The 262,420-nt window shown below is 41.4% G+C and overlaps 4 protein-coding genes, 2 long non-coding RNA genes and 1 other non-coding gene across 13 annotated transcripts; 4 read left to right on the top strand and 3 right to left on the bottom strand.

Annotated features, from left to right (window-relative positions):
- Window positions 1–25,029: 25,029 nt before the first annotated feature.
- On the bottom strand, window positions 25,030–95,776 carry MOCOS (molybdenum cofactor sulfurase). 4 transcript variants are annotated; one of them, XM_044934655.2, is made up of 15 exons: window positions 95,402–95,776; window positions 76,397–76,486; window positions 75,093–75,159; window positions 73,296–73,940; window positions 69,232–69,308; window positions 66,501–66,700; window positions 59,681–59,797; window positions 57,552–58,013; window positions 48,908–49,070; window positions 41,333–41,411; window positions 39,866–39,990; window positions 34,627–34,732; window positions 30,738–30,876; window positions 27,642–27,746; window positions 25,030–25,339 (listed from the first exon to the last, which is right to left on the bottom strand). In XM_044934655.2, exons 2-15 carry the CDS (start codon window positions 76,422–76,424, stop codon window positions 25,187–25,189), a joined length of 2,466 nt encoding a protein of 821 aa, XP_044790590.2. In that variant the 5' UTR covers window positions 76,425–76,486; window positions 95,402–95,776; the 3' UTR covers window positions 25,030–25,186. The 4 variants fall into 4 exon arrangements, with proteins under 4 accessions (XP_044790590.2, XP_044790589.2, XP_044790588.2 ...); XM_044934654.2 differs by lacking the exon at window positions 95,402–95,776 and adding an exon at window positions 84,230–84,362; XM_044934653.2 differs by lacking the exon at window positions 95,402–95,776 and adding an exon at window positions 83,572–84,092.
- On the top strand, window positions 84,401–86,005 carry LOC112581378. The gene is made up of 2 exons (XR_003105913.3): window positions 84,401–84,524; window positions 85,095–86,005. It is a non-coding gene; the product is annotated as an uncharacterized LOC112581378 (long non-coding RNA).
- On the top strand, window positions 92,576–97,458 carry LOC102409482. The gene is made up of 2 exons (XR_327254.4): window positions 92,576–93,445; window positions 95,941–97,458. It is a non-coding gene; the product is annotated as an uncharacterized LOC102409482 (long non-coding RNA).
- ELP2 (elongator acetyltransferase complex subunit 2) lies at window positions 95,916–142,901 on the bottom strand. 2 transcript variants are annotated; one of them, XM_045164050.1, is made up of 23 exons: window positions 142,581–142,901; window positions 135,453–135,531; window positions 132,033–132,103; window positions 127,626–127,782; window positions 127,151–127,228; window positions 126,403–126,595; window positions 125,684–125,759; window positions 124,516–124,582; window positions 123,893–124,033; window positions 122,680–122,775; window positions 120,267–120,367; window positions 119,949–120,080; window positions 114,704–114,853; window positions 111,691–111,879; window positions 109,527–109,596; window positions 108,910–109,005; window positions 108,710–108,767; window positions 108,030–108,102; window positions 102,789–102,981; window positions 100,548–100,669; window positions 98,715–98,848; window positions 98,095–98,208; window positions 95,916–96,481 (listed from the first exon to the last, which is right to left on the bottom strand). In XM_045164050.1, exons 1-23 carry the CDS (start codon window positions 142,716–142,718, stop codon window positions 96,325–96,327), a joined length of 2,685 nt encoding a protein of 894 aa, XP_045019985.1. In that variant the 5' UTR covers window positions 142,719–142,901; the 3' UTR covers window positions 95,916–96,324. The 2 variants fall into 2 exon arrangements, with proteins under 2 accessions (XP_045019985.1, XP_045019984.1); XM_045164049.1 differs by lacking the exon at window positions 126,403–126,595 and having other exon boundaries at window positions 125,684–125,748.
- A 157-nt stretch (window positions 142,902–143,058) lies between these two features.
- SLC39A6 (solute carrier family 39 member 6) lies at window positions 143,059–164,953 on the top strand. The gene is made up of 10 exons (XM_006054977.3): window positions 143,059–143,584; window positions 145,230–145,982; window positions 147,467–147,650; window positions 149,454–149,623; window positions 150,669–150,887; window positions 157,096–157,201; window positions 159,586–159,963; window positions 161,343–161,423; window positions 162,804–162,994; window positions 163,699–164,953. Exons 2-10 carry the CDS (start codon window positions 145,239–145,241, stop codon window positions 163,849–163,851), a joined length of 2,226 nt encoding a protein of 741 aa, XP_006055039.1. The 5' UTR covers window positions 143,059–143,584; window positions 145,230–145,238; the 3' UTR covers window positions 163,852–164,953.
- Window positions 159,052–159,124, bottom strand: TRNAE-UUC. The gene has a single exon. It is a non-coding gene; the product is annotated as a tRNA-Glu (tRNA).
- A 23,213-nt stretch (window positions 164,954–188,166) lies between the features above and the next one.
- On the top strand, window positions 188,167–255,914 carry RPRD1A (regulation of nuclear pre-mRNA domain containing 1A). Of its 3 annotated transcripts, XM_006054975.3 has the most exons (8): window positions 188,169–188,470; window positions 215,427–215,556; window positions 218,363–218,469; window positions 218,549–218,646; window positions 221,228–221,354; window positions 221,463–221,638; window positions 252,441–252,638; window positions 255,152–255,914. In XM_006054975.3, the coding sequence occupies exons 1-7, from the start codon at window positions 188,320–188,322 to the stop codon at window positions 252,588–252,590; spliced, it is 939 nt and encodes a 312-aa protein (XP_006055037.1). In that variant the 5' UTR covers window positions 188,169–188,319; the 3' UTR covers window positions 252,591–252,638; window positions 255,152–255,914. The 3 variants fall into 3 exon arrangements, with proteins under 3 accessions (XP_025129292.1, XP_006055037.1, XP_006055036.1); XM_025273507.2 differs by lacking the exons at window positions 252,441–252,638; window positions 255,152–255,914 and adding an exon at window positions 223,027–225,307 and having other exon boundaries at window positions 188,167–188,470; XM_006054974.3 differs by having other exon boundaries at window positions 252,441–255,914.
- The last annotated feature ends 6,506 nt before the right edge of the window (window positions 255,915–262,420 follow it).

Raw genomic sequence — 262,420 nt, 5'->3', positions numbered from 1 at the left:
TGGCAGCCACCTGGAGCCCTGGGCAGGGTTCCGGGGAGGTTTCCCTCGGAGAGAAGAAAGCTAAGAAGGAGGAGGGTGAACCGGGGATCGCTGGCAGCGGTTCTTAAGAAACAAGCCCAGGAGGGCGCCAGGCGGCAGGCTTCGGGGGCTGCGTGTGCTGGTTGATCCTCCGCATCCCCACGGCCTCTTGGCCAGTGAGGTCTCCGAAAACCCTAAATGGATCTAGTGGGGCCGTAGGGGCGCTTCCGGCGGGGTCACCGAATTGCAGGGAGGCCGCGGCGAGCGAGGGACCCACCGGGCACGGAGGGACTTGGAGGGAAGGTTTGCAGGCTGCCCGCCTCGGCCTGCCCCGCGCCTCGAGGCTTCTCGCTGCTCGAGGGTGACCCCCTTCGTTTCCAATAAGAACTCCCGGTTCTCTCCATTCCCAGGCTATGGCCAAGGTCGCGGATACCCTCGTGCCTCATGCAGGTCTCGTGGAATAAACTCAGTGGCTCTCAACATCCGCGTCTAAACAAGCCGACTTTGTGACATGTGGCTCCCCTTCTGGCTTCAAGGGGAAGAAACCCCGCGTCCCACGCTTAGCCTCTTCACGCGCACCTGTGACCTTCCGTTTCCGTGGACCCTCCCCGACGCACATCCAGGCTTACGCCTGTTCTTAAAATAACCATGATCCGTGACACCTGCTCATTCCTGCAGAGCTAGTTCTCTCTGCACGAGTCCTTTAGACAGGCCAGTACATCAACCTCACCATCAGCTCTTGGGTAGAGGCTAAAATCCCATCCCCTCTGAACCCCTGCCTCCTACCCTCCCTTTTTCATCACCATTTGCATTTCTCCTCAGTGAGAAAGGCCTCCATTCTTTCTAGCCGCCTCATTTCTCACCTCTGTCCCTACATGAATCCCAGCCCATCAGTGACCTCCATGCTCTATCACTTTCTTGGCCTCAGCTATCAGGTCCCTAGAATGTTCCCACCCCATCCACTGCTGGCAGCAGCCACTCTAATGACCCATCCCGCTCCTCCAGGTTTCTCAGCACTGCTCAGGGTGGCCCTCCATTCATCTCAGGCTGCCACAAGTTTCTGCCCCTTCACCTACAGATTATTCAATAAAGAAGGTCATGGCTTCAGGGTGAAGTCCTCCCCTTCCCACTCCCCTCCTCTCCATCGGAATGTCCATCCTCCGTCTCCTCCATCTCAAGAGATGACCAAAGCCCTGGTTTTCTTCTTGCTCAAGGCTCTACTTCATCTGGATCCTGAGTCCCTTCCTGGCTCCTCTGGGATCAGCCTGTGTCACTGATCTGGCCTTCTTCTTCCTGCCTTCCTGGGCTCCTTCCCCTTGAGAATCAGGACCAGCCTCCTGGCACACAGCCTGCGCTAATCGTACAGATCCCAGCTCTTAGAAGAGCCCCGCGCTGGTTTCATGCTCTGCTATTGTGGTCCTTAAATTCATAACAATTTAACAAGAGGACTGAAATTTTCATTCTGCTTTGGGATCCACAAGTTATACAGCTGGTCCTGATGAGCATAAATATTCAAGTGTTTTGTCTTAAAAACTACATCTTTATGAAGGCTGCCTCTCCGTGGCTTATCTCATCTTCACTTCCTGATCAGCTTCTGAAAGCAAGAGCTATATTCATTTCTCAGCATCGTCACCACCTCTTTGCTCCACACCCCAAAACATCTGATGGACAGCCCTCCCTGCTATTCTGAGACCATTAATGCCATCCTTGTTGCCTCATTAGGGGGACACCTCAGCCTTGCCATCCACTTTCTCAGTAGCATCTGTCACCATGGACCACACTTTTTTCAAACTCTTTTCTCTCAGCTTCATTAGTTCTACCCATTCTAAGTTCACCTTCTCCTGCTTCATCAGCTCTTCTCATTTCCTCTGGGCTCTGTTCTCCTCGTAAAAATACAGCATCACAACTACAGTTTCTGTTAATATATATCTGTGTTCCCACTAAACTGAAAACCAGTGTAGGGCAGGGAGCATATGGTATTCAACCCTGTACACCCCCCTGCCCCCAGTGCCTGGCAGAGTGCCTAGCACAGAAAAGGCACACCATAGATTCTGGTGAACGAGTGAAACATCAGAGACATCTTTGGGTCCTGTATCCTCCTATTGGTCACTATGACCTGTCACTGAATCAGCCTTTGAACTATTTCTCAACTCTCCCTCTGTCTAGCCCTCACTTCCTATGCTAGTCTTCCAATGTGTCTCCCACCCCTAGTCCTGCATCCTACATTGGAGCTTCCACGGGTGTCTCAGAGCCAGTGATCTTTCAAAGATGTACATTAGATGTGTCATATCTCAGGGGAAAAATCCTTACATGCCAAACCCACAAGACCGTCTAAGATCTGCTCCAATTTACCACTCTAGACTTACTCCTTCACATCCTGGCAATGTTGAATTATTACCCTTTCCCAAACATGCTGAAAGCTGAGCATATAAAGAAAGCTGAGTGCCGAAGAGTTGATGCTTTTGAACTGTGGTGTTGAAGAAGATTCTTGAGAGTCCCTTGGACTGCAAAGATATCCAGTCATCCTAAAGGAGATCAGTCCTGAATATTCATTGGAAGGGCTAATGCTGAAGCTGAAACTCCAATACTTTAGCCACCTGATGGGAAGAACTGACTCATTTGAAATGACCCTGATGCTGGAAAGATTTGAAGGCAGGAGAATGGGATGGCAGGAGGATGAGATGGTTGGATGGCATCACTAATTTGATGGACATGAATTTGAATAAGCTCTGGGAGTTGGTGATGGACAGGAGAGCCTGGCTTGCTGCAGTCCATGGAGTTGCAAAGAGTCGGACACGACTGAGTGACTGAATGAAACATGCTGAGATTTTTCATGTGAGCTTCTCAACCTGGAATGCTCTTACCTATCTAGATAGCCAGCTGAACCCACTTATCCTCCAACACACATTTCTAAGATCAGCTCTTCTAGAGAGACATCTCCAACTTCACCCCCAAACAAGGATGGTATCTCTTTCCTTTGTGGTCTCAGATTACTTTCTACTGTGGCTATGGTAGCTCTTTTCATGTTGCATTGAAAATACTTGCTTACTGGTATGCCTGCTCTTCTAAACCACAAGACTTTAAAGGATTGGAATTTGTCTTACTCAATTTTAGTTTTAAAACTTCAAATAGGGACTGGCACCTAAAATGAAACCTTCAAAAAATTTAATCATAGAGGCCATCCTCAATTCTTTTGAGGATTTCTGCCCTGACAACTCACTTGAAACTGCTCTTAGCAATAATATTTTCCTCTGATTAACAGCCAACTTTTTTTCTCAACGTATTTTTTGAAATCATTCTGTTTTAACTTTTTGTAGTTTAAAAGGTCAAGAGTTATAACAAAAAATACCAGCCCCCTGTTTCATGATCACCACCTACCTCCCTTCTCACTTCCCAGAGGCACTCACTTTTAAATAATAAGGACACTGCTCTATTTTGATCAACTAATTTTAGAGAATATACTGCCTTTATATCATGTTACATTACAGACTTCCTTTCTCCATCATCCCAATATAGTTTTATCACGATTTTAGTTAAATTCAGTGATTTTTTTTTAGTCTTTTTATTTATTATTGATTGTTATTTTGAGCTTCCCTGGTAGCTCATTGGTAAAGAATCGGCCTGCAATGCGGGTTCCCTGGGTCAGGAAGATCCCCTGGAGAAGGAAATGGCAACCCACTCCAGTATTCTTGCCAGGAAAATCCCCTGGACAGAGGAGTCTGACAGGCTACAGTTCATGTGGTCACAAAAGAGTCAAATGTGACTTAGTGACTAAACAGCAATAACAAGTTTTATTTATTTGTTTTTGGCTGCACTGGCTCATTGTTGTTTGTGCGGGCTTTCTCTAGTTGCAGCGAGCAGGCGCTGCTCTTTGCTGCAGTGAGCAGGCGTCTTACTGCAGTGCTTCTCTGCTTTGGAGCACAGGCTCTAGGCCCACCGTTTCAGTCGTTGTACCACTCAGGCTCAGTAGTGGCGGGAGGGCCAGCACGTGGAATCTTCCCAGACCAGGGATCAAACCTGTGTGCCCTGCATTGGCTGGGGGATTCTTATCCATTCCACCACCAGGGGAGTCCTCACAATTTTTTAAGTAATGGCTGTGTTATTATTGTTCACTTTTATGCCAAGTAGTTCGCATGATTACATGGCCTTTCTTGAACACTTGTTGGTTTTTTTTCTGAAGTTAATATTTGCCTCAATTTTTTTCAGTTGTTTATTTTTTTCTTGAGCAGCCGGTTAGATCTCATATCCTGCAACAGCTCTGAAAATGCCTCTTTCAATAATATCAAATAATTTCTCGATGCTATATTTTAGCCCTAGGACACTCCTCTCAGAAACACCCCTCTGGCCATCCTCCACCCTCCTGCTCCTCTCAGCCCTTTCCTACCCAGGATTTCCTTGGCACCCCTCTTGTGTGGGAACCCCTGGTTCTCAGATCACATGTCATATTCTTTCTTGGTTTACACTTGCAATTTTTAAAAAAAAGTACAGGGCCCAGTAGCTTTCTGAGAAAATGTAAATTTTTGAAACTTTCACATCTAAAAGTAATTTTTATTCTCTGGTAGCTCAAATGGTAAAGTATCTGCCTGTAATGCTGGAGATCTGGGTTTGACCCCTGGGTCAGGAAGATTCCCCTGGAGGAGGAAATGGCAACCCACCGCAGTATTCTTGCCTGGAAAATCCTATGGACAGAGGAGCCTGGCAGGCTACAGTCCATGAGGTCACAAAGAGGTGGACATGACTGAGTGACTAGCACAGAGACAGCCTCACACGTGCCTTGGTGTGGTACTGCTGTTGGCAAGGTTGGCCACATCCCTTCCCACCCTTTTTTCTCCCACCATTTTGCCACGTGACTTTGCCAATTGCCCCATCAAAATATGGGGTCTATTTCCCACTCCTTGAATGGGGATCACTGTGTAATTTACTGTGACAGCCTGTGTTGGATGTGGCACTGTGTGACTTCTGAAACTAAGGCTTCAGGAATCCTTACAGCATCTGTTCTCACCCTCTGAGCATATGGAATTGAAACTATCACGTGAAGAAGCCAGGTCCTAGAAATAGTGGTAAAAGAAAATTACTACTGAAAACTGGGAATATGGTTACGTGTGTTCAGATCAGATCAGATCAGTCGCTCAGTCGTGTCCGACTCTTTGCGACCCCATGAATCGCAGCACGCCAGGCCTCCCTGTCCATCACCAACTCCTGGAGTTCACTCAGACTCACTGTCCATCGAGTCAGTGATGCCATCCAGCCATCTCATCCTCTGTCGTCCCCTTCTCCTCTTGCCCCCAATCCCTCCCAGCATCAGAGTCTTTTCCAATGAGTCAACTCTTCGCATGAGGTGGCCAAAGTACTACAGTTTCAGCTTCAGCATCATTCCCTCCAAAGAAATCCCAGGGCTGATCTCCTTTAGAATGGACTGGTTGGATCTCCTTGCAGTCCAAGGGACTCTCAAGAGTCTTCTCCAACACCACAGTCCAAAAGCATCAATTCTTCGGCGCTCAGCCTTCTTCACAGTCCAACTCTCACATCCATACATGACCATAGGAAAAACCATAGCCTCGACTAGACAAACCTTTGTTGGCAAAGTAATGTCTCTGCTTTTGAATATGCTATCTAGGTTGGTCATAACTTTATGTAGCAATAAAACAATTGAGAAAACAATTACCCACAATAATTTGGAAGATAGAAAATGTATCTATGAACTTGTAGACTTGGCTAAGGAGTCTCTCCTCCTCCATCTGGTAAGTTGCTGCTGCTGCTACTGCTAAGTCACTTCAGTCGTGTCTGACTCTTTGCCACCTCATGGACTGCAGCCTACCAGGCTCCTCCATCCATGGGATTTTCCAGGCAAGAGTGCTGGAGTGGGGTGCCATCGCCTTCTCCATCTGGTAAGTTAGACCTGGCTTTTTCCCATTGGCAGTCCTAGGGTAGCATACTAAGAGTTCAAGGGCAAAACCATAAGAGTTTCTTGAACCTTGAGCTCAGAGCTTATGTTGTGTCACTTTCACCACTGTTTTTTTATCAAAGCAAGTCAAGGCCAGCCTAGATTCAGAGAGCAGAGAAAAAGATTGCACTCCAGGTGGCGCTAGTGGTAAAGAATCTGCCTGCCAATGCAGGAGATGCAAGAGACATGAATTCCATCCCTGGGTCAGGAAGATCCCGTGGAGTAGGAAATGACACCCCTCTCCAGTATTCTTGCCCGGAAAATCCCATGAACAGAGGAGCCTGGCAGGCTACAGTCCATGGGGTGGCAAAGAGTCGGATAAGGCTGAGCAGCTGAGCACACCCTGATGGGAGAAGCAAAGTCACATTGCAAAGAGGCCTGAGGGACTCTTGCAGTCATCTTTGCAACAGTCTAACACACATGATCAGAGAAGGCAATGGCACCCCACTCCAGTACTCTTGCCTGGAAAATCCCAGGGACGGGGGAGCCTGGTGGGCTGCAGTCCATGGAGTCCCACAGAGTCGGACACGACTGAAGTGGACACGACTGAAGCGACTTAGCAGCAGCAGCAGCAACACACATGATATACAATTCTAGGTTGAAAATGATTTCCACTCAGTTTGAGGCATTGCTTCATTATTGCCATTGAGATGTGTGGTCTGGCGATTACCTACTTTGTATAATATATGTAACTTTTTATTTTCCCTCTCTCTGGAGGATTTTGAACCTTCTCATTATTCCCAGTATATTGAAATTGCATGATAAATTACCCTGGTGTGAGTTCATTTTCATTCATTGTATTGAGACTCCATTGCTATTTCTAGCCTAGGGATCCAGTTATTTGATTTGTGGAAATGTTCTTATATCATGTCTTTAATAATTTTCTCTGCACAGTTTGCTCTGCTTGCTCTTCCTGAAACTCCTCTTAATTGGGTATTGGACACTAACCAGTCCCTGTAATTTTCTTAACTTTTCCACCCTCTTCATCACTTTGATTATTTTGTTGTACATTTTGTGAGATTTTTCTCAACTATATGTTCCTTCTCCTTGACTGAATTTTTTTTTTTTCTTTTAAATTTTGGCTGTGCTGCACAGCATGTGGGATCTTAGTTCCCCGACTAGGGATTGAACTCACCTCCATGCAGTGGAAGCGTGGAGTCCTCATTGCTGGACCACCAAGGAAGTTCCTCACCTAAATTTTAATTTCAGCATTCCCATTTTTAATTTTCAAGAACTCTTTTTTTTAATATAAATTTATTTAATTGGAGGCTAATTACTTTACAATATTGTATTGGTTTTGCCATACATCGACATGAATCCGCCACGGGTGTACACGTGTTCCCCATCCTGAACCCCCGTCCCACCTCCCTCCCCATACCATCCCTCTGGGTCATCCCAGTGCACCAGCCCTGAGCATCCTGTATCATGCATCAAAATTGGACTGGCGATTCATTTCACATTCTTGTTTTCTGATTTTTCCATATGTTATTCTTGTTTTCTGGATTTCCCTTATATCATTGATTCCATTTTTTTTTTTAAGTTTTCATTTCATTGTAGTATGTCTGCGTTCGATAGTTTTTTCCCCCCTTTCTCTTTCTCTGTCATTCTCTTTTACAGTCGAATTTATCCTTAAATACTTGTGATCCTTGGCTGTTCACTCATGTTAAAAACTGCCTGGAAGCTCTGAGCTATAACTGAGGCACTTTGCCTGGTGGGCTTCACTGCAGACAAGCTGTGGACAGATGGCTTTTTCCTTGAGTATCTTTAGGTCCTCTTTCTGGGGTAGTTTACTTTATCCAGGGATGTTCTTAGCAGTACATCTCTTAGCCCAGAGCAAGGGGGGCCCAGCATTAGGCTCCATGCATCAGAGGGCCTCAGTCTGCCCACCCTTCCCTGAAGGGCAAGGAGTCCATTGTATTAAGTGTTAAATGTAGCTGGGACTCAAGCTGCTCTCTCTTGAGACTGGTCACCAGGTACCCGGAACCACAGAATCTCCTGCCCAGATGGCCCTGACCATATACCCAGTGCCCACATGTGTCTCTTCCCTGGGTGATCCCCCTAAGGGTGGTCCCTGCTGCCCCCTAGGCCTAAGAAGAGACTATGGTGTGTGTGTGGGGGGGGGGCGGTGTTTACAGAGGGTATGGATGGCATTTGGATGTGCAGGATCCAGGGGCCACACTTCTGGAGTTTGTGTCTCAGGGGTGGGAGGAGGCCATGGCGGCAAGCAGGCTGGGCCAGCTTTCTTCTCGCTGCCCTTTTCCTGTGTGGAGTGCCACGGAGTCAGAATCCTAAACTCAGATCTGTCCTTCCAAGTCATTATGAAGGTGTGTTTGTCGAAGTAGGAAGAGCATATTTTACTTAACGTTTTGTTTGATTTATGAATTTTAAATATATTTGTGGCCTTCCCTGATGGCTCAGTTGGTAAAGAATCCACCTGCAGCCAGTGCACGAGACCCCAGTTTGATCCCTGGGTTGGGAAGATCCGCTGGAGAAGGACTAGGCTACCCACTCCAGTATTCTTAGGCTTCCTTTGTGACTCAGCAGGTAAAGAATCTGCCTGCAATGCTGGAGGCCTGGGTTCGATCCCTGGGTTGGGAAGATCCCCTGGAGAAGGGAACAGCTACCTTCTCCAGTATTCTGGCTTGGAGAATTCCATGGATTGTATAGTCCATGGGGTCACAAAGAGTCGGACATGACTGAGTGACTTGCATTTTTTAAAATATATTTAAATACATGCTTATGGGCCTCCATTTGAACTTTTGCCTTGGGCCCTGCATATGTTGGTGCAGTAGTAAAGAACCTGTCTGCCAATGAAGGAGACGTGAGAGACACGAGTGCAATCCCTGGGTCAGGAAAATCCCTGGAGGAAGAAATGGCAACCCATTCCAGTATACTTGCCTAGAGAAGCCCATGGACAGAGGAGCCTGGCAGGCTACAGTCCATGGGGTCTCAAAGAGTCAGACATGACTGAACTCACGCACACACAAACACACATACTCATACACACACACACACACCCCACATATTGGGAGGGGACCTCATTTGCCTCACTGGAACTGGGTGGGGGAGGGCTGAGAAAACTCCACAGTTCCACTTACCCTCCCCCACTTCTCATTGCCAGGCACACTCCTACCTTCTCCAGAGCCTGGAGCCCCTCTGGCTCATTTCTTCAGACTATGCCTGATGCCATGAACAAAAGGGGCTACACCAAGGAAGAAATAGAGCGTATTTTTCTTACATCCAGGAGCCCAAGCCCAGGGAACCTGAAGTGGCTGGGCCAGCACGATATTGAAACACCAGGGTTATAAGTCAGTAAATTTCTACTGGAAAAACATTTTAATGATACCTAGCAATTATCCTGGAATCCCACTCTTGTTTCTAGGAAATCATTTAGAAGAAGGAAAAATAAATGCAAAAATAAATGAATAAGTATGTAAATAGCCATGTTCAAAAGCAAAATTTACTACGGTCTCATAAAATTTAAAACTAGAAACTTGTATGTCTGTTATAGGAGTATAGGAGTATGTTTTAATTACTTACAATACAATGCAGCCATGTATCATTTCACATACTCATCAACCTCTCAGGTCTTGGTCCCAGCTGGAGCAAGAATGAGTCCAGAGTGAGTCACAATCTCAGAGTGATGACAGAAAATCACTTTTCATCCACGGGTAGAAGAGAAAAGATCAAGAAAGTTCTGCAAGTGGTTGTTTATCTTAAAAAGTGAATAAAACCTGGTATATTCTATAAACCGCAGAAGAGCAAAGTAATCTTTGAGAAGCGCTTAGTTGCACCAGGAAAACAGAGCAGCCAGAAAACCATGCAAAGCTGGAGTCATTGCAAACGTAATGAAGCTCAAGCTCAGGGCCCCTCACTTGCACAAACCTCTTTCTAAGCCCCGACATTTCTATGCAAGTAAAGATTAGCTTTTGTGCCCAATTTTTATTTTGTATCCCTTTCCTTCAAGATGACTTTAAGATTGTACAGTCTTTGGGACCACAAAACCTGAATCTGTAGTCGACAGAAGGTATTATATATTAAATGGGAGTGGGGAGGGAGGGAGAGACAGGAAGAAAACTACCAATTCAAAGCAGCATCCTTTAAAATCCTAAGAAAAATAGGGAACCTCAAAAAAAATGGTTGATGCAATGTAGGTTCACCTTCCATCTGACCAAGAAATAGTTCAAGAACCGACTTTAAGAACCACCTTTTTAAAGGACTCCAATATCAACATAGAAAAATTTCTCAGAGTTGGTCCATTAAGGAAGGCAGGCAGGGAGTCAGAAGTGTCCTGATGTTTGCCTTCCTTCTATTTAGGAGCTGTTCACCCAATCTGGGGCTGGTGGCTCAGACGGTAAAGAACCCACCTGCAATGTGGGAGACCTGGGTTCTATCCTGTTGGGAAGATCCCCTGGAGGAGGGCATGGCAACCCCCTCCAGTATTGTTGCCTGCAGAATTCCCATGGACAGAGAAGCGTGGCAAGCTGCAGTCCATGGGGTCGCAAAGAGCCGGACACGACTGAGCGACTAAGCAGCAGCACCCAATCTGAGCTATTTTTCATCTTCTTGAAAAATAAAATCTGCACTTCCCTAATATGGCCACTAGGTGGCAGACGTGGCTTATTCAGGCCCGGTGCTAAACAAAACTGTCCCATTTAGTTGTCGAGCAATTTTATGAGGAAAGTATTGTGGGTTTTCTTACTTTTCAGATGAGGTTTAGAAATGTTCAGTGACTTGGTAATATGGGATGATGTTTGCCATGATTTTAATTTGGGGATTTGCAAAGTGAGATAGATAGAAGTTATTTCTATCAGAATCCCCACTCAAAAAAAAAAAAAAAAGATTTAGAAAAAGACAGGCTGAAATTATCTGTCAGCTGGAGCCTAGGTTTCCTTCTGCTTCCATTTACTCTCTGAACTTCCCTGGCAGTGAGAAGAGCCTCAGCCTTGCTTGGAGATCAGGTGCTCTGAACACTACCCGCCCAGTGAAGCCTTCATCCACTGCCAGGGTCTCAGGCGGGCCATTTACATCAGTCAAAACACTACTCAAGTCCCCACAGACTTTCAGTTTTGGCAGTGGATCTCAGATCTCCTGGATCCCTGCAGCCTGTGCTCTCCTCGGCTGCTCACTGGCTAGATAACAGAACCCGAGAAAGATTGCACTCAGCTGGTCCCAATGGCGTCTTCTAATCGGGGTGGGGGGGGGGGGTCACTCTGATTAGAGCAAATGCCACCCACTGCAGCTGGCCTTGCAAGGCTTAACTTCTCTTACCACAACCTGAAGTTTGGGGCATGGTCCTAAGTGGTATTTTCATCTCCTCCCTTGTGGAAGACATTGGAGGTCTGAGATTTTTGTGGGTGGAAGTCAACCAGGCAGAGCATCAGCTTGGACAGGTTTCTGTCACCCAGAAGAGATGGCGCTGCCCTGGCCATTACTGCAGGGCTTTCCCTTCTCCCCCCCGGGCCAGCCTCCTCACTCCCAGATGTTCCCCTGTCCTAGGACCTCCTTCGAGACACCACAGTCTGGTGATTGCCTGGTAGGAACCGTCGAGCTCACTGAATACAGGAACTGTGGCTTTTCCCTTTCTCAAGACTACCACCCAGTAGCATGGAAAGCACAGAGGACCCACCACATACCACGAACAAGGCTTATTTTCATAACGTTTTCACTTGTATCGAAAGCAAAGCCGTTTTTTAATGAACAATATGACTTTCCTAACTTTACATCCCAGGGAACCAGGAACAAACTAAACCCAAAGTTAGTAGAAGGAAGGAAATAACAGTTAAGAACAGAAGTAAGAATTAGAAAAGAAAAAACAATGGGTGAAATCAACAAAAACTAAAATGTTGGGTTTTTTTAAAAGATAAGCAAAATTTACAAACCTTTAGCTAGATTAAGAAAAGAGAGAGCTCATAAAATCAGAAATGAAAGAAGAGACATTACAAGATGACACAGAAGTAAAAAGGAACATAAGAGATTGCTATGAATAATTATAGGATTTCCCTGGCAGTCCAGTGCTTAAGACTCTGGGCTTCCATCATAGGGGCCACAGGTTCAGTCCCTGGCTGGGGAACTAAGGTCCTGCATGCTGCATGGCACAGCCAAAAAATCAAGCAACAAAAAAATGACACTCCAACAAACTGAATAATATTTTTAAAAAGGAGAAGTTCTTAGTAACATACAACCTACCAGGACTGAATCATGAAGAGAAAGTCTGAACAGATCTACAACAGGTACAGAGATTACATTAATAATCAAAAATCTTCCAGCAAAGAAAAGCCCAGGATCAGACGGCTTCACTGGTGAATTCTAACATTTTAAAGAAGAATTAAAGCCCATTCTTCTCAAGCTATGCTATGCTCTAAAAATGAAGAGGAAAGAATCCTTCCAAACTCATTTTATGCCTGTATTACTCTTACTAAACTAAACAGAGACACCACAAGAAAACTACAGGCCAATATCCCTGATGAATAAAGCTGCAAAAATCCTCAACAAAATACTAGCCAAAAAAAGTCCAAAAGCACATTAAAAGGATCATACACCATGACCAAGTGGGATTTATCCCTTGGATGCAAGCATGCTTTGACATATGAAAATCAATTAATGTGATACATTTAATAGAATAAAGGATAAAATCACGTAATCATATATAGATGCAGAAAAGTATTTGATAAGACTCAACACCCTTTCATGATAAAAACTCTCAACAAACTAGGAACAGATGGACAGTAACTCAACACAGTATACACATGAAAAGCCCACATAAAATCATGCTCAAAGGTGAAAAACTAGACACTTTTCCTCTAAGTTGAAGAATAAGGCAAGGATGCCTATTTTTGCCACTTCTATTCAAGATAGTACTGGAAGTACGATGTGGTGAAAGAAATTAAAGAAAATATCAAAAATGGAAAGACATCCCATGTTTGTGGATTGGATGACTTAATATTGTTAAGATGTCCAACTACCCAAAGCAATCTACAGAGTCAATGCAAACCCTATCAAATTTCAACAGCATTTTTTATAAAAATAGAAAAAAAACAATTGTATGATTCATATGGAATCATGCAAGACTGCAAAGAGCCAATCAACACTGAGAAAGAAGAACAAATCTAGAGGCATCACACTTTCTGTTTCAAAATATATTTTAAAGCTACAGTAATCAGAACAATATGGTATTAGCATAAAGACAGATGTATGGGCTGATGGAATGGAATAGAGACCACAGAAATACACCCACACATATGCTCAACTGCTCTTTAGAAAGACTGCCAATAATACACAGTGGGGAAAGAGAGTCTCTTCAACAAATGATGCTGGGAAAACTGGATATCCAATGCAAAAGAATAAAACTGGACCCTGATTTTACACCATACACAAAGGTCAACCAAAAATGAATTAAGGACTTAAACATAAGACCTGAAACTATAAAACTCCTAGAAGAAAGCATAAGTGAAAACCCTCATGACATTGGTCTCAGCAATGACTTTATGGTTATGAAATCAAAGCCACAGGCAAAAACATCAAAAAAGGAAATGAGTGGAACTACATTGAACTAAAAAACTTCTAAACAGCAAAGGAAGCAATCAACCAACAGAGTGAAAGGCAATCTACCAAACAGGAGAAAACATTTGCAAACCATATATTTAATAATGGATTAATCTCCAAAATACATAAAGAGCTCCCACAACTTAATATCTATACACATACATACAAACTAATAATCCATTTTTTAAAAATTGGCTTAGTGATTGAATACTTCTCCAAAGAAGACATGCAAATGGCCAGCAGGTGTATGAAGAAATGCTCAATGTCACTAACATCAGGAAAGTGTGAATTAAAATCACTATGAGATATCTCACACCCACTATCATGAAAAAAGACAAAAGACCACAAGTGTTGGTGAGAATGTGGGAAAACTTGAACCCTTGCACACTTTATAAAAAATTATTATTTATTTATTTGGCTGCTCCAGGTCTTAGTTGAGGCTTGCAGGATCTTCCCTCTCCCTTGTGACATGTGGATCTTTAGCTGTGGCATGGGAACTCTTAGTTGCAACACGTGGGATCTAGTTCCCTAACCAGGGAATCAACCCTGGGGCCCTCGCATTGGGAATTTTAGCCCTTGGGCCACCAGGGAAGTTCTCTGAACCCTTGCACACTTGCTGGTAGGAATGCAAAATGGTGTAGCTGCCATGGAAAACAGCATGGAGATTCCTCAAAAACGTAAGACTAGAACTACCATATGATCCAGCAATTCTACGTCTAGGTATTTACCCAAAAGAACTGAAATCAGTACCTCAAAGAGATAGTAGCTCTCCCACGTGCAGTAGTCAAAGTGTGGAAGCAACCTAAATGTCCACAGACAGATGAGTGAATGAAGAAAATGTGATACATACATGCAATGAAACACTGCTGCTGCTGCTAAGTCGCTTCAGTCGTGTCCGACTCTGTGCGACCCCATAGACAGCAGCTCAACAGGCTCCCCCGTCCCTGGGATTCTCCAGGCAAGAACACTGGAGTGGGTCAATGAAACACTATCCATCCTTAATTTTAAAAAAGGAGCTTCAGCAACAAGTGACAACATGGATGAGGACATTTATGCTAAATTAAATATGCGTCAGTCACAGGTATGATTCTACTTATACAATATGTCCAACTCATTGGAAAAGACCCCGATGCTGGGAAAGATTGAAGGCAAAAGGAGAAGGGGGCGACAGAGGACAAGATGGCTGGATAGCATCACCGACTCAATGGACATGGATCTGAGCAAACTCTGGGAGATGGTGAAGGACAGGGAAGCCTGGCGTTCCGCAGTCCACGGGGTCACAAAGAGTCTGACACGACTTAGCAACTGAACAACAGCAACAATACGAGGTATCTAAAATAGTCAAATTCAAAGAATTAAAGAATAGAATGGTGATTGCCAGGGGCTGGAGGAGGAGGAAATGGGAGTTACAGTTAAACAGGAAGAATAGAAACCTGCTGTACAACATTGTACCGATAGTCAATGATGTATGTACGCTTAGAGTTTTAAGAGGGTAGATCCCATGTCAAGTGTTCCTATCATAATCAAATAAAATCTTTCTTAAAAATTCTACTCATAAGTTTCAGACAATACCACCTGCTACCAACATAGCAAATCTATTAGCCTACATGCAAGCCCCTGCTTTCATGAGCCTGCCTTTGGCTTAGTTTCAGGGACACAGATGGTACCTCAACAGGCAGGGCACCTTCCCTTGATCAATGTCGTGCTCTTTGAGCAAGAGAAAGAGAACATCAAAGGAATAAAACATTTCCAGTAGAGCCAAAGCCCCAAGTGCCCTCCCTGTTTCTAGTTCTCCACCCCTAAAATGTGTAACTTATCATCCTATCCGTTTCTCTATTCTTTTTCTATGGATGTATGTACCCTAAAGGGCTTCCCAGGTGGCTCAGCGGTAAAGAATCTGCCGCAATGCAGGAGCCAGAGGAGACCTGGTTTCAATCCCTGGGTCAGGAAGATCCCCTGAAGAAGGGCATGGCAACCCACTCCAGTACTATTGCCTGGAAAATCCCATGGACAGAGGAGCCTGGTAGGCTACAGTCTATGGGGTCGCAAAGAGTTGGACATGACTGATCGACTTCACTTTCACTTTCTAATACTGTTATAAAGACTCTACTCTGTTTTCACATAGAAAAGACTATGGAATGTGTATGGAGGGCCAAGTTCTAAATGAGTTCTTTGCCTGTGTGTCCTGGAATGCAGACTTAACCATCTTGGCCTAGAAGTCAACTTATAACATCAGAGATGAATATTCAGCAATATTCAACTGCACCTTTGACCCCTCTGGAATTTTCTCACCAAAGAACATCTCCTGGACACTTTAAGTAAATCCCAAACAACAAATGCATGCTTCGGAGTATAGTATATTTTTGAAACATTCCATATCACACTGGATGATGTATTGGTCTGTCTTTCCCTTCTTGGGGTTGTCTCCATGGTGAGACCTTTGAATGTACATTTTGTTTCTTTCATTTCTGTAGCCATGGAACCTCTTCAGCACATTTTGAATGAAAAGTAAATAAATGGACATCTTCCAATAAGAGGAAAGACTCACTGGTTGCCCTTCCCCATCCCATAAGGTGGAGGAGGGGAAGAGGTTGCATCTCAGTGGGAAGAATTCAGTACCACCTCCCTCTTCAAGAGCTTCTCTGGTGGCTCAGTCGGTAAAGAGACCACTTGCAATGTGGGAGACACAGGTTCGATCCCTGGGTCGGGAAGATCCCCTGGAGAAGGAAATGGCAACCCACTCCAGTATTCTTGCCTGGAGAATCCTATGGACAGAGGAGCCTGACAGGCTACAGTCCTTGGGGTCACAAAGAGTCGGACACGACTCAATGACTAAACCACCACCCCTCTTCAAAGGAATCAGTCTAAAGCACGTAGAAGAGAACCTCTCTCCCAGCTGTAAGAACCATGAAGGGAACACCCAGAAAGACACTGATGTGTTGCCTATACTGAGGACATATGAAAAACATAATTTGGCTTTCTGAGATGTGGTGTTAGAATTTAATTCAAGGGATGTGCCATTGCCTTTGACTTTCACATTCTTTTAGAGGCACATAAGGCTGAAGTTCAGGAGGTGGCAATTAAAGAAAGAACAAGAATCATAAATACCCAAGAAGTCTGAATAGGAAACCATTGCCACAGAAGCTACAAAATACACTTCTAGCTAAAACCACATAAGATAAATATTGAAATTAGACCCAAAAGACAATTTACACTTAAAAATCAACTGATTGATTATAAAAACAGGACCAGCTTTAATAAATCCAGTCAGTTAACAGATTCTATTGAGCATCTCTTACCTGCCAACCCTGGAAATGCACTGGTGAGCCGGACAAACACAGGCTCTATCCATGTGGAGCTCACAGTCTGGTGGAGATGGACAGATGTGCAGTCAGTAATATAAGTAATTATAAAACAATCGTGCATTAAAACATCTGAAATCATTCCCAAAATTATTGACTGCAAAAAGTGACATGAGTGGGCTCAGAGGTTAAAGCATCTGCCTCCAATGCGGGACACCCGGGTTCGATCCCTGGGTTGGGAATATCCCCTGGAGAAGGAAATGGCAACCCACCTCAGGATTCTTGCCTGGAGAATCCCATGGTTGGAGGAGACTGGTAGGCTACAGTCCATGGGGTCGCAAAGAGTTGGACACAACTGGGCGACTTCACTTTCACTTTCACTTTCACTTGGTCCTGAGAAGATGTCGATGACATGTGACCAAATTCTTGTAAAACGTGCTGTCTTACTGGGCTCCACTCATATTTAATGGATGCAAGCATGGCTGGCCTGCTGTCTGGGAGGAGTCTCCTTGTGCGTGAAACTGGCCTGATTGAGGCCATCACGCCAGTTCATTGTTCTCCCATTGGTTAGGGGATGAGGACAGGGCCACATACAGGGTGCAGCGTCACTGGGTCTTCAAAGAGGCTGGATTTTTCACAGGTTCTTTAAAATAATAAAACCCTCTAACCTCATCTGCCTCTTTGTTCACTAGCTTCAGAAATTACTGAGTCAGAGACCACGTCTTATCATTAATCCTGCCACCAAATGAGAGGGTGAGCACAAGACTGCCTCTCAACAGCCTCACCAGAGCCGTTGCTCATCTTTCAAAGCCCACGTTACGCTGGGAGCAACACAAAACCCCACAAATCAGGTAAGGACACAAACTGACTCCCATTCTCAAGAGCTCTGAATAGACCCCGCAGGGCAGCCTGAGACTGACAGGTTAAATAATTGAGCCGTAGGTAAGACCAGCTTTAGGTATATGCTGTAGGCAGGGCTGGGCAAGGGTTTAAGGAGAAGAAGTGATGGGCCATCACCATTGGTGTTCATCACCATACCAATGAACAACATAGGTGGAAGGTACCAGAGACCTGGCCAGCAACCTGGGGTTCACACTTAGACTCCATGCTTCAGAAGGACTTGGCAGGGTGGGTAGGGAGGGCACATACTCACTCTGGGTAGCTCCTGATGACAGGGTAAGACCCATGGCTGGAAATCACAGGAGGCAGAAACAAGCTCAATACGGCAAAGAACTTTTGAGCAACTCAGTGTTTTGGGTAACTTCTTTAGGGAGTGAGCTTCCCATCACTGGACATATTCAAATGGAGGCAACAGGAGTGGTCATGAGAGGTGGCACAGATGGGATCCTTCAACCTCCAAAGTTCCTCTTTTCACTAGCATTTGGAGGCTCTGGGTAGATGAACCAACCCTGTCTGATGGGTTTGTGGTCAGGAGCACAATTGTTCACATAATACAACCAAGTCACTGAGTATGTCTTCAGGCATGCGAGAGATCCTCACTGCAGTGACTCAAAGTGGGAGAGGAACGGTGGGCAGGGGCAGGAAGCAGGGGGAAGGGGGACAGTGGGCAGGGGCAGGAAGTAGGACGGAGAGGGACAGTGGGCAGGGGCTGGAAGCAGTGGGGAAGGGGGACAGTGGGCAGGGGCAGGAAGCAGGGGGAAGGGGGCAGTGGGCAGGGGCAGGAAGCAGGGGGGAAGGGGACAGTGGGCAGGGGCAGGGAGCAGGGGGAAGGGGGACAGTGAGCAGGGTCAGGAAGCAGGGGGAAGGGGGACAGTGGGCAGGGTCAGGAAGCAGGGGGAAGGGGGACAGTGGGCAGGGGCAGGAAGCAGGGGGAAGGGGGACAGTGAGCAGGGTCAGGAAGCAGGGGGAAGGGGGACAGTGGGCAGGGGCAGGAAGCAGGGGGAAGGGGGACAGTGAGCAGGGGCAGGAAGCAGGGGGAAGGGGGACAGTGGGCAGGGGCAGGAAGCAGGGGGAAGGGGGACAGTGGGCAGGGGCAGGAAGCAGGGGGAAGGGGGACAGTGGGCAGGGGCAGGAAGCAGGGGGAAGGGGGACAGTGGGCAGGGGCAGGAAGCAGGGGGAAGGGGGACAGTGGGCAGGGGCTGGAAGCAGTGGGGAAGGGGGACAGTGGGCAGGGGCAGGAAGCAGGGGGAAGGGGGACAGTGGGCAGGGGCAGGAAGCAGGGGGAAGGGGGACAGTGGGCAGGGGCAGGAAGCAGAGGGAAGGGGGACAGTGGGCAGGGGCAGGAAGCGGCAGGGAGAGGGACAGTGGGCAGGGGCAGGAAGCGGCAGGGAGAAGGACAGTGGGCAGGGGCAGGAAGTTGGGGGAAGGGGGACACTGGGCAGGGGAAGGAAGCAGGGGGAAGGGGGACAATGGGCAGGGGCAGGAAGCAGGGGGAAGTGGGACAGTGGGCAGGGGCAGGAAGCAGCAGGGAGGGGGACAGTGGGCAGGGGCAGGGAGCGGCAGGGAGAGGGACAGTGGGCAGGGGCAGGGAGCGGCAGGGAGGGGGACAGTGGGCAGGGGCAGGAAGCGGCAGGGAGGGGGACAGTGGGCAGGGGCAGGAAGCGGCAGGGAGGGGGACAGTGGGCAGGGGCAGGAAGCAGGAGGAAGGGGTTTTCTGGCCCTTGACTTTAAGCAACACATCCTGGTCAAACCTCTCCTAAGGAGGGTGGACACAAGTCACTCAGCCTTGAGCAAAAACCTGCCTCCTCTGTACACTTAGTGGGGAGCCCCATTCTCATTTCCTCTAGATCACTGGGCACAGACTATCTTCCCCAGTACAAGAAGAGGGCCTAAAGTGTCTTTCTAAAGGCCAAGTAAGAGCACGGTTGCTGCTGCTAAGTCACTTCATGTCCGACTCTGTGCAACCCCATAGATGGCAGCCTACCAGGTTCCGCCCTCCCTGGGATTTTCCAGGCAAGAACACTGGAGTGGGTTGCCATTTCCTTCTCCAATGCATGAAAGTGAAAAGTGAAAGTGAAGTCGCTCAGTCGTGTCCAACTCTTTGGGACCCCATGGACTGCAGCCTTCCAGGCTCCTCCATCTATGGGATTTTCCAGACAAGAGTACTGGAGTGGGGTGCTGTTGCCTTCTCCAAAGAGCACGGTAACCTCCTCCAATTGGAGGAGGTTAAATAGTCCCAGTGAGATTCACTAAAAATGCCAACTAATTAAGAATGATTATATGTCTAACACAGGCTTCCCAGATGGCGCTAATGGTAAAGAATCTGCCTGCCAATGCAGGAGACTTAAGAGACGCAGGTTCGATCCCTGGGTCGAGAAGATGCCCTGGAGGAGGGCATGGCCACCCACTCCAGTATTCTTGCCTGGGAAATCCCATGGACAGAGGAGCCTGGCAGGCTACAGTCCATGGGGTCGCAAAGAGTCCGACACGACTGAGCACACTTTCAATCTGTGACAGAGGAGGCAAGATATACAATGAGGAGAGGACAACCTCTTCAATAACCAGTGTTGGGAAAAACTGGACAGTTACATGCCAAAGAATCAGAATAAGCTATTCTTTCACACCATGCACAAAGAGAGATTTAAAACGGATGAAAGACTTAAATGTATGATGGAAACCATAAAACTTCTAGAAGAAAAACGAGATGACACTCAGTTGGACATCACTCTTAGCAATATTTTTGTATATGTCTCTTCGGGGCAAGGGAAGCACAAGCAAAGAGAAACAACAGGACTACATCAAATTGAAATCCTTTCGCACAGTGAAGGAAACTATCAACAAACAAAAAGCCATCCACTGAACGGTAGAAGATATTTGCAAATGGTATGTCCAATAAGGGGGTACTATCCGAAGTACGCAGAGAATCATACAACTCAACATAAATAACAAACAAACAAGAAATCTGGATTTTAAAATGGACAGAGGACCTGAATAGACATTTTTCCAAAGAAGACAAAAATGGCCAATAGGCACATGAAAAGATGCTCAGTCCCCCTTATCGACACCTTGATCTTGGGCTCCCAACTTCCAGAACTGAGAAATAAATGTCTGCCCCCCCAAAAAAGAGAAAAAGAAAGAAAAGATGTTCGACATCATTAATCATCAGGGAAATGAAAATCAAAACTGCAATGAGATGTCAGAATCATCTGTCAGAATAACTAGTATCAAAGAGGCAACAAATTACAAGTGCTGATGGGCGTACAGAGAAAAGGCAATGTTTCTGTACTATTAGTGGGAAGGTATTGTGGCTCAGCTGGTAAAGAATCCACCTGCAATGTGGGAGACCTGGGTTCGATCCCTGGGTTGGGAAGATCCCCTGGAGAAGGGAACAGTTACCCACTCCAGTATTCTGGCCTGGAGAATTCCATGGACTGTATAGTCCACGGGGTCACAAAGAGTCAGACACGAGTGAGCAACTTTCACTTCACTTAACGGTGTGAAGGTAAACCGGTGCAACCACTATGAAAAACAATATAGACCTTCCTCAAAAAATTAAAAATAGATGACCCAGCAATTCTAATCTTGAGTTTATATCCACAGAAAATTAAATCACTAATTCAAAAAGATACATGCATCGCTGTGTTCATTGTAGCATTATTTACAACAGCCAAGATATGGAAGTAACCTAAGTGCCCATCAATAAACAAACAGAAAAAGAAGAGGTGCATATATGCTTTAGAATATTATTCAGACTTAAAAAAGAACAAAATAATGCCATTTACAGCAACATGGATGGACCTAGAGATTGTCATACTGAGTGAAGTAAGTCAGACACAGAAAGACAAGTATCATATACTATCGCTTATATATGGAATCTAAAAAATGAATACAAATAAATTTATTTACCAAACAGAAGTAGAGTCATGGACATAGAAAACAAACTCATGGTTTCCAGGGGATAAGTCGAGGAGGATAAACTGGAAGATTGGAACTGACACATACACACTGTTATATGTAAAATAGATAACTGCTGCTGCTGCTGCTAAGTCGCTTCAGTCGTGCCCGACTCTGTGTGACCCGATAGACGGCAGCCTGCCAGGCTTTGCCGTCCCTGGGATTCTCCAGGCAAGAACACTGGAGTGGGTTGCCAGTTCCTTCTCCAATGCATGAAAGTGAAAAGTCAAAGTGAAGTCGCTAATAAGAACCTATTGTATAAAGCACAGGGAACTCTACTCAAAACTCTGTAAAGGCCTACATGGGAAAAGAATCTTAAAAAAGTAGATATACATATATGTACAACTGGCTCACTTTGCTGTACCCCCAGCTAACACAACATTGTAATTCAACTGTACTCCAAAAAAGATTTTTTTAAAAAAGAATGAAATCTTGCCATTTGTGACAACATGGATGCACCTAGGATATTACGCTAATTGTGAAGTAAATGGGAAGAGATACACAAATACTGTACGGATTCACTTACATGTGGGATCCGAAACACAAAAAAAAGTAAGCACACATAACTAAAGTTATGGATACAAAGAAAAAAACAGGTAGTTGCCAGAGGGGAGGGGGGCAAGAGAAAGAGAAATCTGGTGAAGGAAATTAAGAAGCACAAATTTTCTGTTGCAAAATAAATGTCAGGGGTATGAAACAGTGTGGGAAATATAGTCAATTCTGGAATACTGTTCTACAGTGACATATCATAACTAGACTTATCCTGATGATCATTTTGAAGAGAATAGAAATATTGAATCACGACCCTTATGGCAGAAAGTGAAGAGGAACTAAAAAGCCTCTTGATGAAAGTGAAAGAGGAGAGTGAAAAAGTTGGCTTAAATCTCAACATTCAGAAAACAAAGATCCTGGCATTCGGTCCCATCACTTCATGGGAAATAGATGGGGAAACAGTGGAAAGAGTGTCAGACTTTATTTTTTTGGGCTCCAAAATCACTGCAGATGGTGACTGCAGCCTTGAAATTAAAAGACGCTTACTCCTTGGAAGTAAAGTTATGACCAACCTAGATAGCATATTGAAAAGCAAAGACATTACTTTGTCAACAAAGGTCTGTCTAGTCAAGGCTATGGTTTTTCCTGTGGTCATGTATGGATGTGAGAGTTGGACTGTGAAGAAGGCTGAGCACCGAAGAATTGATGCTTTTGAACTGTGGTGTTGGAGAAGACTCTTGAGAGTCCCTTGGACTACAAGGAGATCCAACCAGTCCACTCTGAAGGAGATCAGCCCTGGGATTTCTTTGGAAGGAATAATGCTAAAGCTGAAACTCCAGTATTTTGGCCACCTCATGCAAAGAGCTGACTCATTGGAAAAGTCTCTGATGCGGGGAGGGATTGGGGGCAGGAGGAGAAGGGGACGACAGAGGATGAGATGGCTGGATGGCATCACTGACTCGATGGACGTGAGTCTGAGTGAACTCCGGGAGTTGGTGATGGACAGGGAGGCCGGGCGTGCTGCGATTCATGGGGTCGCAAAGAGTCAGACAGGACTGAGTGACTGAACTGAACTGATGCTGTGTACCAGGGACTAACATAATGTTGCAGGTCAATTATACTTCAAAATAAACTCATAGAAAAAGAGATCAAATCTGTGGTTACCAGAGGTGGGACGTGGGTGGGAAAATTGGATAAAAGCAGTCAAAAGATACAAATTTCCAGTTATAAGTAAGTCCCAGGGATATAAGGTAACATGATTAATATAATTAACACTGTTTTATATTATATAGGAAAGTTGTTAAAAGAGCAAATCCTAAGAGTGCTCATCACAAGGAAAAATTGTATTGGTTTCCATTTCTTTAACTTTATTGGGTTAGCTGAAAACTTCCTTCGGTGTTTTACGTAAAAATAAAAGACACATTTTCATTTTTACCACTAACTTTATTGAACAACGCATTCACCGTTTTGTTCCACCACCTTGCGCCATTTTTCAGGCAACTTCATAATTCCATCTTCCCAAAACTTTCTATCTTTTTGAGCAAAGAACTGTTCCAGGTGCCTTTTACAGTCTTCCAGGGAATGGAAACTTTTTCCATTAAGAGACTAAATGGAAATCTGAAGGGGCAATGTCTGGTGAACACATCATATGAATCAGAACTTCCCAGCCAAGCTGTAACAGCTTTTGCCTGGTCATCAAAGAAGCCTGAGGTCTTGCATTATTCTGATGGAAGATTACGCATTTTCTGTTGACTAATTCCAGATGCTATTCGTTGAGTGCTGCTTTCAGTTGGTCTAATTAGGAGCAGTCCTTGTTGGAATCAATTGTTTGGTTTTCCAGAAGGAGCTCACGACAGAAAACTCCCAACCCCACCACATACACATCATCACCTTCTTTGGAAGAAGGCCGGACTTTGGTGTGGTTGGTGGTGGTTCATTTCACTTGTCCCATGATCTCTTCTGGTCCACATTATGGTATAGCATCTACTTTTCATGGCCTGTCACAATTTGTTTTCAAAACAGAACATTTTTCTTTACATTTCAGTAGAGAATTGCATGTGGAAATACTGTCAGGAAGGTTTGTTTCGCCTAACTTACGTAGAATTGAAATATCAAAGCAATTAACGTAACAAATGGTGCAAATGATTTTCAACACTTGGTTTGGGTATTTTGAGTTCGTCAGCTATCTTCCGTGTGGTATAATGGTGCTTGTTCTCAGTTAATGTCTCAGGTTGATCACCATCAATGTCAACTGGTCTACCTGACTGTGGCATATTGTCCAGTGAGAAGTCTCCAGCACGGAACTTTGCAAACCGCTTTTCACACATTCCATCAGTCACAGCACCTTCCCTGCACACTGCACACATCTTTTTCTGCATTTCAGTTGTGTTTTTACCTTTCTTGAAATAATACAGCATATTATGCCAAGAATGTTGCTTTTCTTCTTCAATATCAAAATAGCAATACAATTCACTAATTTTGATGTTTTTTTAAATGCATGCTGATATGACAGCAGTCACAATATTTTAATCTAATAAAATTGTTTCAAATGAAGCTAGACAACTAAGCTCTACTAGCACCATCTTATGGAGAAAATGAACAAAACTTTTGGCCAGCCCAATATGTCTATATAAGATGGTTCACTGGACTTGGGGCTTCCTAGGTGGTGCAATGGTAAAGAATCGGCCTGCCAACGTGCAAGAGACCCAGGTTCGAATCTCTAGGTTGGGAAGATCCCCTGGAGAAGGAAATGGCAACCCACTCCAGTATTCTTGCCTGGAGAATCCATGGACGGAGGAGCCTGGCAGGCTATGGTCCCTGGGGTCGCAAAGCATCGGATACGACTGAGTAACTAAACACACACACGCTGAACTTACGTGGTAATCATTTCATGGTGTATGTAAGTCAAATCATTGTGCTGTACATCTTAAACTTACATAGTGCTGCATGTCAATGATATCTCCACAAAACTGGAAGGAAAAAAATGAATGAAGAGGGTAAAAGAGAAATTTTAATAGATACTGAAAAAAATTCAGGAGCTAGCATCCTGACATTTCTCCGTAGCCAGTATATCATGGTGTTCCATGTTTTCTTTCAGCAGAGGGAGCACCTGAGATCCTACGGAGAGGTAACATGGAGAAGATAAATCCAAAGACGTATGCATCAGGTACACTCCAAAGTTCACCTGTGAACAAAACAGCAACAACAAGAAGACAGGTTATTTCAGCAGTTAAAATAATTTTGCGAACAATAACATTCCACTAAAATTAAGTTGGGTCTTTAAAGACAGGTCCTGAGACTTGATGTGTCCTATCCGTCATGTAGTAGAAATAGTGAGAAACAGGGAGAATCCTGGACTTCCCTGGTGGTCCAGTGGTAAAGAATCCACCTGCCAACGCAGGGGACACGGGTTCCACCCCCGGTCCAGGAGGCTTCCAGGTACTGCCGGGCAACTAAGCCCATGTGCCACAACTACTGAGCCCACACTCTGCAACAAGGGAAGCACTGCAAGGAGAAGCCTGTGCGCCACACTAGGGAGTAGCCCCCACGTGCAGCAACAAAGACCCAGCATGGCCAAAAAAAAAAAAAAAACAGGGAGAATCCTAATACCCCATGCATGACACCACAGATCCTCATTCCAAAGAGTTTTTTCCTGATAGTCCTCCACACCTTTTTATTGCTGGACCTTTTATTCTTTCTTCCTGCCTGTATCCCCTGAGTTTCCCACGGGAGGGCTTTGTCCTGCTCTGGGCTTCTGACCCTCTGTCAGGCTGATTTCTGCTCTGTTCCCTGATGCAAAAGCCATTTTGTGAAAATATGGGCAAAACTCCGCATTTTCTATAAGAACATGTGATATGCACTAAGTTCTCCAAATTCTCCAGAATAAAGACAGAAGATCCAAAATGAAGAGTCGTGTGAATTTACTCAAGGTTTGCCATCAGTGTGAGTCAGCCAAGAGCAACCCTTTGGAATATGAGACTTGCTCCCAGGTCTGTTGGGATTATAGCAGTTGGCCACCACCGTGGTCCAGTCCCCAGGCTAGGGACTGGAACCAAATCAATTCCTTAGTATTTGTATACATGTAGGTGAGGAGTACATGGGAGTTCTCTGTACTTTCTTTGCAATTTTTCTATAAATCTAAATTTAATCCAAAATTTGAGACAATAAAAGACTTGCGCACAAGAATTATCGTGACGCTAAGAAATACCATTTCCATGTTTAATAGCATTCGTGCCCACCCATCCCCTCTCCTAACAACCTGTGTGAGGCAGACTCAAGGTCCCCTGCCCCCAGTTGACATGGCCGGCTGCACCTGTGCAGAGAGACACACCGGTATAACACTCAAGTGCACAGCTCTGCAGACCACACCTGTCCACATCTGAAAGGAAAGTTTTGTCGATCAATGACTGCGAAACAAAAACTCTGGCTTTGGAGAAACACAAGACACAATGCAGACATTTTACCATCACTTAACTTGCCAGGCTGTTACTGGAAAGAGATGAAACACTTGCTTTATTTCTGTTAATTTTCACGAATTGTTCCATGCAGCCTGACTGCTTACTTGGCTTCCTGGAATACTTTGCAAACAGAAAGTCCTGACATAAAGTGCGAGCCCGGAACTAAATGAGTCTTCCTAATGAATAATCTGCTAGAAAGTCAGCTTTTATCATCTGAATTCCACAACAATAACACTTAGTCATTTTAGCCTCAAGAATATGACTTGCAAACTTATTATAGTGAAATTTATCGAATCTTTCTGTGCAGCTATCCTGTTCACTCTAAGGCATGTTTTTTCTTCATGAGATTTCTGTGGCAAAGAAAATAAGATGACAGAATTACTTTACTTACTATTTCTTTCCTGCTCCCCCCCCCACCACCGCCTTGGCCACACCACATGGCATGCAGGATCTTAATACCATGACCAGGAATCGAACCAGTGCCCTCTGCAATGGAAGTGCAGAGTCTTAACCAGGACCACCAGGGAAGTCCCCTTCTTTTCTTTTTTTTTTTTTTAAGTATTTCTTACCTATACTCCTTATCTCTTCAATTAAGATTTGAAAGCATCAAAAATGTATGTAATTTAAGAAAAGTGAGACCTAGAGGGGTGGGAGGGGTGGAGGGTGGGAGGGGGATTCCTGAGGGAGGGAACATATGTATACTTACGACTGATTCATGCTGTTGTATGGCAGAGACCAACATTATAAAGCAACATTATTACATTATAAACCAATTATCCTTCAATTAAAAAAACAATGTTTTTTAAAAAAAATAAAAATAAAAACCAATGTTTTTAAAAAGTGAGGAAATGAATGGAAAAGAAATATAAGATCATGTCACAGACAAAGTCTGAACCTTGATGGTAGCCCATCAGCCTTAGAATGTTCTCCCACTTGTAGAAATTACTCAGCATTATTAAGGATTAGTTCCAGTGCAGACAACGCATCAGGATCTTAAGATGGGGTGTCGTATTTAGCAACCATGCTTACCTTTCTCTCTCGCCTCTCAGAAAGCTTTTGGAAAACATCTTGGTTTCGTTGTCCAGTTTGCTGATCGATGCAAATCATCTGACATCTGTGACAAGGTCCCAAAACCTGGGCGGTGAGAAGGGAAAAGACAGCGTTGTCATGAAACTGACCCAACTGTCCCACTCTGTAGGGAGGAATCTGGGTCCAAGAGGAATGGTTGGAAACAGCCAATTTCAGACTCAGAGAGAAACGCTCCAACTGCAAGGAGCCAAGAGTGCCGCCTCTTCCCAATGCCACTAGGGAATCACCCACATGTGTTTGCCAGCTGACAGACCCCTGCAGCAGGGTTTTGTAGAAAAAGAAAAGCGTGGTTGTGACTCGCAGGTGGTTATCAGGGGGTGTGGGGCTTCCTCCAGGGAACAAAGCACTGATTGCAGGACATACTGGGAGGAGATGGCCAGCCACACACCCTGTGCTGCTGTGATGGCCACAGGTCACTTGAGACTTGGGCAAGTAGCTCACGCAGCCACAGGTGCCCCTGTGGAACACACTGCAGTTTGCACCAAGGCCTGGCATTCCTGTGGGTGGATGCACTCAGCTCTTCTCCTTTGAAGCCAAGTGCATGGTTTTTCATGCTTTGCTTGATCAATAATATTGCCATAAAGGTCTTAATTCACATAACTCTCTCATGTTTGAATCTTTTAGGCTAAATCTCTCAAAATGAGGTCATAAAGTCAATACGTATAAAGCTCTTATGACTTGATGATACCCAGTGAGAAACTGCTTTCCAAAAGAGATGTGCTGGATCTTTTTGCATTGTAACTGCTTCAGCACTGAGTATTACCACCAACAAACATCTCTTAAGCATTTACTTAAAAAATTTGTTATAATTGAAGTATAGTTGATTTATGATGTTTCGGGTATACAGCGAAGTCATCTGAAAAAAAAATAACCCATTACAGTTAATAAGATTCTGAGTATAGTTCCCTGTGCTACCCAGTAGGTCCTGGTTGGTTATCTATTTTATATATGTCAGTGTGTATCCATTAATCCCAGGTTCCTCATTTAGCATTTACTTTTTGAAAGACACAGTATTAACTACAGCTTATATTTTTTAACACCTGCATAGGACAACATTGTATGGATGTAACCTAATTTATTCAACCTCCCTCTTATGGGTATTTAGGATATTCTCCAATTTGTATATTTATAATGTATTGCAATAAGTAATTTTGTGGTATATCTGCACCTATTTGTAAGAGTATTTTTTTGTGGGATATACTTCCACAAGTAAATTTATTGGGTCAAAGGGCATGTATATTTTGACTTTCACTAATTGATGTTTATTAAGTATCATGACCTAAAGAAAGCAAAGCATCTGAGAGAGGCTTTTTAAAGTCTTTCTTATACTCATGTCCCCACGAATCTTACAACTTACCTGTTACAAAGTAAGTTTCTGACAGTGATCCTGGTCTAGTTGTAGTTCCTTCTCTTTCCTTTTCCTTCTTTTCTTCCTTTCTTTCTCCCTCTTTCTCCATCTATCATATATTGAGCGTTTACTTTGGCCAAGGCAGGATATGTCAGAGCAGGTGCTTTTACAGCATGGCAAGGGCACAGCAATAGAAAATGAAGAGGAAGGCAGGACTGGAGAGATGAGGGGAACGGCAGGAAGGCTGGTGCAGAAAGAGGTCTGCGGGAGAGAAAAGAGATGGCTTTTTCAAGGGGGAGCAGCTTCCAGCATAAGAGGAAGTTTGGAGAGGTAAATGGATAGCAAAGCTCTTTGGGGCATTCGTGTGCGTGTGTCTGTGTGTGTGTGTGTCACGCAGTTTATCGCTACCCTCACCTGCAGGGCTTCCCAGGTGACTAGTGGCAAAGCACCCACCTGCCAGTGCGGGAGACATAAGAGATGTGGGTTCCATCCCTGGGTTGGGAAGATCCCTTAGAGGAGGGCATGGCAACCCACCCCAGTATTCTTGCCTGGAGAATCCCATGGACAGAGGAGCCTGGCGGGCTAGAGTCCCCAGGGTTGCAAAGACTCAGACACGACTGAGCAACTGAGCACGCACAGCACACACACCACCTGAAGAACTCTGAAACCTGCCATTAGAGATTAAATTACTGCTTGCTGCTTTCCTGGAAGTTAAAGCTGCTCTGTGCAGAGGACCCATCCTTCTGCCCCCAGCTCTTCCTTAGCTGTCCCGGCCATTCGTTTTGTCAGCAACCGTGGCACACTGACTCTGGGTCAGGACTGTTCTAGGCCCTAGGTGGACGGTGGGGAATAAATAGACTTGGTCCCACTCTCCTACACTCTGAGGAAATAAGTGGACACTGTGCGGAGCGTAACCCCGTGGTGGGTCAGGAACAGCCTTCCCAAGGAGGTAACATCTGAGCTAGACCTGAAGGAGCTGCAGGAGTGCACCAGGCAGAGGGGACAGCAAGGGCAAAGGTGCTGAGGCAGGAATCTTGGCTTGCTGAGGGGATGAAGAGAAGGTCTGCAGGACAGGCAGAGGAGGAGGGGGTGCCGACCTCAGGGAGATGGGAGCGGCCACGGGGCTCGGGGCTTGGGGGCCTTATCCACTCTCATGAGGAATGTAGATGTCAGCTAAAGACTTGAGGTTTGGGGACCCCAAAGCCTGAGGAGGCAGGACAATTTAGTGCCTAATCCTTTGACTGCAAGCTCCTCCCCAGCTTCCAGTGAGGCCAGAAGGAAGAACGCGAGGAGAAGTACAGCCGCCCCGGATGCTGAAGGACCATGAAGCATCTGGACGTCCTCCGGGAGCTCCAGACAGCAAGTTTCAAGAGGAGGAAGTTCTCACAGACACAAGCATTCCAAGAAATAGCTAGTCTAGATATAGCGACGAGCTCTGTACCTCCATCACCTGTACATTCTCTCTTCTTCATGTGAAACGGCCACCCCCCTTGAAGGAAGGATGGATGGATCATTCCAAAGGGTGACCCAGGATGCAGATGTCACATACCCTCCTGCTGAGGTTTTGTGGGTAAGAGTCAACCCCAAGGGTGGGATTCCCTTCTATGGGCTACTATCCCAGCCAAGGGTTGAGGTCAATCCCCACTGACAACCCTTAAGGAAAGATAATAGGACTTCTAGGAACTTACCTGGAAACGCAAGGAACCAATTGAAATTTCATCCCATTTCTCTTCTTCAAAAGCCCTTGTTCCGTTGGTAATAATATTGGCACGGAACCGTGAGATGAGGTTGTTCATTGGGAATAATTCTTCTTTGCCGTTCTCACAGCTTTTTAAGACACACCAGAAAGAGAAAAGGCGGGGAGGCATGGATAACTGCACTATTGTAGGAAGTCAACATTCCTGCCATTCAATGCCTGAGTTCAGCAGCTGTACTGTGGCCTGAGGCTTAGATGATCAGAACAAGCTTTTATCATGAGTGCAAGGCTAAAAGACACACCGCTGTTGTCAGACCTCCAGGATCTCCCCTAGAATATGGTCCCACCTGCAGAGAAGAAGCTCACAAGAGGCAGTGCAATGAGTGAGTCAGTGCTTGCTGACGCGATGAAGAACTTTGGAAAACCCAGTGAACAGGGAGGGGTCAAGTGGATAAACTTGTGAGAAAATACCAGTTCTACAAGGCTGAGTCAGGACAGGGCATTTAAGGAATGTCAACAGGCTTAACTACCAAGGACCTAAAAAGTACCAAGAGCTCACACTCTTTTTGGATATTTTTGGATATTAAACCATCATAAAGCTGTATAGAGTATATACATGGGAGGTTTTAATATGTATTTTCTACGGAGAACAGGTTGCTGGTTACCAGAGGTGAGAGGTGGGCAGATTGGGTGAAGGGGGTCGAAAGGTACAAACTTTCAGTTATAAACAAGTCATGGGGGTGTAATGTACAGTATGGCAACTATAGTAAATAATACTGCATTGTCTAAAAAAATACTGTATTGCATATTTAAAAGGTGCTAAGAGAATAAAATTTAAAAGTACTCATCACAAGAAACATTTTTTGCAGCTATGTGTGGTGACAGATGTTAACTAGAATTATTGTGACCATTTCTCAGTATATACAAATATGGGATCGTGTGGTACACCTGAAACCAATATAATGTTGCCTGTCAACTGCACCTCAATTAAAAAACTTTATTTCCTAACTTCTATCCTGTTTTCAGTTTTAACTAGGTGTATGTTATTTATCAGAGAAGGCAATGGCACCCCATTCCAGTACTCTTGCCTGGAAAATCCGATGGATGGAGGAGCCTGGTAGGCTATAGTCCATGGGGTCGCTAAGAGTCGGACATGACTGAGCGACTTCACTTTCACTTTCCACTTTCATGCATTGGAGAAGGAAATGGCAACCCACTCCAGTGTTCTTGCCTGGAGAATCCCAGAGACAGGGGAGCCTGGTGGGCTGCCATCTATGGGGTCGCACAGAGTCGGACATGACTGAAGCGACTTAGCAGCAGCAGCATCATGTTATTTATGTAATTTTCCTGTTTAAAATTTTTGTTTACTACTATGAATGAATGAATGAAGGTCACTCAGTCATGTCCGACTCTTTGCGACCCCATGGACTACACAGTCCATGGAATTCTCCAGGCCAGAATACTGGAGTGGGTAGCCTTTCCCTTCTCCAGAGGTACCATGATAAGGCTCCCTGTACCTCCATGCATCCCATTCCCTAAGGTAAAAAAGCACTGAAAAAGCATCTGAAAACTTCAGCAGACAAGCACACAGTATAATCCCATTAAGTTGAGTTCAACCTTTTTGGCACCAGGGACTGGCTGCATGGAAGACAATTTTTTCCTGGATGAGGGTTGGTGGGGGGTTCGGGATGATTCAAGGGCATTACATTTAATGTGCGCTTTATTTCTATTATTATTAAATCCGCTCCACCTCAGATCATCAGGCATTAGACTCTGGAGGTTGGGGACCCCTGTTCTAGAATGAAAAAAGCCATACTAGTGATGTTCCATGGGGTTGACAGAGAGGGGGCATGAGGAAGGGGTCTGGGGCCCTAGAAATGTTCACTGCTTGATCGAGGCGGTGGCTCCATGGGTATATAGACATCTGTAAACATTCACTGAACTATGTACTTATGATTTTTGCCCTTCATTGCACATATATAAAAAAACTTTTAAGTTTCGGGGGAAATCTTTGAGCATACTGGAGCCTGCCCTGGAGACAGAACTGAAAGGCTCTGGGGGAGAGAAAGGGGTCCATGTCTGTATCCCAATCCCCTCCAAATGGTGGATAGCCAGAAGCAGCCAGGGACCAGAATAACCAAGTCCAGCTTTGCACTATGTGCAATTCCCAGGACCAGTGACAACCGCAGGGTCCCTGTGGGAAAGAAGAGGGTTAGCAAGTCCCAATCCTGACATCCTTTGATTCTGGATTTACCCTCCAGGTGATAAGCCCTCCCCTGTGCTTTATGAAAGGGAAAGTTTTACGTCTAAAAGCTATCAGCATCAGTATGTATATAAGAGCATCCATCAAATTAAAAAACAGAACCAGGGATGCTCACCACGTACTAACCACAGGCTGTTTCTCTTATCTTTGATCACCTGTCCTTCCTACCCCCACCACTTGTCAGCTTTTCACTAAACCAGCTGATAGGAACCAGAGGTGCATCAAGCCACCTCTTCTTCCACACCAAGAATTCCAAAAAACCACAAACCTGATCTCTCCAGGGCTCCGGGCACCTAAGAAAGAGGGTCACTCAGTGCTGGGAAAACTCAGTGAACACCCAAGGACCATGCATCACGTTTCTGCCCCCAAACAGGGCAGGATGGACCTCAGCAAGGGAATACCATTGTCTGTTTTTGCCGATGATGATAAATAGGAATTGGGAAGCCCACGTGACACAGTGGTAAAGAATCCACCTGCCAATGCAGGAGACACAAGAGACGCAGGTTTGATCCCTGGGTCAAGAAGATCCCCTGGAGTAGGAAATAGCAACCCACTCCAGTATTCTTGCCTGAAAAATTCCACAGACATAGGAGCCTGGTGGGCTACAGTCCATAGGGGTTGCAAAGAGTCAGACACGACTGAGTGACTGAGCACACACATAAACAAGAATTACTACAAAAGTCCATCTTTGTTGTTCTTATTAAGCTACATGTGTACATGTTCATGTGTGTGCACACAGGTGCTGGGGACCACACGGCACATGATAGTCACAGGAGCCTGGCTCAGGACACAGACAGGTGTGGACAAATGAGCCACCTGTCTCTTACATAATAGCTTTTTTTGTCCCAGTGGTCTGATTACCTCTGGATTTCAATTTCCTCTAAAAACCAATGAGGGGGCCTGAAGCACCCAAGCCCCTTTCTGGAGCTTACCTTTCCAGAGTCCTTGGGAGGTCTCTGGGTGGGACTGAGCAGGCAAGGGCACTGGTTCTGTCTGATGATACAGATGACATCTGCAGTTATAACTTGAAAAGCATGACTGCTATTTTCACTCAAAATAACTGTGGAAGGAGGGCAAGGCTCCTAGGGGCCAGGAACAGTGGGAGGGTGGGCAAAACAACTGTATCCAATGGCTGACAATTCCATTAAAGCAAATGTTAAAAACTGAAATGATTAGATAGTGAGAGCTGGCATTCTCCACTAAGCATCTTGAGGGCATCAAGAAGGACACTGGAAGATAAAGGAGAACCCTCCAAAAGATTAAGGTAAACTGTTTCGTGACTTCTCTGGACCTTGGTTTCTCAGTGAAGGGTCTGGACTCAAGATTCTCAGAATTTTTCCCCCCAGGCAGGTGACTGGCTCACTCCCAGGAGCAAGTGGTTACACCTGTTTGCTATTCCCAAAGTGTTAGTCACTCAGTCACGTCCAACTCTTTGTCAACTTATGGACTGTAGCCTGCCAGGCTTCTCTGTACATGGAATTCTCCAGGAAAGAATATTGGAGTGGGTAGAGCCATTCCCTTCTCCAGGGGATCTTCCCAACCCAGGGATCGAATCTAGGTCTCCTGCATTGCAGGCATTCTTTCCCAAGGTAAATAGCAAATAGAAAAGGAATCTTACCTTGTGCTTAATTGCTGCTGAAGTTCCAAAATACTGGATCTGTTTATCAGCAGATACTGTGCCTCATTCACCAGAGAAAGGGTGGCTGTCGTATGAGCAGACTGATCTAAAAAAGGATGGAGTATTTAAAAGAAGGGCTGCTGGACAGAGAAACAAGCTAAGTGTCCATGGATGGGTAAACAGATGAGGAAACTGTGGCATATGTGCACAATGGGGCATTATTCAGCCATGAAAAAAGAAATCTTGCCATTTGCAATAACATGGAAAGAGCTTGAGGGCATTATGCTAAATGAAATAAGTCAGACAGAGAAAGATAAGTTCTGTATGATCTCACTTATAGGTGGAATCTAAAACAAACAAAAAACCCCACCAAAAAATGAGCAAACAAAACACAACAAAACAAGCTCATAGAGCAGACTGGTGGTTGCCAAAGGCAGGGGGTGGGATGGGCGATATGGGTGAAGGGGATCAAAAGGTACAAACATCCAAGCACAAAATATATGTCTTGGGGAGGGTAATGTATACTGTGGCAACTATAGTTAATAAAACTGCATTGCCTATTTGAAAGCTGCTAGGAGAGTAAATCTTAAAAGTTGTCATCAAAAGAAAAAAAAAATGTAACTATTTATGGTGACTGATGTTACCTATACTTGTGATGATCACTTTGCAATACATACAAATATCAAATTATTATGGCATACACCTGCAACTAATATAATGTTGTATGTCAATAATACTAAATTCAAAAATTTTAATTAAATAAATTTTAAAAGAAGAGTTGCTTTCTTGGAATGCAAATGAATTGTGCTTCTATTGGCTTGCATTTTTAAATAATACAGATTATTTCTACAAGGGAAAAATTGGTGCCTGTGGGAATAATAGAAATGTTCTAAGCATAATTCAAACAGGAAGAAAATTAGCTCCTAGAAGATTCCGTTACTAATCTAGAAAAAATAATAAAATGCTGATGTTAAATTGTTCCAGCAAAAGAGACTTGAAGGTAACATTTTGAGAAGAGATGGAGCTGTGGGGAAGTAGGGGGGCTCTCCCCCAAGAAAGAAGAAGGACGTTGATGAGGGTCCTGGGCCCAGGAAGATCTGTATCTAGTCAGGGAATCTAGTTAAGGAAAAGCTGGGTTTTGCCCTTGGCAAAGTTTGTAATATTGACTTTGTTGTTGTTCAGTCACTAAGTTGCATCCAACTCTTTGTGACCCCAAGGACTATTATAGCCTGACAGGCTCCTCTGTCCCTGGGATTGTCCAGGAAAGAATACTGGAGTGGGTTGCCATCTCATTCTCCAGGGGACCTTCCTGGACCAGGGATCAAACCCATGTCCACTGCATTGGCAGGTGGATTCTTTACCACTGAGCCACTAGGGGAGCCCAATATTGACCTTAGATATATGTAAATAAGACAAGTTTTAAAACTACAGAAATGTTTTTTTTTTTTTAAAGGAGTGGAAGAAAATACCAAAGGCATGCAGAACTGCCTCAACCTGTCACCCAGCTTTGATCAGCCACTTGTTAGGCAGGCCAGAGCCGTCATTATAGATGCTGATATGAAAGGGCTGCCTGGACCAAAACCTAGAGAGCTGCTGCAGATTCAGGCCTGTGGACGCCAGAGTCCCTAAGAATGGACAGTGCCAAGAGAATCGCTTACAGGTTCTCTACCTCCATGGCTTCTTTGCGAGAACACCTCATCAGAGCAGCGAGGTGCCCACAAAAGGCCCTTCTCACCCTTCACTGGGAAAGACCGCACCTTTCCTATGGCATTTTGGCCCTGGGACTAAAAATCTCCTGGGTGGAAAACAAAAGCCGCATTCACAGCCCTGGAGTCTGTGAATAAAAGTCTCTCAAGTATGGGTGAATGATTCTCCTGTAGGTCAGATGACTTCCAATTCTTTGCTAACCACAAAACTGCCGGAACTAATTAAGCTGTCAAGTGGCAGATGATTAAAGTCATCTTATGTTAGATCCCTGTGCCTCAGAAGAAAGGTTTGAGTGACAGCCCGCTAACCAAACTCCGTCATCCCCAAGTCTTTATTGACTTAAATAAGATTCTTCAGAAGAGAACCAACACCCAGCACCAGCTATTCTGATCATAGATGATAGCTGTTCATGGACACGGGAATTAATCATGGGCAGCCAGTCGTCTCATTGAGAGATTCATTTTCCACGATTTTTTCTTTATGTTTAATAGCTATTTTTCAAATTTTATAATATAGTTTTTATTGCTTTGATCAACTGTGTTGATTTAAAAAAATTATTAAAAATCATGATAAGAACTCAACCCAGAAAAAAATGTCCTAACAGTGAGACACTATGATCACAGAAAACTTTTTAAAATTTTATACATTTCAATTCATATATAATTTTAGTTTAAGGTAAATATGATAGGGTGATCAAGGAAAGATTTCTCAAGCATAAAATATATAACACTAAGATAAAATTCTATCAAGGAAGTGGAATGACAATCCAAGTTGAAAAAGGAAAAGGAAAGAAAGACAATTTCTATACATTAAAAATATTTTTTCAGGATTTCCCTGCTGATCCAGTGGTTAAGAATCCACACTTCCACTGCTGGGGGTATGGGTTAGCTCCCTAGCTGTGGAACTAAGATTCTGCATGCCTTGAGGTGGGGCCAAAAAAATAAACAAAAAAAAAAAAGTTTGTTCATGTTTTTTAATGAATACTCATAAGAATCAAATTATTATGATAATGAGATTCCACTGGCTTATATTTAAAAGGGCAAAATATGAGTTTTCATGTTAGTGACTACACGTATACTTTATTTTGTGCTTCCCGGTAAAGAACCCGCCTGCCAATGCAGCAGACTTAAGAGACATAGGTTCGATTCCTGGGTCTGGAAGATCCTCTGGAGGAGGACATGGCAACCCACTCCAATATTCTCGCCTGGAGAATCCCACGGACAGAGGAACCTGGCAGCCTACAGTCTATGGGGTTGCAAAGAGTAGGACAAGACTGAAGCAACTTAGCTCACAGCACACACAAACTTCATTTTACTGAATTCCACCTTAAATGAACCTCACAGGTACCTCGCAGGTATTGTACTTTTTATAAATTGAAGGTTTGTACAACCCTGCATCAAGCAAGTCTACTGCACCGTTTTCCCAACAGCACCAACAGCATTTGCTCACTTCATGTTTCTGTGTCGCATTTGGTAGTTCTTGCAATGTTTCAATCTTTCTCATTATTATATTAGTTATGGTGATCTGTGATGTTACAATGTTATATGATCTATGTTCCTAGGTTATGTGATCTTTGATATTACTATGACTTGCTGAAGGCTAAAGTATTTTTAATTAAGGTATGTACCCTGATTTTTAGACTTAATCCTATTACATACTTAATAGATTATGGTAGAGTATAAACATAACTTTTATATGCACTGGAAAACCAAAAAAATGTGTGACTTGCTTTTGTGGTGGTCTGAAATTGAACCCACAATATTTCCAAGGTAAGCCTGTATATATGCAATATGCTGGAAATCACATCCTTTGCAACTGCTTAAACTACTTTTAAAAAATTTAGGTGACAGTGTAAAGAGGTATGTAGTTTAAAAAAATTTAAGTGTTTAAAGACCTAGACCCAGACCATCAGAGACCACACCACCATAAATGGCATCTTTGTAGTATAATGTTCACAAGCTGACACTCCCTGATCTTGTATCGAGCAAGCAATAGATTCACTCTGCTGCCCCCTTCACCTGCCTAGGTTCCATCTCCCATCGGGACAGTCAGAGCCTGCCTGACCTCTTTGCTTCCTTCTTCTCTCTCTTCATTGCAGCCTCCACACCTCACCAGGTATCTTTCTGATACAAGCAGCATCATGAAACTCCCCAGCATAGAATTCTTCAATGAATCTCCCACCCACAAGATAGTGCTTCTGACTCAGCAGCATGGTCATCTCATCTCCCCAGCTCTACCCAATCATCTCCCCAGCTCTACCCAATCGTCTCCCTATCCACATCCCACCCTCCTAAACCCTTCCCTGAGCCCATGAAATGCCAAGCCCTGCCAATAATCTTCAGCAATCTTCTTGCCTCTCTCTGCCTGGAATAGTCCTACTCTCCTGTTAAAACATAGTTCCAAACTCACCTCTTTCCTGAAGACTTTCCCTGAAGACATTCTAGGTGTAGACTTACAAGCCAGTCTCCCTGAGAGCTAGTGACTAAGCCAGGTCGTTCCTGCCCAAATCAGGAATGTAGCAACCATCCAGTCCACTGATTTAGTCATCTAGTATTTACTGAGCAACTACTATGTATCAGGTCTGTTCTAAACACTGAGAACAAAGCACTGGACAAAGCAGAGAAAAACCCTTCCCTCGCCAAGTTTATGATCTAGCAGAAAGAAGGCAGAACATAAACAGGATAACTGAGTAAAATGTTTGCCTTATAGGACGTGAAATGTGCCGCAGAGGGACCTCGCTGGTGATCCAGTGATTCAGACTTCACGCTGCCAGTGCAAGGGGTGAAGGCTCACTCTCTGGTGAGGGAACTAAGATCCCACATGGTCTGTGGCATGACCAAAAGATTAAAAAAAAAAAAAAAAAAAAAAAGGAGCCACAGAGAAAAATAAAACAGGGAATGAGCTGGGAGGTTCAAGAGGGGGCTCTAGTTCATAGGAGGGCAGTCAGGCAAGGGTCCCCTGAGAAGGCGACATTGGAACAGACACCTGAAAGCTCACTCTTCGCATACCTCAAAGTACTTTCTTTGACCTCTAAGTACTTTCTGTGACCTCAAAGTACTTTCTTCTCTAAAGTCTCGTTTTATGCTCACAACAGCTTACGGCAGGAAAAACTGTCGAAACCCTTAAACCTAAGTAACTGAGGTCTGCAGAATTTCAACACCATGAGGTTCAAGGATTTGCCAAGGTCTCACAATCACTTGGTGTCAGGACAGAAATCCTGATTTTCTTAGGATGTAGCAAGCTACCAATGTTTTTATTTAAAAAAAAAAAAAAAACTAACCCATTTTTCTAAACATGCAGGACTGAGGCAGAGAGCTTGAGCGGAGCCTGCAAGCCCGCCTGTCCCCTCAGGGTCAGTCTGAAGACCACGCATGGCCCTGCTGACCTGTGGGGTCACCTCGGCACCTGTCTGCCCAAGGCCTACCACCCCCACTTCACGAGCAGATTACCCTGTAGACCCATTTTGTGGACTGATGTTCGTGTCTGCTGAGTCCAAGTTCCTGTCCCCTAAGAAGCAATCCAAATGTAATACCTTTGCCATGTTTCTCCTTCGCATTTCTTTGAAAGTCTGAACTTTGTCTGATCAAATGATAGGGACGGCCAAAAAACTTTGACAGCCAGTTGGAAATTTTTTCTCCACAATCATATGTGTTTACCCTGACAAAAAAGAAAAAGGAAGGATGGTGAACGTTCTGTAGTATTCCTTTAAGTAATTGAAATAGCAAAATGTTATATAGTATAATATAACAGAAAATAATAGAATATAATGAAATCCCCAGGAATATAGACACCTAAAGTGACAGGTGTGCTTAGGAAGCTGCAGAGAGATTTCCAAGGCATGGGGAGGCCTGAGATTTGTGCCTTTTACAAAGGTTTCAGATCAAATTAAAAGCTTTAGAAATTTCTCTTTCTACCTCTCCTTTTACCTAAATCTAATCTCAACCAGAAAACATGTGGAATACAAATTTTCTGATTGTGGGTCCCGATCTTATGGTTCCTAGCCCACCTAATACCCCAACCAATTAAACCCCCCAAACACAAAAATTATTAACTTCACAGTTCACTAGTGATTCATATACTTGTAGAAGGCTTTTAAAATGCCAATGGCTTTTAGTGAACACAATAAAGCAGTCAGTGGGTACATTTGTGCTCAGGAAATCATGATATGCATAGTGCTAATCAGACTGCATTTCCTTCTGCCCTGCAAACAAGTCATGAAGGGATATGTCAAACACTTAAGCTACACACATCCAAACTGGACTCAAGCTGGTAGCACCTCTGGGTCACACTGGGATGATGAAGGGCTATGGACATGCTCAGGAAAGGCGGGAAGGTGATAGTGTGAGGATGGTCCTCTACCCAGTTGGGCATCGTGGGCCCTGGCTGTGCTGGAGGCCCATGGGGTGAGCACACTCTGCACCCTCTTGCCAGTTCTTGTGCAGATTTAAACACTCATCAAAGCACATTTTCAATCAGAGTAATGAATTTTGGGTGAATATTCTGGAAAGTTACTATAGCGAATCTTCCCATAGAGAGAAATACAGTCATTTCAGGGTGAAAGTGAAGTGAAAGTAAAAGCGTTAGTCACTCTGTTGTGTCCGACTCTTTGAGACCCAATGGACTGTAGCCCACCGGGCTCCTCTGTCCATGGAATTCTCCAGGGAAGAATACTGGAGGGGGTTGCCATTCCCTTCTCCAGGGGATCTTCTTGACCCAGTGATTGAGCTCACAACTCTTATACTACAAAGCAGATTCTTTACTGCCTGAGTTTGCAATTATTTATCCCTGGTTTCATGTAGCTGCATCTGAGAGGACTGGCATTTTCTGGTTAATAAAGCCTTTTGGATAGTGTGAGCTCAGGCTTCTTATTCTGGGAACCATGAGTGCTTGACATAATGAAAATGGACTTAGGTGCATCTTTCAAAGCACCAGAGAGAATGTCTGCAAAGTGAGGTTTCATTCTTCCCTTCTGTGAGAGTTTCACCTGCCACAGTCTCACCTGTCCGCACAGACTTTGCTTTGGCAAATCTGAACCTGCTCACTGTTCTCCTCAAGAGGCACCTCTATAGGCTCCATCCCTAATGAACAAAGGTTAGAGACAAATTTATCATCATGCAAAAAAGAACAAGTATATGTTTTTAAAGTCCATTATTCTGAAATATACAAGAATTAATGAGCTGGGCAATTGGTTGAGCCAAATACGTGGCTGGGTCTTAGAAATCTCTTTCTAACACAGAGATTCTCTTCCTCATTGTTAGCACCACCAGCAGCAGGCGCGCTGAGCAGCTTTCTCATGGAGACCCTGCACTGGAGCAGCCACATCCATAGTCCCTGCAATGCTGTAAATTCCTTTGAAAGATGTCTCTCCCTCTGGAGGACTCCACATCCTGATGTCATTGCTCTCTAAGCTACCTAGATCCTCTAGAAATAGACAGGCTGGCATGAAGGCTCGCTCTGGAAGGAGGTCAGCATAGAATGTCAATTCTCCTAGCTCCTAGGAGTCAGCATCCAATTGGATTCCTGAATCAATCATCATTAGTGCTTTAAAAAAAAAAAAAAAAACTGTTACCATGTCAGTGGAGTTAGGAAGTGATTCTTCTCTAAAAAGTTTTTATACACATTATACACACAAAGGAGCATATAACGTATGTATATAAACTTAGAATAAAATATGCGGAAGAAACTAGAGGAAATTGATCCAGGGCCCCTGAAGAGTGTAAGATTGTGGATAAAGGCTGGAACAGCTGAGGTATGCTGCCACTCTGCATGCCTTCTCATCCTTCATGAGTCATTAAAAATACAGGGAAAGGCATGAAGCCAAGCTGCCTGAGTAGAATCCATGGTGGCCCTTCTCTGTGGATACCTCCTCTGTGGCCGACCTGTGCTCTCCAGCCATACAGATTCATGTGATATTTGGTAGAAACCAACACAATCCTGTAAAGCAATTATCCTTCAATTAAAAATAAGAAAATTTTGAAAAATTTACACACAAATGTTCATAGCAGCATTATTCATAATAACCACAAGTGGAAACAATCTAAATATCCATCAACTGATAAATGGATAAAAAAATAAGTATGTCTAATTGTTCACAAGTATGATGATCCTTAGAAACATTATGCTAAGTGAAAGAAGTCAGTCATACATTGTATGATCCCAATTACATGAAACATCCAGAACAGGCAAATCCATAGAGACAGAAAGTAGATTAGTAGTGGCTAGGGACTGGGGATGAGGCTGGGAATAGGAAGTGACTGCTAGTGGGTATGGGCTTTCTCATTTAGGATGAGGACAAAGTGTTCTAAAGTTTACTGTGGTGATGACTATAAATATACAAGAAGAAGAAGAATTGAATGGTACAGTTTAAATGAATACATTTTGTGGAATGTTCTATAAATATTGATCAGGCTAGAAGAAATAAATAAAAAGGTGGAAAATGATATACTATGCAAACACTAACCGAAACAGAGCTGAATGGTAGGATTTGTAACAAAGAATTTCACACTTCAAACTTTGGAACAAAGAAAATTATGATACATAAAGAAAAACATTATTTAAAGAGGGACCAATTCACCAAGAAGTCAATCATACTATGTGAAGCAAAAACTAACAGAACTAAGGAGAAAGCAGACAAATCGACAATTACAGTTGAGGACTTCAACACTCTTTTTTCAGTCATTAACAGAACTAGTAGCAAGTGCATAAAAAGCCAGCAGGTATATAGAAAAACAGCAATACTGATCAACAAAATGGATATAACTGACATCTACAGAACACTCCACCCAACAAGAGAATACACATTCCTCTCAAGTGCATATGGAACACTCATGGCAATAAATCACATCCTTGGTTATAAGCCAAAACTTAACAAATTTTAATGAATTTAAAATCTACAAAGTAAGTACTCTCTTTTGGAGAGTTTATGGAATTAAACTAAAATCAATAACAGAATGAAAATAAGAACATCTCCAAATATATAGAAATGAACACACTTCTGTAATCGATGGGTCAAAATGAACATACAGAGAGCAAGTAAGTACATCAAAAGATGCTTAACATCATTAGCCAGTAGGGAAACCAAATTAAAATCATGATGGGATGCCATTACACACCTATTAAAATAAATAACACAAAACACTGACAAAAACTGACCGGATGTGGAGCAACTAGAACTCTCATACACTACTGGTGGAAATGAAAACAATACATTCCAGAAAATGGTCTGGAAGTTTCTTTTAAAAGTAAATTACCCTTACTATATGACCCTGCAATCAACTCTTAGTATTTATTCTAAAGAAATGAAAACTTCTGAGCACCCAAAAACCTGTACATAAATGTTAAAAGCAGCTCTATTCATAATTTCTCAAAACTAGAAATGACTCAGATGCCCTTCAGTAGATAAAAAGAGGACATACCACACTCAAGTATGTCCATACAATGGAATACTACTCAACAATAAAAAAAGAATAAACTACTGATACATGCAATAACTTAGATGGGACTTAAAGGCATCATGCTGAGTGAAAGAAACCAACATCAAAAGGTCACAGATTGTGTGTTTACATTTATAGAACATCCTCAAAAAAAACTAACAGTGATAATTTTTAAAGGGTATATTAAAAAAAAAAGCCATAGTGATAGAGCTTTGACTGCCAGGTGTTAAGGATGGGGAAAAGAGAGACTAAAAAGGGATAGCATGAAGGAGTTTCCTGGGGTTTCATTTCTTGTTTTGTATCTCGATTATGGGAGTGACTATTCAATTGTGTGCCTGGGTTAAAATTCATACAGAGAACAAAAGGCCAAGAACAGCCAGGACCTTGGAAGCATGGGGTGGAAGGACCAGCCCTATCAGTTATTGTTGTTGTTCAGTCACTCAGTCGTGTCCGACTCTTTGTGACCCCATGGACTGCAGCATGCCAGGATTCCCTGTCCTTTACCATCTCCTGGAGCTTGCTCAAACTCGTGTCCATCAAGTTGGTGATGCCATCCAACCATCTCATCCTCTGTCATCCCCTTCTCCTCCTGCCTTCAATCTTTCCCAACATCAGGGTCTTTTCCAATGATTCGGCTTTTCCCATCAGGTCACCAAAGTTTTGGAGCTTCAGCATCAGCCCTTCCAATGAATATTCAGAGCTGATTTCCTTTAGGATTGACTGGTTGGATCTCCTTGCTGTCCAAGGCACTCTCGAGTCTTCTCCAAAACCACAGTTCAAATGCATCAATTCTTGGGCACTCAGCCTTCTTTGCAGTCAAACTCTCACATCTGTACATGACTACTAGAAAAACCATAGCTGTGACTATATGGACCTTTGTCAGCAAAGTAATGTTTCTGTTTTTTAATATGCTATCTAGGTTTGTCATAGCTTTTCCTCCAAGGAGCAAGCATCTTTCAATTTCATGGCTGCAGTCACCATCTGCAGTGATTTTGGAGCCTAAGAAAATAAAATTTATCATTGTCTCCATTTTTTCTCATCGATTTACCATGAAGTTATGGGATCAGATGCCATGATCTTAGTTTTTTGAATGTTGAGTTTTAAGCCAGTTTTTTTCACTCTCTTCTTTCACTTTCATCAAGAGGCTCCTTAGATCCTCTTTGCTTTCTGCCATTAGGGTAGTATCATCTGCATATTCAAGGTTATTGATATTTCTCCTGGCAATCTTGATTCCAGCTTGAGCTTCATCCAGTCTGGCATTTCACATGATATACTGTGCATGTACGTTAAATAAGCAAAGTGACAAAATACAGCCTTGGCATACTCCTTTCCCAGTTTTGAACCTGTCTATTGTTCCATGTCTGGTTCTAACTGTTGCTTCTTGACCTGCATACAGGTTTCCCAGGAGGCAGGTAAGGTGGTCTGGTATTCCCATCTCTTGAAAAATTTTCCAAAGTTTGTTGTGATTCACACAATCAAGGGCTTTAGCATAGTCAATGAAGCAGAAGTAGATGATCAGTTATTGCGATTCAGTATATAGTTCTAGTAGTGACACTGGCTCATTGGTTCAAGAAAAAATAAACCACTGGAGCAGAACGGAACACCTACGGCCAAGAAACATGGTCAATGAATACATGGAAATGGTATATATCACAAAAGTATAGCTACAAGTTAGGAGGGAAACTGGACTATTCTGTAAATGGTAGGTGGAGTGCAGAAGAAGTGAGAGCACAGAGGAGAACACAGGGAATTTCATCAATATCTGAAATGTTTCTATTTCTTAAAAGGAGGAGGAGGAGAAAGAGGACGTGCAGAAGGGACAAACGTGGGTAACAAGAGGGGAGAGATAGGCAAGGAGGAGATATTGAAGCAAATGTGGCCAAATGCTAAGTTTCTTAAAATTGGATGATGTAAGTATGTTCAGTTCAGTTCAGTCACTCAGTCGTGTCCAACTCTTTGTGACCCCATGAACCACAGCACGTCAGGCCTCCCTGTCCATCAACAACAACTCCCGGAGTTCACCCAAACCCATGTCCATTGAGTCGGTGATGCCATCCAACCATCTCATTCTCTGTCATCCCCTTCTCCGCCTGCCCTCAATCTTGCCCAGCATCAGGGTCTTTTCAAATGAGTCAACTCTTCACATCAGGTGGCCAAAGTATTGGAGTTTCAGCTTCAGCATCAGTCCTTCCAATGAATAATCAGGACTGACTTCCTTTAGGATGGACTGGTTGGATCTCCTTGCAGTCCAAGGGACTCTCAAGAGTCTTCTCCAACAACAGTTCAAAAGCATCAGTTCTTCAGCGCTCAGCTTTCTTTATAGTCCAACTCTCACATCCATACATAACTACTTGAAAAACCATAGCCTTGACTAGACAGACCTTTGTTGGCAAAGTAATGTCTCTGCTTTTCAATATGCTGTCTAGGTTGGTCATAACTTTCCTTCCAAGGAGTAAGTGTCTTTTAAATTTCATGGCTGCAATCACCATCTGCACTGATTTTGGAGCCCAGATAAATAAAGTTAGCCACTGGTTCCACTGTTTCCCCATCTATTTGCCATGAAGTGATGGGACCAGATGCCATAATCTTAGTTTTCTGAATGTTGAGCTTTAAGCCAACTTTTTCACTCTCCTCTTTCACTTTCATCAAGAGGCTCTTTAGTTCTTCTTCACTTTCTGCCATAAGGGTGGTGTCATCTGCATATCTGAGGTTATTGATATTTCTCCCAGCAATCTTGATTCGAGCTTGTGCTTTTTCCAGCCCAGTGTTTCTCATGATGTACTCTGCATATAAGTTAAATAAGCACGGTGACAATATACAGCCTTGACGTATTCCTTTACCTATTTGGAACCAGTCTGTTGTTCCATGGCCAGTTCTAACTGTTGCTTCCTAACCTGTATACAGGTTTCTCAAGAGGCAGGTCAGGTGGTCTGGTATTCCCATCTCTTTCAGAATTTCCCACAGTTTATTGTGATCCACACAGTCAAAGGCTTTGGCATAGGCAATAAAGCAGAAATAGATGTTTTTCTGGAACTCTCTTGCTTTTTCAATGATCCGGCGGATGTTGGCAATTTGACCTCTGGTTCCTCTGCCTTTTCTAAAACCAGCTTGAACATCTGGAAGTTCACAGTTCAGGTACTGCTGAAGCCTGGCTTGGAGAATTTTGAGCATTACTTTGCTAGCGTGTGAGATGAGTGCAATTGTGCAGTAGTTTGAGCATTCTTTGGCACTGCCTTTCTTTGGGATTGGAATGAACACTGACCTTTTCCAGTCCTGTGGCCACTGCTGAGTTTTCCAAATTTGCTGGCATATTGAATGCAGCACTTTCACAGCATCATCTTTCAGGATTTGAAAGAGCTCAAATGGAATTCCATCACCTCCACTAGCTTTGTTCGTAGTGATGCTTTCTAAGCCCCACTTGACTTCACATTCCAGGATGTCTGGCTCTAGGTGAGTGATCACACCATCGTGATTATCCGGGTCATGGAGATCTTTTTTGTATAGTTAATCTGTGTATTCTTGCCACCTCTTCTTAATATCTTCTGCTTCTGTTAGGTCCATACCATTTCTGTCCTTTATTGAGCCCATCTTTGCATGAAATGTTTCCTTGGTATCTCTGATTTTCTTAAAGAGATCTCTAGTCTTTCCCATTCTATTGTTTTCCTCTATTTCTTTACATGGATCACTGAGGAAGGCTTTCTTATCTCTCCTTGCTGTTCTTTGGAACTCTGAATTCAAATGGGTATATCTTTCCTTTTCTCCTTTGCTTTTCACTTCCCTTCTTTTCACAGCTATTTGCAAGGCCTCCTCAGACAGCCATTTTGCTTTTTTGCATTTCTTTTCCATGGGGATGGTCTTGATTCCTTTCTCCTGTACGATGTCACGAAACTCCATCCATAGTTCATCAGGCACTCTATCTATCAGATGCTTTAACCTCTGAGCCACCAGGGAAGCCCATCTATCAGATCTAGTCCCTTAAATCTATTTCTCACTTCCACTGTATAGTCATAAGGGATTTGATTTAGGTCATACCTGAATGGTCTAGTGGTTTTCTCCACTTTCTTCAATTTCAGTCTGTATTTGGCAATAAGGAGTTCATGATCTGAGCCACAGTCAGCTCCTGGTCTTGTTTTTGCTGACTGTATAGAGCTTCTCCATCTTTGGCTGCTAAGAATATAATCAATCTGATTTCAGTGTTGACCATCTGGTGATGTCCATGTGTAAAATATTCTCTTATGCTGTTGGAAGAGGGTGCTATGACCAGTGTATTCTCTTGGCAGAACTCTATTAGCCTTTGCCCTGCTTCATTCTGTACTCCAAGGCCAAATTTACCTGTTACTCCAGGTGTTTCTTGACTTTTTACTTTTGCCTTCCAGTCCCCTATAATGAAATCTTTTTTGGGTGTTAGTTCTAGAAGGGTCTTGTAGGTCTTCATGGAACTGTTCAACTTCAGCTTCTTCAGCGTTACTGGTTGGGGCATAGACTTGGATTACTGTGATATTGAATGGTTTGCCTTGGAAACGAACAGAGATCATTCTGTCATTTTTGAGATTGCATCTTATTCAGATGTGTGCTGTCCAACACTGTAGCCACTACATGTATTAATTTAAATTAAATAAAATTTAAAATTTAGCTCCAGCATCCTGCACATTACACATACTCAGTAGCCACATCAGATTGATGGCTACCAAACAGCATAATGTAGATGCTGAACATTTCCATCATCATATAAGGGCCCACTGGACAGAGCTGGTCTACATTCATACGGGTTAGACAGTTCATAATAAAAATCCACAAAGAAGAATTAAAGCTTGCAGAACCTATGAAGAGTGAAGGAAATAAAACTAATGTAAGTGAAAGGATAACATACAATTTCAAAATCGACACCTCTTTACTTTCTGATTGGATGGTCAGATCTTTACCTTTTCCCAGAAATATCCTCCATACACACACAAAGCAAAACAAAAAACAAAACAAACAAAAAAACAAGAGGAACAAACTTCCTATTGTCTCTTCTATACATCATTTCACTTCCTTTTGGAATATTTTAATGTTTAGTAGAGGAAAAGCCATGATTTTATTTTATGAGAATAAAGCTACTCTTGACAACTACTCTGTAAAAGTGAACCCTGTTTTCAGACCTTGGGCTTTGATGACCATGATCCTCCGCTGCAGGTCAATGAAGGGCTGGATCAGGCAGAGCCGGGGCTCCTGTTTCTGACTCAGGCAAATGCCATTGTGATTCACAACCATCCAGCTTCGGTCATACAGCAGCCCTTGACTTCCTAGAGGCCACCTGGTCACCTAAAAAAAAAGTCAGTGTATTTTAAGCCAGCGCTCCTCAAAAATGATCTCATTTATTGCACAGGGGCTGCACAGTTGCAGATGGGCTTCAGGAATTCAGCACAGACTTTTGAAGGATGAAAGGGTGGAGGAGAAGGAAACAAAGAAGACAGGGACTTTCCTGGTGGCCTTGTGATTAAGAATCCACCTTGAAATGCAAGAGATGCAGGTATGATCCCTGGTGAAGGAACTAAGATCCCATGTGCCTCGGAACGGCTAAGCCCTCGCACCTCAATGACTGAACCCTCGCTCTGGAGCCTTCATGCCACAACCCGAATGCCTGCGAACCACAATTACTGAGCCTGAGCACCTGCCAGGAGTACAGAGTCCATGTGTCTGTGTGCTCAGTCATGTCCAACTCTTTAAGACCCCATGGACTGTAACCTGCCAGGCTCCTCTATCCATAGAATTCTCCAGGCAAGAATACTGGAGTGGCTTGACATTTCCTTCTCTGGGGGATCTTCGCAACCCAGGAATCGAACCCACGTCTCTTGTGTCTCCTGCATTGGCGGGCAGATTCTCTACCACTAGTGCCAGCTGGGAAGCCCATGTGCTGCAACCAAAGATGCCACATCACCCAGCAGAGAACTCGTGTGCCTCAACTAAAACCTGACGCAGCCAAATAAACAAACATTTAAAAAAGAAGACGCCAATGCAAAGGAGACTACGGGATCAAGTACCTTCCATTTACCCTCCAGGTCCAGTTTCCATCCTTGTCCACTTCAGTGTGCTTTTTGCGTGGGTAATACGTGTGCCTAGCAGGGACGCGGAGAGCAGGTCTCTGCGCGCCCTGTGTTCCACTTCCCTCCCCACAGGTCTGCTGCTCCCGCTTTCTGTGTGTCCTTCCACAGTGGTGGGTGCCTGAGCAGGCATATCCTCGTATACAGACTTGTTCCTTGCGCAAATGGCGGCTCCACTGAAATGCTCGCTGAGCTGACCCATTTTAAGTGCGTAAATATGTATATTCCTCAATGCTTCATATGTATACAAAATTAAATACAAATTATGCCCAGAGCCCAGATCTTGCACTTAATACCATCCTCCAATAAAAACAACCAGGACTTCTTGAAGAAACAGTTTATTCTAGGGCTCGGTCAGGAAATACACAAGATGAGCCAGGAGTACCTTTAGTGCTGGAAAAGTAAGGAAGTGCTCAGAAAACAAAATAAGGAAGGTACATCAAAGGGGTGCAGGAGTTAACTGAAAGCATGTCCAGTGGCAAAAAAAAACCCCCAAACATTTGAACGACAACAACAATAATAATAACGTAATATTGGATTGGGCTTCCCTGGTGACTCAGATGGTAAAGAATCTGCCGGCAGTGCAGGAGACCAGGGTTCAATCCCTGGGTCGGGAAGATCCCCTGGAGAAGGGAATGGCAACCCACTCCAGTATTCTTCCTTGGAGAATTCCATGGACAGAGGAGCCTGGAGGGCTACAGTCCATGGGGTCGCAAAGCCTCAGACATGACAGTGACTAACATATATATACAGTATTGGATTATAACCTAAAATATAAACTAAATACCCATGAGTCCATACTGATATAAATAAATGATTAAATAGAAAGGTCAACTCTCTCATATAGAAGAATTCCAAATTATTGATGTAGATGGTCCCCTCTCAAGAAGGTAGAGCATAACTCCTTACCCATTAAGTATGGGCTACCCTTAGTCACTTGCCTCTAAAGGGCACAGTATGGAAATGGGTGGAGGGGGAACCAAACAGTGAAGAATGCTGGCAAACACTATGAGACCCAGGTTAACATCAGTAGTGATAAGCCACAATGATACTATGTACCCTGACACGATACGATGAGAACTTTATCTCTGCGGTCCTTCTGCCGTAAGACCCCAAACCCCAGTCTAATTCCCAGAAAGACATCAGGCAAAAACAAACTGATGGATATTCTAATAAATACCTGACCAGTATTCCTTAACACAATCAAGGTTCTGAAAACAGGGAAAGTCTAAGAAACTGGTACAGCCCCAGAGGAGCCTAAGGAGACACGAGAGCTAAACATAACGTGGTGTTCTGGATGGGATCCGGAACACAAAAAGCACATTAGGGGGAAAATAATGAAATATCAATAGTGTGAGACCACGTCTTTGCAGTTTTGTCCACAGGTTACACTCACTGTTTTCATCACTGCCTGCTGTTAAAGAAGGGTGTACATCACCCACTGCTTTCAAAATAGTATTATGATTAAGAGACTAACATTCTTGCACAACTGTGCAAGAATCAATTTCACCCTTCTGTTTTCCTCTGAGCACCCAAGTCAACCACCCAAAGGAGTCTGAAACCCTCCAATCCAGGGTAATGATGAAAGGGAAGAATATTTAATCGGGGGCACTTTGGGGTGGGTCCTCGAGGGAGGGACCTGAGTAAAGATGGAGGTTCAGGGGGAGGAAGTGAAGGAGAGGAGCTTCATGCCTGGGGTAAGCGCGGCACAGATCTCAAGGAGGAACAATGTGAAGGGAAACTGCTCCTGCAGCCCCGGGGAGCCCTGTACCCAGGAAGCAGAAATGCGGTGCAGCGGGGGGTTGGGGGGTAGGCACTCTGAGGACTGACAAGCCTGGCGCTTACATCTCACCTCCAACAGTTATCAGCTTTGGACAATTTACCACCTTCCTGAGCCTTGGCCCTGTCATGTATTATATAAAATGGACATTTATTGTGGTTGGATTAGGTGAAAACCAAAACAGTGCATAAAATGTAAAGCAACTGAATATAACAGGTGATCCACAGATGTTAACCCCTTTACCCTGCCCTTCACTTGCCTTGTGTATCAGATATCCTCTCCCACAGACAATGGCTGCTCCTGCTGGCAGAGCCCTCGAGTTCAGCACTATTAGGGGCCAAGCCCAGAATCCAACACTAAGTCACTATTTCTTTCGGAAAATATGTTTTGAATTACAAATAACTTTTTAGAAGACAATCTATTATTGGGTGGCATTTCTCCATGGATCTCTCATTTCTGCATGTCTGGCAGTGGCACCCCACTCCAGTACTCTTGCCTGGAAAATCCCATGGGCGTAGGAGCCTGGTGGGCTGCAGTCCATGGGGTCGCTAAGAGTCGGACACGACTGAGCGACTTCACTTTCACTTTTCACTTTCATGCACTGGAGAAGGAAATGGCAACCCACTCCAGTGTTCTTGTCTGGAGAATCCCAGGGACAGGGGAGCCTGGTGGGCTGCTGTCTATGGGGTCACACAGAGTCGGACACGACTGAAGTGACTTAGCAGCAGCTTTAACAAGCAGAAGCACCAACTGTCCTCTGTTCCAGACTCTCCTGTTGAGGATGTTTGTGTAGTGAACAGCTCTACAACCCTCTGGAGTAGAGGGCAAGTTTGCTCACAACCCAGTATCACAAACGTATCAGCTCCTCCCTGATTGAGGACTACATAGCTTGACTGGCATCCTATTATGAAAGAGGTTTCCTGAGTTAGGGGGCTCCCAAATATGAACAGAGCATCCACCTGGACCCCTCTGGACCCTTTCTTTGGACTTGGGGGGAAAGAAAAGCAATACAAACATGAAGCTCTTGCTACCTGAAGGCTGTTAGTAACAGCCTTTTATCTCTGACTCAGGAATCTCATCTTCCCCCGCCCCCCAGCATGCGAGATCCTAAAGCTGCATCCCCCGCTTTGGAAATGCAGAGTCTTCACCTCTGGACCGCCAGGGAAGCCCCATGGAATCTCATGTCTCTTGTCAGCATCCAAGACACTGAGGCAGGCTGGGTTGTGAGCTTGCTAGGAGGCCAAGTCTCAGGCCCATTGCTGTTCCTTACACCCATTTGTTGGAACATGTCTATCATTTTCTATCCTTTGATTTCCCACCTAAACATTGAGTTTACTGGCTTCTGCCTTCCTTTTTCCTCTTTGTCTAGGGCAAGCTTTCAGCCACCATGTCTGTGTTGGCATGCGAAGGGTAAGCTTTTCAGCTGTCGCAGCTGGGGGCTGGGTTATGGAAGGATTTGAGCAAATAAGTATTCACTGAGGGCAATGGGGGCAGAAAGCAATGGCACCCCACTCCAGTACTCTTGCCTAGAAAATCCCATGGACGGAGGAGCCTGGTAGGCTGCAGTCCATGGGGTTGCCGCAAGTCGGACACGACTGAGCGACTTCACTTTCACTTTTCACTTTCATGCATTGGAGAAGGAAATGGCAACCTACTCCAGTGCTCTTGCCTGGAGAATCCCAGAGACAGGGGAGTCTGATGGTCTGCTGTCTATGGGGTCGCACAGAGTCGGACATGACTGAAGTGACTTAGCAGCAGCAGCAGCAGCAGAGGGCAATGGGAGCCAGGTTTCTCACAGGATTTACAAGTGCAGGGGATGGCTAAATAAACCCTGTAGTGTTGGACTGGAATTGGAGATATCAGTGTGAAATCATGGCTATGAATGGATAGACAGATAAATGATAGGTAGACAGACAGATAGAGAGATAGATATGTGTGTGTGTGTGTGTGTGTGTGTGTGTGTGTGTGGTAAAGTTATCTGTTTCCCTCCTGAGATACTGCCCTCCATGAGGGAAGGAATCATTTCCATTTTGTTCATCACTGCACACAGGTGCAGGCCCAGCAGGTGGCAAGTATTCAGTGTATAGTTTCTGAATGAGCAGACGGACGGAAGACTTTTAGCAAAATATGAAACCTTACTGAATCTCAGTGTCTTCATTTGTAAAATGGGTCACTGGTTCCTGCTGTGTTTCTGTGTGCAGCACGGCTATTCTACAGGACATGACTCATCTTAGAAAACAGCGTCCTGACACTCCTCACCTGCCTGCATTCAAGAGTGGAAAAGAACTTGCTTGTTCATGGTCTCAGACTGGAGGACAGTCTCCTTCAGCATGGAATATCCAATGAGGAGCTAGGGAGCCTGTGATTCCAGAGGCTCAGGAGGTTGGGACTTCACCTGGGACTTGGGACACACACATATCATAGAAAGACAGTCTCATAGGAAGTTCGGCCACTGCAGGAGGGGTCAGGACCAGTTGGCCAACCAAGGCAAGCACTCCCATCTCCCAGGTAGGGTGACTGCCAGGCCAGCTTGTTTGCAGACATTATGTAGTTCACCTACACAGGGAGAGCTAAGAAGACAGACTCAGGACAGTGTGGACCCAAGGAGTCAGTAGACCCGGGTTCAAATCCTTTCCCTGTCATTTATTAGGGGGTCATAACCTAGGCAGAGTGCTTAACCTCAATAACCCCAAGGCGCCATATCTATACAATAGAGATATTACCTAGCACCTCATATTATCGTTTTGATGATCAAATGAACCAAAGTATGTAAAACGCTTCTGCATAAAAGTTACATTCATAACTATCAACAGTAACTAGGCAGTCACACCCAGAAACAGGGTCCCCTCAGGGATTCCCATAAGCAGAATCATGGTCAAGTGTTAGCTCAAACCAAGAAAGGCAGAATGAGGACTTCTCTGGTGGAGCAGTGGATAAGAACCTGCTACCAGAGGAAGGTAAACTTCCAAACTCATTCTATGAGGCCACCATCACCCTAATACCAAAACCTGACAAAGATCCCACAAAAAAAGAAAACTACAGGCCAATATCACTGATGAACATAGATGCAAAAATCCTTTACAAAATTTTAGCAATCAGAATCCAAGAACACATTAAAAAGATCATACACCATGACAAAGTGGGCTTTATCCCAGGGATGCAAGGATTCTTCAATATCCACAAATCAATCAATGTAATACACCACATTAACACATTGAAAAATAAAAACCATATGATTACCTCAATAGATGCAGAGAAAGCCTTTGACAAAATTCAACATCCATTTATGATAAAAACTCTCCAGAAAGCAGGAATAGAAGGAACATACCTCAACATAATAAAAGCTATATATGACAAACCCACAGCAAACATTATCCTCAATGGTGAAAAATTGAAAGCATTTCCTCTAAAGTCAGGAACAAGACAAGGGTGCCCACTTTCACCATTACTATTCAACATAGTTTTGGAAGTTTTGGCCACAGCAATCAGAGCAGAAAAAGAAATAAAAGGAATCCAAATTGGAAAAGAAGAAGTAAAGCTTCACTGTTTGCAGATGACATGATCCTCTACATAGAAAACTCTAAAGACTCTACCAAAAAATTACCAGAACTAATCAATGATTATAGTAAAGTTGCAGGATATAAAATCAACACACAGAAATCCCTTGCATCCCTATACACTAATAATGAGAAAACAGAAAGAGAAATTAAGGAAACAATTCCATTCACCATTGCAACGGAAAGAATAAAATACTTAGGAATATATTTACCTAAAGAAACTAAAGACCTATATATAGAAAACTATAAAACACTGGTGAAAGAAATCAAAGAGGACACTAATAGATGGAGAAATATACCATGTTCATGGATGGGAAGAATCAATATAGTGAAAATGAGTATACTACCCAAAGCAATTTATAGATTCAATGCAATCCCTATCAAGCTACCAACAGTATTCTTCACAGAGCTAGAACAAATAATTTCACAATTTATATGGAAATACAAAAAATCTCGAATAGCCAAAGCGATCTTGAGAAAGAAGAATGGAACTGGAGGAATCAACCTACCTGACCTCAGGCTCTACTACAAAGCCACAGTCATCAAGACAGTATGGTACTGGCACAAAGACAGAAATATAGATCAATGGAACAAAATAGAAAGCCCAGAGATAAATCCATGCACATATGGACACCTTATCTTTGACAAAGGAGGCAAGAATATACAATGGATTAAAGATAATCTCTTTAACAAGTGGTGCTGGGAAAACTGGTCAACCACTTGTAAAAGAATGAAACTAGACCACTTTCTAATACCATACACAAAAATAAACTCAAAATGGATTAAAGATCTAAACATAAGACCAGAAACTATAAAACTCCTAGAGGAGAACATAGGCAAAACACTCTCCGACATACATCACAGCAGGATCCTCTATGACCCACCTCCCAGAATATTGGCAATAAAAGCAAAAATAAACAAATAGGACCTAATTAAACTTAAAAGCTTCTGCACAACAAAGGAAACTATAAGCAAGGTGAAAAGACAGCCTTCAGAATGGGAGAAAATAATAGCAAATGAAGCTACTGACAAACAACTAATCTCAAAAATATACAAGCAACTCCTACAGCTCAATTCCAGAAAAATAAATGACCCAATCAAAAAATGGGCCAAAGAACTAAATAGACATTTCTCCAAAGATGACATACAGAAGGCTAACAAACACATGAAAAGATGCTCAACATCACTCATTATCAGAGAAATGCAAATCAAAACCACTATGAGGTACTATTTCATGCCAGTCAGTATGGCTGCGACCCAAAAGTCTACAAGCAATAAATGCTGGAGAGGGTGTGGAGAAAAGGGAACCCTCTTACACTGCTGGTGGGAATGCAAACTAGTACAGCCACTATGGAGAACAGTGTGGAGATTCCTTAAAAAACTGGAAATAGAACTGCCTTATGATCCAGCAATCCCACTGCTGGGCATACACACTGAGGAAACCAGAAGGGAAAGAGACACGTGTACCCCAGTGTTCATCGCAGCACTGTTTATAATAGCCAGGACATGGAAGCAACCTAGATGTCCATCAGCAGATGAATGGATAAGAAAGCTGTGGTACATATACACAATGGAGTATTACTCAGCCATTAAAAAGAATACATTTGAATCAGTTCTAATGAGATGGATGAAACTGGAGCCTATTATACAGAGTGAAGTAAGCCAGAAAGAAAAACACCAATACAGTATACTAACACATATATATGGAATTTAGAAAGATGATAACAATAACCCTGTATACAAGACAGCAAAAGAGACACTGATATATAGAACAGTCTTTTGGACTCTGTGGGAGAGGGAGAGGGTGGGATGATTTGGGAGAATGGCACTGAAATACGTATAATATCATATATAGAACGAGTCGCCAGTCCAGGTTCGATGCACGATACTGGATGCTTGGGGCTGGTACAATGGGACGACCCAGAGGGATGGTATGGGGAGGGAGGAAGGAGGAGGGTTCAGGATAGGGAACACATGTATACCTGTGGCGGATTCATTTCGATGTTTGGCAAAACCAATACAATATTGTAAAGTTTAAAAATAAAATTAAATTAAAAAAAAATATTCAAGATCCTCAAAAAAAAAAAAAAAAAAAAAAAAAAGAACCTGCTACCAACCCGGGGGACACGGGTCCGAGAAAATCCCACATGCTGCAAAGCCACTGAACCCATGGGTCACAACTACTCAGTCTGTGCTCCAGAGCCTGGGAACTGTAACCACTGAGCCTGGGTGCTGCAGGTACTGAAGGTTTGATTTTCTGCATGCTTCCCTTCACTTCCTGAACTTTTTTTCTTTGCTTTATCAAAAAATATTTAAAAATAAACACAAAAGAAGCAATCTCTTTAGCTGCCACTGAAACCCTTACCTCAAACGCTGCGCAGGACTTGATTGGGTAGAGGAAAAGGTTGGTGATGACGTGTGACCTGAGGTCCCCATCTGGGACATCAGCAGCTTTCTCTGAAGTGGTCTGCTGGGTTCCGGTGGCCTCCAGCAGGGGCGGACACAGACCCTCTGCGTCCACAGCGGTGGGTGAGTTGTTCCAAACCCTGGAGTGTGGGGAAGTGTCTTCCTGAGGTGAGGAGCTACCTCTGGCGCGGGCGGCAGGCATGGCATTCTGAGCCTCGCTGTCTCCTGGCAGGGCTCCAGCCTCCCCTGGGGCGGCCAGAGGGAGAGGCTGGCCGTGAGACGAGTGCAGTCGGGTTGCTATGATGAACCTGAGGAAGGCTTGGGCATCCTCAAGCGTAGACATGTATCCAAAAGAAATCCTCACAGAGCCCGTCGGCTGCCCGTCTATGAGGTCCACATCGTCTCCACAGACGTGACCAGCCTAGGAGAAAGAAACAAGTCAGCCAGAGTGCATATGCCTCACGGATGGACCAGAAACCATTCTGTAAAACAACGTGTGTTGATAATAGAAGATAAAATGCACCCAGGAAAACAGAACTGCAACACTAAGAAGAGCTGCGTGCCTCAGGCATAGTTCCACAAACCCAGGGCCCTGACTCCCTCTCCGGCCACCACGTGGCTCACTGTGGATGGGGACCTATACCAATCCCAAGGGGCCATTAAAATGTTTAAAAGACACAACACTGTAAATCAACTATATTTCAATATAAATAAATAAATTTTTTTTTTAAGTTTAAAAGCAATTGTTCACGTAAAGCATTTACCAGAGCCATATACACAATGCTGACCCACAGCGGCATCAATACAGACCGAAGTTTCAGAAGCACAGATGGGTCAGCTCCTTGGCCTACCCAGGGCTGAAGGGGGAGGAGAGCTTGCTGGCCATGCCTTTTAGACTCTCTCAGGATCAAAGGGAGGCCTGTATCCTTTGCAGCTGCCTTTTGACAAAAGGGCAAGACAGAGATGCTGCCCCAAGGAACGACTGGCCCAAGCCCATAATGAAAGCCAAAGGCAGTGCCAAGTGCCTGGCCGGGAGGTGGGGAAAGAAAAGCAAGAAGTCCCCAAGCCTCTCCAAGCCCCGCTGCCTGGTATTGATCACTGCTCCAGCGGCCTACCTCCCCAGAGCTGAACCCAAGTCAGATACCCAAAGAGATGGATCCATGGCATTCCTCAGGTTCAATATTATATCTGGAATTGCATTCATTTGTGTTCTAAGACTCCCTCTCTCTTTTTAAGCAGAACACAGTTCATTGTTGGTTGGGATCTAATATATTCATTATTTAGTGGCAGCCAAAAGAAACAATTTATAAACTATTCTGATATAAATAAGGCTTTTTGCCACTCAAACTAGTCTTATGAAATGGTTCAAAATAAAATGTACCTTGAAGTGACAAACCACACTTCAGGGAAGTGGCAGGAAGGGTGAAAGAAAGTGAAGTCACTCAGTCTTGTCCGATTCTTTGCGACCCTGTGGACTGTAGCCTACCAGGCTCCTCCGTCCATGGGATTCTCCAGGCAAAAGCACCGGAGTGGGTTGCCAATTCCTTCTCCAGGGGGTCTTCCTGAACCAGGGATTGAACCCGGGTCTCCCACATTGGAGGCAGACGCTTTAACCTCTGAGCCACCAGAGAAGCCATGGCAGGAAGGGTGGGGACCTGAGAAATGCAGAAGCCCGCGGGAAAAGTTCCTCTCCTCACTCTGCCAAAGGATGAGCGACTTCTTAGCTTGCAGATTTCACTCTGGCAGGACTAAACTAGTTAAGGACCCTCTGCATGTATGAGCACATTTTCACATTGGCTTGTCCTCTGTTAAAAGTCATCTTCTGAATTAAAAAAAAAAAAAAAAAAGTCCTCTACTGCCTTTAAATTTTTGCCCTCAAACTACAAAATGCCTGGCATAGAGTCACTATCTTGAAGCATTTGCTAATTTTTTGACCCTTTTTTTTTTTGCACATTCACAGGGTGGGCTCAGAGAAATGAACCCGAAGACCAGCCCCCACTCCAGACACGGATCCAGCCTCTGGTGAAGATGAGGCATTAGCATTGGGTCTTGCTGGCCAGCGTTCGGGCCAGAAGGTCCAGTACCAACCTGAAGATGCTTCTTCACCATCTCATCACTTATCCCCAGGTGCCTCTGGCAGGCCCCAGTGTTACAGAAGCAGCCGGTTCGCACATGGATGTTGTGAAGGCTGGCCATTTTATCCACCTATGGGTTTAATATGACACAGAACTAGGGTTAGGAGTGTCCAGTTTTACTCTGACTGCCTGGACTGAAAAGAGTTTCAGGTTCCATATTTGGGTCTCTCTTTCCTAACAGTAAAATGAAAATACGAGCTTGGAATTTTTCTCTAAAGTGCTATGATCCATCATGGGTTCACTAAATACATTTTATAAAATATTACTGATAATTAAAGCTTATCCAGTTGGGTAATTCCAGTTGAGCTATTTCAAATCCTGAAAGATGATGCTGTGAAAGTGCTGCACTCAATATGCCAGCAAATTTGGAAAACTCAGCAGTGGCCACAGGACTGGAAAAGGTCAGTGTTCATTCCAATCCCAAAGAAAGGCAGTGCCAAAGAATGCTCAAACTACTGCACAATTGCACTCATCTCACATGCTAGTAAAGTAATGCTTAAAATTCTCCAAGCCAGGCTTCAGCAATATGTGAACCGTGAACTTCCTGATGTTCAAGATGGTTTAGAAAAGGCAGAGGAACCAGAGATCAAATTGTCAACATCTGCTGGATCATGGAAAAAGCAAGAGAGTTCCAGAAAAACATCTATTTCTGCTTTATTGACTATGCCAAAGTCTTTGACTGTGTGGATCACAATAAACTGTGGAAAATTCTGAAAGAGATGGGAATACCAGACCACCTGACCTGCCTCTTGAGAAACCTATATGCAGATCAGGAAGCAACAGTTAGAACTGGACATGGAACAACAGACTGGTTCCAAATAGGAAAAGGAGTACGTCAAGGCTGTATATTGTCACCCTGCTTATTTAACTTCTATGCAGAGTACATCATGAGAAACGCTGGACTGGAAGAAGCACAGACTGGAATTAAGATTGCCGGGAGAAATATCAATAACCTCAGATATGCAGATGACACCACCCTTATGGCAGAAAGTGAAGATGAACTAAAAAGCCTCTTGATGAAAGTGAAAGTGGAGAGTGAAAAAGTTGGCTTAAAGCTCAACATTCAGAAAACGAAGATCATGGCATCTGGTCCCATCACTTCATGGCAAATAGATGGGGAAACAGTGGAAACAGTGTCAGACTTTATTTTTTGGGGCTCCAAAATCACTGCAGATGGTGACTGCAGCCTTGAAATTAAAAGACGCTTACTCCTTGGAAGGAAAGTTATGACCAACCTAGACAGCATGTTGAAAAGCAGAGATATTACTTTACCAACAAAGGTCCGTCTAGTCAAGGCTATGGTTGTTCCAGTAGTCATGTATGGATGTGAGAGTTGGACTGTGAAGAAAGCTGAGCGCCGAAGAATTGATGCTTTTGAACCGTGGTGTTGAAGAAGACTCATGAGAGTCCCTTGGACTGCAAGGAGATCCAACCAGTCCATCCTAAAGGAGACCAGTCTTGGATGTTCATTGGAAGGACTGATGCTGAGGCTGAAACTCCAATACTTTGGCCACCTCATGTGAAGAGTTAACTCATTGGAAAAGACTCTGATGCTGGGAGGGATTGGGGGCAGGAGGAGAAGGGGAAGACAGAGGATGAGATGGCTGGATGACATCACCCTCGATGCACATGAGTTTGGGTGAACTCTGGGAGTTGGTGATGGACAAGGAGGCCTGGCATGCTGCAATTCATGGGGTCACAAAGAGTTGGACACGACTGAGTGACTGAACTGAATTGAGTTGGGTAATAGATATATGCCTGCGAAAAGTGAAAAATATTACACCAAATTCCAAGTTGAGAGCTCACATTTAAAATAATCTGGTTTCTTAAATGAGCCGAAAATCTATATAGACATTTTTCCAAAGAAGACATACAAATGCCAACAGGTGCATGAACACATGCTCAACATCACTAGTCATTAGGCAAATGTAAGTTAAAACTAAAATAAGATACCACCTCTCAAATATCTAGTATCTAGCATGTAATGTCACACCTGTTAGAAAGGCTATCATCAGAAAGACAACAAATAACAAGAGTTGGGGAGAACATGGAGAAAAGGGAACGCTGGTTCACTGTTGGTGGGAATGCGCACAGCAACTATGGAAAGCTGTACAGGAATCCTTCAAAAATTTAAAGTAGAACTAATTGCTGCATTTACCTGAAGGAAATGAAATCATTCTCTTAAAAAGAGATCTGTACTCCCATGTTTACTGCTGACATGAAAACAATTTAAGCATCCACCAAAGGATTAATGGATAAAGAAAATGTGATGTATATAAACAAAACAGTGAAATATTGTTCAGCTATAAAAAAAGGAAATCCTGCCATTTGTGACAAGGATGGACCTTGAGGGCATTTTGCTCAGTCATAATGAAATATGCTAAGACGTAAGTCAGACAAAGACAAATACTGTATGATCACGCACATGGAATCAAATAAAAATTCTGAGAACAGATCGGTGGTTGCCAGGGGCAAGGGAGGGTAGGATGTGATGAAGATGATCAAAAGGTACAAACTTGTACAGATAAATAAGTCCTGGGGTTGTAACATACAGCATGGTGACTATAGTTAACAATAGTGTATTATATACTTGAAAGCTGCTAAGAGAGTAAATCTTAAAAGTTGTCATCACAAGAAAAAAATTTTTATAACCATGTGTGGTGACAGATGTTAACTAAACTTGTAGAAATCATTTCCCAACGCATACATATATAGAATTACTGTGTTGTACACCTAAAACTAATATAATGTTATACATCAGTTTGATCTCACATGTTAAAAAAAAGCATTTTAAGGAATTAATTTTTGAAAAAAAAGACCCCACAGGTTTCAAGTGAAATTCACAAGAATAAAATCTGAGTGTGGCTGGGACGTGGGGCAGGTCCTCAGTGTCCTTAGGCAAGACAGACCAGGACCATGTGCCCTGATCCCAGAGCAGGCCTTAGCAGAGCTACCGCTCATAGGAGCCCCGCCTCGGCTCCCAGCCCAGACTACAAACATTACTGTGTTGACACCGCATGCTACTGATTTGCTTTTCATAATATCCTAGACTTTGGGTTCAATCACAGAACGGCAATTCAATCCAGAAGTTCCAAGTCTTTTTCCTTTCCTCTGGAAGCTGGACAGGTGATTCTTGCTCACAAGGCTCAAAGGTGAGCTGGCACGAGGGATGTTAGTGCCAGTTACTCTGTTTGTGGGTCCAGGATTCCATGCCCCCAAAGGCCTGGGGGCCCAGTGAGGGTCCTTAGCCCTGGTGACTCAGGCTAAACTCAGGGAAGTCCTCTAATTGCATTTGAGGAAACAAACACAACTGCCCGGCTGGGGAAGGCTTGGAGACTTTTCTTCCTGGGAAGAACATGCAGGGTGGCCAGAGACCTGTGTCTGCAGACACAGATCACCACACACAGGGTCCGCCTGGTCGCCCTGCTGGGCGGGCACAACAGCAGTGCCTCCCACATGCCTTTGTGGAGACCACACTGTCGGCACTTTAGCCATCGCTCCGGGACTGTCAGAGTGTGAAGAAGCCACTTCTGCTGATGAAACCCAGGGATTCCCTGCTCTCTGTGGTGAGCCCTAGCGGCCCCACTGGGTCTGGCCAACTCCACCTCCAGGGTCAGGTGAGCTCCACTCAAGGGACAGCCCCTAGGAAAGCTCCTCCCTCCCCGACCCCAGCTCCCGCCAAGCTGAATTATAAGTCCCCTATGCTCACCCCTCTCCCAGACACAGTGCATATGCACTATTCCAGCTGCCACAGCCACAAAATGAGCCACCCAGACACCATGGCATAAAACAACAACCATTGTATTGTGCTCATGGCTACAGGAGCTCAGATATTCAGAAGGGCCCAGAGATGGCTGATCTCATTTGGCAAGACTAGAAGGCTGGGAGTGACATGCCTGGGGTTAGAATTCCCTTGAGGTTCAGTTTCTCAAAGACGGGTCTGGCCTCACTCAAATCAGGACAGTCACCAACATGCTTGCTTCTGGCTTCCTCACAGCATGGCTGCTCAGGGTATACCTCCTTCCACAGTAACTTGAGGCTCCACAAGTGGATGCCCCAGGAAGCAATGCTGACGCTGCATGGGCTTTTCTGGCCTAGCCTCCAAAGCCAAGCCACGTCACCTTTGGAGGCATGCTGTTGAATATGAGTGAGTCACAGACCCACCAAGGTTCAAGGGGAAAAGACAGGGACCCCACCTAGAAAAGCATGTGGGTGGAAGAGGCTGTTTTGGCCACAGTTGCCCTCCATTCTACTTTCTCATCACAACTTCATCTTTTCTCACCCTGAGACCTTTGGAATCCCACAGAGGCTTGGCCAGCGCCCAGCCGGGTGAAGGAGCTGGCTGCTGGAACAGGATGAGAGCTATATTCACAGTACAATGGGGCACTTGCTTCATGCCAGCCCGACACTAAGGAGCTATATATTGTATCTCATTCAATCCTCATGACAAACTGTCATCAGGGTGCATTCTTACCTCATTTCACAGAGACTTGGGGAGCTTACATTACCTCACCCAAGCTCAGAGAGCCAGTACAAGGCAGCCTGAACCTGAACCCACCCACTTAAAACCTGGGTAGACTGACTTCCACCAGAGGGGAAAAAGAAATGAGGAGGTGCTTGTGTTTGTTCAGGCGCTCAGTCATGTCTGACTCTCTGCGACCCTATGAATTGCAGCACACCAGGCTTCCCTGTCCATTACCAACCCCCAGAGCTCGCTCAAACTCATGTCCATAAGTTACTGATGTCATCCAATGCGGCATCACTGAAATGAGGAGGCCTGGATATCAAAAACAGGTACCCAAAAGCTTTTCACAGAAGGTGCAATTCCTTAACAAATCCCCTGAAAAAGAGACAGCCAGACCCAGCCATGATGCCATGTAATGTTTCCAAAGACCCTCTGAATCTCTGTGGAATTCCCACACGTGACAAAGACCAGGCAAACCCAGGATTCTCCTGAGCTGACACAGCTGGCCATGCCCCAGCTATGACCTCCACTCATGGGATGAGCTTCCTCTATAGACGCACAAGGGAGAAACCCCTGTGTGAGACCTGAGGGAATGAGGGTCCCAGTGAAGTCAGGTAGACACCAAGATGGGCAGCTCTCTCTTCTTAGGGAGATCTTCCTCTTTGCTTCTCTGGGCAAATGGGTGCTTCTTTCACCATTCTGCCTGGAACTGATTCCCTGCCCCAACCCAAGTACAAAGGCTCCTCTACATCCCCTGCCTCTTGTTTGCAGAAAAACTGAAATCTCCCAGGCCTCCAAGAGTCACAAAAGAGCAGGCTCGATCAATGAGTAGGACAACAGAGTCACAGACTCAGTGTTTGATGAAAGAATGGAATTAACATTATTGCTCATAATAATCTATATCTTTGTAGGCATTAGAATAACTGTAGCTTGCTCTGCCCACATAGGTAAGCTGGCAACTAAAATGGTCAGCAAAGAGATGCCTCAGACCCACGTGGACATCTTTCACCCTAAGACTGAGACACCCTTTCTCAGTGTGAAGCAGTTACAGAAGACAGACTTTTGTCCCTATTCCCATAGATATGGAATGATCCCTGAGAGTGGGAATTTGTAAGCAGTTCTTTTGCCCCTCTTCGATTTGTTCATCTCTGTTTTCCTCAGACCTTAATTATAAAAATGAGATCACGAGGTAACATTTAACTTAACTCCTGACTTACGCTCTACTGAATGTACACAATGCCTGGCCTAACCAGTTGATCCCTTTTCAGGATTAAAAGGAGTAAGAAGGAAGAATTACATAGTTAAAGAATGATTGACTCTATACCCCCAGCTCCCCTTGGCAAATCTGCAGGTGGACCACGCAGGCCAGACAGTATCCAAAAGAAGATCAGGAGACATCAGCAGGTCTACACACGGTGAGAAATGACAAAGAACCTGACCTCTTACCTTAATGATTAACTTGTTTTTTTTCCCAATTTTCCTGTTAAAAATAGTCATGACTGAGCAGAATCTTTGGAGTTAGTCTCCAGACATGAGTCCACTATCTCCCTAGATTCCAGCTTTTCTGACTCAATAGCTTTCCTTTCTACTGACACTTGCCCCCGCTTCATTGACTTTTAAGTGATGAGCAGCCCAACCTGAGTTCAGCATCATGCTTGCCACAGCACATTTCAGAGTCCTCAGCCTGTCCTCCTCCACACCCCTCAAAAATACACTTATTTTAGATTCAAGAAGAGACACTGATGTATAGAACAGTCTTATGGACTCTGTGGGAGAGGGAGAGGGCGGGATGATTTGGGAGAATGGCATTGAAACATGTATAATATCATATATGAAACGAGTCGCCAGTCCAGGTTCGATGCACGATACTGGATGCTTGGGGCTGGTGCACTGGGACAACCCAGAGGGATGGTATGGGGAGGGAGGAGGGAGGAGGGTTCAGGATGGGGAACACATGTATACCTGTGGCGGATTCATTTTGATATATGGCAAAACCAATACAATATTGTAAAGTTAAAAAATAAAATAAAATATATTAAATAAAAAAAAAGAAGGAAACTTATTGTACCAACTACCCAGAATAATGTATTTGAGAAGGCAAACCTTTGGCCCCAGTGTGTTTTACACCACCCCTCAAAAACATTTAAAATTGCCTGCTTCTGAATGATGCTGGGCTGCTTCTGCTGCTGTGTAAGTGATGGGTGGGGGGTGGGGAGGGCCAATATCTTCACAATCAACTTACCCAAGAGACAACTAATGATTGTAGATGCTGAAATGAACAGGTTCGCAGGATGAAAAGAAAACCCACCTGGGAGTAACCAACGACGTTCCCGTGGTCATCGAGCACGTTGAAGCTGATGACCGGACCCTGCACCTCCGGGCTGCTGAACTCAGAGTCACTGTAAATCTGCACGACAGGGGCTCCGTTGGGGTACCGCAGGGAAGTCAAGGCAGTGTAGGTGTACTGAGCCAGGGTAAACGTGTGCTGCCGGATGCGCTCCATCCCACCTCAGAGCAGCAAACGGGGGTGAAAGGGAAGCATGAACGTGATGGAAAATTCAGTCTCAGTTTTAAGAAAATGAGATCATTATAACTGGCAAACTTGGACCTCATATTAATGATTTTAAACACAGTAAATCCTCTACACACAAATGAGTTGCATCCCGGAAGTGCGTTTTTAAGTCCAACTTGTTCATAAGTCCAACAAAGGTAGCCTATGATCGGCTATATGGTACTGTACCTACATAGGTTTTTAATACTTTTCACACAAGTAATACGTAAAAAACAGACACAAAAAGAAAACATTTTTAATCTTACAGTACAGCACCTTGAAAAGTAGAGTAGTGCCAGCTACATCACTGCTGTTTTTATGTCTGTTTCCAGACATCCTGGTCTTGAAATAAAGACACTGTACCATCACACTCTATACCGTATTATACAGTAAAGTACACAAAAGTACAACCACTCATAGAGGGTGCACGCACATGAAAATATACGCCAGACACGTGAACTAACTTAGGTGACTAGACACGAGAACGGATGTTCGAATCTTTGAAAGCTCGCAGTGTGAAGGTTCATATGTAGGGAACTTACTCTACTTGTAAACAGAGTATGGTACTGCCCACACAATAAATGTTTAGGTCATCGGTACCAAATCACAGTTTACCACTACTGCTTCTGTGGAATTTTTCCATAGGAACTGCTATCATCTTCCTTTTCAAAATAAAAAAACAAATGTTACTTAAGCATTCAGCTAATTTAGACTCTTTTGTAACAGACTGCAAAAATGTATAATTTTGTCTTTAAACATATTTCTTTTTTGCTGTTTTTTTGTGAGTGTTTAAATCATTTTAATACTATACAAAGCAGCTAAGGATACCTGCTATTCCATGGATGAACTCGGAAAATATTATGCTAAGTAAAATAAGTCAGACACAAAAGGACAAATATCGTATTATCCCTTTTATGTCTGGTGCCTAAAATAGGCAAATTCATAGAAACAGAAAGAATAGAGGTACTATGGGTTGGGGAGGGGAAATTGGGGAGATACTGTTTTTTAAGTTTGGGATGATTAAAAAGTCCTGGACATGGATAGTGGTAATGATTGCTCTACAGGGTGAATACACTTAATGCCACTGAACTATATATACTTTAAAATGGCTAAACTGACGCCACTTATATTACATAGATTTCACCACAATTTTTTCTAAAAAAGAGCAATTAAGTAAGGAAAACTCAGGGTCTGCCTTATTGCGGAGTTGACACTGTCAATCTGCTTTCAGAGGTACCCAGGACCTGTCAGACTCTGTCACTTGTGGTTCGGACACCTCGTTAGCATCTTGCCTTGAAAAAGTGCCTGTTTATCACTGTCCGTTTTCACGGTCTCCGCTTTGTCAGGGTGATGCCCGCTCACCTGCCTGCATTACTGTCAGGACGACCCGTCCACAAGTCCTGTATGTTTGCAGTGCTGGGATTAGGCTGAGGACCTAAGGGTTACGTTATTTTGACAAGAGAGAGACAGAGAGAGAAAGGGCTGCCTAACTACCATGCCAAGCCCCTGGCTCACCACAACTCCATCCCCTTCTGGACAGGACAAGCAGTGCTGCCCCGTCCTGGAAGCTCAGTCTCTGAAAGGAGCAACAGCAGCATAGCAGGGGGTGGAGGCCTGGCTCACCAGAGCTTCTTCCAGCCTATACCCCGTGTCAACCCCACAAGACTGGATGTGCACCCGTGTGTGTGTCAGATTATGGGGAATGCCCCCACCTGCTCATGTACCCCAAGCTCTTGTCAGGAAAGAAAGCACGTGTCACTGCAAAGGCCAGCAGCAGAGACCACATCTGGGAACTCGGGTAAGGCATTAGGATTGCATGGGTTTAAACCCTAGCCCTCCCAGGTTCCCTGGCCCTGGGGAAGACATCTAATCTCTCTGAGTATAAGCTCCTTTGTGGGCAAAGTGGGCTCATCACAAAGCTCCCCTGTGGGAAGATCCAGCGAACTAAGAGCTTTATAAGTTCTCAGGATCTGTAAGCATTCCCAGTGCAGGGACCAAGGATGGCTCCTCTGCTTCTATGAGGTTACTAATCTCAGGATTTGGAAAGTCTCTATTCTTAAAATATTCTTTTAACCCACCAAAAAAAGAGAGAGAGAGAGAGAGAGAAAGGTCCAGTCTCTCGCTCTTGCTGCAAAATCATTTCTGGAAGTTGTTCAGAATCGGCTCCACCTGCATCAGTGCAGAGCTGCCGGTTGCTCATCTCTCGCACAGACTCTCGCCTTATCTGGATCCCATCCGTGCCAGGGTTCCCTTCAAGAACATGGGCAACAGGAGCAAACGCCACACGGATAGAGCTGTCCACTGAGGGGAGTTCTCTGTGGTCCAGTGGCTAAGACTTCACACTCCCAGTGCAGGGGGCCCGGGTTCAATCCCTGGTCTGGGAACTAGATCCTACATGCCACAACTAAGTGCTAACATGCTAAAGATCCCACGTGCTGCAACTAAGACCTGGTAGAACCAAAAAAAAAAAAAAAAGATGTCCACTGACCTGTGAGGCGCTCTAGGGCATCAAATCCATGTTTTAGTGCTATCACGTCAAGGAAGGAGATGGTGCCATCTTCAAACCTGCAACAGTGGGGAGAGGGACAAAGTCAAGCTGTGACCAAAGCCTCCGTGTGCATTTCATGTATGTGACACCAGGGCTTTGTGCCTCCGGTCTATGGAGACTTTGCCTCTGCTGCCTTATACGCTGTCTACCCTCCCGCCTTGAGACAGACGGCTGTCACACCAAGACACGCAGGCTACCTCTGTCCCTGACCTGTTCTGTAGCTTACGTCTGACAGTGATGATGAGAGGCCCTGAAAGATAGTCAGGACCTAGGAAGACTTCAGACTTGACAAAACCTCAAGTGCTGTGGCTCCTACAATGCTGCCCTTGACCCCCAAGAAAGCACCCCTTGACAGGGCGTCGATTCAGTAAGATCCATTGCGTAGCCATGAGGTTCTTAACAAGAGTCTATCATTCCAAAGTCTACAGGACTACAATTATTAGAAGGCTCTCAATAAGCTTCCTGTTACCAAGCTGTTCATTATATTTACATTTTTTTAATGGTTCATTTCGACAAAATCCTCATCAAATCTTTATTGTCCATGGACTGCATGCCAGGCACTGTTCTGGTTGCTAAGGATACAGCGGTGAACATGACAAGTAGGATTCCTGCCTTCACAGAGCTTCCATCCTTCTAAGGGCACTGAAATAAGGAACGACAAACAGCAGGCACACAGGGAAGCCAAATAAGCGCAAGCCAGGGGTGACAAGTTCACTGAAGGGCTGGTGGCTGCTTTAGATGAGACGGTCAGGGCAGGTCCTCTCCGAGGAAGATCACTCAAGCAGAGGCAGAGTGAAAGTAAGGGAGCAAGGGAAACTGCTCATTTTTGAAACAGCTAAGTTCACAGTTTCAAAGGGAAACAGCATTCCAAGGAGGGATGCAACAGAAAGCCCTGAGCACGTAGAGCTGGAACAGCAAGAAGATCAGTGGGCCTGGGAGCACTCGGAGGGCAAGTCAGAGAACTTCACCCTGGGTCAGACGAGTGGCTGGAGGGCTCTGAGCAGAGAGAGTGACTGGATGGGGCCTGGGTTTTGATAAGATGCCACTGGCTGCTGCATTAGCAAGGGAAAGGCTGGGGACAGCAAGGAGTTTCCAGCAAGCATCCCATGGGCTGGGGCCTGCCAGGCTCCTCTGTTCATGGAATTCTCCAGGCAAGAATACTGGAGTGGGTTGCCGTTCCCTTCTCCAGGAGATCTTCCCAACCCAGGGATTGAACCAGGGTCTCCTGCATTGCAGGCAGATTCTTTACCAGCTGAGCCACCAGGGAAGTGGTGACAAATAGCAGCCTTATGCAAGTTGAAGCTTTCAATGGAAATATCATGCTTTGTGTTTTAATACTCTAGGGATAAGAGTTGCTCAAAATATCATTACCACAATGCGAATTTTCTTATAAAACAAATGGTAATTAATAGACATACAGAATTAACAGTGAATCCATTGATATTTAATTGACCATATGTGTCTTTAATAAATTAAACATGATTAGGCAATAATGACTTCAGCTATTAATTGATCAATAATAAATATTTATTGATCAAAATTTAATAGACTCAGGAGAAAAGGGAGGTTTTATGTTTCCATCAAAAGTTGTTTTCATTGGGTTATGAAATAGAAAAAGATTAAGAACATGGGACTTCCCTGGTGGTCCAGTGGGTAAGACTCCACACTCCCAATGCAGGGAATCCAGGTTCTATCCCTGATCAGGGAGTTAAAATCCCACATGCCGCAACTAAGACCCAGTGCAGCCAAGCAAACAAATAAATACACAAATATTTTGTTAAAAGAGCATGGTCTAGGTACATGCTCAAGAAACATTTGGATTGGGTATTAAATCTCGTGCGTGCTAATCTAGGCTTAGAAGGAAAAAAATGAGACTTTTTTTTTTTTTTTGGCCACTAAGATCCCACTTGCGGGATCTTAGTCCCTTGACCAGGGATTGAACCCAGGCTACCGAAGTTAAAGTACCAAGTCCTAACCAGAGGACTACCAGGGAAACTCCCAAAATGAGACTTCTAATGGTAAATAAATACATTCAGCTATCTGGGAATCTTGGTGCAGCACCTGCTAGAAGGCAATTCACCCAGACTGTAAGAGGCAGCGCACCCACACCCACGCCCCGCCTATAACAAGCAGCCCTGTTCCTCCTCACCTTCAGGTGCCCCTATTGGCTTAATAAAATTTCAGTTGTTATTTCGTTCTGCCTTTAATTTACATGGTGTGCCTGTCATTCTTTTCACTTGGTTACATTACATGCTACACTATCACACTTGGATTCAAGAGGTTTTACATTAGAATTCCTGTTTTTAGAACTGCCTGTCTATGGAGAAATTCTAAATAAAAGAGACATCAGATAGCTTCATAACGTATTGATGCCAACTCAGTCTTGGTGCTTCACCTATATTAGTGTTAAAGAACTGTACCCTCTAAGAGATGCACTTTACAGGACAAACATGAGGGGCAGAGGTCAAATCACAGGCCCCAGTTCCCACGGCGGGTAGCGGTGGAGCCACCTCCCAGCAGTCCAGCTCCGAGACCTACACTCTGGGCTATGACCCTACTGCCGAGGCCACGCCCCTTCCTGCAGGACCCTCCAGTCTGACCTGGGTCTGTGGGGGATCTGAACCCCCTTCCCATTCAGGCCCTGTGGCCTTCTTAGGCCCCAGCACAGTGACCAGGTCCTGGCCCCACTTCATGGTACCTGGCCACCACCCGATGTTGGCCCCCGCCGAAGTCTGGATCGGCTGCCATTTCCACCCGCTCATACCTTCAATCTTCATGCCCCAGCCTTTGCCATCTGGGAGATTCCTGGACACCACCCATTCCACCTTCCCCTGCACCCTGAGAAAGACACACAGACCACCAAACCCAGGCAAGGAGCTGCAAGCCCTCAAACCTCCCTGGTCACCGCTCCCCGGGGTGGGGAGTGCTCATAGAGACTGCTGTTAGCAGCGCTCCTGAATCTGGTAGCCTCTCATTTGACCGACTCCTCCTGCTGACCAGATACCAAGCTGAGCTGATTCAAGCTGCTGAAATACAGCCATGCTGTCAACACGTGTGCACACTTGTGCCAAATGGTACCAAATTCTTAAATCGCTGCTTCAGCACCTTGTTTTATGTCTTTGGATATGTTCCAGTATCTCCAAGTTTACAGTCTATGGGAACTGAATAGAATTTGTATCCTACTGTTGTGCAAAAATTGTATGCCTTCATGCTAAGTCACTTCAGTTGTGCCCAACTCTTTGCAACCCTATGGACTATAGCCCACCAGGCACCTCTGTCCAAGGGATTCTCCAGGTGAGAATACTGGAGTGGGATGCTGTGCTTCTTGAATCGGTTCATAGTGCTTTTTAGGTCTTCTATATCCTTCTACTTCTCTGTATATTCATTCTGTTAATTTTTGAGAGTTTGACATTGAAACTCCAACTAAAAAAAAAAATCTTAATTTATCTACCTAAAAAAATAATTGCAATATACAGTGGAACTACATGTAACATTGTTCTGTATTTTCCAAGTCTCTTATTATTGTATTATCGTGTCTGTCCATAGCATTTCACAGGCAAGCATGCTAGAGTGGGGTTGCTATTTCCTTCTCCAGGGAATCTTCCTGACCCAGGGATTGAACCCACATCTCCTGTATTGCAGGCAGCTTTTTTGCCACTGAACCACCGTGGAAGCCTGAGTTATCATACTTCCATAATTGAAAAAAAATAAAAATTATAATAAAAAAAAGTCACTGCTTCAGTAGCTTCCCCTCATGGTAGTGCTGTGGGCAAAGGCCTGGTGCTGACTCTCCTTACCCCTGGAAGACCTTTATGTCTTCAGCTCACAGCCCTTACCAGCAAGCCCTTGCTCCCCCACAGCTGTGGAGAGGCCCACACATGGGCTTCACAGGCCTGCTGTGGAAGCTCCAGCCCACCCCCGCGTCCTTTGCACAGTCCTACAGGTGGCACGCGCCAGGCCCCCGCCATGCTGACGCTCAGCAGCCGCTCCCATCACCAGGTTACCTCTCAGCCACCGACTCTCTCGGGACGTAGAAGTCGTCTCCCGCGAGGTACGCAGCGGCCGTGCCTCCTCCGAAGTAGGTTTTCCTCAGCAGAGCAGCCAAGCGGTTATTCACCAGCAGAGCGCCCAGGCCGGTGGGGAAGCCAAAGATCTTATAGAAGGAGATGGGGACAAAGTCGGCCTGGTGAACCGACAGGTCCAGAGGCGAGGTGCCCACGAAGGCGGCCGCGTCCAGCAGCACGAACCACTTCCCAGGCCGGCTCGCAGGGCGCCTCCGCCCGGACTTGACCTCGCCTATCCAGGACAGCGGGTATCTGGTTCCGGAAAAGTTACTCTGGGCCGGGTAGCAGAAGAGATGCGGAGGCTGGCCGGCAGGGTCCCCGGCCGCAGCCGCGTCCTGTCTCTCGGCCGACCACATGTCCTCTGGCCTGACGGGGATGGAAGAGACGTTCATGGCCGCGGTGATCTTCCTCATGCCCACCACAGACGTGTGGCTGTCGGTGAGGTAACAGAAGCAGCTGCCACTGCCCTCCGGGCCTGGGGACACCCACGGGAAAGCCTCTGCCACCAGCTTAAGAGCAGCCGTGCTCCCGGAGGTGAAAATCACCGTGTAGTCCTCCGGGGAGGTGTGGAAGTGCGCCAGGATCCTGGAAGAAGCACAGCATCAGGCCACTCCACGGTCTCCGTGTGCATTAAACGCTCAGAGGCAGCTGTATTTCTACTTAATAAGACGTCTCTCCACCATGTGTGTGTCTATGTGTGAGTGCTCACTCAGTCGTGCCTGACTCTTTGAGACTCCCATGGACTGTAGCCCACCAGACTCCTCTGTCTATGGAAGCTTCCAGGCAAGAATACTGGAGTGAGTTGCCATTTCCTCCCACAGGAGAATCTTCCCAACCCAGGGATCAAACCCACATCTTCTGCGTCTCCTGCACTGTAGGCAGATTCTTTACCACTGGGCCACCAGGGAAGCCCCCTCTCTATCTTAATAGCTAGGAAAAAAAAAAAAAAAACAGATAGGCTTTGCCACAATGGTGAAGTGAGGTCAGGGGCAGAGGAAGCTGTGGGAAGAGATGCAAAGAGGTGCAAACTGGCAAAATTACCCAGCCGCCCAAATCCCCACCCCCAAGTGGATAAGACAAAATCCAGAGCTACCTTAAACGCAACTGAAAACACCACTTCTTGGTTTAGTGTCTGGCTCTGTCATAACAAGTTCTAAGCCATCAACTTGTTTCAAGTTGCTTTTAACACAGGCAATCCTATAGCAAAAGGTGTCACTTTCAAGTAGGAAATAATTTGAAATTGTGTTGAGTCAAGTATCTTTAGGTACCACCTAAATTATTTGCAAAATTTGTTATGTGCAAATATTAGTAAAAGGGAGGGGAGAAACGGAAAAAACCAAGATGTCTAAATCTGAAATACGTAAAGGAAAAAGCCAGAGAAAGCACTTTTCTTCTCCCCGAAAACAAGACTTAGGAACTAGGGTCACTCCTTGTCACTCTGACCTCCAGGAATGGTGGCACCAGCCCAGAGCCACACACAACAGCTTGGATACCTCAGAGGCGCCTGCCTGTGCTTGTCATAGCACCTGCTCTCGCTCTGCACCTGCTCTCGCTCTGCACCTGCTCTCGCTCACCTTCCTGACCTCTGACCCGGTGGTTAGCAGCGTGCACGTGTGGCCATTTAGCTGAACACAGTCTTCCCAAAATGAACTCAGCACCTTTGTGGGACGTGGGCAGCTGGTAGGAAGTCCATCCACCCACAGGCACCCATGCAGGCGGGCGCCCTGATTTGCTCACCTGAAGCGCACCTGTTCCACCGTGTCATGGGTGAGCTTGCTGCTGATGTTCTGGCTGTGAGGGTTACCTGGAAGGTTACAAAGACAAAGCCGCAGGGTCACTACTCATGGTCTGTCCTGGTGTGTTCCTCCAATACCCTCTCCTTCAGTGTCTCAAAGAGTTAAGCAAAATAATAATAATAATAATAATAATAATGTATGATCCAGCCTCCCCTGAGTTCCAAAGAGTAAATTTAATCAGAGAAGTGAAAAAGTGCAGAAAGATAGGAAAACACTCAAGCAAGACAAAATAATAATAGTTGAGCCATTAAACTAAGTTCCTCCTCACGGGCTATAGGATAGATTCTGGGCCATGTCCTTTGGGCTATTTTGTAGATTCCACATCCCCACCAGGTGGAAGAAGTGAACTGAATACCACGCCTAACCAGCTCTGTTCACATCTCCACTGTTCTCCTCCCCTCCCTGTTTGGGGGCTGGTTCCTAAAACCACTGCAGGGTCCTGGCACATGCTGCTGCTTCTGCCTGAAATGCCCTCTCCTCCTCTTTTCCGAGTGAATTCCTGCTCCTCCTCCAGCATCTGCCCCCTCCTGCAGAAGCTTTCCCTGATCGCCACACTGCCAACTCACCGTCACTCTGCACATACAAAGCCCCCCAGGCACTGGGGTCTTTGGGTCACAGCCCTTCACGCCGTTAACAATTTACTTTATTTCTGTGTTACACTACTTTACTTTTTCTTTTTTTTACATTTATGTGGAATCACTTGATTGAGGTCTTGTCTCTTCTAGACCGCAGTCCACGAAGGCAGGGAACGTATTTACTTTGTTCCCATTACAACATGATGCTCCCAACACCAGGGCGGTTTGATAAACACTGATGGAGTGAATGAGTGCATGTTCCCCTTTGTCCCATCCTCTGCACTGCGCTGGCCCCACAGGGCCACCCCATCACCAAATGCAGCACCTACGTATCCCAGGCCTCCTCCCTGACACCAACCCCTTCTTCTGGAGGTTACCCGCGTATCCCTGAACCAGTATCTCCTACCCAGCAGCACATGTGCTATGGGACTGACCCTAGGTGCTTGCCTGACCCCCTCTCATGAGGGGCTTGCTCAGCACTGTGTATTCAGCACTTTCCGCCTCGTCCACCTGACATTTTATTAGGCAATAGATATATCAACTGAATGTATCGGGTTGGCCTGAAAGTTCGTTCAGGGTGGGACAGAAAAACCCAAATGAACTTTTTGGCCAACCTGATAGTTGGCTGAAGCTCAATGCAAAAAATCAGTTACGTTGTGTTTTTCTTTACCATAAACGTTTTCCATGAGATCTTTCATGAAGCTTGTAATCTGGCTCTGGGGGAACAATGTGGTTCCTGCATGGTCAAGATAGACAGTTCCTGAAAGAAAATACAAAATAAAGCTGCGATTATTTTCAGAGGTATTTCACTCACTTTATCTAGATCTGCTTTGTGTGAACCTGGCCTGTGCCCATTTGATGTGTTTAGACATAACAGGACACTGATTCGCCCAGCATCTTGACATGTGCTTCTTCTTTTTTAATATTCTTTTCATATTCTTTTCCATTAGGGTTTATCACAGGATACTGAATACAGTTCCCTGTGTTATACAGTGGGATCTTGCTGTTTCAGTTCACTTCAGTCACTCAGTTGTGTCCAACTGTTTGTGACCCCATGGGCTACAGTACATCAAGTTTCCTTGTCCATCACCAACTCCCGGAGCTTGCTCAAACTCATGTCCATCGAGTCGGTGATGCCATCCAACCAATCTCATCCTCTGTCGTCCCCTTCTCCTCCTGCCCTCAGTCTTTCCCAGCATCAGGGTCTTTTCCAATGAGTCAGGTCTGCATATCAGGTGGCCAGAGTATGAGAGTTTCAGCTTCAGCATCAATCCTTCCAATGAATATTCAGGACTGATTTCCTTTAGGATGGACTGCTTTGATCTCTTGCTGTTATCCATCCTATATATAATAGTTTGTGCATGAGTGCTAAGTTGCTTCAGTCTTGTCCAACTCTGTGCAACCCTATGGACTGTAGCCCACCAGGCTCTTCTGTCCATGGGAGTCTCCAGGCAAGAATACTGGAGTGGGTTGCCGTGCCCTCCTCCAGGGGATCTTCCTGACCCAGGGATCAAACCTGAGTCTCTTATGTCTCCTGCATTAGCAGGCAGGTTCTTTACCGCTAGCACCACCTGGGAAGCCAGTTTACAACTGCTAATCTCAAACTGCCAGTCCTTCTCCACTCCCCAACCCTCCCTTGTTGATGTGTGATTCTTAATCCAAGTAAAGTCATGAGCAGTGGAGGAACTGCACTTCAGCACTTATCGACACTTAGGGCCCTGAGAGCCTTCCTGATGAACCAGATCTCTTCTGAGCCTGGAGGAGCAGCCCACGTAGGGAAGGAGGAGGAGCCTAGCAGATGTCCCTGATTCAGGATGGCAAAGCTATTTCACACTATGATTCACATGCTATTCCAGAGTTTCCATGCAGCCTCTGTGGCTGTCCAGCCCTGATTCTGCTTCCGCACAGTGACTTCCACAGTCTTCAACCTTTTAACAGCTCTGAAGGCTTCAGAGATGCCTGGGAATGGAGGCAACCTTTCCAGTCTCTCCCCCAAATAGAGACAGGCAAATTTAGATGACAGCAAGATATCAAGCCTTACCAATGAGACTGCCTCAGATCAAAAGGTTGGATAACTCACTGTGTGGGCGAGGTGTGGGCAAACAGGCCCGTTGGGACATGGCTGTAGGAGGGAAAACTGGTACCACTTCTTTATGAACAGCAACTTAGCAATGTCACTTATGCTTTCAAAATGCAAACTCTCCTTGACCTAGCAATTCATCCTCCTGAAATCTACCTTATAAATTGTGAAATGGCCTGTCAATGAGGACATTCAGTGCAGCACTGTCTATGTATTTAAAATAAAGAACTTGAATACTTCCATCTGGTAATTTGTAAGTACTGCCACGGAACAAACTCCAAGACATGTTTTCAAGAACATACATGTGAATAGATTCATTCATTCTTTCATGTACTTAACAAATATTTTTGCTTTGTGTGGAATAAAATTTTCATTTATTTTATAATGGCTTTATTGAGATTAATTCACATACCATAAAGTTTGTCCTTTTAAAGTTCACAGTTTAGTATATTCATTTAGTATATTCATATTCAACGTGAAGTCACTCAGTCGTGTCCAACTCTTTGCAACCCCATGGGCAGTAGCCTACACCAGGCTCCTCCGTCCATGGGATTTTCTAGGCAAGAGTACTAGAGTGGGTTGCCATTTCCTTCTCCAGGGAATCTTCCCGACCCAGGGATCAAACCCAGGTTCCCCGCATTTTAGACAGACGCGTTACCATCTGAGCCACCAGGGAAGTCCTGAGTATATTTATATAGTTGTGCAACCATGGCCATATCTAATTTTAGAACATTTCATTCATCCCAAAAAGAGAGCCCACAGCCATTACTACTCACTCCCCAAATCCACCCAGCCCTAGTCCTGGCAATCACCAATCTATTTTCTGCCTCTATAAGCTCAAAGGGTAAAGAATCCTCCTGCAATGTAGGAGACCTGGGTTCAATCCCTGGGCTGGGAAAATCCCCTGGAGGAGGGCATGGCAACCCACTCTAGTATTCTTGCCTAGAGAAGCCCCTTAGACTGTAATCCCCTGGTGGGCTATAGTCATGGGGTCACAAAGAGTCAGACATGACTGAGTGACTAAGCACAGCACAGCATATATTTACCTATTCTGGACTTTCCATATAAATGGAATCATACAACATGTGGGCTTTTGTGTCTGGTTTCTTTCATTTAGCATAACAATTTCAAGGGGCATCCATATTGTAGCATGTATCAGAACTTCCTTTTTTATGACTGAAGAGTATTCCATTTTATGGAATGCCACATATTTTAACTACTCATCTACTGATGAATATTTGGTTCTATTTTTGCCTATTATAAATAATGCTGATGTACATATGTGTGTACAAACTTTTGTGTGGACATATGTTTTCTCCCTGGTTAGTTGTTCTTTCACTTTCTTGAAGGTATTCATTGAAAAAAAAATGTTTTTAATTTTGATGAAGTACAATTTGTCTGTTTTTATTGTTTGTAATTTTGTTGTCATAAGAAACCATTGCCTAATCCTAATGATTTATATTTATGCTTTCTTCTAAGAGTTTTATACTTTTAGCTCTTATATTTAGGTCTTTGATCCATTTTGAGTTAATTTTTAAATACAGTGTTGAAGAGGGGTCCAACTTCAGTCTTTGGTGTGTAGATACACCATTTAAGATATTCTTTTTTCTCCTATTGGATGGATAGTCTTGGCATCCTGATGAAAATAAATTGACCATAAATGTACAGGCTTATTTCTCAACCCACAATTCTACTTCATCGGTCTGTGTGTCTATCTTTCTGCCAATACCACACTGTCTCAATTATTGTAACTTTATATAAATCTTACTTACCTCTCCTTTTATGGAAGTGTAAACCCTTCAACTTTGTTCTTTTTCAAGATTGCCTTGGGTATTCTGGATCATTTGCATTTCTATATGAATTTTAGGATCAACTTGTCAAAAAAAAAAAAAAACCTGGGATTTTGATAGAAATTGCATTGAGTCTTAGGTCAGTTTGAGGAGTAGTGACATCTTAACAACATTAAGTCTTTCAATCCATGAATGTAAAATGTCTTTCCATTTATTTAGGTCTTCTTTTATTTCAATGTTTTGTAGTTTTGTATTTCTTTTGATAAGTCTTATATTTCTTTTGATAAATTTATTACTGAGTATTTTATTCTTTTTGAGGCTTTGGGAATTGTTTTCTTCATTTCACCAGCATACTGTTCATTAATACCATATAGAAATTGAATTGATGTTTGTATACTGATCTATACAACTTTGCTGAACTTGTTTTTTAATTCTAACTGTTTTGCAGGTGGATTTTTTTTTTAGGATTTTCTGTATACAAGATTACACTCTCATCAAGTAGAGACATTTTACTTCTTCCTTTTCAATCTGGATGACTTTTATTTCATTTTCTTGCCTAATTTTCCTGGCTAGAACTTCTAGGACTATACTGAATAGAAGTTGTAAGAACAGATTTCCTTGCCTTGTTCCTAATCTCAAGGGTAAAATTTTCATTCTTTCACCTTTAAGTATGAGGTTAGCCGTGGGTTTTTTTGTAGATGGTCTTTATCTGGTTGATTAAACTTCCTTTTATTCCTAGTTTATTGACTGTTTTCATATTCAAGAAATATTTTGGGGCACTTACTGTTTCAGGCACTGTTCTAAGTGCTGGGAACATAACAAGACAAAATAGAAGCCGTATGCTAGTGACAGAGAAAGACCATAAATAAATGTAAATTATGTCAGGTGGTAAGAAATGTCATGGCTCAACCATGTGGAAAAAAAACCAAACATGTACACATATATATAAACATAGCCAAGCACTGGAAAGGCATACAAAACATAAATGGCAGCAGTTGACTGTGGGATGGCCACGGTGGCTGCAGCTGGAATGAGAGTGGGGGCTCCCTGGCCATTCTTCAACCTCTTTTGGCACCTTTTGAATCTGGTACCATGTTAAATGTATTACCTAATCCAAAACATTAGTTTTCAAATAATGTTCTCATTTACTGAAGATTCAGAAAAAGAAAGACACCATACCAAAAGAAAGGCTGTTGTCCACCCATCATAGGGAGAGGTACGGTGCACTGTCATTATTATCGGAAGAAACAGGCAAAAGACTCCTAAACTAGTTGGCATTAGGTCTTCAAGGGTCTGCTCTGGCTCATGTAACTTCAGTTCTCGGTTCCACATAAGGTGAGTGACCATCAATCAGCACCCAGAGGCTTTAAGAACCACGTGAACCACATCTGTGGAATCAACAAGCTCCCTTCACGAAAACAAGGATGTTCCCATCCAATGGGTTGGGAAATATTTCAGCACTTAAAGGTTAAGCATTTAATTATCCAGAGCAAACCACTTAACCAGACAAATTCTCAAACCTGCAGGAAAACTTTGAGGGGATGTGGATAGGGGTCAGGGGAAGGAAGAAGAGGGGGAATCTTGAGTTATTTTGGTTTGCTTATTTTTCCCTGCCTTCTTGCTTGTTCATTTGTTTCCATGTGAAAAAAGGTGGGATATTTTCCAAGACTCCCAGTGATGGGAAGGGTGAGTTTAGTCCACAAATGTCTACCACAATCGTAATGCAGAGGAAATGTTGGGAAATTGTACCAAATAGATAGATGACAGATAGATAATCACAAAACACTACCACAAATAGAGTAGATGTTAAAGGGGCACTTAAGGCCAGCCTGGGATCCTAAATTTTACCCTGAGGAAAAGCGTGCTGTTCACTGAGACACAAGAATGAAACAAAGAGACACCTACTTCCTACTTTCCCAGGTGATGTTGAGAGGAGGGGTCAGCTAATGATGGGTGTAAAAGATCACAGCTGGAGGGGATCAGGGGATTAAGGAGGGGGATGCTAAAATAATTAGGGACTGAACAATAACAGCCTCTGGGATTTGCTTCAAAAGAATGGGACACCTTTCTCACTTCCTCTGCACCTGTGGGGTGTTTATTCTATAGCTGTCTCTATTTCTGTGGGTGGGAAGTTTCCATAACCAAAAAAATTCAGAGAAGGAGAGGGAGATGGGGAAGGTAAAGGGGAACTGTCTCCAGCAGGTGAATGCGGGACTGGGAAGATCAGGGAGAGAAGTGAGACGGCCAGAGGGCCCCTGACTCCTCCTTGAGCCTCTCCAGGTAAGTACAGACTGGACCACAGCCCTTAAAGCTCCCAAAAGAGGAAAAAAAAAAAAGAATCACTTTCCGAAACATGAGAAACTGAGGCAAAAAGCTAATGATTAATGAAACATACATCCTGGCTGCTGTTCTGTCACAAGCTGGAAAGCGACACTGTTCACCAAGACAGAATAAAGTGAAAGAACGTCAAAGTGGTAGACGCTCAGTCGTGTCCTGCTCTTTGCGATCCCATGGACTGTAGCCCACCGGGCTCCTCTGTCCATGGTATTCTCCAAGCAAGAATATTAGAGCAGGTAACCATTCCCTTCTCCAGGGAATCTTCCCGACCCAGGGATCAAACTCCCGTCTCCTGAATTGCACGCAGGTTCTTTACCGTCTGAGCCACCAGGGAAGCCCAGAATAAGTACACCTCAAATCCCGGTGCCCGGCGCCACGTCCTGCCCCTTACCCCTCATCCCTCCCAGTTCAACCAGCACGCCGATCTAACGCTTGGCGAAGCCCCTCATACAAAGTCCCCGGCAAAAGGATGAGTCCCGACCCAGTGCGAGTGGTCCCCTCCCGCCCTGCAGCAATGGGCTGGGAGGACCGCGGGCCACATGGAGCTTGACTTCCAATTTAAACTGCCTGTTCCGCCTTGCGGAACTCGAAGGCACGATGTGATCCCGGTCCTCACGTCCAATATACAAGCTCGTCCTGTACTTAAAAAGTTCAAATTGCACGGTTTGCTAATTCTTCAGGTCCCCCACCGAGCTGCACTTCCAAGGCATTGTTTTACCTACACGAGTGAGAAAAAAAAAAGAGACTTCGAAAAGAAAAGTTGCTGCGAGGCAACCCAGAGTCTGGAGCGCAGCCCATCGGTCCCCATCCTGTGCGCCCGCAGAGTCGCGGTCCCTACCCCGCACGCTGGCCTCGCGAGCACCGCTCCCGCCCCCGGGCGAGCAGACGAACAGTCACAGCTGCCGGACATTCCTGCATTTTGCAACCCTGGCTCCAGTTGGACTTTTAGAGCCGGGAGTCTCTGGGGCAAGCAAAAGCAAAAGCAAAAGAATCCTCAGTCTTGTTCCCGGAGGGCAGAGACAGGTGGCAAAGGACCATGTCGGTCCCACAGGACTGGAAGTCTAAGGAGCAGCAAGCCTTGGGGTTGCAGGTAGGACCCCAGCGAGCCGCGTCCATGAAGAGGGCGCGTGGACACATCCCTCCGGGTCTTTCAATTCAAGATGCGACGCCAGTGAGGTAACGCTGCTTCCACCGGGAGCAAAAGTTCACCCTCCCCCACGTTGGTTCTAGAAACCGCGTATCCCCCACCAGCCCCACACAGGTTCCCCTCGCCGGTCTCACCTGCCAGGCGGCCGAACTCGCGCGCCCGGAGCTCGTGCAGGCTGCCCCCGCCGTACCCGTAGACGAGAGGCTGCAGGCTCGAGTCCAGGAACCGCGCAAAGGGCAGCAGCTCGGCTCCCGGGTGCGCGGCCCCGCCGGCCATGACCCAGGCCTGCCCGCCGCGCCGTCCAAGCAGGCAGCGGCCGGGAAGCGCCCGGGCCAGCCCGCGCGGACTCCGCCCCGCCGCGCCCCGGCCTCGCCTCCTGGCCCTCCAGTGGCACCGCGTCCCCGCCGAGGGGCGGCGCCTCTCCGGGCCTGCCCGGCAGGCCCCGGCTGCGCTGACTCACGGAGTTTCACCCCTTTCTGCCCTTTTCCCACCTGGGGACCAGGGAAGCAGTGCCCGTGGTTGTCTGCCTTGCATCGCAGTCCATGGAGATGCCCCCAGACCCTGGGAACGCAAAGTTCAAGTGTATCTGCGGTCCCACGGACAGGCGGATGGAAGATGCAATGTACTGCTTTTGCTGCTGGGAATCCTGGAACCTGGAGATCCTCCCGGCCCGACTCTCTCTGGCCCGAGCCCAGCGCAGCGCCCGGGACCCTCACTCTCCCCGGAGGAACTCCAGGGTGCGGGGCGGGGCATTTGCCAGGGCGTTGTCCGGAGTTGCGGCTCCCCAGTGGGGCGTGCGCTCGGCGTCTCTGAAAATGCGGCTAAGCAAAAGGTGAAAGAGGAAAAAGACCGAGGATCCAAGAGTTTGGTTAATCAAGTCTAGGCAGGTGCGATGGCACCCCACTCCAGTACTCTTGCCTGGAAAATCCCATGGGCGGAGGAGCACTGAGGGTCGGACACTACTGAGCGACTTCACTTTCAGTTTTCACTTTCATGCACTGGAGAAGGAAATGGCAACCCACTCCAGTGTTCTTGCCTGGAGAATCCCAGGGACGGGGGAGCCTGATGGGCTGCCGTCTATGGGGTCGCACAGAGTCGAACACGACTGAAGTGACTTAGCAGCAGCAGCAGCAGCAGGCAGGTGCGTACCTTCGGAACCGGGTAGTTCGAGTGCTACCCAAGCAAAAGCTCCGCCTCCGCTCCATCCAGGGCCCTGTATCCGAGGGGATCACTGCCTCCAGTGCGGAGGGCCGGGTCACACCCAGGTGCGCGAATCGCGTGGCCGGAAGTGAATGAGGAAGCGGGTGGGCGGGTGCGGGCCGCTTCCCAGGATGGAGTGAAAAGTACTGGAGCCCCAGGGAAGGGAAGGCGCCGCAGGTGTAGAACCAAGCCGGGGCTGTGCTGAACCCACTGTGGGAAGCCTGAAAGTCTGGAGGGAGCTAAGGTGAGGACTCAGATTCCGGTCCTTGGAGACCCACGGTGGGGCCCCAAGAATGAACTACTGGCTCTGTCGTAGGAAAAATGGGGCATGAGAGGATGGTCAAGCTCATATCTATCCTCGGGGCAGGTTATGCAGATAAGAATTCAAGAGCAAGCCACAGGAAAATGAAAGGTTTAGTTAGAGGCACAATCCATAGACAGAGTGTGAGCTGTCTGAGAAGGTGGGAGAGGTGCCTGGAAGTGTGGGGTGCTTAGTTTTTATGGGCTGGGTCATTTCATAGGCTAATGAGTGGAAGGAATATTCTGTCTTGGAGAAGGGGCAGGGATTTTCGGGAACTAGGGTAGCAGCCACTTTTTGGCCTTTTATGGAACTGCCACTGCTCTGGTGGGTGTGCCCTTTAGCAGAGGCTAATGTATTAGAGTGAGTGTATGAGGCTCAAGGTCTACTGAAGGTCAAGTTGTCCGCCATCTTGTGCCTAGGAGGCTCTAACCAGTTTTTGTTACATCCTGTTCCTGTCAATAGTTTCATCATTCTTTTAACAGTTGTGCTCTGCCCCCTTCCTTCCTGTCCCAGCCCTCAAGCAAGCTGCAGTGGGAAGGGAGCCCAGGAGACAAGTTCATTGCCTGTGCTACCGCCAGGCCTGCGGTCGCCTTGGGATGCATGACAGTGAGCAGAGCAGACTCCCTGGACTAGCCTCTGCTCGTATAAAAAGCACCCCCGAGGACCCAGTGGCCCACTGTGAGAGCCAGCCCTCCTGACCATGCCCCCAGCACCAGATCTGGGAAAGACCCTGGCAGGGAGGGGCATGGAAGTGGTGGTTGTTGTGGCCCAGTCTGAAGGCATTGGGTACAGAGGCTGTAGCACCTGGGTGGGCTCTGCCTGAAGACCGCTCTGGCTCATCTCACTCACAGCAGAATCCCTAGGATCTTACTGTGGAAGGAATGAATGCATCGATGGATGAGTGCCCCCGTTTGCTCCTTAGCAACATCACCCAACCCACCTGCCTGTGCCACACCTTCTAGCCATGCTTGGAGCAGGAACCTTGGGCATCTCGGCCTCCGTTTCCCTACCTATAAGTTGGGGGAATGGTGGGGGGTGGTGCTCCCCTCACCCCTCTTTTTAATGCCCTTCTTCTCCTTGAGGACAAGTTTTTCAGGAATTAACCTGCAAGAATTATCTGGAAATCTGTTAAAACGCAGATTCTAATTAAGTTTGGCAGGAGTGGGACAGGTTCTAGGTTTCTAACTAGCCTGGGTGATACTGACGTTAGCGTCCACGAACTGCACCCTGAGGAGTGACAGCCTAGGTCATTTCCCAGGGAATGGACGGAGTGCTTCTCCTCAAGGTGTTATATGGCTGCGTAACAAGTCAGAAATCCACAAGGGTGCTTAAGACAAACTTGCTAGGAAACAATCTGAATGGGCCAAGTCAGAACTCCTTAAAAAAATTTTTTTTTAATTGTATTAAATATACATAACATGAAATTTACCCTCTTAAGAATTTTTTTTTTTCTTCAGAAGCCAGAGCTCTTTTTTTCTTTATTTTTGGTCACAAGGCATATGGGATCATAGATCCCTGACCAGGGATCTAACCCATGACTCCCACATTGGAAGCTTGGGGTCTTAACCACTGGACTGCCTCGGAAGTCCCTTAGCTATTTTTAAGTGCCCAGTTCAGTAGTATCAAGTTTATCCACCTGCTGTGCAAACAATCTCCAGAGTTCCTTTCATCTTGCAAAACAAGTTCTGTGCCTGTTAAATAAGAACTCCACGTCCCCCTCCCCCAGCCTCTGGCAACCACCATTCTACTTTCTGTACACAAAAATTGGGCTACTCTAAGTACCTCCTATGGGTGGAATCAAACAGTATTTGTCTTTTTGTGACTAGCTTATTTCACTTAGCATGATGTCCATATAGTAGAATGTGTTTAGAATTTCCTTTTTTTAAGGATCTTCCCTGGTGGCTCAGACGGTAAAGTGTCTGCCTATAATGCAAGTAGAACCTGGTTCAATCCCTGGGTTGGGAAGATGCCCTGGAGAAGGAAATGGCAACCCACTCCAGGACTCTTGCCTGGAAAATCCCATGGACAGAGGAGCCTGGCAGGCTACAGTCCATGGGGTCGCAAAGAGTTGGACACGACTGAGTGACTTCACCTTTTTTAAGGCTGAATAATATATAGGTTTCCCTGGTGGCTCGGACGGTAAAGCATCTGCCTGAAGTGTGGGAGACCCGGGTTCAGTCCCTGAGTCGGGAAGATCCCCTGGAGAAGGAAATGGCAACCCACTCCAGTACTCTTGCCTGGAAAATCCCATGGACAGAGGAGCCTGGTAGGCTACAGACCATGGGGTTGCAAAGAGTCAGACACGACTGAGCAACTTCACTTACTTAGTTTACTTCCTATATATATGTGTGTGTGTGTGTGTATGTATGTGTGTATATATATGTGTATATAGGTATATATGTATATATATATGTGTGTGTATATATATACATCTATATATATATAGGTTTAGGTTCCACTATAGGTATATACCTGCTATATATATGTGTGTGTGTATATATATGTGTATATATATGTGTGTGTGTGTATGTATATATATATGTTTAGGTTCCACTATAGGTATATACTTGCAATGTGGGAGACCCAGGTTTGATCCTTCAGTCAGGAAGACCCCCTGGAGGAGGACATGCCAACCCGCTCCAGTATTCTTTCCTGGAGAATCCCATGGACAGGGGAGCCTGGTGGGCTACAGACCGTGGTATCGCAGAGAGTCGGACATGACTGAGCAACTAACACACATGTAGGTATATACCATATTTTTTGACCCATCCAAAGTGATGGACAACTGGAATACTTCCACTGCTGGACTATTATAAACAATACTATAAACATGGGTGTGTGAGCATTTCTTTGAGATCCTACTTCCGGTTCTTTCAAACAGATAACTGGAAGTGGAATTGCTGAATCATATGGTAGTGCTATTTTTAATTTTTAAGGAATTACCACACTGTTTTCCATAGCAGCTGCAGCATTTTACGTTCTGACCAGTAGTGCACAAGGGTTCCAATTTCTCCACATTCTCACCAGTCCTTACTTTCTGGTTTTATTTGGTTTGGTTAGATTTTTGTTGTCGTTATAGTAAAGCCATCCTACTGGGTGTGAGGTGGCTTCTCACTATGGGGTTGATTTGCATTTCCCTACTGATTGCTGGTGTTGAGTATCTTTTCAGGTGCTTATTGGCCATTCATATATCATCTTTGGAGAATTGTCTGTTCAAACCCTTTGCCCCCCTTCTGTTTTGAATTGGTTGTTTTGGTTTTTTTTTAAATTGAGTCATAGGAGTTCTTTATATAGTGTGGATATTAACCCTTCATCAGATACATCATTTGTGATATTATCTCCTGTTCCGTAGGTTGCCTTTTCACTCTGTCAACTGTGTCCTCTGATGTACAGTGTAGAACGCTTAAGATCATTAAAAACCACTGAACTACCCTTTAGTCAAGAAGTATCCTTAAGCTCCTGGTTCTGCCCAGGGCCCTGCATGCTCCAGAGGATGTGAAGATATTGTGCCTACAGCCACGTAGGGACATGACTCAGACAGCAGGGGCTGAGTGCCCTGTTGCTTGGCTTCAGAATGCAGGTTAGAATGGCAGGAGGGAGGAGAGAAAGGAGCTACTTCCAACCAGGAGTCCAGGGAAGGCACCCCAAAGGAAAAAGCCTGAGACCTGGGCCACAGTGAAGAAGGGAGGGCAGGGTGGAGGGGGACTTCAGGAGCCTCAGTCTCCAAGATTCCCTGGGCCTCTCCTGCCAGAATGAGATTGTCAGAAATTAGATTGCTCACTCCTACCCCGCCTGAAGTAGAACCTCCAGTCCCCACCAGTGAATGTCTTACACATATGCATCATTCAATAAACTCCTGTGCTACAGACCTGCCACTGCTTTGTCCTCCCTGGTCTAGCTGCTGGCCCTAGGACCTTGCAAGAGCCTGGTCTGGTCCATCCTGAGGTCCTGGCAACCAGCCTCAGGACCCAAAGTTTAGAACTTGGTAGTGAAACAACTCTTCAGATCCTCTGGACGACCCTCTCTCACCAAGAACCATGAAAAATATGTGTGGTGGTTCAGACAGTAAAGAATCTGCCTGCAAGGTAGGAGGTGTGGATTCATTCCCTGGGCGGAAAGATCCCCTGGAGGAGGGCATGGCAACCCACTCCAGTATTCTTGCCTGGATAATCCCATGGACAGAGGAGTCTGGTGGGCTACAATCCACAGGGTCGCAAAGAGTTGGACACAACTGAGCGACTAACACTTTCCCTTTCATAGCCAGATTGGGTAGACAGGTGAGGGAGCCCTGTCCCTCCCCCTTGGTGGGGCTTTGTCCCTGATCCAGCCCACTGAGCCTGGCTCTGTACTCAGGCTACGGTCCCTGGCAATGGGCTCCACTCTCGAGGATCTCCACTCTACAGAAGACTTTCATTCATGTAGTATTCATTCATGTGCTCGCTTAGAAACAGTTCCGTGAGTGCCTCTCAGAGTTAGAGCCTGTGGAGGTCAAGGAAGGAGGTAGGGCGGGTTTGGGGGTGGGTTTTGAAAGGCTGTAAGTCAGGCCAAGGGACTGGAATATCATTCTGAAGATTTTTGAGCAAGAAAGTGCCCCAAAGAGGTGATTTCAGCCAAGCTGTCTAAAGACTGTGACCAGGCCAGATGGTGGGGTGGTCCTCTTGCAACTGTCCAAGGCTGAATTACTGCAGATGAAAACGGACTCTGGCAGGGACAGTCGTTCAGTGTCCACTGGGGAGCTGCTCCATGCTGGGAACCTGGTGGGCGCTGGGAAGACAACAGTCCACAAGGCAGCCTCTGGGCTGAGAGGCCCCCGGACAGTGAAGAAGATGGGTCCGCAACCAGATCACCGCTCCATACTGCAGAGTGCTGGAGAAGGGGCCTGTCTTCAGAAGGTTGAGCCTCCCTCACCTGGGACTCCAGAAAGTCCGGAGAAGGGGGAGGCGGGGAGCATTCCATGTTCGGTGGCCTAGAGGCACAGAAGGCTCAGAATATTCCCAAAGCAGGACCTTGGTTGAGGCTGGAGCACAGGCTCCAGGGTGGAGATGAGGGGAGGGAATGGAGAGGAAGGCGAGAGAGCTGTCAGACCCTCCAGTGCTGAGGAGCCTGTCTGGGGTACAGGAGAGACGGGAAGAGGTGTGTCTGAGACCCCTGGCAGTCCAGATATATTGGAACCAAGATGGAGCTCAGTTCAGGACATCTAAGTGAAAATTCAGGCCCCAGCCTCAGGAAAGACAGTGTCAGTTGGAGACACAACTCATGGGAGGGGCCTGTGGACAGGTCATCCCAGGAGCTCTGAAGTGTTCAAAGGAAGAGTCAAACTCCCAGGGACAGTGACATTTAGGAGTCATCTGCCTCCGTGCCACTGATGAGTGAGAAGGTACAGTCAGAGATGGGAGGAGAGCCAGAGCAGAGCACCTTGGTGGTAACGAAGCCTGAAAAGCCAGTTAGGATGAGGACTAATCAGACTATTGAACTTGCTTGGTGAGGTCGTTTATGCAGTGACCTAAGTGATCATGTCCGTTGTCTGGGTGGGGATGGAAACTCCATTATAATGGCCTGGTCTTAAATGGTGAGGAAGGGTAGAGGTTTTTCTATTGGCTAAAACCCCCCAGGCCTCTTGATTGTAGAGATAGTTGGAGGCTGCCAATTACAATGAATCATATTTCCTGCCAGGTAAAATGAGGGTGGATGTTTCAGAGGAGGCTGAATTTGATTTGGATGATGAAATTAGTGTTTCCTGCTAGAAGTGAAATGCATACCTCCCCAACAATGAGAACAATGATCTAGATATCCTGGTACCAGAGAAATCAGAAGAGGGTCTGCTGATTCATTGGTTAAGAATCTGCCTTCCAATGCAGGGGAGCCAGGTTCAAATTCTGTTCAGGGAACTAAGATCTCACATGCCATGGGGCAGCTAATCCCCAGCTCTGCGACTACTGAGCCCATGTACTCTTGACAGCCCTCAAACCATAACTAAGACCTGATACAGACAAATAAACAAGTAAATATATATATATAATTTTTATTTATATATAAATTAATTATATATATATGCACACTGTTGCATAGCAGAAAGTAAGAGAGACAGCAATGGAGCTGGTTTCTCAGCAGAGCCTGGTAGGGTGGAAGCTCTGGTAGAAATAACTTGAGAGCAGTGGAAAGAAAGATCTGAAAACCCCAGGAAGCTCCCTCCCCTGGACTGACAGGAGACCTTCTCTGTGAATAGAAGCTGAAAGGGCAGCTCAAAATCACCATGTTTGGGAACAGGGCTCTATTATATCCAAACTCATGTTCAAAACAACCCCCTTGACCCCACCCAGTACTAGGCAGACCACAGGAGCGAAAGGGTGGGTGGACCCACAGCAGGCATCTTCCTGAGGCCCTTTCCCTGGGGTCCTAGCTTCTCCCTGTTCATTCAAGGAGTGAATGAACAAGGCCAGACCACTCCCTTCTTGTTCCCCTCTACGCTGTCATCTTCTTCCTGCTCTTTGTCCCCTCTTTATGCCACCAAGGCAGGGAAAGGGTTTGATGCCAATTACTCCCTTTACTGACTGGTGGCTTACACTGGAGAATGCTCCCCCACCAGTCAGCCGTGTTATCAAACTTATTCTCAAATTCAGCAACTATTTCACAGTACATGGTGCTAGATAGATTAAACTGTGCTAGATGCTACAGAAAACAAATCAGATGCCCTGATGTTTAGGCTTTCATAGGCTTGTACACTTGGCTCTCACTACCTAGCCAGCACCCACTGCCCCTCCGACTCTGCTTTGGCAAATAGCCCCATGTGGGTCTAATGGGGCTGACTCTGCCTCCAGCCCCAGAACAGGTGATCTCACGCTCTTGCTACAGCAGGTGGGCAGGCTCCAGCCACTCCATGTGCTTTCCTCTGCCCACTGTGGTTCGTTGAGAGGGGTCACTCAGAGTAAAGTTAGGGACTTCACTTTTAAGGGTTTATTCCTTTTTTTGGCCTTGTCAGATCTTGCAGGATCTTAGTTCCCCGACCAGGGACTGAATCCAGACCCTTGGCAGTGAAAGCTCTGAATCCTAACCACTGGACCACCAGAGAACTGTGAAGGGTTTGTTCTTTTTGATATGCATGAGCAAGGCAATCTGTCACCTCAGGGGCTGCGCCCATCCCTCTTGTAGCCATGAGGAAGGGCAGCCCTAGAAGACTGACACATGGAGAGGGCAGAGCTGAGAATCAGAGACAGGGAAACAGGGTCCTGGTCAAAGTACCCCTGTGCTTTGTCCTACCACTGGACTTTTTTCAGTTACATGAGCTAATAATTCCCTGTATCTTTTTTGAGACAAACTTTTCTTACCACAGAAAGTATCTAATTGATACTTCTTAGGATATATGGGCTTCCCTTGTGGTTCAGACAGTAAAGAATCCAGCTGCAATGCAGGAGACCCAAGTTTGATCCCTGGGTCAGGAAGATCCCCTGGAGAAGGGAATGGCAACCCACTCCAGTATTCGTGCCTGGGAAATCCCATGCAGAGAAAAGCCAGGTGGGTACAGTCCATGGGGTTGCAAAGAGTTGGGCACAACTGACAGACTAAGATACACACTAATAAAGACAGGAAGCAACAAAGGCCATAAAAGAAAATGAGAATAAAATACTATGAATTCAGAGAAAGAATCCTTGAAATGAGGGGAAATAAAGGCTCTATGGAAAGGCTCTTTCCAGTAGTCATGTATGGATGTGCGAGTTGGACTATAAGGAAAGCTGAGCACCGAAGAATTGATGCTTTTGAACTGTGGTATTGCAGAAGACTCTTGAGAGTCCCTTGGGCTGCAAGGAGATCCAACCAGTCCATCCTAGAGGAAATCAGTCCTGAATATTCATTGGAAGGACTGATGTTGAAGCTGAAACTCCAGTACTCTGGGCACTTGATGCGAAGAGCTGACTCATTTGAAAAGACCCTGATGCTGGGAAAGATAGGTGGGAGGAGAAGGGGATGACAGAGGATGAGATGGTTGGATGGCATCACCGACTCAATGGACATGGGTTAGGGTGAACTCCAGGAGTTGGTGATGGACAGGGAGGCCTGCTGTGCTGCGGTTCATGGGGTTGCAAAGAGTCAGACATGACTGAGCGAGTGAACTGAAGTGAAAGGCTCTATGGAGGTGACACAAACTGAACTTTAATTTTAACAGTTACCAATTATTGGTGTCTTACTAAATCTAGACCTGGGGCTAGCATTTTTAAGGCATTGGCTCATTTAATCCTCAAAACAACCCTACAAGGTGGTTACTTTTTATGAAATGAGACTAACATTTGTCCTCTCTTCCAGAATACAGCAATTCAATTCTCAGCTAAGAACCACCTGCAATAAAGATTTCATTTCCAGCCTCTCTTGAGATACGGCTACAAGATAAAATTCAGGTCACAGAGATTAACCAGAACTTGTGTGGACTTCCAAGTTTTCTTAAAGTTAGGGGCAAGCCTCTTATGCCTTCCTCCTTTCTGCTGGCTGGGATGCAAAGATCATGGCAGGAGGCCAAGCAGCCATCCTGGAGTGAGGAAGCCACACACTGAGGATGAGGGCAAAGAGCCTGGGTGCCCTGATCATGTTGAGAAGTCTCCCTCCCCAACCTGCCCTGCCTACCTAGATTCCTTTTTAGACAGAAAACTTCATTCTTGCAATAAGCCAAAAAGAACATTTTGCGTTTTCTTTCACAGAATTGAATCAAGGTCAGACTGACCTATTAATACTATCTGCACTTACAGAGACGAGAAAAGCTTACCCAGACACAGCCAGTGTGAGCCAGGGTTCAAACACAACTCTGATTCCTTACCTCCGGGTTCCAACCCTCACCCAGACTCCCTTGAGAAGTACACAGGATTTGTACAGAGTGGGTAAGAAGACCTTGCATTTTCCTTACAGACCACAGAATCCTTACAGGATTTTCTGGAGTGGCGAGGATTTCTCACTTAGGAGAGGATGATTCTGTCCTTTTATTTTATCCCCGAATTGGCGCAGTCTCCCTCCAATCCCCATCTGTCTTTGGAATCACTAACCACAGCTGCTTCCCCCGAGGCTGCTGGGAAGGCAGGGATTTGACTCTTAGTTGTCCAAGATAAACACTGCCGGGAACACAACCCAACCACCTCGCCTCCTTCCAGGAAAGTCCTGTAGGTCAGAAGAGACTGCTTAGACTGACACTTGGCATCAATCTGAACTTTGATGCCGTAAATCAGGCAGAGAAATGAAATGATCAGGGCAAACCGGCAAGGGTAGGTATGTAATCCTGAAATACTCCTCAGCGCCTCCAGAGCAAAGCTGCAAGACTGTCCCTTTGCTTTAGATGCTACGAACTACCAGAGTACGGTTCAAAGTGTTCTCCAGGAAGAACAGATTAAGACCATCGTGGACTTCCCAGGTGGTCCAGTAGTTAAGGATCTGCCTGCCAATGCACGGGACACAGGTTCAACCTCTGGTCTGGGAAGATCCCACAAGCCGCAGAGCAACTAAGCCGGTGGGTCACAGCTACTGAGCCAGTGCCTTAGAGCCCGTGCTCCACACCAGTAGAAGCCACCACCACGAGAAGCTTGTGCACAACTAGAGAAAGACTAGCAAAGACCCAGCGCAGCCAGAATTTTTAAAAAGACTAGACCATCATGGTAAAATTACAATGTGTGTGTATGAAGCTCCTGGGAACATTTACTGAAACTGAATGACACAGATGCTTCAGGACAACTTGGGAAAACTATTTACAACTGGTCAAACAGTAACCATGAACTCGGCTTCCCCAAGGGCAGGACTGCTTTCAGAACTTAGGGTGTGCTGGAGAACGTTCCAAAGGACTGTTAAGTCCACTGAGTGCTCTGAAGTCCCACACGCGAGGCATCTGAACAAACTACTGTGTTCCAATGGGGAGATCCAGATCCTTCCCCGGATTAGCAGAGAAATCACACTTTAGGGCATCCTGGTTTGTGGTTAAGACGCTGAGGTGCTCACTGCCTTGGTGCATACATGCTCATACACGTGTGCTTACACACACACACCACTAAAGGTCTAAGACAAGTTTATAGAGATTCTGTAGTTCAGAACTGCACTGTCCAAATATGGGTATAGCCAGTAGCCACAAGTGGCTAGCAGACACTTGAAATGTGGTCAGTCCACACTGAGACGGGTTCTAAATGTAAACTGCACTTTGTAGGATACAACGATTTATATACAAGGGTAAAATATCTCCATAACTTTTATATTGTCTGTTAAAATGATCCTATTTGGGATATACTGGGTTAAAACAAATGGGTCATCAAAATAAATTACACCTCTTTTTACTTTATGTGGGTATGATAAGAATTTACAGAGAAGGCAATGGCACCCCACTCCAGTACTCTTGCCTAGAAAATCCCATGGACGGAGGAGCTTGGAAGGCTGCAGTCCATGGGGTCGCTGAGGGTCAGACACAACTGAGCGACTTCACTTTCACTTTTCACTTCTCCAATTCTCATGCATTGGAGAAGGAAATGGCAACCCACTCCACTGTTCTTGCCTGGAGAATCCCAGGGACGGGGGAGCCTGGTGGGCTGCCATCTCTGGGGTCGCACAGAGTCGGACACGACTAAAGTGACTTAGCAGCAGCAGCAGAATTTAAAGTACATAGGTGGCTTACACTGTATTTCTGTTGGACTAAAAATAGCAGATAGTTCTGCTCTAAAAACTTTCATTTAGACTAAGTATCACTGAACTCCTCTGGAAGCAAAATGTCCTGTTAGATAACAGCATAAACTCCCACCCCTCCCTCTTCCAGCACATTTATTACGTACGGTGCCCCTCCCTCTTCCAGCACATTTATTACGTACGGTGTGCGTTTAAGGGGCAGTCTGCCAGGTGGCTCGCTTCCACAGGGTCAGATGCCTCCAGCTTTGCAGGCTCTCCCACACCCTCTCTGAAGCTCTCCCCATCCAGCTCCCGAGCGAGTGTTCAGCTCTGGTGGCCCACTTCCCAAACCTCTACGGGCACACCCAATACTGTCTTTCTGGCATGTTTGTCTGTTCCTACCGCTCACTCCCCCTGGGGACATCCTTCACTCTCATGACTTCAGCCTTCCTCTCGTGACTCATCCACGTGACCTCACAGAGGTTCAGATGATTCGGAATACTACTTTCCAAGCCCCTTCATCTGTCATTTTAAATGCTGCTATGTTCTACTTTAAGTCAAACCCTGAAGGAATAGAAGGGAGGGACTGCAGTTCAAACTCACAACCACCTGCCAAATTCCTAGAATGGCTGGTATGTACTGGGAGGAAGGGGTCAAGACCACACTTTGTGTGGTCCGTTTATTTACAAAAACTGTTAAAATAAAAATTGAGTAATCTGGGTTTTATCTCTTTATTTTTTAGGTCCTCCCTCGGAAGAGGGCAGTAAATAATAAAATGTCCCAAACAGCAGCGTATGAAAACAGAAGATGAAAATGACACAAAATTAGGCAAATTTGGTCATGAAGAAAGGAGGGGCAGAAGCTCTCAATCAGAAACACACAGATGCAGGTCTGAATCCCTGAAAGCATGGACGAGGTTCTGAGAGTATGTGCATATATAAACATTTTGAGAAAAGAGTCTGTAGCTTCCATCATATTTCAGAGGGTCTGAGACTCATATAAGGACTACTGCCATAAGGCTTAAAAACGAAACTCGATGCAAGAACGAGGTAAAGAAAGGTTATCCATTTACATGATAAATACTCTGCAGACACTGATGGGTGTATGCTTGTGGTCACTAGGTCCACTACAGCGCACATCTGTTGACTCTGTGTATCTTCACAGTGTGATCTTCACCACAGCTTGCAAACTGTAACCATTCAGCACCTTCTCCTTCATTCTGTTCAGTCTTTCCATTACAATTCTTCCAGCATAATTTTTTGATAGCAAGCGTATGACTTTGGCTAAAACAAAGAGAAATCATGAGATGAACATATGCTACGACTATGAAACATTTCACTGGCTGCTCAATTCATATTAATTAAATTAGTATGCGCTTCCTATTAGTGTTGTTAACATAAATGAAAGTCAAAACCTGAACATCAAGATGTGCTATCACTAACAGTTTAGCAATTTTATTTTAACCTTGAAAACATCTTACTTACCGACCAAGGACACCACCAAAAACAGCAAGAAACAGACAATGTATTTCTGTCAAATTTTGCTTTAATGATCAGTGGAATTCAAGAAATGTCTATTGAAATTAAGTCTTTCAGGTAACATTACTACTAATTTGGTAACGGTAATGTTAGCAATCCAAATAATATAAAGTAAGTCAGGAATCAGTTCTTGCAAATCCAAAGTCATCATAATGACAAAAAAAATTTTTTAATGAAAAACTCAAATTCTGCACATGTCCCCTGCCCATGCTTTCTAAGGGGCTTCCTGCCAGTGTTGACTTTCAGGCCATGGACGTGGTCTGGGTACCAGGCAGAGGCAGAGTGAGCATCGTGGGCAGGGCAAACTGAAAGGAAGGAAAAGAAGGGAGGGGAGGCCAGGAAGAGAGAAAATTTCAAGTGCCTGAAATACGAAATTTCATTGGCTTCCTCTTTCTTAGGTAAGCCAGCAGCATGAACGATTTCAACAGCCAAATCCAGCCTCAGAGAGGTAGGAGCGAAGCCATGAGAGAAGCAGTGACAAATCAGATCTCATTTTAATATACTTAAATAAATACAATTATCATAAGCATTAACATGCTCTGCTGATAAGGAGACAAACTCCTCTGGAAGAAATAGCTTGTACAATACATGTCTCTTGTCATCAAGCCAGTGACCTTCCTCATGGTGCTGTTGTTTGGAACTGTATTTGAAGTTATATTTTGGATAGTTTAAACATACGAATGTTGAAGAATCCTAAAAAAAAAAAAAAAAAAAATCTAACACAGAATGATGTGTGACTTTTTTGCAAGTCTCGTCATTTCTAATGCATAAAATGGGTGAAGCTGATTGACAAGTGATCCCTGCTGTCCAGGCAGGCGGGTGAGGAGGAGGCGATCAGCAGCAGGCGCTCTGAGCCGGCAGAGGTGACGCCCAGGCCCAAGGCTCAGAGCCCTCGCTCTGCCTGAAGCGGGTCACAGGGCTGGGAGTGGCACCTGGAGGTTTGCTCCGTTTTGGGAGCTGAGCTGAAGTGGTCAAGCATGAGATCTGGCTACCAAACACAGTCTATAATATTTCCAAAAAAATCACCAACATTCTGAATCAAATTTTCCTAAAATTCTACTGTGGTCACATTCTGAAACCCATCATTTTGAAATGCATTTTCATCTCCAATGTGTTATCTCTAAAGATAATATCAGGCAAACAAGCCATGTGGTCAAATAAACTTTTTAAAAATAAGTGCAGTATAGTAACAAATGTCAATTTCAAGAGAGTGCCACAAAATACAAAGGTACCAATCGGAGTTAAGCACCAGGAATGGATTTGTGTTCTTCTCCATGAAAATGAGGCATGAGATATGTTGGTAAAGACTCCAACGATGTCTATCTGATCTGGTGGAAGCAAAAACAGGAAAGAAATACCTTTGACTTGTTTCTACACAGCGGATCCAGTCGTTTATTTCTGGAACTTGATCGGTCTTTTTCCAGGAGTATAAGCAAATCTTTCCACACTCTAGTCCTACTGCAACCACATATCTGTTTTTAAGACAAAGGTGAAGGCTGATAAATTTAGCATGAATTTCTTCAGGGTTCCTGACTACCTCTGGCTGATGAAGGACTCTGTTTGGACCCAGGGTCCAGTGTGCTGCTCTGCTGTGCACTCAAGAAGCTGCCTCTCCATCAAGGGAGCACAGTTCTACCTCTGTCCCTGGTGGGTAAGGCCCATGAGCCAGCGCTTCCCTGGCTGGCTGCGGGGCCCTCAGTCTACTAAAGATACTAGTTATAGAGAAAGTAGCACCGTCTTCCATTTGGTGAAATAAGAACCTCTGAGCCACATTCCCCATCTCTATTTCACCATTCTAAATACCATCAAGTTCTATCAATTTAGAAATTCTTATGAGAAACATAAGCATTATTTTAGAAAATATTTAACTTGGAAGCTGAAAGAACACACAGATGAAAGCATAAGAGGGCTACACATTGAGAAACTTAAGTGGTCCTCTTAAAAAAACATGAGATGAAGCCCCCACACAGAGACTGACCGTTGGGAAAAGTTAAGCACCGGGCAGACGCTGACGGCAGTCACAGCTCCACCCACGTCCAGGACTGAGGAGCAGGGCCCGATGCTGTGCTCGACGGCGTCATCGCTGGAATCGCACTCACCCCAGACAACCACCTAGCACAGACAGATCACACTCTGTAATGCTTTCTCTCTGCAAGGTTTCTGTTAATGGCAATGCATTAAAGAGTTTTGATGGCATAAGTGACACTCTGAAATTTTTTAATTCGTCATTTTCATTTGTGATCCAGGACTTCTGAGCACTACAAGCATCACAGAGAAGCCACCATGTAGCAGATACAAGTCTGAGATCTCAACTACCCAAGTGTGCTGGGCCAAAGTCGACTGACCCTGCCTAGGGGCCTGCTCTTTATACTCAGGAAACCAGTTCAGATCCAGTGAGATTTGGTCCACCAAGGTGCCTGTGCATTCCCCCAAGAAATTACCTCAAAATGTATGGAACCAACCAAGTCCTTGGCTCTTCCTCTACACCCCAGCCCAGCTCAGAGAATCAGCTCAGCTCTCTCATCAAGGTTGGAGGCCCCAGCCTTAATGATACTAATCTAAGAAATGAGGCTTTTCTGGAAGCTCAGGCCTCGAAGGGGTGTGAACAGTCACAAAGAAATGAAGAGGACCGTGAAACAGACAAGAGCTGTAACTTCAGGACCAAAGAGAGACTCTGAGCAGAAGGCTCTGCCCAGGCAACCAGAAGGGCATTCCCGAGACCGCCTGATGGATGATGCTTCGTCCATTTCAGCCTTGACCTGTCTCTGAGAGTCACAGCTGGACCGTCTGCTGCCGGGCCTGACTGTGGAGGACGGAAGCAGACCTGCTGCCTGAGCAGCTTGCAGACAGTAGGAAGATAAACGCCCGGGAAGACATGAGTAGGCCAGTGAGAGGAGCGAAGGGCTGACAGAGGGCGTGTCAGAGGCCGACACATGTGTGTCACTGAGCACATGCCGTGTCAGTCCCCTGCTCAGGAACACCACAGCTAGGACTGAGAGGGTGGGAGCGGAAAGAAGGCACTCAGGCGCCTCAGACCTCTAGTCTGCAGGAACTGCAGAGACAGAAAGGATATTTTTTTTTTTAACATTTTAAAATAACTTTTATTTCTAACCACAGTTACACACAGAATTTTTAATAGTAAGAAATAACAAAAGATATATTGGGAATGAAAATTTCCATTCAAACCCCCCAGCCCACCCCATCAACATCCTCACCCACCGAATCACCTTCTCTTTATTGCCACATTGTTGTTTAGTCGCTCAGTCGTGTCCAACTCTTTGCAATCCCGTGGATGTTTTAAAGAGCATGAACACCAGAGCAAAGACTGGGCCAGGCAAACACTTCCCAGAGAACAAGGGCAAGGGGCAAGGCCAAGAACCTACTGCTAGCTCACTTAACCTGACTTTTTTCAAAACTTGGGACATACACACTCACATACCCCACCTCCTCCAATGAATGAAAAGGTAACAATTATTCACAGAATTTTAATTTCATACAAGTATGAAAAAGAAAAGTATGGATAGTCTTAACGCATTTCATTTACTACTTTTCTCCCACTGGGGCCATCTGATATTGGTAATGAGTCTGAAGAGTCTCCTCTGTAGTTAATATTTCAGAGACATATATTTATAGAATTTAACAAGTAAGAAAAGTCTTTTTATGTATGCATATAAAAAACACAGGAGGGAATACATAAACTGATTTTTAAAAACCATATTAGAAAATTAGGATTTTGTGTTTTTTTAATCCAAAGATACCTGTAATATTATTTTATTACATTTGAAAAAATACAAAGTTAAAAAAAAATTACCTTTCTGTCCCGACTTCCAGTGAAGAAATACTTGCCATCAGGACTCCAATCACAAGACCAAATAATCCTGCTGTGCACAGCAGTGACTTTGTTAGTGAAGGCAAACAGGCTGAAGACGGGGTCTGAAAGAAATACATTTATGCACTACTCTCAAAGTGGAGAAACCTGGTTTTTCCTTATTAGAAAGTTATGTTTAAGTGCCATATAAATCATGTAATTTAGTCATCAATTTATACACATAAATGGATGTCTTTTACAACAGATCAAGGCCAGGGAGCAGACCCCTCACCAGAGGACTATGGGCATACAATTATTTTTCTAGTAGGAAATGATATTATACTGATTAGTCACTCTCGAGTGACTGATGTGAACTCCTTATTGCCAAATTCAGAGTTAAACTGAAGAAAGTAGGGAAAACCACTTGACTATTCAGGTATGATCTAAACAAATAGATTCAAGGGATTAGATCTGATAAACTGCCTGAAGAACTATGGATGGAGGTTCATGACATTGTACAGAAGGCTATGTGATCAAGACTATCCCCAAGAAAAAGAAATGCAAAAAGGCAAAATGGCTGTCTGAGAAGGCCTTACAAATAGCTGTGAAAAGAAGCGAAGCTAAAGGCAAAGGAGAAAAGGAAAGATATACCCATTTGAATGCAGAGTTCCAAAGAATAGCAAGGAGAGATAAGAAGGCCTTCCTCAGTGATCCATGCAAAGAAATAGAGGAAAACAATAGAATGGGAAAGACTAGAGATCTCTTTAAGAAAATTAGAGCTACCCCTTTTCATGCAAAGATGGGCACAACAAAGGACAGAAATGGTATGGATCTAACAGAAGCAAAAGATATTAAGAGGTGGCAAGAATACACAGAAGAACTATACAAAAAAGATCTTCATGAACCCAGATAATCACAATGGTGTGATCACCTAGAGCCAGACATCCTGGAATGTGAAGTCAAGTGGGCCTTAGGAAGCATCACTACAAACAAAGCTAGTGGAGATGATGGAATCCCAGTTGAGCTATTTCAAATCCTAAAAGATGATGCTGTGAAAGTGCTATACTTAATATGCCAGCAAATTTGGAAAACTCAGCAGTGGCCACAGGACTGGAAAAGGTCAGTTTTCATTCCAATCCCAAAGAAAGGCAATGCCAAAGAATGCTCAAACTACTGCACAATTGCACTCATCTCATAGACTAGCAAAGTAATGCTCAAAATTCTCCAAGCCAGGCTTCAATTGTACGTGAACTGTGAACTTCCAGATGTTCAAGCTGGATTTAGAAAAGGCAAAGGAACCAGAGATCAAATTGCCAACATCTGCTGGATCATAGAAAAAGCAAGAGAGTTCTAGAAAAACATCTACTTCTGCTTTATTGACTATTTCAAAGCCTCTGACTGTGTGGACCACAACAAACTATGGAAAATTCTGAAAGAGATGAGAATACCAGACCACCTGACCTGCCTCCTGAGAAATCTGTATGCAGGTCAAGAAGCAACAGTTAAACTGGACATGGAACAACAGACTGGTTCCAAACCACGAAAGGAGCACGTCAAGGCTGTATATTGTCACCCTGCTTATTTAACTTATATGCAGAGTACATCATGAGAAATGCTGGACTGGATGAAGCACAAGCTGGAATCAAGATTGCCAGGAGAAATATCAATAACCTCAGATATGCAGATGACACCACCCTTATGGCAGAAAGTGAAGAAGAACTAAAGAGCCTCTTGATGAAAGTGAAAGAGGAGAGTGAAAAAGTTGGCTTAAAACTCAACATTCAGAAAACTAAGATCATGGCATCTGGTCCCAGGGATCGAATCCAGGTCTCCTACATAGCAGGTGGATTCTTTACCATCTGAGCCACCAGGGAAGCCAAGTGGATGTCTAAATTATCAGTGTGAAACAAGTGGGTAATTTAACTGTATATTATTATTCCTGTCCCATAAAATCCTCGGTATATATCATCTATTTGGTTTTATGGTGGCATTCTGTAACCATCTGCAAAGTCTAAATTTTGTACATACAGATTTTTATGGTTCTTTAACCAAGATATCTGAAAACATTATCATCCTTACAAGGAAGGTCAAGTCTTCCTCAAATTTCAAAAACTTTGAAAGACTCCCAGTAACCAGACTCTGGCCTTCACTCTGTTATCATTTCACTTTACCCAACAGCTGCTCAAAGTGAGTAAATGGACATAACTGTCTCACTAGTACCCTTCCCAGCCAAGAGCCATTTACCTAACTCAGGCGGGATTGTGTCCTGCCTCTTCCACAGTGACCAGGTCCGATCTCTGGAAACAGCTAGTAAGAACTTGTCGTCAGGAGAGAAGGCCATCTGTGTGACAGTCAAACTGTGGAAGATTAAATTTTGCACCTGCTTCCAAGATGCAGTGTTCCAGAGAATGATAGCGGCATGCTCTTTCTTGGCTGCCTGTAGGACAGAGATGAAACAATAAAGCAATGTGAGTGAAATAAACTGGAAAAAAGAAAACAAAACCACTTTTTAAAGTAACACACTGCTTCTACAGTATTCTTCATGTATCTGCATAAATAAAAACCACAAATTCTCAGAAGATACTATAAATTCTATAACCAGGTGTAACCCCTGAGAAGAGACAGACTGGGATTAGAAATGATGACTAAAGACTGGCAGTGGAATCAGAATTTTTAAAATTATAATTAACATACAATATTCTACCTTGTTATTGACTGTGTTCCCTATGTGCACCTTACAACCCTGTGACTTATTTTGAAACTGTCAATTATTTTGTAACTCCAAGTTTATACCTTTTATACCCCTCTTTCCATCATCCCTCCACCTGCACTCTGAAAACACCCTGTCTGTTCCCTGTATCAACGAATCTGCTTCTGTTTTGTTTGTCCATTTGTTTTGTTTTTTTGGATTCCATATAAATGAAATCATTTAGTATTTGTCTTTCTCTGTCTGACTGACTGACTTATTTCACTTAGCATAATACCCTCCAGGTCTATCCATGGTGCCACAGATGGAAAGACTTCATTCTTTTTTAATGGCTGTGTTATACTGCACATTCATGTGCGCACACACACCACCCCTTCCTAGTCATTCCTTTATCAATGGACACTTTGGCTGCTTCCATATCTTGTCTATTGCAAATAAAGCTACAATGAACACAAGGGTACATTTATCTTTATAAATTAATGTTTTCGTTCTCTTTGGATAAATACCCAAAAGCAGAATTGCTGGATCATATGGTATAGTTCTATTTTAATTTTTTGAGGAAGTGCCATACTATTTTTTCAAGTATGTATTTTATATAATTTTACAAGTATGTATTATATTTTTACAAAATACATTTCTGCATTAACTGTGTAATTAGTAGTTAAGAGACTTTCATTCCTGGTCCATAGGAAGTAACAGGGACCAGATTTACTATCTTGTATGAAAAAAACTAAAAGATAAAACAAAATACATGAAACAATGCCACTTCAAAATACTTGATGTCTGGCAACAAAGAACAGTTATCCCAAGGGACAAAAAGAATCATAGAGTAGAAAAAATAAAAAAACAAAAGAACATCACTGAACCCTATGACAACATCAAGCAGCCAAATATAGGTGTAACTATGGTCTGCAAAAGGATGAAAAGAAAAAATACTTAAAAAGCTGCTGCTAAGTCGCTTCAGTCGTGTCCGACTCTGCGTGATCCTGTAGACAGCAGCCCATCAGGCTCCCCCGTCCCTGGGATTCTCCAGGCAAGAACACTGGAGTGGGTTGCCATTTCCTTCTCCAATGCATGAAAGTGCAAAGTGAAAGTGAAGTCGCTCAGTCGTGTCCGACTCTTCGCAACCCCATGAAATGCAGCCTACCAGGCTCCTCCATCCATGGGATTTTCCAGGCAAGAGTACTGGACGGGTGCCATTGCCTTCTCCGCTTAAAAAGCTAATGGCCCTCAAATTTGATGAAAATAATAAACCAAAAGATCCAAGAAGTTCAATAAAACTCAAGCACAAGAAATAAGAAAAAATTATACCAAAAATAATCAAATTGTTTAAAACCAGTGATAAACAAAAAATTGTACATGGAGGGGAAAAAACCCATTATTGAGTAACAAAGAAAAATTACACTGGACTTCTCATCCAAAGCAACACAGGTCAGAAGAAAATAAAGCAACATTTTTAAAGTACAGAAAGGAAAACAAACAATTCTTTACCTACTGTAAGTACACTTTAAAAATGAAGAAGACACATATATTTTCCAGACAAGCAAAAACTCAAAAAATTCCTAACTAGCAGAACTACATTACAAAAAATGCTAGGGAATATCCTGCAGGCAGAAGGAAAATTATATGTGATGGAAAAAATTTTTTATTATTTAAATCTCTTTAGGGATAATTGATTATTAAAGCAAAAATAATAGTATCATGGGATTTCTGTAAAGAAGCAAAATGTACAAAAACAATGCCACAAAATAGGGGAAATGAAAATATACTTATTCTCTCATGAACAGTGCACTACTACTTGATGCTAAACTGTGGTAAATTAAAGACACATACTATAAAATGTGAAACAACCAATAAAATAACACAACAAAGAGTTATATCTGCTAAACAAAAGAAATGGAATTATAAAAAGTAATTACCTCACCAAAAATAAGTAAAATGGATCAAAAATCATGGATTAAACAGAAAACAAATGGCAAGATAATAAAGTAAATCTACCATATCAATTATTACATTAAATTCAAATAGTCTAATAAACACCCCTATTAAAATGAAAGATTATCAGGACAAGAAAAAGATCCAACTCTATGCTGCCTCCAAGAAATACACTTGAGATAAAAGTTAACAAATAACTTAAAAGTAAAATGATGAAAAAAGACACATAATTCAAGCACTACTCAAAAGAAAGCTGGGGAATTCCTGGCATCTAGTGGTAAGGACTCCATGCTTTTACTACAGGGGGCATGGGTTCAATCCCTGGTCAGGGAACTAAGATGGTGCAAGCCTCACAGTGTGGCCAAAAAAAAGAAAAAAAGCTGGAGTGGCTATATTAACATCAGAGTGGATTTCAGAGCACAAACTATTATCAGAAATCAAGAGTTTCATTTCATAATAATAAATTAATCAGTTAATCAAGAGAACATAATGATCATAAATGCTTAGGATCTAACAACAGAGCTTCAAAACACAGAGTACAAACTGAACACACTACAAAGATTAAAAGACAAGTTTACAATTGTCGTCAGAGATTTTAAAATGCCACACACAACAGAACTTAAAGAGCAAAGATGGTAATGCTATCAACCAATATAAGTCGTATTTTTCAGAACACTCCACCCAACAGAAACAGAATCTACCTTCTCCAAGACAACATGGAAATTTACCAAGATTAACTTTCAAATGATTGAAGCTATACTACACTTTTTAAACAAAATGAAATTAAATTAGAAATCAGTAACAGAAAGATACCTTAAAAATACTCAGTATATGGAAGCTAATATATTTCAAAATAACCCATAGTTAAAAAATAAAAGATGAAGGAAATTTAAAAGTATTTTTTACTGAATGAAAATGAAAACACAACACACCAAAATTTGCAGAATGCATCAAAAGCAATACTTAGAGGAAAACTTAACAGCACTAACACCTATCCAGAAGCCAGGATTGAGGGCTGGGTGAAATGGGTGAAGAGTCAAAAGGTACAAACGTCCAGCTACAGATAACTAAGTTAGGGGGACACAATGTAGCACAGCAATTATCATCAATACTGTACTGCATGTTTGGAAGTTGCTGAGATCTTAAAAGTCCTCAGCACAAGAAAAAACTTTGTCTTCTATGTATGATGATGGATGTTAGCTAGACTTACTGTAGGGATCACTTCTCAATGTAAACAAACGTCGAATCATTATGCTGTACACCTGAAACTAACACAATGTTATATATGTCAGTTACACCTCAATAAAAAGAATAATTTTTTAAAATGTATATACATATATATCATGAGCAGGAATGCAAAGCTGGTTCATCATTTGCAAAATCATTCAATGTAATTCATCATATTAATAAATTAAAAGGGAAAAACATGATATGCCAACAAAGAAAAAAATTTGACAAAATCTAACATCCATTCTTGATAAAAACTCTCTGCAAACTAGAAACTGTAGGGAGATTTTGCAACCTGATAAAGAATTAGAGTCATAATGCACAGCAAACATGCTTAATAATGCAGAAGATCTTTGAGTCAGGCGAAGATTACTTAGATTCTACACAAGAAGCACAAACTCAACACAGAACAAAAGTAATAAATTAGACTTCACCAAAACATAAACTTCTGCCCTCTGAAAAAACACTGCTAAGAAAAGACAAGCCACTGTGGAAAATTATCTACATAGCAAATATCTGATAAAGGAGTATCCAGTGTATATACAGAACTTTTCAAAATTCAGTAATAAGAAAACAATACAATCAAGAACTAGGTAAAAGATTTGAATAGTTACAAGTGAGCCAACTTGAAAAGGAGAAAATAATTATATGAATAACAGTGCTCTAAGACACAAAAAAGTTTGCTCAATAAAAGTGCAGTTGTTATTGCTATTATGCCCTATTCTACCCAAAGACCCCTGTATTAACAGAAAGAAGAACTCTCAGGACCACCCTCACAAAGAGGACAATAAACAAAGAGGGGTGGGGGAAAAGGAGCATGACACTATTTCTTAGGATGACCCTCAGCTCAACACAGGCAAACAGCAAGAAGCCACAGCAAGAGCACGGACAAAAAACAAACATACAGAAAAAAAACCAAAAACAAAGAAACCCAAAGGTGGCCATCCAGGTGGGCAGCTCTTACTATCATGCTTAAAACAAGTAAATAAATGTATTTTCTTGTTTAAAACAAGTAGATAATTTGCGGAAATTCAGAGGAATGTGTGGGTCTCACAGATCCTTCACATAATCCTCCACAGGATATAAACACTGAAGAGCAAGTTCAAGGCCATTCCCCCAGGCCACTGTCTCAAGTGCACAATTCTGCAGCGCCACCTACTGGTGGCTCGCTGCCCGGGCCGCCCCCCTGCCTCAACATGGCACGGGCCAAGGGGACTCGACTCCTTTAGGTCAGCACCCGGAGTGGCCTCGAGAAATGGTCAGATGGAATGCACACGGGGTTTTGCCTTCCCCTGTGTCTCCAGGACTTCTATTACTAAAAATTTTTATCACGTTTTTAGGTCTAATTTTCAGATATCTGATTAAATAGTTTTTGAGTAGGGGCATAAATCGGCTCAAGCCAAGTACTGAAAAACAAAAATGTGCAGCTAAGACAGATTTAAAAGGCAACTGCAAGCTTTTGAAGAGACAGATGCAAAAGAGGCAGAGAAAGCAAGATTCAGAAAAATCAGGCACCTGTGGCCTTTCATGTCGAATTCTGCCTGTATCACTAAGCTTGCAGGAGCCTGATTGAAATAACCTGTGACCAAGCAGAACAGAAAAGTAACATGCCCTACCTTACAAGCTGAGGCAAGCAGAGTCTTTGAATTGCTACAAGCAACACAAAATATTTCATAGCCATGTCCGTATCTAAAATGCAAAAAGAGAAAATGGATGACCCCTGTTTTAGGAAATGTATCTATATATCTCATGCTGCAAAAATTTTTAATGTGAAAACATTAACTTTAATCTCTCTAGCTAACACACAGTTCTTTTAAGAAACATTTCTGTCAAGGGAAGTATCTGGGGGTAAAAGCAGAGAGTGGAGAAAAATACAACTTCCTAGCAATAATATAACTTATTCAAACTACTAAATTAAATACAAGTTTTCACCCCTAGCCAGTCAGTATAATAAATATTAATAAAAAATCACAGAAAGGTTCGGATAGGGAACCACTGTAGGAAAAAAAAAGAGTAATAGTTTAAAAAAAAAAAATGGTGCTATGCCTCTCTACTTTAAAAAATCAAAACCAACAAATCTAGTAACTATAATACACAGCATTATAAAAATCTAAGTAAAGTTTGATTCTCACCCCTTATGAAGGCTACCAAGAGATCTTTAGATCTGGGGGTGGGGGAATGTAGCTAAGAGGAAAGCAAAGGAGAAAATCAAATTGTGGGGGGGGAAATATCACAAGTTAGGATAGAATCAGACCAAACAGCTAAGTATAGTTTAACTTACAGTTTTTGAACTTACAGTTTTTGAACTTCAGGCCACAAAGTGTTTTGCAGCAGATGGTCCTCAGTGGGAGGTTCTATAATAAATTTACAGTGCTGCAGTTAATTTTTATATTTTCTCACAAGTGAATTCTGAAGCACATATTCAGGTCAGCGGTGACACATACCACACTATGTGTACTAGTGTTTCTAGTAAACCATACTTTTGCCTTTTCTTACCAGTAAGTAAGGAGGGTTGGAAGGCCACCTGGTGATACTCGAAACCAGCACTGTTGAACAGCTCCTCTTCATCAGAATGCTGAGAAGCCATATCTCCTAGTTTAAAAGAAGCATCAACATCATGAACATGGTCCCGTCTTTATGTCTCCTACACACATCGCGATGTTAAGGCCACCAGTGAGAAAGTGGTGGCACTTCAAGGGAGGAACGCTGTATTCACGTGATTGCAAAGCCAAGGGTATTTCCACTACTCTGGCATTTTCCATATGCACTGTGGTCAATTTCATAAAAATTCCTTCCTTTTCCTTTGACTGAATATTTCCCAAACTTTTTATAAACTATGGAACGCATTTTTCAGGCAACCCACATTAGTATCTGTGGTTTAAGTGCTCCATGAAATACACTTTGAAAAGCAGCACCTATTTCAGGGTGTGCACGGGCACACTGAGCAGTTACCATGAAATATCTGACAGAGAGCAGAGATGCCTGGACTGTGATTTATAAAAAGAGAAATCACCTGTAATGAACACTAGTACATGTTATACAAGTGTGTGACTAGGTGGTAAGTACCATAGGTTCAGTAATTCTGGAGACGAATTCAGATAACTCAGTCTTACCCTGAAAGACAGCTTTATTGGATAATCCCAAAGCAGGGACAGTAGCTCCTTCTGGAAGATCACCGTCTTGCTGGAATAAAAAGTGTGAGACATGTCTTAAATGCTAAAAGATACTGTTACCTCAGGCACTGCAGGGGAAAAAAAAAAAAATGCTATGCTCATTAATGCTGAGAAGCAGTGTAAAGACCACTTATACTGAGGGTTATCTACCCAGACTTCCATTTTCTGAACCAAGAGATGAAATGCTAAGCATTCATTCTCCAGCAGACAGGTTTCAGCTAACCCCAGTCCCAGCCCCCACCCAATCCATAAAGTTGGGTATCTCTCATTCACAAGATCACTGAACCCTCACAGTTCAGTGGGTTTCAGGGTTTGACAAGGAAAGCGCTGTGATGGCTTCTAGTGAAGAGTGGGCTGAAAATGGAAGGCCTGAACCTTTATTTACAAGAGAGTCTCATGGGGACATCCCTAGTGATGCTCATGCAAACATGTTTCCCAGGAAGCCACAGTCATAGTATTTTCATTAAACATACTAAAATTTTGAGTATTTTAAAACTTTTTAACAGAGTACTCTTTAAAGTGGCAATAATCTGTTTATATGCTGCATATCAATTAAGTTATTACAAGTGAAACAAATGCCAACCATCAAAATTGGCACATGTCCATAAGCTAACAGCATTTCTTAAAATCTAAACTTTGTATTGATGGAACTGAACACAAACATGAGTAATGGGAATTTAAACTCACCAACATTGGTTACCTGAGACACAGGATGCTTCATTTTAGAAACCAAGAAAATGAAACACCATGGAAAACAGCAAAAAAGAGGCATTTCTACATATCCCAATATTTAACATGGGGAAAAAAAATCTAAAAAGCAGCAAGCGGCTTTCCAGTCTACAGCATCCCTGTATCTTGGGACACAGAACTGAATATATACCAGGGACTAACCTCTCATGAAATCCCACTGCCACATTTCAATCCCTAGAATTGTTAGATCCTCAAACCAGCCAGCCCTCCACACCATGCTCCGTCTAATGACCACAATCCAGGCCCCTCTTTCGATCCTGTTTTGTCCATTAGCATTGGAACTATGTAACAGGATCTGTCCTCTTTGCCTAAGACAGCCTGTGGCCAGACATGTCCATGGGACACTCTAGGAAGCGCAGCTGGACATTTCTTTTAAAACGATTGTTTTTCTCCCAGACTGGTGCTAATGTCCCTGCCTTCAAAGTCGCTGAGCTCAAAGGTATCCTGCTCCCACATCACTCTTCCCCACAAAGCGCATTTCACCACTTCCTTTGTTCAGGACCCATCGTCAGTACCAGAGTCTCAACCATGTCTGCCTCCCAGGTCCTCTACCATTAGACCTTTCCCCAGTTCTCCATTTCCCTTGATAACACTTTTCATTCAAGCAGCTCTGACCACTTCACTGCTCTCTTTCTCACCTTCCTTCTGCCTATTAAAGTGTACTTACCCTTCTCAAGCTCAGAAGCAAATTTGTGACCCAACTCTAAGGACTGCAAAGGACTGTAAGACATGCATTTCTGTGTAACGCAACTACCTGGCTACTTGCTTTCCCTTCCTTCAAAACTGGTTACTTGCTAATTTTTATAACCTATGTATTTTTATAAGTGCTCAAATCTTTTGTAGAAAGAGGGTAAAAATGAACATTAATAAAAACTCACCCCTTTCAAAATTCAAATGAAGCCCCACTTGCTCATTACTACAGTGACACTTCCTCCTATGACTATTACTTTCGCCAACACAAGATTCAGCAACTAGCTGGTTTTATCTAACAATTGTAAGTACATGAGCTCCACTGCCCCCTACCCCTAATCTACACTGAGATGATAATCTCCTTGAAAATATAACCTATTGTGTTTTATCACAGTTACCAAACACAGTGAATATACATAGTATTTGCATCTTAATTTAATATTTCAATTCTTTAACAGTGTCTTGGGCTTACCTGTTATAAAATTTATTATACTAACATTTAAATTACTGCCTGTACAGTATACGCAAAAATTTATCAAGCCAATGATAAAATGATTTGACTTCCTTTCTACCCATACTCTCCATTTACAGTCTTAAGTAAAACTTCTTTAAAATGTTGTATGAAGTGGCGAGATCTAGTTAAAACATTTAGGGGAATACTCACATTACAAAGCACGTGATTCATTGACTGACCCGTAATGGCACAAAAATTTTCCACAAAATTCCGAGGTGCAGAAAATACTCGAAGAACTTTTTCATCTGCTCCAGACACAAACTGAAACCTATTGATCATTGCCAAACATTTAAGATCATATCCATGTATCTGAGGCCTTGCAATTTCATGCCAAGTCACCTGGGTGCCAAAAAAGATTAAAAAAAAATGATCGCACACTTCAAAAACTGAATTCTTTTCAACAAGCAAAGTATCAGACATAAAATCATTCATTATGCCACGGAAATGTGACCATGGGGCAGATTCATCCATGTTGTTATATACAGTTCAATACTTTTTTCTTGGTATAGCCATACAAAAGTAGTATTCCTTTTGTATGGCTATACCACAAATTATTGATCCACTCACCTACTCAGATATCTGGGTTGTTTCCAGCTGTCTTACTGAGAAAACAGTCATGAACTTTCATTACAAGTCTCTGTATGAATATATGCTCCCATTTCTCTTGAGTAAACACTTCCTATGGGTATGATAATTGAATGATGATTGTGTAATTTTTAATAAACTGTCAAATTATTTCCCAAAGTGCCTAACTATACATTTTACAATCCCACCAGCAGTGTAAGAAAGATCCAGCTGCCCACACCCTCATCAGCACTTGTGCAAGTCAGCCTTTCAACATTAATCATTCTAACAGCGATGTAATGGTATCTCACTGTAGCTTTAACGTACAATCCCTAATGACTAATGGTACTGAAATCTTTTCCTGTTCTTACTTTCCATTAATACATCATCTTCAGAGAAATATCTTTTGCCCCATTACCCCCCCTCCTCTTTTTTACTGGATTGTCTGTTTTTGTTTTTACTGAGTTCTAAAAAATTCTTTGTAGACTCTAGATAAAAATCCTTTATCAGATATGTGTTTTGTAAATATTTTCTCCCAGCTTGTGACTCATCTTTTCATTTTCCTGATAGCGTCTTTCAAAGGGTAGAATTTCACACTTTGGATAAAGTCTGATTTACTGATTTTTTTTTTAAGGATCATGAGTAAACAACAACTGAGTCATACTGGTAGCAAATTACCAAGAGTCACTGAAAACCACTCCAAAATCATTTGCCTTTTTTGCTTGACTATAGTGTGCTCCCAGTGTTCTCTATTAATTTTAATCTACCAAAATGCTGCTAAAGCAGAAATGCCAATGGCCAATTTCATTAGCACAGTCAGTTTCATGAATTTTTATCAGAAACTAAGTATACTTTGTAGTATAGCTCAGTTCAATGATTTATCAGTGGTAAATGTGGTTTTTGAAAGCTTAGGGCCAAGACTGAAAGGTTTCTTCAACAAATACTGGGCTCAACCACTATTAAGTGACACTATATGATATTAGAAATTAGCTTTTACTGCAGATCTGACAGTGTTTCCTAATGAATTAAAACTAAAATTACAAGGTATAAGAGAACTTTTTTGTGGAACTAAACACACACAATTTGGCAACTAACATTTTAATTGTTTGAATTATAAAGAATACATGCATGCTTAAATTTGTTTTTTACTGAAATACAGTTGAAATATGTAATATTATGTTAGTTTCAACACAGTATACAACATAGTGATTTGACATTTAAATACATTATGAAACGGTCACCATAATAAACCTAGTAACCACCCACCTGTCCTCATGTGAAGTTATTAAAACATTATTGACCACATTCCTTATGCTCTATACTTATGCTCTTATGACTTATTTACAACTGGAAGTTTGTGCCTTTTCATCCCTTCACCTACTTCGCCCAGCTCCACGCCTCTGGAAAACACCCATTTGTCCTTTGTGTAAGTTTGTTTTCACTTTGTTCGTTTGTTTTTAGATTACACACATACATCACATTGTCTTTCTCCATCTAACTTGTATCACTTAGCACAGTATCCTCTAGATTCATCTATTTTATTATAAATGGCAAGACTTTATTTTCCTCTTTTAAATTTTTTCTTACTTTTTAATTTCACTGAAGTATAGTTGATTTAAAAGGCTGTGTTAATTTCTGCTGTACAACAAAGTGACTCAGTTATATACATATTTAAGACTTCATTTTTTAATGGCTAATATTCCACTGTATATATACCATGTCTTCTTTATCTATCTATAAGTAGACACTTAGCTTGGAGAAGGAAATGGCAACCCACTCCATTACTCTTGCCTGGAGAATCCCATGGAGGAAGAAGCCCGGTAGGCTACAGTCCATGGGGTCGCAAAGAGTCGGACACGACTGAGTGACTTCACTCACTCACTCATTAGACACTTAGCTGCTTCTACATCTTGGCTATTGTTAACAATGTAATTATTTACAATAATTACATTAAATAAATACATGTAAATATTGTAAATAATGCTTCAATAAACATGGGGGTGGATGTGTCTTTTCAAATTAGTGTTTTGTTTTCTTTAAATAAATACCCAGAAATAAAATTCCTAGATCATGGGGTAGTTCTATTTTTAATTTTTTGAGGAGCCTCCACTCCATTTTCCACAGCACTGCTACAATTTACGATCCTACCAACAGGGCAGGAGGGCTCCTTTTCTCCACATCCTTGCCACCAATCGCTGTTTGTTACCTATTTGATCACAGCCACTCTGAGAGATGAAAGGGAGTATCTCATTGTGGTTCTGATTTGCAGTTCCCTGATGGTTAGTGTTGAGCATCTGTTCACACATCTACTGGCCATCCGTAGTTTTCTATGGAATGCTTCAGTTTTTAAGAAACCTATTTTCCAGGGCAGCTGTAACATTTTGCATTCCCACTGGCAATGTATGAAAGTTCCGGTCTCTCTGCAACCTACCACCACTTGCCACTGTCCGTATTTTATACCTCAGATATCCCGAGGGTGTGCAGTGGCATCTCATCATTTTAACTTGCATTTCCCTAATGGCTAATGTTGCTGCCCCTCTCTTCATGAGCTCAGGGATGTTCTTTTCAAGTGGATCCATCAAGAAGGAAGATGTTTTACCTGTGACTGGTCTTTTCTCTTCCAAGGAGCAAAAAGTCGAGTTGTCTGGTCAGTACCAACAGTGATGATAAATTCTCCTTCTGGATCCCACGTTAGGTCTTGGACACCATCAAAGTGTCCTGAAATAACAATCTCTGGAGTCCACTCTTTCTGCAAAGAAAATGTTCATGATACATCAAAATAATCAATGTATTTTCATTCAAAATTAAGTCCGATAATGCCTTTAGCCCTCAGGTCTGATATGGGAAAGACTGTGGCTCCCAAACAAGGTGAAAAGTTAAGTAAAAAAGATGGAAATTCACAGTAACAGGATCTGTTTTTCAGTCAAGTAGATTAGAACTTAAACATTCAAATATGTGTTGTGTCCTTCAAAGCAGTTTCCTTGGGGAAGTCCCCTCCATTTGTCATTTGTGAATGCCTCCTGGAACCCAGACATCACCCAATCTTTCTGTGCCTCATTTAACTCTACTCTAAAAGAGCTACCTAGCTCCTACAGTCATTATGATAGTCAGATGAATTTATATTTATACAACACTGGCACATACTAGGTATCAGTAATACACAAGTATTTAATTGTCAAACTAAATAATAAAGAGTACTGGGTAACACGAGTCTGTAGATTCTGAGCGTATGCCTGCCCAACTCTTGTTGCTAAGTAGAAAGCTGCAGGTGTAGAGGACAGGGGTTAAATCAAACCTAGTTAGTCTACCTCCTGAGGGAGCTGGCACCAGTAACCGGTAAACGCATAATGAAATGCTGCTGCTGCTAAGTCGCTTCAGTCGTGTCCGACTCTGTGTGACCCCATAGATGGCAGCCCACCAGGCTCCCCCGTCCCTGGGATTCTCCAGGCAAGAACACTGGAGTGGGTTGCCATTTCCTTCTCCAATGCATGAAAGTGAAAAGTGAAAGGGAAGTCGCTCAGTCATGTCCGACTCTTTGCGACTCTATGGACTGCAGCCTACCAGGCTCCTCCATCCATGGGATTCTCCAGGCAAGAGTAGTGGAGTGGGGTGCCATTGCCTTCTCCAATAATGAAATGAAATATAGAAAATGTCCACAGAGCATCTTTTGGAACAACTCAAGTGGTGTAAAACTTGAACTGTAGAGAAAAATTAAATTTATATAAATAGCTAAAAGGTCATTCAAAGCCAACACTGATGAATGTGGTTAAGCCATATTATTTTCTGGCCAAAAACATAAACAGGCTGGAACAAAGAAATGCTGTTCATTTCTTCTGTGATATAAAAATTGACTCTAAAGTTAGCACTAATGGGAGTTTCCAAAAGATTTTGAAAAAAGTACAGCACTTTTGACTATCAACACAGTTCTGAAGGGCAGCATTTGTTTTTAGAAATTGGCCTTGATTGTAACAAATGTGTGTGGGATGTGAAGAGTGGAGGCAGGTATGCATGCTTGGGTGGCAAGGGTAAATGGGAACTCTTATTTTCTGCTCAATTTTTCTGTAAATCTAAAATTTCTCTAAAAAATAAAGTCAATTAAAAAATTACTCTAAATATTAGGTAAACTGCTATTATAAATTTGAAAGCAAGTTGTAAGCAAAAGTACAGTGAAATTCTGTCCTCTGGTTTGAGTAGTAGAGTTCCTCCCTACTCATCTGATGCTTTTTCGTATGAAGGCCCTCAAAGACCAGATAAAATATGGCTCAAAGGAGCTCTTAAGAACAAAATTAAATTTATCCTAAAAAAATCTTATTGGAAAGTGTCATAGATAATGATTCCCTGGTTCACATAATAGTAAAAACAATCTTAAAGGTCAACTCCAAATGGTAGATACAAAGGGGAAAATTGAATCACTGCATGTACTGAGAATTCAAATCCTTCTATATGACACAACTATTACAAAGCTCACAAACTAAAGGTCAAGCAAATTCATGCATCTGTACTTAAATAAGTACCATGCACTAACCAATTGTACCACTCAGGATACATGAATTTTTCCTTTGTAAGGGAAGTCATTAGATGCACGTTCAAACTCTTCTGACTCAAATCTGCTCTATGTTCTGACTTCTTTCATCTATTTATTTAAAATATATAGTATCAAGTATGTGTCAGGCCCTGCTTTTCACACTGTACAAGTATTAACTCATTTTAGCATCATAAAATTCCTCTCAGTAAAGCTCAGTTCAGTTGTTCAGTCATGTCTGACTCTGCAATCCCATGGACTGCAGCACGCCAGGGCTCCCTGTCCCTCATCAACTCCCGATGCTTACTCAAAACTCATGTCCATTGAATCGATGATGCCATCCAACCATCTCATCCTCTGTCGTCCCCTTCTCCTCCTGCCCTCAATCTTTCCCAGCATCAGGGTCTTTTCAAATGAGTCAGTTCTTCGCATCAGTATGGCCAAAGTATTGGAGTTTCAGCTTCAGCATCAGTTTTTCTAATGAATATGCAGGACTGATTTCCTTTAAGATGGACTGGTTGGATCTCCTTGCAGTCCAAAGGACTCTCAAGAGTCTTCCCCAACACCACAGTTCAAAAACATCAATTCTTCAGCGCTCAGCTTTCTTTATAGTCCAACTCTCACATCCATACATGACTACTGGAACAACCACAGCTTTGACTAGACGGGACCTTTTTGGGCAAAGTAATGTCTGCTTTTTAATATGCTGTCTAGGTTGGTCAGAACTTCCTTTCCAAGGAGCAAGCGTCTTTTAATTTCATGGCTGCAGTCACCATCTGCAGTGATTTTGGAGCCCAGAAAAATAAAGTCTCTCACTGTTTCCACTGTTTCCCCATCTATTTGCCATGAAGAGAAGGGACCAGATGTCATGATCTTAGTTTTCTGAATGCTGAGTTTCAAGCCAACTTTTTCATTCTTCTCTTTCACTTTCATCAAGAGGCTCTTTAGTTCTTCACTTTCTGACGTAAGGGTGGTGTCATCTGCATATCTGAGAATTATTGATATTCCTCCTGGTAATTATTGATATTTCTCATGATGTACTCTGCATAGAAGTTAAATAAGCAGGGTGACAATATACAGCCTTGATGTACTCCTTTCCCGATTTGGAACCAGTCCGTTGTTCCATGTCCAGTTCTAACTGTTGCTTCCTGACCTGTATACAGATTTCTCAAGAGGCAGGTCAGGTGGTCTGGTATTTCCATCTCTTTCAGAATTTTCCAGAGTTTGTGGTGGACCACACCATCAAAGGCTTTGGCATAGTCAATAAAGCAGAAATAGATGTTTTTCTGGAACTCTCTTGCTTTTTCAATGATCCAATGGATGTTGGCAATTTGATCTCAGTTCCTCTGCCTTTTCTAAATCCAGCTTGAACATCTGAAAGTTAACGGTTGACGTATTGTTAAAGTCTGGCTTGGAGAATTTTCAGTATTACTTTACTAGCGTGTGAGATGAGTGCAATTATGTGGTAGTTTGAGCATTCTCTGGCATTGCCTTTCTTTGGGTTTGGAATGAAAACTGACCTCTTCCAGTCCCGTAGCCACTGCTGAGTTTTCCAAATTTGACGGCATACTGAGTATAGCACTTTCACAGCATCATCTTTTAGGATTTGAAATAGCTCAACTGGAATTCCATCACCTTCAGTAGCTTAGTTCGTATTGATGTTTCCTAAGGCCCACTTTACTTTGCATTCCAGGATGTCTGGCTCTAGGTGAGTGATCATTGTGATTATCTGGGTCGTTTTTATATAGATCTTTTTATATAGTTCTTCTGTGATTTCTTGCCACCTCTTCTTAATATCTTCTGCTTCTGTTAGGTCCATACCATTTCTGTCCTTTATTGTGCCTATCTTCGCATGAAGTGCTCCCTTGGTATCTCTAATTTTCTTGAAGAGATCTCTAGTCTTTCCCATTCTGTTGTTTTCCTCTATTTCTTTGCACTGATCACTGAGGAAGGCTTTATCTCTTTTTGCTATTCTTTGGAACTCTGTGTTCAAATGGGTATGTCTTCCCTTTTCTCCTTTGCCTTTCGCTTCTCTTCTTTTCACAGCTATTTGTAAGGCCTCCTCAGACAACCATTCTGCCTTTTTCCATTTCTTTTTCTTGGGGATGGTCTTGATCACTGCCTTCTGTACAATGTCACGAACCTCCATCCATAGTTCTTCAGGCAGTCTATCAGATCTAGTCCCTTGAATCTATTTCTCACTTCCACTGTAAAATCGTAAGGGGTTGATTTAGGTCATACCTGAATGGTCTAGTGGTTTTCCCTACTTTCTTCAATATAAGTCTGAATTTGGCAATAAGGAGTTCATGATCTGAGCCACAGTCTGCTCCCGGTCTTGTTTCTGCTGACTATATACAGTTTCTCCATCTTTGGCTGCAAAGAATATAATCAATCTGATTTCGGTGTTGACCATCTGGTGATGTCCATGTGTAGAGTCTTCTCTTGTGTTGTTGGAAGAGGGTGTTTGCTATGAGTGGTGTGTTCTCTTGGCAAAACTCCAAAATCCCTCTCAGTAGGTGTTATTACTGTCCATATTCTACAGATGAGGAATCTGAGACAAAGGTTCGGTAATGTCCTCAAAAACATAGCTAATGAGTTCTGGGGCCAAGATCCACGTGGTCCTAACACTGTTTCTGTCATCCCATTTCCCCAAACCCAGAGAAGCAGGTCAGAAGCAAATTAGGAAGCAAGAGATTGGAATAATACTGTAAAGCAGCTATTATACTTACCTAGAGGAAGATTATCCCACTCCAGGAGAGTAAAAAGTGTAAGAAAGATCTAGAAAAGCCCAATATTTGCAGGATCATTTAGAATTACATGTATCAAGAGCCCCTGAGAGCATTAATATATTCCATCATAAAATAACAGGTCCTTCTAAATGCCCTTATGTCAGTCAGTCATTCAACAACTCAACAAATTATCAGTGGAGCACCTAGCTATCCAACAGGAAAACATCAAATTATGTTATCTTGCAGAACACAAAGAAATTAAATATTTTAGGAAAAACTCGCATCACAAAATGTATATAGCTTAAGGGAGAGCTTAAAATTTATGCAGTTTAAACTTATGTAAAAAATTTAACTACATGCAAATTTTAATACTGCAACAATGCTAGACAGTTGAATTTTATTCTTAGAAAAGCATAAGTTTCTTACTTAGTAGAACAACAGAATAACATCTACAGAAAAAGTGACATCATCTGAACTTAAATGCCTCTACTAAGTTTCTGAAGAGTGTTAGAGGTAAAACAACACTGTATCCCTAGGTTTCACTTATGATTTACTCTATTTGATCAGAAATGATTTAAAAGCATTTTCCTTACTGGGTTGGTAGCATTCTGTTTCCAAAGGTGCAACGCTCCGTGGAAAGCATGAGCGATGATCATGGAGCCATCTTCATTGAACTGGCAATCATAAAATCCCAGGGTATTGCCACCTACTTCTCCTACTCGAACCTACTCAACAATACACAGAAAACAATTCACAACCAATTTCTCACAACAGAAACCACTGATTCCAGAGATTATGTTCTCATTTATTTAACATACACAAAGAGTGAACATCTGTGGCTCTAGGAACACAGACTTGGGATTTATGCTTAATAAACTCATTTTTCTTTTCCTTAAATATTCACATTTTACCTGTTCTAGCCAAACTCCTGACTCTTCATCTGGAGCCCAGAGAATCATGGTTTTATCCATTGAGGCAGACAACAATCTCATTGGCTGTTGTAGGATACCATCTAAAGAAAAAACCAAACTACAGTAAGTCCTCTAAATAAAAAATTCAAATTGCACACTTTCATAGAGGCAAAGTGCATTCGCCACGTCCAGTCACATGAGTTAGTTCACGTGTCTAGCATACATTTGTCAGCTGTATGCATCCTCTGCAAGTGGCCACGCTTGTGTGCTTTACAGCACTGTAGAGTCCAGTGGCACAGTATCTTTAAGCTAGATCTGCCGGAGGGCAACTTCACTGAACTCCTTGCTGTGCGATACAAGGCACTTTCTAATGAAGACCTCCAATGAAGAATGGGGAGGCCCACAGAAAGGACAAAGAGAGAAAAGAGGAAAAAGAAACTGAAGAACTGAAGAGATTCATGACACAGGAAATGGCAAGAGGATTTTCTTTATTTGAGGAGGCACTGTTGGTTTTTCAGGCGCAGGACTGAATGTAGACCAGTACACGAAGGCTGCAGCAGCCATTCAGAATGCAATCCAGCGCTACCTTGTCATCCACGACAAGAAAAAAAGAGCTGCTACCCAGACGTCACTGGTTCGTTTTTTCAAGAGGCTTAGATAGAACTGAATCCAGTAAAGAACCAACCCTTTGCCATCAACATCAGGTGTTGAGTGAAACTGCAGCCTGGCCTTCATCTTTCGACAGCCCTTCAGCTCTACCAACTCCCACCTCCCCGCCCTCCTCCCGTCAGTAACTCTTCTTGCCTGGTCACTCGATGCCACCCCTGCATGCCAGCTGTTGTACTGCACTACCGCACTTTTCAAGGTACAGTGCTCTAAGATTAAAGATGTTTTATTATTTGTGTGAAAGTACTATACATTTATTATAGTACTGTACTATATAGCTGATTGTATTAAGCTGAAAAGGCAGCTTGTAAAGCGCAAATGCATATTGATATAGTTTTAACAGCTACAAAACAGTTTATGATTACATAAATGTGTAGTATAAAAGGATAAAAACTGCATGGGAATAACTGAACTCAGCCTTAAGGGAAGGATGGAGGGGGGAGGGTTCAGGAAAAACTACACAGGGATCCCCGTATCTGTATCTAATTTATCTCTTATTTTAATTAATTAATTTTTGGTCGTGCTGGGTCTCTGTTGCTGTGCGGGTTCTCTCTAGTTGTGGCGAGCAGGGGAGCGAGGGCTTCTCACGGCGGTGGCTTCTCTTGCTGTGGAGCACAGGCTCCAGGTGCATGGACGTGGCAGCTGCAGTGTGTGGGCTCACTTGTGGCTCGCGGGCTCAGTGGTTGGGCACACGGATTCAGTTGCTCTGCAGCATGTGGAACCTTCCAGGCCAGAGATCGAACCCAGGGCCCCTGCACTGGCAGGAGATTCTGATCCACTGAACCACCAGGGAAGTCCTATAATACCTAATTTAACTTTTTTTAAACTGCAGCAAATATGACATCATAATAAAAGCTGGATGGTGTTACCTGAGGATTAATTACTGCTGCTCTCTATTCTTGTCTTGGGGAAGGGGCTGGGAAGAGAAAACAGGGCTGCTGCCATGCTCAGCTCTACACCTCAGTGCCAACTCGAACGTGCACACAATCATCACTCCATAAACAGAGGTTAAGGGTAAAAGAAAGAAGGAAAATCTTTACTTAGTCATAAATGATGTAGCTTGGTATTACCAACTTTGTATTTCCAAGGGTAAAGGATCAAGTGAAGTTGTCTTGAAAGTCAGTTTCTCTTAAATCCTACAAGGACCAGGTAAAAACTTTAAAAATAAAAAGTTAAAAGCCATATGGCAGTTTTGGCATCAAAGCAGGAATCATACTTTTTTCCCTCTTAGAAATACAACTTTCAATGAAATTGAAGACCTAGCTGAACGGGTTATAGTATTATACTTTACCAACATGAAAATGTCTTATACTTGAGATTTCTTTTTTTATAATTGTTTGTTTGTTTTGGCTGGGTTGGGTCTTCATTGTGGCGCACTGGCTCTTCGCTGCTGTGCTAGGGCTTTCTCGAGTTGCAGCAAGCAGGGGCTTCTCTTGGGTTGTAGTGGACAGGCTCCTCATTGCAGTGGCTTCTCTTGTTGCGGAGCACGGGATCTAGGGTGCGTGGGCTCAGCAGTTGTGGTTCACAGGCTTAGTTGCTCTGTGACATGTGGGAACTTCGTTCCAGACCAGGGATCGAACCTGTGTCCCCTGCACTGGCAGGCAGATTCTTAACCACTGGACCACAAGAGAAGTCCCTGAGATTTCTACTTACACTCAAAAATATCCTCTACTCCATTTGGTCGGCTTAAAATTCTATCAGTCAGACGTAATTGAAATGAGGGCTTTGTGTTCGCTTTTCTTCCTACCTTTGTAAAATGAAGGCTGCCAATGAACTGCGTTTACCCAGTTTTCATGACCAGCCAGTACAGTCTCCAGAGTAACCGCAAATGTTATTTTAATACCTACAACAACAACAACAAAAGATTCTTCCCACAAAGTTCTTTGTAAAAGGAACATTTTCATAACCAACTCAGTTGTACAATTACATTAAAAAAAATCAGAACAAAACATGATTTAGATTCAACAAAAAACATTAATTCTAAATTTCATCAACTTTACCCCTTGTTCAAAATTACAGGAGAAAAAAGATATATAAATTCTAAAGATATACAGATTTTTCTTTATGTTTTGCCTACTTAGCTATAAATAAAAATTAAGGAATATGTTCTACTTTAAATTTTCAGGAACAGTGACTCTTATGCTATAATTAAAAAACAAAAAAGACATGCCGGCCTTCTTTGATATCCTCACTCATTATGTGAAATAGTCTAACTACCATTAAAAAGAGACAACACCCCTAAGATAAATGTAAAAATAAAGGAAGTCAAATCAGTACTGTGAACTTTCAAACAAAATAATTAATGAAAATAACACAAAAGTTTTCATATTTGGAAACAATATGCTGCTTATAGTATTTCTTGGTTCTCTCCATAAATCTGTCACCAAATCTCAACTCTAATGGGCATTATAACCAAGAAAAGTAATAATAAAGAAGTGTATTTCTGGATGAACAATGTTAAATAAGGATTAACATGATTTTCATACCCACAGAAAATTATCTCCTTTAAATACAACATTCCAACAGAACCTACCATGGTGGGGTACTGTTCTGATGCCAGACAGTAAGAAAATCAGAACTACATATGCCATTCAAATATAGGAATTTAGTTGTCTCTTATGAATATCCTCCAACAAATGTACAAATAATTCACATTATTTCTTTAGATCTTCCTATGCTAAAACTGAAATTTAAAGTTTACAAACTAATTTATTGAGAAAATACTAAACATTTTCAGCAACTAAGAAAACCTAATATGGTTTAGAAAAGTAAGTTTCATATATTAAAAATGACTTACTCTCACATAAAAATAAAAAAGGAAAAATGCATAGTGTAAGTTTCAGCTAGGGATCTGATACTTCTGAAAACCTAACCTTCACATATGTGTATAGTGATACAGATAAATAAATCAGCTAGGAAATCTAAGAATTACTGCATCAAATATTTTCATTATTACTCACTTCCATTTTCTACAGTAAAAGTATTTTCTTTCAGTTTTATATTATCATCTTCCTGAGTCTCTAAAGATGTTGATTTTACATACAGTCTCCATATCCGTATCAGGCAATCTTGTGAACAGCTTGCTAGGAAAAGATCTCTTCCTAGTTAAAAAAACAGATATTATTATTTTTAGAACATTCTATTCTTAAATTTAAGTATAAGAGTTTTTCTTCTACAATATATAAATTTCTAGATTTCCTGAAAAAAATTAGACTTTGCTTCCCTATCTTTCATTCATTTGACCCGTATTCATTTTCAGTGACACTGACAAATACACATAAAATGCTAATAAACAGTTATAATATTTGGTATTCCTATACAATCTACTAATTTCTAGGAAGAACTTCTCAAGAATGTCTGCACATGTAATAGCTAGTGTCCTCTTGTAAAGATCAACTTATGTCATCCTCTACCATCCCAACTAATACTTAATACAAAGGATAAGTATCCTCTTTTCTAACTGGGCCAACAGAAAAATGTTACATACAAAGAAAATGTTAAATTAAAACATGAAAGGCTGCATTTTTGAAAGTTACACATACTTGTCTGCACTATATGTACTTTAGCAATATTTCATACTGACCAAAGGCTGCCCATTCCACGCCTCTTATCCAATCCTCATGTCCAGAGAGAAAAAGCATTTTCTGAAACTAGTAAGATAACAAAAATCACAGGACTTAATGTAAGAATTTAATATTTTAATGTATATCAGTGACCTCATTTGATCTCAGCCATTCCTCCTGCATTTTTTAAAAAAACTGGGAACACTATCTCATCAGTCATAAGATAGAGTTCTCACTTGGGAATGAAAAAAACTCATCATCTATATCATTTAACTGAGCAGTCATGAGTAGATAATATCTGTAGTCCCCAAATACACCAACTGTTCACAAGGTAAAATGACATATGCTGTAGATACAATATAGAAAAAAGCTGGGCAGCTGAACACAATGATTTTTAACTTTCTTATAAAATGCAAAGAAATAAGTATCTCTATTATTAACTAGGGATTTCCTGGTAGCTCAGCTGGTAAAGAATCCACCTGCAATGCAGGAGACCCCAGTTTGATTCCTGGGTCGGGAAGATCCGCTGGAGAAGGGATAGGCTACGCACTCCAGTATTCTAGGGCTTTCCTGGTGGCTCAGCTTGTAAATAATCCACCTGCAATGCAGGAGACCTGGGTTCAGTCCCTGGGTTGGGAAGATCCCCTGGAGAAGGGAACAGCTACGCACTCCAGTATTCTGATCTGGAGACTTTCATGGACTGTATAGTCCATAGGGTCACAAAGAGCAGGCATGGCTGAGCGCCTTTCACTCAGGCTCTATTAACTAAATGAACATAGGGTTAACCAACCCTCTTTCTGAACCTTCCCTCTGGTTTAACCACTCAAAGAACAGGAAAAGATTATAAGGACAAATAATCACTGCTGGGGTGTATGTCACGATAGGTATATTATACTTCATTTAAATTTCTTAAGAAAACCTACTACTGCTACATTTCCCTCTCTTCTTCCCCACCTAACGACTGTATTCCGCAACAACTCTGGACTTGGAGGCCAAAGCAGCAGCAGAATACTTGGCGATCAAAGAGCGACAAGCGGTTTAACAGAGGACTGTCGAAAATATTTTCCTATTGGATTGGTCAACTTAGATCAGAACATCCCCCAAATTCTATAATCTAGAAAGTCTGTCTTAAGATATGGAATTAAGCAGAACATAATTCTAGCCTCTTAAAGAAACATGAACAATTACCTGATTGTTTTGTTGAACAAATAAGTGAATTTTGCAGTCATCATCACCACATGCTAATACCGGCACTGGGAGAAAAAAGAGGCATTACTATAAGCATCATATAACATATATATATATATATATAAAATATCATGCAACATCATAACATCCATCCTAAGTTATGACAATCACCTATGCCGTGTCCTAAGTTCTAGGTAGAGCCTTGACTTCTATTTCCCACATCACTGAACAAATAAATTGAAAGCACACAGTAACATCTTTAGGAATAAAATGAACATTCTAGAATATTCTATTAAATGGATACTTGGCAAAGAATGACTATTAACAGAATCCTCTGCTCTGTTCTATGTCATTTACTATAGAAGGAGCAGTAAAAAGAGCTCAGCAGTAAAAACAAGCTGGGAGCACTTAACCATGTCAGCCAGAACACTTAATAGGAATCATTAGCCCAAGTGAATAATAAAAAATCCGGGAGAGTGACTAAGAGCCCAGCATCCTGGTTATTGCACAAAGATTTAAGGGTATGTTTGTTACTTTGAGGACCCTACATTTCGAGAATTTGATACTAAAACAAAATTCACGGAGTAATTAAAGAACAAAATAAGAGCACATATATAACTATGTGGTTAAAAAGCTATGAAAGTTGTGACTGTAAAATTAGTTTTCTTTAAATCAATTTTTTTAAAAAGCCATAAAACGCTAGTCACTCAGCCTCAGTACAGATGCGAAGAAATGAAATTCTATGTAACAAAAACCAGAACAGAATGTGTGCAAGTTCCTCCTCCCGGGAAGCCCTGGCAGAAAGTGGAACATCACGTGAGACCACGGAGTTGCAGCTCCTGCTGCAGAGGGCAAAACAGCCTGGAGGTTTCCAGGCCCAGTCTCTGCCCACCAGCTCTGTCCTCCAGGCATCTGAGGAGCCACAAGACTGTCTGACGTGCGCTGGCCACCATCCGGGTGGAGAATAATCAAAGACAGGTACAGACGGGCTTCCCAGCAAAAGGACATTTTTCGTTTAGAGATTTTAAGTGGCCTGAGGCAAACTGCCACTGCACACAATGGGCAGGGGCTGTCACCTCGAGAGAAATGCTCACAGGGCCCATCCTTAGTACTTTCTCAACTTATCCCAGACCTCCACCTTCTACAGAGCTAGGCAATTTCCCCAAATTTCATCTATATTGAACATATATCTGATAAATAGGAATATCAATCTCAAGTTCATATTAAATCACTTAAATTTTTAACAGCTACTGAAGTTTCTAACAGCCACCCCCTTAACCTTATGTTTTATACACAGATAGATCATTTGACTACTGAGAACAAAAGTATGTTATCCATGTCTCTCAACTTGTCTTCTGAAAATATTCAGACACAAAATTAAGATCCAATATGTTTCTTTGAGGTCCTGGTTGTATGGAGATATAAAAATATGCTGCTCTTTTAATATACACTTAGCAGGAAACTCACCATCAATATTAGGCAAAAAAGACAAGCAGAGAGCCAGAGCGAATCCATTTCCAAAGTTCAAGGTCTGAAGGCATGTCACTAAGAAATAAAACACACCATGAACAACTCAGCTTATCCACCTGGAGAGGTCCAGTGGCATCATCAGAACCCTGGACATCACCAAGGAGATGAGAAAAGTCAGTTCTGAGCCCCCAGTGACAATGGGAATTTAAATGGTCAGCTTTAAGGTTACAAGAGAACAAGGTTACAGAGAACAAAAAGACTTAAATGAAAAGGCTTTGAAGGAATTTACATTATCAACAGTTTGGTAAACAGGAATTCTAGAAAAGTGTAAAAGAAAAAAACATGTAGATTAGATTTTTAACATTTCAAAAACTGCTCGAAAGACTGAAAAAATTATGAGGATGCTCTTCTACGATGCTGTTCATTTGATAATTATTATTTCATCTGTTTGGAACAATGTCTCTAAACCTACCTTCAGAACCCTGTTTAGACCAGACTCGAACAGTAGAATCGGAAGCTGCGGACACTATCAGTGTATGCAATGCAACGTCTGGTGCCCTCCTCTGGTAAACAGCATGCACTGCATAAACAGGTCCTTCATGGCCCGAGACGTGGACTGCTTGTAAAAGCTGAATCACAAAGAATAACAAAAACGCTATGTGAAACAAAAGAATTATCAGTTTTACCCGCACTTAACTAGAATCAGAGGATTAAAGGCACTGTTAAAATGCCTGACCCAGAAATAAGTCCTTTCAAGCTGAGACAGTGAAGGACAGGGAAGCCTGGCGTGCTGCAAAGAGTCAGACACAACTTAGTGACTGAACAAGAACAAGCTGAGAAGAACATAAACTTGTGAGAAGTCTGTCTGATTATATTAACAACACACAAAATGTGCACATCCCTTGACATAGCAATCTCACATCTAAGAACCTACTCTGAGAGAACAGCACTAGTTTAACTGAAATAAAAGACAAATACAAAAGGATACTTATCATACACTCTTCAGGAAAACTGCAATCAACTTAAAAGTATTAATAGGAAAAAAAAGTGTTAATAGGAAACTGATTAAATAATTTCAGACTTATATTCTAAGCCAACAAAAAGGATAATGCTCACTTATCACCATGGAAAGACATCTATGACACTGAAACCTTTGAAGACTACAGGCCAGATTTGTGGACTGCTCCTCCTCTAGGATTGGTCTGACGTCTCCCCATGAAAAGATCCAGGGCTGACATTGTGACGTTGTCACATCAGTGTAACACACCAGGAGACATGCAATGTCAGCCTGTTCCACTATCAGTGAAATTACCTTTGATATTTTAGCAAAGGTAGCGTCAACCATGTTTTTTCACTATGAAAAATTTTTTGGTGGTAATATGTGAGAAGGCAATGGCACCCCACTCCAGTACTCTTGCCTGGAGAATCCCATGGACAGAGGAGCCTGGTAGGCTGCAGTCCATGGGGTCACTAAGTCAGACACGACTGAGCGACTTCACTTTCACTTTTCGATTTCATGCATTGGAGAAGGAACTGGCAACCCACTCCAATGTTCTTGCCTAGAGGATCCCAGGGACAGGGGAGCCTGGTGGGCTGCCGTCTATGGGGTCACACAGAGTCGGACACGACTGAAGTGACTTAGCAGCAACATGTGAGATTATGTTTTGGGGATGAGTAAATGTTCTGTTTTCTATCAAACTTTTACCAAGTTTTTTCAGCATCCACTCATAATACTTGCATGTATCAAGCAGAGCTACAAAATGAAGAACTGGCAAAAACTGGGAAATGCCACCTGGTTATCAGTCTTCCTGCTTGCTATGCAAGATTATGCCCTGTAGTATCATTTCTGTTTTTGTGGGTCTGTATTTTTAGAGTTCCAAATATGTAAGATTTACCACTTTCCTTGAGAGGTATGTTTTGTAAATTGTTGTCTGCTGAAATAGAGGTGCCTTAAATATCTCAATTGTTTTTCCAATTACTTAAGTAGAACTCTGCCACTCAAAAAGGTAATTAATAGTTACGTATAAGGCTTTGTATACTAACTTCCTGTAGTCATTAACCTTTGACTTCTCTGAAAAAAAAAAACACTTTTTAAAACTCAAGTAAACAAAATCACTTCAGTACATAATTAAACACTAGAGATATGGAACAATCTTCATTAGAATGTTAGCCACGGAAATTTTGTGTCTTTTTTCTTCTTTATACTTTCCGGTATTTAAAATTTATTGTTATTGTTGTTGCTCAGTCACTAAGTCGTGTACAACTCTTTGCAACCCCAGGGACTGCAGTATGCCAGGCTTCCCCATCCTTCACTATCTCTCGGAGATCGCTCAAATTCATGTCCACTCGGTAATGCTATCTGAGTCTGTATAATTACCTCCCAAATGTTAAATCTATAGAAAAACTCATTTCACACCTGTTTTTTTCTGTTTTACTTTATACTGAAGTATTGATTTACAGTGTTACGTTGTATTATACATATTCTTTTTCATATCCTTTCCTATTATGGTTTTGAATAAAGTTCCCTGTACTATATACAGTAGGGCCTTGTTGTGTTGTTCATTTTTTATAGTTTGTATCTGCTAGTCCCAGGCTCCTAATTTTACCCCATCCCCATCCCCTTTCCCCTATGGCAATCATAAATTTCTTTTCTATGTCACTTCACATCTTTAAGCAGAATTTTATTTCAACCATCAGAGAATCTTAAAAGCTCAAACAAAACAAATCTCTCAAGTTCACTGGCTTGTTAAAAAACAATGCCCACTAGTCAAAGACTCAAATCTCTCATTATGCCAGCTTAGAACTATCTCCTTTTATCAGAAGTCAAGATGCAGTGAGCACCTGTGTGCGTGAAAATGCATACCAGACGGAACCTTTAAGCCTCTCAAGCTACAATGTGTGACTCCTTCCCCCAAATCCTCTTATTCCCTTCATCCTTCTTTGAGGCCTTTCATCTTCCTGCTCTTCCTGTTTAGCCTCAGCCTCCTTTCTGGTCCATGTCTAAGTTCACCGTCTGCCATCAGATACTTAGCCTGCAAGTCTCTCTACCGACAGAAGTTTAGGGCAGCACTGACAAAAGAGTCTTGCAAGTCTCAACTCAAGGTCTCAAAAATGAGTGCTCAAGTGGTTCTCTCTGAATTCCTCTGCCAAGATAAGTCCAAATAGGAGCTGCTTTGCTACATAAGCCTTTGCAGTTCTCATTCAAGTCTAAGTGACTCCACAATCCCCACCTCCACATCTGGCCCCTTTCTCTGGAGACAAGTCTGGGTGTCTGGCCAGCAATACAAGTAAAATGTTTACAACATCTTCCCTCCCACTTGCCTATTTTGCTTTGTAGAAGCTTCTTTCTTCCAGGGCCTGGAGACAGAATCCCACTGTTTTTGATTTCTCACTTCTCTACCCACGAGATTCCCACTCCTTTGACAACTATCTAGTCAATGCCAAAATAATTTTGCCTTCACAAATACATTTCATATCTCTTCCTTCATATTTTTTCCCATTCCAATTTGGCACACTCCTGTCAGACTCATTTGCCTTTGACATACATACTCCACTACCTAGAAATCCTGCTGCTGGTGGTGGGTTTAGCGGCTAAGTCATGTTCGATTCCCGTGATCCTGTGGACAGAAGCCCACCAGGCTCCTCTGTCCATAGGATTTTCCAGGCAAGAAATCCTGAATGACTTCCAAATGCCTGTTCATAAAGAACAAACTCGTGAACTCAGTCTCACGAAATCGTCTCCTCCTCTTCTTACTAGAAAAGTAACACTTCTACTGCCTGTCATGTGGTATCCAGAAATATTTCCAAAACTGTGTTCCTCAAAGTTACAATGGATGCTAAGGGATTTAAAGGGGGGGGCGGGGAATCAGACTTGAAGGAAACACTGGCTGAAAAAAGATGAGCAGGTCTGCCCATGTCAGAGCTTTTCAGAGCCTTCACTACGCTCATGCACACTTAGTGATTCTCTAAGAAAAGTGTATGCGCTGTTTTCCCAGTGGCCACAGATTCCTTTTTACACAGAGCTTACAGATGAATAATTCTCTGAACGAGCTCAAAAAGCCCTGCCCTTAAGACACCTCAGGCTATGGTGAAAACTGAATACTTCTGAGCAAATGGTCTCCTTTCTTACCTGAACTTTGATTCATGCATTTTTCCTACTTGGAATCCTCAACCCTTTAATTCTTCCTAAGAAAATCATCTCATACTATTAGACTCAACTCGAGGGCCCCCTCTTAAATCCCTATTGAACTTTCACAGCGGTATGGTTGTGGTATAGCAAGTGCAAGCACTCACCTACAGAGCCACCTTTGTACTTATTAAACAAATCTGTAGTTATTTAAGCACATTTTGCCTTTGATATATATGCACAATTCACGAATAGGATTTTGCCTCATTTGTATCTTCTGCATGGCAGATGTTCAAATATCTGATGCACCAACTTCACATTTTTAATCTCTGCTTCCAACTAGAACCAACCTAAACATCCATCCGTAGAGGTCCATGCACACCCAGTACTGCATATTATAACATCACGCAGAATTATATAAATCTCTAACCACAAGGCAACCATTGTCCTATCCACACAGCAGTATGAATTTTTGCGATCACCGAAAACAAAATAGCCCATGTAAGAGCACTTTGTAAATTATTTCAAATGATAAGACATTCAAAGAAATGACTGAAAGCCTATGAATATGGAAGCAGGTATTAGAAGGAAGGGGACAGGACCTATGACATACGGAAGATACAGGATCTGGATTACTGATAAGCAAGAATGAGGAACTTCAGCAAGGAGGAACACAAGAAAAATGACAGGAAAAACTGAAAATAACTGTAGATATAACAGTCATTTCTTATAACCATAAACATGTCTACCCACCTGATTATTCTCTATTTCCCAGTGAATCACTTGATTATCAGATCCTCCAGAAACTAATTCAGTTGAAGGAGCTGAAAAAAATCGTATCTCAGTGAACATTTTTTTCCCAGCTATTTTGAAAAACTTCAAAGCTATGGAAAAAACAAAACTCACATACCTTTACCTGTATTCACCAACTGTTAAGATTTTGCCATATTTGCTTAATATCTTGCTCCCTGTGTGTACATTTACACACACCTCCATTTTTGCTTTTGATAAACCATTCAAAAATAAGTTGGAGGCATGATGACCTTTGCTCCTTAAGATATTTTACCCTATTCTTCTCAAAAACTGGAACACTCTCCTACATTGTTGTTGATTAGTTGCTCAGTCATGTCCGACTGTCTGCGACCCCATGGACTGTAGCCTACCAGGCTTCTCTATCCATGGAATTTCCCAGGCATAAATACTGGGGTGCTCTGCCATTTCCTTCAATACGGGATCTATCTCGCCAACGCAGGGATCGAACCCAAATTTCCTGCATTGACAGGTGGATCCTTTACCCACTGAGCCACCACATATAATAATAGCGTTCAAGAATGTTAACACTGACACAGTAATGTTACATAATAATACATATTAAAATTCCCCAAGATTGTCCCAGTGATGTCTTCTGTAACTTCTTTTTTAGTCAAAAATCTAAGGACCATACATTATGCCTTTGATTGACACATCTTTTAAATCTCCTTTAATCCTGAATAACTTTCCAGTTTCTCCTTTTGTCACAATGCGAGTCCAGGCCAGTTGTTTTGCCGAATGTCCCTCAATGTGAATTTGCCTGGTTTTTCCTTATGAGACTCAGGCTAAACACTTTGGGTAGAAATAACATACCAGCCATTACAGTTAGCTGGTGCTATCAAGCACATGAAATATTTTTGAAATCAAACACATATTTCAAAATAGCTCCTTCAAACATTTATTGATAGAAGAAAATGAATAAGAATCAAAAAGGGGGAAATAATCTAATCTAATTTTGGTTTGGATTTTCCGTTTATTTATTTCTGCTGGTTCATGGGAAATAGATGGGGAAACAGTGGAAACAGTGTCAGACTTTTATTTTTTGGGGGTCCAAAATCACTGCAGATGGTGAATGCAGCCATGAAATTAAAAGACGCTTACTCCTTGGAAGGAAAGTTATGACCAACCTAGATAGCATATTCAAAAGCAGAGACATTACTTTGCCAACAAAGGTCTGTCTAGTCAAGGCTATGGTTTTTCCTGTGGTCATGTATAGATGTGAGAGTTGGACTGTGAAGAAGGCTGAGCGCCAAAGAATTGATGCTTTTGAGCTGTGGTGTTGGAGAAGACTCTTGAGAGTCCCTTGGACTGCAAGGAGATCCAACCAGTCCATTCTGAAGGAGATCAGCCCTGGGATTTCTTTGGAAGGACTGATGTTAAAGCTGAAACTCCAGTACTTTGGCCACCTCATGCGAAGAGTTGACTCATTGGAAAAGACTCTGATGCTGGGAGGGATTGGGGGCAGGAGGAGAAGGGGGACGACAGAGGATGAGATGGCTGGATGGCATCACCGACTCGATGGACATGAGTCTGAGTGAACTCCGGGAGTTGGTGATGGACAGGAAGGCCTGGCATGCTGCGATTCATGGGGTCACAAAGAGTCGGACACGACTGAGCGACTGAACTGAACTGAACTGACTGATGTCTAGATAGTTAGATGAAACAGCTGGCAGACTATCTAAACACATTAGATTTGTACTCAAAAGTCCCAGGCTCATATCCTAACCCTGCTGCCAGCCAGGTGCAATCTTGGGCTTTAATTTCTTCATGTGTCATGGCAATTAAGCCACTGACCTAATTATATGATTCTGATAATTGCTCTAAGGTACATGAAAGTAATGTGATAAGAATCAGATGTTTTGGAAATATAAAATAATATCATTAGAATTTCATGTCATTGATATATGGGTTAGAAAGAGTACCTGAATTATCTGGCAATAGAATCCAATTCTGAGAAAATCAATCATAACTATAATAGATTTCAGTGATACACAAGCAATTCATTTTATGTAACCTCACTTTTAAAAGGAAGATAAAACATACAAGCCCAAATTAATACTTTAAAAGGAATCCCTATACTGAGATTCAAGTAGGCTTTGATGTCATTTGGTGGCAATTAATATAATTACAATTGTATTTTAATATATGTACTAACAGCCACTCTTTCTAATATTTAATGGTTTTTACTGACCTAATGTGACTAACTTGGCATTACCAACTGTAGTAAGTAGCTTATTAAATGTTTTTTTAATGTCATAGATAAAACCACAGCTCACTAATTCAGGAAATTTTGCCTTTGGGCCTGGCTCAGAATGCGCTCAATAAATAGTTGCAAAATCAAAAAATAAAATTAATTCAGAGTCCATAAGAACACTATAGTAGGTATAGTTAAGACATATGAGGAATTTCCACAGGATTTTAGAAGCCCATCTAAAAGCAAAGTTAAATAAAAATTCTGGAGCCGTGGAATCTCAGAGATGAAAGAGACCTGGAGATAATCTAGTCCAGCAATTCCCAAATGTTTTGATATCAGGACTCATTGACACTCATAAAATTTTTTAAGGACCCCAAAGACCTTTTGTTTATATAGGCTATATGTGTCAATATTAATCACAACAGAAATTAAAACTGGAAAATTTGAAAAATACTTGTCTATTAGTTGACTTACGAATAACAAGAACATAACATTTTTTAATAGGGGGAAACCCTGTATTTCCCAAAACAAAAAATTTAATAAGAAGAAAGGTACTGTTTAATATTTCAGCAAACCTCTTTAAAGTCTGACTTTATTAGAATACACCTGGATTTTCATATCTGCTCCTGTGTTTAAACTGTGGCAACATCACATATTATGTAGCCACTGGAAAATGGCGCTGCATACTTGGGACAGAATGAAGACTAGGAATAACTTCTTAGTATTATTCAGAAAATAATTTTGACCTCATAGCTTTCATGAATCACTCACTGATTTAGTTCAAAGTTTTACTTTTTGTATATTACTAAGATGCAAACTAGGGTCAACAAAAATTCAATGCCTTGCCTAAAAAACCAATTGTTTGTCTGTGGCAGAAACAGACCACCTACAGGCTGAATTTTCTGAATCCCAGTCTGGGCTCCAATACAAGCCCTGCATACAAGGCTTTGGATCAAAAGCTGTGGGCAATGGCGGGGCTCTCGCCTCAGTAGGGGGCTGCCTCTACCCTCATCCTAAGTACTGCTGTGTTATCCATGCTTCAATTGCTACAAAGCAGAAGTAGTATAAGTCAGATATTTCATTGGGCATGTCATTTTTCTTCTATTTTTCTAAATACATAATATCAGATACAGTAATGTTAAATTAAGAGAAGTTAGATTAATACTTACAACCATCCTGTTTACAAATCCACTGTAAGCAATTGACTCGAGCAGTATGACCATTCAGGTTGGTGATAACAACCCTTTTCTGTAGAGGGGAAAACACCAGATAGTATGTTGGAATGTGTCCCACAGAGGAGCTGATAAATTAATAAATACCAGATGTCAGAAAACGTTCAGGATTACTTCAAACAGAATCACCTTCCTTAACTCATAAACTTTACCATGGCTTAAGTCATCCATTCACTTTTCAAAATTCATTCCTGCCTTTTTCCCCACTCCACATTCACTCAGCCCTACCCTCTTCTTATTTAGGGAGCCTGTCTCCAAACCAGATTAGACAAGGGCCTATGTTCTCACTGGTCTCAGGGCCTACTTTTACCATGCTTGTACAAATTCAAGAACTGGGTTGACCAAAAGAAAAATCCCTTCATTCAGGGAATGCATGATTGATGGACACAAAATCATAGCTTACTTAGCATGCCATGGCTGATCTGGTGTTGGATTCTTCAGCCTTAAGGACACAAGGTCACTAGGCCACAACTACGAAGTTCCTCAGACATCAGATCCCTTCAGGGCCTACGGCCAGGTTCCCTGCAGATCCTCAGACTGCTGCTTTCACCAGATCACTCCACACCTGGGTTTTCTCTACATCCCCCACTGCTGGAGACTCTATGCCTACTGGGCCCAGCTCTTACAGCCCTTTCTTTACCGGTTGCCTAGAGCACTGACTTCACACCTGCTTACACATCAACTGGAATTCTCACAGCTGAGAAAAAGGTATACAAAGGGAAATGTGCATAAGCTAATATAGTTCACACATGGGTTATATGAGTTTGGGAAACAATCTAAAGCAGGGCCCCCAGCTTCCAGGATCTAATGCCTGATGATCTGAGATGGACCTGATGTAATAATGATAAACTGCACAATAAATATAACGAGCCTGAATCATTCCAAAACGTACCCTCACATCCCTGGTCTGTGGAAAAACTGTTTTCCATGAAACCAGTCCCTGGTGCCAAAAACACTGGAGCCTGCTGATTTAAAGTATTTCATTGTCTTTCTCACCAGAATGAGAATTCCCTGATGGGCAGGAGTCATAACCCATTATATTTGTGTCATCATCACTCAGTTCAAGACTAGCGTCAAAAGTCTGCTGAACGAACATCATCTCTGAAGTTTCACTTTAGCATCTGACACGTTTAATCCTATATTTAATTAAATACCCAGCCAACAATACTTAACAAAACAAAACTTTCTAGGATCCATACAGCTTTTTTCTTGATGCTAAAATCCCCTGAGGGGGAAAAAAAAAAAATCCCCTGAGATAGCCACCAATTTATCATTAAAAATAAAAATGTGGTGGAAGGCATGGGTACAAATCCATTAGACAGCTGCAGAAAGATAGGCTTCTACAGTCTTGGTTGATGGCCAAAGTAAAGTTTACCTTTGGTTTTATGTGATTTATCTCGCCAGTTAAGAGTGCATGGAAAAGAACAAAGCATGAAGCATAACCTTTCCAGACATCAGACAATGCTACAAAGCTACAGGAATCAAAACAACATGGCACTGGCAAAAAAAATAGACATATGGATCAATGGAACAAAACAGAGAGCCTAGAAATAAACCCACACACCTAGGGTCAATTAGTTTTTGACAAAGGAGGCAAGAATATACAATGAAAAAAGACAGTCTCTTCAGCAATAAGTGTCAGGAAATCTGGACAGCTGTATGTAAATCAATAAAGTCAGAACACACCCTCACATCAAACCCCAAAATAAAATGGCTTAAAGACTTAAATATAAGACATGACATTGTTAAACTCCTGTAAGAGAAAACAGGCAAAACAATCTCTAACAAAAATTGTATCAATGTTTTCTTAGACCAGTCTCCCAAAGCAACAGAAATAGAAGCAAAATTAACAAATGGGATCTAATCAAACTTATAAGCTTTTACACCATAGTAAAGGAAAGCATAAACAAAACTAAAAGACAACCTACAGACTGGGAGAAAACATCTATAAATGATGTGACCAACCAGGGCTTAATTTCTAAAATATACAAACAGCTCACACAGTTCAATAACAACAACAAAAATTTTCAAAAAATGAGCAGAAGATCTAGACATTTCTAGAAAGAAGACACACAGATGGCTAAGAGGTATGTGAAAAGATGCTCAACATCGCTAATTATTAGAGAAATGGAACGCAAAACTACAATGAGGTATCACCTCACACCAGTCAGAAAGGCCATCATTAACAAGTCTACAAGTAACAAATGCTGAAGAGGGAGTGGTTGTGGCAGTGGTCTACCCTGCTACACTGCTGGTAGGAATGTAAATGGATGCAACCACTATGGAAAACACTACCTTAAAAAACTAAACATAGAACTACCAAATGATCAGCTACCCCACTACCGGGAATATATCTGGAAAAGGTGAAAACTCTAATTCAAAACATGCATGCACCCTGATGTTCAAAGCAGCACTATTTTTACAATAGTCAAGAAATGGAAGCAACCTACATATCTATCGACAGATGAAGGGATAAAGAAAACATGATATACATATACACACACACACATACAAGGTAATATTACTCAGCCATAAAAAAAAAAAAAATAAGGCCATTTGAAGCAACATGGATGAACTTGGAGATTATCATACTAGGAAAGTCAGAAAGAGAAAGACAAATATCATTATGTGGAATCTAACATATGACACAAATGAACGTATCTTCAAAATAGAAACAGACCCACAGACACAGACTTGTCATTGTCAGGGGGTGGAGGGTGAAGGATGGACGGATTCAAAGTCTGGAATCTGCAAACGCAAGCTACTATATATGTGTATACCTGAATCACTCTGCTGGACACAGAAACTAACACAGCACTATAAAGCAACTATACTTCAATAAAATTTAAAAAGCTCTTGAAGAGTGCCCGGTAATAACAAAACAAAAACTGGAAGGAGGCAAGCAAGCTCAAGAAAAATGAGTACAACTATTTCATTTATAAGTTTGACTCTGCATTGGATAGGAGGATGATGGAACTTTTTAACTTAGGTATGGCTGATTTACAATGATTCAGGTATAAAGCAAAGTGATTCAGTTATTCTTTTTCAGATTCTTTTCCATTATAGGCTATTGCAAGATACTGAAAATAGTTCCCTGTGCTATACTATAGGTCCTCATTGTTTATCCAAGATATACTGTAGTACATATCTGTTAATCTCAAAGCCCTAATTTATCCCTCCCTGCCCCATTCCCGTTAGGCAACCGAAAGTCTGTGAGAATATTTGTTTTGTAAATAAGTTCCTTTGTAATATTTTTTAGATTCCACATGTAAGTGATACCATATGGCATTTATCTTTCTCTGTCTTACTTAGTATGATTATCTGTAGGTCCATCCACGTTGCTGCAAATGGTATTACTTCATTCTTTCCATGGCTAAATTGTATTCCCTTGTGTATGTGTGCATGTGTGTGCGCGTGTGTGTGTGTGTATATATATATATATATATATATATATATATATATCTCACCACATCCTCTTTATCCATTCATCTGTCGATGGACATATAAATTGCTTCTATGTCTTGCTGCTGCTGCTGCTAAATCGCTTCAGTCGTGTCTGACTCCGTGCAACCCCACAGACAGCAGCCCACAAGGCTCCCCCATGTCTTGACGGTTGTAAATAGTGTTGCTATGAACACTGTGGTATATGCAACTTTTTGAATTACATTTTTTGTGCTTTCCAGATATATCTCCAGGAGTGGGACTGCTGGCTCATATGCTATCTCTTAGTCTTTTAAGGAACACTGAACTGTTTTCCATAGTGGCTGCACTAGTTTACATTCCCACCAACATCCTAGGAAGGTTCCCTTTTCTCCAGACCCTCTCCATATTTATTATTTGTAGATTTTTCTGATGAGAGCCATTTTGACCAGTCTGAGGTGATACCTCATTGAGGTTTTGATTTGCATTTCTCTAATTAGTGATGTTGAGCATCTTTTCAGTTGCCAACTGGTCGACTATGTGTCATGCGTCCGCGGTCCTTTAGTCACAAAGTTCTGTCTGACTCTTTGCAACCCCATGGAGTGCAGCCCGCCAGGCTCCTTTGTCCTCCACCATAACCTGGAGTTTGCTCAGATTCATGTTCATTGAGTCAGTGATGCTATCTAACCATCTCATCCTTTGTATGTCTAAGATGATGGACTTTTTAATAAAATTAATAAACTCAGTTCAGTTCAGTCACTCAGTCCTGTCCCACCTCTTTGCGACCCCATGGACTGCAACATGCCAGGCCTCCTGGTCCATCACCAACTCCAGCGGTTTACTCAAACTCATGTCCATTGAGTCGGTGATGCCATCCAACCATCTCATCCTCTGTCGTCCCCTTCTCCTCCTGCCTTCAATCTTTCCCAGTATAAGGGTCTTTTCCAATCAGTCAGTTCTTCGCATCAGGTGGCCAAAGTATTGGAGTTTCAGTTTCAGCATCAGTCCTTCCAGTGAATATCCAGCACTGATGTCCTTTAGGATGAACTGGTTGGACCTCCTTGCAATCCAAGGGACTCTCAAGAGTCTTCTCCAACACCACAGATCAAAAGCATCAATTCTTCAGCCCTCAGCTTTCTTTATAGTCCAACACGCACATCCATACATGAATACTGGAAACACCATAGCTTTGACTAAATGGACCTTTGTGGGCAAAGTAATCTCTCTGTTTTTTAATATGCTGTCTAGGTTGGTCATAACTCTTCTTCCAAGGAGTACGCATCTTTTAATTTCATGGCTGCAGTCACCATCTACAGTGATTCTGGAGCCCAAAAAAATAAAGTCCGTCACTGTTTCCCCATCTGTTTGCCATGATGTGATGGGACCAGATGCCATGATTTTACTTTTCTGAATGTTGAGTTTTAAGTCAACTTTTTCACTCTCCTCTTTCACTTTCATCAAGAGGCTCTTTAGATCTTCTTCACTTTCTGCCATAAGGGTGGTGTCATCTGCATATCTGAGATTATTGATATTTCTCCTGGCAATCTTGATTCGAGCTTGTGCTTTTTCCAGCCCAGTGTTTCTCATGATGTACTCTGCATATAAGTTAAATAAGCAGGGTGACAATATACAGCCTTGATGTACTCCTTTCCCAATTTGGAATCAGTCTGTTGTTCCATGTTCAGTTCTAACTGTTGCTTCCTGACATGCATACAGATTTCTCAAGAGGCAGGTCAGGTGGTCTGGTATTCTCATCTCTTGAAGAATTTTCCACATTTGTTGTGATCCACACAGTCAAAGGCTTTGGCATAGTCAACAAAGCAGAAATAGATGTGTTTCTGGAACTCTCTTGCTTTTTGATGATCCAGTGGATGTTGGCAATTTGATCTCTGGTTCCTTTGCCTTTTCTAAATCCAGCTTGAACATCAGGAAGTTCACAGTTCACGTCCTGTTGAAGCCTGGCTTGGAGAATTTTGAGCATTACTTTGCTATTATGTGAGATGAGTGCAATTGTGCGGTAGTTTGAGCATTCTTTGGCATTGCCTTTCTTTGGGATTGGAATGAAAACTGACCTTTCCCAGTCCTGGAGCCACTGTTGAGTTTCCCAAATTTGCTGGCATATTGAGTGCGGCACTTTCACAGCATCATCTTTTAGGATTTGAAAGAGCTCAAATGGAATTCCATCACCTCCACTAGCTTTGTTCATAGTGATGCTTCCTAAAGCCCACTTGACTTGGCATTCCAGGATGTCTGGCTCTAGGTGAGTGATCACACCATTGTGATTATCTGGGTCGTGAAGATCTTTTTTGTATAGTTCTTCTACGTATTCTTGCCACCTCTTCTTAATATCTTCTGCTTCAATTAGGTCTACACCATTTCTATCCTTTATTGTGTCCACCTTTGCATGAAATGTTCCCTTGGTATCTCTAATCTTCTTGAAGAGATCTCTATCTTTCCCCTTCTATTGTTTTCCTCTATTTCTTTGCATTGATCACTGAGGAAGGCTTTCTTATCTCTCCTTGCTATTCTTTGGAACTCTGCATTCAAATGGGTATATCTTTCCTTTCCTCCTTTGCTTTTCACTTCTCTTCTTTTCACAGCTATTTGTAAAGCCTCCTCAGACAGCCATTTTGCTTTTTTGCATTTATTTTTCTTGGGGATGGTCTTGATCCCTGTCTCCTGTACAATGTCACGAACCTTCAGCCAAAGTTCTTCAGGCACTCTGTCTATGAGATCTAATCCCTTAAGTCAGAATTTGGCAATAAACTAGTAAAAAAAAAAAAAAAAAAATGCTATCTCCTGCACTGCATCTGAATTCCCAGTATTTTACTTTTTATACTGAGGCATCTTTTGAGAAGCAACACTAACTGTATTGTCCAAAATCAGCCAGTGGGAATGGGATCACAATGAACTCAGGGAAGAATACAGAAACTAGTCACTTGAGAAGTTCGGTAGCAAAAAGGCCAAGAAAACAATCATTTGGGTGCAGTTCTGGGAATGGATAAGTGCTTAAGAGCTGCACTTCCTAGGACCTTTGCCCTAATGGCACATTGTTTAAAATATCCACTCCCGAAGCTAACCTGCAAGCGATATGTCTTTGAAACTGAAAACAGCAAAAGTTTATTAAGTAACACTTAGGGAAATACAAAACTGAGATAGCCCCGGATACACGTATATGCATGGCTGAGTCCCTTCACTGGTTGGTTACCTTAGACTATCACAATATTGCTCATCGGCTAAAGGCAAACAGAAAACAAAAACTTTAAATTTTAAAAGAATGAGATGGCACCTGTGAGATGGCTTTAACCCACATTTAAATGCAAATCTTTTCAAACCCAAATTGATTCCTTAACAGTGTAACAGTTTCCACAGAAGGCTTCAGAAAGGTTCTCATCGTTTGAATTTCCATGCAGCTAACAGGCCACCTGTAGGACACGGTGACCCCAGGCTGACGCAGCGCAGGAGACTGGCGAGAGGCGAGTGTCGCACGCCAGAGCCAGACCCGCCGCCCAGACACCCTCCCCTAAGCGGATCGGGCCGCACACCGGATCTCCAGGCTCTGGAGCAGCCTCTACAGAGTCCGCCCCTGAGCATAAGCAGCAGATGTGGCGCCAGAAGCAGACGGGGTCCGGCCACTTCTCTCACCTGAGGGTCATAGAGCACCACGGAACAGGACGTGCCGAAGGCCAGAAGCCCTCCGGGCCCGGGGCTCCAGCTCAGGGCACCACGCACCCGGTTCGGGCAGCAAAACACATGAGACGTCTCCAGCATGGGTGCCACCATGTTGCTGTCTGGTCAGCGGCCGAAACCTGGGCACGCACTTCCGCCCTCGGAGCGGAACTGCCTGCCCGCCGCGTCTTCCCGCGGGCGTTATCCGGGCCGCGTTTCCGAAACGGCCGGGGGCGGGGCGGGGGCGACCCCGCCTCCGCCGGGCCCGCCCCACCCCCACCCCAGCCCAAGCGGCCCTTTGTGGTAACCTCGACCCTCGAGTCGAGGACCGTGGCCCAAGCACGGCCTGCGTCCCAGGAACACAGACGCGACCGGAAGCGCTCAGAACCCTCCAGAAAGACCCAGGACTCGTGTGCCCAGAGAACGTCCCGCTGCCCTCACTGCCGGGATCCCAGCGGCAGACGGGGCTGGGTCGGTGTGGTGGTGGGGGGTTGACGAACGAGTTTCTCAGAGAGGCAGGGGGCGCGGAGGAGCTGGAGGAAAGCTCCCCCGGCAGATCTCGGCGCCCCGCGCGCACCAGGACCGCGTCTCCGCCCCCCTCCCGCCCCTGCGAGCCCCGCGGCGCCAGCGAACAGGCGGACCCGCGGACCCGCCCGCCGGGGACGGGGTGGAGCCGCACTGCGCATGCCCCGCAGCCGAGGCCGGCGGAGGCGGTGGCTCCTGGAAGCGCGCTGCGCGCGGCGCTAATTAGTGATTGTCCTCCTGCTCCCGGGAGGCGGCGGCGGTGGCGCGTGGGGCGCGGCTAGCCGGGGTCTACGCGGCGCTTCCCCGACCGAGGGGCAGCCGGGCCGATGAGACCGCCGCCTCTCCGTGCCGTGTAGAGGTCTCTGGGGAGACAAGTAAGGGTCGACTCCGCACCGCCGGCGGGAACTTGAACCGACGCGCGGGAGCGGGCCGGGGGTCGGCGAGGCCGCGGAGAGGTGAGTCCCGCTGGTCTAGGAAGGGTGGGCGGAGAGGGGAACCCCGCGGGGCCGGCGAGGCCGGACTTCCCAGTTTGGGGTGCACAGCGGGCTTCGGGGTCCAACGGGGAAAGGAAATGGTTTGTCCTGTTCATCTCATTTTCCGAGAGAGTACTATGGTGTTTAAAAATAAAAAGCCCTTCTAGGCAGTTTAGCGAGCTCTTTCCCGTTTTCTCCGCTCACCCGTTTCTCCAGGCCCTTTCCTTCTGCTTTTTTCTCCAGCACACGCGGACTTGCGGGGATGGAGATCCGCTGGCGGGTCTGGGACCGCCCTAAGCATCCTTCCCTCCCTTGGGAAAGGCACGGAGCTGCTCCTGAGCCATTCGTCCGTGCTGTCCCCACCCATCTCGCTCCTCGTGTATTTCTTAAAGGTTTTCTAATGCCCCTTAAAACTTCGGGCCCCAAGGATTGTTCTTTTAGGAGTCTAGCCGGTGATAGTGCATACGTCCTCCTTTCACAGAACGATAAGCAGCCGCTGTGCAATACTGCTGACAGCGTTTGGAGCACTTCCACATACATCCATGCTAGTGGTTTCCTCTGTCTCCGTATGAAATAGGTGTTACCAGCTGGTCCAAGGAAGAAAAGCTGAAGGTGGTAGAGCTCGGTTGCTCCTCGCCCTTGCCATCTCACTCCCCTTATTTTCACTGGAGGCAGACCAATTTGGTCACGATCACCACCCATCATTGGTACTGGGCATCTGCTGACTGGGTCTTGAGATACTAGTCTAGCTGCTTCTTTTGGCCTATACCTTCGTCTGCTTAACTGAATTCTGCTTTTCAAGGCTCAGCTGGATCCCTAACTCCTCTTTGGAGCATAGTTCTTTGGTTCCCAGCAGTATTGTGCAGATGAGTGATAGCAAAATAAGAGCAACACAGTTTTTAAATAAAGTTTAATTTCCTTAAAGAACTGTTACTGTGCAGTCATTCAAAAATATGTGATCACTTTGTATATACTCACATGGAAAGATGTCATTTGTTGAGTGGAAAAACAAAAGATCCCATTAGTATGATTAAGGCGCACGTGTACCTGAGTATGCATGAGGGATTCTCAAGAAACTAGCCAAATTAGTTGCCTCTGAAGAATGAGATTGGTGGAGAAAGGCCTCAAATAGATTTATATATGGTTTAAGAAAAAAATGTTAAATGTGACTTATTCTGATTGCCATATTTACTTTTTTTGCTGTTAAAAGATTGTTCTATGAAATGGTGGTGGTCGTGGTTGAGGTAGCTAGTTTGGGTTTTGTGTTCTCTTGTTTTGAATTCTTGTTTGAAACATGATATAATGCCAATATGGCTGTGACCACATGGGTCCCTCCAGCCTCTGAATTACTATTGCTTTTATAGTGTTAATTACAGAGTCTTAGCACTCAACTGCTCTCCAGTTGTTTCCCATGTTTCAGCAATGCAGAGGTAGAGCCTAGGACTCCAGTTTGGTTTTTTGTTTGTTTTTTGCAGTATCTAGCACTACACTGATCACTCTAGATGGTGCTTTGTTAAACTTGGTTATTTGATTAGACATCAGTTTTCAGCATGAGATTTCTTAATTCAGATTGTTTTGGATGTGAAGACAAGGTTGTTTCTTTCCTTTCGTTTTCTGTCTTCTTTAGGAAGGTGCGATGGCGAGGAATTTATCAGTGATCTTGATCCTGACCTTCACTCTGTCAGTCACAAACCCCCTTCATGAAGTAGGACCAGCCACTGCTTTCCCTCAGACCACTGAAAAAATTATTCCAAGTTGGGAATCTGGCATTAATGTTAACTTGGCAGTTACCACACGGCAGCATCATCTACAACAGCTTTTCCACCGCTATGGAGAAAATAATTCCCTGTCAATTGAAGGGTTCAAAAAGTTGCTTCAGAATATAGGCATAGATAAGATTAAGAGAATTCATATACACCATGACCATGAGCATCACTCTGACCATGAGCATCGCTCTGACCATGAGCATCACTCTCACCATAATCATGCTGCTTCCAGTAAAAATAGTCGGAAAGCTCTCTGCCCAGACCATGACTCTGATGGTTCAAGCAAAGAGCCGAGAAACAGCCACGGGAAGGGGTCTCATCGATCAGAACATGCCAGTGGCAGAAGGAATGTTTTAATCAAGGAGGGTGTCGGTGCTAGTGAAGTGACCTCCACTGTGTATAATGCTGTCTCTGAGGGAACTCACTTTCTCGAGACCATAGAAACTCCAAAACATGGGAAACTTCTCCCCAAAGATGTGAACAGTTCCACTCCACCCAGTGTCACAGAAAAGAGCCAGGCGAGCAGACTGGCTAGTAGGAGAACCAATGAATCAATGAGTGAGCCCAGAAAAGACTTTATGTATTCCAGAAGCCCAAGCGAAAATACTCAGGAGGTAAGATGTTTCTCTTTATTTTAATCAGTATGCCTGCTGCCTATCCTGTCATTGCTATTCTCTCTAAACTAAAAATAAAATGTTGAGTTCATTGAACGGGGAATTTCTCCTTTCTGAGCAAGGCACTTAGCTCAAAGTGTCTCCACTATGTTGAAAACATTCCTGATAAAAAACTTGTGGGGTAAGTTCTTCGGTAAGAATAATGCTGCCTGGTGAAGCTATTTTCTAATGTAGAATTTAAAACATATGAAATTATTTTGGGGGAGAAAATCTTTAAAGGTGAATACTATTAATTAAAAAAAAAATACGTAAAATGGAAGATCGAAAGAGCAGGAGTTAGAACTCATGTTTTAGGGAAAGGTGTGGTTTAAAGGGCCAGAGAATGCAAGAGCAGCTTTGCCTCCTTGACAAAGGGATCACAGTGACTTGTAAGGTGGGTGAAATTGGAGATGCTACCTAGAGTGACGTGCTAGACAAGTGGAAAGTCTGGGCAGTGAGTCCTGAGTTCATGTGTTTTTCTTCTCTGAAGCTAGACTTCCAGGCTGTACACAGTTTGCCTTGGCTAAGAGATGTCAACAAGACATTAGTTGGTATACATAAATAGGCAGAACTTAAGTATTTCATTCAAACCATCACATGACTACTAATTCTGGGATAATCTTCTAATGGTCATTCCCATAGCAACACTAGTAATAAAATTTGTTTAGTATTGGCCAAGAATTGTGGGAGTTTAAAATAGCTTTTCAGAAGATGAGAAACAGGTGCTAGTGCCAGTGGTTTTTTGGTGGGTTTTTTTGGGTTTGTTTTTTTTCGGTGAGAAGAGGGAGCTTACATTCTCCAGCAGAGATTCTCTTCAAACTAAGCTTGTCATCTAATTAAATTTTTGAAACAACTGCCTGCCGGTGCAGGTTTGTTTCATTAACCAGTGTTGTCCTGTGCCAGAGTGAGTAATCTACAGAATTTAATATTCTCTCGTTGTGAAGTGTTATTTTGCCAAGTATGTACACAGCACTGAGCTCAGTTTTGCAAGTACAGTCATTGCTGGAAGAGTGACATTCCTTGGGCTTGTTTAGACCAGGTATGATAGCGTTAGTACAGAAACAACATATTTCTCAATCTCTAATGAACCCATCTAGAAATTAAAGCTCATTTCCTTAATAGGTTTATACAGTGAGTTAACAGGCTTGTGAATGTCTATTTATCCTCAAACTTTTTCCTCTTGAGACTTTCTCCAGAGGTGACTAGTGATGTGCTTCTCCCAAGAAGAAATAAGCAGAAGAGATGGGAAATCAGCCCTGTGACAAAGTATCTCCAGGTAGCTTGAGGCAAATTCCAAAGTACTTAAAACAAAAGTTGCTCTTGATTTACCTTAAGTAAAGAAGTAGCTTCAGGAAGGAAAGGGAGTTTTGTCATCAACAGCTTTTATAGATTCTCTAATGGGAATGCCTTTTGGTGATTTCACTGTTTATTTCTTTTTTCTTCAGTGTTTCAATGCGTCAAAGCTGCTTACATCTCATGGCATGGGCATCCAGGTTCCATTGAATGCCACCGAGTTCAACTATCTCTGCCCAGCCATCATCAATCAGATTGATACTAGATCATGTCTGATTCATACAACAAGTGAAAAGAAAGCTGAAATCCCTCCAAAGACCTATTCTTTACAAATAGGTAAAATTGCCTTTTTTATGTAAAAATAATTTCCAGTAGATATATTTATGTTGTGTTTTTTCCTTCTATTTACATCAGCCTACTCATTTTTCAGCATAATTCCAAATATATCATCTTAATTGTTCTCTGCCTGGAATGTGAAGAAAGCAAATGTGTTAGCTTTACCCTAAAAAATAAACAAAAACTAGAAAATACATTATATAGTAACTTGTCTGAGGTCCTCCCACAGGATATGTCAAGGTCATTCAAAAATTTTGGGTTCTATTGAAACATACACATTACCATGTATAAGACAGATAGCTAGTGGGAAGTTGCTGGGGGCTTTCTTGGTGGCTCAGTGGTAAAGAATCCACCTGCCAATGCAGGAGACTCGGGTTCGATCCCTGGGTCAGTAAGAGCCCCTGGAGAAGAGGATGGCAACCCACTCTAGTATTCTTGCCAGGAAAATCCTATGGACAGAGGAGCCTGGAGGGCTACAATCCAGGGGGTCAGAGAGTTAGACGTGACTGAGCACGTACACACAGGAGCTCAACCCAGCATTCTGTGAGGACCCAGAGGAGTGGGATGAGGGTGGGGTGGAAGAGAGGTTCAAGAGGGAGGGGATATGTGTATGTTTATGACTGATTCACATTGTTACACAGCAGAAACCAACACAACATTGTAAAGCAGTTATCCTCCTATTAAAAAGTTGGGATTGCTTTGTATGTTGTCACATTGTTTAGAGAAAGGTCAGAGTTGTTTAGGAGCCTAATCCTAGTGTGCTCTTATTAATACATGAAACCAGGACACAGTCTGCTGTAGTGTAAGTTGTGTTGCTCAGAACCTATAATGAAGAATTGATCGCTTTGTTCACTGAGGATATTACTGATTCCCAGCTTCCTTTCCTTTCTCCTTTCTTCCCTCCTTTCCTAACGTTTTCCTCTTCTTTCTCATAATTTAACTGTTAAGGGAGTCTGTAAGCACAGTTCCCAAGTGATTGAGAGTTCATCCTTGGTAACCATACCTTCCCCCTCCTTCACCCTTAGTTCAGTTCAGCTGCTCAGTCATATCCGACTCTTTGCGACCCCATGTACTGCAGCATGCCAGGCCTCCCTGTCACCAACTCCTGGAGCTTGCTCAAACTCATGTCCATCAAGTTGGTTGGTGATGCCATCCAACCATCTCATCCTCTATTGTCCCCGTTCTCCTCCTGCCCTCAATCTTTCCCAGCATCAAGGTCTTTTCCAATGAGTCAGTTCTTCACATCAGGTGGCCAAAGTATCAGAGCTTCAGCATCAGTCCTTCCAATGAATATTCAAGGTTGATTTCCTTTAGGATTGACTAGTTTGATCTCCTTGCAGTCCAAGGGACTGGCAAGAGTCTTCTCCAACACCACAGTTCAAAAGCATCAGTTCTTCAGCCTTCAGCCATCTTCATAGTCCAACTCTCACATCCGTACATGACTACTGGAAAAACCATAGCTTTGACTATATGGACTCTCGCTGAAGAATGTTCTCCTAGGTTATGCCTTTTGCCCAGAGGGTTCAGTCACATTTGATCCAGCTTCTTGGTTATTGCTCTATTACCACAGTTCTGTTCCACTGCATTTGTATTTCTTTAGCTCCACTTTTTTTTTTTTTGTTTTTAATCGAAGGATAATTGCTTTACAGTATTGTGTTGGTTTCTGCCAAACATGAACATGAATCAGCCATAGGTGTAAACTTCCCTGCTTTTACAGATTACTTTATGCCACTCCACAGTCTCTCTTTGAAAGTGTATCAGTTGTTTGCTTTGTCCTTTGCTCTGTCTTGTTCTCTTTGACAGCCTGGGTTGGTGGCTTTATAGCCATTTCCGTCATCAGTTTCCTGTCTTTGCTGGGTGTGATCTTAGTGCCTCTCATGAATCGGGTGTTTTTCAAGTTTCTTCTGAGTTTCCTTGTGGCATTGGCTGTCGGGACACTGAGTGGTGATGCTTTCTTACACCTTCTTCCACATGTAAGTAAATAATTTATCCCATTAGTGTGTTTTATAGGGCTTCCCTGGTAGCTCAGTTGCTAAAGAATCCACCTGTAATGCAGGAGATCCTGGTTCGATTCCTGGGTAGGGAAGATCCTCTGGAGAAGGGATAGGCTACCCACTCCAGTGTTCTTGGGCTTCCCTCGTGGCTCAGCTGGTAAAGAATCCACCTGCAATGCAAGAGACCTGGGTTCGATCCCTGGGTTGGGAAGATCCTCTGGAGATGGGAATGGCTACCCACTCCAGTGTTCTGGCCTGGAGAATCCCATGGACTGTACAGTGCGTGGGGTCACAAAGAGTCAGACAGGACTGAGAGACTTTCACTTTCAGTGTGTTTTATTATTCAACATTAAATACTAATACATAACGCATGCATCTATAAATATATATATTGAATATATGTATTTTCAGTTTGTGCTCTGTATTGATATGTATAAAAGGCTGGAAATTTAGTTTCTAGGAGCGTTTGCATGGGTTGTATCCATGACCCCCAGTCTCACCTTGGTGTACACCACACCTGGTTCCCTAACACGCAGTGACAGAAGTTCCTGCTGCACCCAGCTGCGGGCCACTGGGGCAGGATGCCTGGATCTCAGGTACTGGCCAGGGCCCGTTACCCAGCCTGGGCTTCTTGGAAGCACACTGAGAACAGTGGTAGGGGCTTTTCCACTGGATGTATGAGCAGTAGACACTATATGCCTGTTAAGACTTATTTGTGGCCATGGAGAAACATTGGAAATACCCTCTACCCGTACGTTATGAGGATCGATGGAGAATGTGTCTGTCTCTACACTGAATAGATCCACTCCGCTGAAGTGCCATCGTGCATTATATATGTTAAGCTCTGGGTCACTGCTGCTTATTGGTAGTTTTACTTTTAATATCCTAAACTTCCCCTCATTCTGAAGTAGAACGTTAATTGCCTAATTCTGAATGGTTTCGTATTTGACGTTAATTATCTTAGCCAATTTTTCTGACATGTGAAGCAAATGAATTTATAAAATCCGTATTATTTTGCCTTTAGTCTCATGCAAGTCATCACCATAGTCACAGCCATGAAGAACCAGCAATGGAAATGAAGAAGGGACCACTTTTCAGCCACTTGTCTTCTCAAAACATTCAAGAAAATACTTATTTTGATTCTACGTGGAAAGGGCTGACAGCTCTGGGAGGCTTGTATTTCATGTTTCTTGTTGAACATGTCCTCACGTTGATCAAGCAATTTAAAGATAAGAAGAAAAAGGTAAGAAAAACTATACTGAGTACTTACTATGCACTGGACATTTATTTAGAGCAGCACTTGAACTGAACTGTTAGCAGAGCTTTTCCAAGGTGTATGATCTTCATTTGTGAAGAGGTTCAGTACCTTTTTGCTCCCAGAAGCATTCATGGAAGTCAGTAACCCTGGACTCCTCTGTCTTCAGTATTCCCTTCAGAGTCACTGGAAAGGGTAAACATCTATATAAATGATCAAGCAAGGCATTGATGGTGGTGGTGGTTTCATGGGTGTGTACTTACCCCAGACTCTTTGAGTTATGTACAGTAAGTATGTGCAGCTTTAAAATTACTCAGTAGCTAAATATTATGTTTTGTTTGAAAGACTATCTGACTCACTCAGATTTGCCGTTTGCAAAGTGCCCGCAGAAATAATATGAAGCTCAACAGTAAGCTCTATATCTGGTGAAAATATCTTTGGAGTTGCCTATGGTTATCTTCCTCTTCCTCTCTGATGTGACTGGGTAAATCAGTCAAAAGATTGTCCCCATGGGGACGATTAATAATGACATGTACACATTTTGGCCATTTGTATGCTCATATTCTGGTCATTTGATGTTGACCAAGAGAGTTCCAGAAAACCATCTATTTCTGCTTTATTGACTATGCCAAAGCCTTTGACTGTGTGGATCACAATAAACTGTGGAAAATTCTGAAAGAGATGGGAATACCAGACCACCTGACCTGCCTCTTGAGAAACCTGTATACAGGTCAGGAAGCAACAGTTAGAACTGGACATGAAACAACAGACTGGTTCCAAATAGGGAAAGGAGTACGTCAAGGCTGTATATTGTCACCCTGCTTATTTAACTTATATGCTGAGTACATCATAAGAAACACTGGGCTGGAAGAAGCACAAGCTGGAATCAAGATTGCCAGAAGAAATATCAATAACCTCAGATATGCAGATGACACGACCCTTAAGGCAGAAAGTGAAGAGGAACTAAAAAGCCTCTTGATGAAAGTGAAAGTGGAGAGTGAAAAAGGGGGCTTAAAGCTCAACATTCGAAAACTGAGATCATGGCATCTGGTCCCATCACTTCATGGGAAATAGATGGGGAAACAGTGTCAGACTTTATTTTTGGGGGCTCCAAAATCACTGCAGATGGTGGCTGAAGCCTTGAAATTAAAAGACGCTTACTCCTTGGAAGGAAAGTTATGACCAACCTAGATAGCATATTCAAAAGCAGAGACATTACTTTGTCAGCAAAGGTCCGTCTAGTCAAGGCTATGGTTTTTCCAGTAGTCATGTATGGATGTGAAAGTTGGACTGTGGAGAAAGCTGAGCGCCAAAGAATTGATGCTTTTGAGCTGTGGTGTTGGAGAAGACTCTTGAGAGTCCCTTGGACTGCAAGGAGATCCAACCAGTCCATTCTAAAGGAGATCAGTCCTGGGTGTTCATTGGAAGGACTGATGCTAAAGCTGAAACTCCAATACTTGGGCCACCTCATGCGAAGAGTTGACTCATTGGAAAAGACTCTGATGCTGGGAGGGATTGGGGGCAGGAGGAGAAGGGGACGACAGAGGATGAGATGGCTGGATGGCATCACCGACTCGATGGACATGAGTCTGAGTGAACTCCGGGAGTTGGTGATGGACAGGGAGGCCTGGCGTGCTGTGATTCACGGGGTCACAAAGAGTCGGACACGACTGAGCAACTGAACTGAACTGGACTGAACTGAAGATCTTCTTGGAGTCAGAGTTCTGTGTGATCATTTTTTTCTCTGCAGCCCTGCTACTTCTTCTAAATTTCTAGTTTTGGTTTCTCTTAAATTGAGCAAGAGGTTACATACTTGTAAAGCTATTTTAATGTAGAATCTAGATTTTTTGAAAGTTAAAAAGATTTATACAGTGATTGCCTTATGTAATTGGCAACTTGCCTTTGAATCTTTCAGAAGCATTCAACTTAAATTTTCATGGCAGTAACTCTTCTCACTGGCATTTCATAGTCTGAATAATATGTAATTAAATCATGCACTTGGAATAGCAGGTATAGCTGGCATGAAGAGACTTGCTTCATGAAGAGACATGAAGTTGATTCTTGCTGAGCTTAGAGCTCAGGTTGGGAACCCAGTGCATGTGAGCAGAGTGGCCTCCTCCATCCTGTGAATATTTTCCCTTATGGATTTTACAGTCACTTAAATCTCAAACTGCAGATTTTGAACCCTTACTGAATGTCAGTTTACAGGGAATAAGTGAAGCAACAAGAGCTGACTCCTTCTTAATACAGGAAGTCTTCCATGTCCCCATTGTCCCTGCTGCTTCACTTGGGTGGCTTTGAGGATATATCCTCCTCCTCTGCATTCTCAAGGATTTTTTTTGCAGGGGAGGGGTTTGTTTGTGTTTGTTTTACTGCATTTCTATTTCAGATGCCATTCTAATTTCAGTGTAATTTTCTAGTTTTACCTAAAATGTGCTGTTTATTACCCTGGTGCTCTAACATAGGACTCTAAGAGGTAGGCTGTCTGTGGCAATACAGATCAGTGTTTTTCAGACTCTTTAAGTTATAACTATTTGTGAGTTGTGAAATCAATCTTGTGTCTTGACCCATGTTTTTAAATGCAACAGTGATATTACAGTGCATTCCATATATTACTCTGTGTTACATATATATTATTAAGCGTTGTAGTTAACGAAGTTTGGAATTTCTGTTCTCAAATAATTTCTGCTAGCATGTAAGCTCTCAAGGGCCAGGACCGCTCCATCTTCTTTACTGCTATATCTCCATTGCCTCGAATAGTGTCTGGCACATAGTAGAGGACTGGTAAACGCTTGTTGAATGTTTAAGAAGCATTAAGGGCCTCCCGGGTGACAGTAGTGGTAAAGAACCTGCCTGCCAGTGCAAGTAAGATGGAAGAGACTCAGATTCGATGCCTGAGTTGGGAAGATCTCCTGGAGGAGGGCATGGCAACTCACTTCAGTATTCTTGCCTAGAGAATCCCATGGACAGAGGAGCCTGGCGGGCTAAGTACAGTCCATGGGGATGTAGAGTTAGACACAACTGAAGCAACTTTGCACACACGCATAAGAAGCATTAAATAGTAAATAAGCATAATTTCTAAGCAAAGACTTCCCACAGGTGTATCACAAACATTTCATGTTCTCTTCCTTTTTAGAAACTATTGCATTTATCTTTTTTCAAGGGCATCCAGATCTTAGTGTTACTTATATAACAGTTTTAAATCTCATTTAGTTCTCGCAAAAAGAAAAATCTACTCCTTACATGGTAAGCATTGGTAGCTCTTCAGACCCATCAGTTTAGTTCAGTTCAGTTCAGTCGCTCAGTCATGTCTGACTCTTTGCAACCCCATGGACTGTGGCACGCCAGGCTTCTCTGTCCATCACCAATGCCCAGAGTTTACTCAAACTCATATTCATCGAGTCAGTGATGCCATCCAACCATCTCCTTCTCTGTTGTCCCCTTCTCATCCCACCTTCAGTCTTCCCCAGCATCAGAGTCTTATAATGGAACATTTTACCTAGGATTTCCCTTAAGACATCCATATATGTCAATCTCTTTATTCAAATTAGGGTTGAATCACATACTTGGTGTGGGGCACCCCACTCCAGTACTCTTGCCTAGAAAATCCCATGGACGGAGGAGCCTAGTAGGCTGCAGTCCATGGGGTCACACAGAGTCGGACACGACTGAGCGACTTCACTTTCACTTTTCACTTTCATGCATTGGAGAAGGAAATGGCAACCCACTCCAGTGTTCTTGCCTGGAGAATCCCAGGGACGGGGCAGTCCTGGTGGGCTGCCGTCTGTGGGGTCGCACAGAGTCGGACACAACTGAAGTGTCTTAGCAGTAGCAGTAGGCTCTTAACAATATTTCTACCTCAGACTTTCTTTCTACCAGATTCTCAGGTTTCTTGCTTAGGCTGGAAACCTGAAAATCATCTATGAATCCCCCTCATCCTCATATCCAACCTAGTTTTATTAAGTGTATCCAGAAGTAAAATTATTTGTTTCTCTCCATCTTCCTTGCTGTTGTTCTGGTCTAAGCTCGGCTTACCTGACTGACAGCAGCTGCCTCCTGACTAGACTGTCTAAATTATTTTGTTACCCTCTTCTAATCCAGAGTGGAGAGGGCAGAGTGATTTTTAAATGAGTCTGATGAGGTTGGACACCACTGCTGAAAATCCTCTGTCTCTCTCAGTCCCATTGCTTATAGAATGAAGTCCATAGCTTCATGATTGATGAAGTCCACTACAGGATGAAGTCCATAGTCCATGGTTTGCACTGTCTGGACTCCCCGCTACCCAGCCTCACTACTGGCCGCCCAGTCTCTGACCTACCAGACCCCAACCACCTTGCACTTCTTTCAGTTAAAGAAGGGGCTGCTCCCTTTCTGCTTTAGGGTCCTCCCACATGCCATCTCCCTGCCTGGATTACTCCTCCCCACCCTTCTCCAGCAAACCCCTGCTCATCTTTAGGTCTTGGCATAAACATCACTTCCTGGACGAATCCTGTCGTGGGAGTTAGTTAGGTCTTGTTATACACTCTTGTAGTACTGTGTATTTGTCCTTTGTAAAGTGTATAGAGTTGGCTTAAAGCTCAACATTCAGAAAACAAAGATCATGGCATCCAGTCCCATCACTTCTTGGGAAATAGATGGGGAAACGGTGGAAACAGTGTCAGACTTTAATTTTTTGAGCTCCAAAATCACTGCAGATGGTCACTGCAGCCATGAAATTAAAAGACGCTTACTCCTTGGAAGGAAAGTTATGACCAACCTAGATAGCATATTGAAAAGCAGAGACAGTACTTTGCCAACAAAGGTCCGTCTAGTCAAGGCTATGGTTTTTCCTGTGGTCATGTATGGATGTGAGAATTGGACTGTGAAGAAGGCTGAGTGCCAAAGAATTGAGCAACTGAACTGAACTGAAAGTGTATCAAAAATTGCAATCAAAGAATTATGTAATCATTACCTGTATAAAACTTCCCTCCCTGTGGGTGATAAGCTCCATGGGAACAAGGACTATGTGTATCTTGGTGTATGGTGTATTGATGTATTGCCAGGATTCAGCACAGGAAACATTAGAGGCCCTTAATACTTGTGGAATGAAAGAATTGGTTAAAAACTAGAGATAGTCAACAAGAAAGAAAACATCAATTAAGTGATTTAAAGTATCCTGAATTCACTTATTTTCACAAATACTTAAGTACTTTCTGTGTTTGAGGCATCATGCCAGGGGTAAGTATAAAGATTGGTTTGTACTTCCTTTTAAAAACTCTTATTACCTAAAAATGTGCAGACATTTTATATACTGTTAGAGCTAAAAATGAAATCTCAGTTATGGTGGAGATTGAGTCATATTCAAAAGATACTGCAAATAAGAAGGTGATTGTTTTTGTGACGGTTTTCCTTATCTTAAATATTCTCCGTAAGTCGGTAATACACAGGCACCATTGTTCTAGCAGTGACCTTCATTCTTGGCTTCTGAGATATGGACAGTATCTCAAGTATGGTATTCAGCTGGTTTAAAAATCTAGTGATAAATTCAAGACTGACTACTAGGGTTTGTTTCAAAAGAGAAAACTTGGTAATGGCGTTTTATGACAGCAAAAGTATTTTAGTTTTAGTAACAAGTACATATCAGTATCACAGTATAATTTTAAGTTATAAAAAGTGTGGCAAGTATGGGCTTTCATTGCCCAAAAGAGTCATTGGAGGAAACCAGGCAGGTGGTTAGCAGATCAGTACTTGCCAGGAGGACATGCCTGTTCTGAATTGATGGCCTGAGGCAGAGCTCAACTTTAATGTGTGTGTGAGTCACCTGGAGACCTAGTTAAAATCCAAGTTCTAATCCATTCGCTCTGGGGTGTGGCCTGAGATCATGCATTTCTAAATAGCTCCCAGGGGATGCAGTGCTGTTTTCATGAGAACAGATTATACTGTGTGACCTGAGGGACCAGCAGAAAGATTAGTGTGTGATTTTTCTTTCATATTACTGATGCATCATCCTTTACCTTTCTGAACAGTTTCTGCCTAAAACAAACTACTAGGTGCTATGAAGTTAAGTGCAGGCCTTGCCCTTAGATGGGGTTTATTCCTTTAGAAGTCTGGTACTCTGTTGTCTTTTTCTATGAAATCTTTTGCTAAACTGTTTATCTGAAGGTGTATGCATAAGTAAACCACTTATTTCAAGTATTGCTTTTCCTTGCTGTTACAGAATCAGAAAAAGCCTGAAAATGATGATGATGTGGAGATTAAAAAGCAGCTGTCCAAGTATGAATCTCAACTTTCAACAAATGAGGAGAAAGTAGATACAGATGATCGTAAGTCCTTATAAATCTGAGAGCTGGAGGGGAGTCCATTGCTCTGTGATTTGCAGGCAACTCGGACTATCTGCAAGAGATGGGACCATAATCCAACCCCATTAACCTTCCCCTCCCTCTTTTTTTTTTTTATTTTTATTTTTGGACTGTGCCACGAGGCTTCTGGGATCTTAGTTCTCCAACCAGGAATCAAACCTGGGCCCCAGCAGTGAAAATGCCAAGTCCTAAGCACTGGACCACCAGGGAATCCCTCCCCTCTTTTTAAACTTACACTTTCTTTTAATTGCCAGTGAGTTGGTTATTTCTATGTATATTTATATGTCTTCTTTCTATAATTTTTTTATTTTGAGGTAAATTCAAACTTAGAGAAAAGTTCCAAGAATAGTATGCAGAATTCCTCTGCCTCTTCCTGTATTCCCCAGTTATTTTGTGTACATTTATCATTCTTTCTCTCTGTCTCTGTGTATATACATACTACTCATTTTTTTTTCTAAACCATTTGAGAGTAAGTTACAAAAGTGATGCTTCTTTACCTCTAAATACTTGTTATATTTCCTAAGAGAAAGGACATTCTCTTATGTAATTACAGGTCAGTGATCAACACCAGGAAATTAAAGCTGATACAATGCCATTTTCTAGTCTATAGACCAATTTCATGTTTTTCCAATTGTCTTAATAATTTCTTTATACTCCCCTAACCCCCAAAAGGGAAAAAAAAAAATGATCCAGAGTACAATTCAGGGTCAGATGTTGCCTCTTATTGTCCCTCATTTTGAGTCTGTTGTTTTTGCATCAGGTTGATCACTTTGGGCAGGAATAGCACAAAGTGTGTTACATCCTTTTCAGTGGCGTGACCTGCCTCCCACCATGATGCTGGGTCACATAGCGGTGGTGGTAATTTTGATCACTTGGCCAAGGCTGTGTCTCCTGTGTTTCTTCACTGTAAAGTTACTGTGTTACTGTGTTTCCTAGAGCTTGTTAGCCTGGCATTTCTTGTTGGACAGGCTCAGTTAAAATTAAAATTTTAAACCAAATGCCTCATGATGACCTTTGAGGTCCTGCCCTGCCTTCCACTCCCCCAGATGGTTCACTCTGTCCAGCCTCACAGCCTCCTTTTCATCCTGTGAGTATACCAGATCTGTCTCAGAAGCTGATACTCAGTTTCTTCTGTTTGGAGCACTTTTCTCCCAGGTCTTCATATAAACTCCTCCTATTGTTTCAATCTCAAACTCAGACATCTCCTTCTTAGAGGCCTTCCTGGCTCATCCCAATACAGAGGTCTCCCACTCACTCTCCTCATATTCGCCTTTTCTATTTTCTTCCCATGCTATCCAGTGCCTTACCTTATTTATACCTGTATTTCCTTGTTAAGTGGCTATCTCCCCCAAGAACATGAGCTTCCTGAAGGCAGAGACTTTGTTCTGCTCCACTTTGTCCTGGTGCCTGGCCCAGAGTAGACACTCAGTTGCTGACTGAGGAACTGAGGAGAAAGAGCAGCTTTATTGTTGCTACTGGGCAGTCCTAAGACTTTCTGTCCACCCTTTGTCTCCAGCATGCTGCTCTTCTCTAAAGAGTGAGTGAAATACTCTGACTTGTCTTCCTGCATCTATTCCGTCTTCAGAATTTCCAGTGAAATTTATAATCATGAGAGGAAATAACTTTTAAAATTGGACCATAGTGTCAGGAATGCTCCCATAAAAGTTGATGCCAGTGTAAAAAAAAGAAAAAGCAAAACCTATTGTTGCAGTTTACACAGATAAATGTTTCCTGGTGATGATGGTATTTCACATTCTTCTGCTTTTCCTTTTTAATTTTTGTTTGGCCACAATACATGGTTTGCAGGATCTTAGTTCCCTGACTGGGGATTGAACCCAGGCCCTTGACAGTGAAAGTGCAGAGTCCTAACCACTGGACCACCAAGGAATTCCCCTCTTTTGCTTTCCCTTGAATTTTGAAAGAGAGGAACTCAGATGACAGAATTGTGCATGTTTTTTATTTCCAATTTTTCTGGAATATTTTTCTAAAATATTTTAAATGTCAACAGTGAAATATTTTTCTAAAATGTGTGTGGTTCTTTTATAATCAGAAAAAAAATATCTTGAAAAACATAGGGAGGCAAAAGAATTTAAGGGAGGATCTGGGGCGGTTACTGAAGGCTATCATTTAAAATCCATTCTTAGTGAAATCATTTAACTTCTAAAATTCACTAAAACATACTGATGTTTTTCGTCAACAATACTCTAAAGTCTAGTCTGCCAGGTAGGTGTATGTGAGAGAGTTGCCATGCTTTGAAGTCTTGTTGACTCTGTCAGTGGAGATTTTGAAATGTGCACATTAACAGAGCCATTTGACTTTGTCCCAATGTCCTTTATGTTTACATCTAGGACCTGAAGGCTATTTACGAGCTGACTCACAAGAGCCTTCCCACTTTGATTCTCAGCAGCCAGCAATCTTGGAAGAAGAGGAGGTCATGATAGCTCATGCCCATCCGCAGGAAGTTTACAATGAATATGTACCCAGAGGGTGCAAGAATAAATGCCATTCGCATTTCCATGATACACTCGGCCAGTCCGATGATCTCATCCACCACCATCATGACTACCATCATATTCTCCATCACCACCACCACCAGAACCACCACCCCCACAGCCACAGCCAGCGCTACTCTCGGGAGGAGCTGAAAGACGCTGGCATCGCCACATTGGCCTGGATGGTGATCATGGGGGACGGCCTGCACAATTTCAGCGATGGCCTCGCAATTGGTACGTCTCTCTGTTTCGGCCCTTGTTTGTTGATCTCTGAAAATGCCACTTTAAGCTGCTGATTTTAGCAAAGAGTAGGTTGGTTTGATAAGGCTGTTAACATCCAAGGTTATCACAATGTTATCTCTTCTTTGACTGCTTTGACAGTGATAAATGTGAGATAAGATGAAAAAGTGCTAGAAACTGTGCTTGGGCCCTTAACTAAATTGTAGCTGCCAAAAGTTACTTTCTCTTATCTGCAATATCAATAGTATGTATTATTAAAGTGAAAGTATCTTTTCCACCATCTTTTCTTTTATGCTAAAGGAATCTTCATCTATCTAATAAGTTTAAATTACTAATCCGTACCCAAAGAAGAATTACAGACTTTTTGTAAGTTGTGCTACCATTGAGAGATAATAGAATATATATGAATTGTAGTAATTTAGTGCAGGAAGGGAGGAGCTTCCCAGGTGGCACAGTAGTAAAGAATCCGCCTGCAAAGCAGGAGATTCAAGAGACAGTTCCTGGGTCAGGAAGACCCCTGGAGAAGGGAATGGCAACCCACTCCAGTGTTTTGCCTGGGAAATCCCATGGACAGAGAAGCCTGGTGAACTATAGTCTATAGGGTTGCAAAGAGTTGGACATGAATGGGCACTTGTGCACACACACAGACCCACAGAGTTCTAGAAGGACCCATGGAAATAATTACGGAGCAGGCAGGCGAGGTCCGACGAGGCAGTGTTGTTTTGTTGCCCAGCTGAGATGAGCCCAGGCCCTGCTCCCCACACTGCGCTCTTCCTCCTCTGCACCGTGCACAACTTAAGCGACACAGAAGGATGTGCAAATGCTCAGTCATGGTTTGTAAGTAATCAGTTGTATAACGTGTTAACTTTTAAAAGCAGGGAGCTATTTGTCTTAAACTTCCCTTATCAAAACATTGAAAGAATAAATGTAAAAAATCTAATTAAACAGTGGATTCCTCTGAGGCTAGGAAACATATTTGTACTCTTGATTCCTGAGGTTTTTTCCCCTAAACCTTTAAATCAGTTTGTTTTATATTTCTCCATAAGTGCTTTATGTGGTAGCAGTTACTTCTCAGGTTTGTGTAAGATCATTTAATCGCGCTAAGGCACAGCCCAGCCTTCCCTTCAATCATATCTGCTTGTGCTCCTTTGGGAAATTTAAGCCTAATTGAATGTAATCTAAGATTAGTTATGAAGAAGTTACAGAGTGCAGTTGAGAAAGTTCTGTTTATGAAGAAGTTACAGAGTGCAGTTGAGAAAGTTCTGTTTATTCACAAGCAGAATATAGTTTCTTTCTTTTACCTCATTGTATGTGCTATACAAATTTTAAAAATACACACCCACAAAACACTGCAGTGTTTTTTTTTTACACAGGTGCTGCTTTTACTGAAGGTTTATCAAGTGGTTTAAGTACCTCTGTTGCCGTGTTTTGTCATGAGTTGCCCCATGAATTAGGTAAGAGAACCCTACAAATGGTATTTTTCAGGTGGGTAGCATATCTCAGTGTCACTGGCTTTTGCTAACAATAGTTTCCAGCAGGCTTTCTCATTTATGGCTTCTCATAAGTCTACTATCCTAGCTAGCTTTGTTTCTTACTGAGGACAAGTCTGTTTCCAGCCAGAATTCTAACCCTGCAACTCTGATTACACAATTGCCTGTGTGGGGTTGCCAAACAGATTCCTGAGCCCCATCTCTGGTCCTTTTCCCCTGCCAGATACTTTCCTGTATCAGCGTATGGTGACGTCAGTCCCTGTTTTCATTGTACACAGAATAGGAATAAGATCATAGGCAAATAAAGAATCATCTTCCATTAACAGAGAGAACTTGACAAAGAGAATGTCACTGGAACTAAAAAGAAAGAGAAGTTGACGAATTGTGTTTTGAATAATCTTTTTCTCTGTCACCAGAAGGCAATGGCAACCCACTCCAGTACTCTTGCCTGGAAAATCCCATGGACGGAGGAGCCTGGTAGGCTGCAGTCCATGGGGTCACGAAGAGTCGGACACGACTGAGCGACTTCCCTTTCACTTTCCACTTTCATGCATTGGAGAAGGAAATGACAACCCACTCCAGTGTTCTTGCCTGGAGAATCCCAGGGATGGGGGAGCCTGGTAGGCTGCCGTCCATGGGGTCGTGCAGAGTCGGACACGACTGAAGCGACTTAGCAGCAGCAGCAGGACTTAAAACCTTCCCAGAGTTGCCCTGGTTCTGTGTGTGTCTCTGTTTTTCTTCTTACCGGTGGCCACACGCCTGTCGTACCATTCTCACCTTTGTCCCTTGGCGTGTATTCTGCCATTTAGAAGGCCTCCCATCTTCCTGTTCGATGCTTGTAATCCTCAACATCTGATTTGTGTTCCACATTCTAGATCCTTCAGGCTCCACGAAGCCTCTCTGAAGTACTTTGATCTTAATTTCTTTTCTTCTTTTATAACCAGAACATTAGACTCTTCAGCTCTTAATTATGATGCATATTGCCTTAATCATTTGCTGATCATTTCCTGTGTGTTCTCTACTCCCTCTTCCTGCTTGTGGTCATTTGAAAGCCCATTGAAGACAGTGCAAGAGCTCAGTGGTAGATTCTTGGTATTGACATTCTTTGACAAACAAGAAACCTTAAGAAAAACTTTGGATAAAAGATATCTTAGTTTATAAAACTGTTAGCGTGTTTTATACTGATTAACTCTTAACCCTGGGTGATTGTTAATTTTGTCTTTTTTTTTCCCCACTCCTCAAAAAAATTGGAGGATTTCTTAAATCTGGAAAGTCTTTTGGGTATATGTCTTAAAAATGATTTTTTTAATGACTTTAATTGCCTTTTTGTGTTTTCTGTTAAAGGTGACTTTGCTGTCTTACTAAAGGCTGGCATGACTGTTAAGCAAGCTGTTCTTTATAATGCCCTGTCAGCCATGCTGGCGTACCTTGGAATGGCCACAGGAATTTTCATTGGTCATTATGCTGAGAATGTTTCTATGTGGATATTTGCACTTACTGCAGGCTTGTTCATGTATGTTGCTCTGGTTGATATGGTAAGTTTTTAAGAAGTCAAATTACAGAATTGACTAACAATGAAATAAAAATGTTCAATGAAACAGCATTTTTTAAAAGAGTGTAGGGTAAATGTAGTTGCAGTGAGATTCTGTGCTCAACAAAGTATAAGTATACTTCAGGATACACAGAAGTATCTACCTGCTTCTGATGTGTCTTTCTGAGAGTAGAGTTTCAGTAATCAGGCATTGAATTGTACACAGACTTGTGAGAAACCTAGTACAAGCCACATACTGTTGGCAAACTGTGTATGCACCAGAACACTTAAAGGGTCCTTACTAACGGATGAAGGGGTCATCTTTTTGTCACCAAAGTCTACTTAACAGTCTCAGCCAATCTTACTGCTAAGATTATATTTTATAAGATAAAAGATTTCCGTATCTCTGAACTTTGAGTGAACCACATGTTATGTACAGATACAGACAGTAAGCAGGGTAATCAGTGTAGCTCTCGTTTTTACAGTGAAGTAAACTGGATCAATATAATTTTGACTTGCTGAGCAGACCATGAGTAATCATTGTTAATGAGCTATTAGGAAAAGCTGTGTGACCTTATTAGCTAGATTCATGTTTTAGACTCATGTTATATCCAGCTACATAGAAAGCTAGTACAGTGACCTGGAAATTCTTCTAAAATCTGTGCTTCTGGAAACTTAAAGGTTGCTCTTTTTTTGTTTGTTTTAAAGGTACCTGAGATGTTGCACAATGATGCTAGTGACCATGGATGTAGCCGCTGGGGATATTTCTTTTTACAGAATGCTGGGATACTTTTGGGTTTTGGAATTATGTTGCTTATTTCCATATTTGAACATAAAATTGTGTTTCGTATAAATTTCTAATTAGGGTTTAAATGCTAGAATAGCTTAAAGCTATAGTTTGCTGTCTGTAGTTTGAATAGGTCATAGGGAGATGAGTTCGTATGATGCCATCCATAGCACTTAAGGTTAGTGGATTTTGTGATTTTTTTGTATTGAATATTGTCATTTGTTATGCCTATAAGGTCAGTTATGGTGGTAACATAAAGGTACGTTTTAATATTTAAGTTATTCTGTTTTGGGAATATAAGCTATATGTGCAATTTACCAATATTACCAGTTTATTGTATAAACAAGAGATTTGGCATGACATGTTCTGTATATTTCAGAAAAAAAATCTTTAATTTTTTTTTTCTAGAACTAATTTAATATAGTGATTCCCATGCTGGATTTTAGGCCTCTGAAGAACTGCTGGTGTTTAGGAGTAAGAATACACATGAAGCTTAAGATACCAATAAAACTTAAACTGAATTTAAGCTAAGAAATAAGGAGAAAAAGAGAAGAATCTGTATGAATTAAGAAGTTATAGATTTCATATAAAAAATCAAAACTGGTTATTAAATAGAAGGGGAAATTTAGATATAAATGAAAAAAGGCAGTATAAGTAAAGTACAGAGTACATTCATAAACATTTTTGTCAGAGTATTAATGTTCCAATAAAACCTCAGCACTTTTTACTAATTTAGTTATACATTTAACTTTGTATAGTAAAGACATCTAAATATATTTAAAATTTGCAAAATACATCATTTGACCAAGAAATTGGAATTTTAAAATATGTGTGGAGATATGCCAGATGAGTATGAGTAAGTTTGTGTATTGTCAAAAGACTTAGATATCACCGAGTCATGTTATGTATCACCCAAAGTTACATAATTAGATGTTGTAGTTATCCGGTTTACCACTTGTCAGCGTATTAGAATTTCAATATATGTAAGAACATTAAAACAGTACTGATTATACTTTGACTTCTTGGACTCAGAAGGTGGTTTGGTACCTTTCAGTGCTCCAGTGTTGTCGTTGTGAGCGGTTGTCATTTTTATAGATGGTACTTTAGATGTACTAGGGTTGTTTGGCATTCCCTAGTTGTTGCTTTTCTACAAAATAAATTCCCATGTCAGCTTCATATCATATATTCTGATTTTCTTTGCTTGTTTTTTTTTTTTTTTACCATCTTAGCCATTTTTAAGCATACAACTTGATAATTTTGCATATATTCACAATGTTATGCAATTTGTTTCCAGAAGTTTTTCATCTTGCAAAACTGAAACTCTTAATTTCCTTCCCATAGTAACCACCATTGTACTTTCTATTTCTGTGAATTTGAGATGTTTGATTTTCTTAAGTATAACCCAGACTATATATACTTGTCGATTCATTTATATTATTGTATTAGGTAGCTTTATTCAATGTTTTACATTTTTATCACAAAGGGCACTTCAGAAAATACTGGTCCACAGTTTGTTCAAAGCTGTCCCTAACTTAGAAAATCCCTCCCAAACAAAAAATAAACCCCAGAACCTAAGCTTGAGAAGAAGCAATGATACCCTAGATTCTAAGGAGAATCAAGAACAACTGGGCAAGACCGTACAGCCTGTGTACTGAAAGACAATTTTGGGCCAGCATTTCTGTTCCCCAGACCAAGCGAGAGGGGTCTGACTAATGAGAATTATTTGGATTGGGGTGGGCAGCGGGAGTGCTTGAAAGGATGAGATGGGACATCTCCTTCTCAGGCTAAATGATTGCTGTGCTCCAGAAACCCACAGACCTGCCCTGATGCCACTGCTGGGTCAGTGCAAGATGAAATTCTGGACATTGGAAACTGTTCCTCCAGGAGTTTGGGAGATGGCTTATACCTACTTCTTTGATAGAGATTTTGAAGATGGAAGGTGTGCTGGACCAGTTCACAAAACAGGAAGATAGCAACCATAGTTTGCACTCCAGTTTGAACTCACTAGTGAGTATATAGAAAATTTAAGGAGTTGGTTCCCACGGCTCTGTGTGGGAGAGACTGAAGATCAGAGGACAGTGCAGAAACTGTAGAATATGAACCAAAGGCTGTTTGTTTGGGGGAAAACACATAACAGACTGATAGACAGTTAAAAGGTACAAACAAATAATATCTTGAATAAAGAAGGAGACATAAATAGAGATGTAGTAGATCCAAACAATCATTAATTGTTTGGATAATTAACAATCATTAATTATGAATATTTCTGGAAAAAATTGAAAATCAGTAACTGTTAAAATGACCACCACATCACAGTTGTCCCAAACCTCCCTCAAAATAACACCCTTTTGCTGTAGATTTACCAAAACTTCAAGCAACACATATTATCCAAATAGATTATGGGATTAGGAAAAAAATATTCATCATGTTAATTGAGATTAGTGTAACTTGATACAGAACCATTCTGGGGAAAGCAATCTGCCTAGTACCTTAATACTCCCTATATGTTCTTGCAGTTAAGTCAAGAATAAAAGGCCCTGAAAACTCTGCCTGGGCCAATTATAAGTGAACAGCCTTGAAAGATGAGGTGTAAGACAAAGAGCAGATCTTGTATAGGAGAGATGGTTTCCCCAAGCTCGGCGTTCCTCAGTGCCACACACACTCAGCATGTGCACCATCCACCTGCGACCTTGCCCTTTGCTCCTATGAGACCTGAAGCCCAAGAGGGTCTCAAATGCTGCTCATGCTTTGCTATGCTGTGAGCAGTAAAGTCCATTGTGTCCCAGAAGTTCATGTCTTATGCCCCAATCCACAAGACAAACAGGCTAACTTACAGCTTCTAAATTGGATAAAATTCCAGACCTTTACAAAACCTCACAGTATAGTACAAAAAGGGAAGGCAAAAGCAAATGCATGGTCATTTCAGTCGTGTCTGACTCTTTGCAACATTATGGACCATAGCCCACCAGGCTTCTCTGTTCATAGGATTCTTCAGGTAAGAATACTGGAGTGGGTTGCCATGCCCACCTTCAGGGGATCTTCTCAACCCAGAAATCGAACCCACGTCTCTTACGTCTCCTGCAAGAATCCTAAATGAAACAGCAAATCAAACTCAGAAGTGTATGTTTCAACAAGTAAGGTGGCCCTGGGAATACAAAGATGCCTAATCAGAACACCCATTACTGTCATAAACCATGTTAAGAGAGTGAAGTGGAAAGATACAAATTTAATTAATATAATTCTCATTCAGGATTAAAGAAAAGCATTTCAGCATATTAGAAACAAAATTACTAGAATTTGAGAAGTCTAGAAACTTGTCTCCTTGAATATCCCCATAGTATGAAGTCAAGGGTTTAAGAAAGAGTAGCAGTGGAGGGGAAGGGAGATGTGCAGAGAGGGAGGAACTGATAAAGACCAAAAAGAAACTCCTATTCCAAAGATGGAGTGGAACTTGAAATTCCCAACTTATATGCTTACATACAAAGTATAATGTGTATTTAAGGAAGTAGCAAGCTGCCACAATTCTATAGCTATGTCATTGATAGCTAGGGTGGATTTTTTTTCCTTTTTTTAAAAAAAGTAAAAGACATAAAATTCACTGTTTAAACCAGTTTTAAGTATAGTTCAGGGGCTTTACACACATGTTCACATTGTGAAGTCATCACCCCCATCCAGCTCCAGAATTCTTTCCTCATTCCATACTGAAATGTGTATTGCATGCTAAGTTGCTTCAGTTGTGTCAGACTCTGCGACCCTATGGACTGTAGCCTGCCAGGCTCCTCTGTCCATGGAATTCTCCAGACAAGAATACTGGAGTGGGTTGCCAAGCCCTCCTCCAGGGGATCTTCCCCATCCAGGGATTGAACCCACATCTCATGTCTCCTGCATTGGCAGATAGATTCTTTACCATTAGTGCCACTTGGAAAGCCCAACCCTTTAAACAACAATTCCCCTTTCTTCCCTCCTTCAGCTCCTGGCCTACTTTCTGACTCAACTTACTGCTTGACTATTCTAGGTACATCATATAGATGGAATCATACAATACAATATTTGCCCACATGAGTCTGGTTTACTTTGCTTAGTATAATGTCTTCAAGGTTCCTCCATGTTGAAGCATATGTCAAAAATTCTCTCCTTTTTAAGGCTCAATAATATTTCATTATATGTATGTAGCACATCTTGTTGATCGATTCACTCGGTGAAAACATTTGAGTTGTTTCCACGTGTTGGCTATTTCAGGTACCCTACTGTTAGTATGAACATAAGTACAAATATCAGTTTGCCTGCTTTCAGTTCTTTGAGGGGTATATAATATACCCAAAAGTGAAATTGCTGAATCATATGGTAATTCTATGTCTGTTTTTTTAAGAGTTGCCGTACGGTTTTCCACAGTGACTGCACGATGTCACATTCCCACTAGTACAAGGGTTCCAATTTTTGGAACCTCACCAATATTTGTTTTCTGTTTGTTGCTTTTTGGTAGTCACTTCTCATTGTGGTTTTGACTTCCATTTCCCTAATGTCTAATGGTATTGAGCATCTTTTCATGTGCTTATTGGCCATTTGTGTATGTTATTTAGAGAATTGTCTATTTGGATTTCTTTGCCCATTTTTAAATTGAGTTGTTTGGGTTTTGTTGTTGAGTTGTAGGAATTCTTACATATTCAGAATATTAATCCTTTATGAGATATGCAGTTTGCAAACATATTCTGTCACTCTGAGTTACTTTTTTACTCTGTTCATACTGTCATTCAGCGCACACACAAAATTATTTTGATGAAGTCCAATTTATCTATTTTTTCTTTAGTTGCCTTTACCTTTAGTGTCATGTCTAAATCATCGTCACGTCCAATATTATGAAGGTTTTCCCCTATGTTTTCTTCTAAGAGTTTTATGGTTTTAGCTCTTTGATCCACTTTGAGTTAATTTTTCTGAATGGTATTACATAAAGGTCCAACTTCATTCTTTTGAATGTGGATATCCAATTTTCCCAGCACCATTTATTGCTATCCTTTCCTCCACTGAATAGTCTTGACACCCTTGTTGAAAACCATATTTATAAAGTTTATTTCTGGGCTCTCATCTATTCCATTGGTCTATATATCTATCCTAAAGCCAGCATCACACTGTTTTTAATTACTACAGCTTTTGGACCATATTTGTTTGAGTCTATTACTGAAGTTTTTATTCTATCTTTATTACTGTAGCCTTATAATAATTCTTGAAATCAGTTAAGTCTTGAAATCATGGATTTCCCAAGTTTGCATACCTTTTTTTCCCCAAAATGTTTAGGCTATTCTATTTCCTTGATTTCCTATGTAAATTTTAGAATCAGTTTTTCGATCTCCAAAACTATTATGCTTGGCATGTACCCCAGTGCTCATGGTAGCACTATTTACAATGGCCGGGATGTGGAAACAACCTAGATGTCCTTCAACAGATGAATAAAGAAGATATGGTACATATATACAATGGAACATTACTCAACCATAAAAAGAATGAGTTTGAGTCAGTGCTAGTGATGTGGATGAAGCTATAGCCTGTTATACAGAATGAAGCAAGTCAAAAAGAAAAATAAATATATTAACGCAAACATATGGAATCTAGAAAAATGGTATTGATGAGCCTATTTGCAGGGAAGAAATGGAAACACAGATGGAGAGGATGGGCTTGTGGACACAGTGAGGGAGGGAGTGAGTGAGACAAATGGAGAAAGTAACATTGGTATGCACACACTACCATATGTAAAATTGGTAAGAAGTTGCTATATAACACAAGGAGCCCAGTCTGGCACTCTGATGGCCTAGAGGGATGAGATGAGGGAAAGGGAGGTTGACTCAAGAGGGAAAAGATATATATATAATTATGACTGATCCTTGTTATTGTATGGCAGAAACAACGTAAAATTTTTTTTAAGTATTGTGCTTGTATTTTTATTAGAATTAGGGTTAAAACTATAGGTGGATTTGGGAAGAATTGACCACCATATTTAGTCTTTGATCCACGAGCAACAGTATATCTCTCCATTTATTTAGTCTTTGAAGTTTTCTTTCATCAGTGTATAGTGTTCAGCGTGCAGATTCTGCAAACATTTTATTGAAATTAAGTCTTTTGTGGTTTTGTATGCTAAGTTGCTTCAGTTGTGTCCAACTCTTTGTGACTCTATGGACTGTAGCCCACCAGGCTCCTCTGTCCAGGGATTCTCCAGGCAAGAATACTGGAGGTGATTGCCATTTCCTCCTCCAGGGGATCTTCCTGACCCAGAGATTGAATCCACATCTCTTATGTCTTCTGCATTGACAGGTGGGTTCTTTACCAATAGTGCCACTTGGGTTGACATTATAAATCATTCTTTTTTAAATTTCAATTTTTAATTTCTTTTTCAATATGTAGAAATGCAATTGACTTCTCTGTGTCAACTGTATATCCTACAACCTTGCTAAACTCATTTATTCCAGGAGATTTTTGTAGATAGCTTGAGATTTTCTATGTAGTATGCCTTTTGTTTCTTTTTTTAAAATTATGACTATCACACTAGCTAAGACTCTCCCCTATTTCCCACCCATGCTGTGCAGCATACAGGATCTTAGTTCCCCAAGCAGAGATGGAACCTGTGCCCGCTGCGGTGGAAGCAGAGTCTTAACCACTGGACCACGAGAGAAGTCCCTGGCTAAGACTTTCTATATGATGTTGAATAGGAATAGTGACAGTAGACATCTTTGCTTAGTTCTCATCTTAGCAGGAGAGGCAGTCAGTTTTTCATCATTAGGTGTAGTGTTAGCTTAAGTTTTTTGGAGATCCCTTTTTATCATAACGAAGTTCTCTTCTACTCAGTTTGCTGAGAATTTTTATCATGAATGAATGTTGAATTTTGTCAAATGCTTTTTTGGTATCAATTGATACATTTCGTATGGTAGATTAATTTTTAATTAGCGAACTAACCTTGCATTCCTAGGAGAAGGCAGTGGCACCCCACTCCAGTACTGTTGCCCGGAAAATCCCATGGATGGAGGAGCCTGGTAGGCTGCAGTCCATGGGGTCGCTAAGAGTCAGACATGACTGAGCAACTTCACTTTCACTTTCCACTTTCATGCATTGGAGAAGGAAATAGCAACCCACTCCAGTGTTCTTGCCTGGAGAATCCCATGGACAGAGAAGCCTGGTAGGCTGCAGTCCATGGGGTCACACAGAGTCGGACACAACTGAAGCGACTTAGCAGCAGCAACCTTGCATTACTAGGGTAAATCTCATGGTACATGATATGTTATCTTTTTTTAGGTATAACTCTGTTTATTTTTGGCTGTGCTGGGTCTTTGTTGCTGTGCAGACTTTTCTCTAGTTACAGAGAGCAGGGACTACTCTCCAGTTGCCATGCACAAGCTTCTCATTTCAGTGGCTTCTCTTGTTGCAGAACACAGAATCTAAGGAGGCTGGGGTTTCAGTAGTTGTGGCTCCTGGGCTCTAGAGCACAGGCTCAGTAGTTGCGGTGCATGGGCTTAGATGCTCCACAGCATGTGGGATCTCTCCAACCCATGGATCAAACCGGTGTCTCGTTTCATTGGCAGGCTGATTCTTTGCCACCAACGCATGAGGGAAGCCCAGTGTGTTATCCTTTGTGTATATTGCTGGATTCAATATGCAAATATTTTGTTGAGGATTTTTGTTTCTGTTAAGCTCATGGCTGATACCGGTCTGTAGCTTTCTTGTACTGTTCTTGTCTGATGCTGGTGTCAGAAGAATGCTGGCTACATAAAATGAGGAGGGGAGTGTGTCCTCCTTTTTTATTTTTTAGAAATGGTTAATTTACAGAATTGGTATTATTTCTTCTTTAAATTTTTGTTAGAACTCACCATTGAAACAATCTGGGGCCTAGAGTTTTCTTTGAAGGTTTGTAATCTATCTATTCAATTCCTTTAATAGATAAAGAAATATTCAAGCCATCTATTTCATGTTTAATGAGTTTGGGTAATTCATGTATTTTTAAAAATTGGTTCATTTTATGTAAGTTGCCACATTTATAGACATAAAGCTGTGTATCATTTATCCACTTAAGTTCTAGAGTGATATCATTCCTACTATTGGTAAAGTGCATCTTTTTTCTTTCTTGATCAGTCTGACTACAGTTTATCAATCACAGTCATCTCAAAAAATAAAGCTAACTATAAACCTACTATAATCAAGACTCTGGTGTTGGTTAAGAGATAAATATATAAATGAATGGAGTGGAACAGAGTCCAGAAATAGACCTACACAAATACAGCCAACTTATCTGTTCACAATGGAGAACTCAGAAGTTTCCAACAAATGGAATAGGGATAATTGAACATTACAGGGAAAAAAAGAACATCTACCTAAACCTAACAACTTGTACAAAATTTTACCCAAAATAGATCATAAGTACAAGACCATAAAACTCTTAGAAAAAAAACACATGAGATAATCCTCAGGACCTGGGGTTAGGCAAAGAGCTCTTAGCCTACAAAAGAATAATTGATAACTTGAACTTCATCAAATGAAAAATTTTGGTGTTTTGAAAATGTAAGAGTCTCAACAGACTGAAAGAAAAATATTTGCAAATAGCATTCAATGAAAGACTTGTATCTAGAACATATAAAAAACTCAGACTGTAATAAAACAACCTACTTTTTTTAAATACGCAAAAGACTTGAACAGACATATCACCAAAAAGGACATGTGATGGTATTTAAATAAGCACATGAAAGGTGTTCAGCATCATTAACCATAAGGAAAAGTCAAACCATGATAATATACTCAGCTACTAGATAAGATACTCACCTACTAGAATGGCTAAAATAAAAAACACTGACAATACCCATTGCCAGCAAGGATGTAGAACATCTGGGGCTTGCATACACTGCTGGCAGGTGTGCAAAGAGGTATACCCACTGTGAAAAACTATTTGGCAATTTCTTATAAAAGTAAACCTACATTATGACCCAGCAGTCCCTCTCTGATTGTTTACCCTAGAGTAATTAACTTATGTTTACTTGAAAACTTGTATAACAGTTCTATATGGGATTGCCAGAAACTGGAAACCACCCAAATATCTTTCTGCAGTTGAATGGATACATAATACTCTGGTGTTTGCTCCATGCAGTATTATTCAGTAAGGAACAAAATAGCAATGCTCAGGAATGGGGGAAAAAATGAAAAAACCAATATAATTGGCCAAAAAGAACACAAAGACCCAGAAGACTGCCCCTGTTCCCTCTCTGAGTTCACCCCTGCATCTTCCCACATGTACTTTTCTTTTCCAATAAACTTTTTACTTTTCTCTTTAAAAACACTGGGCAGTTTGATGTATACAACTTCCATGAATATCAAAGGCATTGTGCTATGTGGAAGAGAGAGAACAAGAGGTTATATATTGGATATTTCCATTTCTGTGACATTCTGGAGGAGATAATAGGAGAGGGAGAACAGGCCAGCAGTTTCCCAGGGTTGGTATTGTGGTGAGGGTGTCACTATAAAATGGTAATGCAAGATGTTTTGAGGTGATGGAACCAGTCTGTATCCAGATTCTAATGATGATTGCACAAATCTACATATGTATTAAAGCTTACAGAACTCCAATGGAAACTTAAAAAGTAAATTTTCCTGTAAAACTTTTGGTAATTTAGTTGTACAATGTACAAATTATTTATTTATACGAGGGTGTGGATGTACAATTATGAATTTTAAGTATGTACAGTAAGGTGGGGGAGTTTTATTTTTTTGGCTGCACTGTGAAGCATGCAGGATCTTAGTTCCCTGACCAAGAATGGGACCCGTGCCCCTCTGCAGTGAAAGTGTGGATTCTTAACCACTGGACCGCCAGGGAAGTCCCGTCCCATTTAGTATTCTTTATTAATTTTCTATGGGGCTTATCAGGTGGCTCAGTGGTAAAGAATCCGCCTGCCAATGCAGGAGATGCAGGAGATATGAGTTCAGTCCCTGAGTTGGGAAGACCCCTTGGAGAAGGAAATGGCAACCCACTCCAGTATTCTTGCCTGGAAAATCCCATGGACAGAGGAGCCTGGCGGGCTACAGTCTATAGAGTCACAAAGAGTTGAACACAACTGAGTGACTGAAGACGAGCACACACACGATAAATTTTCTGTACTTGAATTTTACTTTATGATGCCTTTTTTGTGTGTGGTAAAACATAAACACATAAATGGTACTGCTTCAACCATTTTTAAGTGGACAGTTCACTGGCATTAAGTACATTTTTACTGGTGTGAAAATATCACCACCACCCATCTTCAGAGCATTTTCACCACCCTATACTGAAACTCTGTATCCATTGAAGAATAATTCCCTATCTTCCCTACCCCCAGGCCTTGGAAACCATGGTCCTACTTTCTGTTTCCATGTATTTGACTATTCTAAGTACACCATATAAATGGAATCATATGGTATCTGGTTTTCTGAGTCTGGCTTATTTCACTTAGTATAATGTTTTTAATGTTCATCCATGTTGAAGCATGTGTCAGAGAGTCTTCTTGAAAGGTGAATAGTATCCACTGTATGTATATACCACATTGCATTTAACCATTTGTCCAATGATGTAGTATTGGTTCCATATTTTGTCTTTTTTGAATAATGCTGCTATGAACAAATATCTGTTTGAGTATCTGCTTCTATTCTTTTGAGTATATACACAGAAATGGAATTGCTGAATCATATGTTTAACATTTTAAGTAACCACCATACCATTTTCCACAGCATTTAAAATTTTCACTGGCATTTTTCCCCACTGACATTTTGTTAAGAGGAAAGGTAAATATAAGGGTTCTTTAAAAACAATTTTATTTTATATTGGGGTATAGTTGATTTACAATGTGTTAATTTCAGATGTACACAAAGCAATGCTGTTATATCTATTCTTTTTCAGACTGTTTTCCTACTTAGGTTATTACATAATATTGAGTAGAGTTCCCTGTGCTAGACAATAGAACTGCCATGTTTTTTTAAGCCAAGAATAAATATATTTGCATTAGGACAAGAACTATATAGTTAAATCATTTTTAAGTTTATGTGTAAAATTCTATGATTCTATTACAACTAATTTAATGGTAAAGAAGACTTATGAACTGATTTACAAAATTAATCATCATTTGCAAAGTTGTTTCTGGGAGAAAATGCCTTCATAGATTCCTTGTGTTGGCTTAGAAAGTTTTTTTAAACTTGTAAATGCCAATACACAGGCTATCTAGACTGTATTTAAATCAGTGCAGTAAACTGATTTAATAGAACCAGTCTGCCTCCTTGTGGAATTTTAATGCAACTTTCAGTTTAAATAAACAGAAGTGAAAGTGAAAGTGAAATCGCTCAGTCGTGTCCGACACGACGAGGCTCCTCCGTCCATGGTCCATGGGATTTCCCAAGTAAGAGTGCTGGAGTGGGTTGTCATTGCCCAAACAGGATGGCCATCATTTAGAGATGATGCCACTTGCGTTCAATAATTGTTTTGTTTTTCTTAATGTCAATTTAAAGAACCAGTTTTTAAGATGTATTTTTAATTGGAGCATAATTGCTCTGCAATATTGTATTGGTTTCTTCCATATAACAATGTGCTGCTGCTGCTAAGTCGCTTCAGTTGTGTCCGACTCTGTGCGACCCCATAGATGGCAGCCCAACAGGCTCCCCCATCCCTGGGATCCTCCAGGCAAGAACACTGGGGTGGGTTGCCATTTCCTTCTCCAATGCATGAAAGTGAAAAGTGAAAGTGAAGTCGCTCAGTCGTATCTGACTCTTCACGACCCCATGGACTGCAACCTACCAGGCTCCTCCGTCCATGGGATTTGCTAGGCAACAGTACTGGAGTGGGGTGCCATTGCCTTCTCCCTATAACAATGTGAATCAACCCTAAATACACATATGTCCTCTCCATCCTGAACCTCCCTCCCACCCTCCAAACCAGCCCACTCCTCTAGGTTGTCACAGAGCACCAGGCTGAGCTCCCTGTGTTATACAGCAACTTCCCACTAGCTATCTGTTTTACACATGGTAATGAATGTATTTCAATGCTACTCTCTCAGTTCGTCTCACCCTTTCCTTCTCCCGCTGTGTCTACAAGTCCGTTCTCTATGTCTGTGTCTCTGTTCCTGCCCTGCAAATAAAAAGAGCCAGTTTCATTTAACATATCTATATAAGATCTATATGAGGATAAATTTGCTAATAAGTTATCCTAATAAGTTTTGCTAATGGGCAGAAGTATTTGAATTAATATAAAGGTATTTCCTGTTCTTGTTTAGGAGGAATACATAAAACACGGAAATTGAGTGGTCATGGAAAAAGATTCAAATCACTCTTTTACCACATAAGAGATTGCATATTGCAGAACTTCTCATTCTTAAGAAAAAATGCAATTTAAAAATGTCTACAATTTATATGAACTTTGAAAACATTACGCTGAGTGAAATAAGCCAGAAACAAAAGGACAAATATTGTATTTCTCCTTTTTTATTGTATGGAGTTAAAATTAAAAAAAAAATCTCTTCCACTTTATCTTCAGTTCAGTTCAGTTCAGTCGCTGAGTCGTGTCCGACTCTTTGCGACTCCATGAACTGCAGCACGCCAGGCCTCCCTGTCCATCACCAACTCCCGGAGTTCACTCAGACTCATGTCCATCAAGTCAGTGATGCCATCCAGCCATCTCATCCTCTGTCATCCCCTTCTCCTCCTGCCCCCAATCCCTCCCAGCATCAGAGTCTTTTCCAATGAGTCAACTCCGCATGAGGTGGCCAAAGTACTGGAGTTTCAGCTTTAGCATCATTCCTTCCAAAGCAATCCCAGGGCTGATCTCCTTCAGAATGGACTGGTTGGATCTCCGTGCAGTCCAAGGGACTCTCAAGAGTCTTCTCCAACACCACAGTTCAAAAGCATCAATTCTTCGGTGCTCAGCCTTTTTCACAGTCCAATTCTCACATCCATACATGACCACTGGAAAAACCATAGCCTTGATTAGACGGATCTTTGTTGGCAAAGTAATGTCTCTGCTTTTGAATATGCTATCTAGGTTGGTCATAATTTTCCTTCCAAGGAGTAAGTGTCTTTTAATTTCATGGCTGCAGTCACCATTTGCAGTTAGTTGTAAACATTTAGCAAATGCAAAGTAATTATGAAGTAATAATAGCATTGAGACTTCTCTGGCAGTCTGGTGGTTAAGACTCCGAGCTCCCAATGCAGGGGGCAAGGGTTCAATCCCCAGTCTGGAAAATAAGATCTCATATGTTGCACGGCTCAGCCAAAAAGAAAAAAATATATATATAGCATTTATTAAGGTCTGTTGTACTTCTGAACATAATTCTCTCAGTTCATATAACAACTCTGCAGTATAGACCTGATTAATTTCATACTGCAGATAAGGAAAATGAAGTTCAGTTAAATTCATTGGTGTGACAAAAGTCTCAGCACTACTTGATGCCACAGAAAAGGCTTCAGGTCCCATCAGTTTCCAAAGCTGAAACATTGGGGGAGTTCTCACTGGGCACCCCATCTTAAAAAGGATTTCTTGATCTGTTGTCTGATGTCCTTTTTTGCCATTTCCTTTGAATTACCTGATTCCACATTAGAGATGTGTCTCGTGTCCTGAACTCTGCAGGGCGCGCTGGCCTCGGATTTTTTCTCCAATTCACAGGAAAGTACACGGTGCTGAATAGGGAGGCATGACAGAGCGGGGTGATTGCCTGCCAGACAGACTGGGCTTGCTAGACTGCACCATGAAACACCAGGCTTTGAACAAAGAGGAACCATTCTAGTATTCCAGGACTTGGCCAGAACATACTCTAATGGTTCAAGAGAAACATTGCCAAATGGGCATGTTCATAGATGTCAGGCCAATATAGCGATGGATCTGAAAACCATTAATTCAGCAAATACTTACTGAGCTTTGACTATAATCAGATGCTAGTCTATGTAATATTTTATTAAGTATTGAAACAGACAAAAACCCCCTCCCCTAATAGAGCTTTCATTCTAGAAGAATAGGCAGACAATAAGATACATAGGTAAATTAAGGTGTGTATTAGAAGGTGATTTTTTTTAAAAAGGGGATTATAGAATCAGATGTTTCTCCTGAAAAGAAAAGACCAAAGGAAAATATTGCTAAATCTTGGTAGTCAACAAAACATAAAATTGCCAGTCAATTCTCATCCTCATCTTGGCTAAGTAGCAGCATTTGACATAGTTGACCATTCCCTTCTAATGCATTCTTTGGATTTCAGGATTCCACACTACTGCTTTCCTTCTATCCCAATGCCTAATATCATTTGGCTATTTTTAGGTTGTTTCTTCTCATTTTCCCAACCACTAAACACAGGAGTGCCCTGAGACCTTCTCTGTCAGTCTGCACTCATTAATTAGTGAGTTCATTCAGTCTCATGATTTTAAATACTGTATATCACCAAACTCCAAAATTGTAACTCCAGCCCAGACCTCTCCTCTGAACTAGGGCTTCCCTGATAGCTCAGTTAGTAAGGAATCCACCTATAGTGCAGGAAACCCCAGTTCGATTCGTGGGTCAGGAAGATCCCCTGGAGAAGGGATAGGCTACCCACTCCAGTGTTCTTGGGCTTCTCTTGTGGCTTAGCTGATAAAGAATCTGCCTGCGATAGGGGAGACCTGGGTTCGATCCCTGGGTTGAGAAGATCCCCTGGAAAAGGGAAAGGCTACCCACTCCAGTATTCTGGCCTGGAGAATTCCATGGACTGCATAGTCCATGGGGTGGCAAAGAGTCAGACACAACTCAGTGACTTTCACTGTCTTTCTTTCATATCACCAAACTCCAAAATGGTAACTCCAGCCCAGACCTCTCTGAACTGTAGGCTATTCAGTTGCTTACCCAACATCTTCACTTATAACTACAAATTTAATATGAATTTCTGTTTCTTCCTCCTTAAGGAACCTGCCTTCCCAGTGTCTTCCTACAGTTAATGACAATGGTCAGCCTTCCACTTTCAGCTCAGGCTGTGAACCCTGATGTCTTCCTTGACTTTTCTCTTTCAAACCTTGCCTTCTTAGTAGATTTGGCTTGTTCTACTTGCCATATATATCCAGAATCTGCCAGCTTCTCATCCTCAGTGTTTCTAGCCTGGTCTCACTCACCATCATCCTTCACAGGATTATCACAAGTACAGGTTTCTCCTGCTTTTCGGAAAGTTCGAGTTTCGCCACTTTGCTTTTCGGAAAATATCTACTCACTGAAAGAAATCTCAAGAGGATTTTTCGCTTTTATGGAAAAAAAGAGAAAGGCAAAAATAGTGTTTAGCAGCTAGTGGGTTACGGAGGCACACCCAAAGCTGGAGAATGGCACCGCCAAGCTCCTTCCCTGGGAACTGAGCTACACTCAGCATCTCAGCATCAAGGCACCTGAGCTTTTCACTGTTGGCATAAGCATCTGTGCTTTATCGCAATTTATTTTTTCCATCATTAGCAAGATGTGTCCTAAGGTAATTGCTTTTTTTCCTTCCATCATTTCAGCCTAGAAAAAATTTTATAGGATCACTCTTGCTTACAGATAACCAGGGAAACCTGTGTCCAATCTCTCTCCTAACCCCTTGGTCCAGCCCCCTAATCTCTTCTTGACATGGAAGCTAGAATGTTGGCTTTTTAAAATTGAAATGTATTAAGACCATGTCCTTTTCCTGTTCAACACTTTCCAACAACTTCATTTCGCAGAGTAAAAGCCCAGGTCCAGTGCTATGTGACTGCTCTTCCCTCCCCCGCCCTGGTTTACTCTCTGGCCCTCTCCTATGGGTCTCCTCTCTGATCACCCCGCCCTGCTTTACTCTCTGGCCCTCTCCTATGGCTCTCCTCTCTGATCACCCCGCCCTGGTTTTTCTCTCTGCCCCTCTCCTATGGCTCTCCTCTCTGATCACCCCACTCCAGCCATATGAGCCCTCCTTGCTGTTTCTTGAGCCACACCAGGCACGCTCCTGTGTTAGCATCATTTCATTTGTTCTTCCGTCAGCTTGACACACCATGAAATAACTGCTTGGCTCCTGCTTTCCCGCCTTCAGATTTTCTAGTGTCATCTCAGTGAGGCTTTCCCTGGCTGTTTAAAAACTTCTAACTCACATCAACACTCCGCCGTGGCCCCATCAACCCCGTTTGCTTTTCCCCACGGCACTCAACCCAACACACCGTATAACACTTACATACATGGTTCACTCTTCACCTCCGTATAACTTCTATGAGGGGCAGTGATTTCTGCCCATTTTATTCATTGCTCCGCCCTCGGGCCCGGCTCCTATCAGCTGTTCAGTATGTCAGTGTCCTCCAGGTGGGCCATAGTTACACACCCGCAGTTAAACGAGGTGGTTTGCCAGCCTGTTGCAAAGTGGGAGAAAGGGCACCAGGAGAAACTGTGGAGCGACTCCAGTTGTTAGCAAGGACTTAGAGCAGTAAGTATATTAGGGATTTGGGAGAGAAGGAAGTGGGGCTTTGCTCTGGATTGGACGCTGCCCAGAAGCTGTAATAACTCCCTGGTTGGGTATCTTAATGAGTTTTTTCAGGATAGAGGGGAGAGTGCAAACCTAACACTGTAATTGGTAAAGCAGCAGCAGTTATATTAACAACAAAAGGGGGGATATTCAGTTTTTTTGTGGTTTACACAGTAACCCTATTTTTTATAACTGCTTAGATAAGATTAATGAAGTGATCTGGTTTTTGTTTTGTTTTACCTCATGCTGTCAAGGTCACAGAGTGGTCTAGATTGATGTAGGTGTTCTATGAAATTGTTTATGTCCATCAAGGAAAATACCTTGCCTATCAGTGAGTGCCAGACCAATGACTGATGCCACCTAGACCTAGCTGAGAGGACCAGACTAGTTCCCAAGGTCAGTGGTTGCTTTTTTCTTATTCAGGCATACATTTTTAAAAATGATTTAATGAGTGAATACAATGATGGTCTTCATATACCTGAAGGGCTGTCACATGAAAGTGAAATAGGCTCATTTCAGAAGAATTCAGAAGGTGAAGTTGGGACAATGGGTAAGTCACAGAGTGAGCAAGTTTCCACTCACCATAAAAGCTTTAAAAAAATTGGGGCCCTCAGTAGAAAGAATTCCAGTGACTTGACTTCTGAACGGAGGCTGGAGATATAATGGGTGAGGATGTTATAGACGTGACTAAGGCACTGATTAGAAGCCTGGACTAATTGCCTTTAATTTGTATGAAGCTCTGTTAAGATCTCCCAAAGCTTGCTTGGCCTTCCAGTATTCTTCCTATGGAGTTCCCAAGAAGAATCAGACAGTGGCTCCAAGCTGTTCTAGGTCCTTTGAGGATTCAGAGTCTGGAAGTGGAGACAGACAAGGAAGCAAACATCTGCAGTGCATTGCATTCCCTCCTCCCCCCAACTGCAGTAACCTCTTTGCTATTTTATGTCTCTATGGATTTGCCTGTTCTAGTTACTTATGGGGCTTCCCTTGTGGCTCAGGGGTAAAGAATCTGCCTGCTATACAGGAACTATGGGATTCCCTGGTGGCTCAGATGATAGAGTCTGCCTGCAATGCGGGAGACCTGAGTTTGATCCCTGGGTCAGGAAGATCCCATGGGGGAGAAAAGGGCAACCCACACCAGTATTCTTGCCTGGAAAATCCCATGGACAGGGGAGACTAGCGGGCTACAGTCCATAGGGTTACAAAGAGTCGGACACAACTGAGCGTCTTCACTTTCATGCAGGACCTGCAGGAGATGCTGGTTTGATGCCTTGGTTGGGAAGATCCCCTGGGCTACAGTCCATAGGGTTGCAAAGAGTCGGACATGACTGAGCGTCTTCACTTTCATGCAGGACCTGCAGGAGATACTGGTTTGATGCCTTGGTTGGGAAGATCCCCTGGGCTACAGTCCATAGGGTTACAAAGAGTCGGACATGACTGAGCGTCTTCACTTTCATGCAGGACCTGCAGGAGATACTGGTTTGATGCCTTGGTTGGGAAGATCCCCTGGGCTACAGTCCATAGGGTTGCAAAGAGTCGGACACGACTGGGCATCTTCACTTTCATGCAGGACCTGCAGGAGTCCCTTGGTTGGGAAGATCCCCTGGAGGAGGGCATTGCAACCCACTCCAGTATTCTTCCCTGGCGAATTCCATCAACAGAGGAGCCTGGCGGGCTACAGTCCATAGGGTTGCAAAGAGTCAGACTGAAGCGACTTAGCATGCATGCACATATAATTGGAATCATGAAATATTTGTCCTTTGGGTTGGACTTATTTCATTCAGCACATTTTCAAAGTTCACCTGTGTTGTAACATGTATCAGAATTTCACTCCTTTTTATGGTTGAATATTATCACATTGTATGCATACCCTACATTTTGTTTGTCCATTGGTCTGTTGAGTCAAGCCAATTTTATTTTATTATTATTATTATTATTATTTTATATTTGTTATTTGGCTGCACCAGGTCTTAGTTACAGCACATAGCATCTTCCTTCATGGCATCTTTAGTTGTGGCATGTGGGAGGTTTTTTTTTTTTTTTCAGTTGCAGCCTGTGCACTCTTAGTTGAGGCATGTGGGATCTAGTTCCCTGAACAGGGATCAATCTCAGGTCCCCTGCACTGGGAGCACAGAGTCTTAGCCACTGGACTACCAGGGAAGTCCCAATTCAAACCAGTTTTGAAAGGAGCTTCTTTATTTGGGGAAGGAAAGGCCAGGTGTTTGCAGGAAGGATATTGTTTGCATGATAGATGTATAGAGCAGTGGAAAATGGAATTGTACAGGATTTGGGAAATAATTAGCAAAGTTTTATCACTGCTTGAGGGCTCAAGAACACAGAGAGGGGAGCTGTGGCTGATGGGGCTGCTGAGAATGGCAGAACTGAGTTAATAAGAGCCTTGCATGCCATGCTAAGACTATGACCTTTTTCTTATAGACAAGAGAGACACATTGGAGGTCCATCCCCTAACTCCAATAAAAGTCTGTTTATTCTATTTATTATTTTTTCTCATTATACAAATAATACATGCTTGTGTTCAATAAGTCAACCATACTGAAATATAAACATTGGAAAGAAGAGATTACCATTTTCTTACCCATATAGCTAACCACTATTAAAATTTTGATGTATATCCCATATTAAAACTCACTAGCTGAAGACCACAAGAACCATTTAAAGTTAAAATTAGGTTCATTTAGCTTGCTGCAGCAAGGAAGAGCCCACCCCAGGGAATGTATAGGGATGTGTGGGGATGTATCATTAAGAAGGTATTGGGAAGAGTTTATTACAAGATCTGAGCTTATGCTGGCAGATTCTAAGGAGTCTTTAGGGAAGGTAGGAAACTGTCCTGGATTGGGTGCTGTCAGGACACAGGGACAATTTGGTAGATCTTTGGTAATTTTTATCTGGACTGCCAAAGGATTAAGATTGGGCAGGAGCTATCATTGGTAAAGAAGCTGTAATCATCCTTGTAGGTGTAACAGGAAGATTTTAGCCATTTTCATGGCTTAAGTGGGGACTTGTTTCACTACAGTCTCAGAATGGCCTTGTCTGGTTATTGTTTATATCCCTTAAGGCCTAACTTGATGTTTTGTTAGGAACGTTACAGCCTGTGCGCTCAGTCACTCAGTCGTATCCGACTCTTTGTGACCCTGTGGACTGCAGCTGCCAGGGTCCTCTGTCCATGGAATTTTCCAGGCAAGAATACTAGAGTGGGTTGCCATTTCCTACTCTAGAACATTACAGCCTAGAGTGAAAATTAATAAAGGTAAACCTCACTAAAGTGGAAAGATTGAGGGCAGGAGGAGAAGGGGACGACAGAGGACGATGGTTGGATGGCATCACCGACTCAATGGACATGAGTTTGAGCAAGCTCCGGGAGATGGTGAAGAGTAGGGAAGCCTGGCGTGCTGCATTCCGTGGGGTCCCAGAGTCAGACACGACGGAGCGACTGAACAGCCCTAAAATGGAGTTGGAAGGCCAGAAGGGGGAGCTCTCACACACCTATCACTGGATCCCCAAAGGAAGAGAGAAACCCTGTCTCTCCAGCAGAAGCCACACTGCTACCACCAGAAGGAGGGGAAATTTTTTTGTTCTTGCCTGGCAACAGCCCAGCCAATGATAAAGCCACTATATTTCAAACTCCCGTTTCCTTCGATGGACCTTCTGGTTCTAACAGCTCCTCCCAACTTTCCCTTCTCTGTAAGAGTTTTCACTCTTGTTTTACTGGGCTTACTTGTGGCATACCACAGTTGTATGTCCTGAAGATCCCCCACAGGGTCACAAGGAGTCAGACATGACTGAAGCGATTTAACACATGCAAGCTGTTCCCAAATACACTCATTGTGCTGGTAAAAATAACTGGTGGTTTTTATTGTTTTAGGGTAGCACTAGCTATCAGCTTTCAGATTACCTTTTACTTTCTCAGTTCCCTATTTTAACCCAGGGCAGATGAAGTCAGCCTGCAGGATATTTCACCCTGAAATTCAGATCTACTGTCAAGATTCCATTCATCAGAAGGTTGTTAAGAGAACATTATCTGCTGTTGAACTGAAGTCAGAGCTTCATATTCCTTTTTTAGCAGATGAGCTGTTGGATCAGATGTGACAATGGCTTTATGGCAGTATTTATGTGTATGGGGAAAATATGTACAGGCCAAAGTACCTGACTTCCTCATTTCTTGTTTTCTGAAACATTTTGGTATTATTAAAGATTCCAGAGAAGCCTATAGAAATGTAAGTACATTTTTCTTTTATGATAATATATATTCTACATTGAGAGGTCAATATTATATCCAGAACAACTCTATTTTGATCATTGCCTGCTCACGTTTATGAAATTTTGAAAAAGTTTTGAAAACTTGGGTGGCATTCACTTACCTTTCCCATTACTTCTCTACCGCAACTTATAGCATCCCCCTTCCTCCACTTTGATGGAGGCAGAAACATCCCTTCCCGGGTGTGAAATGACAGGGATGTTAGACTTGTGAATGTCTTGTCTATTGTGGTGTAAGCCATATAAAAAGTTGTTAGTAGGGAATCCCCTAATGGTCCAGTGGTGGGAACTCCATGCTTTCACTGCTGGGAGCACAGGTTCAATCCCTGGTGGGGCCACATGGTAAGGCCAAAAAAAAAAAAATTGTTATTAATTGAATTTAGGCTTCCCTGGTGGCTTAGTGGTAAAGAATCTGCCTACCAATGCAGGAGACATGGGTTCTATCCCTGGGTCAGGAAGATTCCCTGGAGAAGGAAATGGCAACCCACTCCAGTATTCTTGCTTGGGAAATCCCATGGACAGAGAGCCTGGTGGGTTACAATCCATGGGGTCACAAAGAATTGGACACAACTTAGCGACTAAATAACAACAAATTGAATGTAGTTAACCAGAAATCAACTGATGGTTGATTCACAAGGAAAAGATACTAGAGGGGATACTGGGTGGCACTCAAAGAAAAGTGGATGCAAACCCAACAGTTAGTTTTATTACGTGTTTTAGCTAAAAGACAAGAAAATCACATTAGATGTTAGGTATTATACCAAGGACTAACTGAAGATAAAAAGTGGGAAACATCCAGTAGGATGCTTGGAAACATGTCTGTGGGTTGCTGGTGCTCCCTCCCTCAAGAGGAGGTCTCTATTGTGCTTCCAACACAGAGGGTACAGGTTTGATCCTTGGTCAGGGAACTAAGATCTCACATGCCATGTGATGCTGTCAAAAATTAAAAAAAAAAAAGTAGAGTCTATGTCCTACTCCCATGAATGGGAGTGGGCTTTGACTGTGTTGTCTAATAGAAAAGATAGAAGCAACTTTGTGTGACCTCCAGTTGCCCTTGGGACACTCACTCTAGGAGACTTCTGCAGTCCTCTAAGAGATCTGCATATCCTGGGGTTGCCATGTGGAGAGATCATGTGAAGATGAAGGAGGGAGGGAGGGAGGGAAGTGGGGAAAGAGAGAGAGGGGAAGAAGAGGAAGAAGGAGAAGAGGAGGAGATGAGAAGATAAGAAAAGAGAGAGAAGGGAGAAGAGATGGATCTGAAGGCCCTAGCTCTTTCACTTCCCAGTGGTTTGAGTCCAGGCATCAAACATGAGCAAAGAATCCTTTGAGGTGACTCTAGCCACAATCTGACTGTGACCTCATAAATGCTAACTGACCTTGGTCATTCCTCAGGTTTTTGAGCTAAAATAAAATGATTGTTATTGTTTGAAAAGTCACTCTTTTGGGATGGTTTACTATGCTTCACGAGACAACTGGAACAATGAATTGATGTTGTGTAACTTGATACCAGCACTTGCTTAGGTCCTTTTTATTGAATTTTTCTCTGATCGTCTTCATAACCTAAAAGCTCCTGGTCTAAAATTATATAGAAGCTGGCTAGGTGACTGGTGAAGACAGTAGCCATGCAAACCTTTTGGTGATAAGATTGAACAGCTTTCCCTCATTTATTATATTTAGTACTATTATCAGAATAGAGGAGAGTAATATATTGTATAAAGGATTAATTTGTGATAACCTGAGAGCATTGAAAAAATCTCTCTACTCTTTCAGTTCATAAAATGTATTACATGTTATTATTTGACAAGAACATTCAAATCTGGAAACTTGTAAGTGAAATCTTTTGTACCCTGTTACTGTATGTCTTTGTATACGAACATCAGTATGCTTCTTTTAACCGGAGAAATACACCATTGAACATAAGTTTATTAATGATTTACATATACAGAGCACAAGGAATTATAGCTATCATCTTCTAATAACTTAAAATAGAGTATAATCTACAAAAATGCTGAGTCACTATTTGTACATCTGAAACTAATATAATATTGTAAATCAACTACACTTCAATTAAAAATAAAAAATTTTTTAAGTAAAAAAAAAAAACAAAATTTAACTTAAGACTGAACTTTTTTAGCTTGTAAGTTTTCTTTTATCCTAAGTTTGGTAAACATAAGAGCCCTCATAACTGTTTGGGTCCATTACAATGTGGAGAATGTGAAATAAATGTAGTCATTGCTATTAGGTTTCTTTTTTTTTTTTTACTGAAATAAAATGCACATAACAAAATTAACCATTTGAAAACATACATTAATTGCATAAGTACATCTTTGGGCTTCCATGGTGGCTCAGACAGTAAAGAATCAGCCTGCAATGCAGGAGACCTGGGTTTGATCCCTAGGTCAGGAAGATCCCTTGGAGGGGAATGGCTATCAACTCCAGTATTCTTGCCTGCAGAATTCCATGGACAGAGGAGCCTGGCAGGCTAAGTCCATGAGGTGGCAAAGAATTGGACACGACTGAATGACTAACACAAACATACATCTACAATGTTTTGCAGCCCCTGCTTCAAATAAATAGGTCTATTTGATGCCTACTTGGTGGAAAGTTCTTAAGCAGTGCTTCTCAAAACATGGCTTAGGCATTCCTGTGGTTTCTTATGTACCTTCTTTTTTTGCATTCATATTTAGAATATGACAGTATCTCCTCTTCTCTTTTGTGATGTATCATAATTCAGACAAATGCTATGTCAAAATGTGATGAATTAATTATGAGAATTCTGAAATTAGTTTTTAATTCTGTAAGTAATACATGAATATGTTCTTGTAAAAGATGAAAACAATTCAGACAGAGCTTAAGGGCGCCAATTCTTATCCTGTCTTTACAACACTATTACTGCAATGTGTATTTTTCTAGACCTTCTTGCCATGCCTTTACATACTGATGAATTCTTATAAAATATACATTTTTATAAAAGAAACATTATTCTGTATCTTTTCTTTTGCAACTTAAAAAAACCCAATCCACCACTGGATTTATAAATCTTTTAAACTACTGCATGTATTCTGTAATATGAACTATCACAAATAATTTAGCCATTTACTTAAAATTCAACCCCTCTCTGTTACGGAGCTGGACCACACAACGCCTGGTGTTCAAGGGATTTTTAATTACCCCTTTGGAGATATAGTTTCTCCCAGAAGAAAGGTTCTAGGCCTGGCAAACATGCTGGTGTTTTCCTAGCATTGATAGCAGTTAGGGAAATCGCAGGGTCACAAGAAAGGTGTATAATAAAATGGATTATATCACGCCATATTATCTTCCAAAGTGGCTGTACTAAATTTAAACACCTATGAGGCGATTTTAAATACCCCTTGGAAAAGAGAGCTTCTCCTAGGAGGAGGTTGGCCAACCCCGCCCCGCCTCCCGCCCAGACCCGCCCCGCCTCCCGCCCAGACCCGCCCCGCCTCCCGCCCAGACCCGCCCCGCCTCCCGCCCAGACCCGCCCCGCCTCCCGCCCAGACCCGCCCCGCCTCCCGCCCAGACCCGCCCCGTCTCTTCAGCACTAGCCTCAGTCCCGCCCCTTCCGCTAGGAGTTCCCGCCTCTCGGCCGCGCCTGGTCGGAGGGCGGGGCATCGGTCAGCCGTGACGTCACTGCCGGCTGGACGCCATCTTGCTGGTTTGCGGCCGGTGTTGGATGTGGCGGCAGTGGTGGTGAGGGCGTGGGGAAGGGTGGGGTGAGGAGGCGAGGCCGCGGCGGGGGCGGCGAAAGTCTCCTCCGCTCAGCTTCACCGCGTGGGACGGCGCAAACGCGGTGCCGGAGGGATGTCCGCTTTCTCCGAGGCGGCGCTGGAGAAGAAGCTGTCGGAGTTGAGCAACTCGCAGCAGAGCGTGCAGACCTTGTCCCTGTGGCTCATCCACCATCGCAAGCACTCGCGACCCATCGTCACCGTGTGGGAGCGGGAGCTGCGGAAAGGTGAGTCGGCCGCTCTTCGCCTCCCGGCCTGTTCCCTGGCGCCTCCGGGACCCCCCTCCTCGCGCTCCTTGGGATCCCCACTCCCCCAGCGACCCCAGCCCCCGGGTGCCCCGCACCGCCCCTAACCCGGCGCCCCGGGCTCCCTGGCGTCGGTGGGCTGCCGGCGAGGAGGAGCGGCGTGCACCGCGCTTCCTGCGAAGCGATGTTTAGTAGGTGTTGTTGGATAAGATATAAAGGATTAGTGCTACTGTTTAACGTGGAAACAGTAGCCAGGGGCTCAGGGCTCCGCTACTAATTACACTCAGAAATTTAGCAGTGAGGTTTTTTTTTTTCATTGTGTACAGTCTAATGGAGGATAGGGGGAAGGGCAAAATTGGGAAGTATGGAAAGTAAAAGATTGTTATGGGGTTGGGAGGTAATTTTATTTCTATAACACAAAACTCAATCTTGTAAAATCAAGAGAGGAATCAGAGTCTTTAGACTGGGGAAGTCTAAAATAAGATGCATGATGTAATGGAAAGAATCCTGAATTTGTGGATTTTAGAGGATTGTAGATTTTAGGAGGACCTGGATTAGGGAGATTTCTTAATTTCTGGATTGCAAGTGCCTCACCTGAAAATTTATTAGTTAAGTGATCTAAGGTACTTTCTTGCTATATTATTATACGTCTTTAGGGTAGTGTCTTTATTTTACAAAGCATTCGATAGTGCTTCTGTAAGTGAAGTTAACTTTTTTCCAGCTGAAGTCTGCTGTCACTAAAATATCTAGAAGAATCATTTCATTACTGCAGAGCAGATTTATCCAGGAGAACGGATTGTGTGATGGTGCGACTGAAAATTAAAATATTTGATCTGCTTAATCTGGATTTATACCTTAATTCTTAATTCATTGGATAAAGAGAGTAGACTCTTAATTGTTGTTTCAGGCATCCTGATGTACCTGATATTATTTATCAAGCATTTAGCAAACAGTTATTAATCAAATAGATGCTTGTGTACTGATCCATATGAAAGCCATATGTTGTATTAATACCATATCCAAATTGTTTATATAGAATGGAGACAAGTTGTGATTTTCTTGTGTATTTGCTTGTTGTTAATTACTTAGAAAAAACTGATGTAGAGTCCTGTTTTTCACTTCATATGTTGAATGTGTGTGTATTGGCCCTCATGGAGAAGTTCACTTGTGAGTGGCCAAAAGGGTTTGAGAAACAGATATGAATGTCTGGAAAATAGCTCTGAACTTTGAGAAGGCAGGAATTATCTTTGCTTATCAACCTTACTAGATATGAAAATCAGCAACAGTTTTATATTGTTTATGTTGGAGGGGAGGGAGAAAGAGCAAAAGGATTGTTACCCGGACTATTCTTAAGAATTACCACAGATCAGTAGAAAAGTGGCCATACTGTTAAAGGCATTTCACATGAGCAGAAACCTGAAAGACCAGTAAATGATACTCATCTTACTAATCAAGAAGACATAAATCAATGAAGTACTACATTAGACCGTTTGGTTTGCAGAGTTTAAAAGTAAGACAGAGAATTCCCTAATGATCCAGTGGTTAGGCCCCAAAGCTTTCACTGTGGGAATCAGGGAGAGTATTGAGTTTGATCCCTAGTCAGGGTACTTAAGGAGAAGGCGATGGCACCCTACTCCAGTACTGTTGCCTGGAAAATCCCATGGACGGAGGAGCCTGGTGTGCTGCAGTTCATGGGGTCGAGAAGAGTCGGAAGCGACTGAGCGACTTCCTTGAATTCACTTTTCACTTTCATGCATTGGAGAAGGAAATGGCAACCCACTCCAGTGTTCTTACCTGGAGAATCCCAGGGATGGGGGAGCCTGGTGGGCTGCCGTCTGTGGGGTCACACAGGGTCGGACACGACTGAAGTGACTTAGCAGCAGCAGCAGGGAACTTAAGATCCTGCAAACTGAGAGAGCATGGCCCCGCAAAATGTATGACAATGCCAAGGATTGGGGAGGAGAACAGGAGACAAGAACTCTCTTATACTGCTGATCCTAGCTGTGAAAAAGGAGATGAACTTAGTAACCTCTAATGAAGTTGAAGGTATATGTCCTTTGACCTACTAGTTCTATGAATATATCCTGGAAACTCAATAAATTATTGTAGCCTGTTAATAAAAATAAACAGTATAGACATCTCATTAGAGTATGGACAAATGTATTTTTACATTCATACAGTATTAATATAATACAGTTTTCATGAATTAACTAGATCTACATGAAACAATATGACTGAATTAAAAAACAACAAACAAGCAAAATGTTGAGCTAAGAAAGCAAGGTGCAGACCATTATGCCATATAGTGAAAGTTTGAAAACATGCTTGACCCCCATAGGCCAAGATAGTGGGAGAGAGGAAATGAAAACAGATCTGTGTAGCTAATAGTACATATATTTGGAACAGTTTTTGAAACACGGGGGGAAATGATAAGATACCCTGTTAGCTGAGTTTGGGAATGTTTTCATAGGTTTAAATATTCCATAAATAGAATAAATTAAAGGCATATAAATAGATGCTTTAGGGGAGAGAAGTGTTGGGTGTTGATGGTGAAGATAGAAATGATGGTAATTGTGGAGGTGATCACGCTGCTGCATTTTTCAGTCTGATGTGGGATTTTCTGCCAAGTGTTTCCTTTCTGTGACATGATTGTGCCTTTGTAGGTCACAGATAACCTTTATCTCCTCCCTGTTCTCTGCAGTTTTGCTTATCAACTTTAGGATCCTTTGTTTCCTTTAGTATAATGATGATGACAGTAATTTACTGAGTATCAGGCATTGTTTTAGACATCTTACTGTGATACCTTGAATCCTCACATGATCTCTGCAGAATAAGTATTTTTGAAAGGATTGATCAAATTTGGAATGTCAAGAAATAAACTAAGGAAAATTAGTTGAACATTTTGTATTAAGCTTGGCATTTTTTAGTTTCTTGAAGTGGTTAAATGACATTGGTAGAGAAAAGTACTGATCAAAATGTAAGAACAAGTAGGTGAAATGCTATGTCAAATGCAATTATGAGGATTTCCCCTGCCTGTCTGCTTATCTTTGTCTCCCTGAAAGAAAGATAATTTCTTTTTGAAGAGATGTACCCCAGGGCCCTTAAGAAGAAAAAAGTAGCTATATCCTTGATACATACAACACAATGTAACCAAAAACAGAAGTGAGCATTTTGTTGTTTTGTAACAGGTCTGTTGAGATATAATTACCAAAATAATTAGAGCTCTATTGAGATACAATTAACCTACCCTACAAGCATTACTAAGAACAAAGCCAGTGGAGGTGTTGGAATTCCAGCTGAGCTATTTCAAATCCTAAAAAATAATGCTGTGAAAGTGCTGCACTCAGCGTGCCAACAAATTTGGAAAGCCCAGCCATGGTCACAGGACTAGAAAGTGTCAGGTTTTCATTCTAATTCCAAAGAAGGGCAATACAGAATGTTCAAGCTACCATACAATTGCACTCATTTCACATGCTGGCAAGGTAAAGCTCAAAGTCCTTCCAGCTAGGCTTCAGCAGTGTAAACTAAGAACTTCAGATGTACAAGCTGAATATAGAAAAGGCAGAGGAACCAGAGATTAAATTGCCAGCATCCACTGGATCATAGAAAAAGCAAGAGAATTCCAGAAAAACATCTATTTCTGCTTTATTGACTGCACTAAAGCCTTTGACTGTGTGGATCACAACAAACTGTGGAAAATTCCTAAAGAGATGGAAATGCCAGACCACCTTACTTGCCTCCCGAGAAACCCATATGCAGGTCAAGAGGCAACAATTAGAACCAGACATGAAACAAGGGACTAGTTCAAAATTGAGAAAGGAGTACATCAAGGCTGTTTATTGTCACCCTGCTCATTTAATTTATATGCAGAGTACATCATGTGAAATGCCAGGGTGAATGAAGCACAAGCTGGCATCAGGATTGTGGGGAGAAATATCAGTAACCTCAGATATGCACATACCACCACCCTTACAGCAGAAGTGAAGAGAAACTAAAGAGCTTCTTGGTGAAAGTGAAAGAGGAGAGTGAAAAGGCTGGCTTAAAACTCAACATACAAAAAACAAAGATTATGGCTATAAGAAACCTAGCCAGTGTATTAAAAAGCAGAGATAATACTTTGCTGATAAAGGTTAGTATAGTCAAAGCTATGGTTTTTTCCCTTAGTCTATGTACAGATGTGAGAGTTGGACCATAGAGAAGGCTGAATGCCAAAAAATTGATGCTTTCAAATTGTGGTGCTGGAGAAAATTCTTGAGAAGTTCATGGACATCAAGGAGATCAAACCAGTCAATCTTAAAGGAAATCAACACTGAATATTCATTGAAAGGACTGAAGCTGAAGCTCCCATACTTTGGCCACCTGTTTTGAAGACCCGACTCATTGGAAAAGAGCCTGATGCTAGGAAAGGTTGAAGGCAGAAGGAGAAGCAGGGAGCAGAGGATGAGATGGTTAGATAGCATCACTGTCTTAATGGATATGAATCTGAGCAAACTTTGGGACGTGGTGGAGGACAAAGGAGCCTGGCGTGCTGCAGCCCATGGGATCACAAAGAATCGGACTTAACTTGGTAACTGAACAACAGCAGCAATTGTTTTAGAATTTTTAAAAATACAGTTAATATGCTATAGCATGTAGAAGGCTTTTAATGATTAAGAATAATTTCACTTTATATATTTATAATTGATGCCTTAAAATATGTTTTCTGCCATCACTATGCTGATGATTCAGTAATTTTTTTTTCTTTTTTAGCAGTCTAAATGTCACTGAATGGTATTTCTTGAGCACATCAAACATGTACAAAACAAGTTTATCATCTTTCCCCACTCTTGTCCCACTTCCCTGTTACTCTTCCTGTATTTCCTGTTTCAGTGAAAGGAATTACTGTCTACTAGTTGCCTAAACTCAGAACTTAAAGGTTGTCTTGATGCCTTTCTTCATACATGCCCCACCTGCAACTTTTTAAATTACTGTTTTAGCGGTATTTTTTTGTGTGTCCTATCCCACCCTACTGCCTAACTCCTCATCTTTTTTGTTGTTGTTAATATTTATTTATTTGTCTTCATTAAGTCTTAGTTGTAGCATACAGAATCTTTTGTTGCAGGGCTGGGCTTCTCTCATTACGATGGAAGGACTCTAGAGCACACAGGCTTGGTTGTTACCGTACGTGGGCTTAGTTGCCTCATGCCATGTGGTAGGTCCCCCACCAGGAATCAAACCCGTGCCCCTGCATTGGAAGGTGAATTCTTAACCAGTGGACCACCAGGGAAGTCCCGTCCACCTCTTTTACTAGCACTCTTGTAGTAATTTTACTTCTAGGTATGTATTCACAAGAATTGAAAGCAGGTTTTCAGACGAATGCTTTACAAGAATACTCATAGCAGTACAATTCACAATACCCAAAAGGTGAAAACAGCCTGACTGTCCATTATTGCATGAATAGATTTATGTGGTATATCCATGCAAAGAAATATTATCCTGCCATAAAAAGGAATGAAATGCTGATTCGTGTACAATGTGGGTGAACCTCAAAAACATGTGAAGTGAAATTTATATGAAATATCCAGATGAATCCACAAAGAGAGAAAGTCATTGCCAGAGACTCAGGGAGAAAGGAATGGGAAATGAATGACCTGAATGGGTATGAGGTTGTCTTTGAGGGTGACAAAAGTGTTTTGGAGTTAGATATAGGTGATGGTTGCACAACTGTATGATAAATGTCCCTGGGTTATATACTTTAACATTGTTAATTTAAACTTACATGAATTTCCTCTCAACTCAAAAAAGATACAGGGAATTCCCCAGCAGTCTAGTGGTTAAGACTGCACTTTCATTGTTGAAGGTCCAGGTTTGATTCCTGATGGGGAACTAAGATCCCACAAGCTGCACAGTGTGGCCAAAATAAATAAAATAAAAATTAATAAAAAAGATTAAAAAAGATAATTTAACACTTTTTTGTATGTCTTTATGTTGTCTTCACAAACTACATTTTGTATATGTTGTGTGCGCATCGTAAGATTTTTAGGAACTTCTGACGTGTTAAGGCCAATAATGAACTCCAGTTACAAACATTGACCTGTTTGAGGAAGACTTGGAAAAATTTCCAGCTTTTTCAGTCTGTCATATTGTTCTGCTCTTCCCATATGTATCCATTCTTAGAGAAGTGGTTCTGAAAGTGTGGTCACTAGATTCCCTTTGGTGGATCACCAAGACCCTTTTAGGAAGCATGAGAGACAAGGTAAAAATTATTTTCAAATGCTACTAAGATATTCTCTCTCTCACAGTTCTTTTCGCTGTGTTGGTATGTTCTTTGATGGTGTAAAAGGAAAGGTGGGTGAAAACTGGTAGTGCCTAATCATTAATAAAGGCAGAGGCACCAGACTGTACCAGTAATCATTGTATTTTTCAAACTGCATGTTCACAGCTAAAAAATGTCACTTTCCTGACTATGCTCATCACAGTAGCTCAGCTTACTGATTTTGTTAAATCTTGACCCTTGTATGTGAGTGTGTCTGTGTGTGTGCTTGGGCTTTTTTCATTATGGTAAAATATATGAAACATAAAACTTCACACTTGAACCTTTTTTCCCTCTTTATTTTAGTAAAATATACATAATGTTAATTTAGCGTTTTAAGCATTTTTAAGTGTACAGTTAAGTCCAGTCACACTGTTTTGCAACTGTCATCCCCATCCTCCTCCAGAACTTTTTTCATTTTCCCAAACTGAAACTCCATTCCCATTAAACAGTAATTCCCTATTCTCTCCCATCCCTGGCAACCACCCATACTTCTGTGAGTATGAATTTGGCCACTCTGGGTTGGCTCATTTAAGTGAAATCATGGAACTTATTCTTTTGAGAGTGCTTTTTTTAACTTAACATAATTTTCAAGGTTCATCCAGGCTGTAGCATGTGTCAGACATTTTTCCCTTTTTAAGAGCTAAATAATAGTCTTGTATCTATGTACCAGATTTTAGTTAAGCATCTGTTGATGACAGTAGAGTTGCTTCCAGTTTTTGGCTATTGTGAGCAACACTGGTATGAACATGATTGTACAAATATCTGTGTTTGAGTCCCTTCTTCAGTTCTTTTGAGTATGTGCCGAGAAGTGAAGTTGGTAAATCATGTAATTCTGTGTTTAGTTTTTTGAGGAACAACTGTACTGTTTTCCACGCTGACTGTGCCATGTTATGTTGCCACTTGCAGTGCCCCAGGATTCCAATTTCTGCACATCTTCATCAGTACACATCATTTTCTGTTTGTTTGTTTTGAAAAAAGACATTCTAATGATTATAGAGTAGTATCTGTGGTTTAATTTTCACTTCCATAATGACTAGTGAAGACTATATATACAGGTGTTTGTTTCTGGGCTCTTTATTCTATTTTGTTGGTCTATACATCTGTCCTTATGCCTATACTATACTATTTCTGATTACTATTGTTTTCTCTTAAGTACTGAAATCAGGAAATAGTCTTTTAACTTTAATTTTCTTTTTAAAGATTGTTTTGGCTATTTAGGATCAGTTGGAAATCTATATGAATTTTAGGATGGGTTTTTTGATTTCATTTAATTTGTAGGTTGCTTTGAATATGGTTATCTTAGTAGTATTAAATCTTTCAATCCATGAAAATGAGATACATTTCAATTTATTTGTATCTTTTATTTCTTGTTATGGTTTTCAGTATACAAGTCTTATACCTATTTGGTTAAAATTTACTCCTAAATATTTTATTCTTTTTGATAAAATTATAAATAGAATTCTTAGTTTATTTTTTCTATTGTTCATTGTTAGTTTATAGAAATGCAATTCATTTTTGAATGTTTTATATTCTGCAAGTTTGCTGAATTCATTTATTAGCTGTAACAGTTTTTTGTGGACTCATTAGGGCTTTACAACAAGTAACATCGATGAACAGAGATAATTTGACTTCTTTGCTTCTAATTTAGATCTTATTTCTTTTTCTTGCCTGATTGCTCTCACTAGAAGTTCCAGTAGTATGTTGAATAAAAGTGGTGAAAGTGAGCATTCTTCTGTTTTTCCAGATTGTAGGGGGAAAGCTCTCAGTGTTTGACTAGAGAATCGCATTAGATGTGATTACATGTCTTTTAAATAATCTGTGTAACAAAATGAGAAGTATACATGAAGTTCTGTATACTGCACATTCTGGAGGAAATACACCTGTGTGATTGTGTTCTGAGCTAAACCAGCTGCTTTTTTCATGGAATACCATTTTATTTGAAAAAACTGACTGACGAGAGAAACTGTGATTATTGAGACATGGATATTTGCCAGATGTTTTCTCAAAATGACTGTAATGAATCTGTTTACTCAAGAAGGACAACTGACAGTATTTGTTGCCCATTATACAATTTTCAAGCAAAAATTAGAATTTTGGAAAACTTAATGTGCCGTCTTAAGCCTGACACCTTCTCAGTGCTTTTAAACACTTTTCCAATGAAATCAGTAGTGATATTTTTGCAAATGTAATTTTTAAAAATAATTACCTAATAAAATGTTGAGCTTTTGGAATGCTTTTATAACTCAGCAAACCAGTGTTTATCAAGAAACTAATTTGTGATTTACAAAATGATAATGTAAGTCAAAGATCCATTCAAAGAGCATGGTAGCTTAAAGTATTTTAATGTAAGAGAGTTTTAGAAGTTCGCTGATATGTTTTTAGATTTCATATTGCAATTTAGAATCTTTTTGAAAACTATGGCTTTTTGGATTTTGGTGTAGTTTCAAAGAATATCCGAAACTATCTGTAACTGTTGAGAAAGTTTGCTCTTAGCAAATTTATCTGGGTGTGGTCTGCTTTTTTTCATTGCTTTCAGTAAAACAATGTATTGTAGTGTATTCTATAGGGAGACATATGAGAATCCATCTGTATTCTGTTGAGGTGGAGATTTGCAAAAATGTAAAACAGTATGACTCACTTAAGATTTTGGGGGAGAAATGTATTTTTTAAACAAATGCTATTTGTGTTAACATGTAATTTTAAAGATTATGTTAAGAATTCCTCTGTTTTAATTTTTAATAAGGTACATATTGATGGGTAGAAGAGCATGATGGGATTCTGAGACCAGAAAGTTTGAGAGCTGTTTTCAGATTAACAGAGACCATGAGTTCTTCATATTAATTTTATTTTAGCTCATCTTGCCTAATTCAGTGTAGTAATTGTTTTCATTTTTAAAACTCTAGCTTTCCGATTCTTTTGAAGTAACTGAAATTGATATTAATGTCTATAAACAAGTATGTAGAGTGAACACTGGAGTTTCTTCTAACCACCCACTTCTGGAAGTGCTGGTGTAGTAATTTTTTAGCCCCCAAACATGACATTTTTAAAAATAGTGTTTATTTTTCTATAATTCTAGATTCATAGTCAGTTTTAAGAAATAATACGAGAGACCATGCTTACCTACTGCTAGCTTTCACCAATGGTAATATCACGGACAACTAGTTTTTAAAAAAAAAACTCTGATATTATAGATCCTGCAAAACATCACAGCTGTGGTATTGACATTGATACAGTCAAAATATGGAACATACTCATCACCACGAGCAACCCCTCGTGTTGCCTTTTAGCTACATCCACCTCAATCCCAACACACCCTTGTTTAATCCTAGTTGATCAAATTTTTCTTTATAAATTATGTTTTTAGTGTTAGGTTTAAGAACTCTGATTAGACCTGTTTTTCCAAAGAGCTTTTTCCCCAGTGTTTTGTTGAAAAATATTTATACTTTTGCATTTAAGTCCATAATCCATTTTGAGTTAATTTTTATAAAAGATGTAAAATTTAGATCAAGGTTTAAATGATCTAGTATCATTTGTTGAAAAAGCAGACTATCTTTCCTTTATTGAATTGCTTTGCTCCTTTGTCAAAATTGACTTGAGCGTATTTGTGTGATTCTCTTTCTGGGTTCTCTGGCCTAGTCCATTGATCCACATGTGTCTCCTTTCACCAGTGCCACAGTTAATCTTTATTACTCTGTTAGCTATATGACAAGTCTTGAAATTGGGTAGATTGATTCCTTGCAGAATTGTTTTAGCTCTTCTGGTTCTTTTGCCTTTCTCAATGGATTTCAGAATAATCTGGTCTATATCAATAAAGATTATTTTGCTTAAAGTTTTTGATAAGGGTTGCATTAATCCAGTTTAGGGAGAATTGACACCTTAATTATGTCACTTCTAATCCAGGAATATAGTATATTTCTCCATTTATTTATAATTTTTGATTTCTATAACTGTCAAATAGCTTTCAGTACACAAGTCCTGTGTTTTGTTATATTTACATTTAAATATATTGATTATTTGGAGCAATTTAAAAGGATATTGTATTTTTAATTTTACATATTTATTGCTAATATATTGAAATACATATTTCACTATGAAAGGCTGTATATTGTCACCCTGCTCATTTAACTTATATGCAGAGTACATCATGCAAAACGCCGGGCTGAATGAAGCTCAAGCTGGAATCAAGATTGCCGAGAGAAATATCAACAACCTCAGATATGCAGATGACACCACCCTTATGGCAGAAAGCGAAGAAGAACTAAACAGCCTCTTGATGAAAGTGAAAGTGAAAAGCAAAAAAGTTGATTTAAAACTCAACATTCAAAAAACAATCATGGCATCCGGTCCCATCACTTCATGGCAAATAGATGGGAAAACAGTGGAAACAGTGAGAGACTTTCTTTTTCTGGGCTCCAAAATCACTGCAGATGGTGACTGCAGCCATGAAATTAAAAGACGCTTGCTCCTTGGAAGAAAAGCTACGACCAACCTAGACAGCATATTAAAAAGTAGAGACATTTCTTTGCCAACCAAGGTCCATCTTGTCAAGGCTATGGTTTTTCCAGTAGTCATGTATGGATGTGAGAGTTGGACTATAAAGAAAGCTGAGTGCCAAAGAATTGATGCTTTTGAACTGTGGTGTTGGAGAAGACTATTGAGAGTCCCTTGGACTGAAAGGAGAGCCAACCAGTCAAATGCTACAGGAAATCAGTCCTGAATATTCATTGGAAGGACTAATGCTGAAGCTGAAACTCCAATACTTTGGCCACCTGATGTGAAGAACTGTCTCATTGGAAAAAACCCTGATGCTGGGAAAGATTGAAGGCGGGAGGAGAAGAGGACAACAGAGGATGAGATGGTTGGATAGCATCACTGACTCAATGGACATGAGTTTGAGTAAACTCTGGGAGTTGGTGATGGACAAGGAAGCCTGGTGTGCTGCAGTCCATGGGGTTGATGTGGATAGACCTTGAGGACATAATGCTACATGAAATAAATCAGGGAAAGACTGTACGATCTCATATGTTGAATCTTTCTTTCTTTTTTTTTTTTTTTTTAAAAGGCCATATACCCAAACTCATAGAAAAAGAAATCAGATTTGTAGTTGCTAAAGGTAGAAGATGGTCAAAAGGTACAAACTAAGTTTTAAGATAAATAAATAGTAGGGATGTAATGTATAAAATGATGACTGTAATTAACATTGCTGTATGCAAAATGGTTGTCTGGGGAAGCCTTACAAATAGCTGTGAAAAGAAGAGAAGAGAAAAGCAAAGGAGAAAAGGAAAGATAAAAGCATCTCAATGCAGAGTTCCAGAGAATAGCAAGGAGAGATAAGAAAGCCCTGCTCAGTGATCAATGCAAAAAAAAATAGAGGAAAACAACAGAATGGTAAAGACTAGAGATCTCTTCAAGAAATTAGAGATACCAAGGGAACATTTCATGCAAAGATGGGCTCGATAAAGGACAGAAATGGTATGGACCTAACAGAAGCAGAGGATATTAAGAAGAGGTGGCAAGAATACACAGAACTGTACAAAAAAGATCTTCATGATCCAGATAATCACGATGGTGCACTCACTCACCTAGAGCCAGACATCCTGGAATGTGAAGTCAAGTAGGCCTTAGGAAGCAGCATTATGAACAAAGCTAGTGGAGGTGATGGAATTCCAGTTGAGCTATTTCAAATCCTGAAAGATGATGCTGTGAAAGTGCTGCACTCAATATGCCAGCAAATTTGGAAAACTCAGCAGTGGCCACAGTACTGGAAAAGGTCAGTGTTCATTCCAATCCCAAAGAAAGGCAATGCCAAAGAATGCTCAAACTACCGCACAATTGCACTCATCTCACACGCTAGTAAAGTAATGCTCAAAATTCTCCAAGCCGGGCTTCAGCAGTATGTGAACCGTGAACTTCCAGATTTCAAGCTGGTTTTAGAAAAGGCAGAGGAACCAGAGACCAAATTGCCAACATCTGCTGGATCATGGACAAAGCAAGAGAGTTCCAGAAAAACTTCTATTTCTGCTTTATTGACTATGCCAAAGCCTTTGACTGTGTGGATCACAATAAACTATGGAAAGTTCTTCAAGAGATGGGAATACCAGACCACCTGACCTGCCTCTTGAGAAACCTGTATGCAGGTCAGGAAGCAACAGTTAGAACTGGACATGGAACAACAGACTGGTTCCAAATAGGAAAAGGAGTACGTCAAGGCTGTATGTATATTGTCACCCTGTTTATTTAACTTATATGCAGAGTACATCATGAGAAACTCTGGGCTGGAGGAAGCACAAGCTGGAATCAAGATTGCCGGGAGAAATATCAATAACCTCAGATATGCAGATGACACCACCCTTATGGCAGAAAGTGAAGAGGAACTAAAAAGCCTGTTGATGAAAGTGAAAGAGGAGAGTGAAAAAGTTGGTTTAAAGCTCAACATTCAGAAAACGAAGATCATGGCATCTGGTCCCATCACTTCATGGCAAATAGATGGGGAAACAGTGGAAACAGTCCACTGTTTATTTTTCTGGGCTCCAAAATCACTGCAGATGGTGATTGCAGCCATGAAATTGAAAGATGCTTACTCCTTGGAAGGAAAGTTATGACCCCATAGCATGTATCTAGTTATGACTAGATAGCATATTGAAAAGCAGAGGCAATACTTTGCCAACAAAGGTCCATCTAGTCAAGGCTATGGTTTTTCCTGTGGTCATGTATGGATGTGAGAGTTGGACTGTGAAGAAGGCTGAGTGCCGAAGAATTGATGCTTTTGAACTGTGGTGTTGGAGAAGACTCTTGAGAGTCCCTTGGACTGCAAGGAGATCCAACCAGTCCATTCTAAAGGAGATCAGCCCTGGGATTTCTTTGGAAGGACTGATGCTAAAGCTGAAACTCCAATACTTGGGCCACCTCATGCAAAGAGTTGACTCATTGGGAAAGACTCTGATGCTGGGAGGGATTGGGGGCAGGAGGAGAAGGGGACGACAGAGGATGAGATGGCTGGATGGCATCACCGACTCGATGGACATGAGTCTGAGTGAACTCCGGGAGTTGGTGATGGACAGGGAGGCCTGGTGTGCTGCGATTGATGGGATCGCAAAGAGTCGGACACGACTGAGCGACTGAACTGAACTGATTGATGGTGGCTCAGGTGGTAAAGCATCCGCCTGCAATGTGGGAGACCCGGGTTTGATCCCTGGGTTGGAAGATTTCCTGGAGAATGGAATGGCTACCCACTCCAGTATTCTGGCCTGGATAATTCCACAGACAGAGGAGCTGGCAGTCTACAGTCCATGGGGCGGCAAAGAGTCGGACACGACTGAGTGACTAACAGTTTAGTATGGTATATATGACAGTGTTAAGAAAGTAAAGCCCAAGAGGTCTCATCAGAAGGAGAAAAAAAGTTTTTTTTTCTTTTCTTTTTTTGCATTTATATGAGATGACAGATTTTAACTTAATTGTGGTAGTCAGTTCATGGTATATGTAAGCCATTGTGCTGTACTCCTTAAATGATACAGTGCTTTGTGTCAGTTGCATCTCAAAAAACCAGGGTAGGGGAAGCAGCTTTATTTTTTTGTGTCACTTTCATTTATTTCTGCTTCTACTTTTTTTTATTTCTCCCTATTTCCTTGTTTTATGAATTTATTTTTATTTTGTTCTTATTGTAGGTTTTAGAGGTGAGAGCTTAGATTATTGACTTTAGACTTGTTCATCTTTTCCAGTGTGTGCATTTAGTGCTGCAAGTTTCTCTCAATACTGCTTCAGCTTTATTCCAGAAATTTTGAATTTTCAGCATATTTGCATAAGCTAGTTGAAGCATTTATATGATGGCTGTCTTAAAATTTTTTATCAATTCTCAAGTCTCTGTCATCTTTGTATTGACATCTATTGATTGTCTTTTTTTTTTCGTTCAGTTTGAGATCTTGATGCTTGGTATGGTGGATTTTGTGCTTGATCCATAGATTTTTTTTTTTTTGTATTATGTTACGAGACTTTGGACCTTATCTAATTCTATTTTAGCTGGGTGTCTCTGACACTACCCCATCAGGGGCGGGAGGTCTTTTTCATTACTGTTGGGTGTGAGTGGGGGTTTTAGCTTCCCGTGAGACTTAGCCTGCTACCACAGATGTTAGGGGTGAATGGGTGGGCCCAGTAGTGCTGGACCATGGTGGAGGTCCTGACTTTCCACTAGTCCTTCTGTGACACCACCCCAGTGAGGACTGCCTCCCTGCTGCTGGGTGGGGTGGAAGCCCAGGCTCTCTACTCTGCTGTCTCTGACACCACTCTGGAGAGGTGTTATGCTCCACATTACAGGCTTTACTGGTGTGGGTGTGAGTGGGGCCACTGATTCTGTTTTCTTTTCCTTTCTGTAGTGTGTTTGGTTGGAGTATGTAGGTTATTTTCTAGAAGTTTTGTCTTTTTAGGCTGCCCTTTTCCTACTCCTTTGACTAGAGCGAGAAAGCTTCTGTTGGGGGGTTTTATATCTGCACCTGTTAGACTTCTGGGTTGCTGGCCTTGTCAGCTTTGAATCTGAGATATCTGAGGCAAAAATGAAAACTCTGGGAACATACCTTGTGTTGAACTCCCAAGGTGTCTAGCCAGTCTGCCTTCTTTTTTTTCTCCTGTGTTTGGTTTATTTATGATGTCCAGGATTTGTAGTTTTACTTGGAGGAGGACTAGAAGAACGTAGGAGAAGGCAATGGCATCCCACTACAGTACTTTTGCCTGGAAAATCCCATGGACGGAGGAGCCTGGTGGGCTGCAGTGCATGGGGTCACTAGAGTCGGACACGACTGAGCGACTTCACTTTCACTTTTCACTTTCATGCATTGGAGAAGGAAATGGCAGCCCACTCCAGTGTTCTTGCCTGGAGAATCCCAGGGACGGGGAAGCCTGGTGGGCTGCCGTCTCTGGGGTCGCACCTAGTCGGACACAACTGAAGCGATTTAGCAGCAGCAGAAGAACGTATGTCTGCTCTATTTTCTCAGAAGCCGAAGTCTCCTACAAATTGGTCTTTATATTGGAATTAGGACACGTTATTTGTTACTCTGAGACTAGTGTTTTCTACCAATATTTTCTTGTCTTTGGTATTATAGGATATTTTCAGGTTTATGTGTTGTGTTAAGTATTTTAATAAGTTTATTTTAATGTAGCTGTATGCCAGGCACTTTTGCTTTTTATTGCTTTAAAGCATGCCTTTATTGTATGTGTTTTAAAATACAATAGTAGGTAAAACTGCTAAGTAAACTTGCTTGCAAAGAGGTCAGTTACCCTCACATTAATCTGTAAGTTCAGAGCAGTCTGTGAGAAATTTAACTCTAATTCTGTAAATCTTTGGAAAACATGAATGTGCAGGAAGAGCCATGGCAGTTTTTGTCTTGAGAATTTTGACAGTTTTGACTGGAAAACAGTAATAGAAATAGTATGCCCTTCTCAGTATCCATGGAGACTGTAAAGACATGGAATGAGCCGAGTATGTTATTGGTACAGGAATAATATATATGGAAGACACAGAGTGGAGATTAGTGAGGCCTATTTTATGTGGGCATTTGGCGAATTAGACGCCTGAAATTCATGGGATAAGAGATAGGATGTGCTGTGTGCTGAGTTGCTTCATTTGTATCCAGCTCTTTATGACTCTATGACTATAGCCTGCCATCTGTTCATGGGGATTCTCGGGGCAAGAATATTGGAGTAGGTTGCCATGCCCTCCTCCAGAGGATCTTCCTGACCCAGGGATTGAACCTGCATGTCTTAAGTCTCCTGCATTGGCAGGCAGGTTCTTTACCACTAACGTCACCTGGGAAGGCCAAAGAGGATATTAACAAGTAATTCTTAGATTCCTAACTAATATCATATATGAAATTAATTCAGTTGAATTACAGATACAGCACTGAAAAGATTCAACTATAGAGTCATCTAAGAAAAAATATATATTTATAATTTCTAGTTTTGGATCATGAATAAAGTATAGGCCATGAGTCATATAGGAAATAGATTTGAACACATAAAAGTATAAAATCCCTGAATGCAGAAAATACCAAGTTTCAGTTTTAAGTAACAGGTTCAGAGAAAATATTTGCACTACCTAAAATAGGAAAAAGCTAATATTTATAACATATAAAATGCTCTTGGGAGTTTTGATAATAAACAGCTCAGTAGAAAAATGGGGAATATGATCTGAATAGGCAATTTACAAAAGAAGGAAAATAAATAAATCAGTTTTAGTAGTATATAGGGAATTACAAATAAAAACACAATCATTTTACTCTGGGGAGATTGGCAGAGATCTTAAATAGTAATAGTAGTATGTTGATGATGTAGAGAAATGAACATTTTTATGTGGTTAGGAGTTCAAGCAGTTGCCCTCTTTGGTGGGCAGCCTGACAATGTCTGTCAAAATTTAAACAACATGCCTTTTAACCTATTACCTCTGCCTGTTAGAATCTATCCTGTAGACATACTTGCTCAGGTTTACAAAGATAGAAGATATTAAAGATTTGAAACAACATATATATGTGTCACGTGACTACAGTTGAGTCACTCAGTTGTGTCCAACTCTTTGCGACCACATGGACTGCAGCACGCCACGCTTCCTGTCCATCACCAACTCCCGGAGTCTACTCAAACTTATGTTCATCGTGTCGGTAATGCCATCCAACCATCTTAACCTCTCTTGTCTCCTGCTCCTCCTGCCTTCAATCTTTCCCAGCATCGGGGTCTTTTCAAATGAGTCAGTTCTTCGCATCAGTTGGCTAAAGTATTGGAGTTTCAGTCTCAGCATCAGTCCTTTCAATGAATACCCAGGACTGGTCTCCTTCAGGATGGACTGGTTGGATCTCCTTGCAGTCCAAGGGACTCTCAAGAGTCTTCTCCAACACCACAGTTAAAAAGCATCAACTAAGTAGTTATTAAAAGGAATGAGGCTCCTAAAGAGTTTGGTGACAGATCTGTTTATGAATACAAAAATGCTTTGGATATTTAAAGTGTGAAAAAACTGCAAAACATTATGTATAGTGTGATCTTATTGAAGAAAAACATCCTCTGTTGGGTATCTGTGGACATGTGAATGAGTATATGGTATTTGCAAAGGCACAGTTAATGGTGTGAAAAGGATACACTATAATAATGAGCTCATTCATGATAAGGGGGTGGAGATGAAAGATTTCATTTTTTACACTCCAACTTTACTTAGATTTTTAACTGTTTATGATAGACAAAATTATATACAGAAGTAGGAGACAATAAGATTTTGAACTTCAGTGAACCCATCATCCAGCTTCAGCATTATTAATGTTATATCTTTCTAATTTCATCTCCTTAAATCTTCCCTACCCTGATACTTTTTTCCCATATTTTTTTTTTAAAGCAAAACCTAGACTTCAGACCATTTACATATATTTATAATTGATAAAGTAAGCTTTATGTTAAAATTTTAGTATAATAAGAGCTCTGTCACACCTAACAAAGTTAACTTTGTTGACTTAAAAAAATAAAAAAGGTTTTTTTGATCCTAGTTCATGTTCAGTATCCTAGATTCCCTGAAAAATGTCTTTTTGTAGTTAATGTTCAGAACAGAATCCAACAAGGTCCATTTATGATGATATTTGGTGAATAGGTCTCTTAAATTTGTGTTTCCTCCCCCACACACATTTTTTCATGCAGTTTATTTGTTGAGATTATCAGTTGGACTGTATAATTTCCCTCCTTAGGCATTTGACTGATTTCATCCTTATGGTGTCATTCTCAAAGAATACTTTATTGCCTGTTTTATGCACTTCTTGCTGCACCACATTAAGAGATATCTAATGTCAAGTTTGTTTTCTGTTTAAAAGTGAGATTGATCAGGAGATTTAGTTGTTACCATTGTGGATATGTTATAAAGTTCCCTATCACCTTTCACAGGCTTCCCAGATGGAGCAGTGGTAAAGAATCCACCTGCTAATGCAGGAGACTCAGGAGATGTGGATTTGATCTCTGGGTCGGAAAGATCCCCTGGAGGAAGAAATGGCAACCCACTCCACTATTCATCCCATGGACAGAGGAGCCTGGCGGGCTATAGTCCTGGGACCGCAAAGCTCAAACGTGACTGGGCGCACGCACACATGCACCATCACCTTTCTCCAAGTGCTTTAGCAGCTTGTGATGGTAGTTGGTTAGACTCTCTATCAGGAGTTGCAAAATTATGGATTTTTAATTATTTCATTCTTTCTGTGTTTATTATCCAGAGTTCTTTTCTAACAGTGGTTCTCAAAAACATGGGCCTCTGCAGAATCAGTATCACCTGAGTATTTGTTGAAAATGCAAATTCTTGGGTCCTGTCCCAGATCTATCTCAGAAACTGTGTCAGTAGGAACCAGTTATCTGCGTAGTAACAGGCCCTCTAAGTGATTCTGAGCATCTGAAATTTGAGCATTTGTGTATAAGAACTTCCCTTCATCAACCACTGACTCTGGAATACAGTTCACACAGGAAAAAGAGGCTAAATGGCTCATTTCCCCCCCTTTGTCAACTGAATAGCAACCACTTTTTTAAAGTATTTTTTATGAACTTACAGATTTTTAGATGATTATGTTTCAGACCATCGAGTCATCTTTTTGATATTCTTTGGTCAATGGCCGTATCCTGGAGTGTTGCCTATGTCCTTTGGATACAACTCTGGTAGGTTTTAAAATAGACTTCTTACTTTGTATCATGACAAGATGTTACAGGCTCATCTTATGTAGTTCCTGCTTTTGTTAATAAAATATTATTTAGGGATTGTAGTAGGTGTTGATTGATTTTAGTGCATTTCTGAGTGCATTTAATTACTTCAACACTTATTTCATTGGTAAATGGGGATAATTACTCTGTGTAGGGTTGTTTTGAAGATTAAAAGAGATATGTAATTAACTTTTAGAATAGTGCCTAGGTCTTAAGAAACTTAGTATTATTTTAAAGATATTATTTTTAGTAGGCCAAAAAAGTTTTAGTTTCAGTTCCACTCTATATGCATAATGTGAACAAACAATGTGACATGTATTCTTTAGATCTTTTCCAGTTTGCATTGTCTTTTATAGTGGTACAGTGGTCTTGGGTGGAGTTTGTGCTTTGAAAGAGCAGCAAGTCCACACTACTCAGGAGCCCTTTTCAGTATGTGGCTCACGTGCATCATTTAATATATAGCTCAAGTGTTTCCCTGTTATGACAGTTCTGTTTTGGTAATTCTGAATCCCCTTTAGATTCTTGATCTTCCCCCAAAGTAAAGCTATCTACTGTGTGTGTGCATATGTTTAATTCAATAATATGTCTTAGATATCTTTCTATATTTGTATATAAATCTATTTCAGTTTTTAATAGCTGTAGACTATGGATTATATGAATATATCATGATTTATCTAATTTTGTTTTGTGTTGTTTGGTGAATATCCTTCATGGTTTTTTGTGCATTTATGAGAAGATACCACAAGATAAAGTCCTAAAAGGGAAATTTGCAGGGTGAAGGGATTTGTGCATTTACATTTTTCATAGGTATTGCCAAATTATTTTTGTAAAAATTCACACTAATTTAAATTTTAATCATGTTTGAAGGTATTTAAAGAGGATAATCTTAACTCATAATCTTGCCAACTTTAGTGTCAGACTTTGGTCTTGATGGCTTTAATTGATTAACATTTGTAGTTCTTTGACCTTCCCATTCACACTGTTTGCTTATTTTTCTGTGGGGTTATGATTTGCAGGAACTCTAGAATGGAGGAAGGGGAAAGGAAAATATTTGAACTGAATACATTGAAAATAAAGAGTAGCTGTATCTGTAAGAAAGTTCTTCTTTTCGTAATGTGAATTTGAAGTTGAGGTTTCTGAGAATAGTGTAATTGCATTCCCCTTTCAGCTTTCAGGGTGAGGTTAAGACCAGAAGCTAAGTTAGTAGAACAAATAATTACAGACATAAAGGTTTAGCCCAAAATTTATTGATTTAGTGAATGTTGAGTAAATTATGACTTAGCTGCTGGGCTTGATTCCATAGATTGGTGGATGAGCCTGGCAATTGTTACTTCGATGGAATTAGTTGGGAAGCACAAGATTAAATAAAAACAGTTAAATGGTTGGAATAAATGCTCCATAGGAAAAGTATGAGGTGGCATGACAGCATATCAGGATTGCCTCACCAGTGTGTGGTGGGTGGTCAGAAAAACCAGAGGAACCCGTTTCACTGAGGTCTAAAGCAGGAGTAGGAGTCCAGGAAGTTCGGGCTTGAAGAAGGAATAGTGTTGAGGTGGAGTTAGATCTTTCTGGGCCTTTGGTTGTGTTAAGGATTTAAAATGTATCTGGAGAACAATAGAAAATCTTGGAAGGATTTTAAGCAAGGCATGGGCTACCAAAAGTCTGAAGCATCCTGGCAGTGATACAGGAATACGCCGGCGCTATCCATTTTTCACCCACCTCACCTGTTAAGAAGCAGCCATCTGTGTCTGACTGAACTCTTTGTCCCATCTGGGATAGATAGAATCCATTCAAGAATCACCTGCTGGTTTTGCATTTTCTGTGGCAAAGAATATTACTAAGTAACTTCTGCCTTATAACCACCTAGCCATCCATATGAACATGTTTTCTGGTCTGTGAATCAGTTTATCTCGGAAATAAGTGAGGCTGTCCAACAATTAGTACATCTTTAGTAGATTTTTGTTTCAAGATAATGGGTTTTCTTATTTCCTTCTGTAAGAATTGCACTGATACTCATTATTTTGTGTGTATATGTATACATGCATGTGTATGTAATATTTTTTTATTAATTTTTTTTGCTGCTTCTCTATATAGAAGACGTCTCTTAGAAAGAAAATTCTTAACGTTTATAGATAACAAAAAAATGTTTTTAGCTAATTATTGTGTTTATCAGCATTATCATCTACTGTGGTTGTAAATTTCAGTCTCCATAAAACGGTGATTAAATTAGATTATAATATTCTGTATCATATCAAAGCAAGTAGGCATGTGGTCTGAACAGTGTAAGAAAATAAGTAATGATCTTACCATTATCCTAGCTGATTATGAAGAAGTAAAACTAGATTTTGAATTCATTATGAATTAGACTAGATGTCATTTCTGTAATCCTTTGAATAGGTTTGTTTCTTTTTCTTAATTTAATAGCCTGGTCTCATCTTTTTGAAGCTTTGTAACTGATATTTTTTTTGAATTGTTTGTGGGTTTTTTTTTTTTATGATTTTTAAAATGTATTTTTGTCGGCTATGCTGGGTCTTCATTGCCATGCAGGCTTTTCTCTAGTTGCAGCAAGCAGGGGCTTGCTGTAGCTTGGACTGTAGTTGCTGTGCTTGGACTTCTCATTGTGGTGGCTTCTCTTATTGCAGAGCATGGGTTCCCCGGTAAGTGCTTCAGTGGTTGCAGCACTTGGGCCCAGGAGTAGTTGCGGCTCCCAGGCTCGTAGCTGTGGTGCTCGGGCTTAGTTGCTTTGAGGCTTGTGGGATCTTCTGGATCAGGGATCAAACCTGTGTCTCCTGCTTTGACAGGCACATTCTTTACCACTGAGCCACCAGGAAAGCCCTCTTTGTGAATTACTGTGTAACTATTTCTTACTTGTGTGATGAACTGAACTTGCTTTGCCCTTTTTTAAGGTGTATGGCACCCCACTCCAGTACTCTTGCCTGGAAAATCCCATGGATGGAGGAGCCTGGAAGGCTGCAGTCCGTGGGGTTGCTGAGGGTCGGATACGACTGAGCGTCTTCACTTTCACTTTTCACTTTCCTGCATTGGAGAAGGAAATGGCAACCCACTCCAGTGTTCTTGCCTGGAGAATCCCAGGGACGGGGGAGCCTGGTGGGCTGCCGTCTGTGGGGTCACACAAAGTCGGACATGACTGAAGTGACTTAGCAGCAGCAGCTCAACTTTTTAGGTAATACTATGTTTTCACAGATTAGCTCTCAGAATTTAATTATTATTTGTTTTGATGTACCTATTCATATACAAGGGCCCTGGACAAAGGGCTATGCTTAGTACCTGTGTGTGTGCGCACACATGCTCAGTCACATCCAACTCTCTGCACCCCATAGACTGTAGCCCACCAGGCTCCTCTCTCCTTGGGATTTTAAAAGTAGGAATACTGGACTGGGTTGCCATTTCCTTCTCCGAGGGATCTTTCTGACCTAGTGATCAAACGCATGTCTCCTGCATCTCCATGAATTCTTTTCCACTGTGCCACCTGCATCATGGGGAATGCCAGGCTGGATGAAGCACAAGCTGGAATCAAGATTGCCAGGAGAAATATCAATAACCTCAGATATGCAGATAATACCACCCTTATAGCAGAAAGCAAAGAAGAACTAAAGAGTCTTGATAAAAGTGAAAGAGGAGAGTCAAAAAGTTGACTTAAAACTCAACATTTAAAAAACTTAACATCATGACATCCGGTCCCATCACTTTATGGCAAATAGATGGGGAAACAATGGAAACAGTGAGAGATTTTCTTTTTTGGGCTCCAAAAATCACTGCAGAAGTGACTGCAGCCATGAAATTAAAAGACTCTTGCTCCTTGGAAGAAAGGCTATGACCAACCTAGACAGCATATTAAAAAGCAGAGACGTTACTTTGCAAACAAAGGTCCATCTAGTCAAAGCTATGGTTTTTCCAGTAGTCATGTATGGATGTGAGAGTTGGACTATAAAGAAAGCTGAGCACCAAAGAATTGATGCTTTTGAACTGTGGTGTTGGAGAAGACTCTTGAGAGTCCCTTGGACTGCAAGGAGATCCAACCAGGCCATCCTAGAGGAAATCAGTCCTGAATATTCATTCGAAGGACTAATGCTGAAGCTGAAACTCTTAATACTTTGGCCACCTGATGCAAAGAACTGACTTATTTGAAAAGACCCTGATGCTAGGAAAGATTGAAGGCAGGAGGAGAAGGGGACGATAGAGGATGAGATGGTTGGATAGCATCACTGACTTGATGGACATGAGTTTGGGCAAACTGCGGGAGTTGGTGATGGACAGGGCAACCTGGCATGCTACAGTCCATGGGATTGCAAAGAGTCAGACCCGACAGAGCAACTGAACTGAACTGTGCCACCTGGGAAGCTTTATGCTTAGTACCTACAGGAGCTTAAAATTTTGTTTGGTGAGGTGAGATGTAAGAAAATGATTTCTCACAGTATGTTGACTGGTCCTTATTCGGCTTATGCTTCACTGGTGCAAACATAGTGGGGCACACAGACTAAGTGAAGTGAGGTGAAAGGCACCCGGTCAGATCCGACTCTGCCACCCCATGGACTATACAGTCCATGGGTTTCTCCAGGCCGGAATACTGGAGTGGGTAGACTGACTGCGATAGAATACTGAGTTTATGGTTGCTGTCAGTGTTGGTGTCATGTATCAGTGGAGAGAGAATTTTAAAAAATGAACTCACATAGTCACATGACCTATCTTGTGCCAGTTTTTATGTTGCAAAGTCCTGATTGAACAGGAAAGATTATTTTTGGTCTAAACTCAGCATGGCACACAGCAAATATTAAATAAACATGAGTTAAACTGAATGGAAGATTGGGAAAATTGGTGTCTTTACAGGGAGCCCTATGAACGGTAAAACCATAGGAATTGATTAGGTCTGACCCATTATTTAGCCTTATATTCTGTTGCCAATAGAGTTCTTTAAGAAATTATGAAATGGCTTGTTTGCCCTGTTGTTAGCTTTGTGTGTTTTAGAAACAATTTATGGATCTGTTATTTACAATTTATAAAAAAATTCATTTGAAAATAATGTGATTTCTTCTGGGAATTGCTTATTGTAAGCAAGTAATTTGTTCCATTAGTTTATTATTTGTTCTACGTAAAGTTTTAAATGGCAGTACATTTTTTTCCCCCTGAAAATTTGGAGAAGGGTATAATTTATGGCAGTTTCTAGGTAGTTCTCATATTTTGGTGTGGTTTCCACCAGGGAAAAAATGAAAATAATGTCTTGGTATTTGGACCCCATACTATAAAGTTGTGCTCCTGGTACAGAGTTCATCCTTTGGAATATACTGGGAAATGTATGTTGAAATCTTGTAAATTTTTTCTTTAGTGTACATTGCAGAAAATGATTCTGAATTATTTTCAAGAGATTAGTCACTCACAAATTTTAAAAATTGTAAAATATATACTTTAAAATTTTTGTGGTAAAATAAACATAAAATTGAACACTTTAATCATTTTTAAGTGTGAAGTTTTAGTGGTATTAAGTATATTTATACTGTTGTGTAACTGTCATTAACATACATCTCTAGAACTCTTTTCCTCTTATAAAATTGGAACTCTATCCCCATTAAACAGTAATTCTCTGTATCTCCCTCTTCTTAGCCCCTGACAGCCACCGTTCTACTTTGTCTATGAATTTGACTATTCTAAGTACCTGATATAAATGCGATCATACAGTGTATGTCTTTTTGTGGCAGGCTTGTTCACTTAACATAACGTGCACTGTGTGTGCTTGGTCGCTCAGTCATGTTTGACTCTTTGTGACCCCATGGACTGTAGCCTGCCAGGCTCCACTGTCCATGGGGATTCTCCAGGCAAGAATACTGGAGTGGGTTGCCATGCCCTCCTCCAGGGGATCATCCCATCTCAGGGATGGAACCCAGGTCTCACTCACTGCAGGTGTATTCTTTACTGTCTGAGCATTGTAGCTCGTGTCAGAATGTTCTTTCTTTTTCACACCGAGTAGTAGTCTATTCGTATTTATATATCACGTTTTGCTTATCCATTCCTCTATTGACAGACACTTGGATTATTTCACCTTTTAGCTGTTGTGAATAATACTGTTAACATTCTGAAACATTTTGGTTGAGTTGCTGTTAAATCTTCTCAAAAAGTCATACCCACTTTCATTTATGACAGGAGGCATAGTCCAGTTGTTAATGTTAAGAGGAAATGCTTTGGAGTTGGACTTTAGGAATTCAAATCATGACTGATCCCTTCCTGGCTAATTTACGGCGGGCAGATAACCTTTTTGATGTCTATTTTTGTTCAACTGCCAAATGCAAATAATAATGATACTTTACATTATTTGGATTAAATTAGGTTTTATATATATATTAAAGTGCTAAGAACAAATTTGAGTATTTAAATTCTTTTTGATGTCAAGAATGCAAATACTTGGATTAATACTTTTAATATTTAGATTAAATAAGGCCTTTTGTTTGTGTGAGGTTTTCTGTGGGCAAAGGTTAGGATTTTTTTTTTTAAAGATAAGGTTGAATACTGGAAATTTACTATTATAATCTTCATAGGAAAGGATCTTGGTATCTTAATCAGTTGTCCTCTGTGGTTTAGCTGACCAGACAAGAGCCAGAAGAATTAGAAGTTGGTCTCTGTTATTACCATCTCTCCCTTTATCTTTATTCTGTGCCAGCAACTTTCAAAAGCCCAGTAATTGGTAGACTGCAACTTTAGACAGGCAAACCAGGTTATGCAGTCAATGGGCACTACAGGTTTGTAAGGTCTAATCAGTGGTGACTCAATATTTTACAGTCTCTAAAAGAAAAATGTGAACTCAAAAGTGGCTTAAATTTTATATTAAGTACTCATATCTTGAGGACTAAATGCTATCTGGCCAAATATTTGCCTTAAATCCAATAAAGTGGCCCACGTGAATAGTACACTGGATTATCAGTCCTTAGAGTAAGTCCCCTACACCAGCGTAATGTGGATGTCACAAAGTATGCTGTTCGTGAATATAATTGTACAACTTTGAATGATTCCAATTCTAGTAAAATACTACTGTGAAAATAGTATAAGAGGTTGTGTTCAACTAATTTTTCCATATATATATATATATATGAATTTTAAGTCATATTCAGTACTTTTATGCCACTTAACATTTAATCAGTAAAAATGTATTCTGGTTATTGTACCCACAGAATATTGTGAGTAGGGGCGTATTTTTGTCAAGATAAATCAGTTATTTAAGGGCATGTAATCCAAAATGGGAGGATATCTAAACTTTGTCTACTTGGTTTCTCTAACATTTACTCTGTTAGCTTGACAAATATTTATTTCGTAAGTGAAAAAATCTGTAATTGATTGAAGTAATGCCTCTTTCAACCTGTCTTACATTTTGTTCTCTTTTGTTTCATGGTAACTTAATGATTGATTTTTAAATCACTATATGTATTGTCAATAAAATAGTCATAAATTCAGTTAAGATTTAAGGTACCATTTTAATAACATGACCAATCACCATCTTATTTTAAGTGGCTGTATTTCATGTAGTGTTTAATAGTTTTAATAAAATTTGGTACAGAATAGTCACAGAAATACATTTTTACACAGATGTGATGATTTCCATGTATACAACTTAATTTGTAACTAATGATAAGATAACCAATCAAAGATAAATGGTTTAGATGACTTAGTAAAACTGTAAGGAAATATTGGCTACCTCTGCCTCATGAGTTCTCTTTTTTCTCTTCTGTGAGTGATCTTCAGAAACAATAGAGTAGTTATCCCTTAAAGAATATAGACTTGCTGAATTTAGCAGTAGAATGAGAAGCTAGGGTTGAACCTAATATACAAAGGCTAGTAAGTTTGTTGTAATTCTCAAACTGCTTAATTTCAGGTATAGAGGAAGTGTGTCTCAGTTAAGTTGAGTGTATTTTAATTAGTTTGTGTTGTTTTTTTTTCCAGCCAAACCGAACAGGAAGCTTACTTTTCTCTACCTAGCTAATGATGTCATTCAGAACAGCAAAAGGAAGGGGCCAGAGTTTACAAAAGATTTTGCACCAGTTATAGTGGAGGCTTTTAAGCACGTTTCAAGGTATGATAATTGTTTTGGGTACTAGGTAATCTGTTGTAAATGTCTAATATGTCCTTTTGCTAAAACTTGTCTTAAGACATTAAAATAAAAAAATAAGTTGTATTTCTTTGAAGTTTTCATTTGAGAAGACTTACCAGTGATGGCATTTATAAATGTGTTAAATACCTGTGTGAAGGAAAAGGTTTTGCTTAGGTGGGCATTTGGAGTTCACCTGTTTCTTTAGTGACCAAAAGCAACTGCCATATTGAAATGAAGTTTATTAAGAGTGAATAAGTGTGTTGAATTGAAAATTTGTGTGCTTATAATGATCAATCTTCCAACTAGTATTTCTGAAAAAACTTACCCCTTTCTGTCGTATTGCATATAATGATTTTAATGTTTTCTGGTGTGTGGGTATGTGTCACAACATTTTTAAATGCTTTGTTAATACAGAATATTTAAAATAATCACAAGCCTGTTGAAAATGTTGCTATAGAAAAATTCTGAAGGTAGAAGTCTGTGCATTTAAAATGCTTATTTCCAAATATTATATGCAAATATTTGGTAGATTACTGGGTAAACATTGGGGTAGGCAATTATATCAGTCTGATTTGTAGAATTCAGTGGTGAATGATGATCTGTGTTGAATGAATGATTTAAGAATGAAAATATACTCACCACATGCCCTGAAGTTTAGTCACAGTAGATGTTTTTTTTTTTTTTTTTTTCAAGAATTACAGAGTGTGAAACACTGCTGTATGTTGCTTTCTTAAATTAATATTATTTATCCTTCAATTTAGATACTGTCTATTACCATGTTTTCAGGTGCTGGTGTTTCTTAGAATTCAGTCCACGGCCTCCTGGTGTCATATTCTTTACTAGTCCTCTGGGTGATTTCATACATTTCATATATTTAGTTATTATCCACACCCTAATAGCTAATAATCTTTGTTCCAGTCCAGTGTTTTTCCTTTTAGTCTTGTAGGTATATCCAGTTGCCTATTGATTTCTAGTTGTATGCTTCCACACATCTGAGACTTAACTGTCTCTTATTGAATTCACAATATCCTTCCTCCCTGTCAAACTTGATCCTTCTCTAGGTTCACTTTCTTGATGAATGGCAACTTCATCTATCCTGATGCCCCTGTGAGAAATTAGGTGTTATTGGGAACTCTCTGTGATACCGTTATTTATAATGTATCACACTGTCCTTTCTCCTTCACTCGCTTTATCCCATATAGTACATATAGTTCTCTTGGTTCTTAGGCTTCCTGTCATTCCAGTTACCATAACGTCATTTCTGAATAATTGCAGTAGCCTCCAGTGTTGTTTAATCCATCTAGGAAACTGTAGCCATAGTTGTAGAACCGACTATAACAGTCTTTTGTCTTTGAGTGGTTCTCGTTTCTCTAGAGGTGAGGTCTGAAGTCCTGAGTAAGGCTTCAGGTGTTCCTTCCCTGGCCCAGTCTACTTCTTCAGACTTGCTCACATTTCTCCTCTTCTTCCCCCCCGCCTCCCCAAACACTATAGTTTATGTAGTTTAAGTTAACTGAACTTTTAGTTCTCTCTGGCTTGGGCTTTTTTTATTTATTGCCTCTTCCTAAAATTCCATAAAATATTTATTGACCATCTACTTTGTGCTGGTCAGTAAGGATACAATAGTGAATGAACTATAAAGTTCTGTTCTAGTGGAGCTTAAATTTCAGTGGATAACAGAATAATACAACTGAATATATCTAAAAATGTCAAAAAAAAAAAAAAGAGATAAGTACTACGAAGAAACATAAAGCAGGGAAGGAGCTCGAGAGTGTGATGACACTTACTTCATGAGGTAAGGATTGACAGTTTGGGGGAACAGAGACTGAAGGGAGGGATGAAAGGGGCCATTTGACTAGCAGGAAAGGATCCTGGGTAGAGAAAACTCGAGGCAGACACAGTGAGACAGCCATGTGCTGGGCATATTTGAGGATCAACAAGATTTGTATTTAGGAAATGTGGTCTAAGAGGTAGCAAGGAAGTAGAACATGCCCAGTTTGTGGCCCAGGGTAAATAAGTCTTTGCTTTTTTCCTTGGTATAATTAGTGGTTCTTAGAGGACTGAGAGCAGTATGAAATGATTTACCTTAGTAGAGAATAGGATGAAGGAGTAGAGCCTGGGAGACCAATGAAAAGGCTGTTACAAAAATCCAGTCGAGATCATAGTGGTTCAGTCTCCAGTGGGAGTGGTGAAGGTGCTGGGAAGTGGTTGGGAGTAGGCTGTTTCCCACTTCTGTGTGTCCAGTCTTCAGAATTCAGAATAAATATATCATTTTTTCAAATACTCTTCCTCCCATGCCTTTCCTTATCTCTCTTGAATTGGGCCATGTCTCTGTTAAACCCATCTTGAACGCTCTGTTCTCTTTTGTGGCTCTTACAAATAACAGCTGCCCTAAAGCTCCATTTGTACCTCCATTGTCAGAGACCATACGTTGATCAGTAAATATTTATTAAATAAGCCTGAAAATCACCTATTGGCAGTCTTCTTAGCTTTATGTTCAGCCCCCGTTAGGTTAGAGGTACTTTCTTGATAGCCCCTTGTCACCAGTACTAGCACTTTCATCATTCTTTTTTAATTTTTTGCTTAATAGTATGTCTCTAAGTTCTTTAAGGGAAGCAGAGAGTATGTCTGTCTTGGTCACTTCACCCTTGAACTGCTGGTCACATAGTGAAACTTAGTAAACATTTGGGCAGCTTTTTTCAGGGAATGGGTGACCATTGTATTTAAAATCACCATTATCTTTGCAATGGCACTGTGCATTTTACTGTTAATGTTTTTATCTTCTCTTTAGTGAAACTGATGAAAGTTGTAAGAAGCACCTTGGAAGAGTGCTATCTATTTGGGAAGAAAGGTCTGTTTATGAAAATGATGTATTAGAACAACTTAAGCAAGCTCTTTGTAAGTATATAATCTTTTATCATTATCTCTTCATTGAAATGTGTTCTCTCATTAAAAGTTAAATGTTCTTTCAACTCAGATGGTGACAAGAAGCCTAGGAAGCGAACGTATGAGCAGATAAAGGTGGATGAGAATGAAAACTGTTCCTCTCTAGGATCTCCAAGTGAACCACCACAGGTAGCAGTTTTTCTCTGTTGAGGGAGTTATATTTCTAGTATTTCATGTAGCCATCAAGCTTTACTAATTTTGCTATTTTATTTCTGTAAATTGACTTATTATAATTCTGGGTACAGGAAACAAGCTATGTGAATAAGTCTTATTTTCTGATTAACCACTTATGTTTAATGTGTGTTGTATATTAGGCAATTATATTTCACATAAAAGTATTTGATTGCTAGGTATAATTAGATCTGGTGAGATATCCACCATTTCAACAGTTTTTTTTTTTAATAAAATGTAAGACTATTTTATTGTTTAAGTATGCTAAAAATTCCATGCATAGAGATAAACAATCTTTTTAAATATTATTGCTTTTAAATGTGTAAAAATGCATGTTAGAGTTAACAAGTATATATTCATATAGTTTTGTGTAACCATATGGAACCATGTAGTTCCATGGTAAAATCAGATGAATTAGAATCATTATCTTAATACTCCATGTCCTCCCAGATTGGTAGAGTATAGCATTTTCTAACCATCAGATGATTCCAAAAAGACATTTTTACCTTAATTATGTGGGCATTGAGTCTTAAAGCTTCCTCCTTCTATGTTTCAAACATATAGGAGGGACAGATAGAATTTTAAAGGAGAAAATGAAGACATAGCCATACTCTTAAAACAAGGTAAATATCTTCATGGGCTACAAATGGTACAGAAACGTAACTCAGTATGGGAGCCAGAATGTGGTTCCTGCTGAGCTTTGGAAGCAGATGTGGTTTGCAGGAATTAGTACCCTGTAGAGTAATAAAAGGAGAAGGCAATGGCAACCCACTCCAGTACTCTTGCCTGGAAAATCCCATGGACGGAGGAGCCTGGTGGGCTGCAGTCCATGGGGTTGCGAAGAGTCTGACATGACTGAGTGACTTCACTTTCACTTTTCACTTTCATGCATTGGAGGAGGAAATGGCAACCCACTCCAATATTCTTGCCTGGAGAATCCCAGGGACAGAGGAGCCTGGTGGGCTACCATCTTTGGGGTTGCACAGAGTCCGACACGACTGAAGTGACTTAGCAGTAGCAGCAACAGAGTGATAAAAACTTAAGTGCTCCATGGACTTGGAGACCTGGACTGAAACTCACTCCAAGAACAGTATTTTATTCCAGTTTTAGTTAAAGGGTCTGACCCTTTCCGGTTCTCCCTGATGAAAGAGTAACCTAAGTTGTACTTGTAGGAGTTTCTGACGTGACTCTTCCCTAGTACTTGTTGTATACAGTGCAATTGCTTTTGGCTTTATAATGACCATTTTCTGGTTAGTTGTATTGCTTAATTCTCAATGGTTCAGAATGGCAAAGATTTCTCTTTATAGGCTCTAATCATTTCATTCTCTTCTGTCAGGAAGTCCTAGGCTAATGTTGTTTCCGTTTGCTTTCTTCATGTAGGAGTGTGAAGGTGTAATGAGAGTAGTTTGTAATTAAAGCACACATACATTGTCAAAACCATAAAGCCAGGTTTCTTCTTAGAAATCTAGAAAATTTTAGAACTTGCTAAATCTGATTAAAAAATAATAATGATGTAAGTTATTTGGGGCATCATGAGAAACAAGCTTCCTTGTCATGTCATTGCTCTTAAGCTCACTTTCATTGTAGTGGGGAAATATAACAAAATACTTTTTTTTTTAATATTTGGATTTTAAAAACAATAGTGAGTTAAAAGCACACTGGGGATGGTATATTTCTTACTAGATTCCATTAATTCTAATCATGTTTGATTATTTGCTGTATGCTAGACCCCAGTAATAACTTTTTGTAAGGGGATAGCTTAAAGAAAAATTTGAAACTGGCTGTCAGTGTCATCTAAATATATACAGAGTTGATAATATCCTACACTTTTCATGTATGTGTATAATTTCTTAGTGTTCCAGAATCTAGGCTTAGAGATGAAAAAAAGAAAAAATGTAAAAGGATGTAGATGGGAATGGAGACTAGGAAAAAGAAAATTTACTCAGTTTTCTTTGGAATAATTTTAGGAATGTTATGAATTATGAAATATCAGCAAAGACTGCCCATCCCTCCTAATTATAGCTGGTATGAAAACAGTGCAACGAAAATATTGATGTTAAAATGCTGATTAAGCATTATATAAATATGTCACCAGATATATGGAACTTTGTAATATTTTAATGATCTTAGTAAAAAACCGTAGAATAATTGAAGGTATCATATGTGAACATATATATTCCAAAAGTGCATTTCTCTTATGCTTTAATTACTTCATTGGGAGATGGAATTTGGAGGGCTCTTCTGTGTTATGATAGATGATGATTTGTATTTTCCACCCCCCTATATCTAATTTAATACTAGAAATTCTTATGTATTAGTATAATGATAATACAATGAATATGTCATTCATAAAACTTGTATTCTCCAGGTTGAAGTTATAGCCTGCCTTCCGTCTTACCACTGTATATATTTGGCTTACAGATGAATCACATCATTTTAATAGTCAAATAGTCAGATTAAGGAATATGAATGAATTTTAAGTCTTTTATATTTGTTTAAGCTTTACTAATTTTGGTTCTAAAGTTGTATAACTTTTTAGACTCTAGATCTCGTTAGAGCATTGCAAGATCTAGAAAATGCAGCTTCTGGTGATGCAGCAGTTCATCAAAGGATAGCTTCTTTGCCTGTTGAAGTTCAAGAAGTATCCCTTCTAGATAAAATAACAGGTAAGAAGAGCAAGTCGGATCTGAACTTTTCATGGGGATAGGGTAAGGAAACAGCATATGGCATTGTTTTTGTTGTGTAATACTTTTGTTATCCTGTGCTTTTCTTAGATAAAGAGTCTGGAGAAAGACTTTCTAAAATGGTAGAGGATGCTTGTATGTTGCTGGCAGACTACAACGGCAGGTTGGCGGCTGAAATAGATGATAGGAAGCAGCTCACTCGAATGTTAGCAGATTTTCTTCGTTGTCAAAAGGAAGCCCTTGCAGAGAAAGAGCATAAATTGGAAGTGCGTAACCTTTTCCTTATTTAGTGCTTGTTTGTTAAATTTATTTTTGGTAGGAACTTTAAAATAGCTTAATATTCCTGCACGTTTTGCACTTTCAGAACATAGACCCCTTTAGACAATGGCCCAGGTAAACTACTCCAATTAAGCTACATTAATTGGTTTTTTACTTGAACCAAATCAGTCTGCCTAAGAAAATTTAGAGATTTGGAATGAGCAAAAACTGGTTGTGTTTTTAAATTACTCATGTGAAATTCCAGTAATAGTAATTCATCTTATGCTTAATAATAAAAATAATGGGAAAATAGCAGTTAGCATAAAGTCTGGTCTTAGCTACAGTAAATTATGGTTGGACTTAATTCCTGTTCTGAGTACATGCAGTCTTTTGGGTATACGATTAAGAAATAAAGACTTTTTGTTATGGGTATGCCGGTCCCCAGTTTCCCTATTCCTGAGCAGTTTATTATTTTTGCTTAGGAAGGTAGTCTTCAGGTTACCTTATTATTCCACTCTTGAATCTTAACATATTTCTACTCCACTCTCGGGTTGGACACCCCCTTAAGTAGAAGGTTATTGCTTCTTTAAATTGAATGATAATTGATACTGTTGACAAAAAGTCTGGAGGTGCAGGGATTAAAAGAAGAAACTCAAATTTCCTTTGAGCAGAGTAACCATTGTCAGGGGTAGGGAATGAACCAGATTTGATTTTATTTAACAGAATCTTTTAATTTGATTAGTTCTTGTTAAAATTGTTTGCTGCTATAATGGGGTAGGGAATGAACCAGATTTGATTTTATTTAACAGAATCTTTTAATTTGATTAGTTCTTGTTAAAATTGTTTGCTGCTATAATAATTTCTTTTTCTAATACATAGAATTTCTAATGTCTGGATCCCTTTTTTAAGACGGTCCTCTTTAAATTTCTAGGTATGTTATGATGCTGCATCTGTTAAGTTGCTTTTATTTATTAGAGTTTAGTTCTTGTTTCAGCAGTCTCTAATTGTGCCAAAGATGATTACCATTTCTACCTGTGATTGCAGTTGACTAAGTACCAGCATCAGAACTCTCCCACCGTGTATTGTCAGCACTGTGTAGCATTACCTCTTTTCAGTCTGCCCCTCCTCTGCTCACACTTACACACTCAAAACATAGTTGTTGGCATTTTGCTCACCTTTAGAGAGGTTGCCCAGTTTTACATAGAACAGATAGAATTTTCCAAAAAATAAGTTTGATAATTAACTTACCAATTTTTGATCTTGTGATGGAACTTCAGCCTTAAACACACTGTTACTTGTTTTACTGTTAGCAGAATTAAGGGTAAGTAATGACATGTAATTTTTGTCTTTAGTCTTTGGTATGGTGTTTTTAACTTCTATTGAGCTTCTGTTGCAGGTATTGGACATGGGCGTATCTTCTAATGATGTCATCAACCTTAGCATATTCTTCCTGCTAAAAATAAATATCAAACTCCAAAGCCTGAATTGTCTCATGTTTTTGAAAATTGAAGACTGAAACTTCATTATTCCACTTCATACTGCTTTCCCACTTAAACTGTTTATATATCACTGGTTACAAAAATAGCATTTATGTTTGAAATGTCTAGAAAAATGATCAGATCCCATCCGACCTAACCCCCTCTTATCCCAGTGCCTTCCAGGAAGCCAGATTTCATGACTGACAATTACAGGTAGTGAGGCTGATGATAATAATGGCAGTGAAATTTACCATATGTCAGGTACTATTCTAAGCACTTCACGTATATCAACTGATTTAATCCTGTGTAGCAGGAAACATTATTAAACGAATTTTATAAATAAAGGAAATGAAAGGAGATTAAATAATTTAAGGTCATAAAGAGGTAGTGAATCATTTAGAATCCAGGCAGTCTGCCTCCAAAATAAAAATTTTGCTTCCAGTTTTTGTGTCAGTGTAAGATTATAGCAGCAGCTAAAGCCCTGTCTCTGTTTCCTCCCCCCTCAGAGGTAGTCACTTTTCTCAAAATAAGGTGTTCTAGGAACTTTTTTGTTGTGTTTTAGAATGACTAGATTTTTGTTATCATAAACCACCTAAATTATGTAAGATGTTTCTTACAAGTAAAAAATATTTAGATTTCTAATAAACTAGGAAGTTGTTCCATAGCACTCTTTGTAAATTATCATTTATAGCTAGGTGATTTTTTCGTCAGAAGATGTGAAAAAAATTTGAGTTTTTTAGACATGTTTTGTGCCAAATAGGTGGCATCCCTTTGAAGTTGAGACTGAGAGGTCAGGATTTAGACCATATCAGCATCACAGAGTTTTCACTTGTCAGGCATCCTTGAACATTAAGTGTGATTGACCAGGTATTAACATGTCCGTAATTGCTCTTAGAAGAGGGGATATAAATTTAAAGTATGGGTTCAGGAATTGGCTATTTTATATTTCTTAAGGAAGCCAGTATTAAAACATTTGTAATGAATGAAAACATGAAGTGTTTAAAAAATTTTTGGAAATTATGAATCATTTTTTAAACTTGTAACTATAGCTGGTTATTAAAGCAGGTAACTTTTCTTTTCATGATACAAATGGTATTAAAAAAACAGGCTTTTATAAAACCTATTTATCTCGTGATACATTGATCAGTTTTAAATTGGTAGACTTCCATAGAAAATTGGAAATCATGGTTTGATGGCTCTTAAAAGGAGAATCAAATTATAGTTCCAAGTTTTAGAAGTCAGGGTATGAAAGCTGTCAGAGAGGATAGTGTTTATCCTTTGCAGTCTTTTATCAGTATATTCAGATTTACCTACTTTTTTAAAATGAGGGAATAATATTCATGGTGTGAATATTGTTTGTTTAAGTCTGTCCCTCATGGTGTCAGATTGTACCCATTGAGGCGCTTTTATTAGTTCTGTGCATTACAGCCGGTATTACAGAGGACATCCTGTTGCAGGTTTGTTTAGTTGTGCTAGTATGTATCTGTAGGATTGAGTCTCAGAAGTAGAATAGAATAGCTGGGTCAAGAAGAATGACTGGTTAAATGTTGATTTTGATTTTTTCAACTCCTTGAAGTGTGAGTGCATCTTTTCCTGCACAACCTCACCCAATACTGAAGTCAGTGATCTTTAAAATTTTTGCATATCTAGTGCAAAATCAGATGGTCCAGTGGTTAAGACTTAGCCTTCCATGCAGAGGGTGTGTGTTCACTCCCCAGTCGGGGAAACTTAGGATCTCACATGCCTCCTGGTCATTTTAAAATATTTGTTAGCCGCTTCATTTCTGCTGCCAGTTTCCTGTATCTCTTTAACTTTGGTTCTGGGTTTATGGTTCCATGACAGATTAATATTTGTCTTTGCCTTTATAAATTCTAGGTTTTTTGGATATAGTTAGGATTGCCTTCTCAATTTTCATAATTATAAAAATACTATACAAGTTTTCTGTAGTTTTTTCCCCTAATAATGTTATCCATTAGGACTTTTTGTTCATGATATGTATGATATAGGGATATAACTAACTGTTTGAAAGTGATAGTAAATGTCCCCTTGTCACTGATTAATGATTAGTCATTTAATGATGGTCTGTTTTGCTATATTGTGAAATATAATTTCAGTCATATTTCTGTATATACATGTATATTTGTGAATGTAGTCATTTTTCTATTCTACTGGCCTATTTTACACACATTTAATTACTTGGTAGATTTTTGTTTTTATTTTAGTTATTTTTCTTGTCTAATTTTTTTCTAATGATTATTGTGCTTATGAATTCTTCTTCCCTCTTACTATCTTATTTGTATTTGCCTTTATTTATAACTAATATTTTAAATGACATCTTCCTAAGTAGACATTTCTTAATTTACTTGGCGTTTTCAAGAGTTCTTGCTTTTATAAAATTTTTTGCTTTCCAAAAAGTTTAATTTCCTGTTTTTAAAAATGCATAAAGGTAAATTTTGTTTTGCCTGCAACATTTAGTGATTAGAAACACTTACATCTCTCAATATAGGAAATAAGAATATTTTAAATATACATCACTGAAGATGCAGGATTAAACATTTTAAAATGCTAAAAGTGTTTGCATGTAGCTTTTTGATTGTTTTTTATTGATTTATCAAATTACAAGTATCATTCAAGGGCATAGTAGTAAGAATATGAAGAACTGTTTATGAAATCTTTATTTCTTTATACTTTATCTTTCCATTGAAATCATACTGATTTCATTTAAATTTAAAATTAATAAGATGGAGCTATATGAATTTTTTTTAAAGAAGCAAATGTTACTAGTGTCTTAATTAGATTTTTTTTGAGACTGAAATATCAAGTTTAAAACTTTGCTATGGTTAATATATCCATTTTTCAAGGATTATGAAATCTTTTAATTATTTTTAATAACTATTCCAGTAAGCTGTTTTCATCATGGGAAAAAAAGCTACATAAGCAAAGGCTTATTAGCCTTATGTATTGGGTCCATGTATTTTGTGTGTTATCCTTTTCATGTGATATATGCATCTTATCATGTGACTATTTTCTTAACATACGGATATATCATAGCTATATGTTCTTTATGACTAATTGTTTACATTTGTTTGATACTATAAACAGTATTGCAGTGGACATTTTTTTTTCTGGCCATACTGCAGGGCTTGTGGAATCTTAGTTCCCTGACCAGGGATTGAACCCAGGTCCTCAGCAATGAAAGCACTGAGTCCTAGCCACTGGACTTCCAGGGAATTCCCAGTGAACATCTCTTTTATTAACTCCTTACTCACTTACCTCTTGTGATAAATTCCTAAAGATGAAATTGTTCATTCATGTTAAAGACTTTCAGTAAGATTATATTAGGTCATTGTCTTTGATGATTCTCAGATAATCGTTAATCTGTATAGGTCTTCTCTTCTGGGCCATGGCTTTTCTCTAGACAAAATGGTTCAGATTTGCTCAGTAGCTAACATAGGACATCTGTGTTCAGAGCAGTGCCTCACCTCTTATCTGTGTGACTCGGATCTTCAGAAGCAGGTCTTTGGCTTTGTTTCTTATCCCTCATCTGTCAGCTCTATGGGATGAGTTTTAACAGATTGATGGCAAGATATATCTATTTGGTCTTCATTGTCAAAACAAGGCCCATCATTACATTTCAAGGAGCTTGGTGCCTCAGAGTCCTCAGAACATCCAAAATTGCTCAGGATGAATTATATTACCCTTGGTCATTATCCCTTTTTTCATTTTTTTCTCTTCTAAAACTTCCAGGACATCTCTATACTCTGGTTCCTTCTTTTTCCTGGTGGGTTTCTGCCTTGATAGCTTGTTTTATTATTTTAGTGATTTTTGGGGAGGGAGTGGAGTTCAGTTTGTTATGTAAATGGAAGACCTTTGTGTCTAATTAAATAGAAGTAATATATGTTTCATAACTCATACCAGACCACACTGTTGTCGGTTGCCTCTGTTGTTTTAATAGCTGAGCTTCCTGCACCCTCTCTTAACTCTCTACATCACAGGAGCTAGATTGGACTTTTAAGAGGAAAACAGGTCTCATCAGACCCCCGTGTAAAACTCTCTAATGCTTCCTATTACACTTCTGGATCTTAGACTCCATACATGGCCTGTGAGATGACTAGTCTTGAGTCTCTGTTAACCTCATCTTGTAACCATCTCAGAGGCATCAGTTTAAGCAGATGAAGCAAGTTTTCACAGCAGGGCTTTTGCTTTGCCAGTTGCTAACAAAGTGGCTGTAGTGCTGTCTCCTGATCTTTCAGTTCAGTTCAGTTCGGTCGCTCAGTCATGTCCGACTCTTCACGACCCCATGAATCGCGGCACGCCAGGCCTCCCTGTCCATCACCAACTCCCAGAGTTCACTCAGACTCACATCCATCGAGTCAGTGATGCCATCCAGCCATCTCATCCTCTGTCGTCCCCTTCTCCTCCTGCCCCCAATCCCTCCCAGCATCAGAGTCTTTCCCAATGAGTCAACTCTTCGCATGAGGTGGCCAAAGTACTGGAGTTTCAGCTTCAGCAGTATCCCCCTCCAAAGAAATCTCAGGGCTGATCTCCTTCAGAATGGACTGGTTGGATCTCCTTGCAGTCCAAGGGACTCTCAAGAATCTTCTCCAACACCACAGTTCAAAAGCATCAATTCTTCGGCGCTCAGCTTTCTTCACAGTCCAATTCTCAAATCCATACATGACCACAGGAAAAACCATAGCCTTGACTAGACAGACCTTTGTTGGCAAAGTAACGTCTCTGCTTTTGAATATGCTATCTAGGTTGGTCATAATTTTCCTTCCAAGGAGTAAGCGTCTTTTAATTTCATGGCTGCAGTCACCTGATCTTTAGTTACGTGCTAAGTTGCTTCAGTTGTGTCAGACTCTGTGTGACACTGTGGACTGCAGCCTACTAGGCTCCTCCGTCCATGGGGTTCTCCAGGCAAGAATACTGGAGTGGCTTACCCTGCCCTCCTCCAGGGGATCTTCCCAGCCCAGGGATCAAACCCACATCTCATGTCTAACCTGCATTGGCAGGTGGATTCTTTACCACTAGCACCACCTGGGAACTTGGTTCCTTTTTTTTCATTCCTATATCACCTCCTTAGAACCCTTGTCTCATTAAATTCCACCTACCCTTCTCCTGATTACATTGCTGATACATTGTTTTTTCTTCATGGAACTTAAACCACTGTTTGAAATTTAAAACCTTATTATATACTTATATCTGTACCTGACTGGAATGTGAGTACCATGAGAGGAAGAACTTTATTTTTCATGTTTATTGCTGTATCTTAAGGGTTTGGAGCAATAGTTTTTCTCCTAGTAGGCAGGTGTTTCTGTTGAGTGAGTAAAATGATAGTTGGCCATCAAATGATGAATGAATGAATGAATGCTAGTACAAATGTAGTTTGCAAGGAGTATGTACTCTTTGTATTTTAAATTTGTGATTTCTCTTGTAATTAGAATGATGCTTTGATAAAATGATTAAAGATATTTGAGGTTTTTGAAAAAAATTATATTCAGCAGAAAATAAGTTAATTTTTAAGTCATATTAGTATAAGCCCAATACTTTTTTAAAAGGGGGTTTTGTGTTAAAGGACTGTGGATTCTAGAACTGCAGTTGGGAATTTTTGACAAAAAAATGAAAGACCATTTTGGAATTTTAAAATTATTTTACCAGTTTACTTTTTGTCTTTAGTAGAATAACACTTTAACGATATATTAGAAAACATGAATGACGAACAGTAATACTCAGCAATCCATAAGTGCTGAATTTATAAGCATCACAGTGCTACCTGGTGGAAGAACCGTAGCTACAAATTAATAGTCCTCGTCTACGTTTGTTCACTTAGGTAAAAAGAGGAATTAAACTCTAATTGCTCTCTGCTTGTTAACTCCTTTGTGGAATAGAACTCATACTCGTAAGTATGAGTTACTCATACCCTTCAAGAGAAGCATTGTGATTACGGAATTTATGCATATAAAGCAGTTAGCACCCTGGGTGTGGTAAAGTGCACAATAACTGACAGCTGCTACAATTATTTGTTGTTACTGTAGCAGCTGAGAATTATTAAGAATGAGATGAAATTGAAAAGTAGGTTGGAATCAAATTGTGAAGGGCACTGAATGGCTGGCTGAGCAGATGGTTGGTTTATAACAGCCCAGAGGCCAGAGCAGACTTGTAGCATTAGCAGTGTTTGGAAACCCGGTTGCAGTTGCCAAGTGGATTAGAATGGCAAGAGATTTGCGATAGGGAGACCAGATAGGACTTTACTGGAAATTTTATATTATGGGTAATGAAGGCCTAAACCATAATTGATGATAGCAATGAGAAAATAAAGGAATGGGAAGGTGAGGGGAACAATTGAATCACCATAATTTGTTAACTGGATCAGAGGAGTAAGAGGAATCAGTGATAAATGAGATTGATAACCATGGTGTGAATGATTCTGGCATTGACCTAGAGAACTAGCTTGAGTGGTCAATAAATATTAGTTCTTTAAAAAAAGATTGTATGAGTAGTACATGCTCCTCATAGTTTAGAAACTATTGGTAAGCACAGATATCACCTAAAGTCTCGTTCCTCCTGAAATAACCCTTGACAAGATTTGGAAGATGGGGTCAGTCATTGCATTAGCATGTATGACATTTTTATACATTGCCCTTTTTACACATGTACTGTAAACATTTTTCTGTGATTACAGAAATTCTCATTTTAATATCTAGATCATATTCGGTTTTAAAGAAGTATTTCTTTAGCCAGCTGACTGCTGCTTAGCATTTATTTTTTCCAGTTTAAGAATATGCTTATCTGTGATCATGGTTTCATAAATTCTTAGAAGTAGGGGAAAAATGGAAAAAGTAATACATGATATGATTTTCATGCTCATGTTAGCTACAAGTTTAAGAAAAGGATATGGCATCCTGTGCAATGACAAGAGGAGATGGGAGTGGGTCTCTTACACTGTTGATGTAAATTCATGTATCATTCATTCTTTGTGAAAGACAGTTGGCAATAAATACCAAAAGCCATTATTTTACATAATGGTTTTTTGTTTTTTGCTTTTTCCTTTTGCCCTACTACCAGATCCTTTAAATTGCATAATACCCATAAAAATCTTTACTGGGATAAATTCTGGGAGCAGTTAAAGTAATGGTATAGTTTTTTTCTTTTACACTTAAAAAAATTGTAAGATAAATATACAGTTGACCATCTTAACCATTTTTAAAAGTGTGCGGTTCGATACTGTTAGGTATATTCATGTTCTTTTGTAGCCAGCCTGCAGAACTGTTTTCATGTAGCAGAACTGAAACTATACCCATGAATCAACTCCCCACTCCCTACCACCCCTGACAAACTGTCTCTATGAATAAGTCTATGCTGGACATATAATATAAGTGTAATCCTGCAGTATTTGTCTTTTTGACGGGAGGGGCTTCCCAGGTGCCTCAGATGATAAAAGAATTTGCCTACAGTGCAGGAGACCCAGGTTTAATCCCTGGGGTGGGAAGATCCCCTGGAGAGGGCATGGCAACCCACTCCAGTATTCTTGCCTGGAGGATCCTGTGGACAGAGAGGCTGCCGGGCTCCAGTTCATGGGGTCGCACAGAGTTGGACACGACTGAACAATTACCACTTTCACTTTCATATCACTTAGCATTATATTCTCTAGGTTCATCCACGTTATAACATATGCCAGAATTTTCTTTTTAAAAAAATTTATTTTTGGCTGTGCTGGGTGTTCATTGCTGCTTGAGGGCTTTCTCTAGATGCAGTGAGTGGGGCTTGTGTTTGCAGTGGCTTCTCTTGTTGCAGAGCACAGGCTCTAGGGCGCATGAACTTCAGTGGTTGTGGCGCACAGAGTTAGTGGCCTCGCAGCATGTGGGGTCTTCCCAGACCAGGGATTGAACCTATGTCCCCTGCATTAGCAGGTGGTCTCTTAACCACTGGACCACTAGGGAAGTCCAAGAATTTTCTTTTTTAAGGCTCAATAATACTTTATAACATGCATAAACTTCTCTGTTTTTCCCCAGTTGTCCATCAGTGAACACTGTAATAGCTTCCGCCTTTTGGCTGTCGTGAATAATGCTGCTGTGTACATGGGTTCATAGCAAATATCTTTTTGAGTCCCTGATTTCACATCTTCTGGGTATATACCCAGGAGTGGGATTGCTGAATCATGTGGTAATTCTGTTTTCCATTTTTCTGAGAAATTACCATACTATACCATCTATAATGGCCACAACTATTTTGCATTCCTACCAACAATGCACAGAGCTTGGTTTGGAGATCATCTAATTTACCCAGTGCTGGAAATTAATTTAGCACACTTCTCAAAAGATAGGTTAAGTAGCCTCTGCTTGAATAATGTTTCTGATGTGAAGGGAGCACATGGTTCTGAGACTAGTAATCTCCATTTTCTGATCAGTAGCTAGAAATTTATTATATACTTTTGTTTAGGAAATTTCACAAAAGTTTTTTTTTTTTTTTTTCATTTATATGTTTTATATATTTGTGTGTGTATGTATGTGTTTGTATACATTCACATGCATTCCTGGGGAAAATGTAGATTATACCAAAAATCCAGAATTATAAGTAAAAACCACAACCTACTATTGATATTGAAATTACATACTCTGAAATAATAGCTCTCTATTTAGTTTTCTCCCTCTTTTCTCTTTACTCTTTACCAACCAGTTTCATTTATAGAATCCTAGATCCTTTCAGTGGTCTGTAGAAAATCATATTTTTTAATTTTATTACATTATTCTTATATTATTTGTCATTTAAAAATTTACTTGAAAAGCTATTCCAGTCAACTATGTCAAAAAAAGGGCAGAGTTGTGGAAGTCTTGATGAATAGCAAAATTAGTGCAAGTCTTGGCATGTCTGTGAGTGGCTTTCCTTTCTGCTCACATATGAGTACTTGGCTGAATGTAGAATTCTTGGGTCACTTTCTTTTTTCATTTGGTCTAGTTACCGTGTTTTTTGTTCTTTTCTCTTACACATTTAACACTTTGACTATCACATATCTAGGATATTGGCCTTTAATTAATTTGGCTTGACATTGCTGTTCACTTTTATCAGAAAAATGTATGTTGCCATTTATTTCTGTTAATTTTTTATTACAGTGTTAGGTGTTTAGTCGTGTCCAATTAAACATGGACCCTGCCAGGCTCCTTTGTCCTGGGATTCTCCAGGCAAGAATACTGGAATGGGTTGCCTTGCCCCCCTCCAGGGGATCTTCCCAACCTGGGGATTGAACCTGCATCTCCTGCATCGCAGGTGGATTCTTTACCATCTGAGCTACCATAGTTGCTCCTTAAATTCCCTGTTACGTATATTGACTCTCTTGAATCTTTATGCCACATTGTTTATCTTTTCTCATCGTTTTTCCTCATTTCTGTTGTTTTCCTTTAATAGTCCCGTGGGTTTTTGTTGCTGTTGCTGTTTCTGTTGTACTTGTTCTTGCTCACAGCATGGTTCTCTAATGGGGGGAGTGGAGAGTTTTGTCAGTGTTTTATTGATCTGTGTTGAAAAAAGAGATTTAATACTGGCTTTTAGTTGGCCAGTTCACAGATGCTACAACTCTGGAGCAGGTGGATAGGGAATCGGCATCCAAGGAGATGTTAGCACCAAGAGTTCTGCGAGTTTGCCCAGTCAGCCCAGACCTGACTGGAGCGTTGCCTCTGTTTTCCCAGCACAGGAGCCACGCCACCCAGTACCCCTTTAGTCACGGTGGTCCTTGGACCCTCCCCATGCTGCCGGGAGTCCCCACAGGCACAGGTTGCTTGTTAAAGTGACACATAGGAGAATCTACATTATAAATGTCTAACAACTGGAAAATAGTCCTGCCCATAGAGCTTGGTAAAATTTATAGGAATATTTGGACCTATTTAAATGTTACATACTGCTTAATCTGCTACTGTCTGCTTTTTTAAGAAACTTTCATGTGTGTTCTTTGTAGGTTAACTTATGTTTTATTGCTTGCAGTTAGTGCTTAAAGCATTTTCTCTCTCTACTTTTAGATTATTTTTCCTAATCTGTGGGTTTAGGAATTGTACAAATAAATAGGTATTTGAAAGTACATGTTTGATGAAAGTAATGAGCTCTGAGAAAAGATCACTTCAGTAAGCAAAGTAAATAATTATATCTTTTTTTTATATTCTTTAAAGAATGTTGAAGTTAATTCTAATAAATAAAATATTATTTTAGCATAAATAATTTAGAGCTTTTTTGAGTGATAGTGAGTGATAGTTGCTCAGTCATGCCTGACTCTTTGCAACCCCATGGACTGTAGCCTGCCAGGATCCTCTGTTCATGGAATTCTCCAGGCAAGATTACTGGAGTGGGTTGCCATTTCCTTCTCCAGGGGATCTTCCCTACCCAGGGGTCCTGCATTGCAGGAGAGTCTTTACCATCTGAGCCACCAGGGAAGCCTACTATTAAGAGACATTTCTAAGTATAATGACAGGTCAACTTAAAAAGTATCAGCAGATACATGCTTGACTTTATCTTATAATCTATAAACAATACATTAGAATATGTAATGAATCCATGCACCTTTTCCAAAGGAATACCCAAGATGGAAGTAGCAGTGAAGTTAATAAGACAGTCATCAGTCAGATGAAATAATTTAGATGAAGCTTTTCTCTCTCGAAGAGATGGGGACTGGGCAAGTGGTCAGGAAGGAGATACAATGTGCTTTTAACTTTGTATGAAAAATAATGTTCAGTTCCACATTGCTGAACATAGTTCTGTTTTGGCCAAATAAATCCTCTACTTCAAGCTACTGTCCAAATGCGTTATTAAAACTCCGCTTCTGGCCTTTGTTTTGAAATCTGTTACTTTTGTTGCCACCTCCTGATCGCTGTCCTCTGAAGCTTCCACTACTTTCCCACTGTCCCCTGACACCTCGGTTGCCCTCGCGCTGTCCCCTGAAGCCTCAGTTGCCTTCCCGCTGTCCTCAAAAGTTGCGATATCCTTCCCGTGGACCTTCTAGCTCTGGTTGCTCCGTGGCCACAGAAAGCTGCCAGCTGTGAATCATGCTACTTTTCCTGTACTTCTGTTACTGATGCAGTAGGGATATCAAAGCAAGCACCCTGCTTTCCTTTGAGAAAGACCATTCCCTTCACTTTGGAGCTTTTTTGGCTGCATATAAACTTTCTTCTAGCCCTGAGGGGTTTTTTTCTTTCTTTTGGTGGTGTATATTTTTGACAATGTAGCTCTGGCATTTTTTTGCTCATGCTAATTTTGGGACTATTTCAAACTTTTTTTTATTCAACATCAGCCATTCTTAATCTTGGAGTTGTTTGTCAGATTCTTATGTAATTAGTTTTTAAAATACATGTGTCTGTATTATCTTACTGAGTCAGTGTTTCAGTCTGTAAGAGTTTTTCTTTAAAACACTTTACTTTTGTTACTTCTTGTTTTAGCTTTTGTTTCTTCTGCAAATTTCTTAAGGATATATTTTAAATTACAAATAAAAGTATTTTTGTGTGTTTGAGAGATAAGGCTAGGCTAGAAACATATGCCTGTGATTAGACGTTTTCCCCAGTTAATCAGCTTGGTCTTGGATCAGTGAACACATAGCCAGGCACTTTAGCCCTGTGCGGAAGAATAGGGACTCTGGAACCGGATTACCTGAGTTAAGAATCTGGCTTCACCACTCACTAGCTGAGTGGCATACGGCAAATCATTTGATCTTTCTCTACCTCAGTTTCCTTGTCTATAAAATAGAGATAATAATTATACCTGCTTTATATGATTATTATGGGATTTAAACGAGTTGGGGTGCTTAAACTGCTCAGCATATAGTAAGTGCCCCAGAAGTTTCAGCCCCAAAACAAAGAGATTTGGAGGTTTTCTAGCTAGTTTATATCTGTCTTATCATTTAACCAGTGAATTTGTGTTTTATTTATTGGGATACTGTAAGAAGAGTATAAGATGTCTGCAGTGTTTTTATATCTGTAGTGTGAGCTCTCAAAAAGCAAGTGTTTATATTCCTAGTTATAGTCTTAGCATCTCAGTGGTTGCAACTGGATTCCTAAGATCTTTTAAATAATATATTCCATCTTTTTTTGAGATTTGGACTTACCTGCCCTATACTTATTTCTCTGTTGTAAATGAAGTTGGTCTGGAATGTAATTGATTCTGTTAGGAGACTTGGGCATAATTAAAGTGTGATAGTCACATTATTTCCTTGCCTGATTTAGATTTTCACTCTTCTGTAGAGAAAATGAAAGCAGAGTAGATTTCTTTTTTTTAAGATGTTAGACTGAGTGGCAGCTTTTCCCACCTCCTAGAACTTATAGAAAAGTTAATATATATTAAAATTTAATAAAGGAATTATAAAACCTAGCATAGTCTATCTTTATGATATCATATAGTAAAGATGAATATGTATATATATTACACAAATACAAAGGTAGATACAATGAAGAGGGGGGATGAAATGAAATTTGAGGAAGAAGAATGAATTGGAGGCACACATGGAGTTGAGGTGAATGTAAAGAGAGAAGGAGCTGCACTACCCAGTAGCCACTAGCCACAGTGATATTTAATTACAATTGAATAAAATTTAAGTTATCAGCATTAGCCATATTTCAGATGCTTAGTAGCCACATGTGGCTCTTTGGTACTCTTGGATAGTGCAGATACAGAACATTTCCGTTGCCACAGAAAATCCTGTTTATAATGACTGATTAAGATTAAAAGATACAGAGATAAAATGGATGTTATATTTATTAAATATGTATATAATAGCTCCACTCTAATATAATAGAAATGCTATGGGTGCCCTCCTCCCTCAGATGACAGTCTACTTAGAAGGTGGATCACTGATAGGAATTGAAGAAATAAACCACATCTTGGCATGTGCTGTCCTCAAGATGGGAGTGTTTGCTTAAATATTCTAAGCTCTGAAGTGGAAGCAGGAGGTTGGAACAACACACAGGGACTAAGGGTGCTGCAGTGGAAACAGGAAGGTCACTTGCCAAACTTCTTCCTGGGCCAGGTAGCAGCGGTGAGGCATTTGTGTCTGTATCAGAGCTTGGAGCAGAGGAAAAGGGCAGTGTTTCCTCCAAGCTGGTGAGGCCCAGGAGTAATGGGAATCACCTGTTTCTGGAAAATCATTCACTGGGTAATTGATGTTGGATCTTGTCCACTTTAATGACAACCCAAGTAAGTTGTACATAGCAGTCTAGTCACAAAGACAGTAACATCACTGGAACTACCAGGCATTCCCTGAAGGGCAATACATAAGACAGCAGATTCAGAGGGAAGAATTTTCCCCTAGGAAATAGTTAACAGAAAAGTCCAACATAGTGATGTAAACTACTGAAAATGCCTACACACGTGGAGATCCTGCCCCATCCCTAATTAGGATTCATCAGAAAATAGGTTGTCTTCACAGCCTCTAAGAGCTTATTAGTTTTTATTTAGATTCCCAAAAATTTTTGGCCTCTTGCATGAAATATCCCAATCCTGAATAAAGGAAACATTTTCTATACGTTATATGGGTGAAAAATGATCAGTGTCTAACCTGAAACCTGATACTGCAGTTAAATGACATTGTAAGGAGACAATTTATAATTTTATTATAAAATAATAACAAATACTTAGCATTTACTCTTTGTGAAGGTGCAGTTCTAGGTGCTGATCCCATATTTGTGACTATATGAGGTGGATACTGTTTTATGAATGAGAACACTGAAGCACTGAAGTATTAGTTAATATTATCTTCAAAGGAAATTTGAAAATATTAAAATAATTACATTAAAACGAATATATTAAAACTACTTAGCTCCTGATAACATTTCAGTGTACTTTCTTAATCTTATAAAAATCACAGATTAAAAATACCATTGTAAGCCTCATTACAAAAATGTTAAAAGAGTTACAGCCATACTCAGTGTACAGATTTACATCCAACTTGGATATTTATCTTGATTAGCCTTCAGTGAGTATGAAGTTTGGATTTGAATAATGAACCAGAGAGTTACGGGTTTTAGAACTTTGGTGTGAACTTGAAGTTGTGTAATATAAATCTTTCTTTCCCCTCATTTTCAAAATGCAGATATCAAACCTAATGATTTATGAGATCTGTTTAAACTCTAAAATTCAGGGCTTTTGACTTTCCGCCCATTCTTCATCTTATAGTTGGAAACTTCTGAGTAAGTTTGTATGCAGAGTTTAAAATTTTTCCTTGCCTTTTATTCCTAAAATGCTTTCCCATCATAAAAACAATAAATGTTTATTATAGAAAATTTGGAAAGTACTGAAAAAATTCCAGCTCAAGAGTTTATATCAACCTCTCTGAAAACAATAATTTTTAATATTTCACTCCACTGTTTTGTTTTAAATAGTTGCATATATTCAATCTCATCTTCTAAAAAAGTATTTGTGATAGTGACTTTTTTAAACAACATTATAGGTGGCTAGCATTTATTGTATCTTTTGTTTCCTTTATTTAAAAGACAGCTGAAGCCTTAGGAAAGAGGTCCATTTATCCATGTAGGATATATAAGTTGTTGGATCTACTGGAAGACCTAGGTCTGTGTGACATCCTGGTTGGGGGAGATATTTACTATCAAAAATACTAGAAGTTAATCTGCAAGTCCTCACTGCCTCTCTAAGCTCAGTCTTTCAATGCACCATTGTAATTTATTGGGGGAGTGGTATTTTTGGTAACTATACCTTCTAATTGTCCACTCCTTTTTGAAGTAAGATTCATGTTAGAATTTGTCTTGGTAATTTTGATTGCATTGCACATACCGTTTTGTTGAAGTAAAATATGAACTTCTTAGGTAGTTAAATCAAAATTTTAAAGAGAGTCTTATGTCATTGATACTAATATCTCACAGAAAGAATTCTGTCTGGCATAGCTTCCTAAAGCAAAATTTCTTTGTAAAACATGTCAAATTTGGTCATGCTTAGATCAGGTTATGAAGAAAGGCACTGCTTCAAAGCAAAGCCAGTTTCATTCTTGGAAGCTTTCTAATACCAGTGATATTATTCCATCATAAAGTAGTATTCTTGGGTGTTTTTTAGGATTAATACTTAGTGCATTTTAAAATTGAGATAATTTTACATACAATGAAATATGCATATTAACTAGGCAGATCATTATCAGTAAATTTGATAAATTTTGATAACTTATTAGATGCTGAATACATTATGCTACAGTAATGTGTTCTGTGTTCTAAATCCTAATGAGATTTTAGTTACTTTTTAACTTTTGGGACCATAGATAAATGTGTTCAGTTTTCTTTGATTAAAGAAAAAGTGTGTTTGGGACATCCCTGGTTCCCATCTGGGGTTAAAACTGTGCTTTCACTGCAGGGGGAGCTGTTCTGGGAACTAAGACCTCATGCTGTGTGTCAGAGCCAAAAAAAAAAAAAGTTCATGAAACATCAGATTATAGAATATGAGAGCATTGTCATTTTTAAATTTTCTGAGTGGCCAAAAGTTTTGAAAAATGCACATTCCCCAGATTTGCTTACAACTTCAGTTGAATTAAAGCTGCCTCTAATACACATCTGTGGCTCACAGTTTAATAACCATTGGTCCATAACCAGTGCAAATTGAATGGGGAATCTGTGAATCTTGCATTGCTTTCATTATCACTTAAAAATTTCCACTGTCAGTTCCTACATTTAGATTTCTCTAAGCTAACTGCATCAGTAGGACTTGGCATCAGTATGGCTTGGCATCATTTCTTGAGAAAACAGGGGTCATGTAGCTGATAGTGTGGTGATAAAGCTGTAGTAACATAAACAGTGTTAAGCTACACTAAGTGTTCAGAATATGAAAAATAAGTTCTATTTCATTGGGTGCTTGTTAAAGCATGTTTGTTAATGCATGCTTGTTAAACCATGCTTGTTAATGCAGCTGGATTCTGCATTAGCAAAGGGAATTACCACAGTGTTTTCAGAGGCAGGGGTCAGGATGGCAAAGGAAATAAAGATAAAGTACATTGGACAGTTGAACAAATGGGGATATCAGAGATCAGACTTAAGTACAGGCATAATTTATGTGCTACTTGTCTTCAGATGCTTTGAAAGCTATTGGGAGAGAAGAATTTGGTTTATGTAAGAAGGCCGAATTAGGACCAGTGGATATCTTCCAAATGACAAAACCATTCTTCCAATTAGACCTGGCCTAATGTGAAGGGACTATGAAAGTAATGTGTTTCAAAAAACCTCAGCTATCTACATCTACAGCAGACCTTAAATATAGCCCCAATCCTGGCCAGACCAATGTAAAACCTCAAGATAAAGATCTGTTTACCTCAGTCTTTTATTGTCTGGTAATCATGTTCAGCTTTTGAAAAATTACAAAACATGCCAACAGGCAAGGAACAGCCTGAAGAGACAAAACAGGAAGTCAGAAGTAGATTCTTGTATGACACAAATTTTAGAATCACCAGCTCAGGAATGTAATTGATTAATATGTTAACAACTCTAATGAAGAGTAGACACCATGCAAGAACAGATGTAAGTAGAGGTGAAAATGCTTAAAGAATCAAAAACAAATTTTAAATGCTAGGAATAAACACTGACATGAGTGCTTCTGATGATCACCTCAGTAGACTGGACACTGCTGAGGGAAAAATATATATGGGCTTGATAATCCATCAGTAGAGATTTTCCCAACTTAGATGCAAAAAGAAAATAGAACAACAGCAACAACCTTTTCTCCAAAAACCAAACCTAGAACATTCAAGAATTGTGGGCAGTTTGGAAAAGTGTAACATAACATTTGCTTGGGATATCAGAAGGAGAACAAATGAAGCAGAAGAAATTCCAAAATTAATGACAGCACATCAAACTGACTGATCCAGGAAATGGAGAGGACAAATACTTGACAGGATATAAAAATGTGGTTTGCACTTAGGCATGTTGGGGCTTCCCAGGTGGTTCAGACACTAAAGAATCTACCTGTAATTTGAGAGACCCCAGTTTGATCCCTGGGTCAGGAAGATCCCCTGGAAAAGGAAATGGCTACCCACTCCAGTGTTCTGACCTGGAAAATTTCATGCACTGTATATAGTCCAAGGGGTTGCAAAGAGTTGGACATGACTGAGCAACTAACACTTTCAGTTTTCATGTCATATTCAAATTGCAGAAAATGAAATGCAAAGAGAAAACCTTGGAAAGAGTTGAAAAAGAAAAATTCTTATCTGTAGGAAAAGAATTACAGCAGAACCACGCCAAGAAGAGTGGAATGAAAAGTGTTCGGAGAAATTCCATCCTAAAATTCTGTATCCAATGAAACTGTTCTTTAAAAGTGAAAGAGAATGCAATGTTTGCTGTTGCTGAAGGTGGTCAAGAAGAGATTGAATGACAAGAACAAGAGAGGTGTTGGCTCTAATGTTTGCCTGTGTTATGTATGTTAGTGTTTTTGAGGACTGTTACAAACTGGAATCTCTTCTGAAGCTTCATTCTGGACATGAGCACGTTGGAGACGGGAGCAGGGATGTCACAAAGAAGCTATATGTGCTCTTGAACAGCCCAGGATCCCAGGTTTATGGCCTGCCTGTTAAAAGCCTTGTGTAGCAATATTCTGCAGGACACCCAATTTCAGTTCGGTTCAGTCACTCAGTTGTATCTGACTCTTGCGACCCCATGGACTACAGCATGCCAGGCTTCCCTGTCCATCACCGACTCCCAGACCTTACTCAAACTCAGGTCCATCGAATCGGTGCTGCCATCCAACCATCTCATCCTCTGTCATCCCCTTCTCCTCCCACCTTTAATCTTTCCAAGGATCAGGGTCTTTTCTAAGGAGTCAGTTCTTCACATCAGGTGGCCAAAGTACTGGAGTTTCAGCTTCAACATCAGTCTTTCCAATGAACACCCAGGACTGATCTCCTTTAGGATGGACTGGTTGGATCTCCTTGCAGTCCAAGGGACTCTAAAGAGTCTTCTCCAACACCACAGTTCAAAAGCATCAATTCTTTGGCACTCAGCTTTCTTTGTAATTCAACACTCACATCCATACATGACATACTGGAAAACCTGCTGGACACCGAATTTGGGAAATACCAAATTAGCTGACCTCCATGACCCTGAGATAGTGTGATTCTTTAGTAACTGGATAACATTTTCTTAGGGAGTAAGACTAAAAGGCACACAGGAGATGAAAATAGGCCAAAAGGTAAATGAAAATTTCAAGAAAGCGTGATTAGGTCTTACTTCTTAGGGTAAATATAAGATGAGTAGAAAATGTGTTACATCTCACTTCCTTAAATTCCTTCTTTCCATTTAATTTTGAAGTTACAGAGAAGTGGCCTGTAGGCTCCTGGCTTATGCTCCCCTTCCAATGTCAAAAGTGATAATTGGCAATAGGCTCAACTTCTCTGAAATGCTGGTCATCATTGCTGATTGGACTGGCCCTCTACCTTTTCTTGTTTCTTTTCTCTTGTGTGTTGCTGCTATTACTATCATTGGTCCTCTTCCCCTCCCCCCCCCCCTTTTTTAATCTTTAAGCCCATATGCTGTTACTCATGAGAAAAGGACATCTCTCCACTACTGGAAATTCCAGAGATGTTTTAATGAAGGGATAGACTACCTACTATAAGTCACAATTTGTTTCCTTAATGTGTTGGGTTTTGAGTTTTAGGGACCTGTTAGTCCTGTGATTGTGGTAATCCTATATTCGATGTAAGGTAGATTTCGGTTGGATAACGCTTCTTCAGAATACCCATCCAAGTAACAATTCTAGATATGAGAGGTAAGATAGAATAATGGTTAAGTATGAAGACTCTGAAGCCAGATTGTCAGTTTGCAGCCTTTGTTGACTTTAGAGGAAGTTTCTTAACAAGAAGTTAATTGTGCTTTGGACTTCCCTGGTGGCTCAGTGGTAGAGAATCTGCCTGCCAAGCAGGAGATGCAGGTTTGATCCTTGGGTCGGGAAGATTGCCCTGGAGAAGGAGATACACTCCAGTATTCTTGCCTGGGAAATCCCGTGGACAGAGGAGCCTAGCGGGCTACAGTCCATGAGGTCATAAAGAATTGGACATGACTGAGCGGCTAAACAGCAGCAGCAGCAGTTGTGCTTTAGTTTTATTATCTGTGAAACTGAGAGTCACTCAGTCCTGTCCAATTCTTTGCAACCCCATGGACTATACTGTCCATGGAATTCTCCAGGCCAAAATACTGGAGTGGGTAGCCATTCCCGTTTCCAGGGGATCTTCCCAACCCAGAGAGTGAACCCAGGTCTCTGACATTGCAGGCAGATTCCTTACCAGCTGAAACACCAGGGAAGCATTGTAATGCATGGATAATAATAGTCTCTTCCTATGAAGATTAAATGGGCCACTTAGAACAGTGTTTGACATTTAGTAAGCACATCAAAATTTTAATTATGATCATACTTGATGAATCTAGAAATGTATAAAGCTTATTTGTAACAGTATCTACCCTCATTATAATTTAGCATTACTGACTTTTTAAAAACCCAGCTGATAGCCAGGTAGGCATTGGGTTCCCTGCAGAAATCTTAGTCCCTGAGTAAATACTGAATCTTTTTTCTACTTGTTAATCCAGAAGGCTAATGAGCCTTTGTGCTAGTAGAATCATAACTTATTAACAGGTGGGAATTACCTTTTTCAAGGATATTTTAAGGTAAAATCTGCTTTTAGAATACTTAAGAAAATGATAGTGAGCCCTCAAAGGAGCTGAATGATGTAAGACAGTGTTAGACAACATTCATTTATGCTAAAGTATTTCCCACTAAAAGGTAGAACTTTTCTGCAGATGATCAAGGAAAAATGGGCCCATCAGAGACAAATAGGATACTGTGAAAAGAAAATAGAAAGGATTTGATATTTTTAAAATATTTTAATTATTATAATTTTGAAAAATTTCAGGACTGTATACCAAACTAAATTTGGATATTTGTTTTCTAGATGACAGGTTAGGGCAAACTACTGAGATCTTTACCTGCTTTATACTGTGTTCCCTGGAGACGACACAGACTTGACTAATTTTCCTGACACCATGAAATTTCTTGGCCTTGTTTTGAAAAAAAAGTGGTATTAAAAAAATCTTGATTGATATTAAATACTTTGGTTAACTTTTCCTGTCTAACCTAGCAAAGAGTCCCAACACCAGGGAAAGCAAAATGAAGTAAAGTATGGTGGATTCTCAAAAGTGAGAGTTGGAGCTTCTATTAATAAATAGTTATTTGAAGAAAGTCATATAAGAAAGACTTGATAACATCTAGACAGAGGCAAAAGACATAATAAAATACATATCAAAGAACAAAGCCATTTAAAGTTCTACAGAAGAACAATAAAAGGAACCAGGATTGTGAGCATTATCATCAACCTAAGGGGTTCTTATAATATGTTCTGAAGATTATGTCTTGATACTGTTTGGAATGAAGATAACTAGCTCTACTTTTAACATTAATTCATTGTAACCCAAGATTCTCAAGTATGTTACTATCGAATTTCGACTAAGGATACATACAGTCATAAAGGGAGAAATTAAATTGCTTAGGTGTTTGCATAGGTACCCCTAAGAATACTATAGAAATAAGATGTCGTGTGGAAATATTACTGACTCCATCCTTAAGTAACTTAAGAAGTAACTGTGTGGGGAAAGTCTTTAATAACCCCAGCATGCTAGGATGTCCATGTTTTCTTGACTAAAATAATATCCTAGTATGTATGTCTTTTAAAACTGGTTGTTATCTGGCCCAGTCGTATTTTATACTTGAAGGGGATGCTGAAGATTGATTCCACAGATGAAACAATGATTTGTCAAAACCTTGTGTTCAGGGTATTCTGGAACCTGGATTACACTCAGACTCGATTTCCTGGAGAAGCTACACAGCTTGCTCACTAGAATCAGGACTGGGCTTCCTAACTTGATGTTTTCCTTTTCTGCTTCAGCAACTGTCCCTCAGGAAGTAGGTAGGAAGGAAGGGCTGGAGCATGGTAGGCATGATGCTTGAAATTGTTGACCACAGCCTTTACTGGCCACTAACGATCCTCACCTGTATACAATTGAAATTCTCTCTCTGTTTTTTTTTTAAGTCATAGTCATGTATGAAAGAAGAGAGCAGACTTCTTAGTGGCATCTGCAAGAAAAAGTTAGCCCTTATATATACATTTAAATTCAGAAATAGTGAAGACATTTATTTTAAGAACTGGAATGTTAGAACAACTGTATCTGGGTCAGCCCTAAAGTGACTAAGAACTCCACATTTCAGGACATTTATTCTCTTGGCTGTTTTTGGTGCACGATGGTTCTGATGCCATCTCAGAATGATAACCACGGTCATATGGCACTTCATAGTTTGAAAACTCCCAAAATTAACTTATTTAGGCCTCACAGCTTTCACTTCACTTCACTTCACTCACGACTTCACTTTCACTTTTCACCTTCATGCGCTGGAGAAGGAAATGGCAACCCACTCCAGTGTTCTTGCCTGGAGAATCCCAGGGACGGGGGAGCCTGGTGGTCTTCCGTCTATCTGGTCGCACAGAGTCGGACACGACTGAAGCGAATTAGCAGTAGCAGCAGGCCTCACAGTCCGATAAAATAGATATATATTGTATAAAGGAAGCAAGTGAGGCTTAGATAATCTTAGGGCATGTTGCCTAAGATTATAGGTAATAAATGGAGGGAGCAGTTCAATCACTGAGTTGTGTCTGACCCAGCAACCCCATGGACTGCAGCATGCCAGGCTTCCCTGTCCATCACCAGCTCCCGGAGCTTGCTCAAATTCACGTCCACTGAATCGGTGATGCCATCCAATCATCTCGTCCTCTGTCGTCCCATTCTCCTGCCTTCAGATTTTCCCAGCATCAGGGTCTTTTCCACTGAGTCGTTCTTTACATCAGGTGGCCAGAGTATTGGAGATTCAGCTTCAGCATCAGTCTTTTCAATGAATATTCAGAACTAATTTCCTTTACGATTGGCTGGTTGGATTTCCTTGTGGTCCAGGGGACTCGCAAGTGTCTTCTCCAACATCACAGTTCAAAAGCATGAATTCTTTGGCACTCAACTTTTTTATGGCCCAACTCGCATTCATACATGACTGCTGGAAAGACCATATCTTTGACCTAACAGACCTTTGTTGGCAAAGTAACGTCTCTGCTTTGTAATATGCTGTCTAGGTTGGTCATAGCTTTTCTTTCAAGGAGCAAGCGTCTTTTAATTTCATGGCTGCAGTCACCATCCTCAGTGATTTTGGAGCCCAAGAAAATAAACTATTTCCATTGTTTCCCCATTTTTTTGCCATGAAGTGATGGGACCAGATGCCATGATCTTAGTTTTTTGAATGTTGAGTTTTAAGCCAGCTTTTTCACTCTACTCTTTCACTTCATCAAGAGGCTCTTCAGTTCCTCTTTGCTTTCTGCAATAAGGCTGGTATCATCTGCATTTCTGAGGTTATTGATATTTTTCCCAGCAGTTGTGATTCCAGCTTGTGCTTCATCCACCGTGGCATTTCGCATGTTGTACTCTGCATATAAGTTAAATAAGCAAGGTGACAATATACAGCCTTGATGTACTCCTTTCCCAATTTGGAACCAGTGCATCGTTCCATGTCCGATTCTAACTGTTGCTTCTTGACCTGCAAACTGGTTTCTCAGGAGGCAGGTGAGGTGGTCAGGTATTCCCGTGTCTAAGAATTTTCCACAGTTTGTTGTGATCCACACAAAGGCTTAAGCATGGTCAGTGAAACAGAAGTAGATGTTTTTCTGGAATTCTCTTGCTTTTTCTATGATCCAATGGATGTTGGCAATTCGATCTCTGGTTCCTCTGCCTTTTCTATATCCAGCATGAACATCTAGAAGTTCTTGGTTCATGTACTGTTGACGCCTGGCTTGGAGAATTTTGAGCATTACTTTGCTAGCGTGTGAGATGAGTGCAGTTGTGCGGTAGTTTGAACCTTCTTTGGCATTGCCTTTCTTTGAGATTGGAATGAAAACTGACCTTTCCCAGTCCTGTGGCCACTGCTGAGTTTTCCAAATTTACTGGCATATTGAGTGCAGCATTTTCACAGCAGTACTTGTATCAGATCTTTTGACTTAATTTCCAGGAGAATCCACTGGGGATCTACCTGTTCATACCCTGTGCTCTGCTGGACACTATAAGGAATACAGATAGACACAAAGTGTGTTTTCCCCAGTTATGGATATAAAAACCGGAGAACAGAATAGTAGTATTTAAGTTCAGAACTAACTTGAATGGTAGCAGGTGTGAAACCACAATAGGAAAAGCTTCTGTGGCAAAGATTGATCTTAAAATAGGTCGTGTGAAATGAGAAAATTTGAACACAACATAAGATACTCAATATTAGCTGTAAAGAAAAGCATTTCTAGTGGTTCAGATTTCAACCTAGCTCTACCCCACTTTCACTGCACACAAGATAGATTGCACCTCCTGATTGATACTGAAATATACATGAGTGTTGCCGTTTGAGTGTGGTGTTTGTGGAGATCTGGCAAGTAAATTAAGAATAAAAATATAGGCCTTGTTGAATGAGTGGGGAATAACAAGGGAGAAGTAAAATAACTCATGTAAACAGTTGGTAGGAAATGAGGTAAAACATTGGTTCAGGAAATGGCAGCTGATTTTTTAGCAGAAACTGCAGGCCAGAAGGGAGTGAAATGGAAAAGCCTACAACCAAGAATACTTTACCTACAAGACTCTCCTTCAGATTTGATGGATAATCAAAAGTTTTTATAGAGAAGTAACAGAAGAATTCAGCACCACCAAACCAGCTTTACAAAAAACATGTAAGGAACTTCTCTAGCTGAAAAAGAAAAGGCCACAACTAGAAACAAGCTAAGAGATGAAAAAGCTCACAGGTAAAAGAAAACATTAAGGAAATCACCTACACACAAAGCTAGAAAGATTAAAAGACAAAAGTAGTAAAATCACACCTGTGTCCACAGTAAGCAGTTAAAGGATACACAGAGCAGTTAGATGTAAAACATGTTATCAAAATGTAACTGAGAGAGAAGGAGAGTATAAATGGCAGGGTATTTAAAATGTGTTTGAAATTGAAAGATGAGTGACTTACAACACATGTGTTTATATAGACTACTATACCAAAACCTCAGGGTAATCGCAAACCCCAAAATGTATAATAGATATAAACAAGAAGTAATCCAAAAAAGTACTGAAGACAGTCAACAAATCACAGAAGAGAACAAAAGGAAAAAGAGACCAAAGGGGGAAAGGCTGGAAGGGACAGACTGGAATTTGAGATTAACAGATAAAGACTACTGTATCTAAAGTAGATGACAAGGACATACTGGATAGCAGAGGGAACTATATTCAATATCTTAACCTGTAATGGGAAGGGATCTGAAAAAGAACATAATATAAATACATTCTTTTATGTATGTTCTATATAACGTAATCATTTTTGTTGTACACCAGAGGGTTTACAACAGCTATAAATCAACTATACTTCAATTAAAAAATAAAAATTTTAAAAAGACAAAATACAACACTGTACTTTTTTTTTTTAATTTTATTTTTAAACCTCAAACACTGTATTAGTTTTGCCAAACATCAAAACGAATCCGCCACAGGTATACATGTGCTCCCCATCCTGAACCCTCCTCCCTCCTCCCTCCCCACACCATCCCTCTGGGTCATCCCAGTGCACCAGCCCCAAGCATCCAGTATCGTGCATTGAACCTGGACTGGCAACTCGTTTCATACATGATATTACACATGTTTCAATCCCATTCTCCCAAATCTTCCCACCCTCTCCCTCTCCCACAGAGTCCATAAGACTGTTCTATACATCAGTGTCTCTTTTGCTGTCTTGTACACAGGGTTATTGTTACCATCTTTCTAAATTCCATATATATGCGTTAGTATTCTGTATTGGTGTTTTTCTGGCTTACTTCACTCTGTATAATAGGCTCCAGTTTCCTCCACCTCATTAGAACTGATTCAAATGTGTTCTTTTTAATGGCTGAGTAGTACTCCATTGTGTATATGTACCACAGCTTTCTTACCCATTCATCTGCTGATGGACATCTAGGTTGCTTCCATGTCCTGGCTATTATAAACAGTGCTGCGATGAACATTGGGGTACACGTGTCTCTTTCCCTTCTGGTTTCCTCAGTGTGTATGCCCAGCAGTGGGATTGCTGTACTTTTGCAGTGAAGGGAGTATATATCAGTTCAGTATTTATTACTAAGGGAAAGGGCCTGATTTTTTAATGCTTTGGCTTTTCAGCATTTTTTTCTTTTTTTTTTAACTTTAGAATTCAGATCCTCTTTGTTGCTGGAACAGAGCTAAATTCTTTTAGGAAAAAGAAGTTCTTTAGGTTAAAATACAAAATATTTTGAAAGCCGTTTTTGCAAAATGCAGGTTTAGTTAGAAAAGAATGAGAAAACTAAAAGGGACTTACCTGTAGTGGCCTTTTTTATATACTAAGGATAAAAAGATGTTTCTTTGCCCCCAACTTCAGCTTCATTGAGGTGAAACTGTCACATAAAACTGTGTATATTTACAGAGTATGGTGTAAGTATTCTTTGTGAAATGATTACTAACAATCAGGTTAATATATTCCTCACTACACATCATTACTTTTTCTCTCCTTTTTGGTGATGAGAACATAGGTCTGCTCTCGGCAGATATCAGGTGTACTCAGTATTATTGACTATAATCAGGATCTCTACATTAGATCTCCAGAGCATATTCATTTTATAACTGAAGGCTTCTACCCATTGACCAGCATCTTCCCATCTCCCCCCGCCTAGCACCCCAGTCCCTGGTCAGCATCACTCTTACTCTGTTTCTGTGAGTTCATTTTTTTTTTTTTTTTCTTAAGAGTCCCCATGTAAGTGAGATTATATAGTATTTGTCTGGCTAATTGTTTTACTCAATGGTAAAGAATCCACCTGCAATGCCGAAGACTTGGGTTCAATCCCTGCGTTGGGAAGATCCCCTGGAGAAGGAAATGACAACCCACTCCAGTATTCTTGCCTGGAGAATCCCATGGACCGAGGAGTCTGGCAGACTGCAGTTCATGGGGTCAGAAGTGTCGAACACAACTTAGTGACCATAAACAACAACAGTGTCCTCTAGGTTTGTCCAGGTTGTTGCAAATGACAGAATTTCCTTCATTCTCGTGGCTGAGTGCTCCATTATACATATGCACCACATCTTTATCCATTCATCTGTTGGCAGAGGCTTAGGTTGTTTCCATGTCTTGGCTATTGTGAACAATGCTGCAATGAAGATGGGAGTGCAGGAATCTCTTCCAGATACTGATTTTGTTTTGAGGTCAGTTAGATATTTGTTCTGACCCAGGAGGGCGCTGTTTTATTGCCTGTTTATTTCCTCCTGTAAAGTCTTTGAGTTGGGACTGTGGAACTGTGGGTGGAGACAATGGCAGGCTTTTCTCTAAATGCTCCCCCTGCTGTAGGTCCTGAGCTCTAGGTGAAGGGGAGGGGTGCAGCATCCTGTGTTCCTCTCAGCTGCTTGTGACTGCCACCTCCTGAACGGCACGGGGATGGGAGGTTGGGTTGGGTAGGGGCGGTGGGCAGGGGTTATTGGTGCCCCAGTATTCTCAGCCTCCATGTCTGAGGTAGAGCCTCAGTTTCAGAACAACACGCACCTCTTACTATAAGCATCGTTGCCATAGGAAACCATCCTGTGGAATCCAGTGAGGCAATTTAAGACCTTTAGAACTGTGCCCTGGATCATAGAGTTGGGTAGTTAATCAGGTTTCGTCGGTTTTTTCTTCAAGCTACCATCAGATGGTTAACCACAACTTCTTAAATCTTTTGTCTTTCAGATGAAAGTCTGATTCTGACAGTAGAAGAAAATTTTTGGTTACTACTTTTCTTCCTAATTGAGGAAAGCCTGATTTTTACTGTTTGTGAAGGATAATCAGTCTTCTCACAGGATTACTGAGAGGATGAAATGAGTTCTTTCTTTAATGCCTGGTGTATCAGTGGACATCCAGTAAAGGGCAGCTCTTGTTTATGTGTACCAGTTTTTTGTATGCAGTGTCACCAGTTGGTAGAGGGCTTTTAATTGCCATGAAAGTAAAAGTGAAGTCGCCCAGTTGTGTCTGACTCTTTACGACCCCATAGACTGTAGCCTACCAGGCTCCTCCGTCCATGGGATTTTCCAGGCAAGAGTACTGGAGTGGGTTGCCTGAATCAAAGGATTAAGATAAATCTTAATAACTGAAGAACAGCCTGTGTGGTTGCTAGAAACTTGAAATTAGGATGGGCAGTAATGATCACTAAAGGCACATGAGACTTCTCAGGACATCTAGCCTCAAGAGGAGCAGAGTAATTACTTATGTGCATGTTTGAACAGCATCTGAATCTATCGTGCTAGCCTTGGAGTACTTTAGGTGTTATTTATTAAAGAGTGATTTAGTACAAACGGACATATGGGGGCTTCCCCAGTAGCTCAGTGGTAAAGAATCTTCCTGCTATGCAGGAGACGTAGGAGCCGTGGGTTCTATCCCTGGGTGAGGATGATCTGGAGGAGGGCATGGCAACCCAGTCCAGTATTCTTGCTGGGAAATCCCATGGACAGAAGCCTGCCATGGGGTCGCAAAGAATCAGAGACAACTGAGGCCACTGAGCATGCACACAGATGGGACAGGTGGAGGTATGTGTTTGCCCCTGCCCCCACCAGAGTATTCTGAGGACGTGTGCGAAGTGCGGAAATGTGTATGGACTGAAAAGTGTGTATCTAGAATGAGCACCTTGCTGCTTTTCTGTGCCATTCAGAGCTGCTGTACTGAAACCTACCTGCTGTGCCAGTGTCACTGGCAAAGGGGAAAAGGGAACAGGAAAGTCTTAACCTTGAGGTTTTAGATATTAAATTCCCTTACTCAACCTTGACCCTCATGATGGATTAAAAGTGCAAGGACAGGCAGACACGGCAAGAATCGACACCTCTCTTTTGTGTCCAAAGCTGTCCTACAGCATGCCCAGCATTCAGCCTCGTTGGCTTTGTCTGCCAGGGTGCTCACTTCCCCAGTGTGCTTCAGAAACCCTGTTTCCCCATTGCCTTAGAGTGGTTGGGATATAGTAATTCTGACAGACTCCTTTCCCCAGGCATATTAATGGTGGTTCTTTAAAAGAGGGGACTTAGTAATACAGAGAAGCTTCCCTGATTTCATTTTTAGACAAAACCTGTAGAGAAGTGGCTCGTGTATTAGCATCCTTTGGGGGAGCTTTTACAAAATTCAAGAGCTCTGGACCTGCTTCCAGAGGTTCTCATTTAATTGATGGTTGATGAAGCTGGTGTTCTTTTGAGAATTCTGTTTCTCCAAAAATTTCCTAGGAGATTTAGTCAGAGTTGAGAAACAAAAAGGGGCTCCTTGTGGATAGGCCTCCTACCCCAGATGAAAGCTTCTCACTCACCTGCTCTGTCTTGGTGAGCTAACCCTTGGTCAGAGGGAGGAAAAGTTTCTAGTCTTTATAGAGGAACTAATAGTCAACTTTTTGATTTCCCCTCTTCACACTCTGCCTCTACTAGGTGATGGAGTAAAGAAGGTTCCTCTCTCCAGGTTGAAGTCTGAAAGCTTCAGTTATTAATAAAAGATATTTCCACTACAGAGAATGGCCTGTTCCCCCTAAGCCAAACATGATCTTTATTGGTTTCTAGTCTGACGCCTTAGGCTGCTGTTTGCAGGGTTTCCTAAGTTTTTTTCCTTTTGTGCCATTGAGATCCTTTGGTGAGCCTATGAAGCCTTGGACCCCTTCTCAAGTTAAATACTTTAAATGTAGAAAATAAAATGCATAACATTACAATAGAAAAAAGTTATATTGAAATAGTTATTGAAGTAATAAAACTTGAACAGTAATACATGCTTCTTTACTGATAAATTAAGTAACACTAGCAGTTGGTCTAATCATTTCAAAGTAGTGATAAATGTGAAAAACTATGATGTAATAATGAAGCATCTGGTTTCTATTCAAGATAAACTCAAAGATACTGATAATACTCCTGTGGTTTTTTGCCAACATTTATAGTCAAAAACACTGCTAAATTTTATTTTAAGCTTGTGGAAATAAATATATACTTTTTCTTATCCTTGCCCCGGTATACCTGAGAATCCTATATGCTTCAGTTAAATATTGATACATTAATATGTTAGTCTTCTTTTTACAGGTGTGAAGCAGCAACTTAAGACTGTAGTTTTTCCTAAGAATGAGTTTCCCTACTTGAGTATTTCCCAAATCCCTCTCTTGGTCCTAAGGCTTACATAATCTTGTTTTTCAGCATAAACTGAGTGCTTTATCAGATTTTCTGCAGAGCATTAGCTGGATAAGCTAGATAGCTCCTTTCTGAACTCCCACAGTGCTAATGAGAGTGGTTTGATGTTACAGGAATACAAGCGCAAGTTAGCCAGAGTTTCCCTGGTACGCAAAGAACTCAGGTCCCGGATCCAGAGCCTGCCGGACTTATCTCGATTGCCCAATGTCACTGGCAGCCACATGCACCTGCCCTTTGCGGGGGACATCTACAGTGAAGATTGATGACCAGTCTCTTTCCAGGGCCCAGGACTTTGCAAGAGATGGAGACAGGTTAGGTGGATAGTGCTGTAGTGTTATTTTTGTATATTGTTGAGAGAGTGACATTAACAAAAAGAAATGACAGGTAATTTATAAAATTGTTTAAAATGTTGGTTTGTTTACTATTTTATTGGTAAGTTAACATGACTTAGTTTAAACAAAGTGAATCTCTATGTGTATTAAGCTCACAAGTAGTGATTATTTTCAAAAGATCTTTTTGTAAATTTTTTTGATCCAGGGCCTTGTGAGAAATTTCCATGTTTCTATTTCTTCATGTATTTTCAAATGTTTTTCTTTATTTTCTTCAGTATCTAATCAGTGTATAGTATGTGATTCCTAAAGGGTAAGAACTAATCAGGTTGGTTGAGACTTTATTATGGTATAGTTAGGACTTGATTGTAGAAGGGACTAGGTGTTCCAACTTGATTTTCACCCTTCTCCTCAACCAAAACATCAGTTCTGTGCCTCTCAACACCTTAGATTCCTTATTCCCCAGAGGTCGGTCATTTAATACTAAAAATGGATGTTGTTTTGAGGGTCAGATCAGAACCTAGAGAACTTTCCCACAACAGGTGTTTCATCCCAACAGCCACAGTGTAGGATAAAAGGAGTGTTATATAGGGACCCCTTGATTAAAAGCTGTTTAGAGTTATTTAGGTAGATAGCTATGAAAATGCTTTTGGAAATGTTTTTAAAAAAATTGACATTGTACCAAGAGAACAACTCTGATTCTGGAATCTCTGTTTGTCAAATCAAGCTCCTTTTGACATAATTGATCCCTTTAACATAAAAAGCCATCTGTGGGATTAAAAGAAGAGTAAAATAATGGTACCTTAATATTCTCTTAGCCATTTAACTTTAAAAAACAGTAGTATTTTTAGCTCTAATATCTCATGAACTAAATATTCATTAATGTTCAGTAAAGTTGCCTGGAACATTTTTAATGTTTCCTTAAGGTTTTTGAATTACGTATAAATGGGAATTAAGCAGTCCTACACTACAGGGTAGATATGGTAAATATTATATTTGTATATTTAGAATTACCAAAACAAATGTACTTTTACCTTTTATTTCTAACCCTGTGTTAGAGCAATTGCATGCTCTCCTGCTTTCTCTTTAAATCACACTGTTAAGCTGTGGATTTTGTACTCAGTGATTACTTAGGATAAACATTTTTTTTCATTCATTACATATTAGACATTTTTCTTTTTGTTGTAAGAAGATTCATCTTAGTCAATAAAACAGCTTTTTAAATCCCACAGGTCAGTTATGTCTCACTAGTCTGAATGGCTTCACTCTTTCTCAGTATTAGAAATTATAGTTAAAGTGAATTTACTATATGTGAAGGAGAAAGCCAGTGTTTCATTTTAGCAGCCAGTAGTTTTCAGAACGGTGCTTTGAACGGTTTGGCCTCTCCAAAACAGACACACTTAGTAGTAGTTCCCACCCATACATGGCTTATATTCCAAAGGTTTTTAGTCAACTTTTGGGACTCGGGGCACATTTTTCCACAGGAACAGTAGTAATTAGGTTCCCTGTGAACACTCCCACAGAGAGCTCACCCAGGAACCTAATCCACTCAACCATGAATGTACTGAACTTGTAATGTGGTTGACAAATTACGAGTAGTAGACCCTGACCAGCATTTGTAACATCACTCTGCACTAAGGAAATGGTGTGTAGCAGCCAGACTTAGACACTGGGGTGTCTCTCTGTCTTGTGTACCTCTGTCCCTAGGTGTAGGATGTGTAAGGAAAAGACTCAGCGTGGGGGTGGAGGGTGTAACAAATGCACGATTATTGAAACCTGGTTATACCTGTTACAAAAGCATGCCACTTTGTTAAAGTGAAAGCAAAAACTTGTATATTAACTTATTTTTTAGCATCTTGACCTTATTTATGATCTACTAAAGTGGTGACTTATTCAAAATACATTTTTGTTTTCCATTTAATACTAATTTATAAACTATGTACTCCTGGGAAGATTTGAAACCTACTAGAAGTTTGTTGAAATATTTTCACCATTTAAGAAAGACTTCTGACTTAGATACTGATTTTAATGCCAGTATCTGCTCTACATATTTATTATAAAAATGCATTATTTTTTTTAAAGAGCTTGATGCAATTTGTGGTAAGTGATTGTACTCAACCTGAATCCTACCCCCAGTTTCCCCCTTTGACCAAGTCTTCATAAGCCTTCAGTTGTTGGTTAATTCACTGACCATGAACACAAATGATATGGTCTGATTTAGAAGTCTTGATAGTTAGTGTGGTAAGCCTTAGCAGTAAATAGCCTTCCTTTCTAAAAGGGGGACTAAAATTTCTCAAGAAACTTTAGCTGGGTTAGCTGGGGGTACTCTAATACCAAATTCTAAATCATGAACATGTTCTTCACTGTGTACGTGAGGCAAATCATGCGTTTTGAGTGCAGCTTGGCCTGGCCCCTCGAGAGAAAAGCATGTCACCGTACTTGCAGTAGGCATATTTGGTTTGAATGGATACCATCACTCTTTTCTCCACAAACAGTGCAGAGAGCTGTCTGGAGTGGCAATTTGAACAGATTCCCTGGTGTTCCCTCTGCTCCTTCTATCAATACAGTAAGTAAAAGAACCACATGGGGGAGCCTGGGAGTCTGGGAAAATCAGCTGTGCTCAATAGCCAACCTCCCCTTCTAGGAAAACCAGTCCAGGTGCAGCTACTTTGGTACCTCATCTCACATGCACTCTGAATCAGGGTTTTTCTATAAGAACTCTTTCAGGATCAGCAAAAGCTGAGATGACCTGGTCATCTTGATTTTCAAAATTAAAACCAGGTTGTTGGTTGTCATTGTAGATGAGCAACTCATCTATTATTATTGAACTGTTCTGAGAAATCTTCAGAAAGAAAGCGCTCAAAAGTACAAATTAATTAAGAAAGTTAGACTGTCCTTTCTGAATTTTCCATTCAAAAAATTTATATGAAATAACTTAAAGCTACTAAACTGCTTTGTATTCTATTAAGAAGTAGCTTCTAAGCAGCAGTCTTAATAGTTGTTGCACTATATCACAGCTTTTTAAAGTGTAAACTCAGTTCTTCTCTGTATAGAAAGGGAGCATTGTGTTACTTACTGAATTTATTTATACAGAGCATTTGTTGCTATCTGTAATTCCAGCCATCCACACATGAGTCTGTTCTGAGGTGGCAATAGCACATGGGAAGATGAAGTCTCCCTATTTCTTTACCCCCTTTTCTTTGGTTGTATCTGATGACAATATAAGATGTTCTTAATAAAGTTTTATGTTCTTTTTGAGATGTGCAGATCATTTTTGTGTATATGCTCAGGTGGATATGGGGTGAGGAGGGGAGATGAGGATGGACCAGGAGGGAAGGAAAGTGCTGGAAGTATTCAGCAGTGGTATGGTGGAGAAGACTCGTGAGAGTCCCTTGAACTGCAAGGAGATCCAACCAGTCCATTCTGAAGGAGATCAGTCCTGGGATTTCTTTGGAAGGAATGATGCTAAAGCTGAAACTCCAGTACTTTGGCCACCTCATGCGAAGAGTTGACTCATTGGAAAAGACTCTGATGCTGGGAGGGATTGGGGGCAAGAGGAGAAGGGGACGACAGAGGATGAGATGGTTGGATGGCATCACTGACTCGATGGACGTGAGTCTGAGTGAGCTCCGGGAGTTGGTGATGGACAGGGAGGCGTGGCGTGCTGTGATTCATGGGGTTGCAAAGAGTCGGACACGACTGTGCAACTGATCTGATCTGATCTGATCTGACGGTGGAGAAACTGCCAAAGGAAATTCCAGTTGCTTGGTCAGTGAGAACCAAACTTAAGCGAACATCAGTAGCACCTGGAGGGCTTATTAAACTACAGATTGCGGGGCTCCACCCTCAGAGGTACTGGGGTAAGGCCTGATTACATTCCTAACAATTTGATGCTGATGCCACTGAGTTTGACAACCATTGCTCTAAACCAGCTTCAAGTCTGTGACTTGCTTGATGACTTAAAATTGCAGGTAACTCCATGCAATTCCAAGTAATAATAAGACTATGGGTTTTACAGTTCATTATGTAACAAGTTCTTTGGGCAGAGAATGAAACTGCATCTTCTTTTATGACCTGCTGCACAGTCTTAAGTGCCTTTGAATCAGCAGATTCACTTATAGTACCTTGAACTCCCTGGAGTACAGGTCCTCTCGCCACATTTAAAACAGAACTGGAAAATACTAGAAATCTTAAGGAATCTCTAGGGCACTGTTTGCTAAACTTTCATAAGTCTCTCTTGGGACATTTGCAGGAGGGGCACATACCTCCTGGATCAGAATTCTCTGTGATTTTACCATCTAGAAAGTTTGAGAGAGCTAGTCCTTAGGCCAGTGCCCCTGGCTCCCCACTCCTGGATGGCCTCTGGTCACTTTTATCTGAATTCGGGGGCTTCCCGTTGCCATTCCACTATTTCCCCCTGCGGCAGTAGGTTTTATATAGGGGAACTTCTATCCAGAGATTCTGTTTGGAAGATTTAGGATAGACCTGGAAGTGGGCATTTTAAATGAGCTACCTGATGATTCTGATGCAGGTAATTCTTGACTGCACTTTGGGAAACAGTGCCCTACTGAGCAAATTATGGTCTATAACACACTGATGGTAGGTCTCACATATATGTTACTTACTATACACCAGGACTGCTGTAAGCACTTCACATAACTTTTGTGATAGATGGCTCTGATTACTCCAGTTTTACCTATGGAGAAGCTAAAGTGAGTGCAAGTTGCTCAGTCGTGTCTGACTCTTTACAACCCCATGGACTATAGAGTCCATGGAATTTCTCTCCAGGCCAGAATACTGGAGTGGGTAGCTGTTCCCTTCTCCAGGAGATCTTCCTAACCCAGGGATCGAACCCAGATCTCCTTCATTGCAGGTGGCTTCTTCACCAGTTGAGTCACAAGAGAAACCCAAGAATACTGGAGTGCGTCGCCTATCCCTTCTCCAGTGGATCTTCCCGACCCAGGAATTGAACCCAGGTCTCCTGCATTGCAGGCGGATTCTTTACCAGCTAAGCTACCAGGGAACCCCATGGAGAAGCCTAAGATACAGACCCCGAACAAGTCAAATGGTGAAGCCAGGATTCAGACCCAGCTCCAAGTTTGACTCTGAGCCTATGCTTCTGAACTACCACACGATGCTGCCTGTTAAGTTGATATGTTGTGTAGCAGCTCCACCATCACCATATCACATTTTGCACAATGTGAAGTTATGATGCAAACATTCAAATTAAAAAGAAACATCTTAACTGGAAGCACTGCTGAAGAATGGGCACTTATGAAAAGCTATGACACCCAGTTGTCTTGTGTTGTTTTCACTGAGGTCAAACGTAACATAAAATTCACCATTTTAAAGTGTGCTCTGGCAGGAAATACATTGATGAGTAACATTATTGTGCAGCCATCACCACCACCCACCTTGAAAACATCTCCAAAGTCTAATGCATATAAAACTCGACCCGTTAAACGGAACGCCTTAGTCCTTGCAGCCATTTCACTTTCTGTCTCTATGAATCTGACTTCCCCAGGTATATAAGTGGAATTATAAAATATTCGTTCTTTTGTGCCTGCCTCATTAAACTTAGTACAATTCACTGTAGGTTCATTCATGTTGTATCATGTGTCAGAATTTCCTTTCTTCTTAAGGCTCAGTAATATTGCATTGTATGGGTACACCAAATTTTGTTTATTCATTCATCTGTCAGTGGACCCTGGATTGTTTCCACCTTATGTATGTATTATTTATTTTTTATCTCTTGGCTGTGCTGCACAGCATGTGAGATTGCTTCTGTCTTTTGACTATTGTGAATAATACAGCTATAAGCATGGGTGTGCAAATATCTCTGCAAGTCCCTACTTTGATTTCCAGTTGCTTTTTTTCAAAGCAGTTATTTGTATTCATATCAACAAAGTAGAGTTAGAATGAGCTGTTGTAGGGATAGTCTTAGACAACATTTCAGTGAATACCTACTATGTTGAAGGTATTAAATCTTTTGAGATATACAGAGATTATTCAACTGCATGGCTGCTCTCAAAAGGTTTACAGTCTAGTGGGAATGGAATATGATAACACTTTAGAATTGACCAAAGTGTGCTTTTATTTTTAAACTACCATATTTCTTCCAAGCCAGTAGTTCCATAGGCCAGCAGTATTAGCCTCAGCTGGGAACTTCTTTACAATGCTGAAGTCTCAGTCTCCAGACCTACTGAATTGGAAAATCTGAGGTTGCAGACCAGCAGTGTATCCTTTACACAAGCCCTCTAGGTAGTCCTGATGCACACGAAAGTTCCAGGCTTGTTTTGTGTACCACTGTTGTGGGCAGTTGGCAGCTTACCTCAGCACTTTATTGTCAAGTATGGAAAAGCTTTAGAGGGAATAAAAGGACTTGGTGCAACAAAAGCAATTGTAAAATAGTACACTTTTCTGGCAAGCCAAGAAATGCTTTTCATGTGCATTATTTCTACATTTTGGAAACCACCTGTCTCCACCCTGGCAAATTTCTCCATATTTTCTTATTTCATTTCTCTGTCCAGGGTATCTCTTGTCCTTTTCTTCTGAGGATGGTAGAGTGAAGGAGAAACAGTGATGCAGTCCGGAGTCCGACCTCATCTGCCTTATTGAAAAGGCTGACTAGCCCTTTGTATGTTTATACCACCACAGGTTTACCCATTTGAATTACTGAAATCCCTGTGATTTTATTTTCGACTTGCTGGATGCCATCAAAGAAAACTATATTTTCCTCCCCGTGCCCCTTTTTCTTGGCTGCACGGGGTCTTTCTGTTGCAGCGCACAGGCATGCTGACTCAAGCTGTGGCTCATGGGCTTAGCTGCCCTGTGGCATGTGGGATCTTAGCTTCCCAACCCGGGATCCAACCCACTTCTCCCTCATTGCAGTGCAGATTCTTAACCACTGGATCACCAGGGAAGTCCTTTTATTGCCCTTTTTATAAATGGATCACTGATTAAAATGGAATGACTGAAGTGAATTTCGGAAGTAATGTATTTCACATTTGAATTCTCTGCATCATGAAAAAGGTACAAAATTGAAATTTTGATTTAAGGGAAATTGCTATGCAGAGCCATTGGCTTATTATTCAGATATATTTAGAAAAATTCAGTTGCATTGTTTAGTTAGATTTATCATCTTAAAGTCATATTACAAATATACAAAGAAATATTTGTTTTAAATAAAACTTGTGTTTACTTATGGAAATACAAGTTCAGAAATTTTAAGAAGTTTAAATCATATATTAATACACGGCTTTTTCGAAATATCACATTAGTATTTAGTGTCTCTTTTTTCCAGCTCTTGATATTTATGTTGTAAAATCTTATAGTACTTTTATGGGGTCAGGTTACTAGCAGAGAGCTCACAATGCTGTTTGATTGTTAAGGTATTTGTATAATTTGGTGATAAACTGCCGTAAGGTGGTTGTGGTTTTGGTTGTGGTTTTGTGATTTGAGCTGTTAGACTGCAGCTGGAGTGTGCTTAAGTGAGGGAAATTTAGTTTTCATTGTTCTTTTGAGTTGGTGTTTGAGCTTGCCAGGTGGCACTAGTGGTAAAGAACCCGCCTGGCAGTGCAGGACATGTAAGAGACGAGGGTTTGATCCCTGGGTCAGGAAGATCCCCTGGAGGAGAGCATGGCAACCTACTCCAGTATTCTTGCCTGGAGCATTCTATGGACAGAAAAGCCTGGCAGGCTATGATCCATGGGGGCTGCAAAGAGTCGGACATGACTGAGCAAGTAACACTTTCACTTTTAAGCTCTGCAGCACTTCAGGCATGCTTCATGTCCAGTTCTTTGTACCTTTATCTAGTTGATAGCGTTTGACACCCTAGCCTAGTCATTAGTGCTCAGCATTCTCCCTGTTAGAATTGCTAGTCTTTCCCTGTCTTAGAAAGCATGAGGAAGAAAGACTAACTTCTTTCTAGTCTTGCTTTTATGTCCACTGATGAGTCCAGCAGTTACAATTATGATAAAGTTCTATATAAGTGGCATAAAGCTCTTTTTCTAGTTGAGTGTAATTTTCCCACCAGGAACCAATAAAAATTGAACTGCTAATGACGGAGCCAACTGATTGGTTCAAATAGAATTTTTTCTTACCCAGGTTTTATAACATGGCTTAGATCTTTTTTTTAAGGCTAGTGTGTTTTTTGAAACAAATGACTTAGAAATAATATACAGAAAATTTAATTATTTTAATATAGAAGTGTTTTCTAAGTGTTTTTTAAAAAGCTCCATATTATTAATTTAAAAATCCTTGTAGTTATATAATGTAACAGTTGGTAATTCAAATAACCCAGGGCAGTAGGTAAGCAATTTTATTTTCAGATGTTATATAATCATAGTCATATATGAATTTAAATATTCACTAGATATATATTTTGCAGATTAATAATTACTTTTGAATACTTTAATTAGGTTAGATACAATGAAGAGATTCCCCAAGTGCTTATTTCCTGTCATTTTATAAATTCTAAATAGTTGCTTTCACTATAAAAAGTTAAGAGTCAGTGTTGAGCATCATTTGGTTAAAACATTCAGTTCAGTTCAGTCGCTCAGTTGTGTCCAACTCTTTGCGACCCCATGAAGCCCAGCACGCCAGGCCTCCCTGTCCATCGCCAGCTCCCAGAGTCCACCCAAATACATGTCCATTGAGTAGGTGATGCCATCCAACCATCTCGTCCTCTGTCGTCGCCTTCTCCTCCTGCCCTCAATCTTTCCCAGAATCAGGGTCTTTTCAAATGAGTCAGTTCTTCACATCAGGTAGCCAAAGTATTGGGAGTTTCAGCTTCAACATCAGTCCTTCCAGTGAATATTCAGAACTGATTTCCGTTAGGATGGACTGGTAGGATCTCCTTGGAGTCCAAGGGACTCTCAAGAGTCTTCTCCAACACCACAGTTCAAAAGCATCAATTTTTCGGTGCTCAGCTTTCTTTATAGTCCAACTCTCACATCTGTACATGACCACTGGAAAAACCATAGCCTTGACTAAATGGACCTTTGTTGACAAAGTAATGTCTCTACTTTTCAATATGCTATTGAAAAGGTTGGTCATAACTTTCCTTCCAAGGAGTAAGCGTCTTTTAATTTCATGGCTGCAATCACCATCTGCAGTGATTTTGGAGCCCAGAAAAATAGAGTCAGCCACTGTTTCCTCTGTTTCCCCATCTATTTCCCATGAAGTGGTGGGACCAGATGCCATGATCTTCGTTTTCTGAATGTTGAGCTTTAAGCCAACTTTTTCACTCTCCTCTTTCACTTTCATTAAGAGGCTCTTTAGTTCTTCACTTCTGTCATAAGAGTGGTGTCATCTGCATATCTGAGGTTATTGATATTTCTCCCAGCAATCTTGATTCCAGCTTGTGCTTCCTCCAGCACAGTGTTTCTCATGATGTACTCTGCATAGAAGTTAAATAAGCAGGGTGACAATATACAGCCTTGATGTACTCCTTTTCCTATCTGGAACTAGTCTGTTGTTCCATGTCCAGTTCTAACTGTTGCTTCCTGATCAGCATACAGGTTTCTCAAGAGGCAGGTCAGGTAGTCTGGTATTCCCTTCTCTCTCAGAATTTTCCACAGTTTATTATGATCCACACAGTCTAAGGCTTTGGCATAGTCAATAAAGCAGAAATAGATGTTTTTCTGGAACTCTCTTGCTTTTTCGATGATCCAGCAGATGTTGGCAATTTATTACTCTTCCACATTTGCATTTATTTTTGACCATGCTGCACAGCTTGTGGGATTTCATTATAATAGTTCCCC

The sequence above is a fragment of the Bubalus bubalis genome, chromosome 22, assembly GCF_019923935.1.
Source record: "Bubalus bubalis isolate 160015118507 breed Murrah chromosome 22, NDDB_SH_1, whole genome shotgun sequence".
NCBI lineage: Eukaryota > Metazoa > Chordata > Mammalia > Artiodactyla > Bovidae > Bubalus > Bubalus bubalis.
The sequence above is the reverse complement of the archived record's forward strand: the minus strand, read 5'-3'. Positions and strand labels throughout refer to the sequence as shown.

Coding starts and splice junctions, on each gene's coding strand:
- MOCOS (XM_006054978.4), bottom strand. CDS start 83,356: ATGGCCGGCGGGGCCGCGCACCCGGGAGCCGAGCTGCTGCCCTTTGCG. Junction 76,487..83,214: donor CGAGTTCGGCCGCCTGGCAG/GTGAGACCGGCG, acceptor ATTTTCTTTCAG/GAACTGTCTATCTTGACCAT. Junction 30,877..34,626: donor CAGCAGCAATTAAGCACAAG/GTAAGATTCCTT, acceptor TGTCTTAAAAAG/CTGTGAGAACGGCAAAGAAG.
- ELP2 (XM_045164050.1), bottom strand. CDS start 142,718: ATGGTGGCACCCATGCTGGAGACGTCTCATGTGTTTTGCTGCCCGAAC. Junction 127,783..132,032: donor GGGAAATAGAGAATAATCAG/GTGGGTAGACAT, acceptor TTTGTGATTCAG/CTTTTACAAGCAGTCCACGT. Junction 111,880..114,703: donor AGAGAAAAGACCAGTCACAG/GTAAAACATCTT, acceptor TTTGGCACCCAG/GTGACTTGGCATGAAATTGC.
- SLC39A6 (XM_006054977.3), top strand. CDS start 145,239: ATGGCGAGGAATTTATCAGTGATCTTGATCCTGACCTTCACTCTGTCA. Junction 145,983..147,466: donor CAAGCGAAAATACTCAGGAG/GTAAGATGTTTC, acceptor TTTTTTCTTCAG/TGTTTCAATGCGTCAAAGCT. Junction 147,651..149,453: donor GACCTATTCTTTACAAATAG/GTAAAATTGCCT, acceptor TCTCTTTGACAG/CCTGGGTTGGTGGCTTTATA.
- RPRD1A (XM_006054975.3), top strand. CDS start 188,320: ATGTCCGCTTTCTCCGAGGCGGCGCTGGAGAAGAAGCTGTCGGAGTTG. Junction 218,470..218,548: donor ACAACTTAAGCAAGCTCTTT/GTAAGTATATAA, acceptor CTTTCAACTCAG/ATGGTGACAAGAAGCCTAGG. Junction 218,647..221,227: donor CTCCAAGTGAACCACCACAG/GTAGCAGTTTTT, acceptor ATAACTTTTTAG/ACTCTAGATCTCGTTAGAGC.